This window comes from Cydia fagiglandana, chromosome 16, assembly GCF_963556715.1.
Source record: "Cydia fagiglandana chromosome 16, ilCydFagi1.1, whole genome shotgun sequence".
Classification (NCBI taxonomy): domain Eukaryota; kingdom Metazoa; phylum Arthropoda; class Insecta; order Lepidoptera; family Tortricidae; genus Cydia; species Cydia fagiglandana.
The window spans coordinates 15392082-15675572 of NC_085947.1; the positions used below are offsets into that span (position 1 = coordinate 15392082).

The window sequence follows — 283491 nt, forward strand, 5'->3', positions numbered from 1 at the left end:
GATAATGAAGAAATCATCATATATCTGATTCAACTCAGTTTTTAAAGAAAACTTTTGTGGCAGCACTTTCACTCTGTCACCGCAAAATCCGTGTAAAGATAGCTCGGTTCGACCATCAGTAATGATTAAGTTGCAAACATTTCAAAACCAAAATAGCTGCTCATTACTTAACGGGCCCATATAGGTATTTATACAAACAAACAATTTTGAGGCAGCTTGTTTAGTCGCAATATTACCATTTAATACATTCATTGAACAAACCTTGAATTTGCTTAAAAGATTTAGTACATTATATTGCACATCGGGTCTTAAAGGCAAGTGTTTCTCTCCAACTCAGCGAGATGTTTCGTAGCGCATTAGCTGAAACGTGTCACCGATAGGTTCTAATTCTAGTCATTATTTTGTGTATCGATGTATCGTGGCAGTTCACTAATGTATCGTGTACAGAGATCCTAATATATTCGCATTTAGTTTTCACCGTTATTATTGTATGTTCGTCCAGGGACCGGTATTCCGGTACCGGTTATATTTCGAATTATTGAAAAAACTTATATCGATAACCGGTTACAGTTGCTGGGATGTTTATTTTACTAATAAATAGCCTTTTTTTATGTTTTTCAAAATCATCTTTATTCAATGTGATAATTTTTTACAAATCTTTAATTGTCCTGGTTAGAGTTCGTTATTTAGAATTAGAAAGAACCTCGCAGATGTAAGCACGAGAAGTGTTCATTAGTTTCTTCAAACACCCGCAGATAGTGCTGGGTTTATAGAGTGAGATCAAGAAAATTCTGCAGAGATTTTGACAGCACATGCGGTGCAAGTGTTATTTATACGCCATAATTCATAGAAGTTTGACGTTTAAAATTACATCTGCACTGCGTGTGCTGTCAAAATCTCTGTAGACTTTTCTTGGTCTGACTCTACTTACTTTTGCGGAGTTCTTACACATTCTAATAAGAAAAGAACAAAGTTTAACGCTAAACAAACAATGGTATACACTGTTATCGTTTTAAATGATATTATTTATATTGGCTTCTAGAAAAAATGTATTAACCGGTTAATTTTTCGATACCGGTTACGGTCCCTGTTTATATCCAGTGATTAAGGTTGACAATAAGTTCCAGTGTACGGTCACAAGTCGCGTCAAAATTGTTTTGTTATGGTTGAAATTATTTGTTATAATCCGACATTCGAACTCAAAAAAAAATTTGACTTGTATAGCACCTCGCGCACACATGAATGAATGCGCGCGCACGAATGTCAGTTTTACTCATCGAAAATATAACATGTTTGAAGTGCCGTATGTGGGAAATATATCCCTTAGCCTGGTAAAGCGTTAATATAGGTACAGGTGAGATTCTCAGGCGAGTGATATCAATATGTATTAAGTACGAATTGGTCACTTAATGTAGGTATGCATTATTTGGATACCAAACATTTTTTACAAAGAAAATCGCCCAAATACCAATCTGTCATAAGATGTAGATCATTTCAAATAATTTCAACTATAAAATATGCGAATGCGAGGGAATGGGACTACGAATATAGGAATATGTAAATGCGGTGTTCAAAGAAGTCGAAGTTGGTATGAGCTGAGATGGAAATTCTTCGAGATTGGAACTGTATTTCTGTCTTGTTTATTTTATTTTATTTTTCCCTATTCTGTAATGTGGTTATCAGTAGCGTTCGAAATAGAAATCGAACCGAAAATTCGAGAAATCGGGTCGAAATTATTCGCTCGATATATTGTATGTATATATGTATGTAAACACTATTGTACATAAGACAGATTACAAACAAAATATAAACAATGTACAAAGGCGACCTTATCCATATAAGGAATCTGTTCCAGTCAACCTTGTCCAGCTCTTATTTTCGCAACATTACGGACTAAATTTCTTACTGGTCACTTAGCATTATAAACATTGCTTAATAGAAAATATTTTAATGTTAAAACTTCGTCGAGTTTTAGCGAAACAATGAACATTATGCTGACTGCAGACAAAACAATACCTGACTTTATGTTTTTAATAATACTTAGTCCAGCGTTTTGCAAGATTTTGCTTATCAGCAGTGAGCAGTATTCATTTAAATATTTATTAAAATCATGCAAATACCCAACAGAGTCGAATCCTATTGAATATGTAATGATAAGTTGATAACAATCCGATTGGCAGCTTTGCTTTTGTGTTTAGACTCTTTCAAATTATATTATGTGTGCACGGCAGATACCGTCAAGTTAAACTGTTATGTCCACTGTCAAATTAAATTATTCATGCTTATTCAAACATATTTATATCGGGTATATCGCGAATTTATTAAAATACTTGATACCGTACAGAAATCCTTAATAATCGAGGATATGGGTATACCCATATCCTCGATTATTTACACAGTACTAACATAACATTTTACATAGTACTAACATAACCTAACCGAGTTTTTCAGAAGAAGCTGTAAAGATGACATTTTCTACAGCAGTCGTATGATCGCTACTTTGCAAGATTTTGCTACAAAATAATTTTTGAAGAGTCTTATGGAGTGGCCGGCGTTGGCCCATAGTGTAGAGGAGCCATTAAAATATTGCCTACATTTTGAAAATATATACATTTTTACAACAGACTTAACACTTTTAAGTTTTATATTCTTTATAATTTAGTTTTATATCCAAAATATGATAACAATAATAAAATTCTTTATTAAAGAAAAGTTCATAATCAAAGCCCGGACGACGGGAGCAAAAATGTATTATGAACAAAGCCCGGACGACGTTAAATATCGACTATTCTATCGACATCCATACGAACAATTTTTGAATCAGAAATTCATTGATTCAAAAATTGTTCGTATGGATGTCGATAGAAGAGTTGATATTTAACGTCGTCCGGGCTTTTTTCATAATACAAAAAAAGACAAGACTTAAATGAGTAGATAATATAATTAACCTCGTAAGACTCACCATATAAAGTTTTCGAATTTTTAATGTGAACCTTATTCTATAACAAAATTAAAACGAATTTTGTTTGATTTAAAAAGCAATGAAACAAAAGAAAGGCAAATTTCTTTGGTTCATGAAAGGTTCAAATTAGATTGCACGAATGTTTACATTGTAATGTATATTTGTGACGTTCCACGGCAAAATGTACCTTATGGCGGCTGGCGCTTACGTCTCATAGCGCCGCAATAATATTGGAGCGGCGTTAATAATAGCGTAAGCGCCAACCGCCATAAGGTACCTTTACCTGTGGGACGTCACATTTAGTCTCAGGAGGATAAGATACCCATAAAAAATACCGACGATAAAAAGTAATAAAGATAGAATTTTTGGAATAGTGCATCATCGTAGTGTATTTTTTGGTAATATATAAAAATATATTATGTCGTAGTCCCATTCCCTATCGCAACTATGTTAGTTTCTTAGATATTGTTTGGAGTTTAACGCACATTAGTTGGCCGGCGGCCCGTAGTCAGATCATAGTATTTATTAACGCTTAAACATGTTTTATAACGTTTAAATGATATTCCATAGTGTAGTGTTCATTATATTAGGTCACTACGTAGGTGATTTGCCCTGTAGTGGTTTTGAATGTTTTCGAAGATGGTTATAGAAAGAAACGATTGATTGACATTGTTGTTAGATTTTACTATATCCTCTAGCCGCCCATACGTCAAACCTTGCCAAGCAAAATGAAATTTTATTTTCTCAACACAAAGTTCAAATTAGAATGGAACAGGAGACCTTTTTATAGGTCTCTGGGCGGCTAGAGGCTATGAGATAAAAGCTTACATTTCTTTAAACCCTTTAGCTCTTTAAAATATAATTATTCTTCATATAACTGTACATCAAAGTACTTTCTAAGAATAGTTTACAAAGTGTACTATTATTTATATTAAAAATATAGTTATTGAAAGTTCTTTGAGCAGTGTCAGTCAAAACGTCTCGCGTACTTACAAAATTTGATAGATATTATATTATATTTCTTGTTCTAATAATGTTGTGTTCGGCGAAATTTTTATCTATGTAAACTATTTATTGGATATTTTGTTACATATGTACCTAATAATTTATAACACCAATATTTATCTCTTCAAATTTGTAACGTTTAATATATTTTATGCAAAAATTGTAAACAGTGTGTAGATTTTGTTGAATAAATGTCATGTTTTGAACTTTGTCTTATTATTTAAAATTATCGAAGTCTAATAGTAACTATGTATTTTCAAGCACGTCTAGTTTGTAAATTGTAATATTTATTATGTTTACACAAGCAGTTTATTTTTCTAAACGATGTAGTTTATACACAACCTTGGCTGGTTTCATGTTTGCTTACGTTGATTAAGTTTTTGCAGCAAATATTTTTATTAGAAACGTATGCCGAAACTCTCACATTTAACTACAGTCAGCAGCATAAATATTTAGTATTACAGAATATTCAAAATACTTTTTCTATGGAACTGAGGAAATTCTCTATATATTCCAGGCCGTATGCTATACCTATTATTGGTTGTTAGTAAGATGCACAGCCCTATGTCTATTATCGGAGCTTAATCTGGCAAGCTCTTTCGGTCAGGTACCCGACCTTTAAAGATTATACGTTGATTGCGTTTCCACACAATAGGACGAAATTGCTGCTGAATCCCGTTTTCAGTACATAATTAAGTTTACGCCCTTTTGGTTCTTAAGCTGCATTCGGAAATGTACAATATAATAGCAATTTTATAAAAAATCAGTACGTCTCGATCGCGCATAGGTAATAAAGATTCAGAACAAGCAGGACGCATGTATAAATAAAGGTGCATCCACACCTTTTGTTTAGCAACACTGCAACGCTAATTATAAGGTAGCTTACGTGGTTACTTACCGTTGCACAGCGTTACCTAAAGTTTCTCCTTAAGTTGTCTGCGGTGTCACACCTTAATATGATATAAAGAAGCTGATCCATACTTATACATCTTTGACACGATTCGCAGCACAAATTAGTAGGAACGAGACGCCTTCTGGTTCTGACTTGAATAGCAGTTCTTTTCAAAATTTGAATATCTCTAATTCCATACGAATACCTATCAGTTTCTGAATATGCCGTATACTACTGTAGTGAACAATGTGTGCACCTATTTCATATGACCTTCCCGAGTAAATACTCGTTAAATGTATAGATAAGATCTAACAACAGCCTGATAGAATTCAACAAGCATTGTTGTATCTTTCACGGGTCTTTGTTGAATTATCTTACTTATCAATGGGTTTTTGCCCTTAAAGGTTGAAAGCACTTAAACAGAAAGGCCCTGATAACTATACAGATATAACTACGACTCAAAGTAATAGTATTTAATATTGTTTAAAATGTAAGTCTTTCAGTAAGTTTATATTATTTTCAGTGTTAGAGTTAGACCAAGAAAAGTCTGCAACTATTTTGATAGCACACAAGTGTTATTTTAAACGTCAAACTGCTTTGAAATTATGACGTTATAAATAACACTTGCACTGCGTGTGCTATCAAAATCGTAGCAGACTTCTTGGTCTAACTCTAGTAATTAAGTATGTCTAACAAAATAAATGCTGAGGTACTTAGTTATGACCCTTAGTCTTGGACTTTCCCGCATACAAACTTACTTCTCAAGACGAAGTTACAGCTTGCGACTAATCTGTCCTATCAAACCTTAATGGGGGATGGCGGGAAACAACTTGTTGCTCCCCCCACCCTGTAAGCCTTTGCCGGCCAGTACAGGCCTATCGGTCCCGGGAGTCGGACGCCCCGTGATGACTGCGCGTTGTGAAACTTTACGTATTTATAAATCGTAAATAAGTACACTATTTGACGCATCACGTAAAGGAACTTTCGGTAAATTGTACTACAAAAATCAGAGTGGTTTTCGACGCATCAGCAAAAGCCAGTGTTAATAAATGTGTAATGAAACTTAAATGTAAAACTACAACGTTTATTGTTTTTGACGCGTCTTCCGAATAATGTTGTTATTTGTGTTGCTGTTGTTCCCTGGCTCGTCTGCCACGACAAAGACAGTGTATAAAGTGGGGGTGCTGATGGCGTCCCGCCTGGATTCCCCTTTCGACCTGGAGCGCTGCGGGCCGGCTGTGGACCTGGCTTTGGATAAGGTCAATGAGAAGTTCCTGGCGCACCATGGGGTTGAGCTGCAGAAGGTGCAAGGCAGGTTGGTACATCACCATTAATATGATTACTAGTACTACTACATAGAATGTTATGAAAGTATTTCGCTGAACTTATGATATAAAATTAAAATTTCTGAAATAATACTCGTATACCTATAGGTACTAGTAAACGTAAACGAAAATATATTTGTAATTTTTTTTTTATACCGATTATATAACAAAAATCATTTATAAAGCATCTAATTACCTTCCCAAAAAATTATAAAACATCCGTTGCATATATATTACAGACTATTCAGAAAGATATCGAAAAAAGTTAATGTATTAATAGAAATGATCTTACTTCTAAAAGCGTTGTAGATGCCGAATTGCCGATTAACACGCAAATAAAATTCTCGATAGTGTAATTAGGTCAAACATTAACACATAAACTGCCAGCGACTCCCGAGGGGAGTTCACTGTTCGTAGGCGCTTTTCGCTACATACGGTTTTTCCCGTGTTATCGGCTACGCTCGTAGCGCGTAGCTCGGGCTGGCACTGAATGTGTTAACTGAAACTGCACTTGAACAATAAAAGGCTTTAACGACCCATTAATATTCTGTTTCTTTTCAACATATTAACAATCAGGACTACCAGAGAGAGATACATAATGTTTACCTTTTTGGGGTGCCTGCTAAAATGGCACATTTAAATAGGGCAAATGGGTCGGTTAAGATTTTTCTGTGCGTAGCAGTAGCGGTGTCGTAGCAGCGTAGCGGCGTAGCTATAAAACGTAGCGCGTAAAGCGTAGCTCGTAGCAACAAGTTTGTGCTTCTACGTGATGTTGACTGACTCGAATTTAAATTTTCGACTGTTTATTTTATAAATTGTAGCATCAAACTACATAACAACATTAAATATAAAAAAAACTGTATTTTATATTTAATATTTATAAGAATATTTTAAAATCTTTACGAACGAAATTACGTCCATGCCTCTGTTTAGTTGTATTTACTAGACTTCATAATAATATGGTCTGAGTAAAAGACTGATACATATAATTTGATGTTAGTAATTTTAATAAGTTTTTAAGTCTTATCATTTCTACGTGTTTAGAATTTAGTGCACGTTTTTGATAAAATACCTTGAGCCCAATTCAGATTTATCAATTTGTTATGTTATGATTTGATCTTATTACGAGTATGATACCCTGAAGATCGCTCACGCTAATTGGTGCATGCGAAATGAAGTGAAAGTCGTGATTGGGATGCGGGCCAATCACTAAGACGATCGTCGAGGTCGTATCAAAAGTAGTTCAAAACCATAACAAATTACTAAATTAGAATCGTCCTATGAATATTGCGAGATGGATGGCATCTTTATCTTAGAAATTGTGTGGTCTAGCACAGAGTGGGAGTATTGATTCTGATGGTTTGCTGCTGAGATATATACAACGGAAAGTGCAAGACAGTGATTTGGTGGTTTCAAAGGCAGACAAAGGTAACTGCATTGTGATTATGGAGAAGGGACAGTATAATCAGAAAGTACTAGACCTTATTCAAGGTGACGGATTTTCGAGATTGCATAGAGACCCAACTCTAGGGTTCCAGAAAGATCTTAGACAAGCAGTTAAGGATTCTTCGTTTGTTTTTGAAACCGAACATCAGAAGAGTATGGTTGTGCCTATGAATCCACGAGCTCCTATTCTTTATGGACTTCCCAAAATTCATAAGGATAATATCCCAGTTCGTCCAGTGGTCTCATACTTGATGGGTGCGCCAACTTATAATCTGGCAAAAAGGTTGAATTGCATTATAAGAAACAAGTCCCAGTTCCAGCCGAAATATTGCTTGAAAAATAGCTTGCAGTTAATAGAAAAGATTAAGGACATTAACATACCAAAGAATGCTGTTCTTCTTTCATTGGATGTAGACAGTTTGTTTACAAATGTGCCATATGGAGAGACTTTGGAGATTCTTAAGGGTCTTTTTGAAAGGCAACGTTTACATCCAGGGGAAATAGATGAATCGGTAGATTTGTATGAAACAAAATTATTTTAGATTTGGGGGACAGTATTATTTGCAAAGTGATGGTTTGGCTATGGGTTCACCACTAAGTCCTTTAATGGCAGATATTTTTATGGACCATTTTGAGAACCAGCATATTGTGGGCAACAATAACATATTATACTATTTTAGATACGTGGATGATCTGATTATTTGTTGGACAGGTAGTATGGGCCTGCTGGATGCATTTATTGCTGAAATTAATAGTAAGCATCCAAAAATTAAGTTTAAAAAGGAACTAGAGCAGGACAACTCACTGAATTTTCTGGATTTGACAATCACTAAAGTAAACAACAGGCATCAGTTCCGAATTTACCGTAAGCCAACACATACCGATACAGTTATCCCGGCTTCTTCCACGCATCCGTGGCAGCATAAGTTGGCTGCTTTTCATTGTTATGTGCATAGAATGTTGACTGTGCCTCTTTCTGATGAACACTATCAGATTGAATTAAATAATATTTATCACTTAGCAGTTTCGAATGGTTACGATAAGTCTGTTGTGGATGGTATCATCAGAAAGAAGCAGAATACTATAGTCAACACTATGTTGTATGCGGCACGATCCTCTGAACCGATTAAGAAATATAAAACGAGCATAACTTATGTTGGCAAGTTGTCTGATGCAATTTACAATATTTTAAAGTCTAACGACATTCCTGTGGCCTTTAAGACAAATAACACTTTGCGCTCAAAGCTTTGTAATGGCAAAGATAAGATCGAGAATGGGAAAAAGGAATTGAGGAATTGAATTGAAAGGAATTGGGAGGAGTTGGGGGAATTTTTCCATCTCACTCACACTTGCACAGTAGGGGGAGTGGTCAAGGTATAAATATGGCCGACCATTCTGGACACGTCATTCCGTTGCCGGACGTCAGACCGTCAACAGCTCCTGAGGATGCCTCGTAGAGAGGCGAAACACGTGTCGAGTATTATTCTTTTGGTGGTGGTTTGTTATATTTATTTGCGTATTTATTTTTGCGGTGGGGGGGGTGGGAAAATTAATTGCATGAAAAAAATACGCAAGTAAGTATAACGGGTTAGCACTGATTGACTATAGCACGTTATCGTTTTACGCGGATTAGCAAAGTAATATTTTGGTTTTAATTAGAAATCACCTCTTATTTTTGTCTGAGTTATAATCTTTCCTTTTCTTCCAGCTACCCGTCCTGCTCTGGCGCATTAGCCCCCGGGATAGCAGCGGACATGCACTTCAACGACCACGTCATCGCGTTCATCGGACCGGCGTGTGCGTTCGCTCTAGAGCCAGTGGCGAGACTCGCGGCGTATTGGAACACCCCTATCATTACAGGGATGGGGGACCAGGTAAAACATACAGATACCTGTCCTGCTCTGGCGCATGGGATAGCAGCGGACATGGTCAACGACCAGGTCATCGCATTCATCGGACCGGCGTGTGCGTTCGCCCTAGAGTCAGTGGCGAGACTCGCGGCGTATTGGAACACCCCTATCATTACAGGGATGGGGGACCAGGTAAAACATACAGATACCTGTCCTGCTCTGGCGCATGGGATAGCAGCGGACATGGTCAACGACCAGGTCATCGCATTCATCGGACCGGCGTGTGCGTTCGCCCTAGAGTCAGTGGCGAGACTCGCGGCGTATTGGAACACCCCTATCATTACAGGGATGGGGGACCAGGTAAGACATACAACTACCTGTCCTGCTCTAGCCCCTGGGACAGCAGCGGACATGCACTTCAACGACGACGTCATCGCGTTCATCGGACCGGCGTGTGCCTTCGCTCTAGAGCCAGTGGCGAGACTCGCGGCGTATTGGAACACCCCTATCATTACAGGGATGAGGGACCAGGTAAGACATACAACTACCTGTCCTGCTCTAGCCCCTGGGACAGCAGCGGACATGCACTTCAACGACGACGTCATCGCGTTCATCGGACCGGCGTGTGCCTTCGCTCTAGAGCCAGTGGCGAGACTCGCGGCGTATTGGAACACCCCTATCATTACAGGGATGGGGGACCAGGTAAGACATACAGCTACCTGTCCTGCTCTGGCGCAAGGGATAGCAGCGGACATGCTCAACGACCACGTCATCGCGTTCATCGGACGCCGTGTGCGTTCGCTCTAGAGCCAGTGGCGAGACTCGCGGCGTATTGGAACATCTCTATCATTACAGGGATGAGGGATCGGGTTAGACATACTTACAGCTACCTTTCCTGCTCTGGCGCATGGGATAGCAGCGGACATGGTCAACGACCACGTCATCGCATTCATCGGACCGGCGTGTGCGTTCGCCCTAGAATCAGTGGCGAGACTCGCGGCGTATTGGAACACCCCTATCATTACAGGGATGGGGGACCAGGTAAGACGTATAGCTACCTGTCCTGCTCCAGCCCCTGGGATAGTAGCGGACACTTCAACGACCACGTCACCGCATTCATCGGACCGGCGTGTGCGTTCGCCCTAGAGCCAGTGGCGAGACTCGCTGCATATTGGAACACCCCTATAGGAAAGACATACATACAGCTACCTAAACACGGAAATAAATGTCCTTACCAAGATTCGAACCCAGGACCTCCTGCTTCGTAACCAGGATCTTTACCTAGGAGGCCGTTGATAAATAGAATTCTACCTAGGACTAAAATTATTAACCCGCCCCGTTACTAAATAGCTAACTTCAAAGCTTCAAAACTTATTAGCCATTTACCCCTCTTACCACGATAAACTAAGTACCTAGCAACTTAGCAATTCCGGTTCCGGTGCAAACGTAGTCGGTCGTTGTGTATATCGCTCCCGCGTTTATAACGAAATAAAGTGCTAAACATTGACAATTTCTACCAAAGTGTTACTCCTCATAGTGATCACGTTATAGTTTCAACTAAAATAACTTAAAATAAACACGTAACGAACACAAAGTGAAGAAATCTGTGATAAAAGTCGGCTTAGTCTCAGAGGTTATCTGTCAAATCAAGTTTTAGACAACCCTGAGCAACGAAAACACTACCAACATAACAGCGTCAAAGATACGTTCAGAAACATTAAAAAGTCATCCTAACCTTATTGCGTTTCGATACTGCAATGGCCGAACTGTCACCAGAGATGTCACTTCTATTGGAAAAAATGACAGAAAAACTCAATATCCAAACGCAAACAATAACGGCAAACGTCACTGCAACAATATTACAAAAAGTTGACGAGAAAATCAAACCAATTGTGGAAGAAAACAACAAACTACGCATAGAAGTACAAGAACTGAACAAAAAAATAGAAACATTGGACTATAATGCACGAAGAAACAATATGATTTTACACGGTATTCCTGAGCCGCAGGAGGAAAAGTTCGATCAACTCATAACCACCGTTACGAATACCATCCACGACTTAGATGTGAGCCTAGAACGAATAGACATCAACCGTGTACAGCGCTTAGGAAGGAAACAAGAAGATAACAATAAAACGAGACCAATTCTTCTTTCGACATCAACCATCCAGAAAAAAATCGAAATACTAAGAAACAAGAAGAAAATGAAACAAAACACATACATAACCCATGATATCTCCAAAAAGTCACTACAAGAACGAAAAGAGAAGACTAAAACATCAACAAATGATACAGAAAAAAGAAAAAGGCCAGACTCTGAATCGCCAAGCCCAAACAAATCAGGCACAGCGACTAGAAAAGACCCTAAAATAACAAAAGTGGATGCATTTCAAGTCATGCGGGAGCGGGCTTATTCATTATCAGAAAAAAACACATGGAGAGACTAAACAACATACAAAACTCACCTCAAAAACAAGACAACAAAGCAACAACTACACTTATCAACAAAATATAAAGAAAAACCAGGACGAACCGGACACCGAATTAAGACAACAAGCAAATATAAAACTACAATCAAACCATCTCCCAACACGGTTGGTCACCGCGGGAGAAATTGACCAAAACCCTCCAGCAAATACCGGTATTTACCAAAACCCTCTAGTCTTAAAGGAAGTATTTAACAACAATCAAACAAAAACAAGGAAAATAAAGAATAAATCCCCAGGTATAAAAGAGATCTACATAGCAACACTAAACACTAGAACCCTAAGAACCGACGAAAGATTACTGGAATTAAACAATGCAATGACAAACATAAAATGGAATATACTCGGACTGAGTGAAGTTCGAAGAATGGGAGAAGAAATAAGAGAACATAACAACTATATTCTATACTACAAGGGTGAAAAACAGGGCATGTATGGTGTAGGATTCCTAGTAAAAAAGGAACACAAGAAAGACATCTTAAGATTCAAAGGCGTTTCTGACAGAATTGCAGTTTTAGACATAATACTGCCTGGGCACAAACACCCATGTTCTATCATTCAAGTCTATGCGCCCACTGAGCAAGGTTCTGATGCAGAGAAGGACAATTTCTACACAAAGCTACAGGAAACCATGAAAGAAACTCAAAAAACTAAGTTTATAATAGGTGACTTCAACAGCAAAGTGGGAAAACAATGTGAAGGAGAAGAGAACACTCTCGGTAAACACAGTTATGGAAAGAGGAACAATAATGGACAGAGACTACTTAACTATGCATTCGAAAACAACCTTAGAATCATGAACAGCTTCTACAAAAAGAAAATTGGCAGAAGATGGACCTGGATATCACCCGATGGCACTTATAAAAATGAAATAGACTTTATTCTAACAAACACACCATCATTATTCAACGATGTGTCCATTATCAACCAACTAGACTTCAACACTAACCACAGAATGGTTAGAGGAGCTATAAAAACGGGAAAATACATAATAAAATCTAGGAAGAATATATGCACCAAAACTAACCAAATCACAATACCTATACCAGACCATCACATATCAGAACTAAGACAGAATCTCAGTAACACCAACGAAAACGAAAATATACAGGAACAGTATAATAACATAGAAGACTCACTTAAGAAATTAGACAAGACTCTGAGATCAATAAAACATGAAACTGACAAATTGGGAGATGAAGCTAAATTCTTGATTAAAAAGAGACAGGAAATGTTTAAAGAAAGAAAAAAGAACCTAAAAGAAATAGAGGCAATAAGCAAAAAGATTTCCACCAGCATCAGAGACCACAGGAAGAGAATAAGAAATACACTGATAGAAAACGAAATAAAAAGGACGGGAGGTATTAAGAAAGCTTTAAAATTCTTCAATGATCACAAAACCTGGATACCAAACATTAAGGATAAAAAGGAGAAAAGTAAATCTGAAAGACCTATTATACAGAAAATCGCAACAGAATTCTACCAAAACCTTTACAAAGATAACTCAAGAGAAGCACTAGAATCCTACAGTTTTGATGGGAGAGAAGAAAGCATACCAGATATCCTTTTCAGCGAAGTAAGGGCAGCAATCCAAACACAAAAAAGTGATAAAGCTCCAGGTGATGATGGGATCTCCAATGAAATACTGAAATATACCATTAATGACATCTTAAAACCTCTCACCAGAATCTTCAATAAAATCCTCACAGAAGAAGAAATACCACAACAATGGTCCAAATCCAGCATAATATTAATACACAAAAAAGGTGATAAGAGCGAGATTAATAACTACAGGCCCATAAGCCTCATGAGCAACATATACAAAATATTCTCTAAAGTGATACTCACAAGAATAACCAAACAACTTGATGAGCAGCAACCCCGTGAACAGGCTGGATTCCGCAGTGACTTCTCGACTATCGATCACATGCATGTATTAAAACAAGTTATAGAAAAATACACAGAACATAGACTAATATATTACATTGCATTTGTTGACTATAACAAAGCGTTCGACAGCATATATCATAAGTCTATATATGAATCACTGATAAAACAGGGAATTGATCTAAAATATATACGTTTAATACGAAACGTCTACGAAAACAGCACCTCAAAAATCCGCCTTGAGACACAAGGAGAAGAATTTAAAATCCAAAGAGGGGTACGACAGGGAGACCCGCTCTCACCAAAACTCTTCTCGGCAGTACTAGAAAATGTATTTAGGAACCTAAACTGGGACTGCTACGGAATAAAGATAAATGGATCCAAATTAACACACCTCAGGTTTGCAGACGATTTAGTCCTATTTGCTACCGATTCCAAGTCTCTACAAGACATGCTCATCCAGCTTACCGATGAAAGTGAAAAAGTTGGCCTAACGATGAATGTCTCTAAAACGAAGGCTATGACTAATAGTAAAAATGAAGAAAAGATATTAATAAAAAATCAAGAAATAGAATATGTAAAAGACTACATATATTTAGGTCAACTAATATCTCCACACAAACAACAAACACAAGAAATCCAAAGAAGAATTACAAACAGCTGGGCTAGATACTGGTCTCTAAAAGAAATTATGAAATCAAATTCAATGCCAATCTCTGGGAAAAGAAAAATCTACAACTCATGTATACTTCCAGTATTAACATATGGTTGTGAAACCTGGGCCTTAACCAAGGAAAATGAGCACAAAGTCAAAGTCACTCAACAAAGTATGGAGAGGAGTATGCTGGGAATAAAACTAAGAGACCGATGCAGACTCTCAGATATTAGGAAAACGACCAAAATAGAAGACGTTTCCCAGAGAATCCGAACACTCAAATGGAAGTGGACAGGGCACATGATGCGCTCACAAAAGGACAAATGGACAAAAGATGTCACAGAGTGGTACCCAAGAGGAAAGAAAAGACCACAATGTAAACCGTACAAAAGATGGGAAGATGACTTTCCTGCAGACTGGAGAAGACTCTCAAAAGACCGCGAGGAGTGGCGTCGCCTGGAGGAGGCCTATGTCAAGGACAGCCTGACAAAGAAAAATAAAAGAAAAGAGTAGAAGCATAAATAAATAAAACATAAATAAATACTCGTATAGTGTAAAAGAAAATGTAAAAATGTATATGTCAGGAATAAAGGCTATTTCAATTCAATTCAATTCAACTTAGCAAGTATTGTAATTCGAAGTCTTGAAGATTAGGTAAACTTTAGTAGTAGCGGTTGATTGCATGGGTTAACTTTGGTTCAGGCGGCGAAGTTTTATATTAGTTTATTTATCGTAAAAACAAACTGAAAGCTGTGGAGTAGGTACAGTCGCCATCAGATATATCGGAGCGGCCAAGGTGCTCACAAATATCTGAGCACGCCTCTATTGTCAGGGCGTTAGAGTGCTTGTTCAGATATTGTGTACACCTTGGCCGCTCCGATATATATGATGGCGACTGTACATAGAGGGTAACCTCTTGTCTGTGTATAAATGAGCGTTTCTTTTATTTTTTGCCATATTTATATATAATGACTTTTTTGCCACTTTTGTGTTACTTCTGCTCAGGATCACAATACATCAAATGGCAAAAAACAAATGAAACGCTCTAATAAGGATCCTGACCGAAACGTCTTTGTCATCTTTTTGCATTTTTATCGAGAGCGATATTTTTTGTTCTATACTATACAGCACAACCGAGATTTAAATCCACGATTTTTGAGGCCACCACAGACAACAGTTTAATATATTACATGTCTTTAAAATATTTATATTTCTTCATAATTACTAGCAGATAAAAAGTTTCAAATAAATACATTCATATACATATTCTACAATTCTGATGAGATGAGTAAGGCAATTGGGAATATTTGAAACCATTAATATAAGTTATATTTCTGCCGCATTACTAGAGTCAGACCAAGAATAGTCTGCAGCGGATTTGATAGCCCACGCAGTAAAAGTGTAATTTTAAACGTCAAACTTCTATGAAATTATGACGTATAAATTACACTTGCACTGCGGCTATCAAATCCGCTGCTGACTTTTTTTGGTCCGACTCTAAAAGCAAAAGCGGAAATTCAAATGTCATTACAAATAAGGGTTAGTCTTAGAAAAGACCCGCATCAAAAGTGAAGATGGCGTAACGCTTTAAGCTTCTTTGAACCTTTTCAGGAATTTTTTCGTTAATAGTCATTTGCCGCTAGGCAAGAAAAAAAAAAGAATAATTAAACAGAACTTTGCATTTTTCTCATTTTTTCGCGTTTGTTGTAATCTTATTAAAAGTTCTTGATTTTTGCCGCTGCTGATAAAACCGGTGTTCGCCGTGAAAGTCTGTCTTTCCAAACAATACTTTGTTTGCGTTCGTTTAGCGTAAAATGATGTTTGGTCTTGCTTTAAATCAGAATGTAATGGTGCGATGTATTTACTGTAAAAAGCATGGGCATAATAAAACAATTATCGATTGTTTTGTGTACCAAATCAAAAATAAAGATGATTAAAGAATGTCGAATAGGCGTCATCAAACCCATATATTTGAAAAATATTAGGTAGCTACATAACGACCGTCTTATAAACTTAACATTTCTAAATATTAAAGTCTTTGTAAAGTTAAATAACTAAGCAATTTAATTATAGTTCTAAAACTAGCAAGAGAAACCACTCAGTCCCATATTAATTAAATTGCTAAATTCTGTCAACGACGCATAAATCCTTTCTAATAAAACTGAGCAAAATGGCGACAGGAGATGATCTTTATTGAAAACGTGCGAGGTCTCGCCTCGCCTCGCCCACGTTTTTATAAAACTTGTAGAAAGAAGTTATATGGCAACTTTAAAATAGTCTACAGACTATTTTAAAGTTGCCATATTTAGTTACGAGTTCGCTACAGCGAACGAGTAACAAAAACAATTAAGGGATTGAAACTAGAGGAAGATGTCACTGCTTTGATCTAAGTTCTTTTGTTTAGGTTATTAGTGTTATTACTGTATTTTATGTTAATGTGATGTAATGTTTCAGGTACTTTAATCGAGTACGACAAAAGTTATCTGCACAATTATTTAAAAGAAAAGCGGGTTTAACTATTTATGTAGGTAGGCGTCGAATAACGCTTGTATTTTTCACTTTAATGTATAATTTATTTGTTTTTGTTACTATATTCTAAAATATTAGTGTATATGTAATATAAATAAATAAATATTATAGGACATTTTTTACACAAACTGACTAAGCCCCACGGTAAGCCTAAGAAGGCTTGACAGGCTTGTGTTGTGGGTACTCAGACAACGATATATATAATTTTATTAATATTTAAATACTTAAATACATAGAAAACAACCACGACTCTGTACACTGAACAAGTATCTGTATCACAAATAAATGGAAATAGGCCCTTAAGACAAACGATTAATAGTTAGGTATTTGAGACTTGTAGCGCTTTTATGAAAAACGCCATAAAACACTAATTAGGTAGATAACTACTTTTGCTCCTCGGTCTAAGTGAGCAAAAGTTACTAAATAACAAGTCAATCGTTATAACTTTCTGAGTTTTCCATTAATTATTGTACCACGTGTATCGTACGGATTAAGTATCTATAAATAGAGGCTTAATTGGGCTTACTGATCATTTATTTACTTCTGTCTCTACTGATCTAGTTACGAGTTATTACTTTATTAGCGAAATGGCATCTATTACGTGTTGATTGCTTTGTTATTTATCAAGGATTGATTAATTAACCTTTTACCAGGCGCTGACAGTTCAAAAATGACAATCGAATGTCAGCCTTAAAAATAAGTTTTTGGCAAAAATTTCATTTTTGGTACAAGCTTTTATCGCTGACTGTACTTTTCTTACGACAGACAACTAATACTCATCGAGACAATTCTAAAAACCCCTAAAACAATTAGGTTGCGTTGTTTCATCACATAGTTCCTATGGCCACCTCCTGTCTCCATCGTCAGATCACCTCGATGGTACCATAATATTGCATTGTCATCCGATTTATACATGCATGCAAAATTTCAGCTTAATCGGAAACCGGAAAGTGGATCAAATTTAACTTGCAAGATTTGATTACAGACAGACAACGGTCTGGTGAAACTAAATAAAAGCTTGTAAAATAGAACACATGTTTGAAGTGCCGCATGTGGGAAATATATATCCCTTAGCCTGGTGAAGGGGTAACTTGTGGGAAGTGTATTAAAAATTGTACCTACAATGGGAAATAAAATTAGTATTAAATCATAATATTATGTTATGTCTCAAAATTCACAACAGTTGAAAAAATAACCTTTAGGAATTTAAACCTTAAAGATTTCTCGATTTTGTGACATTCTCTTAACCTACTTAACCTCAAGTTGGATTCATTAATTTCATTATACTATGATAAAATCTCAAGAACACTAGAAAGTAAAATTCAGGCTTAACTCTCATTAATCTAGAGTATTCTAGAGCTTAGCTTGCCCTGGAGTCCTATTCATAATTAACAACTTTTGATCTTATTTTGATACAACCTTGAAGACAGCTCACTCTGATTGGCGCATGTGAAATGAAGTAAGACTTTTACTTGTGTGTGTGTGTGTGTGTGTGTGAGATGCGCACCAATTACCAAGACAATCGTCAAAGTCGTATCAAAATCAGTTCAAAGCCTTAACAAGTTGTTGATTCAGAATTGGCCTCTTGATTTTTAATTAATTAAGAAAAAGTGCTAGACTATTTGCCTAATACGACTAAAGGCTGAGATTATACTGAGTGCTCTAGACCGGTGCAAACAAGGTCTCCGAGATCTTAATAATATAAGTTTCAGGCGTATTCTGAATTGAATAACTGGTTATGAATTCGATAACTAATCCTGATCTATACTCTGTGTCTTTAGGTATTTAAATAAAAGTAAACAAAATCTACCCTCAAATGGCTCTTTAAGCCAATTGAGGGTAGATGAAAACGTTACACGATCAAATAATGTAGGTTAAAATCGTTAAGTGTCAGATCCAGACGGTTTTGTATTTGGTTGATTAACCAATAAATGTTATAAGTTATATCTACCCGAAAATGTACAAATTGTTTATTTACTTTTATTTAAATACCTGAAGATACAGTTATAATTCCGATTGAAATCAGAATAGGCCAGTTTATTAGAATAGCTTGTCTGGCCAGACTCGGCAAAGTGAAGCTAAAACTAATTTGGTATATTCGCTAAATTGATAATATTGTCTAGAGCAGTTTGTATAGTAACTATTGTCATAGTAAATGGGCAAGTTTTAGTTGCTTTTCTAGATTTAATGGGCCGTTTGTTTGGGTTTGATATGAATTATGAGCACTTATATTAAAGTACTTAAGAGACGTTGTACATTGGTTGCCTTTTAAGTCAATTAACGCCTCCGTATAAATTATGTATATAAACACTAATGAACATTAACTTACAATTATTTAGTAAGTAACAGAAAGCACAGAATAAATAATAGTACTAGTAGTACAGAAGACTCACTCTCTAACAAAACGCGTCTGTTACGATCAGCAGAGATATGGCCGTTAGCGGCTTATGGCAAACCCCAAAATTGCGGTCGAACGGATGGACTTTTAACTACCTGTAGCAAAGCGACGAAATTGCGGAGTGAGCCACGCCTGCAGAAGGTAATATGAGGAGTGGACTTAACTGGCTACGTTTTCGTGTAGGTACTCTTAATTCCTGCAAAATCTTTTTATGTAAATTATACAAAAATTAACCAAATAAAGAGTCAAACTAAAGTGCACACGATTGGATGAGAAAAATTAATGAATTGCCCGTTAATTGGTGTAAGCAATTAAGCATATTATAATCCAAATTATTACCATTAGATTTTATCCAGGCGCCATACTTACTCTAACAGTTTGAATGAATTCCACGCAGACGAAGTCGCGGGTAAAAGCTAGTTGTATAATAATAGGATCTATATATTCAATAGAGCAATTCTGCCTTCGATGCGTGCAGAATACGAGTTCAATAATACTCCTACGTACAGTCAACAACAGAGCTATGAATACAGGCAAAGTGTCAAAAATATGTATACAGTACTTTATTGCCTGTACATTAAGGTCGTGTATACATATTTTTGGCACTTTGCCTGTATTCATAGCTCTGTTGTTGACTGTACCAAGCTTGTTACCCAAGCCTTTTATTTTTCAGATGGACTTGTTCTCTTGATTTGCCAACCTGCAACCGTTTGGCCAACTGGCGTTATGTTATCATCTATGTACTTTAATATTTTAAGCATTATAAAAAAGTCACAACAAATATTATGTCACGTGATTGGTACGGGAATATATTAAAATAATTGTTAATTGCACTGTCCTTTTGAGCACAAATAATTTATAACACCTGAAGTTTTTAGTTTGGATATATAATGATTCTAGTATTATATAGGTACGGACTAGATTCCAAAAAAATGTCGAGGGATGGTCAAGGAATTTAATTTCAGTGCCATTTCGTACAGTCGCCATCAGATATATCGGAGCGGCCAAGGTGTTCACAAAATCTGAACACGCACCCTAACGCTTTGACTATAGAGGCGTGTTCAGATATTTGTGAGCGCCTGACCGCTCTGATGTATCTGATGGCGACTGTACCTTGTCACAGTGACAATACTATGGGGCGACTTTCATATTGTTTGTCACTTTGACAAGGTACGAAATGGTACTAAAATTAATTTTTTTCACTGTACACTGTACACTGTCGTCGTCAAAAATATGTTTACACTTTTTGCCGTATTACCAAGGAATAAGGTGCAAAAGAGTACACATATTTTTGACGTCGACTGTACATTTTCATTGCAAATGAAAACATGTATCTCTCGCGCCTTACTTTTGTAGATTGGCACCGGCGTCTTGGTCTAATTTTATATCAAAACAAAGCTTTTTTGTTTTTATACATCATAGATTCTTCACGAACGCTTAAGGCCAGTTAATAACCTTCGGTTTTCAATAAATAAAGCCAATACAGTTTTCAAACTTGATTAATCTGGGTAAAAACTCAATTTGAAAGCGTTCTGGAGACTGAAAAAGAGGCAACGAATTGTTTTTCAAATATTTTCGTGTCATTTATCCAAGGATTGGAAGTTAGAAAGTTGTCTGTGAGTTGTCATTAAGGCGGATTTTTCACTAAATGAGTCATTATTGGAGCGATTACTCAATCATGGATGTTGTGGATTTATTTTACAAATTAGCTGTAGATATTAATCGTATTTCCGGCTATAATAACAATACCGGCGAATGATTTTTTTTTATAAATAAAGTTCGTAAAAATAGATATAGATCAACGAGTAATATATGCATCTCGTTGATTCACATGGTATCTACTGGTACTACTATATCTACATTAACCCCCTTATTCATAAAACTTTACGGGCCTGATTTAGTTAATAGTACATTATTGCAGAGGCCGGGAAAGGGCAATTCGTGGATGAGTTTCGATTTTGTCGGACGACGCGAAGCGGAGGCCGACAAAGAAGACGAATCCACGAATTGCTATTCCTGCCGAGGCATATATAGTGCTTTTCTCCAAACATGCGAGGAAATAAGCTAAAATAATTATTATTTAACCATCAAGCATCACTCAAATCAAACCTTCACATCCAAAATGTCAAAAACAATTTCCCTCTTTAATTAATTTTTAAAAGTTAAAGTTACAAACTTATTCTGCCATTCAGTATTCGTTCATTCAATATAATTGTGCAATATAGTTGGTCAAACCAACTTTTCAGTCAGTAAGAACCAGGAAAACTATACCCATCCTTTTCTTTTGGGTGCTAGTACTAGTGTAAGACAAAGATAGTATAATTCTCTTATTCTATGTTTGAAATGAGAAAGTCCTTTGACAAACTATATAAGCTTTATGAACACGGATGAGATTTAAAAAAAATATAAAAATAATCTTTGATTTTATTAAGCAGTATTTGCACGATCATACACGTGAAATGATAGCTGATCGGGTCGTGTAGAAGCGGCTCGCGGCAATAATAATTGGCCGTTTGCGTTTTTTATTATTAAAAAGTAAAAAACACTACAGTAATAAGTTATTACTGTAGTGTTTTTTTACTTCCCGTCCGCTAGAACAGGACAGCGATAGTTTGATGTTTTTTAATTTGAGTTTGACATTAACAAAGAACTTCTCGTAGTATTTTTGCTACAGTAAGGTGAACATTTCCGAGCATATTGGAGAAAATTATATTTTTATCCCTTTCTTTAAAATACATTAGTCAAAATGACAGATAAAGACAAACGATTCATTAGCCAATTCAGGCCAGTTTATGAATAACGCCATAAATATTTACCTACTAATTTTACCTTCATGTTTGTTTTCCGAGCAAGTAAAATAGTCTATTGCTGCTGGATGTTTCCTGTACGGCTACCATCAGTTTGGCATTGACATAAACGCTATCGTGAACGTAATTTACTTTCTATGCATCTCGCTCGTACTGACATATTAGTGTGAAAGAGATATATAGAAAGTAAATTACGTTCACGATAGCGTTTATTTATGTCAATGCCAAACTGATGGTAGCCGTACTGAATAGTGCCGATATTTTATGAATGGTAAAAAATGCTCTTATTAACCATACCTAATTTATAAACTCAAAACTGTTATTAAATGATTCAAACATAGGTATTTGTTCAGGCGTTTGTCAACTATCGAGTAGCTTTTTGTCAGTAGGTTTTTTGTTTTTATTGTTTTGTAGCTAAACTCTGATGCATTCATTGTACTGTCTCGCACATCTCTAGACAACCGGTCTAAAGGTTAACAAGGGTCGCCGTCGCTTAAAGAAAATTGCTCATTAGGGCAAAGAAGACGTCGTTTATTGTGCCTTGGGGCTCGTGGGGGCTGCCACGGTAACTTGGCAATACTTTAGTGAGAAAGCTGGGGAATTGTAATTGCTAAGGTAAAATATACACGTAGGTATAGTGTGTAGCTTTCAAATAGAGCTCGACGGCTAATCCTATTGTCTATTGTTAAGTAGAACCGCTCGTGCCACGTGCCACAACCACCTGCAATACCCGCATAAAAAATACGTACTTCGGTTACTGAGTGCCGACGAATCGAACGCTACAGAACCAGTCTAATGTGTCATCGAGATGCGTCACAGAGGCGTGTTATCGGAGAGCGCACCTACACTGGTTTTTTGAGCGTTGGACTAGCCCGCGCTCAGGTGCCAAATAGAATAACTAAGACCCTTTTTTGCAGGTAAGTAGCACGTGCGGTTTTACTTAACAATAGACAATAGGATTAGCCGTCGAGCTCTATTTGAAAGCTACACACTATAATAAGCTTCCAAGAACTACGCTTGTTAACAAGCGAATCCGAGAGATGTTATATAGATAGCTTTGGTAAATACCCCATTTTTAACCGAGCGTTAGCGAAGGTCCCCGCTTCAGCTTGGAGAAAAATACTTTCGTATGTCCGGATGTGCACGCCTGCAGGTCGCTTTTCTCAACAGCCGGCCTAGCCAAGGTTACAATCGCTATCGCTTCGACAACGAAAAGCATTATGTCTCTCTATCACTCTTCCTTATTAGTGTGACAGTGACAGTTGCGTTTCGATCGCTACAGAGCGTAAGCGATTGGCATCTTGGCTACGCGGCCAGATTCTCGTGAAATTTTGTGAGAAGGTTCAAAATTTAAATATATTTTTTATGTCGATTCTTCTTCTTCTCAGCGTATGTGGGGCATCCGAGCGAAAAATTTCCATCTAGGCGTCCCAGATGCCCAAAAATAAAAATATCTATCCGTCCTCGGAATACCCAACTGGCGTGAAGTGGCGCAGAATAGGGCAGAGTGGCGCTCTATTGTGTCACAGGCCAAGATCCTTTTTGGGTCACCAGCCAGTGATGATGATGTCGATTCAGTTTTGGGTTTTTTTTTTTTAAATGGCAGGACCATGATTTCAGGGTTGCTCTCATAGTAAAAGTTGCTCATTATACTTAATCCCAAAACCTCCTGGCAAAGGGAATGCACTTATTTTTTAGCCACCGTGTATTTACCAAGACAGGTACTGTGGGCCAGTCATCTTAAGCCTAAAAAGGGGGTCAACCTCGGAATGAGAGATAATAAGCTGGAAACTCGTATACACCTTCGTTATGACATTTTAAAGGTTCTCCTAAAAGTCGACGCATATATCATGTGCGCGTCACAAGTTAATCAAAGTCAAAGTTCATGAAAATCGGTTTTTTGCGAATATCAAGATTTCTATAACTCCACCGCTGTTTACATGTAGGGAAGAATTGTAGAGCATAAAATTTGTGACACGTTAAGCATCGAACATTTTTTCATGAGATTAGCCGTTTTCAAGATATAGGGCACAGAAAGCGCAGTGATCAGACATAAGTACTATAAGTTGGTTTGATAGTGAATGAGACCTTACATTTTGTGACTATGCGCTGAAACTTGGCACAGTTGATTTTTAGCTGGTCTGAGTAGATTCTGACCGGGAGACATCGAGAGCCACGGCACATTTAGTGGGGGGAGGGGGGTTAAGTTCGACGCTGCCGCGCTTCAATTGAAGCATCATTTCTCTAAAGCTATACATATTAGGACATGTGATATATCATTTTCGGATAAATTATGGATGGGGAATCTATTTTTGGAACTAAAACAATGTACTTTCTAACAAAGAAAACGAATAAGAATGAACTTAAAACTACTTCATCTCGCTATTTTAACTACAGATAGAGATTTCGGGAGTTAAATAAAAGCATGTGAAAACATTTTCATGTATTATTAGTACTTAAAATCTACCTCTTTCCTGTAGAAATACCTTAAGTTAAAGGCTATAAAGCTTAATTTCCTGATTAAACCTCAATAAAGGGGTACCCTTTTTGTAGTAAACTATGTCATAAAATCATTACATACATACACACAAGCTGTTAGCTATTGTCCACAGGAGGGGCCACTTTTGTTTTAAAATCTATATGTGATCCATAAGTGTCATTTTAACGATTAATAAACTTTATAGAACGTATTATTCACACAGATTACCAGCTCGCCCTGCGTTATAGTGCGTTTCCCGTGCCGCTGCGCCTTCTATGCCGTATATCTTGAAAATGGCTAATGGCATGAAAAAACGTTTTATACCTAACTCGTCGCAAATTGTATGCCCTACAATTCTTACCTACATGTCAATAAAATTGGAGCTATAGGAAACTTGATATCCGCGAATAACCAGTTTTTATGACCTTTGACCTGGAATAACTTCCGACGCGCACACGATATATGCGTCGACTTTTAAGAGAACCTTTAAAATGTCATAACTAAGGTGTATACGAGTTTCCAGCTTATTATCTCTCATTCCGAGGTGAAACCCTTAATTTAACTGGGCCACTGAGGTAAATCAAGTTAATTGCCTATATTGTCCTCTAGCTAAGCAACTCTCCTCGGGCCATTATGGAGACGCAATCACGCACTTTTAGCATGATTTGCGACTAGTCGTTTGCCGACAAATGACCCAATTCTCTGTTGTGTAATGACAATTACTCCTGTCCTTTGTGAGTATTGGCCTTGGATTATGTATCTTATTAATAATAGTGGAAGGTCTGATTTTTGTTGAACATCTAAAATTTTTGCGAATTGTAGAATTTTTGCGAGAACTATTATTTATATTTATTGAAGTGTGTTACGAAATTAAGTAGTTATTCGGGTAACTGTGAATAATTAATTGTAGTGCGCATCATAAAAGGGTAAAGTCCGCTACGGCACGCTAGCTAATTGCTGTCCTAAGAATAAACCTTATTTTATTATAGATATAATCAAGGACCGGAAAACCCCTCTTTACGCTTAATCCTATCAATTCGGTAACCCAATCGTTTCGGTTACATTATCATTCGGTAACCCTATCATACGGTTACCTGATTGTAATGGTAAGCTTATTGAAACGGTAACCCTAACATTGTTAAGGGTTTTTAACAGGTTTTCACTCAGTTATGGTAACCTTTATTATCCGTTGCTTATTGGTTTGCTACATTTTTAGTACATTATTGTCGAGGCTTAAGTAGCTACATGCGGGCTGAGGATTCGTTTCAAACGGCCGACCTATAAATTTACAGGACCGGGAGTATTTATTTTATTTATTTTGTATATTATTTATTTTATTTATTTTATTACTTTTTTTTTTTCACTATATTTATTTTTCTTATTTTTTTACTTTATTTATTTCTTTTACATTATTTATTTTACGTATTTTATTTATAATATACATAATAAGATTTATAATAAGAACACACCACACGGGTAGGTATAAAGATGAACAAAGGAACGGCAAAAAAACTTGTTTGTGCTGGAGGCTTCATAGATCGCCCATGCCAACCTCGGTTATTCAATAACAACTTGAATTTAAGTGTGCGTAAAGATTACAATCGTTTGAACTGCTCAAAAACCTTATAATGAGGTAACTGAATAGACTGGGTTTTTATTTCGGTTACCGGTAACAGGTTAACCGTATCTGATACGGTTACCGAATCAAAGTGTTACCTTATCAGACGGTTACCGTTATGGCAGGGGTTTTTACAACCGCTTCTAAAATAACCCTATGAAAAACCCCGGTTAAGGTAACCGGTTCCTGTCCCTGGATATAATAGGTACTTTTAATTACCCTTCTTTTCTTTCTTTTTCGCGCTGGGCCAAATTCAAAGTCAAATTTGTGTTATGTTTTATGGCGATAGGCTCATAATTTGGCATCTTTTAGTTACTGTTATATTTATTTTTTCCTCTATTTGTCGATTTTAATTTAATTTATCATCATTCCGTATTCCTTAGCTTTAACTTAATTATAAGTTCCCTACCTTACTACCTTATAAGGTCCCTACTTAAAATCAGCGCTGCGATTTACCGTAGCATTACGCTGAGTAGGGGTCCTTTATAACGCTTTGGTTTGACGTAAATAAATGTATTTTCTTTCTTTCTTTCTATAAAATAAATAAATTGAAACATTCCATCCGTCACAACGTCAGTCGCTGGGGAAAGGAAAGGAAATAATTTTAAAAATTGAAACAAGCATTCAAAATATCTTTTAGTCAACATTGGACACAATAAAATATTGGAAGCGTCTCCCAAAAGGCGCTTAAAATTGATTATTCATTTAAATATTTTGGCAACGCTGACAAATCAATCTACGAAAATGTTCCTGAGTAATTACTTCAGTAAGTTCTCGACGGGGCGCTCGAAATTTCAATTGAAAGAATAATTTAGTTACTTATTCAAATCAAAGCCGCCAGAGTCGAATTTAAAAGTTTTTGAAGTGAAAACTTCTTTAGCGGCGCTGTGCACTTTTTGTCACGTCATTTGTGACGGACATTAGGGTTCCGTAGCCAAATGGCAAAAAACGGAACCCTTATGGATTCGTCATGTCTGTCTGTCTGTCTGTCCGTATGTCACAGCAACTTTTTTCCGAAACTATAGGAACTATACTGTTGAAACTTGGTAAGTAAATGTATTCTGTAAACCGCATTAAAGTTTTCACACATAAAAGAAAAAAAAAACAATAACCTTTGGGGGTTCCCCATACTTAGAACTGAAACTAATTTTTTTTTCATCAAACCCATACGTGCGGGGTATCTATGGATAGGTCATCAAAAATGATATTGAGGTTTCTAATATATTTTTTTTCTAAACTGAATAGTTTGCGCGAGATACAGTTCCAAAGTGGTAAAATGTGTCCCCCCCTGTAACTTCTAAAATAAGATAATGATAAAACTAAAAAATATATGATGTACATTACCATGCAAACTTCCACCGAAAATTGCTTTGAACGAGATCTAGTAAGTAGTTTTTTTTAATCTATATATATAAATGCAAGTGTCCTGACTGACTGACTGACTGACTGATTCATCAACGCAGAGCCGAAACTACAAAAGCCAGAACGTTGAAATTTGCACACCAGATTGCATTTATAAAGTGTACAAGAGATAAGAAGCGATTTTGAGAAATTCAACCCCTAAGGGGGTTAAAAAGGGGATGAAAGTTAGTATGGGGTTAAAGTTTTCTTTTAAGCTAGGAATTTGAAACTTCGTAAAAAGATATATTATTAAAATACAAGAAAACTGATTTCAGCGTTTTTGAAAATTCATCCCCTGAGGTGGTGAAAAAGGGGTTGAAAGTTTGTATGGATATCAAAAAAAATTCCGAGTGGTGGACTTGAATCTTAGTATTTAGGGATATTATTAGAAAACAGGAAAAGTAAATTCAGCGTTTTGTAAAATTCATCCCCTAACAGGGTTAAAAAGGGGTTGAAAATTTTAATCCATTACAAATGCTTTGAAACTTCTTAGAAAGGCATAATAGCCGATAAGAAAAAAAGTGATTGCAACGTTTTTGGAAATTCAACCCCTAAGGGGGTTAAAAAGGGGATGAAAGTTCGTCTTCGGGTGCAAATTTTATTTTAAGCTAGGAACTTGAAACTTTGTAAAAACGTATCAAATTCAAAAACAAGAAAACTAATTTCAGCGTTTTAAAAAATTCATCCACCCAAGGTGGTGAAAAAGGGGTTGAAAGTTTGTATGGATACCAAAAAATTTTTCGAGCGCGGGACTTGAATCTTTGTATTTGGGGATATTATTAGAAGACAATAAAAGTAATTTCAGCGTTTTGTAAAATTCATCCCCTAACAGGGTTAAAAAGGGGATGAAAGTTTGTATGGGGTTAAAGTTTTCTTTTGAGCTAGGAATTTGAAACTTCGTTAAAAGATATATTATTAAAATACAAGAAAACTAATTTCAGGGTTTTTGAAAATTCATCCCTTAAGGTGGTGAAAAAGGGGTTGAAAGTTTGTATGGATATCAAACATTTTTTCGAGTGTTGGACTTGAATCTTTGTATTTAGGAATATTATTAGAAGACAGGAAAAGTAATTTCAGCGTTTTGTAAATTTCATCCCCTAACATGGTTAAAAAGGGGTTGAAAGTTTGAATCCATTACAAATGGTTTTGAAACTTCTTAGAAAGGCATAATAGCCGATTACAAAAAAAAGTAATTGCAACGTTTTTGGAATTTCAACCCCTAAGGGGGCTAAAAAGGGGATGAAAGTTCGTCTGCGGGTGCAAATTTTATTTTAAGCAAGGAACTTGAAACTTTGTAAAAACGTTTTAAACTAAAATGCAAGAAAACTAATATCAGCGTTTTTGAAAATTCATCCCCTATGGTGGTGAAAACGGGGTTGAAAGTTTGTATGGATATCATACATTTTTTCGAGCGCGGGATTTGAATCTTTGTATTTGGGGATATTATTAGATGACAATAAAAGTGATTTCAGCGATTTGTAAAATTCATCCCCTAGCAGGGTTAAAATGGGGTTCAAAGTTTGAATCCATTACAAATGCTTTGAAACTTCTTAGAAAGACATATTAGCCGATTACAAAAAAAGTAATTGCAACGTTTTTGGAAATTCAAGCCCTAAGGGGGTTAAAAAGGGGATGAAAGTTCGTCTTGGGGTGTAAATTTAATTTTAAGCTAGGAGCTTGAACTTTTTGCAAAAAAAAGGTATTAAATTAAAAAACATGAAAACTAATTCAAGCATTTTTGAAAATCATCCCCCAAGGTGGTGAGAAAGGGGTTGAAAGTTTGTATGGTGATCAGATATTTTGTGAGTGCCGAACTTGAATCTTTGTATAAGGGCTTAGGTACCTATTATGAGAATACAAAAAAGTAATTTCAGCAACCAAAATCAAAATACACTTGACTTAAAACTTCATACAACGTGCTAAAAAAGAAAAGTACTTAATTTCAACATTGCTTGGATATGAAAATTATAGGTACTAAAGATATGTAAAATGTTGAAGATAAGATTCCACGCGGACGAAGTCGCGGGCAACAGCTAGTACGTCATAAATCGTTACTTGCTGCTACGGAACCCTTCATGGGCGAGTCCGACTCCCACTTGGCCGTATTTAAATAATCACAGTTATTTACCAGTGGCGCTAGTGAGCCCGTTGATGGGCTCATAAGTTTTATTAAATAAGATGCGTTGCTGAGTATACCTATTTATGATATTTTCGCATAATAAATACCATAGAAACGAGCGGCAACCCAAAACCAATAGGTACTTCGGCCGTATTACGAGCGAGTTTGTGAATTATAATAAAAATAACAAATAACTCATTTGTCTCAGATGACAGAAATAAAAAAATCTTGGCTTTTCCTTCGTATTGTGTTACAATTCAGCCTCCTACATTTTGATTTTCGAAGCACGAGGCACGAATTCAGGGCTTTGTAGTACGGAAACTTATTTGTCGATAAATGCGGTGACACCCTAAAGGCCTAAACGATATTGTGTAATGTGAAGGGCTCTTACAACTAAATTGAATTTGGAGCGTACATAATTCCATTTTCGTAAACGGTCCTCGAACTGAACGCGTGACCTGGCCGAAGAATGATGCCATTAGGTTGGACATAGAATATGCTAACAGTAAAACTTGCCTGACCATTGGTGGTCGTTATGTGTTTGCAATACGGTTTACGAATTGTCAGATAGTTTGTTCAAGGGTAGAAACAAATCAACGTGAAAGCCGGGAATGTTGGTTAGACGAACTTGGCATTGAGGTAACCGATTGAATTGAAACGTAATGGCGCACGACATTCGCAGTCCCAGTCGCCGGGGACAGATTATGGCGGCCGAGATAAATGCGATTTGAAAGGCAATCCTTTTAAAATTGTTGTTCAGTTTCACTCTGCTTTGCGTTTGTTTTTTAAAATGGCGTAAATCATGGCTTAAGGTGGATGTCTAGGGATGGGATGCCGATTATCAGCCAAAAGATGGCGTCACTGTGCACGAATTGTGGATTTTCACTATTTCTCCCAAAATACAAAGTTTCATAAGATGTGTTGATATGTGCGAAAACTATAAAAAATACTACATCCAAATCGAGACATTTTCAACTCAACATTGTCTCATTTCGTTATTACCGGAATCCAACTGCAAAATATTGCAATTTCTTGCATTCACGCACACTTACATACCTAAAGTCAGTGTCAAATGTCAGTAGATTTGGAATGTTACAATAAAGTATCCTAGAGGGCGCAGTGCAGCGCATGAAATTTTATTTTTTGTAAAAACAATTTAGAATTTAAATTCTTATTTGTGACATTGACAAGTAACTTGGAACCAACTGGAATTTTGAAACGTAAATTGTCATGTGCTTGTGGCACCCACAACATCTGTTTTGAATAAATTTAAGCTAGTTACAATGATTCTGGGTTCAAATCACGACGGTGCTTATTTTTTTTGTTTTTTATTTTTATTTTATGAAAAGTTTTATAATTTATATATTGTTATTCTTATTATCAATTGAAAATGACGCAAATTATATTAGGTACCTAAAATTAAAAAAACGCTTTTAACGTTACCTTAGTAGTAACGTAACACTACTAAGCTGGCGTATGAGTCACATTGTTGGGGAAGAAATGAGAAACAGAAAAAATCAAAATATATCGTTCTTTAAACACAATAAAATATTGTGATTATGATGGGATGTGAACTCGTTCATTTAAGTATACCTTATATATTGTTGTACATAATTATAATTATGTTTCCTTACGTTTATACAGCAGTCAGCCTTACTTTCTGTACCTATCGTAAATATCGTAGTCATTGTTGGTCAGTCCTAAAAACTATACCTAAAAAAACGAACTATAAAGTAAGTAAGTATACCTTTACCTACATTTTATTGAAATTATACATAGTTACCATTTTACATAAACACCTAATGTTCTATCTAGATAGGTTTTTAGAAAATGCAATGCTAAAGGATATTGAGAGCATTTCCACGCTGGATGACTATATGGTCAGCCTTTCCACCTTTTCTAATATATATATACCAATTAAAACTAATTTAGAGTTAAAATAAATACTATACATTATATTATTATTTAGAAAAACAGTACTTAACCGTTTTAGTTAAGTTTTTAAAATGTACCTCCAACTTTTCCGTCCCCGTTGTCTAAGAGAACTAAGAGCCCGACCCGACAACCACGGAGACTACGCCATCGGAACGTTGGAACTCGGAGGTAAATTTTAAAAACTTAATTATACGCGATTAGGTAAGTCCCGTTTGATAATGATTAAAAATCGTAAAATAATCATGTGATAAAAAATAAGGTCATAAAAAGCCAAAAAAATGAAATAAAATAAATACAAAAAGAAATGAGTCTTTGTTCGTGGTTTGAACCCTGTCATGCTGTTCAACTTATTAGACTTATACTCATTAGCTAAAAGCCACTAGACCATTTGACCATAGTAGACCCGGGCGAAATATGCCTTCTTATTTAAGTAAGTAACCCATTACTGTCAAAAATATCAAGTTTGAATTGATTTGAAATATAATTTTTCATTGTCGAATTATTGACATCCAAACGTTGCGAGCATGTTGCCCTTTAAACCAATTGGCAACGTCGCGCGGGGAAACCTTCTATAAATGTATGTCGTTTTATATTTTGTTATTTATGAATTTATGACGATTCTTCTAATACTTATGTTGCAAATTGATTAAATTATCGAGAGAAAAATGCTAATGCAAAGAAAACAAGAAATATCCGTTTCTTGTTGTTGTAAAAGGTGTGCAGGAAATGATAGGGTAGACCGGGGGCAATAGTACCATTTTTTGGATAATGGTTCCTAGTTCAGAATGTATAGGAGTTGAACCAAAACTGTACGTACCTACATATGAAATAGTAGGTTATTGATTTACGTATTTTTGAGGGTAATTGTTGTTAACGGTAAGAATATGGTAGAAAATCCCGTTTTTGGTCAATGATTCCTTGTGTTACAATTAGGGCTTGCAATATCGGATGGTCTCCAATTCCGGAACTGATTTTCGATATTGGATTCGAATTCCGGAATTCCGGAACTGGTTCCGGAATTAGGGGTTATCGTATTTTACTTATTTTTTTTTGTAAAATCCAACAAAAAATGTGAAATTCTGATACTTTACGTTTATTAAAGTTAATATTGTGCGTGCGTTATGACAAGTCACACCGCTTGCTTGAGGTGTTTTTTTTTTTCCAATTCATAAATAAATGTACGTTTACGTGTCTGATGAGCGAATGCTCTTTAAGGAACCTTAAACTAACATATCTCATAGTAAGATAATCGCTACTCACAATTATGACAAGTGTAACTCAATTCCTGGCCCCTATTTCACCAAGCCGACAGTGACATATGTCGAGTGTCAATTGCCAAGTGACAGGTGACAAGTGACAATTTAGTAGACTGTTTTTGTATAGAAATGCTTATAAACTTGACACGCCTTTAGTTACAATTGTCAATCTTTCATGTAATGACAATGATTTGATGAATCAAGAGTAGTTTTTATAAGTCGACATGTTTGTCAATTTGTCGGTAATTCTTGACATGAAATCGGAGCTGTGTCAGGCTTAGGTGACAATTGTAGTGTTTTCGTTGTTAGCAAACCCCGTTATTGGCAAACGTTGGCAAAACAAACTTTGTACCCTAAATTCGCCTTTAGGGTACAAATAAAAATCGCTTTTAAATTCTTCTTAACAAGCATGAAATCATAATAACACTATAAATAGTAATTGTTGCCTACGAAGGCGTTTAGTACTTCAACATTTAGGATTTGGAATAAGTTTCAGTATAGTTTTGATTGAGTTGGGGACAGGTAGCGAAATTAGGTATGTTTAGGTAAATAGGTAGGTATTGTTTTTTTTATAATTTACTTGGGCGAAGTTGGGCACTAACGGTAAAGTTAGGGTTTTGGTTAGAAAATGAATCTACGCGAAAGTAACAGAGGTGACATTCTTATACAAGGGAATACATAAAGTAGGTAAGAATAGATTTCTACTTTGACGTCACTGCACTTGCATTTGCAGAAAAAATAACTTAAAAGTAACAAAAAAATAATGCTTTCACGCCTTGTCAACAAATAATGTAGGTACGCTGCATTAGGTGGGATTGGGATCTCAATCAATATCATGTTAGTGATGACAACACGGTACACAGAAAGCAATTAACGATATCTTGTCAAGAATTGACAAATATATCGACTAGTAAAAATTACCCTTGTTTCACAAAATAATTGTCATTAAATTTAAGATGGACAATTGTACCAAAATACCTGTCATGTTTATATGAAATTCTATACAAAACAATCTACAAAATTGTCACCTGTCACTTGTCAATTGTCACTCGACATATGTCACTGACAAATGTCGGTGTGGTAAAACAGAGGTCTGTCATTTTTTGACAATTGCCATACCTGTCGTAGTTGGTGAAATAGGGCCCTGGTCAGTACACTCTTCATGAGCCCACAATTGACAATTATCACATTGCACCCATGTTTCATTGGATCTGCTTATACTATAAGGCTCACCACAGACTAGGCAATAGTATTCTTCTACAGAATCCTCCTTGTCGTTGAATATTTTTTCCTTTTCCGGTCCCTTTCCCCTTGTCTATTACCTTGCCTTTTCCCTTCCCTTTTGCTTTTTCCGTCTCATATTTTTCCTTTATTTTTGGTTTCTCCTAATGCTTTTTTAATATTTTTGGTAACGTTGTTAAGGAGTCGTTTGTACCGTGGTGTCAATTGTAACGGTACAATTGTCCCCGGCTCACATAGTTACTAATGCCCCCGAGTACCCAAAATTACATAAAGTACTTATATTTCAATTCCTTTACCTAACTCATCCCCATACTGTCCCACAAAAGAAACTTTGATAACTAACTAATCATAATCTAATACCAATCTAACTCTAGGATTATTTGGTTTTGAATAATATGACAAAATATTTCTCGTAAATACTTACTTTGATCACTCGAAAACAAAAATGGTCTCCGCGCACCTCCGTTCCGCGTCGCAGCGAGCGGCCGACTAGTGTAGTGTAGTAGACCCATGCATTAATTTCTCAGTCGATGAAATTTTGCTTGGTTATTGTATAGTATGAGCCGAAACTAACATATAAATATCCAAAAAAAAAACACTCCTAAGTTAGGTATTTATACGTAAAAATACAAATCTGTTTATATATTGAACCGAGTAATTCCTCCGTCCAAAATTATTTTACCAAATAAGTTATTTGTATCAGTATCTGATACTAGAAAAAAATCTACAACTTTTGTCAAACATGAGAATATTTTTTTTACGATAATTCCTTTTTTGGCGCTCATTTTCATCGGAAAATTGCTCTGCCATTTTTTCCTTCTTATATGATCTTAGAATATAATTTGGCGTAGTGGGTAAGAAAATCCAAAAAAAATGCATACCCAAGTTTATGTATTTTAGAACTATAAAAAACTGAGAGTGGAAAATTTCTCAGCCTGATTTCTTTTTTAATATATACTAAGTAGTCACGTATATACTTAAATCCAAAATATCCAAAAGAACTGTCATCCCTTGTACACCCCGCTCCTATACACTGCTCCCGATATGTTTAGTTTTGAATACGCTCGTTATTTTTTTGGATGTTTTTATAGTTGAATGGAAAGAAAACTGTGAACTTAATTCAATAAATAAAATGGATAGAGAAATTTTCCACAGCGAGTAAAAAGGCAATTTCTGAAAAAAAGTATAGTTACATGGTAAATTTTTTAGATTTTCAATTTGTATGTATAAATCGGCAATAAAATGGCATTCCAGTGAAAAAATTAGACTGAGCAATTTTCCGGTCCAAGCCACGCCAAAAAAATATATTTTGTTAATATTGGTATTTCTGCGGGGATTTTTTTTTGATATTTCATATATTGTTGCAATACGTTACATGAACATGTCCGGAGAAGAAAGTTTAAACGGAGCAATTTTCCTTAAAAAGATATTAACGATTTAAGACTTTAGGTATTTACTTAAATACTATTATTATTGTTCTTTGGAAATTTATACAATACTTTTTATTTATTGATACTTTATCATACTGTAAAGCTTTTTCTGGCTGAGGAATTACTGCGGGGTCCACTACCTTTATTTACTACACTAAGTGAGCGGGTCCAGACAAGTATTGGGCTTTATCGTATATACCCACATATTCATATTTCGTTGTAATTGTGAAGATAATAACGATGGTACTATTGCCCCGTGGTACTATTGCACCCGGTTTACCCTACGTTTCTGCACTAGATCAGTTTAGGTTCCAATTCCAAGTACGATTTTATTATTCTTTTTACAATAAGGAATTGAAATTTGGGTATAAATGGATGTATAACAATTTCCATTCTGATATTTGACTCCCCATTCCATAAATAACGATATTACTTTTGGCCAAATTGTTAATTGAAAGTACCTACTCTCAAAAATACCTAGTATAAAAATGTATTTAAAAAACACATGCATTTTACTTTCCTTATATGCGAAATGAAAAGTAGAGTGTTTTAACTCGGGTGAAAGGCAACATTTTTGAAAAAAATTTCAACAAGAAATGATCACTTGGTTAATAATCTACTAATGTTATTGTTATGCACAAGTAGAACATATAGAATCTTGTTTATTTACAAGAAGATGACATTTTTTTCCACATACCTATATATTTTTGAGAAAAATATAGCTAGGTATTTTAGTTTAAAAATCATTGTTACAATAAATATAGGCTTTTCCAGCGAACATTTATATTTCTGCCGAACCGAAAGCAGAATTCACAAGGCTTTTCGGTGGACGACCGCTACGCGAATGATTGTTTGGACTGACCTTTCTATTAAATGTATAGTTATATAAATGTATTTTACCTAAAACGTCTAATCCTTCTTCATTTTCTGATTACCGTCCCATCTCAATTCTCCCTTTCCTGTCCAAAGTTCTTGAGCGTCTCGTTCACCAACAGCTTACCTCGTACCTTAATACTCATGATCTTTTAAATCCCTTACAGTCTGGCTTCCGTTCTGGTCATAGTACGGCTACTGCACTCGTGAAGATCACTGACGACATCCGGGCGGGGATGAACGATCAAAAATTAACGGTGTTAACGCTGCTAGATTTTAGCAATGCGTTCAATACCGTTGATTTTGATGTTCTCCTCGAAACACTACGCTGTCTTAATATATCTCCTGCGGTAGTCGGATGGTTTCGTAGTTACTTGAGTGGTCGTCGGCAGCGCATAAAGGTGGATGATTGTCTTTCTTCTTGGTCCAACACGTTGGCTGGCGTTCCGCAAGGTGGCGTGCTGTCTCCTTTGTTGTTCTCTATATTTATAAATTCAATTACTTCTAACCTAACTTCACATTATCACCTTTATGCCGACGATCTTCAGATTTACTCACAGGGCGTTATTGGCGAACTCACGTCTGTTATCCGTAAAGTGAATAGCGACTTAGACAAAATCTCGAATTGGAGTCGCAGTTTTGGCCTAAAAGTAAATCCGTCAAAGACACAGACTATTATAATAGGTAGCCCAAAACTGCTTCCCAGAATTGATTTTAACAACCTCTCACCTATTTACTTCAATGGCGTTTTGATTCCCTACTCGCAGAAGGTAAAAAACCTTGGCATCATTATGGATAGTACCTTATCGTGGGGACCTCAGGTGGGCGAAGTCAGCAGGAAGATGTTCGCGGCAGTTGCTTCCCTCAGGAGATTACGAAACTTCCTTCCCATTCCTACTAGAATTGCCCTTGCACAAACTCTTCTTCTCCCTATTCTGGATTACGCTGACGTTGCTTATCTCGATCTCACTGAGGAGCAACTTAATAAGCTTGAGCGTATCCAAAACATCTGCATACGGTTTATATTTGGGCTCCGCAAATATGACCATGTCTCCCACTTCCGGTCGCAGCTCAAATGGCTCCCTATTCGCCTACGTCGTAACTCCCACGTTTTGTCACTTATGTATTCCATTCTTTTTAACCCCGCAACTCCCCGCTATCTTAAAAACCGTTTCAGCTATCTCCGTTCGGTTAGGTCCTCCCAGAATTTGCTTCTTTCTGTCCCGTCATCCTCGTCTAAATTCTATACAAATTCTTTCACTTTTCAATCTGTACGACTATGGAATTCTCTGCCTGCAGACTTAAGGTGCGCCCAGTCTCCTTATTCTTTCAAGAGACTCGTTAAAGTTCACTTTTTATCTGCTCCGTAATACTTTTACCTGCTTCCTTTTCCCTATAGCTGGCATTTTTACGTATATATATGTATATATATGTGTATATGTATATAATTTTATGTATGTATGATATGTGTATTTATGTAAATCTTATTTTATTTTATTTTTATTTGTATGTCTTTTATACTGTTTTGTATTGTGTTTTTTTCTGTGCTAAAATTCTTATATTGAATTTGAAACACCTACTGACATGACATAAATTTATTAATTTCCGCTACCTAAAGGTTGTCTGGAAGAGATCGCTTTTTAGCGATAAGACCGCCTGTTGTTTAACCTCTTCTTCCTGTATTATTTGTATTGTTTTCTGTAATGAGGTGTGCAATAAAGAGTATTTGTATTGTATTGTATTTTATTGTGTAATAATCATAATAATTATTAAGTTATATTAAATCTGGGAATGAAATTATATCAGAAAGGAGACTCTTAAATGAGTATACTCGTAACATGCTTTGTGCATTAAATATATCTCCCTCTATTGAGTGAAAATAAAACAAAATACACAGGTAATCTGTGTTGCGGTTTTAAAGTGCCATCTGTTACACCTTTGATAAATTAAAAATGATTGCTTGTCAAATGAAGTCGCCATGTTAGAATTACACCTACACTATAAGCATCACTCACACAAACAAGCAATGGGGCAAATTTTTACCAATATTCAAAGGCTTTTTTCTTAATAATTTTAATCAAAATCTAGTATTTTTTTACGTTCTGCGAAGACAGAAATATATATACTACCCAAACATTACATATACAAGTGAAGAAACCCTATATAATAGGAGCTAGGGTGCCAAGAAAGTTGTATGAAAATCGAGCAAGGAGAACCACCTTAAGTAGAATTAGACAAAAAGAGTCTGCAGCGGTTTCGATAGCCCACGCAGTGCAAGCGTTATTTAAAACGTCAAACTTCTATGAAATTTAGACGTAGGTTATAAATAACACTTGCACTATGCTATCAAAATCGCTGCAGACTTTTCTTGGTCTAACTCTAGTACTTTTTGTCGCATATTTAACAATCTCGATATTCACGATTTATTATAGTTCTGTGCCTCTAACTGATGTACCTCTCTGAGAGGTAGAGGCTCTAAAGAGTACAGGTAGAGCGTGAAATAGGGAAACGCTTTATTAAGGTTTAGAAAGAACTCTAGTCCTAATGTAAAGACTTCGTCATCAATATTGAGGGCTCAATGAAAATTGGACTAAACTTTTGAAAGGGCTCGAATAGTTACAGAAATCTCAAAATTTTAAAAATATAAAAGAAAGTAAGCTGCATACAAATACTTGTTTCGAATGGATCCTAAAAAAATTCTCCATTCTGCCGCTTCCATTCTCGCTGCTCTGAATATATCTGTTTTACGTTGTATTGTACTCATTTCCAGCAAATGGATTATTCACTCGCAGCTGACGAGTGTCGACGGGGCCTCTGTTCTCGTGTGCGATAAATAGAATTTGAATTTAAGAGCCAACAGGAGTGGTCATTTCTCCATACAAACGTACTCGACTGTTACCTCCGTGGCTTTTGATGCTAGAGCAATAATTTTTTCATCACAGATTAATATTGTCAATTGTACCGACGTTGATACAAAATGCTAAGATAAATTGATTGCCTGAATTCAAGTTACTTATGATTCTAAGACCTTATTAAATGAAATATAAGTCTACTATCAACTTGACATGTATACTTGCATCTTAAAGAACTCATTTTTGCTTCGCTTATATTATTGGGAGAGAGGTCAGTTAATCTGTGGATAATGTGGTTCATACCTTATTATAATGCTGAGTATGGAGTATTTCTCCCCGTTCATGAGCTCCAAGCGTAGCTGCCAGCTCTAACTTGCTCATATGCCACCACCTGTGTAGAAAATATATTTATGACCATGGGTCACTAAATTATCCCTAGCCTATATCACATTATAACACATATATGATATCTCAAGGCAAATGCAGAACATTGTAACATGTGGGTATATGTAGGGATAGATAGCCAGAAATTCATATTCATAGTAAGATACCACATTGTCCCGCAGGACTCAAATATACATATATATAGGTATGCAAGTCTGCATAAGATAGTCACAATTCTATATGTCTCAGAAAGTCTCATAAGTTAAACCTTTGCACCAGATAAGGGGTGCTGTGACCTGGTCGCAACCAGTCACATCTATATACGGATCTGAAGGCACACAGTTCTATCTGTGTCGCAACCTAGCCGCGCCAGCCGCAACCAGTCGGATCCACAGCCCTAAAGGTATATATATGTATCCCAGTCGCAACCAGATACATCTATATCGATCCCTTGGCACACTTAAAGAGTGTTCGCATGCCTAGCCGCGCTAGTCGCTAACCATTCAGATCCACAACGTATATGTATCCTGGCCTCAACCAGATACATCTATATATTGGCATTAGTTGGGGGTGTACTTGTCCCTCGTGAAGGGATATTGGTGCTTAGTCGCAACTAAGCACCCCACGCCTATTGGTGCTTCTAGACCATTTTCTATATGAGGCTAGGCACAAGCCGGCAGACGCCGACTAAGCACCCCACGCCTATTGGTGCTTCTAGACCATTTTCTATATGAGGCTAGGCACAAGCCGGCAGACGCCGACTAAGCACCCCACGCCTATTGGTGCTTCTAGACCATTTTCTATATGAGGCTAGGCACAAGCCGGCAGACGCATCTCCGACCTGTCCTGAACATATGCAAGCACACCCTCTGCCAGTAACACAGCTATATAAATAAATATATGAAAATATGTGCATGGGACTAACCAGTCCTCTTTTAAATACATATACTTAGCTTTGAAAGACGATGGTCTCGCTGTACGAAGCTGGCGTCCAGCACACGTACCACTTTATACAAACCACTTTATATTAAGGACTTTTATTTAATGAATCAATCATAAGTTCACAAACTAACTCGCAAGTTTCATACGAGCGAAAAAGGAAGTGTGGTTTGCTTACCATAGACAATATAGAAGCTGTTGCCAGGTGTAATATATATAATACATCGCGGAAGTCCGCGACACACCCACCGAAGCGAAGCTATTGCATTGCGAAACCTCAAGTTAGGGTAGTCCTTAAGTCTCAAATCCATATCAAATTTTACTGTATCTACTTTTTCATTAGTAACATCAGTTTTCTCCTTCGTTCTATTTATGCTATGTGCCATGTCCGTGTCCATGTTATCAGTCTTATCCATGTTCCCATCCGTTTAAATATTGAAATAATCTTCCCTTTGTATCACTGGTAAGTCCGAATCTTCCTCAACCTCCATTCTCTCACTCGTCGAGTTTGGTTCAGATTCGACTTTAGATTGGTGACCTAAAGGGTACTAGTACAATATAAATCTTATAAATATACTGTCATCAACACATGGTTCATCGTGAGATCTGATTCTTAGTAGTTTATTTGAATGCTTGTAACATTTCCTTAGACTTCCACGAGTACTGATCCATGAATATTTCTCTGTATTCCTTCATGATAGTCTCACCTCGTCTTCATCTTTCTATGAGCTCTTGTTTAGTTGCAGTGACTGTAACTGGTGCCTTACTCACTGACATCTGGAGGTCGAGACATCTTCCTGGTGTTAAGAAATCGGCTGGTTCATGTTCCAAACCAGTACTCATACAAGTCAAGGGTCTTGTTTTCACAATACTTTCCACTTCTTTGATGATGGTCAGTAAATTGGTTATCGTCAAGCAGATGTTTCTGTAAGTTTCGTTCAAACGACCGCTACATCTAAGGATTCTGTCGACATCTTTGAACAATCTTAGATAGCGAGTAAGATGTGTCTCCTTACCCTCAACTTCATCCAGGTAAAACTGTCTCTATATACTTCTGAGCTTATTCTGTTATCCTCACTTGCCTATGTTTCTGAACAGACTTGTCCGGTTTCCTTCTGATACTTATGCGTCTTGTTCAAGCCAATATTCTTATTAAGCTGATTTTTTCTGTCTGAGTTTAATCCAACTTTCTGTATGATGTTGTTCGACAGACCCTCCCCCGCTCGAAGAGTAACATCTCTTGCGGGTCGGCATGGCCAGATGTGAGAATCTCCTGTCAGAAATTCTGGGCCGCTGAGGTATCATTGGAAATCTTCTGTCGAATTAGTCTGCCTGGTTGCTACATCAGCTGAGTTGTATTCAGACAAAACATATCTTACAGTCAAGTTCTTATTTTTCTTGTTTCCTTCTATATCTGTAGATGTTTCATGACATATTGGATTAGTCTGATACCTAAGTCCTAATGGTACCAATTTAGGAATCTTCAGATTATCTTGATCTTTTATGGGTATTAATCTTGACTTGCCAATAACGAAGTTCATCTTGTCTCCTTGAAGTAAATATACTACGGCTGCATACGCTGACATAGACGAATCTATGAAACAGTGAAGTTGGCCGTCTTGGCTATTCGCTATGTTCTTAGGTAGGCATATGCGATGAACTTGCTTAAAGTCTTCAGAACACCTCTCTTTGTATAAGCATACAAGTGTTTTTATCCTTAGGCAAATCATGTCCTTTTCTAAGTCCCATTTTAAATCAAGAGTATTACAGTTTTATCTGTACTAGCATCTGTAATGTTCATCTACATATTTAAGCTCTTTAGAGTTGGAATCCATATCATTTTACTGTCTTTGTACAGACTCATCGCTTCTTTGACTCCGTTTGATCCTGTCAGATATTATGTACATAGATGTCGCTGGCTAGACTCTTTAAACGTTCATCATTGGTACTGAATAAGTGATGTTTGATGGTAGCATTATAAGTAGGTAGATATGATTGCAAAGGGTACACGTATAAATCTGTAATGTATAAGATTCTCTTCTATAGCTGGTTTAGATATATCTTTCAGGCACAGGAATCTTGTGACGATGATGTCTCTGTTGCCTGGAGCAATTTCTTAGGGCACAATGCTCTATTATGCTGATTCCTTTCACCACAGTGATAACAGATGTGTGTTATTCTACATTCATTTTGTCTATGGCCAATTTTCAAACAGATGTAACAACGGTTAGGTATTTTATCTTTCCTTTCAGCCAAGGTCTTAAATTTCGTGCAAGCGTCATTGTAATGATTCTCTTGACAAAATATACATTCTAATTTCCTTCGTTTTTCAGATGCCTGCGCATTATTCGATTCACTATTAGCTTTATATGTTCTTTTCTTAGGCGTGAATGTATTTGAAAATGTTGATGTATTTTTTCTAAATTTATTTGGTTTTTCCCTCATATTTATAACTCTGTGTTTGATTCTCCTATCGTTGGATTTCTTCACAAATTTATCTCTAATGTGTAAAGTTTCAGTAGTAAAGGTTGTTTCCATATCTTTAGTCTCAACGCTTATCCTCTTGGCATCTTCTTTTGCTGATATGATAGCGTTTAGTTGTTTTCTTATTTCCTCAATGGATTCAATCTTCAATTTTAGTTTCATTTCATAAATGATGTCTTCAGGAAACTTTTCCATGAAAAGAAATCTTAAATGGTTTTGATTTGTGTCCTCTCCTAGAGACTGTAAGACTCTTAGATGTCTCTCGAGTTCATCTAATGTCTTTCTGCAATCTTCTGGCTTCGTGGCCTTCTTAATCTTATATAAGGAAGAATAGTGAGCGTCAACAATCTGCACTCTGTTGCCATATCTCTCTCTCAGAGTATCTATGGCAATCTTATAATTGTCATTTGTGGTTTCTAAACCATCGATTATGGTTTTGGCTTCACCCTTTAACGATGCTTTAAGGTAGAGTAGCTTATCAACATCTTGTATATTCCTTTGATCAATGTTGGAACTGAATTGGTCCCAGAATTGAGTCCATTCTAGAACGTCACCATGAAAAGATATTAAATCTAACTCTGGTAACTTGCTCCTATTTTTTGTAGGATCGGATTTGACTTGTCTTGTATCCTTATCGGCTTGAATTCTTGCATTAAGTTCAGCTAAGACTTCATCACCGTCTAGCTGTATCGCAGTTACATTTGAAATCTCATCGGCGTTAGGATCCTTGGACAGGTTGAAGTACTGATAGAGATCACTTTGGAATCTTCCCAGTATAGATTGTAGTTTGGAGGCGATAATAGCAGCTTGCTCTAGCTGATCTTTTCCCCATGGACGACACGCACATAGCTCTGATGCTTTTACTTGATGCTCTTTGATGTTTGTGGCAAATGTGGACAGGCGATTCAGCAGGATAACTTCCATAGTGTTCTCACTCTCACTCTGGAAATGTATTTTTAAACAAGTTATAACAACAGAACTCAATAATGTTGTCAAGTACTTTATACAAATTTTCATATTTCCACCGAGTGTGAATCACTGTACCAACAGGAATGTCATCATATGACAGATAAAATGTATATGCAAGTAGTTGATATATGAATATTATTCAAAATGAATTCAACTTTCTAATAAGTACAAATAGTACAACAGGACTAACATGATGATGATGATGAACATAGCATCATGTGTATTAATACATTCTCAAATTACTCATGGAATACACCAAAATCATTTATTATTAGTTTCATATACACCACACACTATGGCATTATTCAAGTATACAACTTGTTCTCATCATATGAACTAAGTGTAGCTCTCACTTACAGTACATGCCATACATGTATTGATATCTGTACATACATACTAACATTCAGTATTTACTTTACCAAATTTGCAATTTATCTAACATATTCCATATGTTTAAAACACAGACTTCATATCACCAAATATTTATCATAATAATATGTAATTATTATTTGAATATCACTCTATTGTTTCATCATCACTGTAGAACAATATTTAGTACTTATTGTCATATGTTGCATATGTTGCAAGCGCCATCTATTTCTTAGAGATGTAAACACTGTATAAGGTTAACTTTTTGAGTAAATTATTCAACTTCTGAAGAATGCAATTTGACAGTAATAATACACAATATTATGAGGCTGTATACCAAGTTAACGTTATATTAATCGAGTTTACGTACCTTGTGACTTTGGTCTAAGAATATTTATCCTCCTCCTCATGCAGAGAAGTAGCTTGGCGTAGAGACGCCTTGGTTTCACGCTCGACTCGAAAATTGACAGTTCGTACGCCGACTACGCTGTATTTCTTGAAATTCCTATTTCATAACAATATATTAGTTGGGTTTCGTACTCAAGTGCAACAAACAATTATTCTGAGTATATATAGCCTCTGACCCAACGATATAAGTACCTAATTCCTCTCAAGTATACGAATTAGTGCTTACGCATTTTTTAAATAGTAATAATAGTAACGTGTCAAGTCGCATAGAAATAAGTCATATTTCTTTCAAGTAAGATCACTTAAATATCTAATTATTACGTAAATTATCACTGTATCTATGATCCCGTGGGTAAGCACTCACGTTTTTATTTATTTACGCGTCGTAATGGCGTTACTTCTTGTAACGAAGTAATTGCGTGACTATTTCTTTGTTATAATAGTGTATTCGCTCACAATCACACAGGATGCCTAATAATCCTTGTACAGGCTTTGTTTAATTCACATAAAACGAAATTATATAGATCGATAATTAAAATCGATGATTCAAAGTGGATCCTATACCGATATTTACCTGTCACGTACTAGATTAATCCACTTCCTCAAAATTTCACACAATCACAATGTACTCACCTTTGTTATTTTCACTTTTATTAACAAAACACTGCACAACAAACAAATAACAAAACACTCGTTAAAACTTTCTTCAGTTCTTGAACTTGTTCCGCCATCTTGCGAAAACGAACGAACTACGGGAATCATAGAGGTATAATAACATAGAGAAGACACGGGGAAGTGGCCAAATGACCGAATTACGTAGATTGTTTTTGGTATATTGTCAGGAATGTTAAAACGTGTTTTTAATATTGTCGCATTGCGTATGTTTTGTCCCTCATGGAGGCACGCGCACACCATTTCTATAGGATGCTACTTCTATGACGGAAATACGCTGGCGCCAAGCTCGCAGCACACATATGAAAAATGGCGCGAGAAATTGAATTATCAAGTCGTATTTAATTTTTAGTCATAAAATTCATAAAAATGATACTTCAGATTAATATTTTGAATCATAAATTCGTAATTTGTTTATTACATAATTTGTTTAATACAAAGTCGTGATATCGTAAATATGACTTTCGCGAAATAATTCGGTATAACTTTCAAACGCAATATTCATCCTGTAAAGTTCAAAATCGTTTAGCAATATACAAACATCTAAATGTACGATATGTCAATTATAGGTGGCAGCGGCAGCACTGTATGAACAACACTATCCACAGGGTGACCTTTGACCTCTTAAGAATTTGTATTTTATTATTACAAATACTACAATTAATCATGATTATTCATGCAGTATTTTAGATAATGCACACTTGAACATGTCTTAGTATGTTTTGATCAGTTTATTTTACCATTTCTTTGTATATTTTAGTACAGATTTGGTAAATGATTAATAAGATAATTTCATGAAGTTATGTGGGTCTGAATCAAAATCCAAGACACTCTTCCACCAATTTTTGTACCGACGTTGATACAAAATGCTAAGATAAATTGATTGCCTGAATTCAAGTTACTTATGATTCTAAGACCTTATTAAATGAAATATAAGTCTACTATCAACTTGACATGTATACTTGCATCTTAAAGAACTCATTTTTGCTTCGCTTATATTATTGGGAGAGAGGTCAGTTAATCTGTGGATAATGTGGTTCATACCTTATTATAATGCTGAGTATGGAGTATTTCTCCCCGTTCATGAGCTCCAAGCGTAGCTGCCAGCTCTAACTTGCTCATATGCCACCACCTGTGTAGAAAATATATTTATGACCATGGGTCACTAAATTATCCCTAGCCTATATCACATTATAACACATATATGATATCTCAAGGCAAATGCAGAACATTGTAACATGTGGGTATATGTAGGGATAGATAGCCAGAAATTCATATTCATAGTAAGATACCACATTGTCCCGCAGGACTCAAATATACATATATATAGGTATGCAAGTCTGCATAAGATAGTCACAATTCTATATGTCTCAGAAAGTCTCATAAGTTAAACCTTTGCACCAGATAAGGGGTGCTGTGACCTGGTCGCAACCAGTCACATCTATATACGGATCTGAAGGCACACAGTTCTATCTGTGTCGCAACCTAGCCGCGCCAGCCGCAACCAGTCGGATCCACAGCCCTAAAGGTATATATATGTATCCCAGTCGCAACCAGATACATCTATATCGATCCCTTGGCACACTTAAAGAGTGTTCGCATGCCTAGCCGCGCTAGTCGCTAACCATTCAGATCCACAACGTATATGTATCCTGGCCTCAACCAGATACATCTATATATTGGCATTAGTTGGGGGTGTACTTGTCCCTCGTGAAGGGATATTGGTGCTTAGTCGCAACTAAGCACCCCACGCCTATTGGTGCTTCTAGACCATTTTCTATATGAGGCTAGGCACAAGCCGGCAGACGCCGACTAAGCACCCCACGCCTATTGGTGCTTCTAGACCATTTTCTATATGAGGCTAGGCACAAGCCGGCAGACGCCGACTAAGCACCCCACGCCTATTGGTGCTTCTAGACCATTTTCTATATGAGGCTAGGCACAAGCCGGCAGACGCATCTCCGACCTGTCCTGAACATATGCAAGCACACCCTCTGCCAGTAACACAGCTATATAAATAAATATATGAAAATATGTGCATGGGACTAACCAGTCCTCTTTTAAATACATATACTTAGCTTTGAAAGACGATGGTCTCGCTGTACGAAGCTGGCGTCCAGCACACGTACCACTTTATACAAACCACTTTATATTAAGGACTTTTATTTAATGAATCAATCATAAGTTCACAAACTAACTCGCAAGTTTCATACGAGCGAAAAAGGAAGTGTGGTTTGCTTACCATAGACAATATAGAAGCTGTTGCCAGGTGTAATATATATAATACATCGCGGAAGTCCGCGACATCAATATCTGCGTCGGACCGTTTTGCTTTTTTTGATATTTTTGTTTTTTAAGGCGCTAGAGCCCTTCAAAAATGGCCAAAATGGCCTCATTGACTATGCGGCAATGAGAGGCTATTATTCAAAACTGATATCAATTAGCCAAAATAGCAAAACGGTCCGACACAGATAATTTCATAATTATTTAGATTTCCAAATTTGGTTACGATTGGTTAAGTTTTGGAGGAGGAAACAGTCGAGTACGAAACCTCGAATTTTGAGAATTTTACGCAGGATTTTTCGCCTTGTCCTTATCGCACTAGTTTTAGGAGTCACTTCCGTTAGCGAGACGGGTATATTTACCTAAAATATTTAAACCTCAGCTCCTGATTCGTCTTAACCAGTGCCTGGTTTTGTAAGATAATCGCGCTCTTGCTCAAGACTAAATAATCTATATATATAAATGCAAGTGTCCTGACTGACTGACTGACTGACTGATTCATCAACGCAGAGCCGAAACTACAAAAGCCAGAAAGTTGAAATTTGCACACCAGGTTGCATTTATAAAGTGTACAAGAGATAAGAAGCGATTTTGACAAATTCAACCCCTAAGGGGGTTAAAAAGGGAATGAAAGTATGTATGAGGTTAAAGTTTTCTTTTAAGCTAGGAATTTGAAACTTCGTAAAAAGATATATTATTAAAATACAAGAAAACTAATTTCAGCGTTTTTGAAAATTCATCCCCTAAGGTGGTGAAAAAGGGGTTGAAAGTTTGTATGGATATCAAAAAAAATTTCAAGTGGTGGACTTGAATCTTTGTATTTAGGGATATTATTAGAAGACAGGAAAAGTAATTTCAGCGTTTTGTAAAATTCATCCCCTAACAGGGTTAAAAGGGGGTTGAAAATTTTAATCCATTACAAATGCTTTGAAACTTCTTAAAAAGGCATAATAGCTGATTACAAAAAAAAGTGATTGCAACGTTTTTGGAAATTCAACCCCTAAGGGGGTTAAAAAGGGGATGAAAGTTCGTCTTGGAGTGCAAATTTTATTTTAAGCTAGGAACTTGAAACTTTGTAAAAAAGTATCAAATTCAAATACAAGAAAACTAATTTCATCGTTTTAGAAAATTCATCCCTCAAGGTGGTGAAAAAGGGGTTGAAAGTTTGAATGGATATCAAATTTTTTTTCGAGCGCGGGACTTGAATCTTTGTATTTGGGGATATTATTAGAAGACAATAAAAGTAATTTCAGCGTTTTGTAAAATTCATCCCCTAACAGGGTTAAAAAGGGGATGAAAGTTTGTATGGGGTTAAAGTTTTCTTTTGAGCTAGGAATTTGAAACTTCGTAAAAAGATATATTATTAAAATACAAGAAAACTAATTTCAGCGTTTTAGAAAATTCATCCCTCAAGGTGGTGAAAAAGGGGTTGAAATTTTGTATGGATATCAAATTTTTTTTCGAGCGCGGGACTTGAATCTTTGTATTTGGGGATATTATTAGAAGACAATAAAAGTAATTTCAGCGTTTTGTAAAATTCATCCCCTAACAGGGTTAAAAAGGGGATGAAAGTTTGTATGGGGTTAAAGTTTTATTTTGAGTTAGGAATTTGAAACTTAGTTAAATAATATATTATTAAAATACAAGAATACGAATTTCAGCGTTTTTGAAAATTCATCCCCTAAGGTGGTGAAAAAGGGGTTGAAAGTTTGTATGGGTATCAAACATTTTTTCGAGTGTGGGACTTGAATCTTTGTATTTAGGGATATTATTAGAAGACAGGAAAAGTGATTACAGCGTTTTGTAAATTTCATCCCCTAACAGGGTTAAAAAGGGGTTGAAAGTTTGTACGGATATCAAAAATGTTTTCGAGTGGTGGACTTGAATCTTTGTATTTAGGGATATTATTAGAAGACAGGAAAAGTAATTTCAGCGTTTTGTAAAATTCATCCCTTAACAGGGTTAAAAAGGGGATGAAAGTTTGTATGGGGTTAAAGTTTTCTTTTGAGCTAGGAATTTGAAAATTCGTAAAAAGATATATTATTAAAATACAAGAAAACTAATTTCAGCGTTTTTGAAAATTCATCCCCTAAGGTAGTGAAAAAGGGGTTGAAAGTTTATATGGATATCAAAAAAAATTTCGAGTGGTGGACTTGAATCTTTGTATTTTGGGATATTATTTGAAGGCAGGAAAAGTAATTTCAGCGTTTTGTAAAATTCATCCCCTAACAGGGTTAAAAAGGAGTTGAAAGTTTGAATCCATTACAAATGGTTTTGAAACTTCTTAGAAAGGCATAATAGCCGATAACAAAAAAAAGTGATTGTAACGTTTTTGGAATTTCAACCCCTAAGGGGGTTAAAAAGGAGATGAAATTTCGTCTGCGGGTGCAAATTTTATTTTAAGCAGGGAACTTGAAACTAGGTAAAAACGTTTTAAATTAAAATACAAGAAAACTAATTTCAGCGTTTTTGAAAATTCATCCCCTAAGGTGGTGAAAAAGGGGTTGAAAGTTTGTATGGATATCAAACATTTTTTCGAGCGCGAGACTTGAATCTTTGTATTTGGGGATACTATTAAAAGGCAATAAAAGTAAATTCAGCGTTTTGTAAAATTCTTCCCCAAACAGGGTTAAATGGGTTTCAAAGTTTTAATCCAATACTTAATGCTTTGAAAATTCTTAGAAAGGCATAATAGCCGATTACAAAAAGAAGTAATTGCAACGTTTTTGGAAATTCAACCCCTAAGGGGGTTAAAAAGGGATGAAAGTTCGTCTTGGAGTGCAAACTTTTTACATTTTTGCATTTTTGAAAATCTTCCCCCAAGGTGGTGAGAAAGGGGTTGAAAGTTTGTATGGAGATCAGATATTTTGTAAGCGCGGAACTTGAATCTTTGTATAAGGGCATAGGTACCTATTATGAGAATACAAGAAAAGAAATTTCAGCAACAAACATCAAAATCCACTTGACTTAAAACTTCATACAACTTGCTAAAACAGAAAAGTACTTATAATTTCAACATTGCTTGGATATGAAAATTATAGGCACTAAAGATGTAAAATGTTGAAGATAAGATTCCACGCGGACGAAGTCGCGGGCAACAGCTAGTTATTTTATATAGAGATGTCTAACCCTTTGTTCATATTTCACTAGCCATTTGGGATGTTTTTGTTACACCCACTTGTTTTATTTTTGGACAAAGGCTAAAGGCTTAAGTTACACTCTTGTTTAAGTCAAACAAAGCTACGTTGCAGGTCACTAACCTCTGTTATTTGAAATTTATCTCATGTTACTCGAGAGCATTATGTTGTTATACGATTAGCTTCTTATTTATTAAAATTTTATTTCAATTCGGCAGCGTATTATGATCGGACTTAGGGTCGGTTGCACCAAACTGTTACGAACGTTAAAGAGTTCGCTAAATTTTTATGTATGGAAAGTTTCATAGTAAAGGCGCGGGGCGCGCCGGCTGACGATGATCAGTCTGTCAAATGTGGTTGGTGCAACTGGCACTTAGACCTTTAGCTTGGTCGACTAAACCCTCACATATCAGACCCGGACTGCTTTTTAAAAACCTCTTTTTATAAAGTCACAACTACATGTTTACTTTTTTTTAAATAGGTGCAAAACGGGAACATCTTTAGACCAGTATTGGCACTTTAGATCGCAACACAAATATGATTCGTGGTACAGTCGCCATCAGATATATCGGAGCGGCCAAGGTGTTCACAATATCTGAACACGCACTCTAACGCCTTGACAATAGAGGTGTTTTCAGATATTTGTGAGCGCCTTGGGTGCTCCGATATATCTGATGGCGACTGTACATAATAGGTAAGTACTATAAATTGGCTATTGGGCTCTTGAAAACTTTCTTTTAATTTCATAAGTAGTGTTAGACGTACTTCTTTCATTTCAATCTGTAGTGTTGTTAAATCACAGCCTTCTATAGGGCTCATTCTTCTTCCTCGTTCCCTTATTGTTGCGGATCGCAACCACATGTAATTTGCCTCCATTTCATGCGGTCGTAGGTAAGCCACATGGACTGCATGGTGCAGACTGCCGCCAGTTCGACCACCCCGCCCCATCACGTTTGCCATTAATTTCTCCTAGAATTATTGGGATGTTTCCCCACACCGTGCGTTTGTTGGGCCCAAGAACATGATTCGTTTAATTATCGAGGACTAATCAGCTGTATTGTTCCAGCCACCGTCGGAGGGCGAGCTGGCGGCGCCGGTCGGGGTGCTGAGCCGCATGCATCGTCTGAGGAACCTGAAGACGGGAACCAAGGTGAGACAACAGTTCAGAATCAGTAGCAGAAGCAGCTGGGGTATTTTTTCTGATAATAAAGTTCGCCTGATGGCCTCATCGGAATATCAAGCTGGAGATCGCCAGTATGACCAGCACCGTAATAAGATAAGCCCATTTCGTAGTACCCAAGTGGTACCTACTTAATGTTTTATCTGTGGGTTTCCTTAGGGGTTATCCTTTAATTACGTCACACAAATTTCAAGGTTTTTTGACCTTGTCACACTTGGTCACATTTGGCAAACCCCTCCCCCCGTGGTGTGACGTCACATTTTTTCAACGAAATCGGCGAATCGAGTTAAGTTGTATTATTATTTATTTATTTAAACTTTATTGCACACAATATAAACAACAATGTACAAATGGCGGACTTAATTTTTACACAAAATATTTTTTAAACATTAGTAATTTTCTACCCCGAAACTGAGTCACATTTTCTTGACCCCCTTAAACGTGCCCTTATGAATGTACACATATTCTTACGAATATGTAGTTCTATTTCTATATTTTATAATCATCATCATCATCATCTCAGCCATAAGACGTCCACTGCTGAACATAGGCCTCCCCCTTTTTTGGGGGGTGAATGCCATAATCGCCACGCTTGGCAGGCGGGTTTTATTTTATAATAAATATGTGTTTTTCCGTCTTAACCATAAACGTTTTTTAAGGCTTTGCAGTAAATTTAAACTTGCAGTAAATGTGATTGTATTGTCCGTCTGTCTTACTGAACTTATGGCAAGTAGGTTAGGTACATTAAATTGGAAACTACTTACCTTCGGTATAAGTAGGTATTTAAAAAAGTCTAGTTTATTATCTAAGAGGAATACCTAACTAATTATTTACTTTTATTTTGCGTCTTTACTTTAAATAGTTACTCAAACAAACCCTTCTTTTATTATGCAAAATACGACGTTGTCATGAAGATAGAAGCCTAGGCACGAGTAAACGAAATTCTCGCTCCGAATTTCGGTTTTCCTACCCTACCTTATATACCAATTTACGATTGTATTGGATAATGAGCTTTAAGTAGTCGGCCTAAAGTACTTTTTTCAAAAATATGGTTATGTTAGATATGAAAATAATGGCAGTTATCTCAGCTGAGCGATATTGCTCCAAAGATTTATGACTGACATCTGTAGGTACCTATCAAGGTTTTTATTAAAAAGTTATGCATTTGCTAATACGGGTTGAGAATTTAAAACTTACGAGAATGAGAATTTAGAATTTAACGCTTATGAACGTCGAAGCTACACCGGCTCCAACCGTACACCTCTGTCTCGAGAAGATTTAATCGCGTGCCCTTTATTGCATTGTCTGTAACCTTATGCTAATGTTTTTGAATTAATATATTTGTTGCAGCCTCAAACCCTATTCAACGACAAGGGCAAATATCCAACCCTTACCCGGATGTCATACTGCCAGTGCCGCCTGCCTCGTGTCTTCACCAGCGTGTTCGACCGATTCGGCTGGACGCACGTTGCATTGCTGCTCGACAAGTCTGATCTGTTCTCACTTACCGTGGGTAAGCGGTAATGTATAATGTGCTAGTTCATGTACCCGACCTTCACACGGGTCTCGTACTGCCAGTGCCCCCTGCCGCGCGTATTCGACCGCTTCGGCTGCACGCACGTTGCATTGCTGCTCGACAAGTCTGATGTGTTTTCACTTACCGTGGGTAAGCGGTAATGTATAATGTGCTAGTTCATGTACCCGACCTTCACACGGGTCTCGTACTGCCAGTGCCCGCTGCCTCGCGTATTCGACCGCTTCGGCTGAACGCACGTTGCGTTGCTGCTCGACAAGTCTGATGTGTTTTCACTTACCGTGGGTAAGCGGTAATGTATAATGTGCTAGTTCATGTACCCGACCTTCACACGGGTCTCGTACTGCCAGTGCCCGCTGCCTCGCGTATTCGACCGCTTCGGCTGGACGCACGTTGCGTTGCTGCTCGACAAGTCTGATGTGTTTTCACTTACCGTGGGTAAGCGGTAATGTATAGTGCTAGTTGACAACTCGACGTTCAACTGGATGTAGTAGTACTAATGCGTGTTTTCACCAGTATGTTCCTCTGAAGCGGAAAGCATTATTAGTCTATTGCTCGAAAATGCAAGAGCGACAAAAAGGCAAAAGGACGTAATCTCAATTTTCGGTAGCATTATAATATACTTACTCGTACATACAGTATAAACGTCACGAATACAGGGATATTACCGCGAAAATCGAAGTTTATAAATTGCAGGCATCTTTCTCTGTCACTCTAATTACGCCTTCAATGGAGTAAAATAGAAAGATCCCCGTAGGTTTCCGCGGTAGGCCCTCGGGTTTGTCGGGATTAGCCTTAACGGCAAGGTTAAAGCGCGTATGTGATTCATAAAGCCTTCAGTTTCTCTTTCCTTACTGTCTTAAAAGCATAAAGGGCGTAAGTGTAAGAAAATTGCATTAAACCAAAGGCGTTCTGTTTTGTTATACATAACGTTATATACTCGTAAGTATACGAAGTAATACAAACGCAGTGGAGGATAAAATTGAAACAAAGGATGTAGAGAGAACGCGTGTGCAGAATGTGAAGCAATTGATTATAAACAGTGTATAAAGTGCTGGGAATTTATAATGATGCTTTATTTATGCTCGCTACCAAAGAGTTTTTCGGAACTTATGTACGAAATTATCATTCTGATATTTATTAGACGCTTTTCGGTGAAGGAAAACATTGTGAGGAAACCGGCCTAATCCCAAGGCCTGGTTTCTACTCTGGGTTGGAAGATCAGATGGCAGTCGCTTTCGTAAAAACTACTGCCAACGCCAATTCATATTCATATTCATATTTACGAGGAAGATCTAACGGTCGACTACATACGGGGCATTATCTATGAAAAGGGACCTTATTGTCGATGGCGCTTACGCCGGACAGCGTCGCGCGGCATTGTATTTATATCTTGTATGTGCATCTTTAATAATGGCGTAAGTGCCATCGACAATAACACAGAATAAGTAATAGTACCTATGCGTGCGGCCGTGCACACATATAAACGCAAATAATTTTTGATGCATGGTGTGACAATAAGGTCACTTTTCATTGATAATGTCACATACATTGTTTATTATTTATACAGGAAAGAGCCTGGAATGGGGTCTTCGGAAAGAGGGCGTGCTGAAGGCGGTACGGGAGCTGGACGGCAACGAGCAGGAGCGCCAGCGCGAGCTCTGCGAAGCCCTGCTGCGAGATGTCAGCATGTATGCAAGAGGTAACACCCTGTATAGTGTGACCAGGTGACCACCACAAACCTTCAGGAAATTGTCATCTTCTTCTTCTTCTTCAGCGTGTGTTCGCCCACCGTTGGGCATACGCCTCTCCATTTTGAGCGGTTGTTAGTCTCCCTTATCCAGACTGGTCCTGCAGTTTCCTTTATGTCATCGGACCAGCGGGCGGGTGGTCTGCCTACACTTCTTCTGCCTAGCCGGGGTCTCCACTCCAAAACGCACTTGCTCCACCGTTCGTCGTGAACTCGGCACATATTCCCTGCCCAGGCCCATTTTGGACGACCCAGTGACCTGGGAAATTTTCATATACTTTGAAATTTCGACCCATGCCACCGCGACTGGATGGCCGAGAGGTCACGTACAGTCGTAATTGTCGTAAACAGAGGATGCTGGTTCGATTCCAGATCTGGACACTAGAGGCCTTGGTCATAATTTACCTTCGTAGGTATTTGACATTTATTTCGGTTTATCGTTTAACCCTTTTCCGGACCGCACCAATATACAAGGTTTTCTCGAAAAATCCAAATATATTCCAATTAATCCAGTTTTGATGATACATTTGAAGACAAGTCATCCGAAAGTGCAATCTAATTTGAATATTAAATCGGAATGCTAAAGTTGAAATTATTTTGGCGCATATGTGGTCGATGTATCGTACTGTGCCTGGAAAAGGGTTAAATAGTAGTGTGTCTAAATATATGAAATAACACAAATTTCAATATTGTCATCGAAAGTAATTTTTTTTTTTTAAAGCTTTTTCGTCGCTTCTAACTCTTGCGTTTGTACCTACACATACTCCTCTTATAGAAGGTCGGAAGAGCAAAAGGAGCAAAGCTCGTCCTTTCTGACTGTATCTGAAGAAGTACTTACGTATATAAATGACCAGACCAGACTACCCTACCACCCACTAGGCCAGACGACCGGTCTGTCCTAGTGGGTAGTGACCCTGCCTGTGAAGCCGATGGTCCTGGGGTCGAATCCCAGTAAGGGCATTTATTTGTGTGATGACACAGATATTTGTTCCTGAGTCATGGTTGTTTTCTGTATATATTTAAGTATTTATATATTATATATATATCGGTGCCTGATTACCCACAACACAAGCCTTCTTGAGCTTACTGTGGGGTTTGGTCAATCTGTGTAAGAATGTCCTATAATATTTATTTATTTATTTATAAATACGAGAGTTCTTGCCCTATGACCGTCTTCCCAACTAAACATTTCATATGCCGGTCTTGACAACAGTGTGGGCGATAATTAATATTTGCATGAATTTACTAATTGCTCTTCATCGCTAATGAGACAGTATGCTTCTTCATTACATAGAACAAACACAATGCAATTAGCTTAACCTTTACTAATATACGTCAAACGTGTATCTAATCTACCCTTACTATGAGCAAAGACATATGTAACTTCGTATAAGATGAATAAAGTCTAAGGAAAAAACGTGCCTCGGAAATCAAGAAAAAGTCATTCTCGGATAGATGCCGCACACACCTTTAGCCTATACTCGGCTAGATGGCATGACGACACCGTTTCATATTTAACAATTTTAACACATAATTTTTATAAAATCACTTATCCATACAATAATAATAATATTTATTTACATTTTTTGATAACTTTATACGTTTTCATTTTGAGTTTTAGTCGTGTGTCGATAGATGGCAGTAAATTTACTGTGACTACAAAATTTACTATGGCAGGACTCCTCTATAATATCTATTCTTTTTGCTATGAGTTTTCACCGGCTATATTAAAGATATTTATTCACCAAGTAGGCCTATCCTATCCTTACTTTCATAAATAATCCCGAGCCACCAACAAACTGGCCCACTTTGTAGTGTTTATGAGACCCGGCTTTACGGGCCCTGTCTTTATTTTTTGGGAGTGAGAATCCATAATGGGTCCATATTGGGTCGGATAATAATTGATTGTCCTAATGTAATGTTACGCATAAAACTCATTTCGCATGATTGTTATTGTGCTGGAAATATTAACATTTCTGAAAATTTATAACACAAACATAACCTAACCTACCCTGTTCTACACAACCTATGCAAAATATTTTCGAAAATACTTTCTGTTTCAGTTGGAGAAAAAATATGCGAAAAGAGATTTATGCGTAACATTACATTATGACAATCAAATGCGATGAGATAGGATCCCATCCATAATCGCTAGCGTCAACTGCCGCGTTTAACTCATGGTAAGGGTACTGTGATGACAAATATTATTACTAAAATTCTCAGTCGCTGGAATTGAATTTATAAATTATGTTTATGAAAACATAGAGGCTGGTTAAATTGAATTCGTGGATAAAATATCGTTTCCGCAAGAGGAAATATACTCTTTGGCTTCAATATTACTTTTCAAATGTTTTTTTACTAGTATTTAGGTATGTTGGTTACATCGGAAACAAAGCAAAACTAAGAAATTCAGTTCTAAAACCGTGTTGATACGTACGTACATTTTCGTACTTTATCCTTATAGGGATCTAAAAAACTTGGTTTTTAATTTTTGTATGATGAATGTCTTAGAGAAATGTGATTACATTTCTCTAAGACAATAATGTCCACAGGAAAGACCTCAGATTCCCCGAACGTTTTTGACCCATAATATTTCTACAAATCACAAACAATGCGCTCTCAATGCCTTTTACTATAATAACCCACAGACAAAACATCTTCCAGACTGAGCATAGTCGCGCTACCCCCTCTGCCACGCATACAGTAATTTTACTCCATGTTCGAGTCGAAAGTGTTCTTTGTGTGACGTCCGTGTATTTGAACGGACCAATCACGACTTCGCTCACCTCGTCCCGCGCACCCCCGCATTTTTGGCATCATCGGTTGCGTAAAATAATTGCTTTAAACTCGGTCTAGAGGATTCCTAGTCTATGCTATAACCTCCTGAGATTAAATGTACATTACAATGTATATATTCGTACAATCTAATTTGAACCTTTCATGAACCAAATAAAGTAGCATTTCTTTTGTTTCATTGCTTTTTAAAACAAACGAAATTCGTTCTAATTTACTTATAAAATAAGGTTCAAATAAAAAATTGGAAAACTTTATATGGTGGGTCTTACGAGGATAATTGTATAATAGGCGGGGTCCCTTTGTTTCCCATAAAGTTTTAAGTCATAATGTATTGTTTGCCATATTATCGTTAGTCATAAAACTGAAACCGTTAACTTTTCAGGATTTTCGTAAGGTTATGCTGTAGATGGGTTAGGTTAGGTTAGGTTTGTTTTATGGCAATCCTGAAAAGTTACGCGTTTCTGAGAAAAACCAATTATGACTAACGAAAATTCGGACAAACAATACATTATGACTTAAAACTATTTGGGAAACAATAGAGACCCTGTATAGGCACTTGGCCTTTCAAAGCTGGTAGAAAACTACTCGCAACTCAGCCAGTTCCAATGCCAAGTGCACTTGTTAGAAGTTGATTTATTACGAGTGCTATCTATGAGGCCAATTCTGGTATAGCAGTTTGATAAGGTTTTCTTATGATCTTATTTTGATACGATCCTAAGTAAGCGTGCCTCGCTGCACCAATTAGGGCCATTTGCACCATTCACTAACCCGGAGTTAACCGGTTAAACCAGGAGTTACCATGGTTACCCATACAATTTGACACTGGGTTAACGGTTTAACCGGTTAACCCCGGGTTAGTAGGATAGTGCAAGTAGCCCTAAGCGAGAGCCGCTAACGCTGATGAGATGCAATTAGCGGCGGTAGCACGGTCGCATACCATGTCGGTCGGTTACCATGCCTGTCTGTAACGTTCTAACAAGTATATCAGTGCGAAAGTGACAGGCATAGTGACAGGCGATAAAAATGCAAGCAAGGAGGCGTAGTCTGATTGAAGAAATGACACTTTTGGCACTGTATTATGATATTTTGTCAGTGTCAAAAGTCGTATTTCTTCAACCAATAACGTCACTTTTGATATTGATAGATCATATCCATAACAATCCTGATCAAATTCATAAATTGTTATTACTATCACAATACACCTCTAGGAGTCGTATCAAAATAAGATGAAAACCTTGTCAAATTGTTAAAACAGAATCGGCCCGGTCTCCTGGGTTCTTTGCGAACGGTGTAGGTATCGCTTTATTTCTTCACTAGACAAGTAAAGTGCAACTTTAGTGTTAGGATCAAAGTGGAAAGTGAATTCAGTTGAAGATTGTTGGATTTTTCAAGTAGGTACAGTAAAACCCTCTTAAAGCTAGGAGATTTGAAGGAAATAAAAAATACGGCGCGCCGAAGACTTGCAACGGAAGATAGAAGATATATGGCCGTCGCGTGGGTTTTTACCTTTTATCTCAATTAATCTGAAGAATATTCGGGAAACCGAGCTTTGCTCGGAAAACATATAAAAACTCAATAAGGCGTTTTCCCAGATACGTAGGCAACTCTGAAAGTTCTTAGAAAAGGCTACTTAGAGATCATATAACAAAAAGAGGCATATTATTTATGAAAATATAACTCTTTATACTTTTTTTGAGGTATATGCAATTTGGTCGTTATCTGTGTTTCAGGATTGATGGCAATTTGGAAATTGTACGTCGAGCGTTATTCCAATTTCGACCTAAGAATTTTTTCGTATTACTATTTATAACGATTTTCATTGTGGGCTCAGCCAACAACAGAGTTACAGTAGGCTTCAGTTATAGTTTCATAATGAAGCCTAGTTCTTGTACGTCTGTTTATTTTTTAAATTACACATTTAATCGCTTTTGTAGTTATTCAACGGATGATCATAGAGAAGCATGTCATTCAAGAGTGATGTCAAAAGTTTACATCGCACAATTGTGCGGTTAATAAAAAATACTGGCAAAAAATTGTATATCAGTAGTTTTTGATATCCCTCAGTATTCATATGACACTGTTAAAAAAATCTTGCTTAAATTATTTTGTGTCAAAAAAGCTTGAATCCCGATGGGTACCTCATGAATTTCATACAAAACCTCCGAGGACCTAAAATCGCCATACAAAAAAGGCATTGGAAGAATGAGCTGTGTGCGCTTCAGGGTAATCCTATCGTAATGAAAATTTGTACGCGTGGTCAGAAAGAGATAAAGCACGCATTAAAATAAAGAGTAACGTCCTAATTACTTCAGCTTTTTCTATTCTAAACACTTTCAGTTTGCCCCTCGTATAAGACCTAGCTAGATCGATTATCCCCGAAATATACATATAAACAAGAATTGCACGTTTAAAGGTATTAAGTAGATTAGATTAGATAGATATAGATAAAATAAAGGTGCGTAAACAACTCCCCAAGTAATCTAGGTCTAAAGCAAAGTTAATTCAAGCGATACGCAGCGTTCAAAGTTCAAAGCGGAACAGTAAATGGATGTTGTATTCAGTGGTCTGTGTTTAATAGACGGACTGACAGACGCAGGGTTGGAAATGAGGATAACTATGTAGTTATTACACGCTTTTACTTAGACTAGTTTATTTTTAAGTGACCTTTAAACGAGGTTCTCAATTCGTAGGGACCTAGTACTTTTTACTTACTCCGTTGGATTTGTGACACAAAATTAGATTTAGCCTCCGACACAAGCCAACGCAACTTCTTTCGGTTCTGCGCTACTTCTTGCCAGTAGCCTTTCTCGTAGTTTGGTTTTGCGAGCCACATTAGGGCATTTCATAATCCGGATAAGAATTGTTGATGGAGTCGCCATTGCCGGATACGGCAAGGCAGGGGAGGAGGGGGTACTTCTCGCGTATTGTTGACTTTGAAATCACGTAGATCCGCCTCCACCATGTCGCATGAGCGTCCGACAGGACGTCATTCTGCTAGGCGCCCCGGTACGCTTTCTTACATTCCAATCTTCTTCCATTCTTTCAAGAGTTTCAAGATGGCCTAGCCAACGGAGTACGAGTATGTGAGCTTTAGTTTCCCATATAATGTAAGTTATTTTAGATAAAAGATTTTGTTAGTCATAGTCATAGTCATTAAGTTATAATATTTTAAATATTACATGTCATTTAGGCAATAGTAGGCAATAGGTATTCAGTTTTTATATAACATTCAAATTAATTAAATAATCAGCTTAATTAAAATATCAGGATAGGTACAATGTCAATTAAATTATTAAAGTAGATGCTTACATTACATTCTTATCAATAAATTACATTTATAAATTATTCGGTAGACCAAAAAAAACTTTGATATCGTAAAATGAGTAGTCCGACAGCCATTTTCTTAATTTTTAAAAAAATAATTGGGTACTACCCGCATTCTTTAATTATCTCCGTTGGGGGAGGTTGAAATTATAATTACATATTACAATTCTTTCTTTATTCATAGTGGTGATCCTGAGCGTGCGCGGGCCGCTGGTGCGCGAGTTCTTGCTCGCTGCGCATGCGCTGGGCATGACACGAGGCGACTGGGCCTTCCTTGACGTGGAGATATTCCAGGTAGGATGCTTTTGTGCTAGTGTGTATGTTTAAACTATTTTAAACATACACACTAACACTTTTGTACCCATAACCTTACATTGCCCGTAGAACCGATGGCCATTGGGGCGAAGGCGCAGCGTGGGTAGACCCCCCACAAGGTGGACTGACGACCGTAAAGGTCGCGGGAGTCCGCTGGTTGCAGGTGGCGCAAGGCCGGTCATTGTGGAACTCTTTGGGGGAAGCCTATGTCCAGCAGTGGACGTCCTCTGGCTGATATGATGATGATGATGACCCTACATTGTCACATATAAAGTCAGCTGCATAGAAATTAGATTCAGCAGGGTCATCTATCTCTGCTGTAGCTGACCGTACATACGCTACGTTTGTTGCTGGCCACACATTCGATTCGAGAGTAGGTTGGAGTTAAGCTGGTCACCATTATCCGCTAGGAATGTCTTGCCTCAATCTTGTTTGTTTTTAGATTAATTGTCTTGCAATCCGTACCGACAGCATTCACTAGTAAACCAAGCAACTTTAGCATTTGTTGGTATAGGAATAAGACTTGGTTTAGATAGGGAATCAGGGCTGCATAAAGCCTAGGTCACACAGATTAACGTAAGACCTTCCAAGTCGGTGAATTAATGCGACTGCATCTCGGAAACTGTTGTGTTTGTTGTTCGAATTCGGAATCGGAAGGTGATTGGATTAGATAGAGATTAGATAAAGACAGTAGGAGGAATCTTCAGGTGGGCTTAGAGCCAGGGCCGTCTTAGACTATGCTGGGGCCCATGGGCACATAACAATTTGGGGCCTTTTAATAAGTAAAGAAAGCGAACATTTTTCTACTATGATCTTCTATTTATTATTAAGTAATAATCAAATATACTGTTACTGTTTGTCCTTCGGGGCCCCTTGAGGATGGGGGCCTGGGCACTGGCCCCGTGTGCCCTTATGGCAAAGACGGTATTGCTCAGAGCTCGAATATGCAAGAGCGATAGAGAAAAATATAATGAAATTTTAATATTCGTTTTCCTCTGTGAGCTGTATTTCCGGAGAGCCTCCGGGAGTTTATCTTCCTGGTACAAGCGATTGTTGTATACAGATTCTAAAGACTTATTATAACAAAATCGAAAACTTTGAGTGAGTTTTAAGAACTTTGAAGGTACTCAAATATCAGGCGGTTGTTTAAAATTCGAATGCCGGGAGAAATAATCCTTTGTGTGTGTCTAGAATCAAAGGAACATCAATGTATTTGCTTTTCTCAAATATTCTTCATTCGAGATAACAAAGACCGAAATTTTTTGCAAGTATTTGGTGAGATGGGTTTTAGGGTTTTAAATTCATTCACTTATTTCAATCCTCTTGCCGATGAATACATTTTTCAGGCACACATTTTAGTATTCAATTTATTACGGTGATCTTTACTTAACCCCTTTTTGGTGAAATGAAATCTACATTTACAATAAAATAGTGGAGAGACGAAATTTGTTATTGTGGCAATTAAATATTTTATTTGTTAATTTGTGATCGAACTTTTTCCACATTTTTGAGGACCAAATACCACGCACATATAATCTGCCTATTAAATCCGTTTATCTCTTGAAACATGTGTAAGTTACTCTATTCTTCGGCACCAAAATATCAAAGACATCATATTTAATCCTTTGAAAGCCACGCCGCCTATCATGCGTGGCGCGCTGGCGCGTCATCGTGAACGTCAGTTGACGTTGAGTCAAACAAACGTTTTAATTCTCATACTGTTTCAGGGTGGCTACTGGGACGAAACGGGCTGGGCAGCCGGAGACGACCGTGACGCGGCCGCGCGCGCCGCCTACGAAGCATTGCTACGAGTGTCGCTGAAGTTACCGACGGGCGACCGCTTCGACGAGTTCGCGGATGCCGTCAGGGCCAGGGCTAAAATGCACTATAACTACACCTTCTCGGACGGGGAGGAGGTATGTATTACAAGCTATCTTCCTGGTATCCTTAGGGCTGAGGATTTCAGTTACATGAACTCATTTAAACTGTTGTGAGACATACTCACAACACATTGAATAATTTTACGGATAAGACTCACGTGTTTTTAGCATCTCCGAAACATGTCGCGCGAGTGACTAAAAACAAGTCATGAGTCTAAACCGTAAAATCATTCAATGAACTCGTTGCTTTATTCACCAAGGATCTCAAATCCGATACGATCTTCTGGATATATATTTCTCTGGCATCTTTCATCATAAACAACGGTCAAATGGGTCAGTGATTTCCCACGTCCTCTTGTTCCATACACGTGGCCAACAATGATCAGCTTTTCTAATCTATTTGGGTCTCGTCTGGTCACGTACTCGAAGTTCTGAAACATCCGAGAAGCAATACGATAAGCGGCACTGGACTTGTAATATGTCGGCATATGTTGACACAGTCGTGACTACGGCAAGTCGGCCAGAGGATTACTATAGTCGTAGTCGCACCAATAAAAGTCTGCAGCGGATTTGATAGCCCACGCAGTGTAAACTAATGTTATGTATACGTCATAATTTCATAGAAGTTTGACGTTTAAAATGACACTTGCCCTGCGTGGGCTATCAAAATCGCTGCAGAATTTTTACGGTCTGACTCTAATACCTTGTGCCAATATGTGTACAAACATTTACATTATAATAGATGAAGCTGAATACAGAGAGTTCGGTGGAAATGACAAAAATTAGGTATTGGCGGCTTATTAATTTTTATCAAACAGTAAGTTTTGCGAGCGTTAAGAGATTGCAAATCCGTATCCCAGTTCAGATTAGTTAAGATCAGTCGAGATCCTTAGCTCAGTTGGTAGCAGCGATCGGACTGATGTTCTGAAAGGTCGCAAGTACGAGTTTTGCCGGAGGCGATGATTTTTTTTTTCATTTTTTGTTTAATATAAAAATTTGGTGTCTAATTAACACTACGCAAATCAAAGCACGTGAAATTGAGACCAAAACTGCTAAAGTTATCAACAAACCATCGCTTCTATGAGTTCACAGGCTGGTGCTGCATGTACGAGCAAGGAATCGAATTTAAGTACTAGGTATATTTGTATCGATTGTTCGACTCAATAAAAGTCGATAAAAAGGACGTTTATTTTTAAAACTGCGTTCATATGTAAAATGTACCTACAGGTAATTTCTCTATGTCAATGTTAAAATTGCTAGAAATTTGGGCATGTTATAAAAACAGCTGCTTTGTTAAGTTTAACTTGCATCCTTCAATTTATTTTCTTTCTTACTACGGATCCTTGCCCGATATCCCATAATATATTTATAGAATTCGATATTGCCACCCTTATCCATAAAATATAGACTCAAAATGTAATTCATTGGGTATATATATATATCTCAGTTATCCATAATAATACCTATGGCTTGGCTTTGGTGAAACCACAATAGTTAACATTCCGTATCTGTATAATAGGCCTGTTAATATCATTTATAATTCATACCCTCGCTAATTCAATTGCGACTTAATTCCAATTGCATAAAGTTTATATTACAAATAAACGTTCCCCGCTGATACGATGTTATAAAATTTAAGTCAAAGCCCGTGTCTGGGCCGAAAATTGTTTACCAAGAAACTATTGTATGCTAATATTAACCCTCTAGTCAATAAACGTTTATAGATGGAGGGGATAACTTAAAGTAAATTTTATCATAGTTTAAGGTATTTTCTTTGGATAAGCGGATTGTCAATGTTTTTGGCCTTAATTTGTACCTTGTTACTTAGGTTTTGTAAATGAACGATCTTTATACTTTCATGTTTTCGAAAGTGCTAAATCTCACGTTTTTAATTATGTCTGTGTAGAATATATAAGTAATATGGAATAGAATACATATACGTGGACCGTAAACTTGAGAATTACTGATTCTCCATCAAAGAACTGTTTATCTACATCTTCTAAATCCTGATAAAAGGAGAAAGGCGACAACAGACTGACACAGAATGAATAATCTATTTTTTCGTGCATTCAGCAATGTTGTGTACTCTTTTCAGTTCGGTACAAGTGTCTAAAAAATTACAATTAAATATCCAACGCAGTTAATTGTGTCTTTCTACAATTTAGTTTGTAATTTGTTTTAACCCTACTTCATCCCAAAATAATCTTAGATGCTCTCAATTAGATTTAAGGGGCATAAATCTTGGCTACAATTTTTGGTATTAGGACAAAAGGGATTAAGTCTGTCCATGCCTGGGGTGGTTGTTACCCATCTTTAGCCTCGAATTTATCTAAGGCTAGATTATAATGCCTAGTTTTATTCCCTGGCCACAAGTTAGGGCTAAACCCTTATTCATTAGGATTTAGGGATAGTCCGATAAGTCTATTATAAAGACGTGCACCTAATGAAATAGACTTAGCTTTCATTGAGATAAGTTATTTAGGCTTTCTGTACATTGTTGTTATAAAAAAAAACAAAATTTAAATGGCTCTGAAAATATCTATACTAAAAACGGTATATAAATGTAAAGTATATTGTACTTATCTCGTATATTACCCAGGTTCTCGAAGTGTATAATGTTATAATTATAAATGACATAATTGAGCGATGTAAGATATTGAAGATACAACATTTGTCACTCGAAGGTGACAGAAAGCACTTAGACACATGTCCGAAAGTAATGGATGTCATAATGGCGATAAAAGTGACCTCTATATTCTTTACTACAAACTATATATAAAGTAAATCTATATTTGTGGACTCATATACAGTAATGGATCTAATACTCAAGCTAAGCAACCAAGAGCAAGTAGGTTAACCAAATGTATGAATTGCTTGCCAACGATTCATGTTATTATATGTATGTACATATTAACACATATACTTAAACAGAGACATCTGAGATCAACTAAAAATATAAGATGAGAATCTATGCGACCCAAAGAAACAAATCTGTGTCCCTAGTGAAAAAAGGTATAAGTCTCGGGCAGCGCGGTTGTTAATGGGTATAAGTTCCAAGTAACACCTGTGCCCTTTTACTCCTAAGCTGCGTGAGACTTGTACCCTTTTTCACTAGGGCCACAGAAATCTGGATCGAAGAAACAAAAAAAGGGTTAGAATTCAGCCTGTCTGTTAACGCTTTACAGTTGAACTAAATTGCTTCGGTCTTATATATTGGTGATATATTTGTGAGCCTTGACCGCTTCGATATATCTAAGAGCTGTTTCCCACTGACGTCCAGTTTTTTGCGGGTACGGTTTTTTGCAGAATCCCGTTTTCTGTAGTGTGCATGCAGGATCCCGCAAACAGAATCCTCGTGTGAAAGTTACTATATTAGCTACTAAAACGGGATCCTGCAGAAAACCGTACCCACAAAAAACTGGACGTCAGTGGGAAAGGGGGGTACTTAGGACGTCCTATTTTTTGCGGGTAGGTACGGTTTCCTGCAGGAGCAGGAATATAGTAACGTTCACACGAGCGTTCTGTTTGCGGGATACTGCACGCATATACTACAGAAAACGGGATCCTGCAGAAAATCGTACCCGCAAATAACTCTACGCGACTGTACCGTTTTACCCTCGTTTTACCCTTGTATTATCTTTTTTGGTTTCGGAACTTCGGGGTTGCGTTTTCGTGAGCCGGGATTATCGTGTCATATTTCAGGCGTCTAATAAATAACGAAAGCGCTTTAAATGGTTCTATTTGGGTTAAAACGATGTTATAATCTGCAGCAGAGTTAACATTACGCACACAACAACAAATTATCAGGTAGCGGAGTTTTCAAATTAGTGTTTTTTTAGGGTCTCTATTGTTTCCCAAAAACTTTTAAGTCATTAATGTATTGCTTGCCCCGATTTTCGTTAGTCATAATTTATTTGGTTCAAAAACGCGCCACTTTTCAGGATTGCCCTAAAACAAACATAACCTAACCTATCTATAGGATAACCTTACGAAAATCCTGAAAAGTTAACGGTTTCAGTTTTATGACTAATTATACTATGACAAACAATACATTATGACTTAAAACTTTATGGGAACCAAAGGGACCCCGTTTTTTAGTATAGAGAGCAAATTCAATAGCCAAATTAAAGATACGCCAAAAAGTTTCTTCGTGGTAACTATTTGGCTTAAACATCTTGCGCTTCAGTACCATTTAGTCACTCGCTGGTTCACTGTTTTTACAATTAGTACTCTATAAGTATAGCTGGTTATGTACCTAATCATAATCATTCACATGAACTCTCCAGTCAGTCTTCCCGTTACCTTATAAAATCAAACCAGAATTTCGTATACCTAAATCATATTGTATATATTAGTGATCGCTTTTACAAAAACAACTCTAACGAACTGTTCAAGAATCACAATATTATACAGAGTGGCTACCGCAAAAACCGAAATTCGCAAATTGCGGGGATCTTTCTCTTTTACTCCAATGAAGGCGTAACTAGAGTGACAGAGAAAAATGCCCGCAATTTGCGAACTTCGATTTTCGCGGTTATAGCCCAGACTCGGAGCTTTGTAGATTCATAGCTCCTTGTGCCTTGTGTGCCTTGGTTTTATACTGTAATGCTGTGTTACTTATTTGATCAATAAAATAAATAAAATAAATTAAATAGCTACAGAGATTTAGAAGGGTAAACAAGGTTGTATAGATATCCACAATCACATACAGATATGTACTTTCCGAGGAAAAAAAATGTTTGTACATTTTGTAGCCTCCCTGATATGCTTCGTGCATGAACTATGGGGTAGCATAGGAGCTATCAAGGTGTAAATGTGTCGTTTATTCTTCCGAAGTAGCCCACAAGATGGCAGAACCTACTTTGCACAAGGAAACGTACCGACGAGAACGGTAGGTGGTAGCACTTGCTTTAGCAATGTACTAGCACATATGTTTCGGATTCAGACCATAAGATGACAGACTCTCCAATGCGCACGGTCCCTATGTAATTTCCGTAACGTGCTTCCACGTGTCTAGATGAAAGTACTAATTATTAATATGTACAGTAACCACACGGGATTGTTATGCCATTTAGGGTTCTTGCTAAATTGGAAATTCTATAGCGTAAGTATTGAACAACCAATGCAGCTAGGACCCTAAATGGCGTAACAATGTCGGAGCGTGATGGTACTAACTGCAACACTCTTTAACTAATCGTTGGTGGACTATAATAATATCTCTTGAATATTATGGCTATACTAGCTCTCAGAACTCTCAGTCAATAGTTTTGACGATGGGAATATGACAACAAATAAATCCTTAGAAAGTAAATGCGTAACACACTCCAAATAACTCATTTTTCGTTTACGTATTAATGTGAATAGTCATTCACTCGCAGAATCAGCTAAGCATTTTTCTCTGCGTTTTATTACGACAGACTGACGGCTCTCTTGGAGAGCATTTATTATGAGCGTAGCCGAAAATCATTTCTACATGACTAGATTTTTTTTGTAAATTGAGGGAATAAGAAATTACCTTTAGGTTTCTTAGGGGATGGATACCTACTTGGATAGGTATTGTATTTTGTAATCACCAAACTAATGGACGTGTAATAAAATATGGATCACTAAAATACCTAATATAGGTATCTGTCATCTAAATCTCATCACCGAACAACATTTTGATGTGCAACATTGCGTTTTATTTACTCAATCATAATTTTAAATGTCTTGTACCTGACTGTAGGTGTGACAAAATGTTGTAAAAAAATTAAACTTGAAAATATGCTCAGGGGGTTCTTTTTTGCATAACCAAATGAACAAAAATCACGTTTAATCGAATTTCGGCAGCCTTTGGAGATTTTACAGCCCCTTTTAGATTTAACACCCTATATCTTGCAGCGACTATAATAGCGAAATACGATTAGTTTGTATAGACAAAAGTACAGTCACCTGCAATAATGAAGTCCGCAAAATATCTGACACAATCTTATTTGTATTCATAAGAGCGCGTCACATATTTTTTGGGGCCTTCGAAGAGCAACGTATTATTTCAGACTGTACTTAACTGAGATAATTTCAGGTAAACTTCTTCATTGGAGCGTTCTACGACGGAGTGTACCTTCTCGGCATGGCGCTGAACGAGACCTTGACTGAGGGCGGAGATATCCGGGACGGCCAGAACATCACCAACCGGATGTGGGGTCGGGACTTTTTAGGTAAGCGACCATACTACACATACACAATACGAGAGCGAGGTAGGTGCAACAACACATAGGTGCAATTTTATATGTAAAATGCTACGCCACGAGCAGCAGTACTGGGTTGCACCGCGGGCTCGTGATTTACGGCGCGATTCGGGAAATGAATTAGAGATCCACTAGATATGAAATAGTAAAGACATGTGACGTTCCACAGTAAAAGGTACCATTTCCCCGGCTGAATATTGGAGCGGCGTTAATAATAGCGTAAGCGCCAGCTGCCATAAGGTACCTTTTGCCGTGGAACGTCACTAGGGATTGCAATCCGGTCCGGCGGATCCGGTAATCCGGCCGGATCCGGCACATTTTTCATGATACCGGATCCGGCAGAATTCACCGGATCCGGTCCCGGATCCGGTAAAGTGAAATAAAGCGCTAAAATATAAAATAACAGCTTAAAACACTGCTAAAATTTAAAAGTTCTCGCCAGTATTCGAATTTTCTCGCTCACAAACAGCAACACAACAACTTGTTTGTTAGTTGACGCCAGTCTTCTAGCCGACGAAATATGTGTCGTGAGATTTCCGTGCACCGTAAGTACTGGATTGGTTTATATTCAATTTATTGTGTTGTTACATTGTAATTTAATGTACATGTTCTTTCGTTTTATTTTGTACAAACCATTTTAGCCCACTTATAATAAGTGTTACCTGCATTTAAAATATAAAATATTTATAAAATTAAATAGAGAAATATATGTTAACTTTTGACGACCGGTCTGACCTAGCCAGTGGGTAGTGATCCTGCCTGTGGAGCCGCGATCCTGGGTTTTCGAATCCCGGTAAGGACAATTATTTGTGTGATGAGCACAGATATTTGTTCCTGAGTCATGGTTGCTTTCTATGTATTTAATTTTAAGTATTTGTATATTATATATCGTTGTCTGAGTACCAACAACACAAGCTTTCTTGAGCTTACCATGGGGCTTAGTCAATTTATGTAAAAATGTCCTATAATATTTATTTATTTTATTCATAATTTTTCTCAGGCTAGGGTTTTTATAATATGAATATAAAAGTAAAATATAAAAACACAAAACAATAAAAAATACATATAAACACATTATAAAAAACCTAACCTAGGGTGCCGCCAGCAGCGGGGCACGGCCCAAGCTACCGGTGGTCAGGGCCGCAGAGAGAGGAACCGACGTACTATCCGCGCCGTGTCCAAGATCACCGCCTTCTGCATCTGTCCCTTGATCCGATTTATTTATTATTATTATTTATATGTTATTTTGCTATTATTATGCTACTAAATGTACTTGTATAGGTATACACGTTTATTGATTTTGTTTGCCAAAACTAAAATGGTTGAATTGAGAGCACCTTTTTGTTGGAAATGTGGGTTGGGCTATAGATATTTTAAGAGAAAAAGAAGATTTTATTTGTGGTTAAGTAATGAAAACGTTGATTTTTGAAACTTAAAACAGCCGTCATCGAATTAAACTGTTGTGAGACATACTAACATTGAATAATTTACGGTTTAGACACTTGTTTTTAGTCACTCGCGCGACATGTTTCGGAGAGCCTAGGTCTCCTGTTAAGACACCCGTTTTATTAATCCATTAAAAAATATCCTTAACTTCGCATATAACGCTAAAAACATGATAAAATACGTGACTTGATGAATTTTTTATCCGCAATACCAATCCGGCCGGATCCGGCCGGATCCGCCGGATTGAGGCCAAAATCCGGCCGGATCCGGCCGGATTCAAAACCAGTCCGGATTGCAATCCCTAAACGTCACATATGTTTACTATCTCATATCTAGGGCATCTCTTATTCATTTCCCGAATTGCGCCGTGATTCTTGTTTTATAAGGACATGATAGATGAAACGTTACTTGGTACTGTTCAATATAGAGACAGACGCTTTATCCTGTCATTAGTGTCATTACTAAGTTGATATTTGGGTTCATTTATTGTTCATTGATTTAATAAACTGAACAGGCAAGCACTACCTTTAAAATAACAGGATAAGGGATTTATAAATGGTCAATTAAGCCAATTAAGGAAGAATTATTGTTGTGTGTAATTATATCTATAAATTGAAAATTGTATAATTAATGTTTGTATTTAATTATTTTTGTTTGTAGGTATAACGGGCCACGTGCGAATCGACGCGGTGGGAGACCGCGATGCTGACTACGCCATCTTGGATTTGGATCCTGTCACTGGGAAATTTGAGGTTAGTGCGACGTTGAGTATTTTGACCAATACAATAAATTGATACATAAACATATCCCTGGTTTTATGGGATAAAAACGTAGCTAGTGGTTAATTAAATATCAACTGAAGTATTGTAGATCAATAGCTGAAAAAAATTCTGCTAGTACATTGTTGACATGTTTTAAATACACCATATTTTTTTATATTTCAATGAATATTGAATACCTCTAAAATAACACAACTTATAAACTATTATTAAAATTAAGTATAAACTAAATAAATTAAAACTAATAAAATAAATAAAACTTACCCACCTATCTTAGGTCCCCCAGATCTGTCCCCTGCGGAAGGGTGCCCATCATAAGGCTGGCTACATTCCCACGCTGATTAGCTATGCCTATTCTTTGGCCTAGATATGAGGCAGCCCTAGTTTCAAATAGTATTTTTTTTAGGCCCTTAAAAAGATTGTGAGCGTCACGACACCACGGCCCCAGGGTCTCTACCGCGAACGCCGCAAATATGTGGTTGTTTGTAAGACCAGCATATTTGCGGCGTTTTAGGGTTTCACCCGCTGCCGCCGCAATAGCAAGCGTTTCTAAATTATAATAATTGTCTCATCTATGAAGTAACAATATTTATAAAAATGACAGATAATTTAAAAAAAAAGATTAATATGTAATTGATAATTGAGGCTTGTATAGTTGTAGCGCGCTTATGAATAATGCCATTTAGACTTAACTTCTTCATCTTATACCTACCTTTAAACGAGCAATTCTTGTACATTTATATATTTCGGGGACCTCGGAAACGTCTCTAAAGATTTCGATGACATTTGCTATATGGGGGTTTTCTGGGACGAAAAAATCGATCTAGCTAGGTCTTACCACTGGGAAAACGCGCATTTTAGAGTTGTTATACGTTTTCCGAGCAAAGCTAGGTCTCACAGATATTTTACCTTTAAACGAGCAGTTCTTGTACATTTATATGTATTTCGGGGATCTCGGAAATGGCTCTTAACGATTTCGATGAAATTTGATATATGGGGGTTTTCGGGGGCGACAAATCGATCTAGCTCAAGGTCTCCTAGATATTTCCAACATAACTCTTTGATCATACGGAACATATGGTTTCTCTACAACTTATGTATTTAACGCAGTGAATGATAGCATATTTATGACTAGACAAGTGACCTACTTTAACCGACGCAGAGTTTCGTTTCGAAACAATAGACGTCCGACGCAGCGCTCAGAACTTAAACAATTGATTGTTTAATGGTTAATATAAATACGGGATGCTTGGGGCTAACAGGCCAATGCGAACGTACCAAACTGACATCAGAATGACATTTGAATCATTTCGCTCGTACTTGACCGTACATGTATTGGTGTGGGCGAGACGCACGATAACTAAATAACATGATTCAAATATCATTTTGATGTTAGTGCACGTTGGAATTGGCCTGATAGTTGTAGTGTATTATTTGTGAAATATTTCGGAATAGAAGATCCGACTTCACTACACAATTTAAAATGACATCATTTAAAAGATAACATACATTTATTCGTGAAAATGTACAGACAACAAAAGCAGAGAAACAGCCGGTCACGCCATGGACCCAGCTCAGTAGTAATACCAGGCGTGTCTCACTCCGCGATTTCGTCGCTTTGCTACAGGTAGCTAAAAGTACATCCGTTCGGCCCCAATTTTGGGGTTTGCCATAAGCCGCGCGTGGCGCTGTCGCCACCTAGCAGCCATATCTGTGCTGATCGTAACAGACGCGTTTTGTTAGAGAGTGAGTCTTCTGTACTTAGTACTATTATTTATTCTGTGGTAATACTAGCTATGAAACCAGCACTGGTCTACCGAAGGGCTCATTCGGTGATGCTTTAATGATCTTAATCAGCAGGTGTACTTTGCAAAATTACCATTTTGAGAGCAAATGCATGGCTTAGAAAAACAGTGGAATGAGCGAATCAACCTTTAAAAAATTTGCTTATTTTAAAAGTATAAATAATATATTACTTGAACGTAATGTTGTTATGGCTATGTTAAAACAAGCAATTTGGTCTCTGATAGACCCAAATATATATTGGAAACGTGATTTCTTGGTAACTCCAGAAACGCTTTAGATTCCTGCCATAGATTCTGAATACCTATAGTGGCTATTAATATTTAGATAAAGGCTATTCATCCACCTTTTCATTGAAGCAGAAATCTTTACAGAAAACGGAAAATGTTGAAAAGTAAGAATCGCTGGAGCGAAATAATTACAAAGGTTTTTTAGCCTATAGAAATGTCATTTGAGAAGTATCCTGGAGAAGTATACTTTTTGAGCATTTTATCCTGAAAAATATGCTTAAAAGGTTTTCTTTGTACTCGTCATTAATAAAATTTAAAAGTCGACTACAGTGGCGTTTCCGGGATTTCCTGGTGAATGACTTTTAGGATTCCGTACTGTAAGACCACAACTATAGTCCAAAAGCTTTCAATTAAATATCAGGCCCCTGTTTCACCAACGTGACAGGTGCGACGAATTGTAAAATCACTGTTGCTGACGTCACAGGCATCCATGGGCGACGGTTACCGCTTACCATCGGGCGGGCCGTATTCTTGTTTGCCACCATCATTGTATTATTTAAAAATAACTTTATGATATCGGAAAAAAATAGATATTTCTCTTGCTAAGTTTATGACAATTGTTACAAGAAACACTACAATTGTCACGAAATTCCGACATATAACTCATTACCTGTCAAAAATTACCTAAAATTCTTCTAAATCTTTGACAATTGTCAGAAACTTCGCAGGAGAAATATCTGTTTTTTTTTATATAATAAAGTTTTTTTTAATAATACAATGATGGTGGCAAACAGGAATACGGCCCGCCCGATGGTAAGTGGTAATCGTAGCCCATGGATGCCTGTGACGTCAGCAACAGTGATTTTACAATTCGTCGCACCCGTCACCGATGTGAAATTGGGGCATTGAAATATTTATCAGAATACAGCTCTTGAGGTTAAGCTTGCTAGATTCGGACCAAGAAAAGTCTGCAGTGGATTTGATAGCCCACGCAGTGCAAGTATTATTTATACGTCATAATTTCATAGAAGTTTGACGTCTAAAATAACACTTGCCCTGCGTGGGCTCTCAAATCCGCTGCAGACTTTTCTTGGTCTGAATACACGAAGCCGTAGCGAGCTACGTCGTAGGATCTGTAACATGCTACGTATATGTAAAGTGGTTCATTTCGAAATTATCTATCTATACCTACTTAAGACAAGTGCGAGTCGGACTCGCCCACCGAGGGTTCCGTACTTTTTAGTATTTGTTGTTATAGCGGCAGTGCCGGATTTAGACATTTGCCGCCCGTAGGCTATGCCGATTTTGCCACCCCTATCCGCCTCGCTTATAGGTTTTTTAAAGTACTTTCCTATCAGAGGCGTTTAATTTTATAGTACAACACACCATAGCCATATTAAAATGCATATAAGGTGACGTCACTTTCACATTCTAGATACAGATTTATATGGGCCGTTTTTGTCACTCAATAATAAATAAATAATAATAAATATTATGGGACATTCTTACACAGATTGACTAAGTCCCACAGTAAGCTCAAGAAGGCTTGTGTTGTGGGTACTCAGACAATGATATATATAATATACAAATACTTAAATACATAGAAAACACCCATGACTCAGGAACATATATCTGTATCATCATACAAATAAATGCCCTTACTGGGATTCGAACCCAGGACCATCGGCTTCGCAGGCAGGGTCACTACCCACTAGGCCAGACCGGTCGTCAAATGACGATTTAACCTCTTTATATTTGCCTGATCTGATCGGTGACCGGTAGGTACCGCTGGGTTTTGGCCATTGAGAATCAAGGTGAGACATTGGCAGTCAGGCTGGATATAGCTAAGGAGTTCGGTCGGGTCTGGCATTGAGTCTGCTCGAAAGACTATGCTATACAAATGGATCGCTAGCTTTTCATCCGGTAGACGCATATGAGGCGTATAGTAGACGGAAGCTGCTCCGATAGCGTGGACATTACCGCTGGCGTTCTACTAGGTTCTGTGTTATCATTGAATGCTATGGTCAGACGGGTAACAATAAAATGTAGTTAGCTAAACGAAAACGCGAGCGTAGCGAGCGCGAAATTTTTTCAAGAATATATTAGTAGGTAGGTAAATTTTTAGGGCTCCGTACTTCAAAAGGAAAGAATCGGAACCTATAATACCACGAAGATACAAGAATCGTCGACCATCCCAAATTTACAATGTAGACAGATGGGTCACTAATGTAGGTACTTAAATCAAAACGCGAGCGTAGCGAGCGCGAAATTTTTTCGAGAAAATGGTAGGTACATGTTTAGGGTTTCGTACTTCAAAAAGGTCTTGACATGACAGACAAATTATGCTTGTTATTTAAATTTTACAAATAAATTCTGGTCTACCCTATCTGAACAGCACATAAAATATTTTATTTGACACAAATTTGCCGCCCCCTAAAATCTGCCGCCCTAGGCTTCAGCCTACTCAGCCTAGTGGTAAATCCGGCACTGTATAGCGGCAATAGAAATACATCACTTGTGAAAATGTCAAATATCACGGTTCATGAGATATAATCTGGTGACAGACAGACGGACAGACGGAGAGTCAGTGCCGGATTTAGACATATGCCGCCCGTAGGCTATGCCGATTTTGCCGCCCCTATCCACTTCGCTTTTATAAATAATGTACCTAAATATAAACTAAATTTTTTCTATAGAAATACCGCAATTTGATAGAAAATGGTACATTTTTAGGGTTCCGTACTTCAAAACGGAACCCATATAGGATTACTTTGTTGTCCGCCCGGACGTCTGTATCAAGGGTATTGACATCAATATAAAGGGTCTTGACATGACAGAGGGCGGCAAAATCGATACAATTCTGGTCAACCCTATCTAAACAGCAAATAAAATATTTTTTGACCCAAATTAGCCGCCCTAGGCTTCAGCCTACTCAGCCCAGTGGTAAATCCGGCACTGCGGGGAGTGGAGTCTTAATAACAGGGTCCCGTTTTACCCTTTCGATACGGAACCCTAAAAAATGGAAATGAGTCTCTTAGAATGGAAAATCACAGTGATAAGTCACTTTTCATTAATCTTGAGAGCTACATTGTTAGATTTTTTTAAGGACTTTTCATTGATCGCAACACAATAGCCGTTATATAGGTACCTATTGTGTTAAAACAATAACGTTGTTGGGCCCTTACTTTTCGTTTTTACAATTTAGAAGGTACTTTATTAATCGTTCTGATTTACGACTGCCGCATGGTCCCCTACTTTATCCCTTTAAAAAAATTATACACGTCCATTTTTGACCTATGTAAGGATACAAAATAATAGAAAAAAACTTCTTTAAAAAACTGTCGTTTTTAAAATGTTTGAGTATTACTAAGATTTCGTAATAGAATTAGAAGTATACCCCCTTATTCATTAAACGCGCGACAAACCTCACTTAGCTAATAATCGTTTGTCCTTATCTGTCATTTTGAATCAGGCCCGTAAAGTTTTATGAATAAGGGGGATAGAGTTTTAAAATGTTTATTTATATGTCCCGATTAAGTCGGTTGAGGATTGGAGGTCTAGGGGGGAGGCCTTTGCCCAGCAGTGAGACACCTTATAGGCTTTATAAAAAAAAAAATATGTCGTAGGTGGTGGCGTTCTACTACGGCCTGAATAGCAGCTACAAGCCAGTGGCGGGCAAAGCCATCCATTGGCCAGGTGGGCGGCGGGCTGCGCCGGCGGACACGCCTCGCTGCGGCTTCCTAGGGACTGACCCTATGTGTCAAGGAGGTACTGTAGACAACAAGTGTTTGGACAATGGCTGCTAGCCTGCGGCGGGCAAAGCCATCCACTGGCCAGGTGGACACGCCTCGCTGCGGCTTCCTAGGGACTGACCCTATGTGTCAAGGAGGTACTGTAGACAACAAGTGTTTGAGCAATGGCTGCTAGCCTGTGGCGGGCAAAGCCATCCACTGGCCACGTGGACACGCCTCGCTGCGGCTTCCTAGGGACTGACCCTATGTGTCAAGGAGGTACTGTAGACAACAAGTGTTTGAGCAATGGCTGCTAGCCTGTGGCGGGCAAAGCCATCCACTGGCCAGGTGGACACGCCTCGCTGCGGCTTCCTAGGGACTGACCCTATGTGTCAAGGAGGTACTGTAGACAACAAGTGTTTGAGCAATGGCTGCTAGCCAGTGGCGAGCAAAGCCATCCACTGGCCAGGTGGATACGCCTCGCTGCGGCTTCCTAGGGACTGACCCTATGTGTCAAGGAGGTACTGTAGACAACAAGTGTTTGAGCAATGGCTGCTAGCCAGTGGCGGGCAAAGCCATCCTCTAGCCAGGGGACCGCCGGCGGACTAGACTCGCTGTGGGTTCCTATAGGGACTGACCCGATGTCCTAAGTCCTAACGAATGTCATGTCACCAAAGCACTTAGCGAAAATTTAGTTATCAGTTACAATTACTTTTCAAAGTAATTTTTAGTTTTTAAGATTTTTTTTAAAGATTTAATAGATATTTATTAAATACATTACAATTTAAAATTATAATTTATTATATATATATGTTAGTCTGTAAGGTAGGTATGTATCTAAAGTCAGACTGAGAAAAGTCTGCAGCGTATTTGATAGCCCACGCAGTGCACGTGTTATTTTAAACGTCAAACTTCCATGAAATTATGACGTATAAATAACACTTTCACTGCGCGGGCTATCAAATCCCCTGCAGACTATTTTTGGTCCGACTCTATGGGCCTTCGTTGCTCGAAAATAAAAGATTTATTTTTTCTAGTAAAACCCGTTTTTACTAAGGAGCCGTAAAACTGTATTTACTAGGAAAAACGCGTTTTCACTAAAAACGGGGTTTTACGTATCACATATACTTCTTTTAACACGTGAGCGAGCCAGTTTACGTGTCATTTGAGTCTTGATACGAACCATTTATATTTATTACTAAAGTCTTGAATGTTAGCGGACCCCACTCTGAAAAATCCCCGGTATAATGAAAGTATGTCTCCATTGTGTGTCGTTTGTTGCACGCCGCTCAGAGACGCAAACAGTGATCATTTACTGTTTCGTCGGACTCGCCGTGTTCTTGATACTTGCAGTCACTGCTGCCTGTGTTGCCTACAAGTAAGTATCAAAACGCAACCTTCAGGAATTTATTTTGCGTACACTTTATTTGTTATTATATGTTGCGTTTTCTCCTTTTTTTAGTATTTATGAAAGAGAGTATGATTGACGCGATTATCGGCATTATTTTTATTACTCGTCTCGTTTTTATCACGACAACAAATAAATTAGTAACAACATAAAAGACATGTTCTCAAGTCAACGAGTAAGTAGTTAATTAGTTAGTAAATATAATTTATTTGATTGCAAGTTAAGTGTGAAAGTAATAACAAATAATTTATCATAAGGCCCACTTGCACCATCCCACTAACCCGGGCTTAAGCGGTTTAACCGTCAACCCAGTGTCAAATTGTACTGGTAACCATAGTAACTCCAGGTTTAACCGGTTAGCCCCGGGTTAGTGGAATGGTGCAAGTGGGCCTTATAGGTAGTTGTGCTAGTCGTGCATTTTGTACAGTTTGGCAAAAAAGAGTAGAAATTAAAAAGAGGCGTCAGTTTCAAACCAATTTATATAATAAAACAGGAGGACACTACAGTGTTGCCACTTTTTAGTTACTAAGTACTTTTTTTGCCAAGCTATACTCACGTTTTGTCGAAATTATATGACAGTATTTACTAGAGTTATAGCAAGAAAAGTCTGCAGAGATTTTGATAGCCCACGCACGGCAAGTGTTATTTTAAACGTCAAACTACTATGAAATTATGACGTTTTAATATCAAAATCGCTGCAGACTTTTCTTGGTCTAACTCTATTATTATACTAAAGAGCACTTATTTCATCCTTTAAAAATGCTTTTGACAATAAAGCACAATAGCATCACGTTGTCCATTAGTGCGAAGCATTACAGTATAATAGCTACATCCATAGACTAGGAATCCTCTAGACGGAGTTTAGAGCAATTATTTCACGCAACCGATGCTGCCAAAAATGCGGGGGTGCGCGGGACGAGGTGAGCGAAGTCCCGTGCCGTGATTGGTCCGTTCAAACGTGGAACGAGTTCACGGACGTCACACAAAGACACTTTTCTACTCGAACATGGAGTAAAATTACCGTATGCGTGGCAGCGGGGGTAGCGCGACTATGCTCAGTCTAGAGGATGTTTTGTCTGTGGCTACATCAAAACACCTTTCTCGGCATTTCCATACTGAACTTGAACTCCGTGAGTGCTTTATGTTTTAATAGTGAGCTTAGAGCTACGGGCGTTCCGAAGGTAACGGGTAACTGTATAATAATTGTGAACAGTACAGCGACTGAATGTATTTTTTTATTTATTTATTTATTCATTAAATATGTACAGCAAACTTTTCACTATATCTAATAGACTTAGCTGACGCAGCTGTATATTTTGACTTCAAAAAAACGGTCCACACGACCAAAACGTGACTGAAACTTGTCTGACAGCTATTATTTATCCGCACGCAACTTTGAATATTATACTCAATAAACAATTTCCTATTTAAAAAAGTTGTGATAGGTCACTAAAAGTTTTGATTGGAATAAAAAAAATCAGACTTAAATCGTTAGTCAGAATCAAAATCAGAATCAGAAATTCAGTGGCGTAGCTAGAGGATATGGCGCCCGGGGTAGGCACCAAATTTGCGCCCCCCCCCCCACAAACGAAATGAACTACAAAAGGGTTACTTTTTCTTATAAAAGTTTACTTTTAATTTAGACAAATACAGTGTATATGTGTTTTTTTAGTACATCGGTGGGTAACATGTTTACGACCCACCTGATGGTAAGCGGTCACCGCATCATATGGACGTCTACACTCCAAAAGTGTTACATGCGCGTTGCCGACCATTTTGAAACTTATGCACTTCTTTTTTGGTGATCTCTATACTGTAGCCTCTCGAGAAACGGGAACTTATTCAACTTATTGTGGAATGAGCTCCCTTTTTTCGACAAATTTCCTCCCGCCCGCTGTGAAAGGAATTCCTCTTAAACCGCACAGTGCGCGACCATTTAGGTTCTAGGGTGTGAGGATAAACACTCTGCCTATCCTAATACAGCGAGCGGTGCAGTGATGGCAAGCTGTCACCGTTGGCAACTAGGCAGCATGTCAAACAATTCTTCAGACAACAGCTCATTGTACTTACCTACGAGCGGTAGAGGACATCCTGTATCCTGTATACAGGGTGGCTAAAAAATAACTGCATTCCCGTTGCCAGGGAGGTTTTGGGTTTATAATGAGCAACTTTTACTATGGGACCAACCCCTCAGTCGCGAAAAAAAATTTGGCTGGTTCATACATTTTGGTTGGTCCATTTTCTATAGGAGTGTAAACTTTTTTTTGCGATTTCGGGATTGGTCCCGTTGTAAAAGTTACTCAGTATAATCCCAAAACCTCCCTGGCAATGGGAATGTAGTTATTTTTAACCAGCCTTTATAGGAATCCCCAGTACCTATTGTCGTCCGATAGACATACCATAGTACCATAGTGATAGACATGTCAGTGTCACAAATATGCAGCAGCAGCTATTGGAGTAGGTTCCGTCTACTACGGCTCATATGCGCCTGCCGGACAAAGGGCTAGCGATCCATTTGCATAGGTAGTCTCTTGGACAGTCCATAAGATGGTAACTTCCCGACAGGAGACCCCTGAGGGAAAAGACGCGCTAACACGGAATACAACTCTTGAAGCACTCGGCCCGCTCGTCTTATAAAATGAAAGCATAGCAACTCCCACCGAATATCCCTCTGCTTGATAGAAGTTTCTGGCATAGAGTATTCGCACTGCGGGATAGTGGGCGGTAGGGCGCTACCGTCGTCTTTCAAGATCGAGTTCGAGGGAAAAAAGAGTACCTAAAAGATCGGCTTTCTCTTTTGAGCTGTGGGCCAGATTACCATCCGCATTTCACACTTCACAGTGGTGGTAAATACGACTGACAAAAGTTTTCCTGCTGTGCCTTTGGTAAGGCGGAGAGGTAGTCTTTTGCCCATTTTGGCGCCCCCCCTTGGACGGCGCCCGGGGCACGTGCCCCCTCCAACCCCCCCCTAGTTACGCCACTGCAGAAATTAAATGGTAAAGGCAATATCACCCTACCTTATTACCACTTATATTTGGTATCGTTGGTAGTATCTTTGATGGCTCCTCTACACAATGGGCCAACGCCGGCCACTCCAAGGGACGCATTTATGCGTTAGAGGGAGCAAGTGATATTGCTATCTCATTCTACCGCATGGCTGCATCCCTTGGAGTGGCCGGCGTTGGCCCATCGTGTAGAAGAGCCATGAAACTAAAAGCTGCGCATATGGGAGCTTAAGCGGCAGCTGTTTTCCTGCTCTGTCAGTCGTTTTTGTGCGACTAAAATACACCTGTCGTATATAATAAAATTTGTTACTGAAGGTACTGTTTATTTTACTTGTGCTATTTCCTTGCTTCGCACTAATGAATGCAGATTCATTAACTTACAGCTTTATGTAAACTTCTTCTTCGTATTTATGCTTCGCCGCTTTAATATTACTGTTTGTTTTTATTTTTATGTAACATTGTTATGTCGTAGTTCTGAACTTAGTATAAGTAATATCCTAAGTCATAGACATTTCTGATGCAAAAAGAAGTGTATTATAGGTATTTTGGCAAGTCAACTATGTCAGCAAAAAAGCTTATGCTTAGTATTTGGACATGGATCCTTCGAGCTTACATTTTTTTTTAATTACGGTTTATTCTAGACAAATCTGACTTGCCAGAGTTTATAAGTTCAACGACTATCTGTGTGTCTATCTGTGGCATTGCAGCTCCCAAACGGTTTTTGATCGGAAGTATTGCGTCTAGGAGTATCTGTTTTGTGGGAATGTGTTATTTTTTATTTGTTATCAGAAATCTCCTTATATCAGAAGTTTTAGTCGGCAAAACGCGTCACGGTCGCCATGAGGTGAGGGGTAGTCAAGTGGAACACAGGTGCTCTATAGAATGGTCCGTTTACTACTGCAGATTGCTAATACAATAAACTGTACGGGATAAGTTCGCCTTTGTACACATTTATTGTATTCTCTCTGTGTTATGTACTTGTTTTGTGCAATAAAGTGTTTACTACTACTACTGTCTCCCCTCAATACAGCTACATACTACCTCGCTTATTCATAAAACTTTACGGCCCCGATTTTGTTAAATCCCTGTCTTACAAATACATAAGTGAAAATGACAGACAAGGACAAACGATTATTAGCTAATTGAAGTTTGTAGCGCGTTTATGAATAAAGGGGTACCTACCTCTATATCTATGCTATATTAAGCACCTATACTACGCCACAGTGTGCAGTTTGCGTCCAATTACAACATTGTATTAAATTATACATTTTATTCGGATTTATGGCGATGTAGATACACGCCTAATTGGATGATATAGCGTCCACGATTTTTGCGCTGTCACGATCCGGATATAAACGGGACCCGGATATTACACACACACGAACATATTACTCGTAAATGCACACAAAAGCTACGAAAAAATGAATCCTTTTATCAAGTGGTTATAGAAGGGGTAAATAATTAACTTGCTTTCTGTGATACTCCATATACTACTAATATTAGCCTTTAGCTGCCTGATCCATCAAAAATTGCGAAGATAAATGCAATTTTCGCTTGTAAAAATAAAGATTTAAATAAGGTGGGAAGGGACACCTTATTAAAGACCTCTTGGTGGCTCTACAAGCAGCGAAACCTAATACTTAACGCCAGTTGCTGGCTAAAAGACGCCAATAATCCATAACCTCATTTGAACTTCAAACATTTGAGCTTGATTTTATACTTGACATTACTCGCATCACGCACCAATCTAAAAGTTAGAGCGAGGTGCAGTGCTCGTAATGTCAGATCAAGTTGAAGTTTTTATGTATGTATGTATGTATGTATAAACTCTTTATTGTACATAACACAAAACACAAATTTATGGCACAGGATAGGCAGTACAAAGGCGAACTTATCCCTTTAAGGGATCTTTTCCAGTTAACCTTTGAGTAGATTGAGAATTGGAGAAGAACGGTAGACAAATATAGCACTGAGTACAATAGACTAGAGGAAAGTCAATCAAATTATAAAAGACGGCGAAAATAAATAATATAAGATAAAAATTAGAATTAACAATATAACAAATAGGTATATGGAATAGTTGAAGTTTTTAGTACGGACTAGCGACCCGCCCCGGCTTCGTACGCGTTAACAAATTATACACTTAAAACTTCCTTAAGAATAGACAACACTCTATTGATAGGCAAAAACCGCATGAAAATCCGTTCAGTAGTTTTTGAGTTTATCGCGAACATACAAACACACAAACAGACAGACGCAGCAGGGGACTTTGTCTTAGGTGTAGTAATATGGCTTCTGATAGTAAACATTTTTTTTATATTCAGACAGGCCCGTATCGACGCTGAACTGAACAATATGGCGTGGCGTGTCCGACCCGAGGAGGTGCTGGTCGAAGTGGGCACCGGATTGGGGACCAGCCCAGCGCTGCACAGCGTCAATGAGGTGCTCAAGGTAAGATACCTCTAGAAGTGGGATCCTCCGCCCAGACCCGTATGGACGCTGAACCGAACAACATGGCGTGGCGTGTTCGACCCGAAGAGGTGTTGGTCGAACTGGGCACCGGTTTGGGGACCAGCCCAGCGCTGCACAGCGTCAATGAGGTACTCAAGGTATGTAAGAGACACTCCTAGAAAAAGGAAGTACCCATTGTCCAGGTATGCGTGGATGATGAACTGATCAAGATTGTCTGGCGCGTGCGACCCGAGGAGGTGTTGGTCGAAGTGGGCACCGGATTGGGGACCAGCCCAGCGCGACACATCGTCAATGAGGTGCTCAAGGTAAGACATAGAAGTGGGACCTTTCGTTTAGGCCCGTATCGACGTTGAACTGAACAACATGGCGTGGCGTGTCCGATCCGTCCTTGTTCTGGCGGGAGCATATCCACGCCACATATAATAGGAACAGAAACAATAAACGAACAGAGATAACATCTTACTATCCGTATTATGAGTTTTGGAGGACGAGGATAACAATTTCAAACATATAGTAGAGCTCATCACTGAAGCGGCAAATTGGTCTAAACTTGATGTAATTATGTTGTCATGTCACTCAGTACTTTGCCCTTCAACCATGATTTGACGACCGGTCTGGCCTAGTGGGTAGTAACCCTGCCTGCGAAGCCGATGGTCCTGGGTTCGAATCCCAGTAAGGGCCTTTATTTGTATGATGATACAGATATTTGTTCCTGAGTCATGGGTGTTTTCTATGTATTTAAGTATTTGTATATTATATATATCGTTGTTTGAATACCCACAACACAAGCCTTCTTGAGCTTACTGTGGGACTGTCAATCTGTGTAAGAATGTCCTATAATATTTATTTATTTATTCTAGATTTGTATGCTAATTCTAAAGTACGCTAAATTTAACACGTGTCAGACACACAGATAACACCAATTTTAATGTGGTCCGTTTATTTCGGATTCATGCAAATTAAATTGGGCACGAATCCAATTATGACGAGCAATAGGCAATCAGGATATGTGATTTTCATGGCCACACGAGGCAGCGGGTACCCCGGTCAATGAGGAGTAGGTATTTGTTGTCATATTGTTGTACCGATGACTAAGGACCAGCCATCAGGGATTCAAGTGAGGTAGCGGAACGGTGAGTGAGGAAAAAAATCTACAAGAGCAATGGTAATAAAATATTCAGGGTTTATAATATTTGATATTTAGCTTTTGCACACAAATAGCGTTGTCAATAAAGATTTGACCTTGTACCTACCGGCTATCTATAATTTAGGATAGGACAAAAGAAGAGGTCAAGACTCTGTCAAGAGTGAACGACTGAGGAGGAAAAGAAGAGGTACATAAATAACATAGGTAATCTTCTTTTGACTTTACTGTAAACAATATGAAAAATAAATCTGCTTATGACTCGTACAGCAGAAATTAAATCGCGTAAAATGTATGCTAGTTAGCATAAGTAGGTACTAAATTACTTACAGCTCTACAATACAAATAACGTTGTGTTAGATAGTAAAAGTAAAGTCTCATTCATACCTTTAAAGGACGTAAATAGTACAAATAGTATTTAGTACGGTCATTATATCCAAAAAACCGACCCTACCCGTGAATAATTAGTTCTTGGATTTTTTTTTCGTAGGTCCCTCGGGGGGGTCACTGGGAGTGTAAATTCAAAAAGTAGGCTGAATCAGGCTCCTGCGTATATTCGAAAAATGTTCTTTTCCAAAAAAAACGGTTTTTCTTCAATATCTCGGCCATTTTTGATTTTACAGTAAAACTGTAAGGACAAAAATTGTAGGAAATATGATTCTCTACAAGTTAGTCCAGTCATTATATCCAAAAAACCGACCCCTCCCGTGATGAATCAGTTCTTGGATTTTTTTTTGTACGTCCCTCGGGGGAATCACTGGGAGTGAAAATTCAAAAAGTAGACTGAATCAGGGTCCTGTGTATATTCGAAAAACGGTTTTTCTTGAATAACTCGGTCATTTTTGATTTTACAGTAAAACCGTGAGGACAAAAATTTTAGAAAATTTGATTCTCTACAAGTTTGGTCCTCACAATTTTTCTTCTAGGATCGATAGTTTGGAAATAAAATTTGAAAAAAGCGACAAATTCAAAATATTTTCAACATGTCGTTTATTTTGAACTTTACGACATAAATGAAGAGGACTAAACTTGTAGAGAATCAAATTCTGAACAGTTTTGGTTCCCACATTTTTTCCCCCAAAATCGATATTTTAGAAATTAAACCTGAAAAACGCGACAAATTCAAAATATTATCATTATCTCCTATGTTCCACGCTTTACGGCATAAATGAAGGGAAACAAAGTTGTAGAGAATCAAATTCTGAATAATTTTTGTCCTCACGGTTTTACTGTAAAATCAAAAATGACCGGGTTATTCAAGAAAAACCGTTTTTCGAATATACACAGGACCCTGATTCAGTCTACTTTTTGAATTTACACTCCCAGTGATTCCCCCGAGGGACGTACAAAAAAAATCCAAGAACTGATTATTCACGGGAAGGGTCGGTTTTTTGGATATAATGACTGGACTAACTTGTAGAGAATCAAATTTCCTACAGTTTTTGTCCTTACGGTTTTACTGTAAAATCAAAAATGGCCGAGTTATTGAAGAAAAACCGTTTTTTTTGGAAAAAAACCATTTTTCGAATATACGCAGGAGCCTGATTCAGCCTACTTTTTGAATTTACACTCCCAGTGACCCCCCCGAGGGACCTACGAAAAAAAAATCCAAGAACTAATTATTCACGGGTCAAAATCTATAATGACTGTACTAATTATTATATCCTCTAGCCGCCCAGAGACCTATAAAAAGGTCTCCTGTTCCATTCTAATTTGAACTTTGTGTTGACAAAATAAAATTTCATTTTGCTTGGCAAGGTTTGACGTATGGGCGGCTAGAGGATATACCCAGACGTGTTAAAAAAATTGAGCTGTACCTATAATGTAATACATATCTTTAAGTTGTACATATTTTGTCTAAAATAATAAGCAACGACGGATGCTATAATACCCGTACACGGCGGGAAGAAATTGATATCTGGCGGGAAAAAAATTGAAGAAATTTGAACCTTTTGTAATTTTATTTTAAGTTCAAATTCCTTTAGTAAAATATCTCTAGTTATCAACTTCTTCCCGCCGTGTACGGTTATTTATTTACGTACGTATTGGTATCCGTTGATTGGCTTAAAACAATCTGCCGCGGGGCGCATAAACAGAGGGGAAGTTTGGATTCATCTCCTTTCATTGAGATATGAAAAACAGTTGGAGATGAAATCAAGATTGGCTACGGCTGTTTACGTTACAAATGGTTGTTTATGTTACGAATGAAATTTCTCGGTAACGTTTCTGAAGCGTGAAGTAACCCTTCCTGCCCTTCTGCGAATAAGTTATAAGACATAGAGTTTTACGCAATCGTTTCCTGGTCTTTGCTTTTGTCATATTATAAGCTTGTCAGAATTTTAGTTCAGGCCTTAAAAAACCGTACTTTAAAAGGTAAATTTCCGTAAAAGGAAATCCCACGGTCTATTCGTTTAAATATTAAGAAAGACTCAAAATATACACGGTGTAACATGAGTAAACCGAATAATTTTAACAGCGTATTCCTGATCATATATTTAGAGACAAAAATGTCCTATAAACTTTTTTGAAATTCGCCTAGTTTCAGAGATATATAGAATTAACTAAAAAAAAAAGTTTTTATTGTTACATAGTGTAAAAGGCCTTTTTGATGGTGATGTTGCTGCTATGGGACGTAGTCTAAATATCCTTATTGATAGATGTCAAAAAGTGACAAGTAACACTTTGCAAAAAGTAGGTTCTACGAAAAAAAAATGTAAAAATAAATTTTAAGTGACAAGTTTACCAATAACATTTATTTTTTATGTACAAATACATTCAACAAATATTTTTTTTTGGCGAAATTGACCTAAACTCATATTACATTTTTTACTTTTGACCTCAGAAATGCGTGGTTAAAATTATTCGGTTTCCTCATGTTACACCGTGTATACATTGAAAAAAAAAAACTACTCACGGCTTCTTGAATAGTGTTGCCATAACTTATCTTGCAAATGACCTATGATAAAAGCCTTTCAGACGAAAAATGTACACCCCAGGTTATTTTTCAATGGAATAATAATACTGCTCCTAGGGATTCTCTGATACAATAAGTATCCGTTTTTTTTTCCAAAATCCCGCCCCTGGATGGCTCTCAACGGAGTTCGTACTTTATTGTTATTTCATGGAAGCGTACTCGTAAGTATCATGGAAACAAAGGAAATCTATCCTGGCGCCATCTATTAAAATCTTTGCCTTCCTCACTGTTTTAGGGTGGTATTCCACCTGTCCAATGTCATTGCATCTCACTCTCTCATTAAGCAAAATGTGAGACGCAATACGCACTGGACAAATGGAATACCACCCTTATTCAATCACCTTTCTGTTTTATTCAATCACGGCAAGGTAGGCTTTTGCGCCTTTTATTATGAATCGAAGAGACTCTCAAGATTAATTGTCCAGTTTCCTGGTTCCATTTATCTCGGAGCAAAGCGTATCGAGTCTTTGTTCAATATAATTATGTAGAGACGAATAAATGGTAGAGATTGCTAATCACTTTAGAAATGTACGTCTTTTCGGAGTAGTTTGTAGTTGATGAGGTCTCTTTTAGCAGGGCGCTTTGATATCAGCCTTATAATTTAGCATTAGAAAGAACTTGAAAGAAGATAAGCGATCTTGTCATGACATGTCATTTAATTGAAAAACGCTTTTTAGAAATCAGTTAATATTACTTATGAAAGCAGAAGAATATAAATGGTCGTATTAGATTCATAATTGTTACATATTTGCCGTAACTTATTTTAAAAATGTGTTTTTCAATTAAAAGACACATCTAGATTGTTTACCTTATTTCTAAGGCTAAAAAAATGAACTATAGATAAATCTTTATTTTACATCATCAATAGTAACTAATTATTACATGCAGAGGTTTATCTTATCTCATAGTGTAGACAACAGATTACTTAGTTTAGTGAAAAAATAAAGTTTTGAACGGCGATTAACTGTCTGTATAATTTAATTGTTTCGGCTTGTAAGGGAATAATACCGATTTGGCCTCATTTCAAATCTATAAGAGTCACTTTTAAGGTAATTGTCCAATGAAATATAACATTTCCATAGTTTCCTATAAGTAGTACTAATTATAATTAACACAACTAACAAATTATACACCTACACCTTCCTCAAGAACCACTCTATTGATAGGTGAAAACCGCATGAAAATTCGTTCAACAGTTTTTATACAGACGAAAACAGACAGACGCGGAGGGGGGACTTTATTTTATAAGGTCTAGTGATAATAGTTCAGGTAATGTACGAAATTGGCTGGTACGAGTACATTATCAGTGTCAGTGCATTAAACGGTCTTCCTTGGTCGTTCAAGACGAAACAGGAGCTGAGTTTTAAATATTTTAGGTAAATATACCCGTCTCGCTAATGGAAGCGGCTCCTAAAACTAGTGCGATAAGGACAAGGACAAAAGTTTTGAGTAAAAATCTCAAAAATCGAGGTTTCGTACTCGACTGTTTTATCCTCCAAAACTTAACCAATCGTGACCAAATTTGGAAATCTAAATGATTATGAAATTATCTGTGTCGGACCGTTTTGCTTTTTTGGCTAATTGATATCAGTTTTGAATACTACGGCTCTCATTGCGACATAGTCAATGAGGTCATTTTGGCCATTTTTGATGTGCTCTAGCGCCTTAAAAAAATATCAAAAAAAGCTAAACGGTCCGACACAGATATTGACAATATTAATCTGTGTTGAAAAAATCATTGCTCTAGCATCAAAATCCACGGAGGAAACCGTCGAGTACTTACGTTTGTATGGAGAAATGACCACTCCTGTTGGCTCTTAACCATTTAGTCGCCAATTTACAACGTTTTCCCGAAAAATCCAAATATACTCCAATATTATAATTAATCCAGCTTTGATGATTCATTTGAAGACAAGTCAAATTTCCCGAAGAGCAAACTATTTGAATCTTAAATCGGAATGCTAAAGTTGAAGTTCTCGTGGTGCGTATGTGGTCGATAAATCGTAGGTACAGTCGCCATCAGATATATCGGAGCGGCCAAGGTGTTCACAATATCTGAACACGCACTCTAATGCCTTGACAATAGAGGCGTGTTCAGATATTTGTGAACACCTTGGCCGCTCCGATATATCTGATGGCGACTGTACTATGCCTGGAAAAGGGTAAAATTTTGTATTGGGCTAATTAATGGGTTACCCATTCCTTGTTTATGACAGCATAAAACATTCCCAGTTTACCGTATTTGTGAAATCAAAACCGTCTGTTTGTTTTACTGGGCATTTATTGGCCATTTACGATTGTTAATGTTTTTTGGGAAGTAAATTGCTGTGGATTTTGTTGTAGCAGCAATACTAATTTCGATTTTATCATGATTTTTATATCTACCTAGGTGTATATCTACAATTCTACCTACATAATTATATCAAGTATTAAAATTATTTCAAATAATGTAAGAATCTTTAATTTTTATTCAAACGCGGCATTTTTCCAATTAATATTATTCTTATTCATTTTCTTAAATACTTATAAAATAAATAAAGGGAACTTGGAAAGCGCCTCAGAGAAAAGGGGAATGACCCCCGTTCTGAGTCATGGCTTGTCCAACAGGTCTCCATCGCCATACAGCGGGGTAACGCTGCTAGTGTGATGGGGACCTTTGGACCCGGCATGGCTCAGAACGGGTTTTAGTTTGTTAAGTTTTATACATACATAATTATGTAAAACTGACTTAAATATATTCAATAAAGAATAAATAAATAAAAACTTCAATCGTTACTTTTTTTGACATTCTTCTTTCATTGACGGGAATCCGAAGAGTTGTTATCAGGTGTATTTGTTCTTTACCTCATCCCTCATACAAAATAATTATGTACATTGCCCCCAGCTTTCCCTAGGCTGGAGTACCCGCGGTGCAGTAGGGACGCCTGCCTTCACTCTATCTGCGTTCACCGTGGGTCTGTACAAGGGGAACCGAGTAGCAGTCAAGAAGATCCACAGGAAGAAACTAGACCTCAATAAGAAGCTTATGTGGGAGATCAGACAGGTTAGTATTTGATCATTTTGCTTTTTTCTAAAAAATAAGAAGATGAGTTGAGAATTCGTTCTAAGATATCATAAACTGCCTCAGAATGTACAATGAAGAAGAACATTGCAAATCTACGGCCTCGTGTATAGGTACATTGAACAGGCGCGTAATTAATCGGTGTTTTGTAAAGTGAGCAGCAAAATGAACAAGGCGTGCGAGGTGGTCAAAATAATTATACACACGATCTTATTTTTGACTAGCTACCCGCCCTGGCTTCGCACGGGTTGCACAAAACCTTAACAAATTACACACCTAAACCTTCCTCAAGAATCATTCTATTGATAGGTAAAAACCGCATGAAAATCGGTTCAGTAGTTTTTGAGTTTATCGCTAACATACATACGGTAAACGTACTGGTGCTCGACGCTGTCCCAGTATACGTTATCTTGAAACTTAAGTCATTGTCAATAGAGGTGATATCAAAGTGTCATCTATTGGGCATTAGCTAGTGCATTTACCTTACATACAAACAGACAGACGCGGTGGTGGACTTTGTTTTATAAGGTGTAGGTAGTGATGATCAAGTTCCATTCGTTCACATTGTCCTCAGGCGAGGAACGTGTCTCACGAGAACACGGCTCGCTTCATCGGCGCGTGCGTCGACTGTCCGCTCGTGTTCGTACTGACAGAGTACTGCCCCAAGGGATCCCTGAAAGACGTCCTCTCCAATGAAGAAATCCAGCTAGACTGGAACTTTAGGACCTCACTGGTGCATGATATTGTTCAGGTAAACTTGCGTGTTGTTGTTAAGGAATTTCATCTGATCCAGTGATAATGACACAGTTTCATAAAAAGTGCTTGAATTATCAAACGTTGCCTAAATATATCCCCGCGTTTTTCTATCGAATTTCCCAGATGACTGCGACCCTTTTCTCCGCAAGAGAGCCGGCGAGTAATTTTTTGCATATCCTTCACAATTTCGTGGAGAATTTCTTAGAGTTTGCGTAACCCAGTCGGAGGGATTCCAGCCTGGGGTAGGGGTCGGCACACAGTCACCGAAAAAATTAACACCGAGACTGGGAAACAGCAGTTGCGGCTCTTTGAAATTCCTACATAATTTGATGATTTTTACTGCGAATGACTAACCTCTTCTTAAAAAATTGCCTACCTTTGGCCTAGGCCTAGGGTAGTATTGAGACACTGATAGAGCGATCCCTACCAAGAGAAAAGATAGAATCTATTGTACTATTTATTTCTTGAAACCAGACATTTTACCACACATATTTAAACCAATCCGTAGTTCTGTAGAAAGCGACCATTTTTGTCAATGTGATTTACACCCTAACTCAGTAGCTTTGGTCGTTTTCTGCATTGATAAAAACTTGAGTTGGTCGTTTTCTGCACAACTACGGTCTTTTTCATAAGGGCATGTGTTATCTCCACGGCGGTCTGGGAGCGCACGGCAAGCTCCGCTCCTCCAATTGCCTCATCGATGGCCGCTTCGTGTTGAAGATATCAGATTACGGCCCCAACACCCTCTGCACACCTACTGACCTCATCAAGGACGACACTTATTATTATAGTAAGTGGAAGGATTCTTGTAGCACAGGACCTGAACCATGAGGTTGTGATCCAATCGAAGTTTATTTGAAAAGAAAATACTTGGTCTTTCGCCAATGATCATGATATCATGTTAGGTCTCACCAGTTAGAAGCAATTCTCTTTTATGAGTATTCTGAACGTCAACCTGCACTAGCTGCGTTTCATGCAGCAGTACCTAATATTTTAATTTATTCTCTAATGTAATATTTTAGAAAACGTGGAAATCGTATTCTAAATTCAGATTTTTAGGAATTTATTAAGCTATCTTGAGCACGAGATTGAAACCAGTTGGAAGTATTGAATACCGTGAAAGCTACAATAGTTTTTTATGGTCTAGAACTGCTCTGGACGGCTCCGGAGCTGGTCGCTGCAAGCGTTTACCCCGGAGCAGCAGCATCTCTGAAGGGTGATGTCTACAGTTTTGGGATCATCCTGGAGGAGATCGTGCTACGCGCTGGCCCGTTCCACCATTACACCACCGCTATGACTAACAGAGGTAATATTGTGAGACTCTCGGAGCGTTTTTGTTCCATCTTACAGCTTTTGATTTCTTGATCGAAAGCAAGTTGAAATCGAAAGTCAGGATTAGGTAAAAAATGAGGATAATCCTCCGGAACCTCTAGAATTAGAAACTAGGATTGCCAGCATTACAGACAGGGTAACTACCGATAAGAGTAAATTGTCTGTATTCATTTGTGTTCTTCAACTGGAATGTAAAAGATACCCACCAATTTTAAGACCTGACCTTACATATGAATTTGACTCCCTAAGGGACTGCCCTGCCCTGCACCAACCACAGTTAACAGACTGATGAACATCACGCAGCAGAGATCTATGAAATTTCACATACAATAAAATTTAGTGAACGATTTAACGGTGACAGATGTTTTGGTACAATCGATCCTTAATTTTGTCTTTCATTCCTTAGAGATAGTCTCTCGCGTATGCGGGCGCGAGTCACCCCCATTCCGGCCTATGGTGATAGCCAACGAGGCGGGTGCGGGCCCGGGCGCAAACACCGCGTCAGATTTGATGGACTTGGCTGCGAGTTGCTGGGCCGAGGCGCCCGACGATAGGCCCACGTTTGATTTCATCAATGCTAATCATATCAAGTAAGTTTCAAAATAAATGAGGAGAGGAAAAACAGGGTTTTCTGCGGTGGGTACTTTTTTCAATAAGACCTTATTACGAGGTTAAACTGACCTCTTCAATGTAATTGTCAAGTGCTTTTGACTACTTACTTCATTTATATTTGTAGTGATAAAAAACTGGTTCTAGCAACCCGCTTTTCATATCAAGACAGTCTGAGACACTGAATGATAATGTTAAACAATCAAATACTTACTAGATCTATATCCACCAGCAAGTTCATCTTTAGTTTGATATTCTTTGATACAAGCACTCGTGGTTTGGGTTAAGAATTTTGAGTTTAGGTTTTTGATTGAAGGTTACTTGTAACCTCTGTTACTTGTAAAGTATAAGTATGTCTCTGCGTAAAGGCACGTACATACTTATACTGTACTTACTACCGGACGGTCGGTATCAGCCTGTCAGTCAAAGGCAAAAGGTGACAGTTCCGAACAAATGACAGGCTGATATCGTCCGGCGAACTAGTAAAGTGTGGCCCTTTAATTCGTCGCTGTTACGACTAAACCCGATTTTATTAGGGGCTACTGCGACAACCTGATGGATGATCTCCTGAGCCGAATGGAGCAGTACGCTAACAACTTGGAGTCGCTCGTGGAAGAGAAGACGGAGCAGTTGTCGCTAGAGAAACGGAGATCTGAGGAATTGCTGTACCAAGTATTACCAAGGTAAGAATAGAGAAGGAAATCTTTCAAAAATCATTACATATGTGAAGTGGTGCAGAATAGGGTAAAGGGCGCTCTCTTGTGTCAGGAGCCAAAATCCTCTTTGGGAGACTGAGCCAGTGATGTATGTATGTATGTGACATTTTCTTTTTACATTTGCTAGCTTTTCATTTAAGAAGGCTTAAATGAAAAGCTAGTAGATTAGTGTAGGTAGGTCAGAACTGATTTCGATTATGAAAGACTGGAGGCGGAGAGACTGAAAATATAGTGTTGCAGGAAATCTACTTGATGACCTCTACGTGTTGAGCCTCTGTCTCAAAATTAGCTCTGACTCACTTAAACCTATTCGCGAGAACATAAAATGTTTTTGTGGACTACTTTCAAAGGAAGAACCATTATTTATTACGAGAATGTTATTTTCAAAGAATGTCACATACATAACCACACACCACAAACACACTACCACCACCACCACACACACCCACACAAACTACACACAACCACATAACCACACACACACACACCACACACACCCACACCACACCACATAACCATAGGGTGCAAAAAAACACATATCGTATTGGTATCATGGGTGTGATTCCGATTCCTACAAGACCATTGACTTATTACAAATGAAATTACACAAACGGATCTAAAATTAAATATGTGTACAAAACGCGAGAGTTTTTAAAGTGTTAAAAAAACTAAACACTAATTAGGCGACAAAACGGCCACCAACCAACTACCATCAACGAACTAGCTTTACCATTTATCTATTCGTCCAGGCCAGTAGCCCAACAACTGATGGCTGGCGAGGTGGTCCAGCCGGAGAGCTTCGAGTGCGTCACGGTCTACTTCAGCGATATAGTCGGCTTCACCGAGCTGTGCGCCGCCTCCACACCCATGCAGGTGGTGGATCTGCTCAACGACCTGTACAGCACTTTCGACAGGATTATAGGCTTTTATGATGTTTATAAGGTACGTTTTTGCATGTCATTTGTCTTGTTGTGTAGTCTCGTGAGAGCCTGAGTGCAAGTTATTGCATTCCACATTCAGTTTTGAACTTTATGTAATCTCACATACCTATTAGGTACTTACCAAGATCAAGGGCATAAGCGCGCCAAGATAAAGCCAACTTAATATAAGACCCTTATACTTTTAGAATCTGCCCAACGGTATTTAGGACGACCAACAGGACGGCGTCCATTTGGTCGACCCAAGTAAGCCTTTTTGGCTGCCCGATCTTCACCCATCCTTTCGAGATGGCCAAGCCAGCGGAGACGATGCACTTTGGTCTCACCTATTATGTTCGGCTCGGCTATCAGATGTTCTATAGTGGAGGCAGATCTCCATGAGCTCGGAGTCGGCGAAAGCTGGCGGGATACCGCTCCTGACCGATTAAAGTGGCGTGCTCTTGTGTTGGAGGCCAAGACTCATTTTGGGTCATCGCGCCAACCAAGTAAGTAAGTAGTAGTACTTTTAGAATGTTAGAACCCCTCTTCTTTTAGAATGTTCAAACTCAAATAAATAAATGTAAGGGAACGAAAAGGACATATTCTCGTTACTGAAATGTTATTTGGACATTGTCTGCCCAAATGTACCGAACATCGTTAGGACGCTACTGTGTGTACCTTAATTGTACAGCCGTGTTCATTTCTAATTAGTACAAGATCGCCAATTATGCCTTGTTTTACATCGTGTTTTACATATATACTATCCTTTGATAATGCTTATACGTACCTACGTGTGCCTTGGTCGTCCAGGGTTATGTAATATGATATTAAGTAATAACTTCTATAGGCTGATTCATAATATAACAGTTGGCGCGGGATATGTACTGAACTGTAAGAAATCTAAAATAAATTCTGTTCCAGCTTTCGTGAATCACATGTACAGATTGTACCTACATTATCTACATATTGTACATACTAACAATTAACGAAAATGTTTGTTGAACAATAAATATATATAATGCAGATACCTATACACAAATCTGTCGTTTTTAAGGTAAAGTTAACATAATTATTGTCAGTTTTCAAATAAATATGTCCATATGGATGGTGCCTACTTAACTGGGGTCCTCTTTGACTCAGGAAAACGAAAAAACTATTCATTAGCGCTTGTTGCTAGAATATATGAATAAAGTATGTTTCATCTTTGAACTTTGAATGAAATAAATGGCTACCCGGAAGCTAGCATAGTTATCGTTATATAATTACGCTGTGCTTAGAATATCGCAAAATTTGCCATCTCGACCGGGACGTCGCCAGTTTTGTGACAATCTGTCACTTTCTCGAGTTAAATTCTGGGCAAGGATATCCTATTCCTAACTCAAAACTTTCAAACGTGCTTAATGACATTATACTTGATTAGACCCAAAGAGAAAACCGGCCAAGTGCGAGTCGGACTCGCGCACGAAGGGTTCCGTACCATAAAGCAAAAAAAAATAAAACGGAAAAAATGCAAAAAGAAAACGGTCACCCATCCAAGTACTGACCACGCCCGACGTTGCTTAACTTTGGTCAAAAATCGCGTTTGCTGTATGGGAGCCCCACTTAAATCTTTATTTTATTCTGTTTTTAGTATTTGTTGTTATAGCGGCAACAGAAATACATCATCTGTGGAAATTTCAACTGACAGACAGACGGACGGACGGACGGACAGCGAAGTCTTAGTAATAGGGTCCCGTTTTACCCTTTGGGTACGGAATCTTAAAAAGGGTCATTTAGCACTTTGATTACGGATGGAAAATTAGTCATATGACCATGACAATCCATTCGTAAAGATTTAGGTATTTACTTACTTACCTACTGCTGTGGCGCAACGACGCGAAGTGTATCTTAGCTTGGATTAGGTATTTGATTAGGTGAAATTATAATCCAGGGTGTAGGGTACTGCTAAAAGGTACTTCTCGAGCTGAATTGGTAATTCATATCTAAGGCCTAAGTCGTTTTCACTAAGGCGACGGGTGAAAACGACTTAGGCCTAACGACTTTAACGACTACTTAAAGCAACCAGAAAACAATAAAAAAAAAACATTTCCTACCGTACCTATTCACACGTGTATCGTTTCATACGGCCCTTTAAATATTATTTACAGTACCTACATACTTTCCGCGGGCGGCGGGCCGCTGTCGGCTGCGGGCGACGGGTGAAAACGACTTAGGCCTAACGACTTTAACGACTACTTAAAGCAACCAGAAAACAATAAAAAAAAAACATTTCCTACCGTACCTATTCACACGTGTATCGTTTCATACGGCCCTTTAAATATTATTTACAGTACCTACATACTTTCCCGCACTAGTGGGTAAAACAGCACTTTCCGGGCGTATGTCAAACGTTTAAAGGGCCTGTAAAACGTACTGTAAAACGTTGTACGATACACATGCGAATAGGTAATTCGCAACTCGTGTCGATTAAAAGACTCCGTGTGGTTGCGTTCTAATTTATCGCCACTCGTTTCGAATTTCCTCTTTTTCGCGCTTGAATCGTAAATACACATTGCGCGCAGAGAAGATGGCCGATGGGGTCGAAAAGTGCTCGAGTGGGGACCACGGACTAGCAAGCGCAGCGTAGGACGTCCACCCACAAGATGGACGGACGACCTCGTTAAGGCCGCTGGAAGACGCTGGATGCGGGTCGCTTCCAACCGGTACGAATGGAGGTCCAAGGGGGAGGCCTATGTTCAGCAGTGGACGTCTTACGGCTGAGATGATGATGATCGTAAATAACTATTTGAATACTCGTTCATCTCAGATAATTTCATCAGTGACGTTATTGCCCCAGATCACGATTAACCAATATAAAATTAGGTCATTGGGTCGTTCCGGTTACATAGTCACAAAGTGTAATTGAGCATGTAGTATAAATACGTAAATGAAATTTCCAAGTTTTAACTGAAAATATTTCTGATTAATATGAATTAGTATAGTATAGCCACCAAGTGGATGCCGCAAAATAAGACGGGAGTCGTGGAAATCAAGGGGAGAGGTCTTTGCCCAGCAGTGGGACACTATTATACACGGTGTAACATGAGTAAACCGAATAATTTTAACAGCGTATTCCTGATCATATTTAGAGACAAAAATGTCCTATAAACTTTTTTGATATTCGCCTAGTTTCAGAGATATTATTAATTTAAAAAAAATAAGTTTTTATTGTTACATGGTGTAAAAGGCATTTTTGATGGTGATGTTGCTGCTTAAGGGACGTAGCCTAAATATCCTTATTGATAGATGTCAAAAAGTGACAAGTAACACTTTGCAAAAAGAACCTACTTTACGGAAAAAAAATGTAAAAATCCATTTTAAGTGACAAGTTTACCAATAACATTCATTATTTATGTACAAATACATTCAAAAAATTTAAAAAAAAACGAAACAAAAAAAATTTTTTTTTTGGCGAAATTTACCTAAACTCATATTACATTTTTTACTTCTTTTGACCTCAGAAATGCGTGGTTAAAATTATTCGGTTTCCTCATGTTACACCGTGTAGAATATTATAGCTTATAACAGGCTGTTAAAAAAATATGAAAAAGTAGTTATTGTTAGCAGAATTTACTTTTATTATCTTGACTTTGATCCATAAATTTGCCAGCTTGTGTCCTAAAAGCAAAAGTTAAATTACTTTAACTTTTAAAAGACGAAGTTTTCTTTATAAATATTTTCTTGGAGTGCTATAATAATAAACGTAAATATTGAATGTTTATGACTTTTCAATATTTCTAAGAGAGAAGACGAGGGGCCTTTATGGCTAAAGATATAAAAGTCTATTAGCAGTTACTTCAAAACGGCCGCCGCCATTGATTTTTAATAACCCTTCAAGTGGCAGAAACCGCCTCGCGGACAATTTACGTCATTTAAATTTGAAATATGAAAAATAGCCTATATACATATTTCTTGAATAAGTTACCTATAATAATTATTTTTAGTGTTGTAGAAATAGAGATTTTGCAAAATTGATCTGTATATTTCACAGTATAACCTTTCAAGTGGCATACGTCATTTTAGAGTTATTAGAATTTCGATTTTATTTTAATTATTCATATTTCAAATTTAAATGACGTAAATTGTCCACGAGGCGGTTTCTGCCACTTGAAGATGGAGAGCAATTTTGTAAAATCTCTATTTTTACAACACTAAAAATAATTATTGTAATTTATTCAAGAAATATGTATATAGGCTATTTTTATACTAAATGTAAGGTAAACGTACTAGTGCTCGACATGCTAATGCCCAATAGATGACATCTTGCTGTCACTTCTATTGATAATGACTTAAGTTTCAAGATGACATGTACTGGGACCGCGTCGAGCACCAGTACATTTGCCTTACTACTTCGATATCGAATTCGCGACTTTCGAATTTTAAATAAAATCATTAGTTATAAGCGCAAGATGTAGGTACTGATTTTGAAATGACAATTAAAGTGGCACCTTTACACTTTGTACTGCAAAACTGATGCAGAGTTAAGGCGTATCCAGACTAGTAAATTTTTCGCCAATCTGATTAAATTTCCCGATCGAATCAGGACGTGCGGACGCAAACGCCAATTTGGCTCGCCGAATTCAACCACCGATAATGACTGATATTACCGATATAATGAGGTGCGGACGCAAGAATACCAATTTGTGACGCCAGTATTTTCGAATGGGGCATTTTTTCAATTTAGAGGGCTCTAATATTATCAATATCATCATAAACCTAAAATTGGTGATTAAATTGGAGATTGACGCCAATTTCATTTCTGATCAAATCAGTCGATGTGATCATACCGACTAGATACAGCTTTAGCTTAAGCCCGCTCCACACTCGTGCGCGAATCGCGGCGCGAAGCCGCGAACGCGAGTCTGGAGTCGATTTCGCATATCAGCGAACTAGACTCCACACTCGCGTTCGCGGCTTCGCCCGCGATTCACGCGCATAGTCTGGAGGGGGCTTTAGACGGACAGTTTCAACTGTTTATCTCATAGAGGTACAATAATATAGAGATGACACGGGGGAGGGGCCAAACGTCCGACCGAGATGCATTTATGGAAATTTCAGTAGGAGTAGCAGAGAAAGCAGTATTATTGCTTGTCCTTGTCTCAGTCTCACTTTTTGTTTGTTCCCCACCAAAAATGTTATATGGTTTATGGTGGGCAACAAATAACCCGACCGAATTACGTAGATTTCTTAGGTATGTAGTCAGGAATGTTAAAATGTGTTTTTAATATTGTCGCTTTGCGTATGTTTTGTCCCTCACGGAGGCACGCGTATAGCTCATCTATGTATACTAGGTCTATGGTTTTTCTTCACAGGTGGAGACAATAGGCGACGCCTACATGGTGGTGTCAGGTCTGCCAGAGCGCAATGGCGACCAACACGCCCGAGAAATCTGTTTGATGGCGCTTGCAATAGTCGAGGCTGTCCGTGGTTTCGTTGTTCGACATCGACCTGCCCATCGACTAGAGGTGATAATAATTTATATTGTAAAATATATCATCATCATCATCATCATCCAACTGACGTATAGGTACCTATATATATTATTTATTATTTGGTCTGTCGGAGTGATCATTATTTTTACAGACATATCTCTTCTTTTTCTTTCCCCTGCCCTTATCCCACGATACCTATGTGGCGTCGGCACAACATGTTTTTCTCTTCCATTCTCCTCTGTCTTTCGACTGTCTTTGTGTGTGTCTGTCTTTGTCTTTTGTCTGTGTTTTTTTGTTTTCTCTGTGTTTTGACATATATAGGTAAATAAGTCTGAATTTAAAAATGTCGACGTTTTCATGCCGTCTTTGTGTGCGTCTTCTAACGGTGTGATACTGAAACCTAATTGTGGTGGTTAATAATTAAAACAAAAATATAATTAAGTACTTTGCTAATCCACAAAACATACCTATAAGTGTATTTCGGATTTCCGCAAAGTAACTGTTCTTAACGCTAGATAATTGTGTAAATATTGCATTTACAAACCTGTCTCTAAGTTTGCAGGTGTTTTATGCTGTTTAAATTCCATATGTAGGTTCGAGTAGGCGTTCACTCTGGGCCTGTGTGCGCCGGAGTGGTGGGGGTGAAGATGCCCCACTACTGTCTGTTCGGCGACACCGTCAACACGGCCAGCCGGATGGAGTCCACTGGGCAACGTAAGTCGTACGCGAGTCTGCGGCCCCGAAACCTGGGGGCCTACCGCGAACCACGTTCGACGTGTTGCCTCTCTGTCGCACTTGTAAATTCGTACGTAAGTGTGACAGGGAGGCATCACGTCGAAAGTGGTTCTCGGTAAGCCCTCTGGCCCCGCTCTAACGGTATCACCAGGCTAGGGGACGCGGGGTTGGATAATGGCCGGTAGTGACAAAGCTGGCTCACACCTGACACACAGCCGTCCACAAAAAGACGCGCGAATGACCGCCCCAGAATTGGGGCGCGACTTGATACAGCCTCCGCAACCGGATGGCGGAAAAGGCCGCTCACACCCCCCACAAGGGGATATCGACGGACATCCACACACTCCGTACGTGAGTCAAGTGACTTCAAACTCGGGTAAGTCAGACTGCGATTTTGGTATTAAGAAAAAGTAATACGGTAGATATTTGCTGAGAGGGTCCAACGGATTTAACCGAGTTTAAAATTAAGCGTCACACCAAAGTAGGTACTCGTTTATCTAACTCATTCAGTTCTCAGCTACGGGTAACGGAACGTCGCGGCGTAGCCGATAACGTGGGTTTTCCGTTATGTAACGATAATGCATCGTAGAGGCGAAACGATAACGTGTGATTAGCGCCCACAGTAAGTGAAAAAGTCTCGGTTTCGTTCGAACAAAATTTTTTCCACAACTCCTAGAATGGAGAAAATCGGATTACGATACGGATTTAGAACAAAATGAAGGTATTAATAAGACGATTTCCTGGGAATTAATTCCTGGAAAAAAGAAATTTGATTGGCCTATTTGAAATCCGAGTAATTATAGCTTTCCTAATGAATTAAAGTATACAGTCGACGTCAGAAATATGTTTACACTTTTGCACTTTACTCCTTTGTAATAAGGCGAAAAATGTAAACATATCTTTGACGTCGACTGTACCTTCAATAAACTTAGAGAATATTTAATAAACTTAGAGAAAGTTGGCTCGACCCCTTCCAAAATTTAAAAATAATTTCAATCTCAAGTTTGTCTAAAATATAGAGCAGAAATTTAATGGAAAAATCTTGAGATATTAAATTTTCAGCGAACACCTAATTAAGTAGAGAGATCAAAGTATGGCGATATTTAATTACAAATGTTTCGTGTTATTATGATGTTTCATGGCAACAGATAAATTGACTAAATTGAAATATAGCGGGTGTTTCCTGTAACACGAGCAATAAATTAAACAGTAGGCTGTAAATACTCTTCAAACTAATCAACATTTGTTCAGCAACTTTTAAAAATAACTTATGCTTACGACTTAACGATTTTTATTATATTTTAAAGTTTATTCTAAGACGCCATGTATTGCAAATTTTGTTATGTTTAAAGCGTAACAAGCATCGTCTAACACACTGATGTCAGCGTACATAATAATTACATTAAATTGCAATATTAATTTTGTATGAAGAAGAGGAAGTCTAGAGGATTCATAATTTTTATGTTTTAATTATTTGCTCGTGTTACAGACAACACCCGGTAAAAAGTATAAAAATACTCTTTTTAATTTTCTATAATACTTAGGTAATAAAAATATTTTAACGTAAACCAACACCTACCCGTATTTGGAGGAAGTCTGACATGCCAATCGCTAACGCTCCGTAGCGAACGAAACGCAACTGTCACTGTCTCACTAATATGGAAGAGTGATGGAGAGACACAAAGCGATTCGATGGTGAAGCGCAAGCGATTGTAAACTTGGCTAGGCCGCCTGATCGTGAAGGATCATAAAAAAAATGAATATGATTATTGATTACTGATTCCTGTCTTTGCGTCTTTAGCCCTCCGCATTCACCTAAGCGAAAGCACACGCGCGCTGCTCGACCAATGGGGCACGTTTGTCGTCGAGCGTCGAGGCGAAGTGGAACTGAAAGGGCGAGGCCGAATGCTAACCCATTGGCTGCTGCATTGCTCAGAGCCTGAGGCCAGGCCGCTGGCCGCGGGGCCGCAGCCGCCGCCGCAGTACCCGATACTGTTCCCGGCGCTGCCGCAGCCGACTATAGCGCAGCATATCCCGTATTTGGTGGTCGATCCGCCGACGCTAGCCGCTTGAACCTTGTACCGGTAACGTTCCTAATGTTGTTTATTGTAAGAATTCTAATTTCCATGCCATAATATAGTTATAGTTACGTGTTCCATTTATTGTTGCATTTATTTATAGTTTTGTTGTTGTGTGTTTTATTTATTTAGTTCGGGATCCGACGATGATAAATGTGTAGTTACTCGAGCATTGTACTGATCTATTGGAATCGAAATATTAGATGATAAGAAGAAAAAAAAGTGATATAAAGTTTTTTTTCCAGCGAGCCGGAGGTTGGTGGAGGGTTAAAAAATCGTTAAGCAGTTTATGGGTTTGGTCGTTTCTGTCCACGTTAATGCTATATTTTTTCTATAACTTAATATAACACTTATTTGTAGGCATTTTCTTAATCTCACGAACACAAAATTGACGGCTAGTTAATTTGGACTAATATTACCAAATCCACAATCTGCTTAACAATTTATTGAACCCCCCACCAACCCCCCAACAACCAAGGGCTCAACATAGATGGCTAAAAGGGGTAAAGGTAGAACTACACGGGGTAGCAAGATATCATATCCACAGACGAACTCATATCTTAATCCGACGCGCTCGAGTAAACACAAAAATCCCCTCTTGGGCTCCCCTACTATTTGTAAGACTCCTTTTGTATACCTATTTACTTATTTGAATAATAATGTTAAGTTCTGTACTTAAAAGGAATACTGTATTTATAGATACTCGTTTTAGTACATTTTTCATTATAATTTTCTTTCATATGCTGCTAAATAAAAATTATTTAAATGTAAGTATTATGTGTATAATTAGATGCTACACTCAGTATTTTATTAATTCATGATTATTTGTTAGAAATGTATATGTTACGAAGAGAGGCCTAATCGAAAGTTTGTAAAATTAAAACTTATAAATGCCAATTATTAGATTGCTAAGTATAAACATGAAAACCTCTTTATACTATATCTTCGGTCGCAAAGATTACGAGCGAGACCTTAATATTGTGGAGGAAAATCCAATTTTCTCTCTAGAGCATAAAATGTGAAATATAAATCGGTTCTAATGCCGAGCTCGGACTTAATTTGAATGAAAACGTAATATTTATTTTGTGGGTTAGGCCCGACATGTACCTAATCTAAAATCGGGGCAAAGTCCTTGATTTGAAAAAATCGGGGCAAGTTCTTTAACATGCTGTTGAAATTTAACTTAGTTTAGTAATTACGAATTAATAACCTTAAAACATGATTATTTTTTTGTATGTAAAGAGTCATCATAATACATACCGTAACGTATTCATCTTTTATTTTTGAAATGTTTGTGGATTGCGTTAATATCTTATCTTGAAAATTAATTGCCATTCGAGAACATAAAAAACATCTAACAAATGTTATTTTACTGAATATAATCTGAAATTTCCTTTTACCATTTGTAATCTATATATATAAATGCAAGTGTCCTGGCTGATTGACTGACTGACTGATTCATCAGCGCAGAGCCGAAACTACAAAAGACAGAAAGTTGAAATTTGCACACCAGAATACATTTATAAAGTGTACAAGAGATAAGAAGCGATTTTGAGAAATTCAACCCCTAAGGGGGTTAAAAAGGGGATGAAAGTTTGTATGGGGTTAAAGTTTTCTTTTAAGCCAGGAATTTGAAACTTCGTAAAAATATATATTATTAAAATATAAGAAAACTAATTTCAGCGTTTTTGAAAATTCATCCCCTAAGATGGTGAAAAAGGGGTTGAAAATTTGTATGGATATCAAAAATGTTTTCGAGTGGTGGACTTGAATCTTTGTATTTAGGAATATTATTAGAAGACAGGAATAGTACATTGTGTATTAAGGGCGGGAAATAAGAAATTACGAACGAGTGTCAATTTTAAGCCCGACGCGAAGCGAGGGCTTAAAATGTTCACGAGTTCGGAATTTCTTTACCGCCCGTGGCACACACAATGTTTTTCATCACACTTGTAAGGAAAAAAAGGAGAATTAATAAAAACAAACTTCTGTATAAAACACTTTTCCGCCCTAGGGCGAAAATTTCAATTTCCCGCCCGCAAGCCCTACGTGTAAATAAGTGTTTTTCATCACACTTGCTCGGAAAAGATTTTTTCCGCCCTAGGGCGAAAATTTCAATTTCCCGCCCGCAAGCCCTACGTGTAAATACATCTTTTCCGAGCAAGTGTGATGAAAAAGTAATTTCAGCGTTTTGTAAAATTCATCCCCTAACAGGGTTAAAAAGGGGTTGAAAATTTTAATCCATTACAAATGCTTTGAAACTTCTTAGAAAGGCATAATAGCCGATAACAAAAAAAAAGTGATTGCAACGTTTTTGGAAATTCAACCCCTTAGGGGGTTAAAAAGGGGATGAAAGTTCGTCTTCAGGTTCAAATTTTATTTTAAGCTAGGAACTTGAAACTTTGTAAAAACGTATCAAATTCAAATACAAGAAAACTAATTTCAGCGTTTTAGAAAATTCATCCCCCAAGGTGGTGAAAAAGGGGTTGAAAGTTTGTATGGATATCAAAAATTTTTTCGAGCGCGGGACTCGAATCTTTGTATTTGGGGATATTATTAGAAGACAATAAAAGTAATTTCAGCGTTTTGTAAAATTCATGGGGTAACAGGGTTAAAAAGGGGTTGAAAATTTTAATCCATTACAAATGCTTTCAAACTTCTTAGAAAGACATAATAGCCTATAACAAAAAAAGTGATTGCAACGTTTTTGGAAATTCAACCCCTTAGGGGGTTAAAAAGGGGATGAAAGTTCGTTTCGGGTGCAAATTTTATTTTAAGCTAGGAACTTGAAACTTTGTAAAAACGTATTAAATTCAAATGCAAGAAAACTAATTTCAGCGTTTTAGAAAATTCATCTCCCAAGGTGGTGAAAAAGGGGTTGAAAGTTTGTATGGATATCAAAAATTTTTTCGAGTGCGGGACTTGAATCTATGTATTTGAGGATATTATTAGAAGACAATAAAAGTAATTTCAGCGTTTTGTAAAATTCATCCCCTAACAGGGTTAAAAAGGGGATGAAAGTTTGTATGGGGTTAAAGTTTTCTTTTGAGCTAGGAATTTGAAACTTCGTTAAAAGATATATTATTAAAATACAAGAAAACGAATTTTAGCGTTTTTTAAAATTCATCCCCCAAGGTGGCGAAAAAGGGGTTGAAACTTTGTATGGATATCAAACATTTTTTCGAGCGCGGGACTTGAATCTTTGTAGTTGGGGATACTATTAAAAGACAATAAAAGTCATTTCAGCGTTTTGTAAAATTCATCCCCTAACAGGGTTAAAATGAGTTTCAAAGTTTGACTCCATTACTAATGCTTTGAAAATTCTTAGAAAGGCATAATAGCCGATTACAAAAAAAGTAATTGCAACGTTCTTGAAAATTCTACCCCTAAGGGGGTTAAAAAGGGGATGAAAGTTCGTCTTGGGGTATAAATTTAATTTTAAGCTAGGAACTTGAACTTTTTGCAAAAAAAAGGTATTAAATTAAAAAAACATGAAAACTAATTCAAGTATTTTTGAAAATCATCCCCCAAGGTGATGAGAAAGGGGTTGAAAGTTTGTATGGAGATCAGATATTTTGTGAGTGCCGAACTTGAATCTTTGTATAAGGGCATAGGTACCTATTATGAGAATACAAAAAAAGTAATTTCAGCAACCAACATCAAAATCCACTTGACTTAAAACTTCATACAACTTGCTAAAAAAGAAAAGTACTTAATTTCAACATTGCTTGGATATGAAAATTATAGGTACTAAAGATGTAAAATATTGAAGATAAGATTCCACGCGGACGAAGTCGCGGGCAACAGCTAGTACTGACTATTACATTAGCTTGGATGCGGTGACAGGAGGTGTCATCTCAATACAATTTTATGTAAAAATATTGTAATGTCTGTTTATCCTACAGAATAGGGTATTTGACTACTAGTCAAATCAGTTTCTTTTTAGGGTTTCGTAGCCAAATGGCAAAAAACGGAACCCTTATGGACTCGTCATGTCTGTCCGTCTGTCTGTCCGTGTATGTCACAGCCACTTTTTTCCGAAACTATAAGAACTATACTGTTGAATCTTGGTAAGTAGATGTATTATATGAACCGCATTAAGATTTTTAGAAAAAAAAAGATAAATTTTGGGGGTTCCCCATACAACTGAAACTCAAAAATTGTTTTTTAAATCTATGGATTGGTCTTCAAAAATGATATTGAGGTTTCTAATATCATTTTTTTCTATACTGAATAGTTTGCGCGAGAGACACTTCCAAAGTGGTAACATATGTCCCCCCCCTCCCTGTAACTTCTAAAATAAGAGAATGATAAAACTAAAAAAAATATATGATGTACATTACCATGCAAACTTCCACCGAAAATTAGTTTGAACGAGATCTAGTAAGTAGTTTTTTTTAATACGTCATAAATCGTAAACCGCTATTTTATTATGTTACTGGCTGTTACGGAACCCTTCATCGGCAAGTCCGACTCGCACTTGGCCGCTTTTTTCGAACTGTAAAACGATTTTGCTACTATGGAATTTATATAAAGCACTAGCATGTCTTGTGACGTTGCAATCAAATTACCTACTATTTATATAGTGTTATACGGGTTTTAAAATATAAATTGTGTCTAAAACTAACTGCGGTCTACGTTTCTCTATTAATATTCTGGTGCTTTATTTCATGCATGGTGTAAAATAATTTATTTTAAATACAGTCAAATACCCTATTGTGCCTAGATTACATAATACCAAAGAGAATATATTGTAATAGAGAGGTAAAGTCTAAGAAAAAAACGTGCCCCTCAGTTTGACAACCAAAACAGATGGCACTGTACTCCGCCATATATTTTGCGGTCACTTAGTTGTCAAACGTCAACTTTTGACAATCAGAGTTACCGCAAAATGTATGGAGCTGTACAGCGCCATCTCGTTAACCTGTCAAATTCGAAGCACGAAATTGTCTTAGATTTTACCCATCTTACTCAATCAATATATCTTTGATAATACCTACGCAATATCTAAGTTTACAGAACTGCCTAGCTGCCGCATTCGAACTTTAAGATATTCACAAGAAACGACACGTACTAGATCCATTCTAGATACGTTATAGTTTATATGTCAACTAGTTCTCTTTTGCAGCGCAATTCGGGCAACCAATGTCACTTTTACGTTAGATAGAGTAAGATATCTATTAGATGTGAATTGGATCTCTAAATCATATCCTGTGGAAATCGTTCAAGAGTATCCCCAGAATCGCGCAAATGTCAAATTTGAACGGTTTGATCTTAAACATATCGTTATCGTATCTTGGTGATGTCTAAAAGATAAGATATCTAGATGTCTGTTTCAAAATCCGAATCGGGCCCTAGGTCACAGAATACGCAATCGCTCGTGGAAGCTATTACATTTACATTGTATAACGTGGCGCGACAGGACTGGGCATAATTAAAACGGAAACATTGTGGAAGTGTCTTTGGGGCTGTGCACAAATCACGCAAGGTATTTTCGGCTACTTTTTGAGCCCCCTCCCCCTTGGTGATATTTGGAACTATACACGTGAGGTTATGCTGTTTTGAATAGCATAACCTCACGTCAACGTACACGTGAGGTTATGCTGTTTTGAATAGCATAACCTCACGTGTATATTTTTAATTTTTATTAATTCGATCTAATTTTAAGATTAATAATATTGTATTTAGTAAATACAATACTATTTATCATAAAATTGTATATAGTACTCATGTGGTAGGTGTATTTTTCTGAGTTACTTTCACTGTAGCAAAATAATCGTGAGGTCTCCTTATGTAATATTATTAACATAAAGCTTTTTCCAAGCCGATTCAATATCGACAAATAGGTACAACCTCACAAAGGAAATATCAACACTATAGTTCGTTTTTTAGCATTAGAGAGAACTTGAAAGAAGGTAAGCGATCCTGACATGTCTTTTAATCGAAAAACGCTTTTTAAAAATCAATAACTATTACTTAAGTATGAAAGCAGAAGAATATAAATGATCGTATTAGATTCATAATTGTTACATATTTGCATTAACTTATTTTTAAACTGGGTTTTTCAATTGCAAGACACATCAAGATTGTTTACCTTATTTCTAATGCAAAAAAAAACGGACGAGCAAATTGTGTATTCACTTAATAATCGCACAATGATTCCTGCTGAACACACATACCTACTCGTAACATTAATTTTCCGACATTTACATGGAAACAACGGGTAAACATTGAGCCGGCTCCGTAAAGCCGGGTTTACATTACACGCGTCGTAAATGCAGCTACAGCGACTATTAAATTAAATTATGCAAATCATCGCTACTATGTATTTCAGTCGGGGTTGAAGCACAATGCTTTTGTCCTAAGCTCTTATTTGTGGCTTTCCATCAGAGAAGGGTCCTTCTTCATCTCCAATAAGGACCATTCCATCAGATGCTACAGGGTTCTATATCACATTTTCAAGATAGTTGAAATTCGACTTAATGTCACTATGACAATGTTCAAATTTCAGTTCGATAAAAATGAAACATAGAACCCTGTAATATTGCGCCAGCGAAGTAGAATACTTGTGAACGTCAACCAAACCTAATTACTACCCGTAATCTTATAAACTGACATGCGAGCGCTATGTGAATTCGATTCATGTACGTAATTATCTACGTCAGAATTAAATATCAGGGATATAATTATATTCTGTTTATAACGAAAAGATACCTTTTATATACATACATGTGCTGATTTTACACAATTTTTAATGAGATTAGAGGACAAAATGTCTTCGACTTGTATTGGAAAACACGTCAGGAGAATTAGAACTAAGTGACAGCGAGAAAGGACATGCGAGAAAGACAACTTATCTCGCTCCAGGGCTTATTTAGACGATGCGAGAACTAACATGCGAGATTCATTACATTGCGGGTTTGTTCGTTCGGTTGAATTTAACGTAACCAACAGTCCTCAATGTAACTAAAATCACATGCGAGTTCGCGCGCCGTCTAAATCAGCCCTTATTGTAATACTCGCACGCGACAAAAATCGTACTACATATACTTGGTCAAGCAGATCTTGTCAGTAGAAAAAGGCGGCAAATTTGAAAAATGTAGGCGCGAAGGGACAGCGTTTCATAGAAAATTTGAATTTCGCGCCTTTTTCTACTGACAAGATTTGCTTGACCATATATTATAAATTACATTATATTTAATCTAAACAACGTCACACGACACAAAAATGACAAATTGTTATTGATTCCACAGTTTATGTAGACTCATATTTAAGTATTTGTTAATTAGGTAAAATTGAATTAACTACATTATTTATATCAAATTGTGCCAACTATGTACTAAAGTAGAAAAATATATAATGTAGTGTAGATTAGACATAACTTGACAATTTTATATTTTTACATCGTTGGCTTTATATCAATGTCTATTTTTGTATAAATGTTCCTTAATGTTAGTAGATACATGCTTAAAATATTACAGGGGTAGAGTTCGAAATATACAGACGGTCAAACAAGTTTGTCAGTAGAAAAACGCGCGAAATTCAATTTTTCTTTGAGACGATAACTCCTCACGTCTACATTTTTTAAATTTGCCGCTCTTTTCTACTGACGGAAATGGCTTGACCGAGTATAGCTTGGCAAAAAAGAGGAGAAATTAAAAATTGGCAACACTGTAGTGTCGTCCCTTTCAAACCAATTTATATAAGAAAATGGGACGACACTACAGTGTTGCCACTTTTTAATTTCTACTCTTTTTGCCAAGCTGTAGATTGTTGTTTTATAAACATTTATCTATGATTATTATGTTACGGAAAATGTACAATTCAGTTGTGTCCTTGTATCTCTTAGTAGGTAGATCGTTTCATAGCGGCTTCCATTTATGTAAGTCAATTAATTGTGTTTTAATGTAGTTGTAACTTAAAATATTTTGATGTCAGAATTAGATAAAACACATTTTTATCTACATGTATGTTTTATTTCACTATCCTAAGTATATTATAGTTAAAGTGGTGACAAATACCTAAAAATATTACCTATTACGTGCTAAAATAAACAAATAGGTATATTAGATATCACAGCACATTTAGTGATTTCCTCCTATAAATATTGCTAAACATAAAAAATACAAAATTGATGATTGCCACGGGCTATCTTCATAACGTAACGTCTAAAATTGCAAAAACCATAGCAACAATGTAATGCGTTTTAGAAGCGAACAAAAGTACGATCGAGTAGGTATATCACCAGAGTCGTAGCTACTAAAAACCTTAGTGAACAAACCTATGATGTCGATTGCCAACAATTTTCTCCGTTATGAATGTGCGCTTAACTACAATATGTCGCTTAATGACTGCGGTTTTAGGCCTCAAAATCTCCATGACAAACACTGCCACGGATACAGCATAACCAATCAGGAGGCAGAGTATGCAACTCAGAATCTGGTGGTCCGTCAAGGGTGTCGGGTCAGGAGACAGTTTAGTCAACGAACTGTAGGGCTTTTGCGATGCTTCGCGATCAAGCAAACCAATCTCAATGAATCTTGGAAGCCAGATGGAGAGTGGAAGAACGAATGGAGAACTCGTCTTCATCCAAATGACGAGCGGTACCGTTAGTATCGAGTCTGGAAGAACGTGACCACATTCGTGCTCTTTCTTACCCATTGCTAAGCAAGTTGCCCATGCGTATTCTACAGAAGTAGCCAGTGAACACTTGCTCGAAACTAGCTTCTGGTATGACCTCAAAATGCTCACTTATGAAGGGATCGTATTCAAAATGAGACAGTATTCCACCTCGCCCTCCGAACTTGTATCCGTAATCAACAGTCTCCTTTAAATTGGCGAATTTACCTACGACAGGATCAGTTTTCAAGGCGCCAATCAAAACGCTCTGGTAAGCACTTCTGACTACGAAAGTAAACCATATCCATAAGCTGATGATATAGAAATCTCTGAAACGTCTAGGAGCCACACGGATAGGTTGTCCCAACATCACTCCCCAGGTTCTAAAAGCAGCGCCTTGTATTTTGTGAACGTTCTTAAAATGTTTGTAGCAGAACTTTTTTACTCTTCGAAACTTCAGCGTAAACGGCAGAGAAGTTACAAAAAACAGGATGCAGAGTAATACCAGCCATAGATAGCTGTTCAAAGGTGTGAATAAACGCCACCACACCGGCCCTGGGCCTATAGGTGGGGCTAACCAAGCGAGGCGTACACGAAAATACGGCAGCGAATAGTCTAGAAGCCCTAACCGATCCACTCCCAGAGGAATACTGCAGGTTGAAATATTTGCGAGCCCGGAGATGACGTCATTTAAGGAATCCGACCAGTTCTTGGCGCGATCAGAGTCTATGCTGACATAGTCGCTCATTAAAATCATTGGTGTGAAATTCATTTGGTCCCTCAGCAGTTTCACGATGGTCTTTTTAATCATTTGCAAAGGAACCAGTTTTTCTGTAGTGGGATGATACAGTTTATTCGTGGATACGTAAAGGGGACATTTGTGCATGTTCTTCATCTTGTTAGGGAAAGCGTTGAATTTCAGAGATGAGTTTTTATTCCAATGCCGAATGAGAACAGGTTGTGTTTCGTGGCAGTGCGTGTGATTGCGATACGGATAGTACGTGTAAAGACCGATTTTATCATCATCTCTTGTAATAATGAGGACATTAACAGCGTTAAAACTCCACATTATGTCGGTGATCCTTTCAAGTTTCACTGGATCGAGTAAGATGATTAAAAACTTAGCTCCACTTGTCAGAACGGTCTTGCCTTTTAGATCTGGCTTCATGACATTGAGAATCCTTATGAAAGAGATGTAAGACTCTATTACGACGACTACATGTCTCGGCGGTGCATCGTCTCTCTTCGTCTCTATAATAACTGTACCTTTAAATGATTTCAAGAATTTGTTGGACACTTCATCTTCAACTTCATTTGACAATAAAACTGTGTGTTTTCTGACATTAAAATTAGCGTTAGCCACTTCTACCGCACATTTTATCATTTCTTCTTTTGTTTTTTCCTCCAATGGGATTGTTAAATTAGCTACTATAAGCAAGTAATAAGAAAACAGTAGTAAGATTACTATGGGTAGTTTATTCATTTTAGAAAAGTACCTACATGAGGTTTGATACTCGTAGTTTAACTCAGAGCTAGGAAATGGCCTTTTAAGCCGTAAAACCATAGGCAGGAGATAATGGTTCCATCAGTATGGACCATCAATCACCCTTTGTTCTACGTGGCGATGCATTTTCGTGTCACGTAGACAAATTAGCGAGCTAATGGACGCAAGCCTTTATGCAGTTTTGATAGCGGTGATTTTTTAAGCAATGGACAGCGAACATTAAAGCGTAGCGAAGGCATTTTTACGTTGGATACAGTCAGTGCCGAATTTATTTAATTAAGTATTATGTGATTTCTGTTGCTTATAATTTCATTTCAAAGAGTATGTGATAAGTAATGGCAAATAAAAGTCGTACTTATTATACTTTTATTAAGTCGTAGACGTAATAATATTTTATGGCCCTTTAAATTTTTGACATAGGTACGTAAAGTGCTCTACTTACCGCACTAGTGCGGTAAAGTAGCACCATAATTACTTATAATATATAAGTACCTACTGTAATTGTACATTCCGTTACAAGTGCGAAAAGTAGGAAATGTGGGATTTAAATTCAATTTATCGCCACTCGTTGCGATTTACCTTTTAGAACGTGTATTGTACAACGTTTTAAAGTACCTAATGGTCCCTTAAATTTTCGCACGTATTGTGCTATTATTACCGCACTAGGGCGGTAAATAGCCCATTTATGTACTGTAAAAATAGATTCCTTTACGATTGTCGCTTGTCGATGTCATGTCACGGTAGAGTAAGCATATCGCGCCCACGACGCGCTCTTTCCACTCCCACACTGCAACGCCGTTGCTACGCAACGCACCAAACAAAACAAAACAATAATCCGGTCACAATTTGTTTTTAATTCCTATTCAACTGCCAGTACCGTTAACGCAAATTTTAACTTAACAACGTCATTTTAGCAGAGTTATGTCAATATTAAAATTTCTACACCGTTAACCCTTCCATAAAACTGAATGTTAATTCCGTCGTCAAGTGTTAATTAATTCGTTTAAATTATGACGAGAGCTCCTTGGCTGGTATATATTGTGTTTATAATTCGTTTAGGGCGTGTAATGTTGTTAGAATTGCCAGGGTCTTGTAAGGTGGGTGAATATTATGAGACGGGAACGATGACATGTCAGTCGTGCCCTGTTAACGCTTCGATGGTGACTTCTAGTGATGGTAAGTACTGAATTTAAAATTGTGCTTCCATCATAAACATTATAATTATAACAGTAATCTTATCTTATGCTTCAGATATTTTACAATGAAACTAAGTAATAGTACCTACATTACGATACAAGTCCGAAAATAGGAAAATTACAAGTTTCGCAACACGTGGCGATAAATTAAAATCCGACCGAAGGGAGTGTTTTAAATGGACACGGATTGCGAATTACCTTTTCTTACGTGTATTGTACAACGCTTTACAGTACAGATAGTCCTATAAATTTTTGACATAGGCACTGAAAATAAATTACCTACCTGACGAAAATGACTACGAAATGCAGATTATTAATTAGTTCCAACACTTGCGAAAAGAAGCTTTATGAAAGAGGTCTATCAATGGATAACAAAATTTAGAAGTTTAGTTTACTAAGCATTAATCATAAGTTACAGTCGCATCACAATTTCTTGTCACCAACAATCTAGTTAAATGACCTTTAATTTCCAGAGGGCTGGCAGCTACTTCGGCCAGAGACTAAGTCTGGCCATCCAACGAGGTAACGCTGCCAGTCTGCTGCGCCCATAACACATGACAGCGACCTAGGGAGCATTTCTTATTTATAAGTCTATTTATATGATTATTTGAAGTTTTATATTCCATGTAGTTTAGTTTTATTATTGTTTAGTTTGTATATTTTGTCCCAATAAACTCTCAATTCAAATTTCCAGGTTTTTCATGTTCATGTGAAGAGTCCAGCATTCCGCTGAACCCTGGGCGTTGCAAACCATGTGGCGCCACAGCTCTGGTGTCTACAGACGGTGCAACCTGCGTGCCAAGAAGGTGCCAAACAAGTGCCGGGCGGACGGTGTGTCGACGATGTCCAGTGGATTATGTGTCGGGTTAGATACTGCTACCTTATTACTGGACTTTTTTATGTGTAGATAGGTAGTGGGCGTAGTGGCCGACTTAAGTGACCAAGTATATGAATGGCAACGAAGCGATGTTGCGATATATTTCACCAATTCGTTACCTATAGGCATACCTCGCAATCGAGCAAAACCGTAGCAGTTACACATTAAGGTTGACGCATATATACGTATTTACTAAGTCAAATACAAAAACTATGTTTTAAATTAATTATTTAAGATCTGTTTGCGTGTGATTACGCTAAATAAGGTATTTACATCCTTGTGCTATACACACATCATTACGTTATAAGTAGGTAGGATTTATTTTGTATTTCAAATTAAGAGTAAACAAATTGAGATCAAATAAACAAAAATTTAAAGAAGTAATTTAATAATTTACTTTCCTGAAACACAAATTTAACTTTAAAATTTGAAAAATAGTGACTATGTTATCATGAGTCATGATGATGATTCATGACATATGAACGCTAACCTTTACATTCAACTGTCATTTATTGCTACGGTTTTGCTAGCTCGATTGCGAGGTATGCCTATAGGTATATGAAATCTATGGCTTTGTACTCTGAGTTACCCTACTTACAGTCTATAACATGTCGTGCATTTGTCCAGAAGAGAAGGATTCTCTCCTTGTCTCAGCAGGCTTCTCGAAATAACCTCGGTGCGTCGAGGATTAATGCCCATTTTGTTACCTAACCTTTCGCGCTCCAGGATGGTGTTGGGAGCTGTTTCATAGACCAACATGTTGTTGTTGATCTGACGTACTTACCATACCTGTATTCGTATTGTTGAGATTCTTGAGGGTTATTACCCTTACCTTGTTTGCAGCAGTTCTGCTGCCCATCATGGCGAATACCTCCCTACCTAAAACTTAGGGCAGGTTCACCCGTACCATTGTGGGAACCTGTCCAAAACCACTAAACAGACACCGCAATCCACTACCAATACAGCTCTTACTGAATCTGAAACAAAGAGCAAACGGCCGCCCGTATCTCTAGCGAGGACCGTTTGACTCAAATCAATTACTCAATTACAATTACAAAAAAAAAACGTACCACTTACTATTTTCATGTAGTGACCCAGAACTTCGACGGCTCTCCGATGAAGGAGGTGGTTTGCGTGAAGTGCGCGCGGGGCTTCAAGGCCGTCAACAACGCGTGCGTGCGGTGCGCAGCATGCGTGTGCGCAAAGAATGAGGTCAGTGAGTGTTTCAACAGATCATTTGTCGGTCACTAACGGCGCGATTCGGGAAATGAATTATACATTCACTAGATATGAAATAGTAACGATATGTGACATTCCACGGCAAAAGGTACCCTATGGGGGTTGGCGTTTACGCTATTATTAACGCCGCTTCAATATTCAGCCAGGGCAAAGGTACCTTTTGTCGTGGAACGTCACATATCTTTACTATTTCATATCTAGTGAATGTCTAATTCATTTCCCGAATCGCGCCGTGAGTTTGTAAACTAATTTTAACCCGTACCATAACTCACTGACAGTGTCAAAGTTTGACACTGTATTGATCGTCAAAACTTTACTGACGCTAACGTCTACTTTATTTTCTATACATCTCGCTCGCATATTAGTGTTAGTGCACATAAAGTAAGTTACGTTCTCGACAGCCTGTCAGTGCCAAAGTGATGATAGCCACACTAGCGTCCTAAATAACAATAAGGTAAAAGTACGCTTCACCGAACGCTCTGAATCCGTCCGTATCACCGAATTTCTTCTATTTTAGGCTATAAGTCGATTACTTACAGCTGATATTTACTTGCGTATTTTTTTTTCACGAGTTAAATACCTGTCTTTTCCATTAGGCCTCAGAGTCGGCCAATTTGTGCCGCAGTTGGGACGTGGCAATTGATCGAAACAGGTCGTCGCTGCCGATTGCCACTTTGTATGGGCAACCTTAAAGAAATCGTTAAGAAGTTGCGTATATTTCTTAAGGCCATAAAACCTTTTAAATTTATTTCTGTGTTTCAAAGTATGGTTTTACAGTGTGATTACCTAATTAGTTTGTGTATTTTAGTAAATTTAATTAATTTAGTGCAGTCATATTATCAGAAATTAAGCTTAATGTGAGTTCGGTGATGAGTACACCGACAATTTGATTGGAAGGTATTATCGAACAGCGTCCGGAATCAGGAAAAACGTATGTTTTTGAAATTATTTTTCTAGTGGTTGATTACGAACTATTTAGATTAACTACCTAATTTCACAAATAAATTAATGTATTTGTAATTTTATGAGCAATTGCCGAACAACAATAACCTATATAGATTATTATAAAACTGCGTTTGAAATGTTCATGTTTTACGACTTTTTGGCATCAAAATAAGGTTTTTGGCAAGACTATTATCAAACAATAATTTTAGATATTTTACGCCAGTATTAGCGAGAACTTTATACATGTACGGTTTAGTAATGGATTCAAGTATTAAATTAATTGATAGATTTGTAGTTATACCATATTGATTACGATTTAAATACTATTTTCAAAATCTGTTCGCGAAATAGGTTCCACATATTTTCCATGTTTCGTTCACCGAACGGCTGTTCGGTGAATGGTACCCATGGTCTCTGCTACCGAACTCACGTTTGCGTTGACCATGTTTCTATTCGACGTTCATTAGAATATCATCCTTATTATTATAACGACTAGGTCTATATTTATATGTTTATTTTTTGTGACCATTATTTCAATGCCAGCCCTTCTCAAACTTTAGACATACTTATTGGACGCCTGATAATAGTCTCGGAATGTGGACAAAAAAACTCAAGCTGATAATAAAAATAATAAAGCAATAATATTTTATACAGGATGGTCCAAACCTAGACGTCCAATATTTTTTTTAGATTCGTCTCGTCGTCGTCGTCATCTCGTCGTCGTGGGGCGATTTAAACTTGACTTTTTAAACTTCAAACTTTTGTTATTTAACCTTCCCTAGAAAATGGACGAGACAAAATGCATAAAACAGCCAAATTTTTTTATACATATACGTACATGTTTGATAATTGTTGCATACCTAGCTATACCTACCTATTTGGGATGACTTATTTTTCAAAAGTATTTTTCAATAAAAAAGACACGTCAAGATCGCTTACCACCTTTCTAATGCTAAAAAACAAAGTATAGTAGGGATTTAATATTGAACTACTAAAGTTTGGGCACCACTCAACACCTTATTTTCATACAATTATTTCCTAGTTCGGTAATGCGGCCTCCCTATTCGGTATAATGTGCAAATCACGTTTCTTAGTTCGGTAATTGGTACATTCAAGGAAACTGGAAGAAATTATTTTAAAAATATTTTTAATATACATCCAATCATTTCAGTAATTTATAGTTATGTTTAAATGAGGACAAATTTATCTAAGTTTCAATTTTAGTATTGAACATATTCGTATGCAAATACCAGAACTAATTAAAAAAAGAAACTTAAGTCTAGGTCTTAAGCATTCGGTGAAGCGTACTTTTACCTTATCGATTTAACTCCTACCACTCCCCGATTGAGCGAAAATTAATGGTACCTAAAAGATACAACGCCATTGAGGTCAGAAGCAAAACTCATTTATTTCCAAACTACCTTCAGCTGTCATTACAATTCAATCCTGCAAGTACCCATCTAAATACATAACATACCTTTCCACCATAATCAACTAGTCTAAATCAACACATTATTCATTACAAAATAGTTACAGTTACAATCAATAATCATTGGGAATTCCTATGATGTCGGGCCATAACTCTGGTGGTGAAATCTCAATAGGAGGATCTTCTTCAGCTGAAGACTGAGACCCAAATTCAAGCTGTTGTTGGTCACAAGTAGGAGCTTCCATCGGCTGTCTCAGTGCACGAGCTATAATTTGATCAGCGTGGCGACGATGCAGCTCTCCATCTTCCGTTCTTACCACATAAGTACTGGGTCCCTCTATGGTCTCAACCTCGCCCTTTGCCCACTTAGTTCCTGGCGTGTACATTCGCACGAGCACCGGTTGATGCAGACGGAAGGCGCGTGCGCACGGCCGCTGCGCTGCCTGTTCCAGCTGTTGTTCGGCACGGCTCGGCGTGCTCTCTGGGTGTAAACTGGATATGGCTGTTCTGTACTTGCGTCCGTTAAGCATTTCCGCCGGTGTTTTATTAGTAGAGCTGTTAGGAACGGTGCGCAAAGCGTATAAAGCTTTTGCCAGTTTTTCACTCCAAGCCATGTTTGTAGCTGCCATTTTCTTCAATTTGTTTTTAAATGTCTGCACAGCCCTTTCTATCTGCCCATTTGAAGCTGGGTGGTAGGGCGGAGTGAATATGTGTCTGATATGGTTCCTCCTCAAAAAGAAATTGAAGTCTTCAGACGTAAATGTCCTGCCGTTATCCGACACCAAGAGGTCCGGCAAGCCTTGTGAGGCGAAAATGCGTCTCAAAATAGTAATTATGGAATCTGCGCTCATAGATGGAACAATTTCTGCCTCTATCCACTTGCTGTAAGAATCGATTAATAGCAAGAAAGTTTTCCCCTGGAATGGACCAGCAAAGTCGATGTGGACTCGACTCCAAGGTTTGTCAGGCATGACCCATATTTGCGGATCTTTAGGTGGGTTGTTCCTCACAGACTGGCAATCCTCGCACTCAGCCACGACCTTTTCGATTTCCTTGTCCATGCCGGCCCACCAAAGGTACCCTCTAGCGTATGCTTTTGTCTGTACAATCCCAGCATGTGGAGCATGTAGCAATTTAAGTACCTTTTGGTGAAGCGAAGAAAGGTATGATGACTCTGTAACACCACAATAAACAATCTTTATTGTGTGAAAGAGCATCTCTGCGGATCCAATATGGTTGCATTTCAGGATCTGTATTGGAGCGCGGCCACCCATGGAGTACGTTAAACAACACCTTCTGTAGCATCTGATCTTTCTTAGTTTCTTCAGCAATAGCTTTTACATCCAGGTTCCATCCCAGTGGTTGCTCTTCTAGCAAAAGTACCTCGCCCAGACAGTCTATATTTGGGTTCACCGAACACGTTTCTGGTTCTGTCCACCTGCTTAAAGCGTCCGCATTTCCAATCAATTTGCCTGGTCGATATTTGATAGAATAACTGTATCCGTTAAGTTTTAGCGACCACCGTAACATTCTAGGTGATATTTGGACGTAGTTACGCGAAAACGTTCCAACCCACAGCGACCCCATTTTGAGATAAACGCAATTTTGTGTTTTAGCGGTACACTTTTTCCCTGTAATTATTTCAGGCAAATACTATTGGTTTTACTGTGGAATGCCAAACTGGTTATTGAATGATATGCATATTTTTTGTAAATACATAATACAAGGGGCATATAAATAGGTAAAACGAGTTTGAAACGTTTTTGCTAAATTTAATTTTGTATGAAACTTGTTAAATAGCAATTATGCATAAACGTTCCAAAACGAATTTAAGTGTATGTAATGAATTTAAATTGACCTAAAGCATATTACATTGTTTTCTTCTTTTTGGTTATTTAAGTTTGATTGGTTAAGTTTTGGAGGAGGAAACAGTCGAGTACGAAACCTCGATTTTTGAGATTTTTACGCAGGATGTTTCGCCTGTCCTCTAGGCTCTGAGCAGCCCTACGGACATCCGCCTCGTTTTCCCCCAGGAGGGCTAGGTCGTCTGCATACCCAATAATTCGGTGGCTACCGTTCAACTCTACTCCGCCACCAGAGGCTATAACTTTCTTGGTGACATATTCGAGCACCAAGTTGAAAAGTATGGGAGAGAGCGCATCCCCTTGCTTGAGACCCGTACCGACATCAAACTGGTCTGTTAGGCCGACTCCCGTTTTCACCGTCATTTTGCTCGTTGAGGAAGGAAGGCAGTGAAGGTTGGCCTACGAATTAGTCGGGAGAAAACTGAGTACCTTCATATGAAGCGATACAGAAATAACTCTATTCGTAGGAAAGATCTCACTATAGGACAAACCTCTTACAAAGGTGTAGAGAAATTTAAATATCTTGGGTGTATCGTCACAGACAGCAATCGGAGGGAAGAGGAGATCCAAACCCGAATTCAGAACGCGCTCCGGTGCACAGCTGCTCTTCACAAAGTGTTGGTGTCCAGGCTAATGACCAGAAAGACGAAACTCCGTATATACAAGACTATAATCAGACCGATCTTGATGTACGGATGCGAAGCCTGGACCCTAACACAAAGAGAGGAATACGCACTGCTGGTGGCTGAACGGAGGATCTACCAGAAGATACTTGGACCCACTCGCAGAGAAGATGGCTCATGGAGGATACCTACGCAGGAACCAGGAAATCGAAGATCTAGTGGCCGAGCCCAATATAGTCGGAGAAACGAAAGTCTCAAGACTCCGATGGCTCGGGTACGTGGTCCATATGGGTGAAGATCGAGCGGTTTGGAGAGCGTACTCGGGCCGTCCGGAGGGTCGACGACCGGTTGGGCGTCCTAGGTATCGCTGGAGCGATGAGGTCGTGAAAGATCTGAACGAGCTCGGTGCCGTCGATTGGACAGAAACGGCGCTTGACAGAGAAGCATGGCGTTCCTTAGTGTCAGAGGCCAAGATCCACTTCGGGTCACTGCGCCACGGCAGTAAGTAAGAAAGTAAGTAAGTAAGTATGTTTCGCCTGTGCTGCAGTTGTACTTATCGCACTAATTTTAAGGGCGGAGTCAAGTTTCTAAATAAGTACACAGACAGAAAAGTGATGGGCAATCGTCGACATTTAATGTCGATAGTGATGTAAGAAGCGCTGGTGGCCTAGCGGTGAGAGCATGCGACTTGCAATCTGGAGGTCGCGGGTTCAAACCCCGGCTCGTACCAATGAGTTTTTCGGAACTTATGTACGAAATATCATTTGATATTTACCAGTCTCTTTTCGGTGAAGGAAAACATCGTGAGGAAACCGGACTAATCCCAATAAGGCCTAGTTTACTTATCCTCTGGGTTAGAAGGTCAGATGGCAGTCGCTTCCGTAAAAACTAGTTCCTACGTCAAATCATGGGATTAGTTGTCAAGTGGACCCCAGGTTCTCATGAGCCGTGGCGAAATGCCGGGATAACGCGAGGAAGAAGAATCTAGTGATGTAAGAAGTTATCGATAAACCGCCTTGTGTGAAAATATCTAGATCATCCTGAGAGACAAGGGGTTTTGGGTTGAGAGGGAACACATTTTTGAAGTTATGTACCTATAAAATCTATTTTGAACTTTTTGATTCTAATATTTCAAAATTGAAATTGATATGAAATTTATTTTATTGCATGGTCATGGGTTTACAAAATTCTTTAGGTACAAGATTGGCGATTCGAAATCTCGCACGAAATATCCGAATAGAGATTGGGTATAATATTTTAATTTTTTGTTTTTTTTTGAGGTTGGGTGTTTCGAGATCTCGAGAGTCACACTTTCGAGATCGAGATTAATATCTCGACGAGATCGAATTTGACAAAGTAACTAAAAATGAGTTATTTTAATCAAAAATCTCTAAGAATTCCATATTCATAAATATGTCGGCGGCACATCGGCATATTTTTTTTTTCAGATTCCTGCTACTCTTTAAAAAAAAAAATTGTAATTATAAAAAAATGTAAAATACGTTATTTAGTCTTTTCTACTTTAGTCACTTTTTTTGTTCGAAAGGGCATTTTTTGTTCTAAAAATAGATTCCTTGTCCTTAATTTATCCGAAAATAATATATTACATGCCCTAATAGGTATAGTTTTAGAGAAATGCAGCTCCAAGTGAAGCGCGGCAGTGTTGAACTCCCCCCCCCACTAATTGAGAGGTGGCTCTCGATGTCTCCCCGGTCTGTATCTGCTCAAGACCAGCTAAGAATCAACTGTGCCAAGTTTCAGCGCATAGTCACAAAGTGCAAGGTCCCCTTACAACGGTGTGCGCTAACAAACCAGCTACATGACATTTAATGACAGGTAGGTCCGCGGCGGCGTTTCGTTTCACATGTGCGTTTCGGTGGTGCTGTCATTTTACGGGAGCAAAGAGTAATAATGTTGCCACCTTTATTGTAAATAGTCCATTGATTGTTTTGACTAAATACATAAACTTAAATATACCATAGTTATTTATTTTGGTAAAAAAATTTTTTTTCGCTCGAACATATTTAATAGCAAAAATGGATCAAGTAGATGTGGATCGTTTATAGCAAAAAATTAGAAAATAATATATTATAATAAAATGTTCCAATTTATTTAGAACAGTCTTCGCAGCTTAAAAAAACAGTATGGATTAATCTGAAAGGTTTCAAATTACATGGAACATTTTTGCAGAAATAAAAAATGTATAAAGATTTTGCAAAAACGTTCCAACCTACATGGATCATTTAAGAAACAACTAAATGTGCGTTTTATGAATTTAGTATAATGTTCCAAGACAAGTGGAACATTATAACGATATGTTATTCTATTAAGAGTTTTTAACAATATGTTTCAGTATGCATGTAATGTTTTTACTTTATTTTGAGTACACGTCCTTGGTATAATGGTGGGTTGGAACATTTGGGTCAAACTTTATTGATGAAACTAACCTAAAAATACTAGCATCTTTGTGTGCACATGATGTAATATGTCAAAAATAGTACCCTGGTTATGGTAACTCATTTTCGAGTGACTTGTGGGTTGGAACGTTTTCGCGTAACTACGTCCATTTGGTCAGGAATTGGTTTCTCCGGGTTGAACAGACCAACTAAGGGTTTATGGTCGGTGATGATGCAAAATTTCCGTCCGGCCAGAAATTGATGATACTTAGTTAGCCCGAACATTATCGCGAGCGCTTCTTTGTCGATCTGCCCGTAGCGTCTCTCGTGTGGTTGGAGTGTCCGCGACGCCATCATCACCGGCCGTTCGGATCCATCTTCCATAATGTGAACTAACACGGCTCCCAAACCATAATCTGACGAGTCACAGACCAGTAACAAATCTTTATTTAGGTCATATCCGACTAACGTACAATCCGACAACAAAAGATTCTTAGCTTTATTAAACGCAGCTTGTTCCTTATCACCCCAAGTCCACGGTGATTTCGCTTCCAGCAACCGGTACAATGGTTCAAGTAATGTAGCTTTGTCGGGTAAGAATTTCTCGTAGTACGTGTATAGTCCCAAAAATGCTCTTAATGTCTCTTTGTTTGTGGGCGCTGGTTTACCCTGAATCTCTTCTACTTTCTCCGGAGTTGGATGGAGCCCTTCGGCGTCCAGCATATGGCCCAAAAAGGTAATACCCCGTGAAGCAAAGACGCATTTATTAACGTTTAGTCGAAAACCCAGATCTTGAAGTTTTTTCAGTACTGCATTCAACCTCTGGTTATGCTCTTCCATATTTCTCCCTGTGATGGCTACATCGTCCAAAAGACAAGCGGCTCCTTCCATGTCTGCCAGGGTGGTAGACATGAGCCTTTGGAAGATACCAGGCGCAGCGCTCACCCCGTAAGCCAAACGATTCACCTTCATTAGTCCGATGGGTGTATTTAGTGTTAGCAGGGTTGCGGTATCATCGTCAACCTTGAGCTGAGTGTACGCCTGCTTCAAGTCCAGTTTGCTAAATATACTTCCCCCGCTAAGCTTCACGAATGCCTCTGTCAATGTAGGGAGCGGGTATGTGTCAACATCTATTGATGCGTTAACCGTAGAACGATAGTCTCCACAGATACGCAAAGATCCGTTATCTTTCTTAACAATTCTTAAGGGAGTAGCCCACTTTGAATATTTGACTGGTGTTAATACGCCATCCTTAATCATTTGACGCAGCTCATCCTCCACTTGTTGTTTTAGAGGGAATGGTACAGGGCGCGCTTTCATGAATCGTGGCGCGGTCCCGGGTCGCACATGCAGTGACACTGGTGGTCCCGTGTACTCTCCTAAACCCTCCATAAACAAATCTGGATACTTATTCTTCCATTCAGCTACTTCCTCTTCTGACCAGCCCACGCCATCCACTTGCAGTCCCAACTTCTTAAACCAGTTCCTACCGACCAAGCTCGGTCCGCGGCCGGCGACCACCAACAGTTCACACTGAGCTTCTTTATCGCCTAAAACCACTCGTACGTGTAGCAACCCTAAGACTCTTAAAGGGGCACGGCTCCACGTAACTAGTTTCACATCTGTGGTATTTAATGGGGGTGGGTTGAACCACAACTTTTTAAATGTCTCCTCAGATATTATAGATCTTGAAGCTCCGGAATCTATTTCCATTAATAATTTGGCACCATTAATCTGCACATTTGCTGTAATCGGTTCACAGTAATCTTCGGCGCAGACATAGATCCCATTCATCATGTCTTCCTGGTCCGAGTTGGAGTCACATGAACACTTGTCTTCGGTCACATGGACCTTACCTTGTTTCTTATTACAGGCCGAAGCAATATGTCCATGTCGCTTGCAATAATAACACTGAGCCTTACTGAAGGGGCACCGCTCATTCGGTTTATGAACCCGGGCACAATGTTTGCAATTCACTGATTGTATTTTATCAATTTCCATCTGGTCACTTTCGTTATGTGGAGTTTGCTTAGATGTACTAGCACGCGCTTCAGGATACAAGTCTGGGAACGTCACCTGGTAGTTAAGACAATACTGAACGGCCCCCGTATACGTGAGGTCCTTGGTCTTCAACAATTCGCGGCGCAGGCGCTCGTCACGCACCCCAAATACTAGTCTATCTCTCAACTGTCGCTTAAGATCGGCAAAGTTACATTTAGCACCGAGCAAACTTATCGCGCCGATAAACTCTTGCACGCTCTCTTGTTGTAGTTGTACGCGTTTATGAAACTTTCCCGCTTGTAAAATTTCATTTACTTCCGGCTCAAAAAACTGGTCCAAAACACGGATAATGTCCTCAAATGCAACATTAGTTGGCCTCAGCGGGACCAGAAGTGATGCAATGAGTGAATAAGTGTCTTTGCCACACTGGGACAGAAACAACGAGCGCGCCCGAGTCGGGTCCAGCGCCACGCCCGCCACGTCCAATGCACATAGTAATTGGTCCTTATAATCACACCACTTGTCCGTTTTTGGGTTAAATTGTCCAAGAAGCACCACATTAGAAAGATTACTGTTCATTTTGCGCACAAATTACATTAATTTACCGTAGTCGCCAATAAAAGATACAACGCCATTGAGGTCAGAAGCAAAACTCATTTATTTCCAAACTACCTTCAGCTGTCATTACAATTCAATCCTGCAAGTACCCATCTAAATACATAACAGTACCTATTCGGAGAAATCATATTTGACTACTCCCACTCCCCGATATATTCAGCAAAAATAATGATTTTCGGAGAAATCATCGGTTTTGTGTTCCTATACCAAAGAGAGAGATTGTTAATTTCTTCTTCCCTATTGATCATTTATTTGACTATTGCTAACGTTGTCGCTTTTTGCTAGATGGCTGTAAGAGATGTCTGCGTTCCGAAGAGCTTCGTCAGCGCGCGCCCGAAGTACGAAGGTGTGCTGCACCCCTTAGCTGTACTGGACATTATCAAACACGAGTATCTGTGCATTGTGAGTATCCACTCATTTGCTTAAATTCATGGCATTCTATAAGCTACCTACCGGCCTATATTTATATCAGTTTCATCATATGGGGCATTATCTATGAAAAGGGACTTGTCGATGGCGCTTACGACGCACAGTGTGGCGCGGCATTGTATTTATATCGGAGCATCGTTGATAATGACGTAAGCGCCATCGACAATAAGGTCCCTTTTCATAGATAACGTCACATATTATTGACTGTGTCTAATATCGAGTAGGTACACATTACCTACATAATATGAATTGGCCAACGAGACCAATCTAAAGTACGCAACTACTTACCCATTTATGTAGTAAAATGAGATAGTAGTAAAGCTTGCTCCCTCTAACGCATAACGGTGTCCCTTAGATTGGCCTATGTTTTTCTAGAATGTGTATTCGGCATAATATGTGGCAATACCTCCAAATATAACTTTTCTAGCTACTTTTTTTATTTACCGTATTGAGGGGCGCTGTACTTTTTACATTGTTTTCCGAGTGTTTTCGGAGGTTATTGTGGGAATTGAATCCTTAAGGCCCCCCCACATCTGGCGTCTTTCGCGCGTCGGCGTCTACAATTCTATGGCCGCTGCTCGACGCAACGTCGACGCAGCGTCGACGCAACTGCGCAGCGACGTCATTTTCCATAGCGCTGACCAGACGCCGACAGACGCCGACGCTCGAAAGACGCTAGATGTGGGGGGGGGGGGGGCCTTAAAGGGCGAAGGATAAAATGAAAGAATAGATTTTAATGTAATACGAGTAAGAGGTCATAGAAAGAAAAGAGTTCTAAATTTGGAATAAATACCGTTGATATTATTAAAATAGATGCAAAGGAGCCCATCACGCTCGCCGTTTACTAGCTATATAAGTACATACTATAAATTCCATACTAGCATCGTTTTGACAGTTCGAAAAAAGAAACTGATTTAGCTAGTAGGTATAGTCAAATCCCCTATTGGGTGATTTCAGATGTGTTACCAGGCATGTCGGTGACAGCAAAATTATTCCCACTCGTACAGAAGTTATGTTGTATTTTTGGAATAAAACTTTATTTAGATCCACGCGTCCCTGATTCTATTGTTACCCTCTCATAAAACCTAGAATACGGGGATTTAGGAGAGGGAAAATGATTGGTCATCTTATACGACATGACGCTTTTATAAATAACATACTCGTAGAAGAATGCTTCGGATTCCCTGGACGGCACAGCCGCACCAACGTTTCGATATTGAAGGAAATTAAGCTAGACACACAACAGCGCCTCTCTACAATATGTCTTCACCGGATACTTCAGTACTTCGGCCACATAGCACGTCGGAGTACTGATAATCTGGAAAAACTCATAATAACCGGCAAGGTTGATGGTAGGCGACCAAGAGGACCCAGTCCCACGCGATGGTCAGAGCAGGTCTCCAAAGAACTGCAGATGCCGATGTCACAGGCTCTCCATCAAGCTGAAGACTGCAATAAATGGAGAAGCCTATTGCAACGTTTCCGTCGAAGCCACGATCCTCAGCAGTGAGGGAACGACTTAAGGAGGAGGAGGACTCGTAATAGAAGGAAAGATTGAAGGCAAGAGAGGAAGAGGAAGGCCGAGAATAAGCTACATAACACAAATAAAAGAAAAGGTAGCTGTAAGGTCGTATAAGGAAGTCAAGGAGGCGGCCCTGGATAGAGTCAAATCTCTCCATTTAGCCAGCTACACCGACAAGAGTCTAACTCTTAAATTTACGACGATATGTATGTAGATTGAAGGCTCTCAGGTACACGTAACTGTCGTAAGTTGGTTTGCGGGTAGAGTTAGACCAACATAAGTCTGCAACGATTTTGATAGCACACGCAGTGTAAGTTATGTTTTAAAAATAAACGTTTATGAAATCCTGACGTATAAAATAACACTTGCACTACGTATGCTATCAAAATCGTTGCAGACTTATGTTGGTCTAACTATAGTATAGTCAGGCGTGGCTCACTCTGCGATTTCGTCGCTTTGCTACAGGTAGCTAAAAGTAAATCCGTTCCATCCCAATTTTGGGGAAAGCCATAAGCCGCGCGTGGCGCTGTCGCCACCTAGCGGCCATATCTGTGCTGATCGTAACAGACGCGTTTTGTTAGAGAGTCTTCTGTACGTAGTACTATTATTTATTCTGTGGTATAGTTGTTATTGTTACAGGTCAAGTTACACTAGGAACAGTCACAGTTGAGTCGACACAACATGTTTTGTGAACTGAGTAGGTAGTTATTTTCGTATGTCAGGTGATTCATCACCAAAGGCGCAGGTGGCGGGTATGGGACGGTAACTTTGGATGTAACTAGATTTGGAGGGAGTTATGTTATTGCAATCTGCCGTATTCGAACTTCAAGATATTCACAAGAGACGACACGTACTAGATGCATTCTAGATACTTTATTAGTTTAGATATCAACTAGGTCTCTTTTGCAGCGCAATTCGGGCAACTAATGTCACTTTTACTTACGTTAGATGGAGTAAGATATCTATTAGATGTGAATTGGATCTCTAAGTCATATCCTGTGGAAATCGTCAAGAGTATCTTCAGACTCGCGCAAATGTCAAATTAAAATTTGACAGGTTAGATCTTAAAAAGTATCTTGGACACAACACCGTACAAACGTCTCCATACTTGAAGAACTTAAGGTGAAAGAGAGGCTCTCAGCTACGGTCAGAGCGCGTATCCTCAGATACTTCGGACATGTGACGCGACGTGGAGAGCAGGCCATGGAGAGACTTGTTGTCCAGGGACGGGTCAATGACTCAGGTCAAGAGGACGTTCCCCAATGCGTTGGACGGATCAGATAAAAGCCCTTACCAACACCCCACTTAACACATGTGCCAGAGAAGCATCTGCCAGGGAGAACTGGCGTAGAATCGTTCGTCGTTCAACGTGACCACGACTGCTCTGTCAAGAGTAATTCGACGGAGAAGAAGAGAGATCTTAAACATAACGTTATCGTATCTTGGTGATGTCTAAAAGATATCTAATAGATGTCTATTTCAAAATCCGAATCGGGCCCAATGTCTTAGAGACCCTCCACACTAGCGTATATAGAGCGTTACGGTTAGGGCATGCTCCCGGGAACTCCCAGACTTTTCCTGGTTCGGTCTCGGGAAATTTAAAACCTTTCCCGATTACCGATTTTGCATGCCGTAATTAGCCCCCATTCCCACGGGCGCTTTTACAACGCGGCCGCGTTAAAAAAGCGTTTGAATGACACAAATGGATACATGTGTATTTATTCACACGACATCGGTGGCGCTTTTTATCAGGCGTTTTTGGATTTTCGACTTTAATTAAGCCTTGGTTGTTAAATCGAATTTAGAGTGCGGACAGATTCAAGCGCTTTTTTAACGCGTGTTGAAAAAGCTCTTCAGCGAATGGGGGCTTAAGGGGCCCACTGATTAACAGTCCGCCGGACGGTATCGGCCTGTCAGTTGTTCGGAACTGTCAAAATTTTGTTCTAACTGATAGGCCGAAACCGTCCGGCGGACTGTTAATCAGTGGGCCCCTTTAGGGTCTAGTAAAAAGCGCCGCTGGTGGCCTCTAGCGGTAAGATCGTGCGAGTTCTTATCCGTTCGCACAACTGGCGCGACATCGTGTTATTGTATTGGTGCCAGTGTATATCTGATATACATATGTACAATCCACACGGATTATTTTTTGTATTGGTTGCATCATTTTCTACGTTATTGAGTATACACTAATTCGACTAGCAACGAAGTAATCCTTATATATAATTATGAGTATAGGGAATTATAGTTTGACAAAGGACTGTCTCATTTCAATCGTAGACAGAGAGAGTTATACTATCTTTGTCTAACACTAGTACTAGTACCCAAAATGAGTATAATTTTCCTGGTTCTTACTGACTGACAAATTGGTTTGACCAACCAAACTTCGTTGCTATTGCGGCATCGTTGCCCGCTTGAAAGTGTGCGGGCACAACGCTAGTGCGTGGAGTTTCTTAGTGAGAGTAATTATTTTATGAAGGGTGTGTGTACAGTCGCCATCAGATATATCGGAGCAGCCAAGGTGCTCACAAATATCTGAACGCCTCTATTGTCAAAGCGTTAGAAGCGTGCGTGTTCAGATTTTGTGAACACCTTGGCCGCTCCGATATATCTGATGGCGACTGTACTACCTATGTGGCTAGAAATTCATTTAGCTTATCAATCAGCTGCGACAGAGTTACGGTTAATTTATTGAGTATTAATTATTTTAAAGACAGTAACACCTTTATGACATCTGTCACAAAATGAAATGAAACTACGTACTTATTGAAATGTACTTGCATTTTACGAATAGGTGAGAGGAATGAAACGTATTATCTTAAGTAGCTAACACACTATCGCACCGCACCAAGGTCATTGAGGGACGCACCCATAAGTAAGAGGAAGAAAGCGATATCTCTTTCTCACTTATGGGTGCGTCCCTCAATGACCTTGGTGCGGTGCGATAGTGTTAGCTACTTTATATGTGTTTGGGGGCCCTTATGGATACACTTCAACCCCTTTTGGGATCATTTATGCAAAGTGTCCCTGTGAAGCGAGAGTGTGTAAATAAATAAGGAGCTGAAAATGTAATCTTACCTAACTATAGACATTATTTATGTGTGTTATGTATACAGGGTGGAAAGATAAGCCGGGCCCTGGGGGTAACCTATCTTAAATCCTTAAGCTGGCTCATTTTACTTAAAGGAGATATTCCTTTATTTTTAAATAGAAACAAAACTGCATTCAAAGTATTTCTCTTTTTCTCTTCAATTTGGCTTGTCTACAAAAATCTTAAGTACTAAATATTAGATGTTATGGATATTTTGTACGACAGACGAGTGTAAGACCTAATGTTTCTTGGAGAAATGTTATCATTAACATTAACTGTATCGACTAGTATAATAAAATTGCGAGTTTTTATTTTTTTGAATTTTTAGTCGGTTCGAGTCCCGGGCGAGGCAAGCGAGTTTTAGAAAATGTTTGAATGCAGTTTTGTTTCTTTTTAAAAATAAAGGAATGTCTCCTTTAAGTAAAATGAGCCAGCTTAAGGATTTAAGGTAGTTTCCCTCCAGGGCCCGACTTATCTTTCCACCCTGTATACTTAATGTTGTGTTGTGTGTGTCTCAGCTCCGTCAAGCTAGATTAGGTGGTAGATGTAGGGCTGAAAGATCATTGGTACCAATTATATGTTTCGTTTTACACAGATACACGACTACATAGCATGCCGCAAGCTAGCCAGCGAGTGTGTGAACAACTTCTATTCGAGTGAGGCCGCTGGCCCGTGTCGGCTGTGGCTACAGCGAGGCTTAGTGGCACATAAAGGTACGTTCAAAACATTTGAATTGACCCATTGACCTAGCCCTCGATCTTGATTAATTAGAACTGGAAAGAATGAGGAGCGTTCTAATCCTTAAGAGCCAACAAAGCCGAGGGACGTACGAAAATAAAATCCAAGAACTGATTATTCACGGGTAGGGTCGGTTTTTTGGATATAATGACTGTACTAACAGGAGTGGTCAGTTCTCCATACAAACGTACTCGACTGTTTCCGCCGTGGGTTTTGATGCTAGAGCATTGATTTTTTCAACACAGATTAATATTGTCAATATCTGTGTCGGACCGTTTTGCTTTTTTTGATATGTTTGTTTTTTAAGGCGCCAGAGCCCTTCAAAAATGGCCAAAATGGCCTAATTGACTATGCCGCAATGAGAGGCGTAGTATTCAAAACTGATATCAATTAGCCAAAAAAGCAAAACGGTCCGACACAGATAATTTCATAATCATGTAGAAATCTAACTTTGGTTAGGATTGGTTAAGTTTTGGAGGAGGAAACAGTCGAGTACGAAACCTCGATTTTTGAGATTTTTACGCGGGATTTTTCGCCTTGTCCTTATCGCACTAGTTTTAGGAGCCGCTTCCGTTAGCGAGACGGTTATATTTACCTAAAATATTTAAAACTCAGCTCCTGTTTCGTCTTAACGCTGTTTGTTGCAGGTCTTCCTCCTCTACTAATTGAGTCAGCTAATGACAAGGAGCCCGGGATAGAACTGCCGCGGGGCAAAGTACGTACAGTCACAGATTATATACAGTCACAGACTAGTGTACAGTCAGCTTAAGGGCTCACTACGGCCCGGTTCGAGCTTTAATATACGTCACTTAGTTTAGGGTAAAAGATCCAATCCACAAAAATCTGTTAGTAAAATTTGAACTTTCTGTCAAACGGAAAAGTCATTCATTTAAATGTAAAATTTTAGAGGATGGATCTTTTACGCTAAACTACGTCCACTTAATAGATATAGAAACGATATGGATTATTTGATGTGTCCGTGGTAAAAGTGACGTTTTTGTTTGAAGAAATTTACCACGTTCCATATCGTTTCTAGATCTATTAAATGACGTATCTTAAAGTTCGAATCGGGCAGTAGACAGCGCACGAACTCGAATGCGAGTTTAGTTACATTACGGACGATTGAGGTTACATCTAATTTAGCAGATATAAAGGGGCGGAACTGCCAAAATTTTGTTCTAACTGACGGGCCGATACCATCAGACGGACTCTTAATCAATGGGCCCCTTTATGAAACTCGCATGCGACTTCTCGCACCGTCTAACGCTACGTCTTACGTAGGCGAACAACGCGCGAACGCGGCGCGGCGCGGCGCGGCGAAATCAATCCTTTGATGCCCATAGAAGTGTCCTACGTAAGCGATCTCGTTGCGAACGCGGTGCGGCGCGATTTGCACGCGAATGTCAGGCGCCGCGCCGCGTTCGCGCGTTGTTCGCCTACGTAAGACGTAGCGTAAGTCTAAATGAGCCCATAGAACGTAGGCATAATATCTCAACATCTTATGAAACATCTTTCGCAGGGATATGGTTTTCTGACAAACAAAATTCATGATAAAATGTTATCTGTTTTAGGAGTCATTGAAACTAGCTCTCACTATACACACATCTACCGGAGGGCTGAAAATACTGCAGTATGCTAAGGATGTCATTTCACCTTGTTTTTCGGCAATAGAAATAAACATAGGCAAGGATTTTTCGTAAGTTTAATTTGTAACCATTTTTTTAGTCTGAAACTTCGCATATTAAATAATGTAAATAAGTAAAAGTTTATTTTTAGTTTAAGTCCCTACCTATAAGTTGTCATACGAATAAATGTACTTTTTAGTTTTATTATGTTAGATAAAAAAATATTGGAACTTTGAGAGAACTAGTTTATATTTTTAATGTTTTCTTATTTTTCTTTATTTCAAAACTATTCGCCTAGTACAGGGGTCTCCAAACTTTTTTGGGGGGAGTATCTGGGTGCTGCTGTTAGGGCTGTAGCCCTGAAGCCTGGCTCCCGCGGGCTTTTGAACGCGTCGCGGGCCGTACTTGGCCCGCGGGCCGGGGTTTGGAGAGCCCTGGCGTAGTGGGTACCCATAGTATAAGCTTTGCTCATTTTGATCTGTGTAAGATTGTCGCCAAATATTTATTAATTACAACTTTTTTACAGACGAGACTGTGTTTACAATATGACGGATCTACCTCTGACGGACGGGGACACTCTAGCGCTACACTTACAAAGGGGCGATGATTTCATCCCATTACCAGTAGCGCTGCGGAAACCAAGCGGCACTCTTGTTCAGGTATCAAATACCTGGTATTTTATGTACGTGGGTGTGCACCTGTATTCTTCTTCTTCTTCCTCGCGTTATCCCGGCATTTCGCCACGGCTCATGAGAGCCTGGGGTGCGCTCGCTTGTCAACTAATCCCATGATTTGACGTAGGCAACTAGTTTTTAAGAAAGCGACTGCCATCTGACCTTCCAACCCAGAGGGTAAACTAGGCCTTATTGGGACTAGTCCGGTTTCCTCACGATGTTTTCCTTCACCGAAAAGCGACTGGTAAATATCAAATGATATTTCGTACATAAGTTCCGAAAAACTCATTGGTACGATCCGGGGTTTGAACCCGCGACCTCCAGATTGCAAGTCACACGCTCTCACCGCTAGGCCACCAGCGCTTCGGTGTGCACCTGTATTATGTGTAATTAAAACGGTTCACTTGACTGTAGGTACAAAGTTTTCATTATATCGTGTGTATTTATTATCCAGCATATACTATAGACTACCATCCATAGACTCCTCATTAGGAATCACACGAAGCCGCGGCCATTTTTCGTTCGTTTTTAAAATAAGAGCGTTATTAAATATATTAAGAACGGGTCACTCACGTAATATTTTAAGTCGAAAATCGCTCGACATGTTTCACTCCGTACCGAGTGTCATCAGGAGCTCGCGTCATACGTGAGTGACCCGTTCTTAATATATTTAATATGTCTGTGTTTCACGGAAGTTTTGTTATGAGAGCGTTACTTCGATTCTATGGCAGCGGCTTGGTTCGTGTGTCTTAAATGCGTAAGCGAAGTGAGCGCACACGTTCCCATACAACATTTAAGAGTAAATAGTACCTACGTGAGCACCAATAGAGTATTCTCTTACAAGTCAAATCAATTTCTTTTTAGAACTGTCAAAACGATTTGCTAATATGGAAATTATATGAAATATAACACAATGACGTCACCGTCAAGTCACCTAGGTAATTTTTATATTTCTGTCCTATTTATTAAATATAACTTGTGTTTAAATAACTGCTATCTATGTTCTTCTAATAATTATCTGGTGCTTTATTTCATGCATGGTTTGAAATAATTTATTTTACAGTCATATAGCCTATTTTTCCACTACTTTCCAATGTAAGAATAAGAATAAGAATGGTTTATTGCCACATACATGAAAATAACATAGAGTTAGAATTATGTGTACGTACATGCGTGTATGTGTCTCATAATATAAGTAGGTAAGTAATCAATGTCCCGTACACATTATCAAAATTAAGCCTAACATCGTAAAATGTTCTGTACAGAAAGTACTTTGTCAAAGTTTATAAGCGATATATAATAATTTTACGTACGTGATTAAATTTCGTTTTCAGCGAGCGACATGGCCCTCGAGCAAGTTTCGCCGGTATTTTGTCGTACACAACTCTCTCTCTCCGACTAATTCTACCTACATGATCTACCTGAGGACACTTCTTATACATTTACGGTAAACTATTCAGACCATATATACATCTCTTAGTAATTGTAATACGTTAGATTGAATTGTTAGTTTTATTTTATAAAATTGTTGATGTTATTATTTTTGCTTTTATGTAAATTCAATGTTGACGTGTAAAAGTGCCCTTGTGGCCTATTTGCTGAATAAATGTTGATGTTTTGATGTTTTGATGTTTTGATACATATTTCTTAATATAAGGGGTTATTTATTACGTATATCCTCTAAGAACAAATTAAATTACTTACTATGAAAATATTTTAAAATTTATGAAAAAGGAAAAAAGACCAAGGCCTCCCAAGTGCTCAGGAGTTTTACGTATAATCTTTTTTATCTACCTACATTTTTCTGTCCGTCTCAGCTAAAAAAGTTCCAAAAAGTAAAGTCCCAAAAAGGTTAAATGCCTTCTTTTTAAATTACCCCACAGAAATATGAATACATATAAGAATAACCCATGTGGAACTGTTGAGTTATTTTTACCTACATTAGATGACCATATTTTACGAGTAGTAGGTACTTATTATGAAATGTTACTTTAAATGTCAGTTACGTGAGTAAAATGTAAGCAATATTTTTTTTAAACATAATTACCTACTCTTTTTAACAATCTTAGATGGCAGCAATTTCGAAAAACGTTATGTTTATAGATTTATCGTAGCACTCAGTTATGTTTATCCTACGGCGGAATTTTATTAGATCGATATGACATTGCTTATTTTAACGATAGAACACTAATATTTAGGTAGGTATACAAACAAAAGGCTGGAGTTTTTGCAACATCATGCATAAATGTAATTTCACCCCTCATCTATCTTCACCCACATACGTCTAAAGCGTAATAATAATATATTCTCGTTCAAGATTGATATACGACCGAACGTAATTAAATCACGCTTAATGAACTTCAGAAGTATTGGCTGTAGGTATCAGTGCAGCATTACTTATTATTATTAGGTACTTTTGATAGTTCTAATTGTTCGCTATTAAAACCTTATTTTATTGATTTTCTACATTTTAAAAATGATATACATCAAGAAGATGTCTTTTCGTATTCGATTTGTACCATGAACACATATTTTATATAAAATAAAGAACCAGCTAGAAATAATATATGCGTTTAATTCAACATATATAATACATAATCCAATTCACTAATGATAACAAAGTATATAGGTACTGGTAGGTATACTGGCTCAATGAATTTAGAAACACATGTAAGGCATGTCAACTACTACATTTATTTCATACCTATCTCAAAGATATTTCCTTTGTTCTAAAAACGACCTTTGTATTAAACTACAACATGTCAGTTTCTCGGTCTCCGAAATGATTTAGAGTATTGTCCGTGTCTTTGTCGATATAATAATACCGGGTGTGGCCTGTAATATGAGCAAAAAATTAAACCGTAAGCTGTACTCCTCATACTGACCAACATTTGTTCAGCGGCTTCTAAAAATAACTTGTGGTTTGAATTTTAATACACTTTAAAGTTTATTCTAAGACGCAATGTATTGCAAATTTTGTTATGTTTAAGGCGTGACAAGCAACGTCAGTCACAATGATAATGGCGTGGCGATGGCGTCCATTGAAGATAATATTTATTTTGTATGAAAAATAGGGAGTCTAAATACCTACTTCATATTTTTTTAAATTTGTTGAACAAAAGTGTCACCGTTCCAGGAGTACCATCTATGTTTTAAATATTTGCTCGTGTTTCAGGCCACACCCGGTATACGAGTATGTTATGTCACAAGAATGTGGGATGACAATTTGTCCAATTTGGTTGGATCACAGTCATTCTGGCAGCTTTTGTACGAGTACTAGTTACAATCGGCAACATAAGTTATGCTAACGGAGTATAAAAAACCGCCCAAGTGCGAGTCGGACTCGTGCACGAAGGGTTCCGTACCATTACACAAAAAACGGCAAAAAATCACGTTTGTTATATGGGAGCCCCACATAAATATTTATTTTATTAAGTGGGGCAATACCTATTCAATATATATAATATTTATTGTTATAGCGGCAACACAAATACATCATCTGTGAAAATGTCAAATGTCTATCACGGTCCATGAGATACAGGCTGGTGACAGACAGACAGACGGGCAGTGGAGTCTTAGTAATAGGGTCCGGTTTTTACCCTTTGGGTACGGAACCCTAAAAATTGGGTAAACACTAAAAAGTACGGAACCCTAGGAACGCGAGTCCGACTCGCACTTGACCGGTTTTTTAATAGATTATTTTTTACTTAGACCGACCTAACTATTACTATAATAATTATCTAACGACACAATTGTATTTTCAGCATGCAGAGAAGCAAGTCACTCAGCACGCATCTGACGATCGAAGCACAGTACGCCACGAAGCAGGCGTATAGTCGCTCTGTCACAACTACCCTGAGGGTCGAGCATGAGATGCCCAGCGCTGGCGTACTTAAAGGACTTGAGGTACGTGAATAGCGTGTGTCACATGTAACACATGAAGATCGAAACACAGTACGCCACGAAGCAGACGTATAGCCGCTCTGTCACAACTACCCTGAGGGTCGAGCATGAGATGCCCAGCGCCGGTGTGCTTAAAGGACTTGAGGTACGTGAATAGCGTGTGTCACATGCAACACATGACGATCGAAGCACAGTACGCCACGAAGCAGACGTATAGCCGCTCTGTCACAACTACCCTGAGGGTCGAGCATGAGATGCCTAGCGCTGGCGTACTTAAAGGACTTGTGGTAGGTATATGAATAGAAAGTATCTTAACACAAATTATGCCTGAATGAATATCAAATATCAATACGACATGAAGATCGAAGCACAATACACATAGCAGACAATAGGTATATACAATAATTGTACATGTTCACCACACAGTATGAGGGCGGAAAATGCTCTATGTACCGGTAGAGTGAGTGTCGTAGCACAGCTGGGAGCCTAGCCAAGATGACAATCGTTTATAGAAAACGCCAATCGACAAATATTGAACTAACAACAAATAATAAAAACAAAATAAAATAAATATTTAAGTGGGGCTCGTGAATACAACAAACGTGATTTTTTGATGTTTTTTGCGTAATGGTACGGAACCCTTCGTGCGCGAGTCCAACTCGCATTTGGCCGGTTGTTTTCTTTTCGTTTGGCGTTTGTCAATGTACGATTGTGATCTTGCATAGGCTCCCAGTTATTGATTGACGAAGCTAGCGACTTATAAAATAAATTTCATAATTTCTGCTAGATATGGGGGGGAGTGCTCGGCGCTCTACTATCCTGCTATGCCTTAGTGCAGTGGCGGGGCGTTCTGCGCAGAGGCGGTCTCCAATTTTCCCTGCTGCCATTGCTGGCGGGAGCTATAGCCGACGCAATGTATTTTGTAAGTCTCCTTCTTTTGTAAGTATATTTACTAACTATAGTAGACATAGATATGTATGCTATGTTGCTATACTTGATGAGCTGGACCTTAACCGTTCAGGCGGCCTAGTCAAGGTGACAATCGCTTGCGCTTCGCCATCGAATCGCTTTGTATTTCTCTCACTCTTCCATATTAGTGTGACAGTGACGGTTGCTTTTCGTTCGCTACCTACGTAAATAGCGTTGGCGATTGGCATCGATTAATGTACGTACTGTAGTACATATACCTAATTCCATTTCAACCGGCGAATGCGCGCACGCAGGGAGCAGAAACAGTTGTGTATAATTATTTTTGTGATGTTGCTAACCGATCTAGATATTAAAATTATTGAACATGTCACACAGACAGTCTTATATTATTATTCTTATCAATTAAGATGTGTTCTGATAATTTTAGACATGACATCCGCTTAACTACGAGTTACTGACTATGGCAAAATTATTGACCAGGCGGCGTGGGTGGCGACGCTGCACGCTTTAGCGGCGGAGGCAGGCTCCCATGGACTGACGCTGCCGCCAGCGATCGCCGAAGAACATATCATCAGGGCGTTCGTCGTTTCATCTATATCCTTAAAGGTATCATCGCTTAACTGTCCATCGGTGAACCTTATGCCTTTTGTAATCCATCGAGTGTTGCCGTTTGTACATCGCATATTTCAAAATGTCGTTTTTTGGCGTATAGCGGTGGCTTGGGGTCCGTTTACCTAACTCTTAAATATATAATAATAATAATTTTAGCCTATATACGTCCCACTGCTGGGCACAGGCCTCCTCTCAAGCACGAGAGGGTTTGGGCTATAGTCCCCACGCTAAGCCCAATGCGGATTGGGGACTTCACATACACCTTTGAATTTCTTCGCAGATGTATGCAGGTTTCCTCACGATGTTTTCCTTCACCGAAAAGCTAGTGGTAAATATCAAATGATATTTCGTACATAAGTTCCGAAAAATTCATTGGTACGAGCCAGGGTTTGAACTCGCAACCTCCGGATTGAAAGTCGGGCGTCATCGTTATATTATATCCACTCGGCCACCACCGCTTCATCATCATCATCATCATCATCTCAGCCATAAGACGTCCACTGCTGAACATAGGCCTCCTCCTTGATGGGGGGTGAATGCCATAATCGCCACGCTTGGCAGGCGGGTTGGCGATCGCAGTCGAGTACACCGAATTTGAGGGACGCTGCTGCCCGTCCACCGGTGGTCTCGGCCACCACCGCTTATAACTCTAAAGTAAATATGTATGTTTTAGGCAATAAAAGCGGCTTGGGTAAACTGGCGGCAATGCCGCTGTGACATTTTCTTTTTGGATTGGTCTGAATATAATCCACCTATCAAAGGTGAGTAAAATTTAAATCAATTTTAATTTAGGACTCCTTAATTCAAAATATTTTAAACATAATAGTTGGACTTTAGTTTTTTTAAACTGACGACGGGTGATTTGAACTTTAAACATAATTATAATCTTGTGCTGAAACCGTTATATGATCTGTCAGCTGTCAACAAAGGCAATGCAATGGCAACGGGCCATATTAATTTATTATAATAATACTTATAGCCAGGGCCATATTATCCCTTTCAGTGTCTATATGTGCGAATGAGAAGTTTTACGACCCTGGACGTCCCATCGCCCACACTTTTAACATTTTACATCGGTGGACCTTATGCCTTTTGTAATAATATCCTGCTGCTTGTACAGGACGTATACTTCTTCCTCGCGTTATCCCGGCATTTCGCCACGGCTCATGAGAGCCTGGGGTCCGCTTGACAACTAATCCCATGATTTGACGTAGGCACTAGTTCTTACGAACTCCTCCTCTCCTCCTCTGGGTTCCTCTGGGTTGTACAGGACGTATACATAAGCAATTAATCTAATTTTTTGTTTCGGTCAATAGATACACTCTTGGCTGACCACAATTTGTGGAAGACCATGATGGTAGCTCGAGAATGGTCCTCAATGCAGACGAAGAGACGAGCCAACCCCGGGCTTACTGTAGCGCTGGCTCTCGTTATTTTACATGTAAGTTTCACTATCTGTTAACAGATACTCAAAAATTGCCACGCTGATTTGGCATTTATCTCGTAGACTCATAAATCAAATTTGGATAACATTTTGCGCGGATTTAAGCAATTTTGGTAGGTATGCATCGACACATATGGAGATGTAACCAACAAATGGCACATATAAATTATTCCGGTCACCGAATACGATTGTTTACATGTGTGAGGTCGACGGATGCGACACTTATTTTTCGAATAAAACTGGCATACACATATTTATTTAATGCTGCGGATTCGACGAATATTCGTGATGGCGTCTCTCGCTACCCAAGGAAAATTAAAGAGCCAAAGCTGGGAACAGCGCCTTTGACTTAACTGTCCCCTTCCTTCACAGCTGCTTTTCCCCTGGCAACTCTCCTCGCCCAACAGCCCAAGTGTGAGTTCATTTAGACGATGCGAGAACTCGCATGCGAGTTTCATTACATTGCGGGTTTTGATCGGTCGGTTGCATTGGACGTAACCAACAGTCCGCAATGTAGCTAAAATCGCATGCGAGTTCGCATGCCGTCTAAATCAGCCCTAACTTGCTTGTATGGGCTATGGTACACTCGCGTGGTGGGCGGCCTACTCCCACTACTGCTGGCCGTACTGCTTGCCCATTGGGTGTAGGATCTCCATAGCTGAACATGGCGCCTTTGTCTTAACTGCTCCTTTTCTTACAGCTCCTTGCTCCCTGGCAACTTTCCCTGCCCAACAGCCCAAGTTACACCTGGGCCGTGGGTACACTCGCGTGGTGGGCGGCCTACGCCCCCGTCCTGCTTGCCCAGTGGGCGTGGGACCGGATAGTGGGGTCCCCAACGCTGGGCATAGCGCGCGTGTGCGACGGTGTGGGGCTGTCGCTGCTGGTGTTTCAAGAGGAGTTATATGCGCATTATGTGCACGGCAGGTAAGTTTATACTTATAGATGTGCAAGATGTAGAAAATGTTTTAAAAGGTTTAGAAAACTTCTGGAAAATTTTACACGAATCCAACGAAGCTTCAATTTTGAACAGTTTCTTGTGGGAAAAATTGAGTAATTTCATAGATAGTTTCAAGGAGAAAGTAACCATGTAGAAACTCATAGTTATGTGGTAAAGAGCTAGTTAGTATATTGGATTTGTAAATTTATGTAACAGTGCAGAAATAACGACATACTTACTTCTAAACAGTTATAATTACTTACCTACTTACAAAATCAAAATAAAATAATTATTAGATTTGTAGTACATAGGATGTTGTATCAATAGAAAGTTAATTACATAGGTACCTCCCGACCTCTAAATCGACGAGATGTCGCCAAATAACTAACTATACTTGAGAAGCCATTTATTACTAGGGTCAAGTGGACGAACCATGAACATGGCAAGTAGTAGGACGACTGTGCGAGACATAACTGCCCACTCGTCATAAATACGAGTAGAAGAGTGTCTGTAGACGACGGCCAAACTCGGAAACATATTTTTAGGGTTCCGTACCCAAAGGGTAAAACGGGACCCTATTACTAAGACTTCGCTGTCCGTCCGTCCGTCCGTCCGTCCGTCCGTCTGTCTATCACCAGGCTGTATCTCACGAACCGTGATAGCTAGACGGTTGAAATTTTCACAGATGATGTATTTCTGTTGCCGCTATAACAACAAATACTAAAAACAGAATAAAATAAAGATTTAAATGGGGCTCCCATACAACAAACGTGATTTTTGACCAAAGTTAAGCAACGTCGAGAGGGGTCAGTACTTGGATGGGTGACCGTTTTTTTTTTTGCTTTTTTGTTTTTTTTTTGCATTGTGGTACGGAACCCTTCGTGCGCGAGTCCGACTCGCACTTGCCCGGTTTTTTTTCATCCATTCCACCGAAATGTCGTCACTTTGCTTCTGCTAAGTACCTATAGCCATTTCCGTCACTAGAAAGGTGCGAAATTCAAGGCGAGGTAGCAATAGGTATGCAATACCCGGCATTATTTGATGTTTATAGTGTCACTGTCACTGCTGTCGATGCAGAGTTAGCTTGGTCCAACTCTGACTGAAGTCACGCTAAGTAAGTACTCTAGGTACATTTAACTAACAACTGGATTTCTATCAGAAATAAATTTTTTTTTATTTATTTTTTTTATTTAGACCGGTCTGGCCTCCGAAGCCTGCCTATGAAGCCGATGGTCCCGGGTTCGAATCCTGGTAAGGGCATTTATTTGTATGATGATACATATACAAATGTGTATATGTATTTGTTCCTGAGTCATGGTTGTTTTCTAGGTACGTATTTAAGTATTTATATATTATATATATCGTTGTCTGAGCACCCACAACACAAGCTTTCTTGAGCTTACCGTGGGGCTTGAGTCAATTTGTGTAAAAATGTCCTATAATATTTATTTATTTATTTTACTTTAATTATTTATTCTATGCGGAGGGGGTTAGTTATCTATGCAGCTTACTGTACACAGGTTCTACCAAGAGCTCGATTCGCTCTCACTGTGAGAATATAAGGCCTGATTCGAATTCAATCTGCCAAATTGAAAACTCTATTAATGGTACTGAAGCTAGCTGAATCAAGATTTGTTTTTCCATAATTTATTGAAAATTTGTTTAAAAATTGTTATTTATAAGTAAATTCATCATTTTCCATTTCTTCCCGCTCCTGTCGTTAGTTTTGTTGTATGCCCTCCATCATACATCCGACAGTGTTTTTTGACAGTTTCTTAGTTTGAGTCCTATCAAGAACAATGTTTATTTTGAAATATTATATTGCATATAGTTTTTGTTGTTTTAACGAACTAATTCCTTGGACACTCCACTCCATACCGTTCAATAGGTCAATACTGTGGGACTTTGTTGAATCAAGTTTTTTGGTCCGATTTCGAGGGTACTGGCTTAAGCATGCTGATTGCCTCATAAACATCGTGGATCATCTCCAAATATTATCAAAGTAATATTGGAAATCCGCATTATTAAACTAAAGCTGCGAACCGTTTCTTTTAGTGATGTTGGTGTCGATTTCTCTGTCGAAAAGTAACCAATGCCCGGTAACTGACACCACATCGACGAAATTCCTGATACGCCAGATATTTGAAGATATGTCTAGATCCTCATTGTTTCATGGATATTGCAATGAAATTACCTTTCAGTATTGGTATAATATTAGGTAACAGGTTATGTTGGAAATTAGTTATGTGCAAGTTTCTTCCATACTTATCAAGTTTTTGACAGCAATTTGGCGCCTAATTAAAAAGACGGCGGCGTTTATTTGATTTTTTTGATCATCTTAGAATTGATAAAAAAAAAATTTTTTTGGTATAATAATTTTGTGATTCTGATAATTATAATGTCGTAGTGTATATATAAAGTAAGCTAGAAAATATCCAAGAAAAATCACTCTGAATTTGTCAAATTTGTTTCGAATCAGGCCTTAATATCTAAGTACACGACATATAATAGGAATCCTCTAGACGGAGTTTAGAGCAATTAATTCATGATACCGATGCTGCCATAAATACTGGGGTGCGGGGGCGAGTCCCGTGCCGTGATTGGTCCATTCAAAGACACGGGCGTCACACAAAGACATTTTGACTCGAAAATGGAGTAAAACTACTGTATATTTGTGGAAGAGGGGGTAGCGCTACTCTGCCGTGTCACGCGCATCTCATGTAACTTTAAAAGTTGAGTTTCGAGGTAATTACGTTTAAAGTTTTAAAGATTCAAATGCTGTTATCGTTGGCGGTTCATCGTATTTTTTTTATTTTTTCTAATCTACATGTAGGAAATAAGGTCACAGAATAGGCCCTTTAATTTTTTTTCGCATATTTGAATAGTTTTCATTTTATTCGAATTAATGGGTTCCGCGTGATCAACTCTTCCATACTATAGTGGTCACACGAAGTCATGTAAGTCAAGTTGCATGACATATGCGTGATCAAACGTGACACGCATTACTTGACCAATATTGTAGTCGTATAAACCAAGCGCTCGGCCAGTCATGCCTAACTCCGGCAACTTAAGAAACAATGGTGATATTTTGGTTGTGTCAGTCATACAATTCAAGTTAACTGAGTTGTGCCTGACGCCATCGGCAAAAAAATGAAGTTACATGAGTTAGTCATATGCTTTTCTCAGTAAATAATTTATTTATGATGTATGATTTAAATAATGAAGATTTTCAAATTTTTCTTTTAGAAGATATATCTTTAATGGTTTTTAAGACGATTTAGACTGGTTATCCGTAACTCATGTAACTCGAGTTAACGGAGTTAGGCGTGACACGGCAGTACTATGCTCAGTCTGGAGGATGTCTTGTCTGTGGTACACGATCGAAGTATCTCGGGTCACCGTGTCAATGGTACTCAGTAACAACGGTCACAGCTCATAAACCACCCTTCAACTGTCGTCGGTAAAGCTGCCCGTCCATTGAGTACACAAGGATTCATAGCGTGGGTACATAAAGATAGCTATTAAGAGGGAAGTAGATATAGCAAGTGATCGTCGATACAAAGAGAGAACGTTATTCCACTTATAAATATTTTCCATTCTCCATTATATTTTTGTATGTTATTGACACGATGAAAATCTAGGTTTATAGGTTTTCCTATTTACAAAATTTGTAATATTTTTTTTTTGTTTTATTGTTTTCATTAAAAGCCTCTAGAAACCTTTAAACCTAGAATATAATGCTGAAGCGATTGACATCAAAATCAAAGTGAGATGTTGAGATTTAATTAGTGGAAAACGTTTTCTCCCGAAATGGGAATTGTACGAAAAACGTTACTTTTGTCAGTAGCTATACTTCCCTCTTAATACTCGTAGCGGTTAGTATTTTATTTCATACAAGCAAAGAGAATAGATAGTAAAGAGGGCTATTGCCATAGTAAATTTTGTAGCCACGGTACATTTACTGCCATCTATCGACACACGATTAAAACTTAAAATAAAATTGAAAATGTATAGATTAATCAAAATATGTATACGGATAAATGATTTTTAATTTTTATTGTTCCATACTGACCCATGTTCTTTCACTGATATGTGTTAAAATTATTAAATATCAAACGGCGTTGTCAACGCCATCTAGCCGAGAATAGGCCAAAGGTAATGGCGCCATCTATTCGAGAATGACTTTTTCTTGATTTCCGAGGCACGTTTTTTTCTTAAACTTTATTTATCTTATACGGAGTTACATATATCTCTGATATAAGATACTTTTTAGCTTGAAAGCGACAACACTCTGGTGGCATACGAAATGAGGTTGAATTTCATACAGGATGTCGGACTTTACGACATGAATGTATATAGTCACTGAAGAGCGACTGGTAAATATCAAATGATATTTCGTGCATATGTAAGTTCCGAAAAACTCATTGGTACGAGCGAGCCGGGGTTTGGCCACCCCGTTTGGATAGGCCACCAGCGTTTTATTAATAGTGAGTAAAGAATTATGATATAAATATCGTTCTTTTTGAATCTGCATAGACTGCGCTGCGCCGGCTGTCTTGTCTTGGATACCAAACATAACTGTATTACGTGTGTTAAATAAAAAGCTAATTAATTAATGTAGGCTCTTTATTTCAATATATAATAATATATATCTGTCGAATTCCTTTTAAGACAAAAAATGGCGAATAGATCCATTAATAGAAATAGTAAAGCCCTATTTGATCAATGGATCACAGTCTCACACTTCATTGCAACAGTTGTAAGCCACCCCACTCCCACTTTGTAGTCAATTATATTTTTATCTCTTTTTGTCCACTGATGGCGAAGTGTTATGTTACGGCCGTCGTAAACTCAAGATTTGCTCCGCTTTTATGTGCTTGTATGTTGTTACCAAAGATCTACAATAACCTACGTGAGTATCAAAAGTGCTTCCTAAATGGAGGATCAGCCATCTTGTGGCTTAAATCGGAATCTTAAACTTGACATTGACACTTCACGTTAAAGCAGGTGCTGCCGCCTACAGATCACGCACTCTAACTTGCGCGTTGTAGGTTCAGCCATCTTGTGGCATAAATTAGAAACATAAGCCTTCAGATCAGTTCAAGTACGCTCCCTATAGGAATGATGTTAAGTAAGTTCATAACAGTATACGTAAGGCCTGAGTTACACTTGTAAGTTTTACTTACGTAAGTAGGGACACGGCTACACTACAGAATGAGAGATGAATATCGTTATCTCATTCTAACAAATAGCTTTGTCCCTACTTACGTAAGTAAAACTTACAAGTGTAACTCAGGCCAAAGTATACTGTTATAAACTTACGTAAAGTATTCCAAGACTATGCCCGATTCTAACTTTAAGATACGTCAATTAATAGATCTAGAAACGATATGGATTAGATGTGTCAGTGTCAAAAGTGACGTTTATGTTTGAAAAGTGCATGGTCATGTTTTTTCATTTGTAGTCTGCTTCTTTTACACTCATGACGCATAATTATAATATGTGCTGAAAAAAAAAGAAAAAAACATCATCATCATCATCATCTCAGCCATAAGACGTCCACTGCTGAACATAGGCCTCCCCCTTTTTTGGGGGGTGAATGCCATAATCGCCACGCTTGGCAGGCGGGTTGGCGATCGCAGTCGAGTACACCGAATTTGAGGGACGCTGCTGCCCGTCCACCGGTGGTCTTGGACGTGGTTTCAGGACATACCCGGGTCCTGGACGTAGTTTAAGGACATACCCGGGTCCGGGTCCGGGAAAAAAACATGATTATTTTAAATTTTTGTTAAACAATACAGATTTATAAAGGTTAGAATCTCCTAGTACCTGTACATTACCTGTGGTTAGAAATCCTGCTCTTCCTTCATGTTAGTTAATTAAGAAAAATAAATGAACATAATTGTTAATAAACTGTACTAGCTTAACTAACTAAACTAACTAACTAACTATTTTGGCTCAGCGATCCAAAGAGAATCTTGGCCTCCGAAACGAGAGCGTGCCACCTGTCCCGATCCTGCGCAACTTCCTGCCAGTTACTGACGCGAAGCTGAAGCAGATCCGCCGCCACACTGTCTTCCCAGCGATACCTGCTATAACTACTATATACTATATACTATATACTAGCTTAAAATACTTTAATTCTCTTCAAGCGTCATTTTAGATCTGTGTATGTTACGGACTAATGTGCGTCATTTGTATTTGTTTTTACGCTGACAGCTGCGTAATCGTTCGCCCTACTTAATAAGTTTTTGCCAGAGACCTTCGGTTAATTAACTTCAGTTAATTTAGGTTGGACGAAAATGCTTTCGTACTCGTATGTCCGGCTCACATTTCTCAACATGATTCCTGTAAAATTGTAATGGGCAGGTTTAATAATTAGAATTAGTAATATGGATTTTTTGTTTACACTTTGTTTTTATATGTTTTACGGTGTGATATATACATATATGTTCTAAAATTACAATATTGTTTGCAGAAACAATGGGTCCCCGGATGCCAAAACCATGTCGGGCCCGCTGGAGGCGTGTCGAGTGGTGTGCGCGCCACAACTCAGGTTGGTAACATAAGTTCATTTGATTCACATAATTTCAGAATTTCGTACGGTATCTATACTATAGGTAGGTACCTAACTATATAAATGTAAAATATACGTTGTGATTTATTGTTCAGGAACGTTTACAAGCAGCTGGCGACCGCTGGACTAGGTAAGTTTTGTTTGTTTATTTGAAAATGATTTTGACCCTCTCGTTAGGTAGGTATATGAGAGGAGGCTTGTGCCCAACAATGCAGCGAATACTAAGGCAAATGACACTAACGTTTTCATGTTTTTTACATATTTATAATTAAAATACCATACCCTCCTCCAATTGAGGGGGGGATTTAAATCTTCTCGATGCAGAGGTGTACTCGTATAGGGTTGGAGCCGGTATAGCTTTATTTGACGTTCATAAGCGCATTGTAAATTGTAATATGCCTATTTGAATAAACTATTTTATCTTTTATCATATTTACCTTTCACTGAAATTTAACAGACAAATGCGCACGGTGACTGAAGAGGCTAGGAAATATAATTATACCCATTACTTATTTATTGTTAAATGTTGTATTTTTTCTGCTCCCAGGAGCTATGGACGAGCATGAGACGAGACAAGCGCTTCTCTCGAGGTTTTTAGCTGCGTTTTTTGAGCGGGTAAAATATAAAAAAAAAATAGTATTTTTGTTAGTAAATATAGAACTTTAAGAGTCACACGACCCGGCCACAAAATGCAGTTTTTACACAATCAAAATTACGTTTTCATTTTAAAACGTCAACATGCTCTAATGGCATGAAACTTGTCATGAACATAAAGGTAACATTATACATATATATCATCATCGGTCTTCGACTCTATTACAGACTATACAAACAGTGTCAGGTAGGGAGACAACGTTTTTCGTGGCTGTGTAAGCCAATACGGGAGCGGCAAACACGCACACAGGCCTGGCAGGTGTAATGTGCCCGTGGTGAACATGTGTTGGGCTGATGTCGCTTGGCTCGCTTACTTGCGAGTGTCTTAAACCAAGCGTCATCGTGAATTTTACGCCCGTCAAAAACTAGTTTGCGCCACTTGACTCTGTCCTCGGCAAGTTCCTCCCATTTGTGTACCGGGATGTTGAAGACATATATATATATATATATATATATTTAATATTACTTCAGAATGTCGAGAGCGTAACTTGAATTGTATTTCGCGTGACTCCTTGATAAGACTAATGTAGCCAGCCTTATGGGCACCCTTCCGCAGGGGACAGATCTGGGGGACCTAAGGTAAGTTTTATTTATTTATTTTATTAGTTTTAATTTATTTAGTTTTTATACTAAATGTGATCCGGGAGAGGTGGTGCTTCCTGCCGTCATACAGTTTTTACTAGTACGGAGGAATCGTTTCCTACTCTCACGAACAACATGTTGTAAGGTTAAAATTGTACTCAAAGGAAGTATATAAATGAATAAATGAAATACTTAATTTTAATAATAGTTTATAAGTTTAGACTAATATAATTTGCCTGTCAGGCAATACCTGTTTGAGTATTTTTCTGTATACCTCATAGAAGGTTGGAGGCCAAGACTCATTTTGGGTGACCGCGCCAACCAAGTTAGTAAGTATATTATAACTGTAAACGTATACTTAGATGCATAAAGAATAAAGATCTAATCTTAGGTTTAAATTTTTAGTACCTATAAAAAGGCCAGAAATCAAAATAATTTGTCCTCATATAGGTAACATTTTTGGAAATTCATTATTTTTACGTCGTATCTCTAAGAACTCAACGAACGCCTGTAATGTTTACAAAATGCTCGTAGCATACCATTACAAGAATCTGCTGAACTTTCCTTGAAACTGCTCGTTTTAATTAAAGCAATATACCTAGGTATAGGTACAATCCCTTTTCTTAGAGTTTTATCTAAGAAATTTGCTTTGAGGACTATTTTATTAAAACGAATCTAGTTTTTTTGTTCAGAGGATTTAAGGTGACTCCGTTTAATAAGGTTTTACTTAGCTTTATTTTTGATTAGGGTCTATTGGAGTCAAGGGCATGAAGGATAAAATGCAATTTTAAGTAATATTTCAATTATACCAAGAATGGAGTGATAAAATACGCTATCTTGCTCTATTTCGAATTAATTTTGGCAATTATAGCGACTTTAAGCGTCTGCAATGTTTTTGTAAGTAGGTAGATTATGTAATAGCCACTTTCTTGGCTGTTTTTTATATTCACTGCCTTCTATAAAATGGCTAAGTTATAATTATAAATATATAACAAATGTCGAATTGATGTAAAACGCGGCACTTGCCAAAGGGGCATTTTGTAATGTAGGTAGTATTTTATACCTACGAACCATTCATTTCTATTGACGTATTATATCAAAGGACTGGCCTTACGGCAGGCGTGGCTCACTCCGCGATGTCGTCGCTTTGCTACAGGTAGTTAAAACTCCATCCGTTCGACCCCAATTTTGGGGTTTGCCATAAGCCGCGCGTGGCGCTGTCGCCACCTAGCGGCCATATCTGTGCTGATCGTGACAGACGCGTTTTGTTAGAGAGTGAGTCTTCTGTACCTAGTACTATTATTTATTCTGTGCTTACGGGCACTAAAATGGTACTAGTTCAGCGGTGTCACTCACGAATTCGAGCCAATCGGGGAGCCTAACGCAATTAGTTACGACTAATCGCGCGCGTGATGCGAATTGCGAACTCATCAACCAATCGCGTCCGTGATGCTAACTCGTCAACCAATCGCGTTGTAGCGATGTCACACCGCAGTACTGGCCCCATTAATGCCCCATTCTTATTGCCCATAAGGCCAGTCCTGAGATATATACGTCAATGTTGATTTCTTTTTTCTATCATCAGGCTCTAGATGGTCTCAGCTGGGTTGCCAGCGAGCGAACAGTAATGGAGCGACTACTGGACGTGGAGCTGGTAGCTCGAGAGGCTGGCAACACCAGCGCACTGCTGTATGACCCTGACAGCATGCCTTCGTGTTTCGCCCTCAGTTGGTAGGTGTTATTGATGTGATCAGGCTCTAGATGGTCTCAGCTGGGTTGCCAGCGAGCGAACAGTAATGGAGCGACTACTGGACGTGGAGCTGGTAGCTCGAGAGGCTGGCAACACCAGCGCACTGCTGTATGACCCTGACAGCATGCCTTCGTGTTTCGCCCTCAGTTGGTAACATTATTGACGTGATCAAGCTCTAGATGGTCTCAGCTGGGTTGCCAGCGAGCGAACAGTAATGGAGCGACTACTGGACGTGGAGCTGGTAGCTCGAGAGGCTGGCAACACCAGCGCGCTGCTGTATGACCCTGACAGCATGCCTTCGTGTTTCGCCCTCAGTTGGTAGGTGTTATTGATGTGATCAGCCTCTGGATGGTCTCAGCTGGGTTGCCAGCGGGCGAACAGTAATGGAGCGACTACTGGACGTGGAAATGGTAGCTCGAGAGGCTGGCAACACCAGCGCGCTGCTGTATGACCCTGACAGCATGCCTTCGTGTTTCGCCCTCAGTTGGTAGGTGTTATTGATGTGATCAGCCTCTGGATGGTCTCAGCTGGGTTGCCAGCGGGCGAACAGTAATGGAGCGACTACTGGACGTGGAAATGGTAGCTCGAGAGGCTGGCAACACCAGCGCACTGCTGTATGACCCTGACAGCATGCCTTCGTGTTTCGCCCTCAGTTGGTAGGTGTTATAGATGTGATCAGCCTCTGGATGGTCTCAGCTGGGTTGCCAGCGGGCGAACAGTAATGGAGCGACTACTGGACGTGGAACTGGTAGCTCGAGAGGCTGGCAACACCAGCGCACTGCTGTATGACCCTGACAGCATGCCTTCGTGTTTCGCCCTCAGTTGGTAGGTAACATATGTTTGCAGCTTCTATTGTTCCCATCGATGGTAGGATCCTATAGATGTGCTATACGCGTGCCACCCTGAGGGACAAAACATATGATTGGTCGAATTTATTTAATTGTTGCCCACCATAATCCATACTATATTTACGGTGGGGAAAAAAAAATGTGAGACTGTAACAAGGACAAACAATAAAAGCGCTTTCGCTGCTACTCCTATTGAAAGGTACATAAGACTATTCCGTTCGGTCATTTCCCCCCACCCCTCATGCCTGATCCAGTTATTTACCTGCTAGATTAATGATTTTTCCCGTCAAAAATAGTTTTATTTCCAAAGCAGTAAATAAATATTTGCTGATGTTAACGGGGAAGTCTCGGTAGCTTAGTTGGTAGAGTGACGGGCTGGTGTCCCGGAGTCACGAGTTCAAGTCTTTCGCTTTCAATTTGTGCTTTTTTCTAAGATTAGGAACGAAAATTAAAGTGGATAGGCAAAGGGGTAGATAGTAGGTACATAGGTAGGGAAGAAAAGGGGGCTTTTATAGATATAATTATATAAATAAAATAAAATTGGTTAAGGTTCGAGGATGTTGAAAAAAAGGATGCTAATAAGCTATTATTATAGTCAGATAATGAGATAATGACGAAGTTTGGTTCTCTCGTTGCTCAATCTTCGAAATTAGAAACGGCACTCATAACAAAATACATCAATGTTATTTTGTTAAACAAATAATGGCATTGAGAATAACATAGTATCGATATGCATCGCACGCTGGACCCTGGGTATGTCCTTAAACTACGGCCAAGATCACCGGTGAACGGGCAGCAGCGTCCCTCAAATTCGGTGTACTACTCGACTGCGATCGCCAACCCGCCTGCCAAGCGTGGCGATTATGGCATTCACCCCCTATCAAGGGGGAGGCCTATGTTCAGCAGTGGACGTCTTATGGCTGAGATGATGATGATGATGATGATATGCATTCAAATGTTCAACTTCTATGAAAATCTGTTTATAATGACACCCTCACTTTGTTATATTCAAGTCGCTGCAAAGTTAGTTTAGACGTATTCTCGGCGCGATTCTTGAAATGACTTAGAGATTTACTAGATATGAAATAGTAAAGATATGTGACGTTCCGCGGCAAAAGGTACCATTGCCCCGGCTGAATATTGGAGCGACGTTAATAATAGTGTAAGCGCCAGCCGCTATGACGGTACCTTTTGCCGTGGAACGTCACATATGTTTACTATTTTATATCTAGTGAGTCTCTAACTCATTTCCCGAATCGAGCCGTCTAGCTTTTATCGTGACCTTCGACCACCTGCAATATATCGGTAAAGTCAATATCAGGTTGGCCATTGTAGGTTTTATAACGGCCTGAACGAGCCCCGGGGCTATTATATCCCCTCTTCCTCTTTACCGCCAATATAGAAGGGTATTTAATCTGTGTTCTTTATCGTTAAATGGTGTTCTATCGTAGGTATGTTGACCGAGGTAGATATATTAGGGGTCATCCATTAATTACGTCACACGAATTTCTAGGTTTTTTGACCCCTCCCCCCTCCTTGTCACACTTGGTCACATTTGGCATACCCCTCCCCCCTAGTGTGACGTCACATTTTATCTGCGAAATCGCCAAATCGAATTAAGTAAGTACCTAAGTATTATTAACATTTTTATCAAAATATTTTTGACGATATAAATATTAGTAATTTTATAACCCAAAACTGCTTAGGAAAGAAAATTAAACGAATAAAAACGATTATCGTTTTAAAACCTTGTTATTTAAATGTACAGCGAATAAAATAATTCAAATAAATTTTCGGTTACTGATGAAGTTAAAGTAACGTCACAAAGTTTGTGTCTCCCCCCTCTCCCATGTCACAATATGTCACATTTTCTTGACCCCCTCCCTCCCCCTAAACGTGTGATGTAATTAATGGATGACGCCTTAACGAGCACTTATTAGGATAGTGGTGTAACAATGGGTGTAACATAATTAAGACTAATCGTAAAAGAATTACCTTACCTTAGCTATCTATAATTTTGAGCTGAAACTTCACAACAAACGTATGTACGTATTGGGTTGGGTCAGTTGTGTGACAATGACAATGCAATATTATGGTACCATCGATGCTGACACAGAAAGTTGCCGTAGGAACTCTGTAATAAAACAACGCAGTTAGAATCGAGGTGGAGCCCCTGCCCTGCTCTGGAGGTAAGGTGCGGGGAGTAGTAAATATGAGTACGTGATTTGTTACTACATCATTTCATAATACAATGAGTGATATACGTACAGCTATGCCCCAAGCAAGGGTTGTCACATATAACTTATGCTAGGGTTTCCACCTCAGAATTGTTTCGTTGAGAATTAGTTGCCTGTTGAAAGGGAAGTACCTACAGTCAGCGATAAAAGCTTGTATCAAAAATGATATTTTTAACAAAAACTTATTATGAATAAATCCGAAGTCGGCTTTCAAATCCTTTAAACTCATTTTAATCTTCCTGTTTTATTTTTTATTTTTTGATTAGCCTGTAGCTCTATTTTTTTTTATATTTATTGTCCTTTGACAGGTGGGGTGAAGAATGGACGTTGGCAACCCTGGACGCCATGTTGTTTGGATGTATTCTGTTGGTCACTAAAGACTGGCTGCTGGCCGCCTTGGTCACTCTGGCAGTGTGGCAGGTGAATTTAATCATAATCTACACCAGCCGGGCTACCCTCGCTATTATAGCCACAGTACCTCGCCGCGAGATAGACTACCCGTCCCTCTTTAATAAATACAGTTAGGAAAAGGCACTAGTCTATCTCGCGGCGAGATACTGTCGCGCCAATCATGTGCTAGGCCTACAGTTGTATTGTCTTGTCTTGCTGGACCTTTTTCTCCCTATCTAGAAAGCTAGGCTAGTTTGTAATTGTACTATTGTCATCTAGGCTAGGCCTGCCTACTTGCCTAGCCTAGATGACAATCGTACAATGACGAACGCCAAACGGAAAGTTAAAGTATCGGGATGACAGATGCTACAAAAAGTCACGTGACTATTTTTATACATTATATGTTTCGATTGTTTTTTTCTATCATCGATTGTCATCTTGGCTTGTCAGAGGTGGCCCTATGGTGGTGCGAGCCCTGCAATTTAACCGGGTGCCATAACACAATGGACGCCATGAATTCAACTGACTGCGGGCGCAAATTTTAACCTCCTAAGTCCCTGCGTACAATTTTTTGTACATATTCCAAAATCTATTTTGAACTTTTATTGTGTAACTAAGGGTTCTAATTTCAAAAACAAAACAATTGCTTCTGGGTCTCAGGAGGTTAGAACCAAGAAGCACGATTCAGATTTATCCACTTGTTATGGTTTTGATCTTATTTTGATACTAGCGTACCGCCCCGGATTCGCACGGGTTAGCAAATTATAAACAAACCTTCCTCAAGAATCACTATCGATAGTTAAAAACCGCATGAAAATCCGTTCAGTAGTTTTCGAGTTTATCATGATTCATGAACATAAAAACACACAGACAGATGCGGTGGGGGATTTTGTTTTATAAGGTGTAGTGATGACCTTGAAGATTGCTCACGAATCTGCGTCACCAATCTTGGTGCATGCGAAATGTAGTAGTGCGTGAGATGCGCGCTAATCACCAAGATGATTGTTAAAGTTTTATCAAAACCAGTTCAAAACCATAACGAATTGTTGAATTAGAATCAGCCTCATACTTACCTCACGATGTCACGATTATTTCTTTCACTCAAGAGTAACTGGTGAATATCAAATGATATTTCTTACTTAAGTTAATGAGGTCCTCGCTAGTATCAATCAGGGTTCTAAATTATTTAATGTTGGTTCATAATTAATAACGTCATATCATAATAATTTGCAGTGTGCAGTGAATACTGCCGAAGACTGACACTTAAAACATGTAGGTATTGTAACTGTCTATAACGCTTAATTTCATTCAAGTAAATTACCTTTCAGATAGCGAAGCAGCTGCGAGCGTGGTTCGGTGACAAGAATCTTAAACAACACATCGGTATTGGAGACATACTGTAGCGAAGCAATCGCCCTACGTACCTCGTCCAAGAAAGTACATTAAACGGTGAGTTCCATCTAAAATGATTATCGTATTTTCTGCTGTTCTGCTCAATTGCATTGAAATAATCGCATTCGACGAGTTGACATCGAGTTACGAAAATAAAACATGCACCGATAAATCTAAATGTATCTTACGAGGAAAAAATACTACGGAAGAATATATTCAAGTTACCAGAGACTTTGACAGCAGGGAATGGTTCCACTTTACTACAGAAAAAGAGATATTTGAGATACTTCGCACGCCAAAGAAACCAAGAGTACCCCATCCAGCTGAAGGTGCCTTTTTCAATTTTACCCTAGATATGTTTGAGACAATATTAAATAAATTGCCATTTCGTAAGATAGGTGGGTTGTTCAGTATGCTAGGACGCAACTTAAAGGGATCATCAACAAGCCGTCGACGTTCTTGTGAATCCTTCCTGAGATACTTTGTGAAACGATTGTCAAGGAAGTCTAAAATACTGTCTCGAAAAAAAGCGTCAAAGATTAAAGAAAAAGTAACCGGTTTAATTAATGATACTCTTGAAGAAAAACCAAGAAGAATGGATTTTTTTCTAGCTATGAACTCGTTATTTACCTGGAAGTATGAGATTAAACTGCACGAGTATATTTACTATCTCCACGGTTACGCGAAGGGCCGGGAAGGGAAGCGTCTCATGAACCGCCAGACCAAGTTGATGATCAGACATATATTTTATGTGCTGGATAAACAAAGAAGTACTGTCAGAAATGATGTGATAATGAAACTGATGTTAGCTTACGAGGAGTATTATAGGAAATAAAATTAAAGATATGTGTAGTAAATTTAATTTTGCGTAATCATTTTTGTTCAGTAATTATTTCGGCTTAAATAAAACTTATTTCCAGAAAATACAAATCTAATTTAAAACTAATTACTAATTACTACTAATTATAAACCTAAACAAGCTACAACTACAGAAAACTTAAATGGGTACTAAACATAAAAACTAAAAATAAATAACCTCCCTAGCCTCCTGAAAACTCTCCAAAATGACCCCCCAAACAGAGCCTAGCTTCTGTACAAAGAACGAGCCGCCCATATGGTCACAGTATAAGGAAAGTGTCTTGAGATATTGATATATAACTAAAGCTACCCATAAAAACTATAAAAACACAGATTTGAGTTTTAATTTAGTAACTTTATAATTGTAGTAATAAAAAACGATATTTTAAAACCGTGAAATGACTTTTACATTGTTATGAAAAATGTGAAATGAACTTGAAGCAGTAAGCATGCGGTCAGTGGTTATTTACGTTACATTTACTGTTTATACTTGTTTCCACACTAATAGAATATCAAGTATAAATATTACTAGTGTAAATGCAACTGATAAAGATGGAGAATCAGAAACATCCATGAGTACTGGCGTCACATTCAAGGCATTTTCAATTGCGACAAATAAAAATGGAGAATCAGAAACACACATAAGAAATGGCGTCACATTCAAGGCATTTTCAAATGCGACAAATGAAGATGGAGAATCAGAAACAGTCGTGAGAACTGATGACACATTCAAGGCATTTTTAAATACGACAAATAAAGATGGAGAATCAGAAACAGCCATGAGATCTAACGACAACTTGAAGGCATTTTTAGATACGACAAATAAAGATGACACACTCAAGGCATTTTCAAGTGCGACAAATGAAGGTGGAGAATCAGTAAGAGTCATGAGAACTGGCGACACATTCAATCCGTTTTTAAATGCAACAAATAAGGATAGAAAATCGGAATCAGCCATTAGAACTGACGACATATACAAGGCATTTTTAAATACGATAAATAATAATGAGTCTGCAAAAGTTATGAGAACAAGCGGTGTATTCGATGTATTCCTAGCGAATTATCTTTTTACTTTGATCAATTTTAGAGACCCAGAACTAAGCGACGAAGATCACAAAAGACGAAAAAAATATTTACAGCAGTTATATAAAAGTGTAAAGAAGATGAAATACTCTTACACAAAGAAACTTGCCAAAAACATAAGAAAACTTTCTCGTAAGCATGAAGAAGAAATAAAAGAGATAATGGAAGAGTACAAATCAGAATTAGAGTACGAACGGCCTCATCGAACTAAATTTTTAAATGCCATGAACACGATTTTTAGGACTGTAGATAATGTTAGGTTCGGCGATTATATTTATGCTTTAAGAGAATTTGGAACATTACGCAAGGTAGTCATCAAATATGAAACAGATGAATTATTAAGAATGATAGACAGTAGAATTCATTACTTAAGCAAGCGCGATCGTAAAACTCTTAAAGCGTTAATGAAAAAAGCAATTAAAGAATATTCATCACAATCATTATCCTCAGACTCAGTAGAACTCAGCTCAACCGAATCAAAAGAATCATGTACTGACTCGTCATGCTCTCATTCTTCTTCAAGCTCTAGGGGTGAACGAAAAATAAAAGACAAAAGCACCTCTGACTATAGCTTTGAAACTTGGTCCCAGAAAGGAAAACAAAAATAGCGGGCTGTGTCTAACAGACCCATAGACTTTATAGCATCTAAAGCTGTAATAAAAATATTTGCAATTATTACTTTCAAACCGTGAAATTACTATTAATATTAAAAACCATGCGTTTGCTAGCTACGCGTGTATGTGTTACGCTGTTGTTTTATTTTCATTATGTTCAAACTGACAGTTCATCGTACGAAACTACTAACGAAGAGACAGATGTTCCAACGTTAAGGTGGTTCGATTTTCATACAAAATTCAATCAAAGCTCATTAAGTAACTACACACTATTAGTACATAAATATTTCCGCATTTATCTTCCTTCGAATATTCGTTTGCGCGAAATTAACAGGAAAACAATGTTTCATACAGAAATCATGCAAAAATCATAGTTAAATTTTCATCAATTTTACGTATGTGTGTGTCACAAATGTCGTGTACAGATACATTTGCGACGTTGCCATACCATTTCCGACGTTGCCGGGCTGACCACGGCGCGAATTTGGAGTGCCGTCATGTTTAGTGCAATTTTGTTGACACTGACGTTTGACAGGTACTTAATTGACCTAAGCGAGAATAAGTACCCGAAGTTCGTCAGCTTAGCTAAGAACTATCATGGCGTGTTATGCAAACAGTCGCTTTTTTGCTTACAAACGGAAGATTCCCGGTTCGATCCCCAGTCAATTGTATGCTGGAACATAACTTTTTGTATTTTTGTTACATCTAAATTTCGTATTGTTTTTTTATTTTTATTTAATTTTTCTTATTATCATAAATCGATTGATTAAGTATGGTATGGGCTACACGTATTCGTTTATTTTTGACAAAGAAAATTAGAAATTATACTCTACCTAATCTCTCCTATTTTTACAATCAGGACATCCTCACTGCAATAAAAAAGAGATATATAAAATTTCCTGTGGATAAAATAATGGATTTTGTCTATGAATGAAAAACACAATTATTACTATAGTTTGTTTTTTTTAGCATTAGAAATAAGGTAAACAATCTTGACGTGTCTTTTAATTGAAAAACACATTTTAAAAATAAGTTACGGCAAATATGTAACAATTATAAATCAAATACGATCATTTATATTCTTCTGCTTTCATAAGTAATAGTTTTTTGATTTTTAAAAAGCGTTTAAATCTGTGTGCCTAGCCAAGATGCCAGTCGTTCGCTCCGTAGCGAACGTTAGGGTAATACCTCTCTCTATCACTCTGCCATATTAATGCGACAGACACGGCTGCGCTTCGGTCGCTACGGAGCGTAAACCATTGGCACCTTGGCTAGGCACCCTGGTCATCTGGAAAGCGAAACACATACGGAACGCGTTTCTATTACTCAATACAGTGGCCAGTTGCAGATTCGGCGGTAAACTTAACTATACCTAAATCTGGGTGCCTAGCCAAGATGCCAGTCGTTCGCTCCGTAGCGAACGTTAGGGTAATACCTCTCTCTATCACTCTGTCATATTAATGCGACAGACACGGTTGCGCTTCGTTCGCTACGGAGCGTACACCATTGGCATCTTGGCTAGGCACCCTGGTCATCTGGAAAGCGAAACACATACGGAACGCTTTTCTATTACTCAATACAGTGGCCAGCTGCAGATTCGGCGGTAATCTTAACTATACCTAAATCTGGGTGCCTAGCCATGATGCCAGTCGTTCGCTCCGTAGCGAACGTTAGGGTAATACCTCTCTCTATCACTCTGCCATATTAATGCGACAGACACGGCTGCGCTTCAGTCGCTACGGAGCGTAAACCATTGGCACCTTGGCTAGGCACCCTGGTCATCTGGAAAGCGAAACACATACGGAACGCGTTTCTATTACTCAATAAAGTGGCCAGCTGCAGATTCGGTTTTAAAGTTAACTATACCTAAACCTGGGTGCCTAGCCACGATGCAGGCTAGTAGAGTTCTCTTTCACCTTCAGCAGAACCGGGAGATCCAAACCTACCTACTTTTCATCTAATAATCTCAAGAATCAGTGCATGATTCAAACTTTACCGGTTGCCGTGGTAAGACCTAGGATTTACCATATCGGTGTTGGTAAAAGCCCGAAGTAAACTAGTAAGATTTAACATTTCGGGCTTTTACCGATCGGCATCGGTAAAACCTAGGTTTTACCGGTAAATCCTAGGTTTTGCCGTACTTCGGGCTTTTACAGTAACATATATATAATAATTGCTCGTTTAAAGGTAAGATAACACAAAGGAGAAACAAAAAGAAATTACCTACTCGCACCAGTCTTGAACCCCAATCCTTTTGCACGTAGTTATTTCCACGAACATACCGTTACGCTATTGCAATGCAACATACTTACGTTGTGTGAAATTGTCTACTACAAGGATCACGGAAACACTGTTTGCATGTGTGAGTAATACTAGGAAAAAGCGTGACAGCAACACTCCGTCGAATTAAAAAGGTGGTTTTTGCACAATGAAGTATTCAATGTTTACTTTAATTGTTCAATATTTATTTAAAGAGTGCGCGAAACATACTTTTAAGTATACAAATACCATGACCATTTCACAAAAAAATAAAACCTGAAATTTTGCAAAAGTGGTGCCATCTAGCGAGAGTTAAGTTTTGAGTAACCTAGGCGAACCACCTTAAGATCTGACAAGATATTTCAAACATTTCTGAGTCAGTTTTTCGAAACATTGAAAGACTATCCTAAGTTAAAATTATCGAAGTATATTATTCTTTTATCAAAATGTTTAGACGAACTGAAATATGATTATCCAAAAAAACTCTCCACAAAACTAAGGAAACTGTCACGAATGCGTGATTTTGATATTAAAGATATAATAAAGGAGTACAAAGAAGACTTGCAAGATAAAATGCCACTTCGTATGAAGTTCCTAAATGCCATGGATGCGCTATTTGAGCCGGGTCAAAATATCATCTTTCAAAATTACATTAAAAAGCTCAAAGATTATGGAAAAAAAGAAAATGTATATATCTCAGAAGATACTAAGAAGCTATTGAATGACATAATAATGAAGAAGGTTCGTCAGTTGCGTTCCCGGGACCGACAAGCGCTTGAAAGGAAATTAAGGAGAGCTATTAAGGAGTATAAAACTTGGAAAGGTCCAAAAGTAGTATTGTTCTTATAAAATGAGATTCAATATTTGAATTGGGGACCTTCTTTTTTACATTAAATTTCAAAATTCGATTTGTATTATTCCGCTTAAAAGACACCAGGGCTTAGGAGGTTAAAATCAAAAGAGAGTTTTAAATTGAATAAAATATTTTATTAAATAAATTAACAACGTTTTATAAATTCTTGCGTCCAAAACAATTCTAACTTCTTTATCTTTTTGTATATGAATCGTCGTATTACGCATATAATAGAACATCTTAAATTAGATAATGGATTTACTTTTTTAAATATACATGCTGATACAAACTGCATAAGAAGAAAAAACTTATATTATAAAAGACAGAAATTATACTTTGAAAACTTAATATTATTGTTATTTGAATTGAATAGAAAAAAAAGGAAGTGGGTATGTATTTAATTTGTAGGATTCTTGCGTAATTATACTATATAAAAATATCGATATTCAAATCGAATGAAATTAATAAATAGGCTACCTATTATAATTAATATTTTGTAAAACCGTATCTTTACTGGGCTAAATGAAATATACCTGAATCTTAATTATAAGGAGGATACTTTCATACAAAACCAGTCACAGGATATCATCATTCGACTATATTTAATTCACTCACTGAGGATTCGACTCGTGCTGTCCATATCCACGTAGTTTAAATACCGTAACTTCATACCTAGTCATTCTTATTAATTATTTTCAAGCCGTGAAATTGGCTCTCCATTTAAGTAAATGACTTTGCCTAAACATCATAGTAACTATGCGGTTCTTAGCTGTACACGTCTGTGTTTCGTTTCTCGTTTGTTTTTACGTCAGTGTATCAGCTAGTTTAGATATATCAAGTTCTCGCAAAATTGTAATTCACAATATAACGGATTATACAATATTTCGGACTACTGGCATATTTGGGTCCTTTCTAAGGTTATTTTTCGATGCTTTACTGGATTTTCCTACCACTGAAGAAAGAAGGCTAGCGAATTATGTTAAATTATTGTCCCGATGTCTAAACGATATGGGACATACCTACACTACGAAATTAGCTAAAGGACTTAGGAAATTGTCAAAAAAGCATGAAGATGATATAAAATATGAAATCGAACAATATAAAAAAGATTTACACGTTAAATTAAGTCATCGAGTCAAGTTTATACACGCCATGGATTCGATTTTCACTCCTGAATCGAGTTTAGTACTCTACGACTATACTATCGAGTTAAAAAAGTACGGCAGAATGAATGATTCTTCAATAGTCGACAAGACTAAGACAGTATTAAATGTTATACTCAATAAGGTGCTTGACTTGAATTATGGAGATCGGCGGAGACTAAAAAAGAAAATGGAAAAAGCAATACGGGAGTATTTCGGATGGTCGGTCTCTTCCCTTTTCTACTCGAGAGAGTCGATACAATATAGCTCTGATGAGTCTGATTATAATGATTATAGTGATGATACCGATTACCTAAGCACTTCTGATTACAGTTTTGAAAGATATAAGTATAAAAAAGGAAAGGGAAAAAGAAAGGGAAAAGGGATATTACAGGTCATTCGTCCAGTCATACTAGTAAGAGGTAACTCTAAAAATTACAAAAGTCCCAACAACTATAAATTATTACGATTACTGTAAACTACTTTCTTTTTATTATAAGTTTATGACGCCGATTACAAAGCCATATTATCAAAAATAATAACGTCTTTTTATTGCATGATTTCTAAGTGACAGTGATTAGGTATCCATCTATTAAAAATTAGCATTGAAAATTAAAAAAAAAAATCAATTTAGACAGCACACAACAGCACTTTAGAAAATACTTAATCTAATTAACACCAACACATACATAGGTATATAGAAGTGAATTGAGCAATTATCTATACAATCTCGGGTAAAAAATAAATATCGATACGATACCATAAAAATATCGATAAGTCGTGTAAACGTATAGGTACCCTTAACTGAACATGTACCATTTGATCAAGCTATGTTGTTGGAAAAATAAAAATAAGCAGGTGCTTGTGCATTTACGTACAATTTATTTTTAGTCTATTGTAAGTTACGACTACAAAACTATGTTACATATGTACAATGTTTTTCTCTTCATGTTAGTAAAGGTTTCAAAACACAAATTAGGTATATTTGGTAATCATTAATCATAATCACTATAAGGACACACAATTAATATAATTATATGTAATTTTATATTTGTATGATAAATGAAATATAAATATTGGCCAATATCTTTTATAGCAATGATTTTGGCCTGTAAAACTAATAAAGAAGAGAACTTATACACTCACGAACAAATTTAGAGGAAAGCAAAAAATAGTTTAATTACTAATTTTGAAATTATTTTAGTTGCTGTAATCCACTAAGTAATTAAAACTTATTTTGCGTTCGTTTCAATTTCTCCATGAGTTTATACACGGTGTAACATGAGGAAACCGAATAATTTTAACGACGCATTTCTGAGGTCAAAAGAAGTAAAAAATGTAATATGAGTTTAGGTCAATTTCGCCAAAAAAAATTATTTTTTTTGTGTTGTGTTTTTCAATTTTTTGAATGTATTTGTACATAAATAATAAATGTTATTGGTAAACTTGTCACTTAAAATTGAATTTTACATTTTTTTTTCGTAAAACCTACTTTTTGCAAAGTGTTACTTGTCACTTTTTGACATCTACCAATAAGGACATTTAGACTACGTCCCATAGCAGCAACATCACAATCAAAAAGGCCTTATACACTATGTAACAATAAAAACTTGTTTTATTTTTAATTAATAATATCTCTGAAACTAGGCGAATTTCAAAAAAGTTTATAGGACATTTTTGTCTCTAAATATGGTCAGGAATACGCTGTTAAAATTATTCGGTTTACTCATGTTACACCGTGTATATACTACTGATGTAAATCTATTCCATTTCCATCATATTTGAAATCGGCTGTCTACTGCACGATAAGTTATTGCCATACGCGTTGCCCGTACTTCGTAACCTAAAGATTAAAAGCACAAATAATAGGATTACCATGCACAGAAGCACAGCAAGGCAAGTGGCGATAAAATATAATGGATATTTCAACTGTTTCGAATTTGAGTCTGCGTTGGACTGAGCTTTGTGTTCATCTTCTTCAAACATAATTTGTTTCTTGAAATGAACTTTTTTATCGGTATTGTTATTGATATCTAAATCATCAGTTAGTGGAGGATGAGAATCAACCGATACACTATTTTGAAGTTTTAAATATTCTTGTATATTTTCTAAAATCCGGTATATACCGCCAGTGACCTGGTGGTTGCTATTCATTAGCTTTTCGAGAAATGCAGTATTTTTGGTTTCCGTTTTATTTAACACTTCTAGAAACTTTTCTATTGAGTATGATTCACTTTGGTTTATAATTTTTTCTACTGCTGATTGAAAATCATTCAGAGAAACAGACGAAATGGGTGTTAGTGCCGTATCATTAACATGACTTTTATTTGCGTTATTAATACCGTTACACGTTATACCATCTACATTTTCTGTGTCATATATTCCATTCCTAGCTTTAGCAGCAAAAGTGTGGGAAATCTTTTTTAATTTAGTTAAGCTATCACAAGGTATTCGGTTACCTCCTAAGTAAATTTCTTTGATATTTTCAGTGCCAAACTGATTAAAATCCAAATATTCTATCAGATTATTGTCTAGATACAAAAATCGAATGCGAGGTGTATTGTGAAATATGCTCGCACTAAAACTATGCAATAAGTTGCTTGACAAGTCTAGAGTGTTTAAATTGACCAATCCATCAAAAACGCCAAACATCAGCGACGACAGTAAGTTATTACTCAAGTCTAAAACGCTAAGGTCCTCATTATCACTGAAAGACCCTGGTTGTATAATGGAGATTTGATTATAGCTAAGATCGATCCATGAAAGTTGCCGCAGCTTTTGGAATGATGATTTGTTAATTGATACAATTTTATTTGAAGTCAATTTCAACCTTTCAAGGGTAATAATCGGGTTTACTAAGACATAATTAATGTCGCTTATATTGCAAGATGACAAATCAAAACCGGCGATCGAAGTATTTACAATATCCCCTAAGTTAAATCTAGATGTAATATTACTAAGTAAAACCACCGATAGTGATTGCAAGCCAGAGAATATTGACGAATTAAACACCACTTCTTGGTTGGCAGATAAATCTAACTTTAGAAGATTTCGCAGATTTCTAAAAGCATTATTTTCAATGCCGATTAAGTTATTACCTTTAAGGCTCAGCAATCGCAAATCACTTAAATCCAGAAAAATTTTGTCCGTTATATATTTTAGTTTATTATACTGTAAATATATTTCTTCCACTAGTTTTATATTGGTGTTGTTTAAGGAATAAGTTTCTAATTGGTTGTATGATAAATCAAGAACTTGTATTGATCCAGTCCCACTAAATGCATTTGTTTCCAAATCCGTGAGATTACTGTATGATAAGTTAAACGTTTTAAGTAACTTCATACCATTAAGTGCGCCATCCTTCATCATGTTAACATGAGTGTAAGACAAATCGAGAACAGTAGATGAAACCAGTCCCTTAAAAAATTGTGAAGGCATTACTGTCAAAAGAGGGTTATTGTTTAACTTTAATATTTTTAATTTATTTAAGTGTTCAAATGACTGCATTTCAACTTCCTCGATTATATTATAAGATAAATCTACCACTTGTAAACTTGTTAGGTGTGCAAACATATATTTTGGTATTTTTTTAATCTTATTATTGTTGATATAGAAGTAGGAAAGGTTTCTCAAATTCGAAGTGTCAAATTCTATATTTTGCAATTGGTTGTACGATAAGTCAAGATCTGTTAACAGTTCGAGTTTGATAAATGTAATTTTATGTATTTTGGATATGGAATTTTTACTGAAATTTAAACATTTAAATTGCCCCTCAAACAGCTCAGGACCTAGCTCAGTAACGTTAGCTCCACTCAAGTCAAGTTTTTTCATGAAAATTCCTTGAAATGTGTTTTTGGGCAAATACCCTGAAATCGGATTATCATTGATATTAAATTCTTGTATATGTTTTCCCTCAAATGCTCCTGGTTCTATTTTAGAAATAACATTCAATGATATATCTAGTGATTGTAGGTTACAGTTATGCAGAAATATTTTTTTTGTGATAGTATTAATTTTATTACTGCTTAAATCCAATTTTCTTAATGCAACCAAGGGATCAAACGTTTCGTCTTCAAAACCAAATAAACTATTCCAACTTAAATTAAGTTTTTCCAATGTGGACATCGTGTTAAAATCGCTTTTCTCTATTTTTGTTAAATAGTTGTGATCTAAAAACAATTCTTTTATATTTGTTAGACTTGCAAAAACGACACCTATTTTAGTTAGTTCGTTATCTGAGATATGCAGTGTTTGGAGCTGTATTAAGCCTTCAAATGCAAGTACTCCGAAGCTTTTGATATAATTGTGGGAAAGATTTAAGTGAAGTAGATTTGGAAATCGACTGAAATAGTTATCAGGTATATCTTTAATAGCATTATGACTCAAATCTATTGTATGTACTTGACTGAAGCCAGTGGCAGTCATTCTCTCATAATCTTCTAAATCCGCTATTTGGTTGCAGGATACATTAAGCACGTTTAAACTAATCAGTTTCGAGAATACATCTAAATTTATCAATTCTATCGTGTTTTGTGAAAGATCTATCATTGTCGCCTTATTTAAATAAAAAAGTCCTCCTGGAATCGAATTCATTTTTCCGTTTGTAATCGATAGGGTATGTATATGATCGCTTAGCTGGTAAATCAAGTTGAATGGATTGAGTGAATGTGTTTCGTCGATGTTGTCTGCTTTTAAGTAAATAATGTAATCTTCGTCAAAACCGTAGTTATAATCATTGTAGTCATGCTGTATGCAGGACCAGTCTGTGACTAGACTTAATCCTGGCTCGAAGTCGTAAGAGCAGGATAATTCAGCTTCACAAATTCGTCGCTCTAAATCATTCAGCTCGCAGCCTGCTTTTACTAGTTCACTTGCTGCTACAAGTGTTATCAGAAATACTACGATCCTTTTCGCTATTGCGTAATCTGAAATGAAACAATAATTGTTTTAGGAAGTTATAATGTTAGCTATTTTCTGTTTTTTTTTTCAAACTTGGTATGAGCCAATCGTATTATTAACTACAATGTTAAAAACACTCTTATCAAAATTATTTGCGTGGGCCGTCAGTATCATAACCTTCTAAATGATTTGTAATTTATACCAGCAACTCACAAGTCACATAACAAAACGTGAAATCGTATCTAGTTATGATAAAATCAAATGTGACAACAAAATTAAGAGTAATGGGTCAAAAACATTCCGAATAATGGGCATTTTTCCTGAGTTCCACTTAGTTAACGATTTGGGTATATTTTAGGTACCTACTGCCTAATGCATTTATACAGCGAGCTGTAGATGGCGCCCTCCACAATAAATGTCTACAATTTCTGGTCGGACTATAAGTATACCTAACGCTTACTCATAATAAATAAATTGTTGCAGTAGTAGTAGTAGTAATCACTTTATTGTACACAACATAGGTTTACATAATATTAACATAAATAAAGGTACAAAGGCGAACTTAATTGTTGACCCTAATTTGATGTTTAACGGTTAGGTAAACAATATTTACAAACTGAAAGGTGAAAACCGAGGAAAAGGTGGATGGACTGTGTGAAAGATGATATGAAACGAACGCAAGTGAATGATGAGATGACGGGCGACAGAGAGCCTTCCATAAGAAAGATGTATATCCCATACATACATAAAGCTTCGAGTTCCGGACCGTATACATTTCTTAAAAATATTACGAAACTGGATTGGAATCCACATTTTGCCCTACTTTGGATAATATATAAACACATCGAACTTACCCATTTTTGAAAAATCCCTTCATACGTTTTCTAGTGAAGAACATAAAGAACACTATTGGTATTATTTGAAACCGTTACCCGTGTTTATGTACCTATATATATTTTTTAAATTGACATTGTAACAATATATGCGGAACAGTAGGCGGTTGGTTTGGCACTGGTGGCTTCCTTTTTTTACATACACATTAATCTCGGCGTTATCATTCAGTCATAGGAAATTGACGCGGAACCGCAATATAAATATATGAGAATGGATAAAGGCATATACTCAATTACACATAATGCCCTGCATATACATGGTATGTCTGACCATGGGGCTTTAAATCCAGGGCTTGATTTTACTCGCTAAACAGAGCTACTTTTACTATGGGACCAACCCTAAAATCGGGGAAATTTTTTTGGCTTTTCCACAGAAAACGTCGACATCTGATCAGCCAAAATGTATGAAAAAGTAAAAATTTTTTTCGGGATTTCGGGGTTGATGCAATAATAAAAGTAGCTCAGTTTAGCGAGTAGAATCGAGCCCTGGATTCAAAGCCCCATGGTCAGACACACCCTGTATAACTGTAAAAAAGTTAACACTATGAAGTTCAGTCAACAACGCATTCATAAGGAAACAGCCGATTATGTACCAAAGTGACAATCGTCAATCGAAACGCATTAAAGCTAAAAAAATAACCACATGACTTCGTTTGCATCACCTGCCATTCCCATAAATGTTTCCTTTACGATCAATGTTTTCTACCTTGGCAAAAACCCTAGGGGGCTTAACCAAATAACAATCCTTTGTTTAAACGTCAATTAAAACTGAAATACGCCAGTCGAAACTTAAATAATGTATGGAAATTGCCACGTAACTTTTCATAGCGTAGCGTAGGTGTCCTGACACATTTATGCTTTTCGATTGGCGATTGTCGATAAACGAAACCTTTTTGGCTGCGGCCCCTGGTGTAGTGTCTAAATTGTCGACCACAAGTTCTTTTACTCTCACCAACAAAGTTGTTTTCTAGTGAATTTGTAAGTAACTCCTGTTTCTTATTTTCGACCTTTACTTCTGCTGCTGACTGCAGATATGCAGAAAAATAATAATGTTCATAATTAAGATTGATTGAGCTTCGTATTTACTTCAGTTTGAGGTAAGTTTTCGGTGGTTACTCTAGAAAAGCTTAAAATACTGAGATAAAAAATGCTGTCCTGTAAGTAGGTAGGTATTAAGGAATAAAAAAATTACACATTTAGATTTTAGGCATTTATTTTATGAAATATAAACCGTAACAGTTTTAAGTTAAAGCTTAACAATTTCTGAATAGGAAAGTAAAAATAATCGCAATAAAGAAGTTTCAGTTAAACTACATTTTCATACAAATGCACAATACCTACAAATAAATGCAAAATAATGTAAGAATTCTAAATGTAGGTAGGTTAATTTTTGTAGGAATACCGAGTCTTATTTTTTTTAACGAGGATTCGAATTGTTAGTTAACAGTGGATTAGTAGCCAGCTGGCCGGTGAAATACAGGGTTAAATTACTTATTGTTATTACTACTTATTGGGGTTATTTGATTTGTTACAAATGCGCACTTTCCATAGATTCAGCAATGTTCCGTGTACTACTCGTCAGTGACCGGGCACTGGGTACATACACCCTAGATTTATAAACTTTAAATAAAACAAAACCGACTAGAATTGCCAAAATCAATCCTACACAAACCTCTGTAAACATTGAAGTTTTTTGCCTGTCTTCATTTGTTCCGAGTAACTTTTCGTGAGTAGGTTTTGCAGCTGAAATTGAATCTATTCGAGAATTTAGCTTCTCTATTTTACTATTAAGGTCAAGAATTGTATTCTGTTTCTCTACAGCTATAGTCTCTTCTAAGTTTTGTTTAATTTTGTTGATGTAAGGAATTAAATGATCTGACGTGGTATTTTCTTTATCCACACGTATTGGTTCGATGGTCGTTTTGGATATAGAGTCTTTTGATGTTAACACACGCAATAGTCTCCCTAAAAGTAAGTTTGTATTGCTGTTTGCATTAACTAAGGTCGAAGTCAAATTTATGCTGTCTTGATTAAGTTTTTGTAAAAGTAAATTAGTATTATTATTCAGATTAACTAAATCCAGAGTCAAATTACTAACTGAAGACAAATTTTGAATCAAAGTTATTTGTTGTTTAGTTAAATTGGTGAGGGAAGACTCGTGGTTTATAATTCCGTCTTGTTCTTTGAATGTCTGCTTTTGAGACACATTGTATAGTATATTTCTTATGTCGAGGAGCAATTTGTCGTGTTCAATTGGCGCCGACGTAGGTTTAACATTGTCATTATGGCTATTTTTGTTACAAGTAACTCCGTTCACATTTTCTTTGGTTAAATCATTACTAATAGACGTTATACTCATCTCGTAGCTCTTTTTCTCTATATTGACCAATATCTCACAAGGTAGCGGATTACCCCCTATGCTGAGTTTAGACAAACCAGTTCCTACGAACTCATCGTCGGAAATGAAGTCAATTTCATTATTATCTACTATGAGAGTATTTAAATGCTCAATATCGTAAAATCTTGATCGGTGTAAACTTTTTATCTTATTATATGACAAATCTATAATTTCCACGTAAAGAAGACCTCGGAAAATTCCGTAATTAATTTCCATTATCATATTGTGAGAAATGTTTAATAATTTCAAATAGGTGTTGTCTTTGAAAACTCCTGGTTGGATGTAATATAAGTTATTGTAACTAAGGTCTAGCTGTCTAAGTGCTGTCAAATTAGATAAGGCACCCACTTCAAGTTTTGAAACGCCATTATTACTTAACACTAATGTTTCTAAACGTTGCAGTTTATGTAATTTTAACTGGCTTATGTTCTGTATATTTGAATGAGCCATTTCTAATTTAGCTAGAGGTATATCATTGACTTTGTCAAAAGTTACATCGGCTTTTGTTCCCGAAAGAAATAAGTTTGCTAGATTTTGAGCTTTTTCTACTAACGATACATCAAATTCTAATTCCAGGTTATATGATAAATCCAAATTACGAATATCCTGTAAAGCGTAAAACGCTTCTTTGTGTATCGTTCGAATGTGATTGTGCGACAAAATAACCGTACTTAGAATGCTAAGTCCATTAAATAATGTTTGTGAAATGGTTTGTAACATATTATTATTTAACACTAAAGTTTTCAGATATCTCAAGTCAGTTGTATTAACGTCGAATTCACTCAGTCGATTATATGACAGATCAATTGTTCGAATATTGCTCGCGTAAGACAAAGAATTATATTGTAGTTCGCTTATGTTACTATGTGAAACATTTAGTTCCCTCAAAAGAGACATACCCATAAATGAGCCATTATTAACAGTAGTTATCAAAGTCCCAGAAATATCAAGACTTGGCAAAGAGCTTAAACCGTCAAAAGTTTTCTCTTCTATCGAACCGTGGAGGGGGTTGTCAGAAATTTTGAAATTTAACAAACTTTGCAAATAACGGAAAGAGTTAGACCCTAAATGTGATATGTTATTATGAGATAAATCAAGCAACTGCAACGATCCCAATGCTATGAAATTATTACTCGAAATATATGTTATTTTGTTGTGATGCAGTGTTAATATTTGCAGTCCTGTGAGGTCTTCGGTCACAATATCCAGTTTTTGTATTTTATTATATGACAAATCCAAGCAATTCAAATAGTGTAAACCTTTAAAGGAATAGTTACTTAATGATTCCATGTCATTGTTGTTCAACAGCAACGTCTTTAAATTTTGAAGACCAGCAAATGCGTAGTTTTCTACCGAGGTTAAATGTTGGCCACTTAAATCTAGTTCCGTTACCATAGCCAATCCTTCAAAAGAACCTCTTTCAAGTGACCCTTCTAATTCATTGCCCTCTATAGTAAAATTAAATATAACTTTACCTTGGAACATATTTTTAGGAAAGAGTTTTAATTTGTTTCTAGAAAGGTAGACGGTCGTTAATTTTGTGACATTTATAAACGTGTCTCTATCAATACTTTCTAAGTAATTGTTTCGTAGGTCGATTGTTGTCAATGATGCCATATTGTCAAACACATTCTTTTCAATGGTATTTATTTCATTAAAATCAAGTTTAATAGTCTTTAAATTGACTAACTTTCCAAAATCACTGGATTTTATTACTTGTATATTATTATGGCCTAGATCTAATGTTATCAAGTTATAAAATCTCAAAAGAGACGAATCGATTTTGGCTAGTCGGTTGTATGAAAGATTTAAATACAAAAGTTTTCTCAAACCTTCAAAAGACATTATGTCTAGTGTATAGATATAATTATGAGACAAATCTAGTGATTCTATATTCGGAAATGAATCGAAAATGGCTTCTGGTATGCTAACTAAATAATTATGTGATAGATTTAATTTCTCCAGCGTCTTGTATTCATGTTCACCGGGAACTACCTGGATATTGTTTATGTTGTTTTCTGAAAAGTCTACATATTTGAGCGCAGGAAGATCATTTCTATTCGAAAGCTTCGCGTTGACCAGTGAACATCTTGAAATTTTTAATATAGCCAAATTGGGCATATGCTCGAAAGTAGGAATAAATGCGAAATCCTCATTACTGTCACTTAAATCTAATGAATATATTTTTTCCCTATCATAATCATGACTAAATCTAGGAAAATAATCTTCATTGTATTCGTATTTTAATACAACACTGATAGGGTGATATTGATTACCATTTTCGTCATAAACAAAATTTTGACATTGTTCCGGGTACGAATGGATTATTTGGGATACGAAACTGCGGCAATACACCGTATGAGTGCACTCGTCGGGATTGGTTGTATCATCATACGGTTGGGTGCATCCATCATGCATTGGGAACAGTGATTCCGAGTAGCACTCGACTATCACACATACTGTCACCAGTTTATCTGAAACACATCAAATGGCTTAGTTAGTTAAGGGACTTGATTTTTCTTAGGATAAGATTATTTTTGATTATCATGGACCACTGGAAGTGCAATATGTGAAATTATGCGTCCAAAGTTAAAACGGCCGTTTTTGTTTTGAGTTCCTAGATTGACGAAACCAGCAACATAAAAGGGTCAAACAGATCACTGTGTTACGTTCTTTCCTGGAGAGAGGAGAGAAAAAGGTTCGCGCGAACACGCTAGTTTTCTCTCCTGTGGGCAATAGTTAACAGCTTGTGGGCATGTAAGTAATGATTTTATCATAGTTCTGTAAATAAAAGGAGGACCTTTTTACGTGGATAAGGGTTAAATAAGAAAATTAATCTTTATAGCCCTTAACTTTGTGTATGTCCACAGGAAAGAACGTAACACAGTGATCTGTTTGACCCAAAAACTAGTTTGATGTATTCAAAAGTTACTTAAATACACAATACAGTCCGTAGCGGCCTTACTACCTTTTTTCAATATTTTTCGTTAAATTTAAATAATTACGATTATTTAGCTGTGGCGCTAGTGTGCACGTTGAAGGGCTCTTAACACGAGTAAAAAAAATCCTAATAATGTTTAGCGAGTAATAATCAATAGTCACAGAATTTGAAGGATTGTCACTTTTCGATTCTATGTAATGCCATTAAGGTTTAAAAGTGACAAACCTTCAAATTCCGTGATTGTACAGTAAAGTGTAAAAATACATACAACTTACATACACACACCATACACAACACATACACATACACCATTTGAACCATTTGATTTGTACATATAACTTACTCAAGAATATGTCCCATAGTTCTAAATTCGCTGACATAAGAGCTATGGCACATATTTTCGAGTATGTGTGCAGTGTGCACCCATATTTTTACACTTGACTGTACCTAAAGAAATTAGGTGTATATTGGGATATCTTAAAATTACCTTTTATCATTGAATTGTTTAAACTAATCGTAGAATTCTTTGACTTGGTCAAAATATTGTTTATAAATTTTAAAATCTCTACCAAATGAGACTAACTGCCGTAATCGAACTTCAAGATATTCACAAGAGACGACACGTACAAGATCCATTCTAGATACGTTATAGTTTAGATGTCAACTAGTTCTCTTTTGCAACGCAATTCGGGCAACCAATGTCACTTTTACGTTAGATAGAGTAAGATATCTATTTGATGTGAATTGGATCTCTAAGTCATATCCTGTGGAAATCGTTCAAGTACTCTCCAGAATCGCGCAAATGTCAAATTGGACAGGTTAGAACATATCGTTATCGTATCTTGTATGTGATGTCTAAAAGATATCTAATAGATGTCTATTTCAAAATCCGAATCGGGCCCTAAGAGACCAATTCGAACGTACACTTGACATCAAAACGATATCTGAATGTCAGCTAATAGCTGTCACTGGCCCGTGCGTCTTACTCGGGCTAATACATGAACCAAAGCGAATAGAGTGCACAGAGACGGATTGTCAAAGTAAATTATGTAGCGACTGTAAATTTACTGCCATCTTTCGACAGATGATAAAACTGTTAGAACACCATTTGACTTTGATCCTTATTCTTTCACTGATATGTGTTAACTTATTAAATATTAATATTAACGCCATCTACTCGACTATAGGCTAAAGCTATGGTGCAATCTTTTACAGCGATGGTGCCATAACCTTCAGCCTACTCTCGAGTAGATGGCGTTAATATTAATATTTAACAAGTTAACACATATCAGTGAAAGAGTAAATGACAAAGTCAAATGGCGTTCTAACAGTTTTAATCGTCTGTCGAAAGATGGCAGAAAATGTACTGTAGCTACATAATTTACCATGACAGTAACTCTTGTACGGATAAGTCCGAGCGAAATGAACGCGCGGATGACAATTATTGATTGTTAGAGTTCAGATATGAAAAGTACGTTGGAATTGACCTGTAATTATTAATAATAATGATGCAAAATAATAACGATACTTACACAGGATCAAGTTCATCTTTGTTCATAATATTGGGTTGGTTATCTGTCACTGCAGCTGAAAATAATAATAGGTATGTTTAATATAGGTTTGTTTATTTATATATTTAGTTTAAAACCAAGTGTAGGTAAGTATTTTATTTTCTAATAATCCGAAATTTAAGCCTCAATTCGATACAGTGATGAACGACATCTAAGTCTTTCTTTCAAATTTGATGTTCGAAATAAATAAATAAACTCATTCCAAAGAATGAATTCCATTCATAAAGTGGGAATGCACTTTTGCAGCATGGTGTACACAAGGTTCCTTATAAATATTTATTTATTCCAGTTGATATAATTGCGCCGTGATTGATATAATATATATGTATACATGACAATTTGCAGCTTTCTGGCAGACAGACATGGCAAAACTATAAGTGTAGTTGACTACACGCTGAAAATAATTAAATACGTCACGTGACATAATAAATACATTTATTGAGCTACGCCATAATGTAGCGAACATTATGGCGTAGCTCAAAAAATTTATGAAATATAAAATAAATATTATAGAACATTATTACACAAATTGACTAAGTCCCACAGTAAGCTCAATAAGACTTGTGTTGTGGGTACTTACACAACGATATATTATATATCATATACATACATATTTACAAATATTTAAATACATATATACGTAGGAAGGCATTATTTTAATCAATTAGATCACAGTAGAGCAGGGGTCACCAATTAGTTTCTTCAGGGCTCCGGTTTTTTAAATAATATGTCCATCGTGGTCAGTTTCTACTAGAGTTTGTTAATATTAGGCCGGCGGTCCGGACCCGGGCCCGCATTTGGTGACCCCTGCACTAGAGAGATTTAAACTATAAAATTAAAGTTTCAACGGTAGTTATTGTTAAGAATTTAAAGACTAATAAAATTAATACATCAAACGTAATTATTTTTACTTACCCGTATTATTGTTCGATATACTGACACGAGTGGTATGTTGCAATGTAAGCACAGAACTATCGCAATTATTGTATTCGAATTAGGGGCCCATAAGCAGATAAGAAAAACCATTTAACAAAAACAGTTAATGACATAATATCATTAGAAAACAAAAACAACAAAACCTAAAGATTAGAGCATGTTAGAAAATGTTTTAATTTTACTTCTAGCTGCTTAATTTGCTCCGAATTGGTTTGATTAAAGACTATAATTTATTTATTTAAACTTTATTGAACAACATACAAATAAAATGTACAAATGGCGGACTTCGTATATTATTCTATATTTTTTTGTCAAATATATAGGATCAAGCTAAACTTTTATCAGTTTTGCTGACAGCATGCTTTGACAGCATATCGCATGTACTCGTAGACGGGCTTGACATTGGATGCGGCTTCGCACATCGCTCACATGTTTGAGTGTAACAGCGCTATGCGCGTATATAGATATGTCTTGCTTGCACACTATGAGTGTCATGAGTTTCGAATGAAAAAACCGGGCAAGTGCGAGTCGGACTCGCGCACGAAGGGTTCCGTACCATAATGCAAAAAAAAAAACAAAAAAAAGCAAAAACAAAAACGGTCACCCATCCAAATACTGACCACTCCCGACGTTGCTTAACTTTGGTCAAAAATCACGTTTGTTGTATGGGAGCCCCATTTAAATCTTTATTTTATTCTGTTTTTAGTATTTGTTGTTATAGCGGCAACAGAAATACATCATCTGTGAAAATTTCAACTGTCTAGCTATCACGGTTCGTGAGATACAGCCTGGTGACAGACGGACGGACGGACGGACGGACGGACGGATGGACGGACGGACAGCGAAGTCTTAGTAATAGGGTCCCGTTTTACCCTTTGGGTACGGAACCCTAAAAATGAGCTCATATTGAGTGACGCGGGTTGTTCTCCAAATGGTGAAAAGTAATGAAACGACATTGAAAAAACTTATTTAATATGTATGTAGGTACACTTACTACAAATAATGACAACAAATAAATGAGTTGTAATTTATTAAGTCAAGAACTTGATAAAATGTCCATTACAAATTGAATTTTTATTGTTATTTACATCTAAACAAGTCAGACAATTAGTTTAGGCTACTTTAAGTGACAGTGTTTTAACAAATATTGTGACTAAGCTATGTATTTTGTGTAATGAAGATCCTAATATAAATAAATTATCATAAAGAAAAGAAACATAAAATGTAACATGGGTATATAAGTAATACAGGAATATTTGATGAGTTAGCGTATGTGTTATAACAATTTAAATTGCTGTTTACTGTATTTAAATTCAATTCAAAATTAGATTTATCGCTCCTATTAACACACATGTTTTCATTCGGACAATCTCTGAATAAATCTAATATCATACATTTTTGATGATATAATATGTAGCATGAAAATGAGGCACTACGATTTCCTCTTCATATGCTCTTTAACAACACCCAAAGGCCACATAACAGCTATTAATCATTATACACATAGCATTTTGTTTTAATGATATCATTTAACGATCATACAAGATTCATATATGATTGATATATGTATATATATAAATATTAGACAAGCTCCAAGTAAGTTTTCTTTTAAGCGGTTGTTGCGTAAGCATTTGCTAAAACAAGAGTTCGAATAATATCCATCATTATTATATTTATAGTATGTATTGTATAAATATGTAGTAGTTTATATATATTTTATTTATTTATGTAGTTTATATGTATAGTTTGCTTTTTTTATTCACTGAATAAGTATATTTCTCTCTCTGCACCAATTGTAGATGTCTGTTTGGCCCTATGGTTGACTGGTAGAGAATGCCATTTGGCATTAAGTCCGCCATTTGTACATTTTTGTATATACTTTGTGCAATAAAGCTTAAATAAATAAATAAATATATATTGCATAACATATCATAAATAGCACAAAAGCTTTAAAGTTTATAATTGCGCACTTTCCATAGACTCCGCTATATTTCGTCTGCTACTCGCACTAGTGCGCGACCGGCCTCTGGGTAGATAGAGTTCAGATTTGTATATCTTATACAAAATAAAACAAATCAAAATTACCAAAATCAAACCCACACAAACCTCGGTAAAAACAGAGTTTTGCTTTTCTTCGTCTTTGGTTTTAAGCAATTTCTCATGCATGGGAATCTTCGTTGTCATTGAAAAATCTATTTTTGAATTAAGTTTATTAATTTTATCATCCAACTGTAAAACATTTTGTCTTTCAACAGCTAAAGTGTCTTCCAAGTCTTGCTTGATTTTGTTAATGTAGGAAAGTAGACTACCCGAAGTAGCATTTTCTTTGATTACAATTATAGGTTTACTTGTTGTCATGGTTTCTTTTGCAGTCAGCACTTGCAATATTTTGTCTAACAGTATGTTCGTATTACTATTAATAATTGAAGTCAGATTACTAATAGAAGATAAGTTTTTAATAGAACTTATGATTTCTAAACTGTGTTGATTCAATTTTTGTTCTTGATTTGTTATACCTTCTAAATACGAGTATGATGAATTGTTATATATATACTTAGGTTCTCCAATAGGTTCTTTGAAAATGTGCCCTCTCGAAAGATTCAATAATATATTCTTTATATCGAAAAGCAATTTGTTATGCTCAAGAGATTCTGGAGCCACATTTGAATCAAATTGATAACCGTCTTTATTACATGTTACCCCTTTTAAGTTGTCTTTAGTTTCGTCAATATTTATAGCAGTAATGCTGATATGAAAACTTTTTCTTTTGATTTTATACAAAATCTTGCATGGTAGTGGATTGCCTCCTATGCTGAGTTTGGTTAAACTACTCCCCAAAAATTCGTCATCGGAAATAAACTCAATTTCATTGTTATCTACTATAAGAGTGTCTAAATGCTCAACATCATAGAATCTAGAGCGGTGTAAATCTTTAATCTTATTAAACGATAAATCTATAACTTCCACGTACAAAAGACCCTGAAATATCCCATGGCTAATTTCCAACAACTTATTGTGGGACATGTTTAATACTTTCAAATAGGTGTTGTCTTTGAAAACTCCGGGTTGAATGTAATTTAAGTTGTTATAACTTAGGTCCAACTGTTTTATGGACGTCAAATTAGATAAAGCACCAATATTGAGCTTAGAAACAGCATTATTGCTTAATATTAACGTTTCTAAACGTTCTAGCTTAAATAACTTTAAGCTACTTATGTTCTGGATGTTCAAATAAGTCATTTCCAATGTAGTTATAAGAATACTCTTTATATTTTCAAATGTAAGCGACATTGATACGGTTTTTGTTCCCGAAATAAAGAGTTTTGCTAAATTTACAGAATTTTTTACTAAAGATACATCAAATTCCAAGTCTGGATTATAAGACAAATCTAAATTCAGTATATCCTTTTGAAAACTTTCTCCGTGAATGGTACGAATGCTATTATAGGATAAATCAACCGTCCTTAGCAAGCTTAGTCCTGTAAAAACTGTTTCAGAAATTACGTGTAACATATTATTATTCAACAATAATGTGTCAAGATTTCTTAAGTCAGTTGTATTAATATCGAAAACAGACAGTTGATTATGTGAAAGATCAATTGTTTGAATCGTGCCAACATAGGACAGTGAATTGTATTGCAGTTCAGTTATGTTACTATGCGACATATTTAAGTCTCTTAATATAGTCATACCCATAAAAGAACCATTATTTATTGTAGTTATTGAAGTCCCAGAAATATCAAGACTTGGTAAAGAGCTTAACCCGTCGAACGTTTTCTCGACTATCGCATCGGAGAGAGGATTATCTGAGATTTTAAAATTCAATAAACTTTGTAACGACCGAAAATAATTGGATCCCAAGTACGATATGTTGTTATGAGATAAATCAAGTAACTGCAAAGACCCTAATGAAATAAAATTGTTACTTGAGATATGTGATATTTTATTATGATGTAATGTTAATACTTGCAAACTAATGAGGTCCTCAGTAACAATATCCAGTTCGTTAATTTTATTATAAGATAAATCTAAACAATTCAAGTTTTGTAAACCTTTAAATGAATAATTTCTTAATAACTCTACGTCATTGTTATTCAGTAACAAGGTCTCCAAAGTTTGAAGCCCGGCAAAGGCGTAATTTTCTATAGAAGTTAGGCGTTGGCCACTTAAATCTAAATCTTTAACCATGCCAAGTCCTTCAAATAAACCTCTTTCTAGAGGTCCTTCTAGTCGGTTGCCTTCTATCGTAAAATCGAATATAGTTTTATTCTTGAACAAATTTTTAGGGAGTATTTTAATTCTATTTCGAGAAAGGTAAACATTCCTTAATTTTGTTGCATTGATAAATATTTCTTGATCAATAATATCTATAGCATTATCTTGTATACTAATTGTAGTCAATGATGGCATATTTTTAAAAAAGCTTTTCTCTATGGTATGAAGACCATTAGAATCAAGTTTGATTTCTTCTAAGTTCACTAATTTAGCGAAATCCTTCGCGTTTAACTTCTCTATGATATTAAAGCTGAGGTCCAATGTTACTAAATATCGAAGTTTTTGAAACGAAGAATCTATACTAGCTATTTTGTTATTTGCAAGATTTAAATACAAAAGTTTTTTTATACCTTCAAAGAACATGATATCTAGTATGCCAAATAAATTATAAGACAAATCCAATGATTCTATGTTCGGAAATAAATCAAAGGTGCCGTCTGGGATATAATCTAAACTATTATGTGATAAATTTAGTTTCTTTAGCAGTTTGAATTCAATTTCACCAGGAACCACTTCGAAACTGCTTATTACGTTTTCTGAATAGTCTATAGCTGTAAGCTTTGGCAGATCATTTCTGTTTGATAGTTTTGCCTTGGACAGTAAAGATCTCGTTATTTTCAATATTGCCAAATTGGGCAACGATTTTATTGTAGGAACCCATGCATACATATTAGTACTTAAATCTAACGAATATATAACTACTACATACTCATAGTCATAGATTATGGGAACAGTTTCAGCGTTATCACTGCATCGAAAATATACGCTGATGGGGTCGAAATATCTACCATGTGGATTGCTGCTATGTATAACATTGCTGCATTTGTCGTGCTGGCCTAACGTAATCCGAACTTGGTTGGTACAATATACTGTGTGTGTGCACTCGTAAGGATTAGTCGTGTCATCATAAACTTTGGTGCAGCCATCACTCTCAGGGTACAACGATTGCGAGCAGCACCCTGCTAGCAAAGACGCTATCACCAACACCAACTTATCTGAAAAATAATATAAATAAGTATGTAAATTATTACTTTATATCAAAAATCTAAACTTTTTATTGACATAGGTTATAAAAATTGGTTTTTATGAACCACAGATTAATATTAAGGGGTATTTCGGAATAATGTCAGTTTGCTTTATGATTTATAAAACATTAAATCGTAAAAGCGTGACTTTTTTATTTGTCATTTTTACTGTACATAGGGCTAGGTGGATTTGTGTAAGGTTGTTCAATAATATTTATATGATTATAACGACATATTTACACATAATATATGATATAGTACGCACAAAAAATAAAAATATTTCACACACAAAAAAAAATGTTTTTACAGCATAATGAGACCATTTTTAAAGTTGTAAAAAGCGAAATCTGTAAAAATATATACGAAAAACTAAAGCTTAGTACTTATACTAAATCGACAAACATATGGCGCACGCGCAGTAGGTGCTATGATCTGAATAGGACTTTGTTTAGGTGCTCATTAAGTGACCTAGAAAATATAGGGTAGCTAGTAAAATAATAAAGATAGGTATTATTCATAAATATCCTACAGAAAAACATTTGTAATAAGAGTATAGCATATATTATATTACTAGCCATTTATAATTTATTTACTTATTTGTAATTTTGACAAATTTAATTAATGAATTAATACCTTCGAGCAACACGGAAGGGAGGCGGCATTCGCACTATTTCCCCTCTGCCGAGGTACAAGATTAGCGCGTCAATCTAATGTACCGCGGGTAATAAAACTAGTTGCACTTGGATTTTTTCACTAGACCGAGTCCAGACGCGCGCGTGAACACTGCAGCACAAAAATGCCTGTTTGCTCGGTTTTTTGTTATAAAAAGAGGTCGGGGACATCAAATTTACAAAAAGAAAGTGTTACATTTCACATGTAATATTTTTTTTTACATATCATACGTTAAATTACATTTAAATACAATTATTATATTTTATTCTCAAGTAATTGTTGGATTTATCGATTTTGCTCGCTCAGTACAAATTGCGGATCGGTCGAGCGACAAATCCGACTTCTCATCTCTCAGAGTACAATGACATACTTCAACGAAAATGTGTTAGTGTGCGTACACAAAAAGAGATCGAGGTTTGCAAGATTTGTCTTTGACGTGTGTCATTTTCTATGTATTTGTGTCGTCATTACAGATTGGATTTTGTATGTAAGTGTGTGAGAAATGCGACTGTGTGCACCTTTCCCCCCGCGAAAAATGGCAGAAAGATTTGTACGGCGAGATATCGCTTGGGCCCCTCCCTTCCGACGTGTCGGAAGCCGGTGTTGCTCGAAGATTAATACATAACGGAAATGGATTTATAATTATATATATATCGCTAAGCATTTAATTTTTTTTTGGTTTTTGTAGGTATACGAGGGGCAAACTGAAAGTGTTTAGAATAGAAAAAGCTGAAGTAATTAGGACGTTACTTATTATTTTAATGCGTGCTTTATCTCTTTCTGACCACGCGTACAAATTTTCATTAGGATAGTATTACCCTGAAGCGCACACAGCTCATTCTTCCAATGCCTTTTTTGTATGGCGATTTTAGGTCCTCGGAGGTTTTGTATGAAATTCATGAGGTACCCATCGGGATTTAAGCTTTTTTGACACAAAATTATTTAAGCAAGATTTTTTTAACAGTGTCATATGAATACTGAGGGATATCAAAAACTACTGATATACAATTTTTTGCCAGTATTTTTTATTAACCGCACAACTGTGCGATGTAAACTTTTGACGTCACTCTTGAATGACATGCTTCTCTATGATCATCCGTTGAATAACTACAAAAGCAATTAAATGTGTAATTTAAAAAATAAACAGACGTACAAGAACTAGGCTTCATTATGAAACTATAACTGAAGCCTACTGTAACTCTGTTGTTGGCTGAGCCCACAATGAAAATCGTTATAAATAGTAATACGAAAAAATTCTTAGGTCGAAATTGGAATATCGCTCGACGTACAATTTCCAAATTACCATCAATCCTGAAACACAGATAACGACCAAATTGCATATACCTCAAAAAAAGTATAAAGAGTTATATTTTCATAAATAATATGCCTCTTTTTGTTATATGATCTCTAAGTAGCCTTTTCTAAGAACTTTCAGAGTTGCCTACGTATAATACACTGTTAGGTACACTTAAAAATCGCCTACTGTAATTCGCTATACGGCTCGTAAAATGCCCAGTTATTTGGTTATGAAATACCACCATCATATTCGCAATTTAGCTCTTGCGAACAGCTAGATTTTTTATGATCTTGTACTTACATAGGATCAAGTACATCGTTTCTCATGCTATCAGCGATGGCTAGATCTGGAAGAGAGAGATCAAATTGATTCATTAAATATTTTTATTCGAGTTTTCAAGTTGTCTCATACTAAATATAAATTATAAACTGAAATCGATGTCATATTTATACGGGGTAGTGCGTCAGCCCGGCTTCCGACACTGAAGAGCTTGGCCACTTTTTATATAATGTTTCTATGTCAGTTTATAAACAACAAACATTTATAATTCGATAAAGTATAGTTCTTATTTTATAAGAGTTTGATGAATTTGCCCTTTAGAAATGTGCAAAATTTTTAAACAAGTTTTTTAAGAGTAATTGAGTTAAAATTTAAAATATCGCGCAAGTTTCACGCGGTGCGCCATATCTTCTGTATACTTCTAATTTCACAGCTTTAAAAATTAAATTAAATTTATTTAAAACCAACAAAGGATTAATTTCTTTAGTGACACATTTTAATCTTACAACTAATGTTAGTAGGTACACACACAAAGTTATTAACTGACTAACTACATATTTACATATTTATTTATTATTTTAAGGCCGCTCTTAGTATTTATTTATTAATTTGATTTTTTTAACTCACCCGTGTCAATATTACTTCTGTCCGTATTCTGACACGAGCGCTCTGTTTCTATTAAGGTTGCAATATAAGGGCAAAATAATCGCAACTATGATGTTTGAATTAGGGGCACACAAAAAGATATGTTAAACCATTTTACAAAGTTAAATAATTAAATTACTATATACAACGATTTATGAGAAACAAGTCATACTTAAGTTTTTAATAACATATTGACATTTCTTAAGATGTTAATTTACAACTTCGGGCGAATGATAGCTTTTTTCAATGATGAGATGATAATAATGATTTTTCGTAACAAGCAGCCTTGTAAATATTATTAGTGTACAGAACCCTAAGTGAAATAAGTTCAAGCTTAACATTTATCAGTTTTGCTGACAGGATGCCTGTTATGTAGGCAGCCTATCTGGTTAGGTTACGGTTTCATTAATGCGTTTATGATAAACAACATAATCTAGTTTGCACTAAGCGCCACTTGAACCATTCCACTAACCCAAGGTTAACCCGTTAAATCTGGAGTTACGAGTTAATAGTTATACTATTGTATTACCAATACATTATGACACTGAGTTAACGGTTTAACCACCTAACCCTAGGTTAGTGGGATGGTGCAAGTGGCCCTAAGTGTACCTACTAAATCTACACACTATTAATAATTCATTATTAATACTCTTTTTGTTCATAAATTATAAATAAAGTTTCCTTAACTTCGTTTTCATTTTTACAAGCTTTTATTTAAGTTGCAATGTTTGTACTCGTATGTATGTATGTTCATGTCAAATCTTGCAAGCTAAATTAACCCTGGTCTTGGCAATGTATCTTACAAGATACATAATACACCATCATCTTGTATTTTTTGAGTATCGTATGCACAGGTGTCTTGAAGTCACGATTTTTATTAAATTTGTTATGAAAAAGGTTAAGCACACTGTCCAATGTCCATTATTCGATTAAGCTGAAACTTTACATACCTACATATGTGTGTGTTAATTCGAACGTAGGTACACTGACCGATTTGAATGTCATTTGAATCATATTGTAATAAGTAACCTAGTTATCATGCGTCTCACCCGCGCCAATACATGTACGGACTAGTACGAGCGAAAGGGACAATATTTGAGTGACATCATCTGATATCAGTGTACGTTCGTTTTGGCCTGTACGGTGCTAAATAAAAGCGGCAGCGGGACTCATGCTTAAGTTCAACTTATACCTACTAAGTTTCTCAGTACCCAACGGTGTTATGTTATTATTGATAATAAGTACACAAGGTATTATATTTCAATTTATTTATTTATTTAATCGTGTGGCAAACAAGATTCGACTCGCTTAAAATATAAAAAAAAAATGTACTTACTGTTTATTGCATCGTTTAAGTAATCACCAGCAAAGATCAACCCGATAATAATAACTACCTATTGGCCAGGCAACGAATGCATAAATAAGTTGTAGAGGGAAATGCTATACCTCGTTTTTTTTAGCATTAGAAAAAAGTAAACAGTCTTGATGTGTCTTTTAATTGAAAAACACATTTTAAAAATAATTTACGGCAAATATGTAACAATTATGAATCTAATACGATCATTTATATTCTTCGGCTTTCATAAGTAATAGTTTTTGGTTTTTAAAAAGCGGTTTTCAATTAAAAGACATGTCAAGATCGCTTACCTTCTTGCAAGTTCTTTCTAATGCTAAAAAAAACGAACTATAGGAAGACAATTTTTGACTCCGTAACTTTGTTTGGACTAGTTAGGAGGTGCATTTATCAAGTGAATAACCCGAAAAATGGGACCTTCTACCCGTAAAATCTTTTTTAATCTACTGATTATGAACCTATATTAGGTACAGTATGGTTCTTAGGCATTTAGGATTATACTTTGAGCACAAAAACGCTTGAATTACTGTGAGATTGTAACAAATCATAACATTAACTATTTATAAAATTTAAAACTATGTATAGTCTGTGCGGAAAAAGAAGAGTCTTGGTCCAATACATTCTACGACTCTTATCTTTCCGCACTGACTCTACCTACTTAAGAAAAGGTGCAGATAAAAAAAAGGAACATAAGAAATACAGTCAAACGAAAAAAAAACTAATTATATTTATATGTATTTATTAAAAATACACTGTTACAAACTGAAGTATACGAAATTAACTTAAAACTAAACTTATCTTATTTTACTTCGTTATCAGACGAACCTATTTGCTGTAAACCGGGATGATAAACCAGTTGTGCCTCTAATATTCTATTCTGTTTCTCAATGGCCTTCAGTATCTTAGAAGTCAGGACCAGCAGAGTCCTGTCTGCGTCTAACCCCTCCATATAGTTACCCGGTGCGTCCTGAACACAGGATATACCTTTCAAGTTATTCCCGTATTCAACCGGTTCCGTCGCCGCTGGTTCTATCATAGATATCCCATTATTGTAATCGCTGATGGCCGCAGCCAACCATTGGCAATCGAAACTGTTCCCATCTATATTCACTCTCACAGCATACTTGTGTCCAACCCAGCTTTTATAATCGAGGTAATACATCCCATTGTAACGCACCGACAGCACTTGAAGCGACTTCAAGTCAGTAAACACCTTAGAATCCAGAATCTGTATATAATTGAAGGATAAATCCAAATCTTTCAGATTGCCAAGGCTCTGGAATACTCCATACTCAATACGATTTAAAAGATTGTGGGATAAACGGAGGGTCCTCAAGTGGCCGAGGTCTTTAAAAACCGAAGGAGTCATATTCATTATCTCATTATACGTCAAATCTAAATACTCGAGACTAGAAGGCAAGTGGAGGGACCCCTCGTCTAAATCCTTAATAGAGTTTTTGCTCATAACCAGAACTTTTAGTTCATCCTGTTGCCTTAGCTCCACCAAAGAAGGATCTTCTATATTGTTGGACCGTAGGACTAACATCAACAAGCGAAGTGTCTGTCCGTGTGGAATATTTACAACTGAAAGAGAGTTGTTCGAGAGATCCAACACCCCTCCCTTGGTATGAAATTTAATTCTCAAATTATTGACATTAACTAAATTATTGACTGACATGTTGACGTATCTCGGCATGCTTTTAATGCTTATAAAGTTTGGATCGGGGACGTTTTCCAGTTGATTGAAAGACAGGTCTAAATTTTCTAAATGGTCCATCAATAAAAAGGATTCATAGTTAAGATTTCTTATATAGTTATTGCTGATATTAAGCAATTTAACATGTTTTAAGTCATCCGCATTAACGACAAAATCGGTTAGCTTATTGCGTGAGAGATCTAAAGATGTAAGATGCAAAATGTATCGAAAAGCAAAAAATTCGATGTTTGTTATTGAGTTATTAGAAAGATCCAGTTCGGTTTGAATATCATTAAAATTTTGTTCTTCAACTTTTCTAGCACGCCCAATGAAAGTCTCGGAAGTTGCATTCGGCAGAGACACTAAATAGTTATCAGAAAGCATAATTTTGCACCTTGAATGTATGTCGAAATGGGGCCAGTGGCGGGCGAGCACGTCGGAGGCCATGTTCTCGAGATTATTACCAGAAACATCGAACGTTTCTAAATGGTAGATCACTTGAAGTGACTGCATATCTATGTTTTGAATCTGATTTCCTCTGAGATACAAATGTTTTAAAAGATTTAAACTATTGATCGCGCCATCTAAATCAATTATTTTATTATTGGTCAGCTTTAAGACTGTAAGTCTAGGCATACTGCTGAAGGTGTTATTGTTTAATTTACTGATATAATTATTTGCGAGGTCTAATTCTTCCAGGGATGTGACGTTGTCGAAAGTGCCGTCAGGAATACTATCGATTTGATTGAAAGCAAGTTTTAGTTGTTTTAGTCGGAAAAGACTACCGAAACTATTACTATCTAAATCTCGAATAGAATTATAAGAAAGATCCAATTCTTCTAAGGAAGTCACTTTATCGAAAGCATCTCCAGGTATACCTTCAATATTATTATGAGCCAGTGATAGTGTTAGAAGTTTGCTCGGTTGCAATTCAATTTGAAACAAAGTGTTGATATGTGACAATTGGTTGTGTGACAAATCTACTTTCTCCAAATTTTTTAGGTAGTAAAAAGGGTAGCGCGTGATACGTTCAATATTGTTGCCCACGAGATGTAACTCCTTTAAAGCGTACATTTGTTCTACGAAGGTGAGATTGTCGTAAGGCCAGCGTCCGAATGCTTTGAAGGAGGTGATGGAGCGTATGAAAGCCATGTCGATATTGGTGTGGTTTTCGTTGAAGGTTGGGTTGTGCAGGACGACTTTGACGTCGACGGGGTAGTTGTTGGAGTATTGGCACTCGCTGGGCACGTGGGCCCTGGTGACGTCGTGGTAGCAGATGTATTGGAAGGAGCAGTTGCCGAGGTCTCGCGTGATGGTGGCAGGACAGTGGCAGCTTCCCAGGGTCACCGCAGCCAGGAAGACAGCCGCAGTGTAAACTGTAAGAAAACAAAAGAAAAATCATCATGGGGCGGCGCTTTTAATTATTAATAACTAGCGTCCCGCCCCGGCTTCGCACGCGTTACCCTTAACAAATTATACACCCAAAACCTTCCTCAAGAATCACTCTATTGAATCATCAAGTTGAAAACCGCGTGAAGTTCCATTCAGTAGTTTTTGAGTTTATCGCGAACATACATACATACCTACAGACAGCGGGGAACTTTGTTTTATAAGATGTTATAGATCAAATACAATCACCCACTAACTCAGAATAATCTCGTATCTCGAACCCTTACTTTCTTTTGGATATGTTTTGCGGATCGAATGCGACTCTATCGAACGCCTGGTATAAGGCAAAGGCGAGGGCACCATATCGAAGGTTCTATACATGAATGTACCAGTAAGGCAGCAGTTCAGAAAGATTGTGAATCTGGCAAAAAGTCAACGTGTTGGCCACGACCACGATCTCTCTAGCAAGAGGAAACATATCAGTTTTCGTAAAGTTATTTAGATACTTTTGACACATAGTCGGATCCGCTGTTTTTAATGCTGACTGTACCAAATAATAAAAAGCTTTGCTTACCTAGTTTATTAGGATCCATTTTGACAAAAATGTTGAAGTTATCCTGAAAAATAAGATACTTAGATTAACAATCTAACGAAATAAAATGCAGGGAACAAACGTACTACTTATTTATTTATTTAAACGTATTATTATACGTTAGGGCGCAGTTAACAATAGGATATTTGACAACTATAATCCAGTAAATTTGTCGAATTTTGTAACCTGGCTCTTTTGCGTCAAATCCGGTAGTTCTGTTTTTTTTGCAGGCTTGTATATGATGTTGGCCCAATGAATAATGCAAGTTTGTGACCTCGAGCGCCGAACGCAACTTTGTCAAAAATCGAATAAACCGCAATTTTTTTTAGATTTGGGTGATTATAACCTTAAAGTACTAGTTTTTGGTAATAACTTCCAAGGGCGTTTTTAAAGTAGACTAAATTTGCTACAATAAGACACTAGAATTGTCTCTGTACATCTAATATTTTCCGAGATAAAGCCTTTTAAAATATTTTTCAAAATAGGCACTCATACTTTTTTTTATGGAAAATAAATATTTTATGGAACGTGGCGGTGATGAATTCCATATAAATTACCTACATAACCCTTATATTATAGCTAAGAACTGATATAAATTATAAAATTTTGAAAGGCTTTATCTCGAAAAATATTAGACGTACAGAGACAATTCTAGTGTCTTATTGTAGCAAATTTAGTCTACTTTAAAAACGCCATAGAAAGTTACTATCAAAAACTAGTACTTTAGGGTTATAATCGCACAAATCTAAAAAAAAATGCGGTTTATTCGATTTTTGACAAAGTTGCGTTCGGCGCTCGAGGTCACAAACTTGGATTATTTATTGGGCCAACATCATAAACATGCTTGCAAAAAATCAGAACTACCAGATTTGACGCAAACGCAAAATGTATAATTTTACTGTATTACTAGTCCAATCAGTTTCTTTTTTAGAACTGTCAAAACGATTTTGCTACTGTGGAATTTACATGAAGCACTAGCATGTGACGTCACTATCAAATTACCTACCCTTTACTTTATAGTTTTATGCGGGTTTTAAAATGTAAATTGTATCTAAAAATAACTGCTGTCTACGTTTACGTGCTTTATTTCATGCATGGTGTAAAATTCTTTATATTAAATACAGTCAAATATCCTATATTACCTATTCAATACTCTTTCTTTACCTAAATCCATATTGTTTATTAGGTATTAATCATTATAAACTGAACCAAATATTACGAACGATACCGATATCTAAATTCAAACAGACACTCTAATTTTTAGGTATTAATTATTATAAACTAAACCAAATATATATGAACGATACCGATATCTAAATTCAAACTGACACTCTAATTTTCATCTTTCTAGCGTTGTTCCGGCTTGCCGGCGGGTTCTTTTTTTTAAGTAATTCTACTTATCATTATCATTATATTCGAGCCGAGGCCGGGGTTATGGCAATGTAGGTAAGTCACAACCTTACGTGCTAACCTTCAGGTGACAGGTGGGACATTTTTAGGGACCTAATTATAATAATAAACAGTAAATACCAAGTTTATAAATAATAGATTCTCAAGATTGCCAAACATTACCTAGTTTGCAAAATAGGTCATTTGCTACCTACCAAAAAACCAAATGTTAAGGTTTATGGTACCCACGTACTACGTAGGTAACTAAGGTTTGGTACAAAAATATCTCCTACTGTAAAATGTGTCTACTTTGCTCAAAAATTTGCTCCTAAATTAGTGTTTTGAAATTATTTATTAAGATTATTGTTTTGAGATATTTTGTTACCGATATTTGTATACAATATGTATGTGTCTTTAATAGGTAAGTATGCCAATTCAAAGTACACCAAACATCAATCATCATATATTATATATATATAATATCATATATACTCGTACAGGATGATTTCGGGGTCGTGGAGCAAGAGAGCCAGACATCATACAGAATCCAAAGATGAGCCTAATGATGTTGTTAATTATTGTTTATCACCAATAATGATGATTATTTTCCAGATGACAAGTAGGAAAAAACATTTTTGCATACAATTTGGAGACCCTACTCAATGTGACGTCTTGTCGCTTTCCATACAGCGTATGTCAAAAGTCATAGGGTGACCATAATTACTTAGAATAACATTAATTTTATTTGAAAAATAAGAATAATTAAAGTAATTATCTTTTAATCAAATACTACCATATGATAATGTGGATCATTTACAGAGTCAGAAAAAGTGGTTCTGCATCACGACCCAGAAATCACCCTGTATTGTATCATGTAAGTACAAAACACACTTAAATGAAGGTTGTTATATAAGTAGTTGTAATGTATAAAAACTATTAGAGCACAATTATCCAGTAAGGAGCAGAGCAAAGTAGGCACTTTACGGCACTTAAATAAAGATGTAATAGTCCTTACCTCGGCAACACATTTCACGGGCGGTCAAAGTCGAAACTGTCACTTAAATGAATGTGTATTAGCACTTTAATTTGACACTAGGCATTTTGCTGACGATGCGAAATGCGAACGGTGGTGGTGTCAAAGAGTAAAATAGGTAGATACGTCCAACTTAGATTAGTGCTTTTGAGAAAAATATAATATCAGCCCCGGTAGCCGAGGGGTAAAGCGAGCTTATTTGTAACATCGAGTAGGATAACAGTCACCGCGAAAATCGGAATTTAAAAAAATCTACATGTAGTCTGAGAAAAAAGGGTACTAGAAATTAAAAAGTTGCAATACTGTAGTGTCGTCCCTTTCAATCCAATTTAAATAAGAAAACGGGACGACCATCGCACGACGCTACAGTATTGCCACTTTTTAATTTCTATTCTTTTTGTCAGACTGTAGGTATCCAATTGTCCATCTTTATCGCTCTTGTTGTATTTGAGTGACAGCGACGCAGAATAGAGAGAATGTACCGTTTCCTTAGCTACGGAGCGAAAGACTAAGCATCTTGGGTAGGCACCCTGCTACTTTTTATGTCGACTTTAGTAACTATAAGGTCAATATGGCTAATTCCGTCATAGGGGCTATTCCTGCTGAAAGTAAAAGCAATCTTTGCTTTGTCGATGAAATTAGCAATTTTGTTCGTTGTTCAAGAAAAACGCTAGTGGGCGGAATTACTCTCATTGACGTTACCTACTACATACCTATCTGTATCTGCGCTTGTTTAATCTATATTCTGTGCAGTTAATAGGTACGAAATACGATGTGCCTCACCGCCTTATCTAAAAGAAATGCTATACCACCGGCTATGTTCAATCCTCTGTAGACACCAAATATATCTTAACAATTCTGCACCTCATTGTGTTGTACGAAGGCGGAATGCGTGTAGATATTTTTGACATTGTCTGTAAGTACTTGTAATAAACAAGCCTTATATATAGCAGCTATTTTGATGCCACAGATTTTATTCTAACTGCTTACCGACCATGGGGGAGACTAGTGCATTCGAACATTTCGAACTCGCATACACTTAAGTAAATACCTAGTAGTTTTATATATATATATATTAGTTATCCATGCCGTAATCGGCAACGGCGACCCTAGCTAATTACAAGCGTGAGCTCTGACATGGCTGGCAAAGCCGAACTTACTTTTAAAAACTCTATCGCAGGTGGGGCAGTAAAGTTGACCAGAATTATCGCAAGTATAATGTATAGGAGGGTTTCGGCCGGGATTTACGTATCTGACGTTTCGCATCAAGGTCAATGAGACGAGCGTCTTCAAAGTTCTTTACGCTCACCTTAATGCGAGAACGCCGCCGCCTTCTGGCCGCTGAGAAGCAAGCTCCTCCCAGTTTTATAACCAAGGGATGGAAAGCACTCATTTCAGTCGAGGTAGTTTGGCGCTCGAACGCAGTCAGAGCACCGATATTCAAATACTGAAATGGTGCCTTTTACTCAATTCAAACACTCTACCTACTTTTCATTTCGATTACGCGGAAAGTAAACTACTTAATACATATGTGTGATATGTATTTAATAAACACGACTACTAAGTATACACATTTATAGTATTTCAAGAGGGGTAAAAGTTAGGTAAAATTATCGTTATTTATGAAATAGTACAATAAATCCATTTTAAACTAAATTTTAATTCCTCATTCGAATAATAAAAAAAAATCTTGGAAAGTAAAATGTCCTAGAGAAGAAACGTACGACTTTCTGCATACTTCATAGAACAACAATGACCCACTTTTAGAGCATGATAAATGAAAAAGTAATAAGAACCTTATCTCAAGTACTACTCGTACCTACGACACGGTCGCGATGTCACTTGTGCTAGTCATGCAGTTCACTCCGAATATACCTACGGGATAGATATCAACATCCGTTGTACTTAACTCTATTTCAGTAGGTATAAATTGTAACAAACATGATTCAAACTAAGATACAAAATTGTTAATTAAATTACCTAATTTAGGATTTCTTTCTCCATAAATACTTAATGGTTATCTAAATTGGAAATAAAACTGCTTATTACAAAAACCGGCCGGGATGTACTGTAAAACGTTGTACAATACACGTGCGAAAAGGTAATTCGCAACTCAGTTCGATTTAAAACACTCCCTTCGGTCGTGTTTCAATTTATCGCCACTCATTGCGAATTTCCTACTTTTCGCACTTGTATCGTAATATAGGTACTATTCTTATAATGCTTCGGTAGGTACAAAAATATATTTTTCTCAAAAATGGACGGCAAAGTCGACTTTGCCGTCTAAAAAATAGGTCGCGAAGCGCGTAGTTTATGGTCAGTCAAAAATTAAAAAGTTAAAAACATTGCAGTCTCGATTTTGGGACTGCAATGTTGCATACAAATTCCATTATTTGTCGAGTTCCAAACTTTTTAAAAGTTGAAATGACCATATCAAATGAAGGCACAGGCCCATTAAACAGCCAAACAGATGATTAGTACCGCGACTATTTAGATGACTCAAATAGGTTGGCGTATTTTCGGCAGAAAAATACACTTCTATTTTTTTATTAAAAAAAATAAAAAGGCGGCAAGGACTTTTTTCTGTCAAAATATATATGTAAGAACGTTGCCTTTGTAAAATATTTCTATGATATTTATATTTCTTGCACCATTTTTGAGAAAAGCACTATATATGACTCGGCTGGAAGGCTACTTGCTGGCTTCGGATTCAATTAAACGGACTCCCAAGGTCGTCCGTTTAAAACGAATCCTCAGCCTGCAAGTAGCTACTTCCGAGCCTCGACAATAATGTACTATTATTATCATTCTTCAGTACAACAATATATGTTTTATGTACTGACGCATGGAAAACCCCAAGGCCAAACATTCAATGTATGTAAATATGTGTTAAAACCCCACCTAATGAAAAAGGAACACACAGAGTGACCATTGATGAATCTTCACTCATTGAAATACAGTTTATGATCGCTTAAATGCCGTACATAATTATATTGCATATATCAAAGATTGTGCTCAATATGTATAGCATGAGTCATATAATGTAATCTGTTTATACATATTACTCCCACTCAGTTCCAAAAATCAGGAATTCTTCCACAGTAGGAGGATACTTTGATTTATACGCATTTAATCGCGTGTTGATTAGTTCAACTGTTGCCTTTGTTGAGGATTGTTATAATTATAATAATCAATTATGTGTTTTATTTAAATTAAATCTGTATTCAGTGTGTTTCGGACTTGCCATGGATTATAAAGTGCTTTTATGTAAGTAGGTAACAATAGCAATTATGTGTTAGGTGAAAAAACTATTTTTTTTATATCTATTATTAATAATATCATAAAGTCTCCTATATACAGTGTGTTTGGTACATCGTTTGCCAAATTAAAACGGCAGATAGGTAGAGTCATTTGCTATCTTCCCAACCCTAGAAATTTAAAGTGAAATGACTCAACCTATCTGCCGTTTTAATTTGGCAAACGATGTACCAAACAGCCTGTATAATATATTTATAACCCTTGAGACTAGCACTAGGACTAGGGCCGGTACAGATGGCAACGTGCATGGGAATTGCACGCTGACGTTGCAGTTGGCGTGCAGTCAGCGTGCAGTCTCCATACAAATTGCAGTCGGGTTGCTGTCCGTCTGTATCGGCCCTTACGAGAAATATGCTCTTTTGAAAAGACACTGCTCATATAGGATTTTAGTGGAAATATTTAATCACAGATAATTAATTAATATTTCCGTTGCTATTGTTAATTTAGCAATGTGATAAAATATTTAAACTAGCGTTCTAAATTCCATAGTTTTTTGCATATTTAATGAACGTCTATTTAATTTAAGAATCGTCGTAGTAGCTCTTTGGTAGTAGTAACTAAATTAACTGCGAGTAATAAAAACTCCATCCACCTATTACTAGTGAGTTGTATGCTAACGGTTGGTACTGGTATATAGGTAGGTACCTACTTCCCGTTATTTACCTATCCATTCGTATACATATATTGCCAAATCTTGCTAAATAGGTATGAAAACTATTCGGATTCAAAAATAAATATAAATAAGTAGTTACAGATGGGCATAATGCCCTCCCGCAAAGGTATCCGTGGGGGAGGTCGTTCTCAAATTATACAGGGTGGCCAAAAAATAAGTGCATTCCCGTTGTCAGTAAGCGATTTTCCATTAATAAAAGTAACTTTATCTTTGCAGATATTGCTGCAGTCGTCTTTGTATCTTGCATATGGGGTGCATCAAGCTCATGCGTAATCAAAGATCGCATAGACTGCACTTATTCGGTGGTCTGCGAGGGCCGACCAGGTTCCGCCACCAGCCCCTGCAACTCCAATGCCCACGTCAACTTCATCATCAAGGGCTCTTCCGTCGATACTCTCACCACCGCCTTCTTCGGGGCCACCAACTTCGACGCCAAAGTCAGGAGCATTCACGCCATCAACAACGATTGGGCCAACATCGAAGCCTTCGCCTTCAAATACTACACCAAATGCGTTGACCTAAACCTGGCCAATAACAATATCAAAAATATAAAGAACAATGCGTTTAAAACCTTGCCTGTTCTGAATTCACTAAACTTATCTAGAAATGGAATTGACAATTTAAATCCAGATTCACTTAAGATTGCAGATTCAAATGTAAATAAAATAACGATCCTTGATCTGTCAAATAACTTACTAACGAAAATTTCAAGTGAACTGCTGAGTGGGATGACGAACTTAAAGAGTTTGTATTTACAAAACAACAAGATCAATTCTTTGGCAGATGATTGTTTTCTCGCTTTAAAAAGCCTAACCATTCTTAATTTACGAAATAATCAACTGACCGCTATTAATGCCACCCTTATAAATTTAAAATCGCTATTGGCATTAGATTTGGCTCATAATAATTTGATTAAATTATCAGGGTTTGAACTAAATCGATTAGGATCTCTGTTATTCTTAAACTTGAGTAACAACGCTATAGAAGAAATTGAATCTAATAGTTTTAGTCAGACAACTAGCCTTCAGTCCATAGATTTAAGAAATAATAAAATCAAATCTACTATAGATGGCAAAATGTTCAGCAACAATAATCGACTACAATACTTAAATATGTATAATAACAGTATTGAACATATACAAGATGATGCATTTAGAAATAACGATTTAATTACACTTAATTTAGAGAAAAATAATTTAAAAGGAGATATAACTAGACAAACGTTTGAAGGGATATCGAAAGTCACGAGACTGGATTTGTATAATCAGAGTATAACAGCTATAAGAGACAACGCATTTTCTACAACAGATAGTCTGATCTCATTGAACTTGAGTAGAAACGCTATAAATACAATCGAAGTTAAAACTTTTGCAAGCGGGTTGAACTTAAGCGTTTTAGACGTCTCCTACAATAATCTATCGAATCTAGATTTTTTACATGAAGCTTTAGAAGCCCTCACTGATCTTTATATAAATAACAACAAACTCAGCGCCATAAAACAGGGTACATTTGTTAACCAGACGAATTTGAAGAAACTGGACTTGTCAATGAATTTCATTCTGACCATTGAAAACTTTTCGTTGCCTCTTCTTGATTTGCAGTATCTGAATGTGACTGGTAACCTTTTGCAAGGATCTCTCAAGGCTAACGTTATAAGTCCTTCATCATTTCTGAAATTTTTGGACTTTAGTAGTTTCAACTATACCAGTGTTGAAGACAGGGCTTTTGTCGACTCACCTCTACTTGCTAGAGTAAACCTTTCCCATAATTCAATCGAGTTTATGGGATCAGAAAACTTTATGAACATGGACAATTTGTACAGCTTAGACTTATCATGGAACAACCTAAGAATATTGCAACTGAATAATAGCAAACTACCAAATCTTAAATCTTTATATTTAAACAACAATAATCTACAAGGAATTTCAAATTCTTTTTCTAACATATCAAACATAATTTACCTCGACATTTCTGTTAATAACATAACTGATATTTCTGAGCCAATATTTCAGACGTTACTGAATTTACGTGTTTTCCACGCCTCAACTAATAAATTAACACAGTTTAATAACGCACATACGAACTCTCTTAATAAATTAATGACTTTAAGCCTTTCTTCAAATTCTTTATCTAATATAAACTTAAGTTACTACCCAGATTTGATTAACGTCGATTTGAGTTACAATAGCATCAGTTCTATCAACAGTTCCTTCTTTCAAAACCTGGACTATTTGCAGTCCATCGACTTGAGCTTCAATAATATCACCATGTTGACCCCTGGTACATTCCAAAGCCTTAAAATTTTAAAGCTTCTGAACTTATCTTCGAACTCCATTAGCAACTTGCGGTACGGCAGTTTCAAGGGCCTCGGAAGAGTAGAAGTTATTGATGTATCTCGAAACGCTATCAATATTCTAGACGTGCACATATTCCACGAATGCACAGAGTTGAAACAATTGATCATTGACTATAACTATATCACTCAGCTGGACTTTGAGAGTTTGGTCACAACTGCTTCGAAGCTTAACGTCCTCAGTTTAGGAGGTAACCCAATTTTGTGTAAAGAAATTGTCAAGAATTACAATTCAGGCTTTGGGGGTAGGCGCGTGGAAGTTACTTCCGTGCATAAAATCTATGAGGAGGATAATGTCCACGGGATTTGGTGCGGTAGCGGGACTGTAACTACAAGTACAGCGGCTACTAGTGCTAGTACTGCTACATTAATAGAACCTGGTGGTACCAATGCTATATCACACGTTTTACTGGCCTGGTGTACGGTGTTGACGATGTTGATTCTCATTGTAGGCGTAGCCAGTTATTTTTATAAAAGAAACCAAGAAGCTATTGAAATAAGACAACCTGGTACTGGCAGCAGGCGAAGTTGTTCCACAGAATTTGAATACCAAAGTGATTTATTATTAGAATAAGATCTTGTAATTTGGATAAAAATTAAATTATTTTATTTTAAGTTATTTGTATTGATTTAAGATTACCAGAAAAACATATCCAACCCATGTTTAAAAAATACTCGAAAAACTTTATAAAGAACCTGTGATTAATTAAAACAGTACATGTCATGATTTGTGAATTTTTGTATGTATTATCTTATTTAATATTAAATATAAATATTTGTAACATATTTTTCCTTTATCTTTCTCGCTCACCAACAAATGGGGGAATGCTGCTAAAAATACTGTATATTTACAGTATTGCCGTTCATAGTTTTTTTTTTATGTTCAGCTGTCTCTTATGGTAGAACAGTTGTAAAAGTGTCCAGCAGTTAGCTGTAAATAATAGTTCGAAATCTCTCCAGAGTAGCGCTAGAGTAGCTAAGAACGTAGGCGTTATTGACGGAGTGAAGTGTGCTGTCAATGATTTGAATTTTCTTATCAAATATTTTATGGCTGCTCTACACGATGAGCCAACGCCGGCCACTCCAAGGGACGCAGCCATGCGATAGAATGAGATAGCAATATAACTTGCTCCCTCTAACTCATAAATGCGTCCCTTGGAGTGGCCGGCGCTGGGCCATTGTGTAGAGGAGCCATTAGGTATTGTAGCGCCACCTATTTAAGGTTTTTTGACGAACTCTTTTTAATACATGGAGATTGTATTTCTTACCCTTACCTTCCATATATTAAGTGAAAGTCTTGCGTGAGATGCGCGCCAATTATCAATCGTATCAAAACCAGCTCAAAACCAAGTGTGGGCGGTAATCTAGTAAATTCATGTGTGACAAGCAGGGGTGGGGTGTTTTTTCAGGCTACCTTTCCACTGTTTTTTTCCTATCGATTGTAAGCCTAACAGGACTCACAGGTACAGTCAAGAAAAGTATTTTTGCTTTGCCTTATTGTCAACCTTACTAGCGTATTTTAAATAAACTTTAACGGTTTGCGGGACAGGCCCCGTAGACAACATGCCAATCGCTAACGCTCCGTAGCGAACGAACCGCAAACTGTCACTATTACACTAATATGGAAGAGTGATAGAGAGACACAAAGCGATTCGATGGAGAAACTCAAGCGATCGTCACCTTGTCTAGGCCGCTAGTTTCTTTGCAACTAGTTTCGCAGTTTAGCTTAGTTTGGCTGGTAGAAATTAGGTTAGAATTAACTGTAATAGCGTTATTAATGTCATTTAAGATTCATTTTTAACAACAGTAATAAGTTAATAACAACAAACCTAGCTCCGCCGAAGCAGTGCAAAATATTGTGTATTTACAGAAATTCTATCGCTTTTGTGTTTTTTCTATTTACTTCTACAATCCTAATCTATAATATTGTTTATAGACCAACTGATAACATATGTTATTATCCAAAGAGTCGCACCATCTGGGTATTCATTGTGTCCAACAATAACAAATGAATGTCTCGTTGTTCGTTGACATCACGAAACTTGTGAATTGTTATCGTGGGCACAGTCAGTGTCAGAGTTACCGACGGGGTGATCATTGTGAGTAAACAAATAAATGAAGATGTGGTTTCAGTAATATTTCAGTGTGCGTTCGGATTTGGCAGGATGGATTCGGCTCGGTATTTGTGTAAGTACCTAGATTTTTTTTAAAGAATAAATAATTAAGTTATTTTCTCAGTTTGTTATTAATTATGTTTATCGTTTTAAAAAATAAATACCAATAAATAAAATAAATAAATACTATAGGACAATTTTACACAGATCGACCTAGTCCCACAGTAAGCTCAATAAGGCTTGTGTTGTGGGTAATAGACAATATTTGTGATAAACACACAAATAAATGCCCTTACCAGTATTCGAACCCGGGACCTCCTGTTTCTTAAGCAGAATAAACCTGAAAACTGTTTTTTTACAAGTTTTTTTTTTAAATTTAGTTTCACCTGACCGTTGTCTGTCTGTCTGTCTGAGTATAATCAAATCTTGCAAGTTAAATTTGATCCACTTCCCGGTTTCCGATTGAGCTGAAATTTTGCATGCATGTATAAATCGGATGACAATGCAATATTATGGTACCATCGAGCTGATCTGATGATGGAGACAGGAGGTGGCCATAGGAACTCTGTGATGAAACAACGTAACCTAATTGTGTTAGTGGTTTTTAGAACTGTCTCGATGAGTATTAGTTGTCTGTCGTAAAAAAAGTACAGTCATATATAAAAGCTTGTATTAAAAATGAAATTTTTGCCAAAAACTTATTTATTTTTTGAGCTTCTAAACATCGTTGGCATTTTTAACCTCCAGCGACCCACCATACAAAGAAAATTGATAATAACATTTGAGTCAATGGTATTAGTATAGTTGAATTTGTTTAGTTTTTAAATCGAACGAAATAAAACAAAACAAAAACAACTCTGATCCATTTAATTATGGTTCAAATTTCATTGGAGGTAATTTGTACTGGTAGGACATAGAACCCCAAGAAGTTAAATCTGATATGATACCGAATTATTATTTTCTTCGTCGACACCGGTTATGTGAGAATAAGTCCATTGCTTATTTTAATATCAATGTTCGGTGAATTTTAAAATTAAGATAAATTTACTACTGTAAACTAAGAACATAATAATATTGAACGCACAAAATATTTAATTATTGTGGGACAATCTTAAACAAAGTAACCTACTCCCACTGTAACCTTTAAGAAACTTGTGTGTTTGGAAACTTAACATTGCGCATAGGTACGTATACGATTAACATTGATATGTTAATCAGGTATACCTAAAGGAAGAAACATATCTCTCTTATTCTTTTCAGATATAGTCGTCTTCTTATCCTCAGTATGGAGCGCTTCGAGCACAGTATGTACAATAAAAGACCGCAATGAATGCACCTACACAGTGGTTTGCGAGGGCCACGCTGGCAGTGCCAACAACCCTTCCTGCGACTTTGACCCCTACGTCAACTTTATCATCAAGGACTCCGTCACCGACACCCTCACCGCCGGCTTCTTCGGGTCCACGAACTTTGACTCCAGGGTCAGGCGCATCCAGGCCATCGATAACAACTGGCCCAACATCGAAGCCTTCGCTTTCAAGTATTATACCAAGTGTATCGACATGGACCTCTCCAACAACAACATTAAGAACATCAAAAATGACGCATTCAAAAACTTGTTCGTACTTGATTCTTTGAACTTATCTCAAAATGCTATAGAACATTTAAGTCCATCTTCGTTATCGACTTCGGAAATAAGTGCAAATAAATTAAGGACGCTGGATCTTTCGAATAACTTACTAACGGAGATTAGCGGTGAAGCTCTAAGTAAGTTAACTAACCTCAATAGTTTGTATTTGCAAAACAATAGACTAACAACATTAGCCGATAATTGTTTTACCTCCTTAAAAGACTTGACTACATTGAACTTGCGGAATAATCAGTTAACAACCATTAATGTAACATTAATTCACTTGAAGAATCTCAAGATGCTAGATTTGGCATTTAATCATTTGTTCAAATTGATAGGATTCGAAATAAACCGATTAGATTCTCTTACGTTTTTAAACATGAGTCATAACGATATTGAAGAGGTTGAATCGAATTGTTTCAATCAAGCGTTCAGCCTCACATCGATAGACCTGAGCAACAACAAAATTAAATCGCCTATAGAAAATGTGATGTTTATTAATAACAATCGTCTACAATGTTTATATTTGTCTAATAACAGTATTGAAGAAATACATGACGATGCATTTAAACATAACGTTTTAACTACACTAAATTTGGACAAAAATAAGTTGAAAGGGGAGATATCTGGTCAAACCTTCAATGGTATATCACACGTACCAAGACTCGATCTGTCCAATCAGAATGTAACAGCCATAAGAGAAAACGCATTTTCCACAGCAAATAATCTCGTTCATTTGAACTTGAGTAGAAATGTTATACATACAATCGAGAAATCCAGTTTCTCACCTTCATTGCCCCTAATAGTTTTAGATATTTCATACAATAAGTTGTCATCTCTAGAATTTTTAAACGATACTTTATTAAGCCTTACTGAGCTCTACTTGAATAATAACATTCTCACCTCCATTCGTAAGGGTACGTTTCTTAAACAAACAAATTTGAAGAACTTGGACTTGTCAATGAATTTCATTGTCACCATAGACCAATTGTCTTTGCCTCTTCTGAATTTGCAGTATCTAAATGTGACGGGCAATCTTTTGACGCGATCTCTCAAGAGCATGGTGATAAGTCCTTCAAAGTATCTCCGATTTTTGGACTTTAGCTGTTTAAATATAAGCAGAGTTGAGAATGGAGCATTTATTGACTCTCCTTTACTTGCCAGGGTGAACCTGTCATATAATGCAATCGAGTTTATTGGATCAAACAATTTCATTAATATGGATAATTTGTATAGTTTAGATTTATCATATAACAAACTGATATGGTTACAAATGAATAATAGCGTTTTATTAAATCTTAAAGCTTTGTATTTAAACCACAACCGTCTGAAATCCATTTCTAAATCATTTTTGAATATATCAAAAATACTATTTCTCGACATCTCTGATAATGATATATCTGACCTTTCCGTTCCACTTTTCCAAACATTAAAAGACTTGCGTGTTTTGCGTATTTCAAATAACAAAGTAAAACAATTTAACAATCCACAGACGAACTCTCTTACTAAATTGATGACTTTAAGCCTTTCCTCAAACTTGCTGGTCAATTTGAATTTAAGCTACTTTCCAGATTTAATAAACGCCGATTTGAGTAACAACACCATTAGCTTCATCAACAGCTCTTTTTTCCGAAACTTAGGTCATTTGCAATCCATTGATTTAAGCTTTAATAATATAACATCTTTGACTCCAGGCACATTCCAAAGTCTTAAAATTTTAAAGCTCCTAAATATGTCTTCAAATTGGATCGAAAACTTGCGTTACGGTAGCTTCAAGGGGCTTGGGCGAGCCGAAGTGATAGACCTATCTCGAAACTCGATACATGTCTTAGATGTGGATATCTTCCATGAGTGCACGGAGTTAAAACGATTGATCATTGACTACAACTTCATCACTCAACTGGAATTCGAAAGATTGGTCATGACTGTTACAAAGTTGAATGCTCTAAGTTTAGGTGGTAACCCGATTATGTGTAAAGAGATAGTTAGAAATTATAATTCAGGCATTGGAGGTAGACGCGTGGAGGTAACATCTATAGACAAAGTGTTTGAAGAGGATAATGTTCACGGTATTTTGTGTGGTAATGGGACAGCGGTCACAACGGCGAGTAGTATTGTGCCCCCGTTATACACAAGTGGTTCAAATGCTTCCAACGTGTTATTTATGTGGTGTTCAATGTTAACGGTTTTGGTTCTGGTAATTGGTGCTGCCAGTTACATGTATAGACGGAACGGACTGACGATTTTGACAGAGTCCAGCACAAGGAGCACAGTACAGTTCGGGAGCACTGAAAACCAAAGTACCTTATTATTTTAGGAGATTGCGTCGCATAGTGTCTTTAATGGCACTTTAGATTCTAAATCTTAGGCTATTTCGTTCCGCTGTTTATAATTAAGGCTCATAATATCGCTGAAAGCGAAATTAACACCAAAGATTGCTTTTAGGTTGTTAATTAATTTTAAGTATTATAATTGTATATAATACCAATTAAACATTATTCAATATATTTCTTTTTTGTTTTTAGTTGTACATACTGCCCGATATGTAAGCAAATGTAGATAATATTTCAGATCTAGGTATTCATAATTATTCCCGAAAACATAAATACAAAATGCGGACATAATACACATACCTGCAGATAGTACAAATTTTTAGGTTTTGGTTAAAATATAATATCAAACAAGTTCCATTACAAAAATGATTATGTTAAGGCCCAGTAGGTTTGTGTTCTTCTCTCGCTACTGAGGGTAAGCGTGAGCGAGATGGATGTGCGTGCTCGGGACCACGTATATCAAGTTTTAGATTTTTTTTTATGTAAGTGTCCCAAAAGCATATATGCTAGTATACTATTGCTCATTTTTAGAAATTATTTTTATATCAAGAATAATATCAAAATTAATAATTGATAATAATTATTAATTTTGATATCAAGAATATGAAAATAATTTCAAATTTTTGTGCAATAATTTACTGTAATTTTTTAAAGTGCATTTTACAGCTATGTGAGTGTTTTTTTTTCTATCCGTTTTCTGAGCCTTCTGCACCTTAAAATAGTTAGTTGATAGTTTTAAAGTTGAAAAGATATATTAAATAAAGAGATAAAGTAAGTGCATTCCCGTTGCTAGGGAGGTTTTGGAACTTTTACAATGGGGCCAACCCCGAAATCGCGATAAAAATTTACCCTCCCATAAAAATGGACCGCCCAAAATGTATGAAATTTTTTTTCGCGGTTTCGGGTTTGGTCTCATAGTAAAAGTTGATCAGTATAATCCCAAAACCTCCCTGGCAATGGGAATGCACTTATTTTTTGGCCACCCTGTATATCTGAATAAGTCTTCGATATCATATAAAACGATATTAAATAGGTACATTCATTAGTGCACCACCACACTGTTAACTGACAGTTCGTAAACCTTATTACAAATGGCATAATAAAAGGTCCACCGATGGACAATTAAGTGTTGCTGTTTGTTCTGTTGTGTTCAAACTTTTATAGTAAACAATAGAGCATGTCTACATGTCATAACCAAAACATGAATTGATTGACATTTGTTTATAGATAAAAAACAATGATGTTTTAGTCTTCTTTGGGACATAACTAAAATGACAATAGCCTGACCAGTAATGGTCATTGTCAAGAGGGCGCTGCTATTCTCATTGTATTAGGGTGACAGTTCAGTCTTAGAGCATTTAATAACTGGAGTCGCCTTTATGAGCTTACCCCTCTGCCGAAAACCTTGCACAATTGTGCAAACTTTTGTATGGACTGACATGGCTATTTGTACGTTACGTAGAAATAGCAATACATTTAGAATAGAATAGAATAGTTTTTATTCGTAAACACTCAGACAATAGACATACATAGAAAAAACAGTGAAAAATAAAATGTCACGAAATGGACCCATCTCAGCATGTTGCTGGCGACTTCCAGCGCTGATCTTCCGATGAGACCATCAAGTGAGAAATAATCACGGAAGGTAACAGACAAAAAATAAAATAAAGAAACATAAAATAAACCGAAAAATAGATTACACACATTTTACACAGCTAATACAAAAAAGAGATACAACATTTGACGTCCCCTCCTCAAAAGTCAAAAATCAAAAAACAACATCGCAAAAATCGGCAGACTGTTTTGTACCGACAGAAAATGACAGCCATGACGTCTCAGCAGTTCAGTATAGTATGAAAAAATTAGTTCCAGTGAAATTCCGCAACATGGCGCGTGATCATATATTGCTGGTCAGGTGAAATAAAACAGTGAAATAAACTAAACAATAAATCGAAACCAAATGTATTATAGTTAAATACACATCGGTAACTCGTGGCATTCAGGTAGCACTTAAAAGATTTGTTTAATTAATTCCCTTTTTTAGTGGTTTCTTTTTCTCGACTCGTATAGGAATTAGTGTTGTTTATTAATTTTTAACTTTGTTTAATATTATTAACTAATTAACCCAAATAATAATTAAGAATAAATCTTTTAAGTGCTACCTAAATGCCACGAGTTACCGATGTGTAATTATAAAACTTAAAATCTTAAAAGCTCATGATCAGCTTATAAATAAAAAATGCTCCCCAAGTCGTTATGTTATGGCGCCCGAAGAATGGCAGCGTTACCTCGCTGGTTGGCCAGATTTTAGTCTCTGGCCGAAGTAGCTGCCAGCCCTCTGGTCACCAGATACGAGTATAATGACCTTTAATAACAAAACTTCCGTGAGACACAGACATATTCAAGACATAGTCGCCGTCAACGCAAGCTCCTGATGACCTCCTCGGTACGGATTGAAACATGTCGAGCGTTTTTAGACTTAAAATACGTACCTACGTACAAATGACCCTATATTAATATATTTCATATACCTAGTAATGATGCTTTGTTATTATCGCGTTGTACCGGTAATTAAACCAATACAAACCGTCTTCTTTATTATCGTAGGTCTGTGTTTAAAACTTGCTTGTGGTTCATAGCTCTGCCTAACCACGCGTAACCACCATTGGAAAAATCATTGAATTATGTACCGTATTCTCAAGTAATAAAAGCCATAGTCAAATTGTTTTTCAAGCCTGTCTCACAGCATGGTCTAGTAAGTCTGGTCTTCAAAAGTACGATATATGAAGAGTCAGGCCGCGTAGCCAAGATGCTAATCGCTAACGCTCCGTAGCGATCGAAACGCAACTGTCACTGTCACACTCATGGGGAAGAGTGATAGAGATACATAATGCTTTTCGTTGTCGAAGCGATAGCGATTGTAACCTTGGCTAGGCGGCCAGGCCGCGTAGCCAACATGCCAATCGCTTACGCTTCGTAGCGATCGAAACACAACTGTCACTGGCGCACTAATATGAAAGAGTGATAGAGAGACACAAAGCGTTTCGTTATCGAAGCGATAGCGCTTGTTACCTTGGCTAGGCCGGCTGGGCCTTCGGTAATCGATGTCTTCAAAAAGAGCGTCCTTAACAGCTTGTGTATATAAAGAACTTATGGTCTAATTTAAACTGCCGGGAGTCATACTAACACGTTAAGTAACGTCAATGCTTAAAAATAGAGACCTCTAAAAAGCCCTCCGAAACATGCCGCGCTAGTGACTAAAATATACGCTAGTTGACAGTGGCGGATTTGCAGTCTTTGCCGCTCTAGGCCCCAGGCCCTGTAGCCGCCCCTTTCACAGCACCCATCATACTAACTACATTTTGAGTTATTTCTTGTTATCAACAGCGAATTTTTGCCGCCCTAGGCCCGGGCCTACTGTGCCTTAGGACAAATCCGCCACTGCTAGTTGAACCGTAAAATCAAATGGAACTTATGTTTTTTAATAACAAAATCATAAGGGATCTTTTGTTTAACATCTATTTATATTTAAAGGAAGTAAAAGGTACATCTATATTAATTTCCTGTCCGCTCAAAGTCCTCGAACTCTCTGGGATCGCAGTAGTATACCGGGAATAATCGGGTCGCCTCTACCTAAAGAAAAAGATAAGGTAACATAATTTTACCTGTGCTAAGCACAACTTAAAAAATATTTCAAAATTTCGAAAATGAAGGTTCTCAAATTGTATCGGTATTTTTGGGGGTATCGTCTTGGGTCGTCCCATTCGTTTTGCGTCAAGTTCTTAAATTAGTCCTATTCTGCTTTCGTCACTCATTCTACATTGAAAGCCACCGACGATTGTGACGAATGTAGAATTAAATAAATTAAATAAAAAGAACTTGACGAAAAACGAATGGGACGACCCAAGACGATAGCTTTTTGGGTAGGTACTCACATTGTCAACTGACAATTCGTACCGTATTATTAGTCAAGTTATTAAATATCGATACGGAAAAAGTGACAAATATATGTGAACACGACCTTATCGCCCATACAGTAAGGTATATATGTAGTGTATATATTTTTTGGCATTTTGTCCGTAATTGTGTGTGTGTAAGCATAGCTAGGGCTTTCTGTTCTGAATATGTATATCATTTCCAAGTGTCACATGCCAAATGGCAGAATATAGTATATAAGTGCATGCGCTGTATATGTATTCAAGTTAATAAAATCATTCATTCATTCATTCAATTTACTTAAAGTTTACCTCGCCGGCGTGCTCGTCTCGGCTCACATGGGCCGGGGTCAGGTCCATCAGCTCCAGCAGCGCCAGGTCCGACTTTATCGACAGCATGAAGGCTATCATTACTGAGTCTCTGGAAAAAAGGTTATTAGTGAAGTTCTACGGGAGAAGGTGCCTTATGGCGGCTGGTGCTTACGCTGTTGTTCACAACGCTCCAATACGAAAACGCTGCTACGCGTCGTAAGCGCCAACAGCCATATGGTACCTACACCCGTGGGATGTCACGTTAAAAAAAACCGGATAAGTGCAAGTCAGACTCACCCACCGAGGGTTCCGTACTTTTTAGTATTTGTTGTTATACCGGCAACAGAAATACATCATCTGTGAAAATTTCAACTGTATATTAGCTATTACGTGAGATACAGCCTGGTGACAGACAGACAGACAGACAGACAGACAGACAAACAGACAGACAGACAGACAGACAGACGGACAGACGGACAGACGGACAGCGGAGTCTTAGTAATACGGTCCCGTTTTTACCCTATACGAAACGCTAAAAATTGTGGACGTTGGAGACAAGGGTCATCTATTGTCAACTAGCAGTAGATACTGATAAATTCCGCTACATGACGCTAGATGTCGAATACGAATTAACGCGCGTTTTGATAAGAAAACTGAATTATGGAGTTACCACTCTTTCTTTGCTTAATATTACTCTATGGTTCATGTACAGTCACCCGCAATAATATGTTACACAACAAAGGCCGCAAAAATATCTGATACGATTTGTAGAGCCATAAGAGCGTGTCACATATTTTGCGGCCTTCAAAGAGTAACATATTATTGCGGGTGACTGTACAGTCAACAATACTATTCGCTTAGCACCTTTGCATACAAACTTCTATGCAGCTAACTGTACAACTTACTCATCAAATTGTTCTTTAATTTCGTCATATTGCGCCACGCTGTAGGCTATGTGCACGGCATCCGAAGGTCCCGTAGCTTTGAATATGCCCATCTGGATCACAAATGTTAAGATATTGAATTTCATATACATCTGGGTGCGTAGCCAACGGGCAATCTTTAACGCTCCGTAACGAACGTAACGCAACTTTAGGTACCTACAGAGCGGCTACCGCGAAAACCGAAATTCGCAAATTGCGGGGATCTTTCTCTTTTACTCCAATGAAGGCGTAATTAGAGTGACAGAGAAAAATCCCCCCAATTTGTGAACTTCGATTTTTGCGGTTATAGCCCTGTCACTATGTGTGTAAGTGTAATAAAGAGAGATTGACTACTATACGCTTAGAGGATATAACCAACGGAGACGCCATGTCTAAAATTTTCGGTACAAAATAGTCTGCCGTTTTTTGCGGGGGAGGGCCACATCAAATGTATAGGTACGTCATGTCAGATAAACGTCAGTCCATACATATGGTTGACATGTGGTTGACCATTGGCCGCCTATTTTCGACAGAGGGGAACGCCTGTTAATGGCGGCTCCATTGTTAATTACTCCGAGACTATACGCTACGGAGCGTTAAATATTGGCACGTTGGCTACGCGCCCTGACGACTCCTACTTCACGGCATCATACTACTTATTAGTCATACTACCTAAACAAAGCCAAGTTTCAGCCAAATTAAGCTTCGGCGACTTTGTTTTCATAATTAAAATTGCGCAGCAGATATAAAAACTGTTGATGAGTAAAAAACGTAAAAAAACCGGTCAAGTGCGAGTAGGACTCGCGTTTCTAGGGTTCCGTACATAAGTCCGACTCACGCTTGACTCCACATTTCTAATAGGTTTTCCTGTCATCTATAGATAAAGAACTATTTTGAGTATTTTTTTCAAAATTTTAGACCCTTTAGTTTCGGAGATAAAGGGGAATCGTAATTTTTTGGCTATTTTCTTAAATAACTTCGAACCTATGTATTTTAAAATTATAAAAAAATATGACCATCTTTGGGTCACTAATTTACATATGGGTACCAAATTTCAACTTAATTGGTCCAGTAGTTTCCGAGAAAATAGGCTGTGACAGACGGCCAGACAGACAGACGCACGAGTGATCCTATAAGGGTTCCGTTTTTTCCTTTTGAGGTACGGAACCCTAAAATCAATCGTCTCTGCATTGCATCTGTTCCATTACCGTTAAAAAATATTCTAAGGTCACCTGAACGTCACATATGACTTATATTATGGGGATTAACATCGTTACAAACTTATCGCCTATTAACCTCCCTAGTGAAATATGAGCTTAATAAGCTTATAAATTGTATGAAAACGGAGATCGCACATTGACTGGTTACGAAGGTAATAAAGAAAAGTACAGGGATCATAACAAAACACAGATGCTGTGCTGATCACAGCGTCTAGACATTTATAATCTAGACTAAGATAACATAACCTACCATATGTTAGTAGTCGTCAAGTTTTGTTGACAGTATTTTTATTTTAACGGAGCCTCTAATTTCGTTTCAAAATCATGTGGCTTGCTTTAACTTTTAACTAAAATGTAAATTGATAGGTAACGATAACTTATAAAACGATACTTGATTGTTGTTCAATAGAGTCTGGCTAGCCAAAAATTGTTGACAGATATTTCGTTGTTGTATCACCAATTGTCTATGATTTTAAAAAAAAGCTAAAAGTCAGTTGTCGATTTGTCATTCATTCAAATTGTTTGCGTTTTATATGGGAAATATTTTAAATAATACTAATAATGTCTATACTGAGTGAGGTTCGCAAACTATTATTTAAGCTCGTAAATAATTACGACAATGTGCGAAGTCGATGTGTAGTGTTGTATACCGAAAAACTGCAATGTTTACAACTCCTAAGCAAATGTAAACAAATTAGAAGGTTGGTGCTCTATAAATATTTTGATATTTAGCATTTAGCGTATTTGGCAAAGTACTTATGTATTTTTTTGGTGATGGATTAATATTACGGTATTATCGAGCTAGGTCTTATTTATACTACATTTCATTTTTCACCTTGTTACAATGGTATATAGTGAGAAAGTGTTAACATGTGTGTTTATCGTTGACTGTACTTTACATAGTGGTAGAAATTATGTGAGCTGACTTTGAGTGCACGTCAACGTATATTTAACTTATATCTTTAGGTACCTTACGTGTGCATAGAAAATCAAAAATATTTTCTAGTATCAAAACTATTATTCCTACTACACAAAGTGTGACCAGCCTAAGATTTTTTGAATTTCCCTCCAAACATTTGTGTAAAATTTCAGTAGCCAGACTCTAATATTAAACATAAGTTCATTTTTAACACACAGTTTGTATAGAAAAGTTAGGTCTCAAACTGGCCACATTATTCATTTAATTTGAATGTGACAAAACTTGGAAAACGGCTGTCATCCCATAGCAATTTGACCATCATGTAATTTTAATTTTAGTTGAAACGAACAATATAAGTTTCTTATCTTTTAAAAGCTGTTTTATTATACAATTGTCAAGTAGGTTTTATCGTCGGCCTTCGAGTCTATTACAGAGTTTACAGACTATAAGTACAAGCAGTGTCAGGTAGGGAGACGTTTTTCGTGGCTGTATAAGCCAATACGGGAGCGGCAAGTAAGTAGGTTTGGGGCGTATAAGTATCCCGAGTCCCCTGAAAACATCATCTCTTTGAGATTCCAAAAACTGGTGAATTATATCCTGAACTCGTCCAGATATACATAGGATTGCCGACCCCTAGCCTAGGATAGTGTAAAAGTCTGGATGTTACGTGTATGACAGCTTGTCTCCTCGGAGTCAGCGCGGCGATGGCTTTGTACCGCTTCCTAATTTCCAACATGGCTACCACGTGGGGTGGTAGGAACTCCGGCTCTGGCTCCACTCGCTCCAACACCAGCTGAAAATATACTACTAAGGGTCTACCGTGAACCACCTTCGACGTGTTGCCTCTCTGTAGCACTTGTAAATTCGAACGTAAGTGAGGCAGGGAGGCAACACGCCAAACGTGGTTCGCGGTAGGATCTCTGATGTACCGTCGGAAATTCTGAAATTGCGAAATTTTCGCATGGAAAATGTTCCATTTCCAAAATGAACATTTCCGAGAACTTTTCCAACATTTTAGAAACTTTTCGGATTTTGGAAATTGTATACAGGGTGATTCATGAGACGTGAGCAGGAATAATCCTGCATACTCAGTAAGTGATAATTGATCGATCACCGTCGTATTTAGGTAAAACGACCACACTTTTTCCTATTTCTTAACTTTTTGGTGAGGGCAAATTTAATTCTCTAGAACAATGGTCACCCTACAAGACCTAATTAATAAACATAAAACCTCTTTAACCGTAATGACAGCATTTTGCTTACGAAGAAAATAAACTGTCAACTTGAGTGAGATACGAGTTTTCAAAAGTAACCAGACCGTGATGACAATGTTGACATTCAATTTAACACAGATTATCGGTAGTTTAGTATTCTAATTTTAGGGTGACCATGCATGTGGTAAATAAATTAATTACCTTTTTTTTTCAACACGACTAGAAAATTAACGTTAACCTCACTAATACTGATACGAAACAGTTGCTTATAATTTACGAAATGCGCAGTGTTAGTCCTGCTCACGTCTCCTGAATCACCCTGTATATGTATAACTGTGACGTTGCAATAACGCAGTTATTTTTAGAGTCAGACCAAGAATAGTCTGCAGCGGATTTGAAAGCCCACGCATTGAAAGTGTTATTTTAAACGTCAAACTTCTATGAAATTATGATGTATAAATGACACTTGCACTGCGTGGGCTATCAAATCCGCTGCTGACTTTTTTTTTGGTCCGACTCTATAGAGTTCTAAGATAACTCTGCACCAACTTTAATACAATGAAGTGTGGTGTCATATTTCATTGTAATTTGACATTTATGATGACAATCCCACACTTTGTCATTACTTTCCCGCCCAATTACATAAATAAAAACATAGCGGTCATCTCAGTTTTTAGGGTTCCGTACCAAAAGGGTAGGTACTCTATTACTTAGACTGCAGTCTGTCTATCTGTCACCAGGCTGTAAGTATCTCATGAACCGTGATAGCTAGACAGTTGAAATTTTCACAGATGATGTATTTCTGTTGCCGCTATACATAACAACAAATACTAAAAAGTACGGAACCCTCGGTGGGTGAGTCAAACTCGCACTTATCCGATTCATTCCACGCAATAGCAAAAAAGTGTCGGTAAATACATAAAGTAGATGGTAAGCAGCAAACATATTAATTTTGCTGTTCATTGAAGATCAGAGTTGGCAAAATACCTGCCTTTAAGTTTTAGTACACTCACGACCCTTAGGCCCACTTGCACCATCCAACTAACCCGGGGTAAAGCGGTTTAACCGTCAACCCAGTGTCAAATTGTACTGGTAACCATGGTAACTCCAGGTTTAACCGGTTAACCCCGGGTTAGTGGAATGGTGCAAGTGGGTCTTAGTGCCACTTACTAACCCGGGGTTAACCGGTTAAATCTAGAGTTACCAAGGTTACCAGTACAATTTGACACTGGGCTTACGGTTTAACCGCTTCACCCCGGGTTAGTGAGATGGTGAAAGTGACGCCTGACGCTTAGTGCCACTTGCTAACCAGGGGTTCACCGGTTAAACCTGGAGTTACCATGGTTACCAGCACAATTTGATACTGGGTTAACGGTTTAATCGGTTAACCCCTGGTTATATGATATGATATGATATTTATTTATTTCATAATATTACATTGCATTATAAATTATTATGTTAATATACCGGGTGTGGCCTGTAACATGAGCAAATAATTAAAACATAGATTGTACTCCTCAAACGGTGACACTTTAGTTCAACAACTTTTAAAAATTATGAAGTAATTAGACTCCCTATTTTTCATACAAAATAAATATTATCTTCAATGGACGCCATCGCCACGCCATATCATTGTGATTGACGTTGCTTGTCACGCTTTAAACATAACAGAATTTGCAATACATTGCGTCTTAGAATAAACTTTAAAGTGTATTAACAATCAAACCACAAGTTATTTTTAAAAGTCGCTGAACAAATGTTGGTCAGTATGAGGAGTTCAGCCTACAGTTTAATTTTTTGCTCATATTACAGGCCACACCCGGTATAAGAATAAATATTATGATCGTCAAGAGTAGGTACATTATTAAATACGGGATATTCTAACAAACAATACATAGTTTAAGGTCTCATGAATTCGTCCATACAATATTTTGTATTTCCTAGCAATATATTGTATTTCCTACCAGTCCCAACTAAAGCTTTAGTTGGGACTGAAATTCCGACACACTGGCTATGTCTTTCACGCGATTAGGCAACTTTTCATAAAGGGATGGATTTTTAATTGTAAATATAGGGATGATGCAAGCGGGCCTTAAACATTCCCTTTGTCCCTACAGATCTCATTCACAACTGATAAAGTTGACATCAGCCGGAAACGCCCCATTCAATGTTCCAATATAAAATGGCGCATCCTGGCGATAAGTGACAATTATAACGTTATCTCTGTTCGACTTTCGAGTCTTCAGCGAAATGAGTTGCAAGGTCAGGGTTTTTTTTTATTATATGACAATGGTAAAACTAAATTACTCACTTCCGCTTTCAGATTTGTTTCTGCGTCAATATAAAAAAAATACAGAAATTTCCATTATAATAAACACATGCTAAGGTGGTCATATTGGTAACCAAATTAAGAAATGTTTTTTATCAAGATAGGTACCTATGTGATATGTGATACTATTTATAATGTGATGATATTTTTTTTTGTAATATTTTATGATAACTGTAATTGTGACGTCCCACGGGTAAAGGTACCTTATGGCGGTTGGCACTTACGCTATTATTAACGTCGCTCCAATATTATTGCGGCGCTATGCGACGTAAGCACCAGCCGCCATAAGGTACCTTTTGCCATGGAACGTCACAATTATTTACCATGACGCTCCGTTTGTTGCGCCATTTAGGGTCCTAGTTAAATTGGTTGTTTAATACCTACGCTATAGAATTTCCAATTTAGCAAGATCCCTAAATGGCATAATAATATTAATAATCCCGTGTGGTGACGTATAGCCAGCAAAGCTTGACATTGGCACCCCTGCATTCATATTCGTAAGCAGGGGTGGTTTCTTTCATAAATCCATTTTATATTTCATTGTAAACAAAACGAAAAAAAATGCTTTAATGTTCTTTATTTGAACGTTAGAACAGCAGCCTGGACCCAATGATCATGACGCTCCAGCGCTTAAAATACTCTATAGGCACTAGACGGAAGACCGTCATAGGGGGCAAGCTCGGGGCAAGAGATTTCATATTTTGTATATGCACTTACGTCGCTCAGACACATTTGAAAGGGAGATCTTCACTCTTGCTCTACCGACCTTTTATTAGTGACTATGTGCGTAGAACAAACGCAAGCGACAAAATAGCTAATAGATTATCTTCCCATAGTTATAGACAATCTTCACCACATTGACATACTTACTTTAGGAAATAGTATATGCAAGCCGTTAGCCTTCGCTATGTCATTGGGTGGCGCGTAAAACCCGGGTATCAATAAACCCGGTGGAGGAAAATATTCATTCTCATCCTCTACTATATCCGTGTCCAAATCTTCCTCGTCGTCAGGTAACTCCTAAAATATAAGCAGTGTGTCAACGTTTTGTTATTTTCGTACAAAAACCTCCTCATCTTTCAAAGTCGGTTAAAAATTAGTTCAGTATCAACTGCGTCATTAAAAAGATCATTCGTCAAAATTGGCTCCATAGTTCTTAAGGTACGGTGGACCACAAGGCACATAATAGGCTGCTAAAGATATTTTTAGCACTCGTATTTGGGTAAAAAAAACATGATATGTATATGTAAGTAAGATGACTGTACCTGCGGTATTTCTATGTCCACTTCCTCATCGTCAGGCTCCGCTTTCAGTTTTTCAAGGCCATCTATGTCCTAGAATCATAACGGGTTCATATTAATTTTAATTATAACGCAGAGAAGATTTTTCAACGGCGTTCTCTGTCTGTGTTTTCTTTTTCCCAGGTTATAGACAGGTTTGACGACCGGTCTGGCCTAGTGTGTAGTGACCCTGCCTGCGAAGCCGATGGTCCTGGGTTCGAATCCCAGTAAGGGTATTTATTTGTATGTTGATACAGATATTTGTTCCTGAGTCATGGGTGTTTTCTATGTATTTAAGTATTTATATGTTATATATATCATTGTCTGAGTACCCACAACAAAAGCCTTCTTGAGCTTACTGTGGGACTTAGTCAATCTGTGTAAGAATGTCCTATAATATTTATTTATTTATAGAGGTTTTTATTGCTGTGTTTTAAGCTACTAAGGTACCTACTTTTTTGATACTTAATAAAATAGCTGATATTTGCTAGTTGCCTATTAGTGAATGATGGAACAAATAATACAAACAAAAGGCTTTCTGTTTTCAAATATTGTCAGCAGGTATAGTATGGCCGTGCAGCGACTCATTTCATTTCAAACAGACAAACAGAATCATACTGTATTTAGTTCAGTCACCATACTGTACAGTCTGTACTTAGTACTATAGTACCCAAAAGAAAGGGATAGTAATATAGTGGTTTCTTTTTGTTGTTCTTATTTACTGGCAGTTTGGTTTAGCCAGACTATAGACATTTAGATTGGAATATATTTTTTTAAACTAATACTATGATCTTCTCTGGTCACAGACAAAACATCCTCCAGACTGAGCATAATCGCGCTAGCCCCTCTGCCACGCATACGGTAATTTTACTCCATGTTCGAGTCGAAAGTATCTTTGTGTGACGTCCGTGTCTTTGAACGGACCAATCACGGCACGGGACTCCGCTCACCTCGTCCCGCGCACCCCCGCATTTTTGGCATCATCGGTTGCATGAAATAATGGCTCTAAACTCGGTCTAGAGGATTCCTAGTCTATGTCTCTGGTTGATCTTCTTACCCCGATCTTCAACAAGCGCAACTTCTCCTGTTCTTTAGCGAGTCTCCTGGACTCCAGGACTTGTTCTATCGCCTGCCGCGCCAGCCGCTGAATTTCGGACAAACGTCGAGGGCGCCTTTCATTACTATTATGGTTGATCTTACCCCGATCTTCAACAAGCGCAACTTCTCCTGCTCTTTAGCGAGTCTCCTGGACTCCAGGACTTGTTCTATCGCGTCCCGCGCCAGCCGCTGCATTTCGGACAAACGTCGAGCGCGCCTTTCATAACTATTATGGTTGATCTTACCCCGATCTTCAACAAGCGCAACTTCTCCTGTTCTTTAGCGAGTCTCCTGGACTCCAGGACTTGTTCTATCGCCTGCCGCGCCAGCCGCTGCATTTCGGACAAACGTCGAGCGCGCCTTTCTAACGCTTCTTCCTAAAATAAGTTTTCTGTACATTTATGCTGCATCTTTAATATCGGTAGAATATATTTTTATTGCCACCACAGCAACAGCTGCGCCATGGCAGTAAGTAAGTAAGTATATTTTTTATTAATTATTTATACTCAATATAAATGAGATGATGATTGATTGATTGAAGAATAGAACTATTTGACATACGGCTCTGAAGATGAGCTTATAGGTACATACTTATATATTTTTTATGTAAAATTTAACTGCTGTAGATATTAGTGGCGGCGCGTCAAACATATCCATTGGCTAGCCAGGGCTAATTTGGCTTACATATTTCCTTTACAACTCTGCTCAAACGTCCAAAAATAGGCAAGCCGGTGGGAACCGGCTTTTATGGACGCGCCGCCACTGGTAGATACCTAGTAAAAATCGGAGCAGCTGAAACATCTGCATCTCATTTTTAATGTTCCGTACAAAACTTTGTTTACGGAACACTTATGGGATCACTTCGGTCTTGTTTATTTTAGTCGTCTCTTTAACAAGTACCTTCTGTTTATGTCTCTCGTCACGTCGCTTCTGCCATATCTGTTCCCTCGTCAGACTGTAGGATTTGTAGTGGTTAAAAGCAGTCTTTTGGATAGGTTGGTCGCTCATGGGTTTGGCTGGGTCCAGTGGTTCTATGTACTCATAGAGGATTTTGCGGACTAAAGCTGGTATAAGATAAAGATTGGATTAAAATACGCGTTTAAAGAAGACTAAGTTCTTAGGTATCTTAATTTAATGTTGTTCCCAAAGTGGATTCTAAACTGCATTTAGACACCATCAAAACCATTTGCAAATGTCTGTCATAAAAGTTATGGTTCTTGGAAAATGGGTCCGGAATTGGGTCATACTACTCTCATTCAGGGGAATGAGAATGGGAATGAGAATGGGAATAAGAATGGGAATTTGCGAATAGGTACAGATAGGGAAATTCCCAAGAGATTCCACTTAGTTTTGGTTGTAGATGGAACTTGGCACAGGCCGCGTAGCCAAAATGCCGATCGCTTACGCTCCGTAGCGATCGAAACGCAACTGTCACTGTCGCACTAATATGGAAGAGTGATAGAGAGACATAATGCTTTTCGTTGTCGAAGCGATAGCGATTGTAACCTTGGCTAGGCCGGCTAGTCACCAAAGAAAACGGCATACATAAAACTCATAAAAGCTTCATTAATGTATGTCTTAGCGTTCCCCTGCGGAATAGTGCCGTAGACGCTGGCAGCATTTCCTTGCATTACTTATTCTTAGTGCGAGGAAGCTCTACGATCACCAGTGGCGTCTGCTATTCTTTTAGATAATTACTTAATTAGCGCAGAGACGTTCAGTTCAGACCCTACGAGCCAAGGGTCTTGACGCCAAAAGGTACGTAATTGTATTCGGGGCCAAGACCCCTATACTTATTTGGTATTTTTTAATTTTTCTGCTGCCGCGCCGGCTTTTGAAGTAGTGCCGTGGAGATAAAACGGGGCTAGGGTGTCTACGTAATTCTGTTAGATTATATACTGACAAGTAAAATTAACATCATCGTCCAGACATCTGAAGCAGATGGCCAAAGCAGGGGCCGAGACAAGGGCGTACAAGGAGGCTTCGTTGATGGGCGCGTCACCGTTATACAGGATGTCTCTGGCTTTGTACTCATCAAGTTCTAGCTCTTCGCGGCCCACCATTATGATATCTGTAATGAAGTAGAGGTATTAGAGAGACTATTGTAGTGATATTTCGTTGATGTACGAGCCGAGGTTAGAGCCTGCTACCTTCAGGCAACTCTATAGGATGACTCACGCTAGACCAGGCGGGTGCTGGGTCGGAGCTTCCCGCGCTGTGTTTTCTATGGAAAGCACCACATGATCACCGATCAGCCGTCGTTCCAAATATGTATGTCAGTCAGTCGGTCTACGTCAGGTCGCTACGGGGGTTGGAGGCCACGACAATAACTATCTCACTGTTCAAGTCCCACCGCTCGTACAGTTCGAAGTGCGCATGCCTGGCCTGAGGCCAGAAAAGAACGAAGTTCAGGTTCTTAAGATGCGGCACCATCAGCTCCGCACGGCGACGTTTTCGTAAATCATGTTGCACAGACCTGCGGATAAACGGATATTTAATCGGAAGTATAATTTTGCCTTTGCCCAGCAGTGGGACACTCCTATAGGCTAAAAAAAATTAGTAGTTTTTATGGCTTCTTTACTCTTCAGACTCTTTCGTCAGAGACTTGTGGTGATGGCAAAGGTGGACGGCACACGGTCTAGAAGACCAAGTCTGGACGAGATGGTGTGACCAAATGGACATCATACTAAGTAATGCTTTCCACAAAGCAACCGACAGGGAGAAGTGGAGAGCTGCCATAGGCAAGCAAGAAAATAAGCAAGCGGAGTCACGATCCTCAGCAGTGAGGGACCGACTTAGATGATGGTTCCTTTACACGATGACTCGGCGCTGGTCCAGCGAGATGGCCATGCGATGATTATGGTTCATCTACACGATGGCCCAGCGCTAGACCAAACCAAACGTGTACTCATGTTTTCCATTAGATTCTTACGTAATATATGATAATATAGGGGGAATAGGGTTAGCCTATTCTTATTTTTTCTTACATAGGGGAGGGAGGGGGTCAAAACTGGCAAATCGTATAACGTAATAAATGAATGTCGCCCTATCCATCGAATTTGAAAATTTTTCTGCTGTTACTAAGCCCACTCGGTAATTGAATACCTATTAGATAGGTAGCATGAAAAGTTAAAGTAGTTAAGTACCTTATTGCTTCATACGCTTTCATCTCGTTCTCGCGCTCTTTTATAAACTCTTGTTCCCATTCCTAAACAAAAAAATACGATAAACATATATCCGAATAATTTGTACCTACCTATACACCGTGGGCTGGAGAGTCACCAGACAGATTTTAACATCCGCAAAGCTCGGTCTCTCAGATATTTTACTTTTAGAAATGTAACATTTTGTTATTATTAGACAGGTAGAGTCTCAGTTAAAGAATGTTGCACATCAACAATATTTAATACCTGCCGCTGATATGGCAGAATAATGAGGTTGATCACGAATAGGGAATCCCCGACAACATGGTAGCAGTGTTGCCATAAACACACTCTTTAAAATACTTCAAACATGTGTTTTTTTTTTATTGTTTAGATATAGTCTGTCAAAGGACTGTCTCATTTCAAACATAGACAGAGAGAATTATATGTACTATCTTTGTCTTACACTATAGTAGTAGCACCCAAAAGAAAAGGATGAGTATAGTTTTTAGGGTTCCGTACCCAAAGGGTAAAACGGGACCCTATTACTAAGACTCCGCTGTCCGTCCGTCCGTCCGTCCGTCTGTCACCAGGCTGTATTTCACGAACCGTGATAGCTAGACAGTTGAAATTTTCACGCATGATGTATTTCTGCTATAACAACAAATACTAAAAAGTCCGGAACCCTCGGTGGGCGAGTCCGATTGTTTTTGTTCATATTTACTGATAATTGGGTTTGACCAACTTTAGATCAAAATTTACCAATTCTTCAGGCGTAGCTTCGTCCAAGTCAAACGTCTGTCTGTCTACCTCTTCCCCCGCTTGGACTCGCTTATGGTATTCCAGTTCTTTCTTGGCTATTTCTGCAAGCTTAATGGCGTTTACACCTCGCAGAAGCTTCGTTATTTTATTAAGCTGGGAAATAGTAAAATTATGTTAAGATTTCAGATACCCTTAAGCGCCACTTGCACCAGTCCACTAACCCGGGGTTTGTTTGTTTATTGGAGAAGTGGCAGCCTCATGGACCTTTGCCAAAATACAGTAATAGATTACAAGTAAAATATTTCATAATACAAAGTATTAACGCATGATGTACGGTGATAGGCCTTCACGATGCACTGGAGGATAGCTGCAGCAGTACAAAGCGTAATGGCGGCCGAGACCACGAACCGCCGAATGATGTCCAAGAATTGGTTACTTATTCGTATTTCCAGAAGAATTCTTCATTAACTGCACCCGTCACACTTGCTTTTCACTGCATAATATGCTATCTAAATTATACATTAAACAAAAAATAAAAAATAATGTCTGGAGCAAGATCCGCCATGTTCCAAGAATCATTCGAAAGTCCTAACCCGGGGTTAACCGGTTAAACCACCCAGCCGGTTAACAGCCGGTGCCAAATTGTACTAGTAACCATGGTTACAGGCGCTAAAAGGAATTACCCCCGGAGGATGCTCTAGCTCTGGAATAAGACGTCTGCCGAGGTTTTCTCGAGGGACTACAGAGGGCCTACCGCGAAACACGTAGTTCGACGTGTTGTCTCCCTTTCACACTTACGTACTAATTTACAAGTGCGACAGGGAGGCAACACGTCGAACGTGGTTCGTGGTAAGCCCTCTCTGTATGGGGTTCCTCAAATAGAATGTACAGGTTTTTAAAGTGTCGACAACACTCATGTCAACAGCCTTGGAGGTGCTTCCATAGGCTACGGTGACCGCTTACCAACAAGCGTGTCCTGTGCTTGTTTGCACACAACTTAGTAAGTATTTAAAAAAATCTACTTACATAAATAAAATGGGAAAAAGTTAAATAGCGCTGGTATTACTTTAGTTAAGTAAGTATATGATTCACGTCACGGAATCACATTACATTCATGTCAAATATTTGTTTAATCTTTCTTGATTTTATTATATAGTTGGTATTTTATTTCTATATCAAATTTGGATTAGGTCTCAGTATATCGCGCAAAAATACGATAAATAGTACAAATAATAGAGTCGACAGACTTTTTTTAGTCGGTATTTTAAGGGGTTTTTAGATCTAACCATCTTTCAACCTTTTGCCAGATACTTTCAGCTATCTTGCTACTAAGAGGGACAGGGAATTAATTTATACCTTTCTCAGTCTCGTTCAGCAGAAAGTATCCTGAAAAGGATAGATAACGCCTTTCAATAAGGCTAACTTACATGTATGAAAATATATATTGGCTCACTTTTTTCTCTAAATCGTTTGAAAGTCTCGATTTCATCAGCTAGAACCTGAAATACACCGAACAAAATACAAATTGATGTTTCACCGGGTCTGTTTACTCTGCCAATTTAGAACATTTTGACAACCTATCAATTTATCAAAACAAAATAGCTAGTGAAATGTTAACAACTGTTCATAGCGTAACACAGATTACGAATCTCACTTGTTTTAACTTTTAAACCTTAGACATGTTTGAACCTAAATCTCGCCGGGTGACAAGCAAAAGTCACTAACTAACACCATTGAAATTATTGGACAATAAACCGTGTTACAAGTGCAATAAAGTGCATTGTTACTTTAATTTTTTGATAGTACTTAGTGAGTTTTGCTTGTCACCCGACGATCTACCTCTACAACCTCCTTAACATAATACCTTTCAAAGAATAGGTAGGTAATACTAGGTACTCTTCCTTTTTTTCCGTTCTTTGAAATAAACATTTGAAAAAAACGCATTTAACTGATTTGCAAGACCGAAGTGATCCCATAAGTCATATTAAGTGTTCTGTGAAAAAAGTTTTATACGGAATACTAAAAAATCGGTGTAAATGGTGCCTCGGTAGCTCAGCTGTGTTCTTAAGGCAGTGTTTCGATACTAACTTTGAGAAGTATTATTTTTATATCATTTTGACCCATGTTCATTCCCTGATATCTATGTGTTAAAATTGTTAAATATGAAACGGTGTGGTCACGCCATCTAGTCGGGCATAGGCCAAAGGCGTGTGCGCCATCTATCCGAGAATGACGTTTTTCTTGATTTCTGAGGCACGTTTTTTTCTTACACTTTATTCATCTTATACGAAGTTATATATGTCTTTGGTCATATTAAGTGTTCTGTGAACAAAGTATTACACGGAATACTAAAAAATCGGTGTAAATGGTGCTTCGGTAACTCAGCTGTGTCCTTGTTAAGGTGGCAGTGTATTTCGATACTTACTTTGAGAAGTATTTTTTTTTTCTTACACTTTATTCATCTTATACGAAGTTATATATGTCTTTGGTCATATTAAGTGTTCTATGAACAAAGTTTTGCACGGAACACTATAAAATCGGCTTAAATGGTGCCTCGGTAGCTCAGCTGTGTCCTCAAGGTGGCAGAGTAATACGATACTTACTTTGAGAAGTATTATTTTGCCATCACTCCAGTCCAGTTTGATTCTAGTAAATAAATGGTCCAGCGCCGTACATGATCCGCTGAATTCATTGTAGATTTCTGCACCTATTTAAGTCACTGTGTTTAACTGTTTGATAAAAGTAAAAATGTATGTCTATATTATACCTACTGGCTTCTGCCCGCACCTTCTTATGTTTGGACAATGATGATGATTAATAAAAACTAGCCTTGTCCTTTCCCGAGCCACAAACTATCTCCATACGAAATTTTTTTTTTAGAATAGAATAGAAATACATTTATTTATGACAAACAAACACAGATGACAAAAACATGTTGACAAATATACAATGTATAACATTTAGTGAAAAATGCCATAAAAGGGTCACAACTCAGCATGTTGCTGGCAAAGCCAGCGCTGTTCTTCCGTTGTAACCCAGGCGTACGCCGTTCGACGACGAGGCGGTTATGCTATGATTTACTAAACTAATTAAAAACTAGAACTATACCTAAAACATAAAATTGAAACTAAAACTATTATATACAACTTCAACATTGTGGCAATTGCCGTATCTGGAACAGGCCTGACAGCCAAGTGACAGCTGGCCGCCACGCCATGGCCACGTCACACGGCACGACACCAGCACGGCCATATTTGTGCTATGACACAGCTATCCACGTGTACATTTTGTGCAGAAAACTTAAAAACTTCTAGTCGTAAAAGCTTTAAACAAACCAAACTATATCACTAAATTAATTATTTGGAAAAGACGAACAAATTAAAAAAATAGTGCAGAAATGGTTGGCTCATGGGACATAACTACAGGTATGTGAAAAAAAAAAAAAAAAAAAAAAAAAAAAAAAAAAAAAAAAAAAAAAAAAAAAAAAAAAAAAAAAAAAAGGCTTCTTCTTAGATAAAACTAGTATCACATCTTAAACTTTCCTGTCTTTGCTGATGTTCATATATCTCTTTTTTTAGCGTAACTTTGAAACTATGCACACTTTTCAGGTTCCTTAAAGGCGGAGACAGATTGTTCCAGCATTTTGTTGCCAAATATCTGAAACTTCCGCGGAATGCAGCCGAACAGTGACGGTGCGTTAACAACTGCAACCCACATTGTCGAGCTACTCGCGTCTTACGGAAGGAAAGTTTCTCAAAGAGATACGCAGGAGACCGCTGGTGTACTACCTCAAAAAGAAGACTTGCCAGATGAATTTCGTCTATACCTACCTACCACAGAATAAATAATAGTACTAGGTACAGAAGACTCACTCTCTAACAAAACGCGTGTGTCACGATCAGCACAGATATGGTGGCGACAGCGCCACGCGAGGCGCTGTCGCCACCTAGCTATGTGTGTGGGGCATTTTGGGGTTTGCCATAGCAAACCCCAAAATTGGGGTCGAACGGACGTAATTTTAGCTACCTGTAGCAAAGCGATGAAATCGCGGAGTGAGCCACCTATTTTTAATTTTATGTCATATTAAGTAGCCTCCATTTTTGCAGTTATGAATTTGGAACCTTCTTTTTATTCCATTATAGTTCGAAATTCGATTTTAATTTGTTCTTTTTAAAGGAACTCGGTACTTAGGAGGGTAGGGATCTAAGTCTAATCAAAGTAGGTACTTACTTTATATTAATCGAGGCAAATGTTTTGAAATGTACAATTTGAGATCTTTCTAACTATACTTAAGGTAAAAGTACGCTCCACCGAACGCTCAATATCCGTCCGTATTACCGAATTTCTTCTATTTTAGGCTGTAAGTCGATTATTTACAGCTGATATTTACTTGCGTATTTTTTTTCCACGAGTTAAATACCTATCTCTTCCACTATGCCTCAGAGTCGGCCAATTTGTCCCGCAGTTGGGACGTGGCAACTGATCGAAACGGATCGTTGCTGCCGATTGCCACTTTGTATGGGCAACCTTAAAGAAATCGGTAAGAAGTTGCGTATATTTCTTAAGGTCATAAAACCTTTTAAATTTATTTCTGTGTTTCAAAGTATGGTTTTTCAGTGTGACTACTTAATTAGTTTGTGTATTTTAGTCAATTTAATTAATTTAGTGCAGTCATATTATCAGAAATTAAGCTTAATGTGAGTTTGGTGATGAGTACACCGACAATTTGATTGGAAGGTATTATCGAACAGCGTCCGGAATCAGGGAAAGCGTATGTTTATGAAATTATTTTTTTAATTGGTTGATTACGAACTATTTAGATTAACTACCTAATTTCACAAATAACTTAATGTATTTGTAATTTTATGAGCAATTGCCGAACAACAATAACCTATATATATTATTATAAAACTGCGTTTGAAATGTTCATGTTTTACGACTTTTTGGCATCAAAATAAGGTTTTTGGCAAGACTATTATCAAACAATAATTTTAGATATTTTACGTCAGTATTAGCAAGAACTTTACACATGTACGGTTTTGTAATGGATTCAAGTATTAAATTTAATGATAGATTTGTAGTTATACCACATTGATTACGATTTAAATACTATTTTCAAAATCCGTTCGCGAAATAGGTTCCACATATTTTCCATGTTTCGTTCACCGAACGGCCGTTCGGTAAATGGTACCCATGGTCTCTGCTACCGAACTCATGTTTGCGTTGGCCATGTTTCTATTCGACGTTCATGAGAATATAATCTTTATTACGATAACGGCTAGGTCGATATTTATATGTTTATTTTTTGTGACCATTATTTCAATGCCAGCGCTTTTCAAACTTTAGACATACTTATTGGACGCCTGATAATAGTCTTGGAATGTGGACAAAAAAACTGAATAGGATAATAAAAATAATGAAGCAATAATATTTTATACAGGGTGGTCCGAACCTAGATGTCCAAAAATTTTTTTTAGATTCCTCTCGTCGTGGTGGGCGATTGTGATTTTTTAAACTTTTATCTTTTGGTATGAAATTCCGGGGTTCCCATACAGGGTGGCTAAAAATTAACTACATTCCCATTCCCAGGGAGGTTTTGGGATTATACTGAGCAACTTTTACTATGGGACCAACTCCGAAATCGTGAAAAAAAATTTACCCTTCCATAGAAAATGGACGAGCCAAAATTTATGAAACAGCCAAATTTTTTTAAATACATGCGTACATGTTTTATAATTGTTGCGTACCTTACTTACTGACTTATTTTTCAAGAGTATTTTTCAATAAAAAAGACACGTCAAGATCGCTTACCATCTTTATAATGCTAAAAAACGAAGCATAGTAGGGATTTAATAGTGAACTACTGAAGTTTGAGCACCACTCAACATCATATTTTCATACAATTATTTCCTAGTTCGGTAATGCGTGCTCCCTATTCGGTATAATGTGCAAATCACGTTTCTTAGTTCGGTAAACGGTACAAACAAGGAAATTGGAAGAAATGACTTTAAAAATGTTTTTAATACACGTCCAATCATTTCAGTAATTTATAGGTATGTTTAAGTGAGGACAAATTTATCTATGTTTCTATTTTAGTATTGAACATATTCGTAAGAAAATATCAGAACTAATAAAAAAATTAAACGTAAGTTTAGGGCTTAAGCATTCGGTGAAGCGTACATTTACCTTACTACTTGACTTTGTAATTTTGCCCCCTATGGGGCATTTTTCATACTTATTAAAAATAAAATAAAAAATAACACTTTCAATGTGTCCGGGTTAGCGTTGCTCATGGCTATTTCAAATTTCAAATCGATAGCTTAAGTAGTTCACGAGATATTTAGCGATGTGACAGACAGACGCACGGACGGACAGAGTCGCACCATGGGTTCCTTTTGTACCTTTTTAGTACGGAACCCTAAAAAGCTTGTAAAAAGGCGATCATGCATCAGGCGATCTCGCAGCTTACAGCGACAAGTAAGTACTTACAAATAAGGCTATCCCTATGTTTTTTCAGGATGTAATGAAACTCCCTTTCACAGTTAACATTAATGAACAATTCTATTTTCTTTTTATGGGCCATGGTTAAGTTTTACTTTGGCAGTAATGAAAAGTAATGATAAATCAGATTGGCCACGACTTGAGATTTAGTAACGCGCGGCCCTGAAATCACCTTTATTTCCATGCAAACTCAAACTCAAGATATGCTTTTTAGGGTTCCGTACCCAAAGGGTAAAAGTTGACCCTATTACTAAAACTCCGCTGTCCGTCTTTCTATCTAACACCAGACTGTATCTCATGAACCGTCAACCGTGATAGACAGTTGAAATTTTCACAGATTAATATGTATTTATGTTGCCGCTATAACAACAAATACTAAAAACAAAATAAAATATTTAAGTGGAACTCCCATACAACATACAAAAAACGCGATTTTTTTGCCGTTTTTTGCGTAATGGTACGGAACCCGTCGTGCGCGAGTCCGACTCGCACTTGGCCGTTTTTTATTCTATTAGGCCTAGCTCTTTCGAATACCTACTCGTTTACATACATATTATCTTAAGCTCAAGAATTAGCTAATTATCAGAGCAATTTATTGATACTGCATATGATATTGCATACTGCAGAGCGAAATTACTATTCTTATTGATATCAACTGATAACTTTATCAATGCAGTGCATCAGGATAAGACCACTGCATTAGTTATCACTTGCAATCATGGCACCGATTGCCACATACGTATTTCTGGACCTTGGGACTACCGGTAGAAATCCTAAGGAAGACGAAATAACGGAATTGTGCATGGTAGCGGTTAAACGGCAGCACCTTCTTGATACTCCACGCTCACGGACAACACCCAGGGTTCAACACAAGCTTTTATTGTGCTTCAAGGTAGATAAGGAGATAACTTACGTGGCGCGCTCCGATGGAAAGGGTGGCTTAACCAACGAAGACCTGGAACACGAAAGCCACTTCGACAGGACTGGTTTTGATATAATCGATAATTTTCTCAAAAATTTGAAGAAACCTGTATGCCTAGTTGCGCATTATGCAAGGGTATTCGACGTCAGTGGACGAGGGCAGCTTATCTGCTAAAAATACATTGGACATGAGATTATTGAACGAAACCACTCCACGTAAACGGCGACGCATTGAACAACCAAATACAAACCGACTCCGTGCTATAGACCGGCTTTATCCGTGGGGTGGTAGTGAAAACTTGCCTACCGAACGATATGGACTGGGGGCAGTGTACCGGCGGGTGTTCAACAGGGAGCCCGCAGACGAGCATAAAGCAGAGGTGGACTGCATCCTGATGCTGGAGATTGCTGTGGATCTTGGTCAAAGATTCGTGGACTGGATAGACGATGAAATCAATCTTCTTCGCTTTCCTGATGACATAAATCTGGCCTAGCTTAGAACTGCAATTAAAAATATTGCCTCTGTAGGTATAAATAAATAAAAGAATGAAAAGTTTTTATTTATGAACCCTTGTTCCTGTTTTAGCCCAGGTTTTTTAATACGTAGTATTACTGCAATGTTTTGCCGTCAGTGTGGCCGCCAGAGTGCAGCACTAATTTCAGCCCATCGACACCCCATACTTTGATAAATTAAGAAAGCACTTGTTACCAACATTGAAGCATAGAAATAATCTTATCGAATTAAAATGACTGCTGTTGCATTTTGGTGGCACATACCATACTTGCTTTTAACATAGACGTATTATACTTACTTTTCTTTAGGTTGGTATGATTGGTAGTAAAACGTCAAACGTCATTTGAATACGTGGAAATAGAGTCTGTGCGGAAAGAGAAGAGTCGTGGGATTTGAGGGCGCGCCAGTGCTATTTTATGGTTTTTGCTATGCTGACAACACTGGTCACGTGATTATAGTACGACACTAAAGGTCATGATACTTGAATCCCTTTTGTTCCGGTTTTTTACCACGGCTTACTAAACGGAGCCTGGTGGTGGTGTCGGCTCGCAGCGCATTTAGCGCAGGCACTAGTTTTCTTTTTAAAACACACTTGTTTTTATATTTCAGATACTAAAAAGTGACTGCGATTGAAAAAACTGCTAAAACTAGTAAAGAATCTGCCCAATACAACTGTAATTTTAGTACCAAACAAGATAGAGTCTCATTTATGTACTGCCTAATCTGTGCAGTCCAACAGTTATTAAGAGCGCTCTTACAAGAAAAGTCGAAATAATGCAAAATTGATGATACTAGTCGACGAAATTCAGGACTTTGTGCTCATTATTAGAAACAATGAGTACTTGTTCCAGTAAAAGCGTCTTCTTATCTTTTTAAATATCGTTGTAAATATTAGAAAAAGGACTTATTAAATTAGTAATGAATTTTTTTCTGATGGTCGTTTCCGAAAAACCGCGTGAAGCACTGAACGGCAAGCTCTTATTTGGAAATGTTGAGAAGTTTACTCTGCTAAACCTGGCTATTTTGTATTACTAATACCCTGTACTTTAGGCATATCAAACGATATTTTTCCTACATACCTTTGAGAAAGAGAAAATCAAAGTAAAACGAACTCAATTTTCTCTCCGAAACAAGTGTCAATTTCTACGAAAATCTACTTAATATCGAAGTCATTTTCATACTCAAGCAATCTGCAACGTTTGCTTATACTGTTGGTATACATTAGTGTTTATGAAATTCTACTATAATTGTTTGACAATTTTTTGAAAACTACTCTATATTACCGATGACGCGCGCTCGCCAGCTCAGTGCCGCGGCAGAGCTTGTACAGGCAGGACGTGTGTCGGTCGGCTCCGCACATTTTCAACGTCGACGACGAGGTTTTTTATCATTGTGTGCGGCGGGCGCCGTGTAAAACGCTATACTGTGTGCGTGTAAACCGCAACGAGAGACTTTGATCCTAGCACTGTTTTTATAGTATTATAATTTTTAATACCAGTTTAATAAACTACCGGACAGGATTAAAAATATTTGAAACGACCTGACATTCTATATGTATTTATTTGACTCAAGATAGTACTCAGGGTCTGATGATGGAGCCGGAAGGTGGTCACCGGTACCAATCAACCATGCAACTAAACCACTTTGTGTTTAGGCTCGTTTTATTCATCTCAACAAGATCTTTGACACAAGATAGTACTCAGGGTCTGATGATGGAGCCGGAAGGTGGTCACCGGTACCAATCAACCATGCAACTAAACCACTTCGTGTTTGGGCACGTTTGATTCGGCTCAACAAGATCTTTGACTTAAGATAGTACTCAGGGTCTGATGATGGAGCCGGAAGGTGGTCACCAGTACCAGTCAACCATGCAACTAAACCACTTCGTGCTTGGGCTCGTTTGATTCGTCTCAACAAGATCTTTGACACAAGATAGTACTCAGGGTCTGATGATGGAGCTGGAAGGTGGTCACCGGTACCAATCAACCATGCAACTAAACCACTTCGTGTTTAGGCTCGTTTTATTCGTCTCAACAAGATCTTTGACACAAGATAGTACTCAGGGTCTGATGATGGAGCCGGAAGGTGGTCACCGGTACCAATCAACCATGCAACTAAACCACTTCGTGTTTAGGCTCGTTTTATTCGTCTTAACAAGATCTTTGACACAAAATAGTACTCAGGGTCTGATGATGGAGCCGAAAGGTGGTCACCGGTACCAATCAACCATGCAACTAAACCACTTCGTGTTTGGGCTCGTTTGATTCATCTCAACAAGATCTTTGACACAAGATAGTACTCAGGGTCTGATGATGGAGCCGGAATGTGGTCACCGGTACTAAGCAACCATGCAACTAAACCATTTCGTGTTTGGGCTCGTTTGATTCATCTCAACAAGATCTTTGACACAAGATAGTACTCAGGGTCTGATGATGGAGCCGGAATGTGGTCACCGGTACTAATCAACCATGCAACTAAACCATTTCGTGTTTGGGCTCGTTTGATTCGTCTCAACAAGATCTTTGACACAAGATAGTACTCAGGGTCTGATGATGGAGCCGGAAGGTGGTCACCGGTACCAATCTACCATGCAACTAAACCACTTCGTGTTTGGGCTCGTTTGATTCGTCTCAACAAGATCTTTGACACAAGATAGTACTCAGGGTCTGATGATGGAGCCGAAAGGTGGTCACCGGTACCAATCAACCATGCAACTAAACCACTTCGTGTTTGGGCTCGTTTGATTCGTCTCAACAAGATCTTTGACACAAGATAGTACTCAGGGTCTGATGATGGAGCCGGAATGTGGTCACCGGTACTAATCAACCATGCAACTAAACCATTTCGTGTTTGGGCTCGTTTGATTCGTCTCAACAAGATCTTTGACACAAGATAGTACTCAGGGTCTGATGATGGAGCCGGAAGGTGGTCACCAGTACCAGTCAACCATGCAACTAAACCACTTCGTGCTTGGGCTCGTTTGATTCGTCTCAACAAGATCTTTGACACAAGATAGTACTCAGGGTCTGATGATGGAGCCGGAAGGTGGTCACCGGTACTAATCAACCATGCAACTAAACCATTTCGTGTTTGGGCTCGTTTGATTCGTCTCAACAAGATCTTTGACACAAGATAGTACTCAGGGTCTGATGATGGAGCTGGAAGGTGGTCACCGGTACCAATCAACCATGCAACTAAACCACTTCGTGTTTAGGATCGTCTTATTCGTCTCAACAAGATCTTTGACACTGAAGATACACAGGGTCAGGGTCAGATACAAAGAATGTCACTAAAATGTCCCAAAACAGGACACCTTTCAATATTGCAGTTGAAAAAATGTTTAGAAACCTCTGTTTACCTCAGATATCGATTTTAAACGCAATCGGGTAATTTCTAGAAATGTCCCAAAAAAGGACATCTCTCAATATTTCCCTCGGAAACAAGTTTCGAAACCTTTGAGCACCTCAGATATCGATTTTGAACGCTATCGGTTAATTTCAAGGAAAGTCCCGAAAATGTTCCAAAAAGGACATCCTTCATATAGCCATCGGAAACATGTTTCGGAACCTTTGGTAAACTCAGACACCGCTTTTGAACGCATTTGGTCAGTTTCACAAAAATGGCCTAAATAAAAAGGACATTAGGTAGGTACATACAAAGTAATCGTCAATCCGAATTGACGATTGAGGATTGACCGATCAATTCGAATTAACGATTAGTAATCGTCAATCTTCAATCAGTAGATTTAGAATTAGTTTCGTCAATCGTCAATTCGAATTGATCGGTCAGTTCTCAATCGTCAATTCGAATTGATTTTTTGCCAACACTGCTATCATGTAACTGAACCACTTCATGTTTGGGCTCGTTTGATTCCTCTCAACAAGACCTTGGACACAAGTTAGTACTCAGGGTCTGATGATGGAGCTGGACTGTGGCCACGGGTACCAGTCTACCATGTAACTGAACCACTTCGTGTTTGGGCTCGTTTGATTCGTCGCAACAAGATCTTTGACACAAGATACTACTCAGGGTCTGATGATGGAGCTCGAAGGTCGCGACGGGTACCAGTCTATCACATAACTGAACCACTTCTTGTTTTGGCTTCGTGTTTGGTTTATCACCTAGTGTCAAAGATCTTGTTGAGACGAATCAAACGAGCCTAAACACGAAGTGGTTTAGTTGCATGGTTGATTGGTACCGGTGACCACCTTCCAGCTCCATCATCAGACTCTGAGTATCACCTAGTGTCAAAGATCTTGTTGAGACTAATCAAACGAGCCTAAACATGAAGTGGTTTAGTTGCATGGTTGATTGGTACCGGTGACCACCTTCCGGCTCCTTCATCAGACTCTGAGTATCACCTAGTGTCAAAGATCTTGTTGAGACTAGTCAAACGAGCCTAAACATGAAGTGGTTTAGTTGCATGGTTGATTGGTACCGGTAACCAACTTCCAGCTCCATCATCAGACTCTGAGTATCACCTATATAGTGTCAAAGATCTTGTTGAGATGAATAAAACGAGCCTAAACACGATGTGGTTTAGTTGTATGGTTGATTGGTAATGGTGACCACCTTCCAGCTCCATCATCAGACCCTGAGTACTGTCTTGTGTCAAAGATCTTGTTGAGACGAATCAAACGAGCCCAAACACGAAGTGGTTTAGTTACATGATAGACTGGTACCCGTGGCCACCTTCCAGCTCCATCGTCAGACCCTGTGTATCTTCAGTTTCTTGTAACTTGTTTCTTGTAAATAAGCGAGTACCTATAATTTCTTTCGAGTAATACACGTTCATAAGTACGAGTATGGGGCTATTCATAAATTACGTCGTTTCAAATGGGAGGAGGGGGGGAGGGGGTCTGGACATCGGATGATGGTAGCATGACGTAGGAGGAAACAGAGTCATCCGAAGCATGATTTTTGGATGATTTGAGGGATGGGGGGGGGTCAAAAATAGATGACGTAATTTATGAACAGCCCCTATGTACATTTGCACTGCATTTAGTATTTTCGTACTTACCAAATAACAGTTTTAGGACTTTATAAGTTAAGTACAGTTAGTGTTGTTATGGTTGATTTCAATATGCTTCGCGAAGGATCAAGAATGTTTAATCCATCATGGTAGTGCGAGTGTGGTAGAAGGGATCGGAATACTGAGCTCGCACGGCCTGCCGCAGCGCGTAAAATACCTAAACTCGCTCAACCCCGAAATGTAATAGCACTCTTAAAACCGGGTAGATCGGGTAGAAATTGGGCAATAGAACTGTAATTTTATCTGGGATATATTTCACCCATTGTAAACTTGACTTGTAATGTTTGTGTACATTATTAATAATAAATATGAATATTAATAAAAATAGTGCATAAGTAGGTAAGCCTTATTGGGATATGTCCGGTTTTCTCATCTCACGATATTTTACTTCGCCGAAAAGTCACTGCTAAATATGAAATAATAATTTCGTAACTAACAGAACCTACAAATAAAGAAATATTTTATTAGAAAAAGTGTTATTCAGAACCTAGTAAACGAACTTACAAATAAAGAAATATTTTATTAGAAAAAGTTTCATTCTTTGTAATCGAAGTCTGAATTAAAATATTCAACGTCACTTATGTTTGAGCTAGCTTCAAAACAACCAGGGACACTCATAGAACTATCTTCATCTGAACTGGATGTGCTTGAATCCGGCACGTAGATTACGAATTCTTGCATATCACCTACTTAGCGGTCTTTTATTCGAGATACCGTAGGTACTTTAAGATGTAGATGTATGTTACATGTATGTAAGATGTATGGTTATTGGTGCAATAAAGAATATTTACTTACTTACTTACTTACTTTTGCACAATCCTGAAAAAGAAATTACATATAAATATGCATAAAATGGCAAGTATCAAGACTATTTCTAAGTTATTTTAAAGATCATGAATGACCTGCATATTTATGAAAATTAATATATTTTGAATGAATATACTTACCGATTATGTACCGGAGACAAGTTACTTAGGGTAGGTAATTATTTAATATTAAATACAACATCAATACCCGCGAATAGCGGAAACACGTTCCGCGACTTTTTGTAAGTCGATAGTCGGCTTTTAGCCGTTTTCTTCTCGCTGACAAAACCGAACAATGTTAAATATAATTTTCCTTGTGGTTTTATGTACGGTTTTATCGTGTTTTGAAAATATTTTATACATAAAACTTGCGGTTTTTGTTAATAAAAATATACATTGACAGAAGTTTGTTTACTTTTTACAAGACTGGTCAAAGGTTTGATTGCCTTAAAAAGTTTAAAATGTTAGTTCCATTGACATATATATTACTTCGTAAGGACGCGGTTAACGAGCACTGAAAAGGGGCCGCTACATGGGTGTGATAATCGCATTTATCACACCACGGCGCTCAGTCGTGTGGCGAGTTGCGCAGTAGAAAGTTGTCACGCAGCATAACATAAAAATGCCTCATTGCGTTGTAAAAGGGTGCAAAAACCATTACCGGAAGTGTAAGAAAAAAGATGGGATCTCATATCATCGGTAAGTAATTTCCAATTACGTTTATTTATTGCTTAAACCCAATTTTAAACGATAATTTTATTTCATTCTCACGCGGTACTGATGTTCGCTCGTACGTCATAGCCCTAATACATTAACCTTGTAAGGACGTCATTCCTCTTTGGAAGTTATTATGAAGTAGAAATGCATAATGCGTAATTTGTATAGGTAAATTTACTTAAATATGATTAGTTGATTACCTACCGGATATAATTACTGAAATTAAAGTACCTATTGTCTGTTTTACAGAGTTTGTTCCCGTTTTGTTTTACATAATTATTAAAAACATTCAAAATAACAAGATCAAGTATTTGTTATTGTTTTATTCGTTGACTTAGGGACCTATACGCACTTTAATTTCGGTATTTATATTAATTCTTGTCAGGTATAAGTTTTTAATTAAATGTAGGTAAAACTCAAAAATGTTTAATAGGTAAGCGCTAGAAACAAAGCGCGCATTTTCAAACACCGATTAATTCACATCGCTGTATTTATTACTTTTAATTGCCTACTTATATTTTTGCATCATGTTTGTATCGCTGTATAGATTCCTTCTTTTTTACTCTACCTGTTTTGCAAGCAAGAAACTGATAGAAAAAGTTGTTCGCCGCATTTTACGCGCGAAAGCGCGGGATGTACTTATCGGACTGTAGCTAGTAGCTCGGCCAACTTGTTGACCTTGACAGAGCCGGCTTACACAGGGCGGCACACCGCACGGCGCGAATGTTTAAAATATTGCATTGCCGCCTGAGACGATAATGACATCACAAAATAACGTAGAATAACGGAAACTTAGAGGGAGAAGTTCGCCTTTGTACTGCCTATCCTGCGCCATAAATTTGTGTTTTGTACAATAAAGAGTTTATACATACATACAATCTAAGATACATTTTTATGATTTTTAATATTATTCTGATTGACATTTGTATTTGAACTGATTACATACTTTACATTTAGTTAAATTTCATCCAATATTATGTAACAAATCTTGACATGTAATTAATCCTTTTGATCCAACACGAAATCAAATTTGGAGCCGTATTATTCGACGTCAACGTAATGACCCTTATTTTAAACCCGGACCACGGACTCATGCTATTCCATATTTTTCTACATTATTAGCAAATTATACACCAAAACCTTCCATTATCAAGAATTATTGATAGGTGAAACAGTATGAAAATCCGTTCAGTAGCTTTTAAGTTTATCGCGAGGAGTTCGACGCTCCTGTGATATAAACCGCGAATGAACTTAACAAGCCTTGTACGCCCATACAAAGTTATCGCGTCGAGCGTCGAGCGTCGAGCTTACGTAGTTGTACGCAGTGTGTAACAGATGGCGCTTTTTTGCTGACATGAAGATCGCAACAGGCAATTCGTATGCATGCGCTCATCCATAGTTTATATCTATGATTTTTAAGTAAAAAAGTCTAAGTAACCTATGACACGAATAGTGTACGACCAATTTTATCGATAATCTCTTTATTTCAGATGTCGATTATGGGCAAAGCTGAGGAAAAGGAAATGAGAATTTGGCGTATTTATTTACCTATTCAAAAGCTGAATGGAAACAAGTTCATTTGTGGAAATCATTCTCCATCCAGTGCCTTAAATAAAAAGGGACCAGATTAAAAAAGAATGCGCGCGAATTCAGCATATTGTAATATGCCTACTTGAATAATAAACTATGTTATTTTTATCATGTAAAATAAATTTGTTTATTAATTTTTTACGTGATACAAAATATGTTTTTCTAACTCCATAAACAACTAGCAATTGAATGCTCCTACTCTCGTTGAAATCAGACAATTTTATTTTTAATTTTTTTATTTTTTTTCGTGATATTTTTTGTACTTTTAAAGGATATTATGATATTAAAACAGCTTTAAAATGTAAAGTGAACTAAATTACTTTTCAAAGTAGCGTAAATCACAAGTCATTAAACATTTTTTGTGATTTATGCTACTTTGAAAAGTAATTTAGTTCACTTTACATTTTAAATATCTTATAAAGCTGTTTTAATATCATAATATCCTTTAAAAGTACAAAAAATATCACGAAAAAAAATAAAAAAATTAAAAATAAAATTGTCTGATTTCAACGAGAGTAGGAGCATTCAATTGCTAGTTGTTTATGGAGTTAGAAAAACATATTTTGTATCACGTAAAAAATTACACCCTGTATATAATTCTTTTATTTTATTAATCCACGTGATTCTCAAAATGTACTGTTACAGTAGTACAGTAGGTAAATACAGCAGCACGTATCGCACATTTATCGATATCGATAAACAGTAGGTACTGGAAGTGTCGAGCCCTAGCGTTGTTTTTTTTGTGTTGGTAGTATTGTGTGTGGTTTTTTTTTTAACAATTATGGCCTGGATGCGAGATCTTTAAGCCTGTATTTGGTGTGTTGGGATATGTACGTTCATAATTCGGTTCGAGGATTGTTCGAGAATGCCGACTCTTTTGACTAATTTGTTTAGTAAACCATAGAGTAACTTATACATACTACGCCATAAACAGTTTTTGACAAGTTTTTACTATGACAATTATGCACCAAGGCGGTTTGTTTACAAGTGGCCTACCGCGAATCGCGAAAATCAAAATTTCGTTATCTGCCTCTCTATCGATCGAATTTGTAAGAGTGATAGAGAGGCAGAAACCGAACTTTCGATTGTCGTGTGTGAGTTGAGTTTTGTGTAATATTCCCTATTTAAGGGCATGAATACAACGTTAAGAAGGTTGCATATACCTCGTATGTCAGTATCGATACCTGAATAATCGATTGTTTAATGAATTTCTTTTATAACACTGGCAACATTGTGACGGACGGCCATATTGGATTTTTTTAGTGCTTCGGAAATTACTGTCTGCAATGGAGTCATATTTTTGCTTATCAAATTCTGATTCTGTTTTCTTTGGGAATTCGCCAAAATTATGTCATTTCTTCATCGTTTCTCAATCCGGTCGTTGTCATAGTAGAAAAGCGTCGAACGTTTGACAAAATTCGCTAGTGAATATCGTTATAAAATTCAGTGTCGACCCTGGAGACATCTTGTGATAAAAAGTATTGCAGCGAGTCATTTCGCTGTCTCTGATTTAGTCTTCACGTGAAACGAGTAACAAAATTAAATTGGTGCTATTTAGTGTCCGCAATCATGGAGGAGTCGTGGGGTAAGGATCCGAGAATGCGTTGATTTATTGATTTTCGCTGTAGCGGTGTGTCATTGTGTGGTTATTTGCAGATGCGGAAAATTTCGAGCCCAAATTGCCGACCACGTTGACATCTTCGAATAAATGGGAGGGCGAGGACGAGGAAGAGACCGTCAAGGTAACAGTTGACACTGCCAAATTGTTTATAGTGACACAAAACTTGTGTTTCTGATGAGTTTTCGAGAGAATTTTGTGTATAACCTCAATATGGTTGCTTACGTGTTGGGTCTGGGGGTTTGCAGGAGAGCTGGGAGGACGAGGAGGAGGAAAAAAAGGACGAAGAGAAACTGCCGCCGCCGCCACCTAAGCCCAAGAAGAAAATTGCGGACAAAATAGCTGAGAAAGAGGTGAGTGGCCTTATATCTGTCATAATGTACATTCATTGCCCATATGGTCATAAAATGTGTTGTAAATATGTAGGCAATGTTCCTTCACTTTAAAACAATAACAATTTCTTTCTTGCTGTGCGGAAGTTTTGCAAACATAGGGTTACAATCATTATGTCTTACCTACTTAGGCCTATTTGCACCATTCCACGAACCCGGGGTGAACCGGTTAAACCTGGAGTTACCATGGTTACCAGTACAATTTGACACTGGTTTTACGGTTTAACTGCTTAACCCCGGGTTAGTGGGATGGTGCAAGTCGGCCTTACTAAAGTTGATTAACCTGATAATGGTGGCATATCTAACACAAAGCTCCCACATGTTAAATACACATACATTTTCATGTAAAAATATACATCAAGCCTAATCTAGTTGCCTTGTTTCTAGACAACCAATAGGTCCACAGATTGACTTTCTATTAATTAGTAACCAGTTTTATTATCCTGGCCTAGTATTACAGTCTACTTTCTCTAGCAGTTGAATAATTACTATGTCTTGCTATTATTCCATATTACGACATTAATATTCATATTTTGATTAAATACTGTGAAACTTAGCAACAAAATCCAAGATTATTCCAAGGTATACACAATGGCAAAAAAATTACTGCATTCCCGTTGCCAGGGAGGTTTTGGGATTATACTGAGCAACTTTTACTATGGGACCGACCCCGAAATCGCGAAAATAAATTACCCTCTCATAGAACATGGACCAGCCAAAGTGTATGAAACAGCCAAATTTTTTCAGCCTAGTATATGAGAGGGAGAAATTTTAACCAAATATAAAAACATACAAACTCTCACATTTATAAAGGAGTGTCTCCATATTGCGCGGCAAACTATCGAACATTGGCTCGCGAGGCAGCCGCGCGCAATGGATACTCGATCAGATCGCGTTGGCTCGCGAGCCAACCCGGTATCCATTGCGCGCGGCTGCCTCGCGAGCCAATGTTCGATAGTTTGCCGCGCAATATGGAGACTCCTTAATACTAGTAGGATTATGCACTTATCATAACTGGACAAAAAGTGCACTTCAACCCAATTAAAGTATTTAATTTAATGATAAAGTTGTTGATGACAATACACATACAGTGTTCAATTCAATGTTATCAGGTTATGCACATTAAGTAATATCATTTTGTAATGACAACTTAAGGATCTATTATTATCTACTAATTTGTCCATTATTACTTCAATTGGTTTCATAATCTTTGATTAGTTAGGTAATCATTGTTATTATGACCATATGAATGTAAATGAAGATACATTTTCTATTGAAAGTAGACATGTCAAAGAAAAACAATAATTTACCTAGTATTTCTATAATCAAGAATAATCTAGATTAAGTCTGTTCTTTTTGATTTGGTCTTTTCTTTTTCTCCTCAAATAGAAATTACATTTGCCATAAACATAGAAGAAAAATGTAGGCGTTGCTTACATGTAGGCATATTAAGTCCTGCTTGCGTAAATGCCTTTAGTTAACTTGCTTTGATAGGTACCTCATCTGCTACTTACATTATATTCAGTTAACCTGGTTGTCAGCTTTGAATGCTCCTGACGTTTTAATATAATATTTTCCAGCGTCTGGAACGCGAGAAGGCCGAGCGCCTGGCCGCCGAGAAAGTGGAGGCGGAGATGACGCCCGAACAGAAGTTAGTGGAGAAGCTCAAGAGACAGAAGCTGCAAGAGGAATCTGATCTCCGTCTGGCTATGGAGACATTTGGTAAACTTTTTAATGTAAATCACAGCTTTTAGGGCTCCAAGCACACATGCACTGGTCCAGGCGGCGTATAATGGTCGCATTTATATCACCTGTCATGCCATGTGTCACTTTACCACTTACATATTGGTTAGAACGTGACAGGCATGGTGACAAATGATAAAGAGCCGACCATCTTAGCCCTACAGGTTCGCGTTAAGACTGCCTTTTCATAACTACCTCACTTTGTACACAAAGTTCAAAACCTACCCTCATTGTCTACAAATAAATCTCATTTTACACAAGACTAAAATGGTTCAAAAACAGGATGATTTACAACTGCTGTTTATTACACCATGTTCATAATCCTGACAATGTTCTTGTAACCCTAAACTAAATAATATTACTTACTAGCGACCTGCCCCAGCTTCGCACGAGTCACACAAAACTTTAGCAAAATTACACCCCTAAACCTTCTCGAAGAATCACTCTTTCGATTGGTGAAAACTAAAATTAAAATCCGTTCTATAGTTTTAAAGTTTATCGCGAACATATAAACACAGAGACGCAGCGGGGGACTTTGTTTTATAAGGTGTAGTGATGTATTTTTATTTCCCACAGGAATCACAGAAGCCAATGTCGGAAAGCTAGACAGCTTCAACCCGACCACCAAGGAGGAGTTCACAGAGTTTGCGGAGCTGCTCGTCAAGAAGATCACCCTGTATAAGGCCAGGGAGGAGTTCCCCGAGTTTGCCGATGAGCTTGTTAAGAATATTGTTGTTCAAAGTGAGTCCAACTTCTAACACAACACTTCCTGCCTCGCACATCTAATCGCCACATTGCAGGCTAGCATGCACTGAGCCCAAGCGGCTTGGTGAGCACTGGTGAAGAGTGTCCGTCCACATTCGTCACGTCCCTCAGCCATGAGGATACGACAAGGAAGAAGACAGCTAAACTGTGAAATGAACTTTTGCCTTCGGTTTTCCGGACCGAAATTACCTTCAAACATTTAAGATAACAGGCGTACTCCCTCAAAGGCCGACAACGCACGTTCAACGCCTCTGATTGGTGATTTTATTAGCTCTTGTTAACCGATAGCTGGACTTTACAAGTAGCACGTGGACTACCGGCCATTGACTCTAAAATGGTGGCTAAAGGCATTTCAAGATTAATTCTCCATTCACTGCACACTACCAAATTAGTGTACACTTTTACAGTATAATAAGCTATCGATATTACACTTTAGACTTTAGAGCAACAAACAAAGGAATTAATCACGAAGCTATCAAGATGACGCTCGAAGCGGTCCTAGTATGACTCATGACAGTTTAAATTCGATGTTTTCAAAACCTTTTTTCATTTCCAGTGTCATCTCTGGACATAAAGAGGATAAAGCTGACCGTGGACAACCTGTACATCGAGAAGCAGAAAGCTGAGAAGAATGATAAGGGCAAGAAACCCAACAAGGGCAAGGGCAAAGCGAAATTAAAAGTGGAAGGGGACAATGTAAGTTAACATAGTCATTCCGTTAGTGAAGTTAGTTATAAGGCAGGTCTACACAGACCGACCTGCTTCGCGCGGCAATTTCCTCGAGAGGTGGCTGGGTTGCACCAAATCGTCTGTCACTGTGTTCACTAATTTTTATTGTATGGGAAGATTCATGCTGTGGCATTTGTTGATGCAACTAGCCACTAGCTAACTAGTATATAAAGAATATCAGTACTTACGAGTATAGTCTTTCGATTTGTAGCTGGCCCCGAACGGCTAGTCCTTTGTCTATTGTTAAGTAAAATCGCTCGTGCTACCACCTGCATAAAAATCGCTCAGTCACTTTAACCGGTTATTGAATTACAACTCCTATGGAAATTTCAATAAGATTAAAAATTAACTAATGGAAATATATTTTGCGAAGTTGTGTTTGGTCTTTTTACGGTTATTGAGTGCCGGCGAGTCGAACGCTACAGAACCAGTCTTAAATGTGTCATCGAGATGCGTAACAAAGGCGCGTTATCTGGAGAGCGCACCCTAAACTGATTTTATGAGCGTTGGACTAGCCCGCGCTCGGGTGCCAATTAGAATAATTAAGACCCTTTTTTGCAAGTAAGTAGCCGTTCAGGGCCAGCTACAAGTCGAAAGACTATAACATGGTGCCGAACTATCATACAATCCGCCCAATTTTCAACTAGTTGTGTACTCCTAGGGTTCATACCCTAGTAGTATTGTGTAGTTATACCATAAGGCAGACCTTGTAACAAATCACATACGATGTTTGATACCTATTACATTGCGGCTTTTGATCGATCAATTGAATTCGTTAATTGTGTGAAATGATGATAACCCACGACGGTCTTCTGACGAATACGTGATGAAGATCGTGCTTTTAACCCAATTTCTGATCACACAGAAAATGATCCTAAACTTACTACAGGACGATATATTAGTCCTACTAAAGATGACGCTTAGCACAAAGAGTTCCTATCATACCGTCATAGGGCCAGGTGATAACCGCCCTACGACACTCCGTCAGATTTCTTATGTATTCACATCTGTCATATTAGCTTTAACATCACATCCTTCTGCGTATATGATTAAGTTGAAATAGGTACGTACATTTAAAACTAAATGGTCACTTTCCTTATTCCAGGCTCACCTGAATCAATACGACGCCTACGGCAACTACGACGATGATTACGACGATTTCATGTAAACGTATACTTATACTTAGCCTGATACCTGGCCCGTCCCCATTGCTTGCTCGAGCACACGCGCGTATGCCATGTCCTTTAGTGCTCAAAGTGGTAACACACTATCGCACCGCGCCGCGACCTTAGTGCGTCGCACCCATAAGTGAGAGCGAGAAACAGATATTTCTTTCCCGCTCTCACTTGGGTGCGACGCTCCAAGGTTGCGGTGCCGTGCGATAGTGTGTTACGGCCTTTAGACGGCGCGAGAACTCGCATGCGAGTCATTACTACACCTGGAGCTTTTTATAGCAAAAGCCTGTTATTGATAAGCAAAGCAAGTCAAAGATAAATATATAAAAATGTTCTAGCTCTAAAAAGCTCTAGGTATATTCAATATTCATTACGTTGCGGTATTTGAACGGTCGGCTGAATGGGGTTGGCAACTGTCAATGGTTTGCATAGATGGCACCAGCATAGATTTCCCGTCTAGTATTGTTCTAAGTAATTTAGCCTGGCATCCAGGCCATAACATTAAAACAAAAAACCAGAATTTGACACAATTTTAGCTATTGACCGGAAAACATGCTGACGCCATCTCTAAATATACTTCGACCGGGCCAACCCATTGGATGAAACCTCAATAGTCCGCAATGTAACTAAACTCGTATGCGAGCTCGCGCGCCTATATGAGCCTATACGCTTGTCCACAGTCCGCAGCAGAAGCTAAGCGGCCCGCAAATTGATCTGAACACAACTTTATTGCCTAGGGAATAACGTGTGGGCAGAATATTCTGGCCATCTGACACGCTTAGACACTTTTGCTGCTGACTATACGATTCTTACTAACCAGGTGGTGCTGGGACGAACCATAGCGTCAAAGGAATTTGAAGCTTCTATACAGTACTTAAATTCTATATTTGAATGGCAGCCACTCGTAGAACGCGTGTCATTCTTTTTAAAATATGGAATATGAACTACTATATAGTGTTCTCAATTTTTTTTGCCTCTAGACTCGGAACAAGGTCAAATTACCATGGAAATATGACGTTTAGGGTGACTGCTATAATTATTAGCCCCTCCATAGTAAAGGCAGAAAGAAACAAGGCAATATAAGTCTTATTGTTAAGAGTAGTCAATAACTACTAGCAGTCGCCTTACAATGTTACAACGCACAGTTAGCTTTGATGGACTGATAAAGCGCCACAACTGCTTGCTATTGGTAGGAATCGTAGATTGTATGCGCCTAAAACTCGCCTGTGCTCGCCAAGTAATCTGTATGACACAACTCCCCAACCTTACGGCTTAGACAGGGGTAACTTTCGTTTGTATTGTATTTTTGTAACTTCGAAGTGATATTTTCACGTCATTATTTATTGTACTGTCATGAAAATGTGCTCTTGTAAATAAGTCGTTATTTTAACTCACAATAAAATTATAGTATTAATTATTTTTATGGCCGTCAGGTATCGAAATTGGCAAGCCATATAGCCTAACCATTATTTTACATATTGTAATATAATATACAGTCGTTTCATTCAACGGTTATGGTCCGATGTTATGTTATATAGATATTAAATTTTTTATTGTGATATAATTTGGTTTCATTTCTTGAATAATTTTCCTCAAGTTTGAATTCACCAAAATTGACCATTTTCAGGCTGAATATGAATTATCTAAAAGGCCTTGTGTTTGTATGGTCTGGAAAACACAATTTTTTAGTAAGTAACTAAGAACAAAGAAAACTTAATACTCATCCCTATATCTTTGGTGCTAGTCTAGTACAGTAAAGGGCCAAAAAGAATGCACATCGGCAATCATCGCATTTCCGAATACAAACGAATGCTCATTTCCATGTACATCAATTATTAGGTTATTCGTTTATCAGAATTTGAATTTAGAACTAAGTACTTTATTGTTGTTTTGTTTTGATTTCACGTGAAATATATAGAGCTGTAAAACACGATGTAACTATTTTTAATTATTGCTATGTTCTTGTCAGGGAAAAATAATCTTCATAAATATATATTTTATATAAGATCGACAAAAAGTGTAATATTGTAATGACAAATCTCTGTTGAACCTAAATAATTACTTACATTAACATCCTCATGTTTTTTAAATTGGTTGGCTTCAGATAAAAAATATTTATAAACATTGTGGATAATTTCGCGTGACTGGTAGAGTAACGGCTTACCTTTTTTCCCTATAGATGCCATAGTACAAATTTAATTTTATAGGGGTTTTAGCAGCTCTATATATATATTGACTTAGATAGGCGACTGCACTCTCTCGCATTTGAACCATGACTGACAAAACAAACGTCATGGTGTGTGCGACACAGATATCGCTATACGAAGTCGAAATTAGCCGATTGCCTCTTTCTAAAGCTCGATGTGCATTCTTTTTGGCCCTTTACTGTACTAGCATATTTAAGACAAAGACAGTAAGTATTATGATTCTCTCTATCTGTTTGAAATATGAACAGATGTCTGATTTTTATGAGATATCAACAATATCATGTTAGAATTATACTTTTCTGGAATAAAGCTTGCTCGTGAATTAATCGCCCCGCTTCTATTTATAGTACAAAACTAAATTATGTCAATTATACACTGGCAGTGCATGCAGTCCTCAATAGTAAATACCTGGCAACTGCAATACTTTGCAGTTTTGTAACTGGGTTAAACAATAAATTACAAATACTTTCTCGAGATAAGTTTAATTGTTAATAAAATTGTCTTACAAAATAGCCATATAAAAATTACTTTGTTTGCTTACATTCAATTATCCTGTAATGCCTATATGTAATCTGTAATTTGTAGTCACAGCAAACAGTGTAGGTGACCTCATAATAGATAGTTTAATTTAAAAAATATGCATATGCCTAGAAACAAACATAAGAACATAACATTTTAAGGTACTTATTATTCTATAATAGGTAGTTCAATCACATTTTAATTTTGAAGATTACATTAACTATTCTTGATTATCAACAGTATTTTCAACTTCTTTTTTCAAAACTGCCTTTTTTATATTAGCCGCTCCACTGACAACAGCGTCTGGAGTTATCTGCAGAAGTGCAAAAGGTAGCTCGGGAATCTGGTTATCACAAGCAAATTCAATGAGCAAAAATAACTCTTCTGGAGTAACTTTCTCAGCCAGTTTTCTAATGCAGTGTTTTTCAAGATCTTCCATCATGTACGTCCTGGCAACCAGCAAGAGTGGGCGGAGTCCAACTTCGGGTACACTGCCCATGTACATGTAATCTTTTAGCTGTTGAAGTGTTTCAATAGTCACCCCCTGTATCTTTATTTCATCGTGATCTGTCTCTTTCCACTTTCCTCGCAGCATTGCTTTAAACACATCACTGTGAGCAATTAAAAATGCTTTGTGCACCGCCACTCTCTCTTCACCTTCACCAGTGGAAAGATAGAAGTCAGTAAATTCTGTCCTTTGGTCCGTTTTCATAACTATGGTTTTCGTAACTGGCTGCCAAAGAAGATTTATTTTTCCTATTTCATAATTAATTATCAAACAAGAATTTACTTTCCGGTTTCGTAATCGAGTTTCGTAACTGGTTATGAAATAAGATTTTTTTTTTCTGTTTTCGCCTGGATAGGCTACGAAATATGAATTTTTCGCTGCTTCGTAATTAGTTATCAAACAAGATTTTATTACTCTTTTAGTACTCGAGTTTCGTTATTAACTTCGATATATTTTTTGTGGAAGTTAAGTTCCCCTTTTGTTGCCAATTTACCCTGTGAGTGACTGACTGGGCAAATTGACTACAAAAGAGAAGAGAGCAACATCCAGGCTCTTTCTGTACCAATTTTGATTAAAACAAAACTTAGATACAATAAAAGTATGTACCTACATAGATATCCCTACAGTAAATTAGAGAAAATAAAAATACGAATATTGTAAATCATCTACTTTAATTTTCTAGATTTGTATAGATACAAAAGCTTGTTAAAACAGAGTACCCTTAGGAACAGTAAAATAAAAGAAAAATATGACCTAACTTCCGTTAACAAAAAATATAATTTTCACTTCGTAATAATTCTTCTTAGTCTAATCTAATACATAAATGGAGCAATAATCTCAACGCAGTGCCCGGTAGTTATTTTGTTTTCAACTAACTCTGCTACTGCCCTTTCAATCTCTTGATCGATTTCTTAATAGTTTACACGAAAATGTCCAATTATGAAAAAAGAAAAAGTAATAAGTTTTGATAATTAATTACGAACGAAGAAAAAATACTCGATTACGAAAGCAGAAAGTGAATTCTTGTTTGATAATTAATTATGAAACAGGAAAAATAAATCTTCTTTGGCAGCCAGTTACGAAAACCATAGTTATGAAAACGGACCAAAGGAATTAGTTAGGGTTTAATGCGATAAAGTTCCCATGGCCACCTCCTGTCTCCATCATCAGATCAGGTCCATGTTATCATAATATTGCATAATCATCCGATTTGCATACTTAATTACGTACTTACACAAAATTTCAACTGAATCGGAAATCGAAAAGTGGCTCAAATTCAGCTGCCAAGATTGGACCCACACTAACTAACAGGGCAAGTTAAATAAAAGTTTGGAAAAACGATATTTATTCATCCGAAGTCCGAGAATACCTCCTTATTGACATATTTCTTAACTACATTTTATTTCTGTATTGTTTAAACATGAAATTATGGCATAGCAAGCATCATTCTGTCATTTGTCCCATCATAGGAGGTACGCAGTTTTACAGCTCCTATAATGGGATTGGGCCTAAAACCACTATTTTTTTACATCTGTGGAGTCACAACATAGTGTGTTGTATACCTTATCTCATGGTAAATGCAATTAACAAAACACATTCTAGTTTTCATCAAGTATTAATTAATTAAAATTTAATAAATTAACTCACCTCTCTTAGCGAAGTTGTTAAGAATTCATAGTGGTATTTTTTTTCACTGACACGACAACTTTTAGGTTGACGCCAATTTCTTAAAAAACAACCAAATTTAATAAAACTTCAAACTGAAACAGCTCTAGGACTCTTATTTATGATAAAATACAGCCAGTGTTTATAAACTACTTTTAGATACTTATTTTAGAGGAATTATGTTTTTTTGTCCCATTACTGGTTCCACGTCCATTATAGGGTCCACATACTTGGTCAAGCAAATCTTGTCAGTAGAAAAAGGCGACAAATTTAAAAAATGAAGACGCGAAGGGTACTTAATCGTCCAGAGATGTGACTTATTTGAAATACTTGTATTTAAAAATGCAAATACAAAATACCTATTTTGTATTTTGTATTTAAATACTTTTTGAAGAAAACTATTTTGTATTTTATTTGAAATAGTTTTTGGGACCTATTTTCTATTTTCAAAATAGAAAATACTTTATAGTAACTAGGTAGGTACTAGAATGTAGGTAGGAGGTTACAATCTCTTTTGATGTTACAATCCTGGCAACTCTCTCATTCTTTTAACATGGAACTGTTGAATCTGTTTAGTAACGTCGCACATGGCCACAAGCGTAGCGAGTGTTTAAAAAAGTGAAATCTTGAGTGTTGCGAGGGTTTCAAGGCAGGCAAGAGGAGAACAAACTTTTCTGCCCTGGTGAAACACAAACGAGACGTTTTCATCACACTAACGAGAGGCATTATACTAGCTGTAAAACATTACAAATTAATGCTTTAAAAGTTGGCCGTTAAAAACCATCATCCATACTTACATCCTATCGGTTAATATGAGCAAACAACTAGAATTTTGCACTTTAGATAGAGGATTGATATCAAAGAATAAAGAGAGTCTTTTCAACTCGGAAATTGCGAGTAATACTTTTTAATTCAGACTAGGTATTCACTACTCAGAGTACATTTTATCGTCAAGTATTTGTATTTTTAAAAAGTATTTTGAAAATACCTATTTCGTATTTTGTATTTAAATACAAATTCAAAAACTATTTTGTATTTTGCATTTGAAATAGTATTATCAAGGAAGTATTTGTATTTTGTATTTAAATACTTTTTATAAAGTATTTTTCACATCTCTGTAATCGTCCCATAGAAAATTTGAATTTCGCGCCTTTTTCTACGGACAAGATTTGCTTGACCAAGTATACCTACAAATTAAAAAAAAAATAACGCATTGTTTCAAAATTTTCAACGTCTAATCTCTAAAAAAGATGAATTGTTAAGTATGTTAAGGCCCCAGTACACAATGGGCCATCGCCGGTCATTCCAAGGGACGCATTTATGCGTTAGAGAGAGCAAGTGATACTGCTATCTCATTCTACCGCATGGCTGCGTCCCTTGTACTGGCTGGCAATGGCCCATTACTGTACTGGGGCCTTTAGATTAGTATTTATTTTTGACTTACCCAGTATAGGACATCTTGTTCGCAAACTATTAGGGCTTTTGCAAACAAATCACAAAATTACGAATAATGGGAAAATAACAGTCCAAAATATTTTCAAATGCGAATGATTAAACGAAAATATAATAATTCACAATGTCTACTCATCTGCTGTCATTCGTTGTCCGCCAACGCCAAATGTAATAACATACGGCCATGATAATGTTTGACTATATAGAAAGCGTCGCTTATCGGCCAGTTCCCTGGAAGCACACGTACGGAATGACAGGTGAGAACGGGACAGCGCTATTCATTTGTAGCACTGAAATATACAGGTCTATTTGTAGAGCGACGTCTCGTTCCCACCTGTCATTCCATTCCGTACGGAAACCGAATGAAAATTCCGTGCATGTGCGGGCGGGTTAACTGGGGTTAACCTTGGCAAACCCAAACAAACAAGTTTGGCTGGTTTACAAATGCATAGCGCTGTCTCGCTTGCACATGTCATTTCATACGGAAAGTTCCGTACGTGTGCGGCTAGGGCTATTTAAGGCGTATCCAGACGGGGACATTTTTTCGACAATATGATTAAATTGTCCGATCTAATCAGGCAGGTATTAAATATTCTAAGGCGGACGCAAATGCCAATTTGGCTCGCCGAATTCAACAGCCGATTATGACCGATATTACCAATAAAATGGGGTGCGGGTGCGGACGCAAGAATACCAATTTGTGACGCTAGTATTCGCGTTTGGGGGCATTTCTTTAGAGCGCTCAAATATCATCATAAATTTTAAATTGGCGAAAATGGCCAAATTGGTGTTTGCGTCCGCACCACCTGATTTGGTCGGACAATTTAATCAGATTGGCGAAAAATTGTTCTCGTCTGGACAGGTCTTTATCCTTTCCCATTTTTTTTCTAGTGGCAAAGGAGCGTGGCAACAACTGGGAATATCCTTACATAGACTTATAATATTTAGAGACGGTGTCTCAGCAAGCTGTCACTGTTGCCACTTTTGTTTAGTGTAACATCATTTAACACCACCTTGCTGTAGCCATGTCGATAAAGTCATATCGATAAACTATCGACATTTCTTACAATTTTAATTTTACTTCAAAGGTTTGACGATATCTAAAATGAACAAAAACGCTTTTATTCTTTATTGTGGTTATCAGATCACAATTTTATCGTCACGCCCCAGCAGGGAACCAAGGGAAAGTTCAGATATTTAATTAAAATACATAAATACCTACTAAGATATGTGTTCCGCAATAATTGAAATATTTTATTATATTCTAATATATTTATTATTCATTAGCATTTCAATTATGTATATGTTTAACGAAGATATTGAAGCTTCAATTAATAGCTATTTCGTTACGCTGTGTAGCGTTTATCGATATATAACATAATTAAAATCGACTTTTCACATCCCTAAAAGAGCACACATACACGTTTTTACGCACACATACACAGCCTGGATGCATCAAAAAAGGAAACACTTGATTTGAAGTTCACCTTGTCAACAGTATGGTTGTCCTTTTTTGACAAATGGCATTTTTAAAATAGCGAAGAGAGAGAAATTATACTAGTTGCTGCGCCGTCAAAGAGAACAGAAAGCGTAGGGCCTATCCCTTGCGCCTTCGTCCCTTCCATGTCCCTTCGATTCGATATGGATTCGATAGACGTGCCTTGTATTGCTGGTTGTTTCCTTCTATCTTAGTTCGAATAAAGCGTTTATTTTTGTTGTGATTGTTTAAATAAAATACTAAAGTACTGCCGTGACACGATGCCTTATACCGGGTATGTAAAATAAAACAATTATATTGTAACCATGTCTTAACGTTGCACTTCTTGTAAAAAAAACACTTGCTCATTCTAATAAACCAACTAGGTATATTGTGATTATTAGCCAGTACATTTTTAAGTATTGCTATTTTTCTAGAATACTCTTGTGCGGGTAGATAGCTTAGCACCCCGTTCATTATCTTTCTGACTGCCACTTTCTATGTTTTCAAAATCATGGCAAATAACTCAAAAAATAATTTCCTATTTTATTATTATTAGTTTGGATCTGTAAGTAGTAAGGCCAAAAATTCTAGCATACCCTTTTTAGGGTTCCGTACCCAAAGGGTAAAACGGGACCCTATTACTAAGACTTCGCTGTCCGTCCGTCTGTCTGTCTGTCACCAGGCTGTATCTCACGAACCGTGATAGCTAGACAGTTGAAATTTTCACAGATGATGTATTTCTGTTGCCGCTATAACAACAAATACTAAAAACAGAATAAAATAAAGATTTAAATGGGGCTCCCATACAACAAACGTGATTTTTGACCAAAGTTAAGCAACGACGGGCGGGGTCAGTACTTGGATGGGTGACCGTTTTTTTTTGCTTTTTTTTGTTTTTTTTTTTGCATTGTGGTGCGGAACCCTTCGTGCGCGAGTCCGACTCGCACTAGCCCGGTTTTTTTTCTTTTTTTTTTGCATTATGGTACGGAATACGGAACCCTTCGTGCGCGAGTCCGACTCGCACTTGCCCGGTTTTTTTAGAGAACATTTGCTATTAAGTAGGGTTATTAGGTTACCTGATATAATACTAAATGTATACTTACCGTAAATGTGCCTACTTTACTTGAAAATTCTAAATATCTCTATCATATTGTAACACTTAAATGAGGTTGTGACATCAATCTAATCACCCAGTGTAGTGTTCATCAGGTTTGAGTAGGTAATTTCATATTTAATTTACCATACTTTCATAGAAATATCATAGTGCATGAATAATAATATGCCAGTCAATAAAAACTTTTTAATTTACCGACAGTTATTGGACAACCTTAAGAAATGGAAGTTCATTCTTGAACCTGGTACATGCGCTAACATTTCTAAAGGATTGTGAATATATCTCTAAAGAACAAGAAATTAATGATATGGTCAAGATACGGTTTAAATGGATTGCAAAAAAAGTGGAGGATTCAGATAATGGAGAAGTAAGTTATCTATTTTCAATATCAAAGCATGAACTGGCTCATCACCTCAACCACAAAGTAAATATAGTCAGTGAAATTTTAAACTATTCAAAGTTTGACATTGATACTTCCAAAGATTGGTCAGAGTGGGAACTCATGGGTTCTCGTGAAACATCAGTCAAATCAAGTACGCCTAAGATTGGTTATAGCACAACAACATTCTTAATTTCTGCATATGAGATAAAAATTGATACAATGTCTTCAAAATTATATACAGATACATTGTGTTAGGGTATATTAGAATTGTCTCGATGGATCTAATACAATAATAATTGGCTGTGGAAAGAAAAATACATTCAGCGTAAAAGCTTATACCAAAAATTGTTTTATTTTGCCGTAATTTATTCCCCATTTCAATATTTTATACTGATAGAGCAATGTCCATTATAGGGGGCCCATTACTGGATCCACGTCCATTACCGGGGGCCCATTACTGGAACTTTGGTGTCCATGACTGGAGAAAAAAAGCATAGTTTTAATTTGTTAAATATGTGGAAACTAATTGCAGTATCTTTGATACAACACGCCTAAAACATGAAAGACGGATAGGACTTTCATCTTTTAACACGCTAAGCGGTAGACCATTTACATGTATAAGGGAAATATCATAAATACTCCAAATTTCCTCTTAAATGTCCCATGACTGGTGCTGTTACTATATAGTAATTTATAGAGATGCACCGGATATTCGGTTACTATCCGGTATCCGGCCTATCCGGCCATTATTTTACTATCCGTTCGGATACCGGATAGTGACCTACTATCCGGCCGGATACCGGATAGTGACCTACTATCCGGCCGGATACCGGATAGTGACCTGCTATCCGGCCGGATACCGGATAGTAACAATGCTTGATTTTGGAGTAAACAAATTGGATTTAAGAAACAGACACGGTCATAATCGTACTTGTTTATTATTTGAAAACAATTTAAACATTCCACTGACCTGCACGCGCACTTATTTTGAACCTAGAAATGAGTCCACGCGAGGTCCGCGCGAACGTACACTAGAAAACAGGTCAAACCTGCATGCATTGCACCTGAAAAACCGAAACGTAGGTATTACTGATAAAGATATTTTTTTTTATTTTATTGTGTCACATATTGCGGCATATCTCTTGTTACTTAATAAATTCAAAGAGGTGTAACAAACTCTTAACTTTCATTAACCAATCAGGCTTTGTAAATTTTCAAATGCATAATATTTTAGTATAAATTAATTTATTATGTCTTATGTCATACTTTACAGGATATGGACAATCATTAAGGATGGAGATAAAACTTTAAAGCTGGTATATTCAATAACATGTACAGGAGAATGTCGAGACATCATGACTGAAGAATTTTTGGTTGATGTTACAGTTAAAGTGCGTTTTAAATGGAGTGCCAAAATATGTAAGGAGACAGGCATACTGGAAGTCACTTTTGCGTACGCATTAGCCAAAGAGTTTGACAATGAAGAAAACCTCAAAATTAATATAGCATGTGAGGAACTGAACTTTTCTGAGTATGAAGTGTCTGTTACTACAGACTGGACATATTGGAAACCCATGGGGAGCATAAAACCAGAAACTAGTGTCTCAACATATTGTACTCAAGTACACTTTTTAATTAACCTATATGCGGTTGAAACAAAGGCTATGTCCTCTAAACTGTATGAAGATAAAGACTTTACTGATTTCTATCTATGTGCTGGAGATGGTAAAATTGCCGTGCACAAAAATTTCCTAGTCGCTCATAGTGACGTGTTCAAAGCAATGCTGAGTGGTCCGTGGAAAGAAGCAGAGGAAGGCAAAGTAAATATGGAGGGTGTAACCATCAATGTTCTTGAGCGGTTAAAAAGCTACATGTACAAGGGCGACGTATTCTTCGATGATGATGAAGAGATCCAAACACTGCTGCTGCTCGCACGATATTATCTCATCGAAGATCTTCAAAAACAGTGCATTAGAATCCTGGCCGAAACAGTCAAGCCGGAAAAGTTATTTTCACTCATCGAATTTGCATGTCAGCACCAGATTCCGGAGTTACCTTTTGCTATGCTGCAGATGACTCAGGATTCTGTTGTCAATGAAGCCTTCTCGATTAAAAGTTCAGCTGAATTTTAGATTTGATGAGCTTTAATAATTAGTTTAAATGTTGCCAATTGCACTGTACAGAGGGCGCTTTAGGGAATTTTAGGGAACTGATAGTTCCACTACTTGACGTTAGATGTCGAATACAAAACATCGCGCGTTTTGGGAAGAAAACTGATGTATGGAGTTACAACTCTTTCTTTACTTAGGTATATCTATGGTATTATCCTCCTAAGGCCCAGTCATACAAATGGAAAATCCAAAATTTGCCATTGAAATCTGAACCCTTAATGTAGGAAATAGAGTTGATTTTGTGTTGTTGGAAAATTTACGAAACAAAGTAAAAGCGACTCTGTTCCAATTGAATAGGATTTAAATTTCATCGAACTAAAGAGGTACTATATGTAGGACCTTGGCTTGGGCCTTAGGAGGTTATAAGTATTTATCGTCGGGTGACAAGCAAAAGTCACTAAGTACTATTAAAAAATTAAAGTAACAATGCACTTTATTATGTCTATTGTCCAATAATTTCAATGTTGTTAGTTAGTGACTTTTGCTTGTAACCCGACGTTATATTTTAATAACTACGAGTATTAAGTATTTAAATAACAAACCAGCAAATTTTGAGGATTGCGAGAGAGAGATTGTAACATCATTAAAACAAAACATGGGTCTTATAAAAACTTAATGTGGAATTCGGAGGCACTTGTGATATAGAACCGTTTCACCGCCGCGCCATCTGTGTTGAGCTTGATTTGATTGATGAACAATTGATCATTAATAAACTGAACGAGTTGATTACACATTTTAAAAATTAGATTTTGCTAATACCCAATACCTAATAATTTATAATAGCGAATAATTTGGACATATAAAATCAAACACCTACATATACCTATCTTCTAGTTTTCGTATATTTGTAATGACAAAGTGTGGGAAAGCCATAAATGTCTTATTTCTATGAAAATATAGCGGTATATAGACGGGATAATCAAATCGACCGATATGATCAGAAATGAAATTGGCGTCAATCTCCAATTTAATCACCAATTTTATATTTATGGTATTTTATATTAGAGCCCTCTAAATATGGTATCTGAAGCTATTAATTACAGCACTAGATATACCTTATCCTATTGTAAGTAAGTACAAAGTTTCAGAGTACCTAATCTAGCTAGTCGTTTTAAAATGAGAGCGCAACTACGTTTGTATGGAGAACAAAGTTTGCTGCGGACTTTTAATATGGTAAAAGATCTCTTAAAATACTTGTTTTTTTTTTGCCTTTTAAACGCCAAACGGCGCATCCATTTGCCGTGCCACTGACGCCATGGGGGTAAAATTTAGTTTTGTGAATAAATAATGCCAACCTAAAAGTGGGGTGTTTTCAGTAGATTTTCATCAAATCAAAGAACGATCGACGTCAAATGCCGTCTATGGCGTCGTTGTCACGATTTTGCGTTGACGTCAATTGCCGTCTGTGGCGTTCAAAAGGTTAATACAAATTTTATCTTAGTAAATAGGTAACCATAAGTACTTAAAGACTGATGATTTATACATAATATAACGCATTTACTGTAAGCGAAGCGCTGGTGGCCTAGTGGTGAGAGCGTGCGACTTGCATTCTGGAGGTCGCGGGTTCAAACCCCGGCTCGTACCAATGAGTTTTTCGGAACTTATGTACGAAATATCATTTGATATTTACCAGTTGCTTTTCGGTGAAGGAAAACATCGTGAGGAAACCGGACTAATCCCAATAAGGCCTAGTTTACCCTCTGGGTTGGAAGGTTAGATGGCAGTCGCTTTCGTAAAAACTAGTGCCTACGTCAAATTATGGGATTAGTTGTCAAGCTGACCCCAGGCTCTCATGAGCCGTGGCGAAATGCCGGGATAACGCGAGGAAGAAGAAAAAGATAACGCATTTACTGTAAACGCTTTGGTAGCGCTACGCTCGTAGACGATCCCAGCGTTATCCCGCTTTGTAGATCACTCGAATGAGTTAAGTAGGTAAGCACCGAGAAAATAGAGATAAAATTTTAATTTTTTTAGATGGCATTGCGCCTAGTAAATAAATCGCCTTATTTAAAGTTTCGTATGTTAAATACTGACTAAATATTGTTGTTGGTTGTTGAAAAATGAGGACTGTGATATTGACATGTTTAATTTGAATAGAATAATATATATATGCACCGATTTGTGATAAGTGATAAAGCATAACAATAGTTAATGATAGCGGAGGCCAATGATTGTTTAATTAATTGTTATTGTTACATAATATAGAAAATATAAATACAAAACGTTATGATTTGTTTTTATTTAGATTTACCCTTATTATGTATAAGAATTATGAGGAAACTGGGCGACGCATCTCCATACAAACGTGGACCTCATTTTCCTCTTTGGATATCCAAAGCGACTTAATTGATAATTAGATATAGATAATATTTTACACCATTCGATGTAAGTATATTAACCAAAGCTGTGCCCCTTAGCTTACACTGTTTTTTTAATTATTATAATCTTTTAAACAATTGTATGGAATTATAGCAATTCTGTAAACACCACTCCGCTGCACTGCACCAAAAATGCTATGAAATTTACGATGTAAATTCAAAAACGACCCCTTCCATTAGCAAAATAAAAAAAATATAGCTGGTTAGCATAATAATTGTGTCATCATCATCATCATCATCATTTCGGCCTATATACGTCCCACTGCTGAGCACAGGCCTCCTCTCATGCGCGAGAGGGCTTGGGCTATAGTCCCCACGCTAGCCCAAAGCGGATTGGGGACTTCACATACATCTTTGAATTTCTTCGCAAATATATGCAGGTTTCCTCACGATGTTTTCCTTCACCGAAAAGCTAGTGGTACTCGTAAATATCAAATGATATTTCGTACATAAGTTCCGAAAAACTCATTAGTACGAGCCGGGATTTGAACCCGCGACCTCCGGATTGAAAGTCGGGCGTCATATCCACTCGGCCACCACTGCTTCAATAATTGTGTACCTAAAGCAATTTCTACAAAGCTAATGAGAGGAAAATGAGGACTACGTTTGTATGGAAAAGCGGTCGTTTACTTTTTGGTGGGACACTTGTACTACAGTGCCTTGACAATATAGGCATGTTTAAATATTTGTGAGCATTTTGGCCGCTCCGATATATCTGATGGCGACTGTACGTTAACGCTACGGTAACACGTACAGTCACCTGCAATAGTATGTTACTCTTCGAAGGCCGCAAAAATATGTGACACGCTCTTACGGCTCTATAAATAAGATCGTGTCAGATATTTTTGCGGCCTTCGTTGTGTAACATATTATTGCAGGTGACTGTACGTAGGTATCTGACGTACAGGAGGACAAAAATACATACAGACAAATATTTGGATACATAATTAATTCATTACATAACTACCTACATAGACTGCTAAATATGTTCTATGCGTATCGTTTGGCACATTGATTGACGTGTAATTTGTGATATTCAATTTTGGACTTAATGTTGTAATATTACAGGTAGTACCTATGCATATGCAATGGCACCTAAGTATAGTGTAACTTATTGACCTGCAATTAATACTAATATTGTATGAGAATCCGCTATTTACTCTTCGATCTTACAATATGCACCTATACTTAAAAGGCAATGCACACACCGACACCACACGAAAAAAGCCTGGTATATTGCACTACTCAATCTACTGTGATACTGAGCCGCTACGAGCCAAATTGAGTTACTTATCACATGTGTAAGTTACAGTCACCATCAGATATATCGGAGCGGGCAAGGTGCTCACAAATATCTGAACACGCCTCTATTGTCAGGGAGTTAGAGCGCGTGCTCAGATATTGTTAACACCTCGGCCGCTCAGATATATCTGATGGCGACTGTTCTAGGTCGTGCGAAGGGAAATTTGAGCGACAGGGGCCCGATTTTAGAATTTCGAGCGCTCGATTTCGTGTAATAACTAATATCTCCACTACTAGGCATTTAATTTCTACTAATAGAATTGAAAACGAGTGGTCAATACCACTAGATTCCCAATTTCTATCGTTCGTTTTAAAAAAATTAGCATTTCGCCGTTTTCCACCGATTTTCTAGTGACAAAATCGAACGATCGAAACTCAAAAATCGGTCCCCAGAGAGTAGAGGGTTTGAATGATTCACGGTTAGTTTCACTAGACTTCCGGATATGAACCGTGATTACCTTTTGTATTGTTTTCGAGCTCTCGAATTCCCGACATTTCTTAATACAAAAGGTAATCACGGTTCATATCCCGGTCGATATAAGTCTAGCGACAGGGGCATAACCTTTTTCGCAATTTGGTTGAATTTATAGACGGCTATAACCGCAAAAATCGAAGTTCGCAAATTGCGGGGATTTTTCTCTGTCACTCTAATTACGCCTTCATTGGAGTAAAAGAGAAAGATCCCCGCAATTTGCGAATTTCGGTTTTCGCGGTAGCCCCTCTGTTGTGTCGCGCCTCTCGCTGTCCCTGTGTGTAAGTAGCCTTAATAAACACTTATTAAGTGAATTGTGAACTTATGACACGACACTGAGCCTCCTACGCAGCAATTTGATAGGCTATTCAAATGAAACATTTCACACGACACTTGTTAAGTTAGTCTCGCAATACTGTAAGTGTTTGCTTAGAACTCCATCATTGTAAGGCATGGATTTGTACAACAGAAGCGACTAGCAATGTACAAGTTGCAGAACGTTCTCAAAAATTGAGTAACATTCTCGGGAATTTCCGGAAACTTACACGAGAATTTAAATTAAATTTCCAATGAGAATTAACAAAAAATGTACTATTAGTATTATTTTAATAAACTCGTATATAAGATAGTCAGTTAAAGTAATTGATAACGGCGATGTCCAGCGACTACCTGAAAAATTTTTATAGTTCGGAAAATTTAAGTTCTGAGAACATTCCGTATGGAAAATTTCGCAACTTTGGAAACTTCTCTTGGTGCATTGCTAGAAGCGACTGTAGTAAGACGCCCTCGTACCAGTCCTACGGCAGTAAAATAAGATATCACATCTCAAATACAATTGTTCTTCTTTAGATAGGTACATCTATTTTACTTTCCTCGTACTTGTTCGAAATGAATGAGTAAGTTTACAGTGCTTAACTCGGGTGAAAAAAACCCATCCTGACTCGAACTATTGGTGCCCTTACCCCGCTCGAGCGCCAAAATATCTCAGCAGAAATGGGTGTCTACTTAGGGTCTCCCCTGATATATCGACGCGCATTCGGCAAAAGCCGATAGGAAAAAGCTTTATGTCCACGCAATAAGAGCGAAAAAGTCGTCGTTCGGCTCGGCTCGCATCGGCCGGCGCCTGCCGACGCGTCGACGGCTTTTTCGCTCTTATTGCGTGGACATAAAGCTTTTTCCTATCGGCTTTTGCCGAATGAGCGTCGATATATCAGGGGAGACCCTTACTATCCTTATGAGACGCAGCGTACAATTTTTTGTAGGTATGTATGTACGTGAAATATGCGACTTAATGTAAGCAGCCGGCCTAGCCAAGGTTACAATCGCTATCGCTTCGACAACGAAAAGCATTATGTCTCTCTATCACTCTTCTATATAAGTGTGACAGTGACAGTTGCGTTTCGATCGCTACGAAGCGTAAGCGATTGGCGTCTTGGCTACGCGGCCTGGTACGTACAAATACGAACACACCTCCAACGGTTATTGATTGCTATAGATGATCTTTCTAGCATTTATGTTTTTATGCCAATAATCTTTGCCATTTGCTACAAACTCGTGTGGGCTTTGCAGCACTCCAAATTGACAACTAAATCGGATAACAAGACTATTTTGTGCACAATTCCAAAAAGTCAAATGTACCAAAAACAACCAGTTTCTTTCGTCTTTCAGCCATTTTTGTTTGTAAGCTAACAAATTACGTCATACAACAACAGCGTAATACTTTTCCCGGATTATTTGCGCTTCTTATGGAAAATTAATAGTTTCTAGCTGTTTGTTCATCGTATTTGGAAAGCTCATGTCGTACCCGCCGGAATTAGCTGGAACTTGGTTCATAAAACATTTTGTATCGATGTTTTGCCAGGCGTGGCTCACTCCGCGATTTCGTCGCTTTGCTACAGGTAGCTAAAAGTACATCCGTTCCACCCCAATTTTGGGGTTCGCCATAAGCCGCGCGTGGCGCTGTCGCCACCTAGCGGCCATATCTGTGCTGATCGTAACAGACGCGTGTTGTTAGAGAGTGAGTCTTCTGTACCTACCTAGTACATACTATTATTTATTTTGTGGTTTTGCTCGTAGGTAGATACGTTACGAGTAGCTCGGCCTTCTCCACAAGTCCACATTGACCTTAGGTATTCCTTAGTGTCAGTTATTTACACGCTTTAAGTGGAGTTCAGACGAAAAGATTAAATCGACGTCAACCACCAATTTTAGATTTATGGTGATATTTGAGCCCTCTAAATTAAAAAAAAGCGGCCAAGTGCGAGTCGGACTCGCCCATGAAGGGTTCCGTACCAGCAAGTAACATAATAAAATTGCAGTTTACGATTTATGACGTAGGTATTAAAAAAAAAACTACTTACCAGATCTCGTTCAAACCAATTTTCGGTGGAAGCTTGCATGGTAATGTACATCATATTTTTTTTTAGATTTATCATTCTCTTATATTAGAAATTACAGGGGGGGACACACATTTTACCACTTTGGAAGTGTCTCTCGCGCAAACTATTCAGTTTAGAAAAAAATGATATTAGAAACCTCAATATCATTTTTAAAGACCTATCCATAGACACCCCACACGTATGGGTTTGATGAAAATAAAAATTTTGAGTTTCAGTTCTAAGTATGGGGAACCCCCAAAATTCATTGTTTTTTTTCTATTTTTGTGTGACAATCTTAATACGGTTCACAGAATACATCTACTTACCAAGTTTCAAGAGTATAGTTCTTATAGTTTCAGAAAAAAGTGACTGTGACATACACGGAGAGACAGACGGACAGACATGACGAATCTATAAGGGTTCCGTTTTTTGCCATTTGGCTTCGGAACCCTAAAAACGAAAATACTAGCGTCACAAATTGGTATTCTTGCGTCCGCACCTACATTTTATCGGTAATATCGTTCAAAATCGGTGAGCCAAATTGGCCTTTGCGTCCACACGGCCTGATTTGATCAGCCAATTTAATCAGATTGGCGAAAAATTGTCCCGTCTTTCGATAAAAGTACGGTGAATAAGTTATCTACCTACACTTCATCCAACTGAATCCGACTGTCGGACAGCTTAATTAAAAAAGAAATGTGTCGTACGGAAGACCACAATAGCGGACGCTTACACAAGCGTTTTGTACCCATTATTTACACTTCCTAGATATGTATCTGTCCGTCTGTATTACGCAACGTGCTATGTGGTCTCATTGAGGCTGAGCTTAATGACAGTTTTTAATACTGAGGAACCTACGCAGATTCGCTGTGTGGCCATAGGAAGTCTTTAAAAATGAGTTTTCCTGGTATTTGATAAAAAAATTACAAAACATATTGGTAGAATAATTCTTACACCGAAGTAGGTATAAGACATCGTCTTTGAGTTCGATCAATTTCCCATATCTGTTTCAAATAAATATGTATAAGTCTATTAATTTTTACAAAATTGCTTGTAGCAATTAAAGCGATCTAGTTCTCCAAGGATGAAACCGCGCGAGATACCGATCGCATCACACGCGCTCAATAATTTGAAACTGATTATTACAAAATAAAAAAATAGAGCGGTACCTACAGTAAAACAATGGATTTCAAAATCCAAAGACGTCACACGACGTTAAGGCCTGTTCACACGTTGGTAATAAATCAGAAGTCTGTTGTTAATTATTATTACCTAAAACGGTGGCAAACAAGATTGGTCCGCCTGATAAGCATCACGGTAGCCTATAGACGCTTGCAAATCTAAATGTGTCATACTCATAAGAGTCATAAGGGGTCATCCATTAATTACGTCACACGAATTTCTAGGTTTTTTGACCCCTAGTGTGACGTCACATTTTTTCTACGAAATTGCCAAATCGAATTAAGTAAGTACCTAAGTATTATTAATATTTTATCAAAATATGTTTTACGATATAAATATTAGTTATTTTATAACCCAAAACTGCTTAGGAAAGAAAATTAAACGAATAAAAACGATTATCGTTTTAAAAACTTGTTATTTAACCCTTATCTTGGCATCGTAACACCCGTGATACATGGAACATTAAAAAATCTAGCAGGTTCACTTTATTACTTAACAAAATAATTCTGCTATAGATATGTCGATCTACCCTCCTTTATTATAGCAAAAAATAATACATATAAATGTCATTGTAAATTAATTCATAATTATCAACATGGCGCCACGGAAACAACAGATCTTGTTTCGTGCTGTAAGTTTTGCACTTATTTCTTAGATTAGTATATATTTTTGCATAATCTACATTTTAATACACTTACTATCTGTTAGTGTATTAGGATTCACATAGTGGTCCCATTTAAAAACATTTAACACATAAAATATTTACATAAAACCATTACGTATCATATTTGATACATTGCCAAGAACTCATAAAAGTACATGTGTATTATATTTAATACATTGCCAAGTTGTCGTCAAAATAGCTGTAGATGGTTTATTTTATTTTTATTTTTTTTATATTTGTGAGGGGTTGAAATATATGTTTTCAATACGTCATATTAGTCATCATAGTAATTAATTAGTGAACTTTGTTTTTTTTTTTAAGTAATGGATGTTATTTAACAGTATATTAGGACGCCGTAGCCTTTTTGCTACGCCGTAGCACGTAGCACGGAAAAATATATGAATTGCAAAAAATGGCCCCAAAGTAAAAAAAACAATTTTTTTTTACTTTCACTTTATTTGTTTACTTTTCATATTTTACTCAACTTTTTGCTGACGACTTTTTTGCAACTTTACGGGATCAAATTTTCCGCCCATGTGATCAGGTATTCGTAGATATAATTCATTTTTACAGGTGCGATAGTCATCTGATGCTTTAGATTGCGTTTAATTAGCAATAAATATTAATTTCTGTTGCATTACATGTTTTATTTCTACTATAATCCACATTTTCTTTTAAAAATTAGGTAACTATTTTGTTGAGGGATTGGCATTGTATCAAATATGATACGTATGATTTTCCGAAACTGGAAAATCCTGGATTTTTTTCCTTATTTTTTAAAGTTCTAGTATACTCAAAAGGTGACGAAAAACTAAAAAAAAATTTATATTTAAGATATTTTGAGTCTTGCCAAGATAAGGGTTAAATGTACAGTGATTAAAATAATTTAAATAAATTTTCGGTTACTGATGAACTTAAAGTGACGTCACAAAGTTTGTGTCTCCCCCCTCCTCCATGTCACAATATGTCACATTTTCTTGACCCCCTCCCTCCCCCTAAACGTGTGATGTAATTAATGGATGACCCCTAAGAGCATTGCAGACTCTTTATTTGCCGTTTTTGCTAAAATTCTCAGTGTTGATAGTTTAAGGTTAAGGGATCAATGCGGATTCCTAATTGCTAATATTGGACTTTCAAAAAAAATTGGATATTATAGTTTGGCCAACCATTTCCTTAGAAAAAGTCAGTCTTTAAAAATGTAGGCGCGAAGGGTTTTGGTCCCATAGAAAATTTTAATGCCTTTTCTAGGTACTGACAATGTTGGTTCGCCGGAGTATTTTTTTATGGTTGTGATGGAATAGTGATTTTCAATAAATAAATACAAAATTGGACAATTTAACCCATTTATTTCAGGTAGGTATGTTTTGAATAATATCACTTCAAAGGATACATATTCATACATTTTTAACGCAACGCGCAGTGGTGATTCCTATAATACCAACCCATACAATCTAATCCCAATCAAATGAAACTAACAGTAGGTATATAGTCGCACCAATAAAAGTCTGCAGCGGATTTGATAGCCCACGCAGTCTATCAAAATCGCTGCAGACTTTTTACGGTCTGACTATAGCAATACATATAATGGGGTGACGTGGATAGACTTCTCACGACATTGACACTACAACAACACATTTGTAAACACATCAAAGCAATATCAAAATTCCTGAACTGGTAGTTTTTGCAAAACTACTGGAATTCTCTCATTAGTGTCAGCAAAGAGAATAGATAGTTACATATGTCTTGATGTCAGTAAGTAATCCAGATAAAGTAACCGTTACACTCGCACAATAAGATGTTATCGGCTAAATACCCAAGATTGTCTTCGTTACCCAGTTTTGCTGCTAGAGTTAATTAGGGCGGAATCTATGATCTATTTGACTTCTTTGGTTTTTAGGCGTTCAATAGGATGATTTACAAAAAAATGGTTTCACGATAGCCGGTAGTTATTTACCGCTATATGCGGTTTGATAAATAGGAGCAATCGAACTGTTTTGTTAGTACCTAAAAAAAAAAATACCTTGTAAAACAACATGTTGATGCAATAAATATACTGAATACTGAATACCTATTAAGTAGGATATAAAAAACCGGCCAAGTGCGAGTCGGACTTGCGCACGAAGGGTTCCGTACCATTACGCAAAAAACGGCAAAAATCATGTTTGTTGTATGGGGGCCCCACTTAAATATTTATTATATTCTGTTTCCAGTATTTATTGTTATAGCGACAACAGAAATACGTCATCTGTGAAAATTTCAACTGCCTAGTTATCACGGTTCATGGGATACAGCCTGGTGACAGACAGACGGACGGACTGCGGAGTCTTAGTAATAGGGTCTCGTTTTTACCCCTTGGGTACAAAACCCTAAAAACTATGTTGATATACACATATAGTCCAATTTTGCCAACTTTTCTGCGGTTAAGTTACACAAATGCGCAATTCTCGCAATAAATGACAAAAGACAAAATCTCAGTTGTCTGAGCAGCTTCTGGGCAACTTACATAACACTTTCAACTTTCACAACCTCATATCTTCCTTTCCCATCACATTCAAAATCAAACCTAATGTTCTAGGGATAAGGTTTATTCCAAAATGGTACGTTTGGAAAAGTACGAGGCTATTTATTTAAGGTGATATCTTAATTGCCTAGATGCCTGCGCCAACCTATTTGTTAGCAGTTTCCACATTTTGTCAAAGGTTCTTCTGATCTTTGAAAATATTGCGAAGTTGGGAAGACATATTGCAGTTTTGTGCGTCATGAATGATTGAGTAAGAAAGAGTAAGGTTTAGATTTTGTTAGAGGATTCATTAATTCGTAAAATATTACGTAGGCACTCCTTACTGTAATTCTGGCCGTCATGCACTTAAAATGTGATACGTTATTATTCACTTGTGATTCTTGTTTTTTCTTGTGCCGAATAAACTCTGCTTTACATATTTTGTGATAGATATGTGTTTAAATTAACCCATAACTACAATAGGTTATGGGCCCAGCACGTTTTTTATGTGTAATAAAATGGAAACGCAGATCTTCTAACTATTGTGATAATTGGCCGAGTGAAACGAAGGTCTCCGCTTCTGCTTTGGCAAAAATGCTTTCGTACGTCCGGATGTTAATTTTTCCGTACAGGTCGCATTTATTATCGTAAAATTTTGTGAACATGTTGGATAATAATATGATTTCTTCACGCAAAGCGATTCACTTCACTCTTTTTGCGGAGACAATGCGGAGTACTACTGCTGAAAAATGGAATTCAATCCCGTGTCCTGACAAAAAAGTGATTATGTACCTACTTGGATAATTTTATTACATTTTATTGCCACTGCTTTCCACCAACAATACTAAGGTCCATCACTGTGCACTGGTCAGTGTGTAAGTAACAAAAAAATAAATAATTTGGCCAAGTCCGAGATAGCTCGAGGCATTTAGTGTTCCGTACGGCTACCATCAGTTTGGCATTGACATAAACGATATCGTGAACGTAATTTACTTCCTATAGGTATATCTCTTTTGCACTAATATGTCAGTACGAGCGAGATGCATAGAAAGTAAATTACGTTCACGCCCACGGTAGCGTTTATGTCAATGCCAAACTGATGGTAGCAGTACCGCTCGCATCGTTACATTTTACAGAGGTTGTTTGCCTGTTTTTAGGATACCGTATTCAACTACACACACAGAACTATAGTACAAAGTGTCTAAGTGCGAAGGCCGAAGGCCGTGCTTTAGCAAAATGTCATCGCTTTAGCACAGAGCAATAGTACAAGTGTCTAAATGTGAAGGCCAAAGGCCGACCTCCGCGTAGCCCGAAGGCCCGAAGCGTCCAGGATGTCAGTGCTTTAACACAGAACAATAGTACAAGTGTCTAAATGCGAAAGCCGAAGGCCGAGCTCCGCGTAGGGCCGAAGGCCCGAAGCGTCCAGGATGTTAGTACTTAAACACAGAACAATAGTACAAGTGTCTTAATGCGAAAGCCGAAGGCCGAGCTCCGCGTAGGGCCGAAGGCCCGAAGCGTCCAGGATGTTAGTACTTAAACACAGAACAATAGTATAAGTATCTAAATGCGAAGGCCGAAGGCCGAGCTCCGCGTAGGGCCGAAGGCCCGAAGCGTCCAGGCTGTCAGTTCTGTGTTTAACCACTGACATCTTGCAGGCTTCGGGCCTTCGGCCCTACGCGGAGCTCGGCCTCCGGCCTTCGCATTTAGACACTTGTATTAATTACCTGTGTTTAGAACTGACCTCCTGGATGCTTCGGGCTTTCGGCCCATTGCGACTTCCGTTTGGATCTTGCGACTTAGACACTTGTACTTAAAAATACTTGGAAAAGTTACGGGAGGCGCGCGTCTGTCGGACGCTTCGGATCTTCGAATCGCTCCTTCGGCCTTTGCATTTAGTTAGATTCTTGTACTATTGCTTTGTGTTTGAATACCGAAGTCGAGCATCTCGCGAATGCTTGATGTATTATAATAATTTAAAGTAAGGCCAAGCGCGCACCACGATTTTTTGTCCTGCGATAATTTTGTCGCAGAAATGCAACGTATGTGTTTATATGTTAGTGCGCGCATATGCGACAAAAAAATCGCAGCGATTATAAAATTGTGATTTGTCACATTTTTCCGCGATTGTTCGCGACGCGATTGTCGCAAAGTGAATTGCAGCATGCGGAGTTGTATGGCCCCGCGCGCACTATGATAATAAAATCGCAAACCGGCCGGACCTCAGGCGGCATTTCGCTCTCCAAACCCCAACATCTCGGCACCTGCATCTCCAATGGAGTCTCAAAATGAGACGCTAGATGTTGACCATTTAATTATGGAAATAGACGGGGATCACCTTTGTGTTATAAATGCTCAAAGTCATACAGCAATCGCATATTAAAGACACGTTTCATGACAAGCGACTGGTACGAAATCCATGTTGAGAATGAACAAATCGTCGACTTTTTCATCGCAGTGCGCACAGTGAAGTTTCTGCGATATATTACAGAGCGATTCTAAAATCGTGTCGCAAAAATTAATATTGTGGTGCGCGCTTTGCCTATTATACCTTAACTGTATACTCCTTCAATTTGAATTTAGAACTCATTATAATTTTTTATTTGATTTTGTTTCTAGTTCTATGCCATATATATAGACTTTAATATTATTTAGAACTGCTAAAAAACAAGATCGGCTTACTTTAAATATTTCGTCAATTTTACCTTTGTTTCTAAAAACTGTGATATTTAACTGTCATATACTATTGTAATAATAAATAATAATGTCTTCCAAAATTATTTTCTCGTAACAGGACTGAGGGGCTACCGCGAAAACCGAAATTCGCAATTTGCGGGGATCTTTCTCTTTTACTCCAATGAAGGCGTAATTAGAGTGACAGAGAAAAATGCTCGCAATTTGCGAACTTCTATTTTCGCGGTTATAGCCCTGAATCTTGTTGCTCACCGATCCGTTCAAAAATATACATAAGTACTGAATATAATTAATAGATATTATAATTACCAGGCTTATCCAATTTGCTTTTGGTCAAAACCTTAGTCTGTGTAACTCTCTCTTTTACAAAAAACGACACCGTAGATGGACCTGGATTTCACCTAACGGTGAAACCAAAAACGAGATAGATCATGTTCTTACTTCTTCCTCGAGCAAACAAATAGTGAATAATGTAGAAGTAATAAATCGAATACAGTACAGTTCAGACCATAGACCAGTTCGAATCCAAGTGAGATTAAATTCCAAAATTCAGCGTCATCGAAACATAAATAATAAAATCAAAAAACTAGATAAGACTACTCTATTAGTAAATAAAGAAATGTTTTTTTTTTTTTTTTTTATAATAAACTGATCGGCGATTGGCTCTAGTCACACCTGATGGAAAGTGAAGACAGAGCCTAAGATGTAGATGATAGATGTATGATGTTTAACTTAGAACTAAAGAATGCTTTCAGCGTTTTGGAACAAGACACCGATAGCAACGACATAGAAGGCGAATATTTAAAACTGCAGAATGGTATCAGAATAGCAAGCAGAAAAATTCAAAAGCAGAGACATAAAGAAAAGAAGCTAACCAACCATAGTTTAAATCTGATAAAAGAAAGAGAAACACACAGAGCCAATATTACCAGCGCACAATATAGATCAATAGATAAACAAGTAAAGCGGAGCATTAGAAAAGACATAAGAAATTACAACAATAAATTGATACAAATAGCTTTAGAAAAGAACCGTTCTCTCAGAATAGCCAAACAAGGAACTTCAAACAGTAGAACCTGGATAACATGTTTACGTGACGATAGTGGGGTAAAACAAGGAAGTCGGGATCAGATAACAAATATTTGCACAAAACTTTACAGACAGTTGTACTCCGACCTCAACCCCGTGCCTGCATGCCCACCCGCAGACAGCTACTCCTGTCCGGAATCTATCCCGCCCATTACCGGGCACGAAGTTCATCTCGCTCTAGCGAAGATGAAGTACAGTAAAAGCCCCGGTGAGGATGGTATTACGGCGGAAGCACTAAAAATAGGGGAACCAACTCTTTTACCTCATATTACCAACTTCTTCAACTCTATTTTAAAATTCGGTAAATTTCCAACAACTTTTTGTCACTCTAATATAATTCTATTACACAAAAAAGGTGATAAATCCGACATTAATAACTACAGACCCATTAGCCTCATCTCACACCTTTATAAAACTTTTATTAAGATAATAGAACGTCGCATTGCTGGAAAACTGGACAGTCACCAACCTCCCGAGCAGGCCGGATTTCGGCCTGGTCTTTCTACCACGGACCACTTGCACGCAATAAACCAGATCATCGAAAAATACATAGAATATAAAATTCCTCTTTATTTAACCTTCGTAGATTTTTCCAAAGCTTTCGATAGTTTATCTCATTCATCTATATTTACCGCACTACAAGAACAAAACATAGAACCCACGTACATTAACCTCATCCACAACATCTATGCCTCAAGTACTGCCTGCATAAAATTACAGTCTCCCGGACCATCATTCAATATAAAGAAGGGCGTCAAGCAAGGTGACCCGCTGTCGCCTAAGCTGTTCACTAGTACCCTCGAACAAATATTCAGGAAGCTGGCGGCTGGATGGGAGAACAAAGGTATCGACGTCGGTGGGCGGCGATTAACAAATCTCCGCTTCGCCGACGACATAGTCTTGTTTTCGTCTTCAGCCACGGAGCTCGGCGCCATGCTACAAGACCTAAGCAGGGCAAGCCTTGAGGTAGGATTAATGATGAACATGTCAAAGACCAAGCTCATGACTAACAGCCCAAAAAGAAAAGTGGTAGTTGATGGAGAAGAAATGTCATATGTCCAAGAATACATATACCTAGGTCAAATAGTCTCTTTCCAGGCACGACAGGACAAGGAGGTCGCAAGACGAACTGGAAGTGCCTGGAAAAGCTATTGGTCTATGAAAGAGCAAATGAAGGGATATTTCCCTATTTCTCTAAAACGAAAGCTCATGGACATGTGCATTCTTCCCATCCTGACCTACGGAGCACAGACTTGGTCCTTGACAAAAGTTCAGAAATCCACCCTCAAGGTTTGTCAACGCGCCGTGGAGCGTAGTATTCTCGGCGTGAAGTTGACCGATCGCATCAAAAACACTATACTACGCTCCAAAACCCAAATAGCTGATGTGGCTGAAACAGCCGCCAAGCTGAAGTGGGACTGGGCGGGACACGTTTGCCGTATGCCGGATGACTTGTGGGCAAAAATAACAACCAATTGGGTCCCACATCAAACCCGGGGTCGCGGCAAACCTCGACGGCGTTGGCGAGATGACCTTGACGCCTTTGATAGGTACTGGTGGGAGACGGGTCAAGACAGGGATACGTGGAAAGGGAGGAGGGAGGCCTTTGCCCAGCAGTGGGACACTCTAGGCTCATATAAATAAATATAAATAAAATAATTATACAATATATGATGATTTATTGTTTCAAGTATACCCAGTTTGCAGTTAAAATTATGAAAGTTTGAGAAAATATCTTTATACATAGTGAAATACTTTTATTATGTTATCAAATACAAATCAAAGTCAATCTTAAAATCTACTTAAATAATTTACATGCAATTTCCTAACTTAAAATCTAAACATATTACTAATATACTATCCTACTTACACTATCAGCCCCATTCCGACTCCCACCCAGCCCAAAAGTGCCAAAGATGCTAGCGGCATTACCGCGCTGGATGGCAAGCGATATCTGTTGGACTAGATAGGAGCCTGAACGGGGATCGCCTCCTCTGTCACGTAGACGCCGCCCCAAGTCTCTAATCAATCAATTATACAATTAATACAGAAATGTAATGGTACTTAATGAAAAGGAATATTGTGTATATTGTTTCGACGAATCAGATACTCTCAATAAAATCTATACATGAGGCCAAAGCTGTTCATAAATATTAAATGACTTTATTATCTCTATACGCCTTACTAACTCTATGTGTCCTATTGTGGAAAAAAAAACACAACGACAGTCAAGAACGGAATTCTTAATTTGAATTTTTCAGATTTTTGAGATGCCTAGTCCATTGGTTGGAAAGCCCGTTCGAAATTGAAACTTATTTGCAATATAATAAGGTCGTATTTTGTAGATCTCTCTCATACTTATAGTAGGCTATTGAGATAAAATTAAATATTCCACAAAAATAAGCAAGCAGAATTAAACTTTATGTCAAAGACATAAGTCATAAATTTCAATGCCAAAGTTTTAACTAAGGATGTTTCTCGCCTAATATGAATTGACCAGTGTAAGCATCAGTTAGCTAGCCCTAAGCAACCAAAGGTCAAGCTGCAGTTGAAAAACTAATAAAGATAAAGTTAAGCTGATAATTTTCCCGCCGTCTCCATGCTTCTTTAAGTTGGGTATTGACTGGTCAGCTGCCTGTTAGCTATAGTTTTCGCGAAAATCGCCAGGACAGAGGTAAAATTTTTTGTATGAAAACTTTCAACTTTAAATGCATTTTTTGACGAAACTATTGCAGTCTAAAATGAAGTCAAAATCAGTCCATCGACTCAATTTTTTGCAAGCTTTCTAATGGTACCCCACACGATTCTTACAAATGAAAAAAGTTTCAGCCTACGCCTCTCAACCCCCTAAATTTCCCCCTTTAATAAGAAATAAGCAGTTTTGACTTATTTACAATATGAGTGGTAGTAATTGCTATAACTGTTCCAAATTTTAGGTATCTATGTCAAACGGTCTCTGAGAAAAACGTATTTAACTGATTTGCAAGACCGAAGTGATCCCATAAGTGTTCCGTAAACAAAGTTTTGTACGGAACACTAATTACCTTTTCAAAACCGGCCAAGTGCGAGTCGGACTCGCGCACGAAGGGTTCCGTACCAATACGCAAAAAAACTGGTCAAGTGCGAGTTCGGACTCGCGTTTCAAGGGTTCCGTACATCACACAATTTTCAACAATTTTTTTTTGTACATCAAACGTGACGTGAGTGAAACGTCTTGAAAAACCCGAATGAGTCAATCAAAAACCAGGTGTAACATGAAGTTTTCTGGCGTGGTGGCTTATATTATCTCTGCAACTATGCAAAGTAGCTTAGATAGGAAGATTAAATGCCGAACAGTAGTACAAGGTGTCCAAATGCGAAGCGCAAGTGTTTTAAAAGGGCGAAGAGAGATAATACCTACAGGGTGGCCAAAAAATAAATGCATTCCCGTAGCCGGGGAGGTTTTCGGATTATACTGAGCTTTACAACTTTTACTATGGGACCCCAACCCCGAAATCGCGAAAAAAAATGTATCCTCCCGTAGAAAACGGACCAGCCAAAATGTATGAAACAGCCAAATTTTTCCTCGCAATTTCGGGGTTGCACGTTGGCAACGGGAATACACTTAGTTAATTTTTGGCCACCCTGTTTAGTGCTTTTTAAAACACGTAACAATAGTAACCTAATCAATCAGTACTACACTTGTACCAATGCGGCTGTGTGCCAGATACAGCCTATAGTCACACCAATAAAAGTCTGCAGCGGATATGATAGCCCACGCAGTGTAAGTGTTATTAATACGTCATAATTTTATAGAAGTTTGACGTTTAATATGACACTTGCACTGCGTGGGCTATCAAAATCGCTGCAGACTTTTTACGGTCTAGTCGTATTTTTTGTCGTCATTCCGACTCATGCTTGAAGTTAGCTTCAAGCGTGAGTCGTAATGGCACGCCTCTTCGGGACGCTTCGGGCCTTCGGCCTTATGCGGATATCGGTCTAGGGCCTTCGCAAATAGCTGTCTACATCACGTTTCACTTAAACTATTGCGGCTGTGTCCCTAAAAAACCTAAACCGCATTTTTGTTCTTAAATCCGACTCACGCTTGACGGTAGATTTCTAACAGGTTTTTCTGTCATCGTTAGGTAAAGGACTATTATGAGTAATTTTTTCAGAATTTTAGACCCTGTAGTTTAGGAGATAGAGGGGGGGGAATGGTCATTTTTTGTCTTATTTCTTGAATAACTTCTAAATTTTTTATTGTAAATTTATAAAAAAAATATATTTGAGATTCTCACAATGAGCTCTTTCGTTTGATATGTAACACGACATAGTTTGCAAAACTTTGTTTTTAAATTTTATCTTTTACCCCCCAAAAGTAGCCCTTATGTTTAAAATTCATTTGTTGACGTTACATATTCGTCTTTGGGTCACAGACTTACATAAGTGTACCAAATTTCAACTTAATTGGTCCAGTAGTTTCGGAGCAAATTGGCTGTGACAGACGGACGGACAGACAGACGCACGAGTGATCCTATAAGGGTTCCGTTTTTTCCTTTTGAGGTACGGAACCCTAAAAACGACAAAAAATCACGTTTGTTGTATGGGAGCCCCACTCAAATATTTATTTTATTTTGTTTTTAGTATTTGTTGTTATAGCGGCAACAGAATACATCATCTGTGAAAATTTCAACTGTCTAGCTATCACGGTTCTCGAGTTACAGCCTGGTGACAGAGAGACGGACTGACGGACAGCCCCTGTTTACCCTTTGGGTACAGAACACTAAAAAACATGTGCTGTAAAGAACTCGCGAGTGGAAAGCTTTACTAATCTCCTTATCGTAACAAATGGACTAAGCTAACTGAAGTCGTGACCTAAGGATCTCCGTCCGGTATGACGTAACCTTTAACACGGGAACACACAGGCTTAGAATTTTGAAATGTTTGGTATGTGTCAGCCCTTTTTTATCCAGTGAAAGCTGTTGGCTCACGCATAATAAGTTTGGATGGCTGTGTTTCATTTTGGGACCTCGATTAAGATGAACAGATAATGTCAAAAGTCAAAACTCAAATGGTAGATTTGTTGCTAGAGATTTGTTCGCCATAAGCTCCATTATAAACTTGTATTCACCTAAAACATTGTATTGTATGCTTAACTCTTTCTTGTCTTTTCTGTAGATATTGCAAAGTAAGGAGAATCTAACTTACTTTTATCACAGAATAAATAATAGTACTAGGTACAGAAGATTCACTCCCTAACAAAACGCGTCTGTTACGATCAGCACAGATATGGCCGATAGGTGGCGACAGCGCCACGCGCATCTTATGGTAAACCCCAAAATTGGGACCGAACGGATGTACTTTTAGCTACCTGCAGCAAGCAGCAAAGCGACGAAATCGCGGAGTGAGCCACGCCTGCTTTTATCTAATCCTGCGTCTATTAACTTTCATTGCACACATTTTGTATCCGCCTGTACCAGTGATAGCTGATAGCCATCAAATGGTTGAGCAAATTGAGTTACAACAACAGGACTAAGGCTATTATTAAATTAAGTACTGGGACATTGCGTAATTCATTACATTATAGTTATTAATTAGATCATTGTGTCGACATCTTTGTCTCGGCACGTTATACGCTAATGCTGTTATTGTTAACGTGTCTCGAGTGTTGATAAGTATATAATAATACTTCAGGCCAGCGGTCGGCAACCTTTTAGCAGCCAAAGGCCACATAGTAGACGAAGTTGACGCGGGCCGCACTTTGTCAATATTTATAACTTTATCAGACATTGTATGTTCAATATTACATGCAAAATAGCCTGTTGCCGACCGCTGCTTTAGTCTGCCTTTCCACTAAGGCGGAGATGAGAATCATACAACAATAGCGTTGGTTTTAACTAATCCAGCGAAGGGAGGAGGAGATGTGGATTACAATACCACCAATGCCATTGGTTGATTCCCACGCTTGTCCTCTCGTCTCCACTCATCTCCCCCTCAGTGAATAGGTAGCCTTTAGTCTACCAATAAGGGCCCCCCCACATCTGGCGTCTTTCGAGCGTCGGCGTCTGTCGGCGTCGGTCCAGCGCTATGGAAAATGACATCGCTGCGCAGTTGCGTCGACGCTGCGTCGACGTTGCGTCGACGTCGGCCATACAATTGTAGACGCCGACGCTCGAAAGAAGCCAGATGTGGGCGGGCCCTAAAATCACTACTAAACAATAAAATCACGTGACTCAGTACGGCTTATTATGAACTATATCCATTTATTTGATAAGATAGGTAGGTACCTACAAAAAGCTCTATCTCGTTGGCTTACCTACCGAATTATATTTTTTTCGTAGTTGCTAGTTAAGTAGTGACAAGGCAAAGTATTATCTCCTAATGTAATCGCTTTTCCGGTTGCATTATTAAGGGCCTGGAAACCTACGGTTGGGCGTTATATAGGCAGTGTTTATAGGTACAAATACAATTGTGATTTTTCGAAATGGAATTGGAAACATTTTTAACGGTCAAGGGCATGTCTAATAGGGCTACAGGATAAAGATAAATACATATTAGGGATATAGATAACATCCATAACTCAGGAACATATACATAATAATATTAATAATATACTTATTCGTGAGGAATACATAAATACCCTTACCGGGATTCAACCCGTGACCTCCGTGGCAATAAAGGAGTACCTAAGCCATTCAGAGCCACGGGCACGGAGTAGGAAGCGATGCCATCATGGCAAGGACGCGCTTTCACCGCCTTTCTATTGGTGGCGCGTGGACGGGATCCGCTTTTCTGCTTTTCTCCTTCCACTTAGGTCTATCCTGGACATCGTCGGCAGATAACCCACAGGCGTTCAGGTATTTGTATACCGACATATTGTTCCATAAGCCAAATAGAATAGTCAAAAGCCTAGAATAGAACAAGCAAGTAGAAAAGTCAAATAGTGAAATTGAGATACGTAAATATGGGGCATGTTCAACTACTACAGAAATGCAAGTAATTTCTAGCTAGAGCATCTTGCCTTTCTATAGTAAGTTTGACTACTAGCACAGAGTAATGGATGCGAAACTCCGGTCCGGACATGGCCTGGTCTAACGTGAGTCATCCTTAGTAATGGGCTCTACAAATCACACCAAACGCATGCGATTTTTCATACAACTTACATTGCGGCATTTGATCGATCGGTTCAATTCGTTGCACCTATTTCGATGGCAATGTATTGAAAATTGTACGCGTTTAGGAAGAATGCGAGGCAGGTCACCAGGCATAGATATAGATGTACCTCATGTACCTGTACTAAATTAGTATGGTAGTGTGATCTGGAGAGGAATTTTTAATTTATTTTGATACGACCCTGAAGATCACTCGCGCAGATTGGTGCATACAATATGAAGAAATTGTCGTGCTTAAGATGCACACCAATTACCAAGACGACCGTCAGGGTCGTATCAAAACCACACCGTAACAAGTTGACCAAAGCTGAATTGGGCTCCGGTTATCCTAAGTCTCGTCACTTTAGGATAACAGCTAGTCGCCTACCGCGAACCACGTTCCGCGTGTTACCTCTGTATCGCACTTGTAAATTCGTAGTAATTTCGTACATAAATGTGACAGGGAGGCAACACGTCGAACGTGCTAGGCCCTCTTTCTCCTACACTCTCTAAAATGACACTCGGCTGTGGCCATCCTCTCGGTATCACATTCCGATGTTCCCTGCCATTAAGCAACGCTAACACAAAGCAATAGTTATCCAAATATCCATTACTCCTCATTACGAATAATGTGGTGATAGAACATCGGCTGTCCGTAATTTCGCGCTATCGGACCATCAGATAGAGTGGCGATAAGTGATGGCCCTTGTAATGAATTCGGTTGCAGTTAAGGGGGAGTTCTATTGCACCTTTTATAGTTTCCCTGTTTGTGGGTTCCATTGTTGGCAGAATAAAATGAAAACTACGAGTAGAAAACCTCATTTACCTTAATAAGGTATACATATATATGTAATAGTACAGTAGAACTTCGATAGCACGAATCTCTAGGGAAACCCCAAAAAGTTCGGGCCTCTTCTTATAGAGATCCTTATAGGTTTAAGTATGTTACTTATTTAGGCTCATTAATACGAAACTACTTAAGTAAGTAAGTATAGTAATTACTAGTGATGTACCGACTATGGATTTGGCCGACTAGCCGACTAATCGGCGCTCGGATGGCCGATTAGTCGGCCAGATCATTATTTTTCCCTAAGTTCGGTTCGGATGCACTTAAAAAACAATGGTTGTACCCCTTTCGTCGCGCTATTCATCATATTATGAATTGTAACGCTGAAAACAAATATCCTAAGGCTATATTTCATACGACAACCGGACAAGAAAGCGACCACACGGTCAATAATTCGAACAAGAGTTTTCGTCAGCACCCTAAATAGGAATTTGGGTAAAATAGGTGAAAAGCTTATGGAAAATATTTGCTGTTTATTTCTTTTTGCCCTGTTTTCTGTCACTTTATAAAGAGCCGACTAATCGGCTATTTTTGCCGACTAGTCGCCGACTAATCGCCGAATACAAACGAGGCCGAATAGTCGGCGACTAGTCGGTACATCCCTACCCAACAAACAATTAGGCGACACTTAGCACTTATTTTATCACCTAAAGACATATAACGGCTGTAGAATAGCTATATATATACTCTAAGCTTACAGGCTCTGGTGACATCAAGGTCTTTAAGAGGTCCATGTATAGCTTTAAGATCCACAGTAGCCGTTTTGGCCGCTATAATGGATCTTAAGCAGCTAGTGTTATAGCTCAAAGTGAATTCTACCACCTTAACATCTATATGAGTAATAAGCAGCTGCAATTTTCACTTAAGGTTCTAAACAGGCGATAAAAACTCTTTTATAGCTCCGTTACTCGCAATCGCTTCTTAACTCTCTTGTCTCACTTACAGTCGAAAAGAAAAGTTATGAGTCACTTTTATAGATCATGTAGTCGCAGACGGGCGTTATTCAATACCTTAGTACATCTTATAGTGTTATTAGAGTCTTACTTACAACCTAAGCCTATAGCGCCATGTTAATATGACCGATGAATCAATAAGCAAAACAAAAACTGTTAATTAGAACGTAAATACTTAATAAAAATCGATACTTTTACTCAATATAGACATAATGTTAGTATTGTTGTATTTAAAACCGGACTTCACGTATATTGTGTAATTTTGCGAAAATTAAATACGGTGGACCACAATTTTAAAAATATTATATTCAGATAAATATGCAAAGGATCAGAGGCCCTTTAAAATTTTGTTAGTAATACATATAGTTATTGACAGTGTAATTAATTTCGCCATCATAAATCCGCTGATAACACCGGCATCAGTGAACTAAAATAATTATTTGCTTTTATTTATCCGCCATTACATTTCACTTCAAGCTGTCACAGTGCAAGCTTACAAATAATAATACAAAATGGAAACATCTGCAACCAAAGCAGGCAGGGCTAAGGAAAAAATGTGCAATTACCTTCTTGAGTGTTACAAATATTGACTTTAAATGCTAACATACCATCTAAAGCTGAAAGTATCATCTATATAGCTCTACACTACTACTCAAACAGTTAGTAGTCGCTTATTTGGCACCCTTTTAAATCCTAAGTTGTTAATCAACGCTATTACAGCACTACTTTAGCGCTCTTCTACTACAACAGTTTGTAGTCACCTATATGCAACCCATATAGCTCCTAAAGAATTAATTAACACTATTGTAGCTCCACTATACCGCTCTTATGTCTCTTTTTTTATCCGCTAACCCTACTGTAGCACTGTTATAAATCTTATGGTGATAAAATTTGTGCCCAATCCGGGGTTAAAACGGGGTTATAGCCGGCTATAACTCCTATTTTTAGAGCACTAACTACACCTAAAGAGTAAATAGGCGCTTATATAAATCTCTTCTAACCCTTAAATTTAGCGCCTAATGTTAGTTGGGTAGTAATTACCTATTTAAATTCATAACTTTTCTCAAACTTAACATCTACAGCAATGTATTTTTAATGCTATAATACTCCCTAGTTTAGTTATGTTTTGTGTAGGTTCTTACACCATATTTATGTACTTCTGACATTGTAGGGTTTAAGTATACTTAACCTGTTTCTAAAAGAGGTAATAAGTATTATAAAACTGGCCGACAACCAATATTTTTTTAAATATTTTAATGTTAATATTTCCAAGGAAAGTAGGTACTGCCCCTTAACACGGGCGGTCGTCTTGATCCGCGCACCTTTCATATTGCGCAAGCGCGGAATGCGCCTGCGTCACTTATGACCGATATTACTTACACTCCACTTGACCGTCTGCTTTCTACGCGCAAAAATGTCGAGATTCTACGGCCCTGCCCAATTTAAGCCCGCTCCACACTCTTGCGCGAATCGCGGCGCGAAGCCGCGTACGCGAGCCTGAAGTTAAGCCCCCTCCAGACTATGCGCGTGAATCGCGGGCGAAGCCGCGAACGCGAGTGTGGAGTCGATTTCGCTGTGTGCGAAAATCGACTCCACACTTGCGTTCGCGGCTTCGCCCGCGATTCACGCGCATAGTCTGGAGGGGGCTTTACAGTCGCAGATCTGCGAAATCAACTCAACACTCGCGTTCGCGGCTCTGCACGAAGCCAGGCGTGGCTCACTCCGAGATTTCGTCGCTTTGCTACAGGTAGCTAAAAGTACATCCGATCGGCCCCAATATTGGGGTTTGCCATAAGCCGCCATATCTGTGCTGATCTTAACAGACGCGTTTTGTTAGAGAGTGAGTCTT

At 37.6% G+C, this 283491-nt stretch overlaps 13 protein-coding genes, 3 long non-coding RNA genes and 2 pseudogenes across 16 annotated transcripts; 10 read left to right on the forward strand and 8 right to left on the reverse strand.

Annotated features, from left to right (window-relative positions):
* The first annotated feature begins 2407 nt into the window (after positions 1-2407).
* On the forward strand, positions 2408-4173 carry LOC134672030 (uncharacterized). Its single transcript, XR_010099297.1, has 2 exons — positions 2408-2534; positions 2576-4173. It is a non-coding gene; the product is annotated as an uncharacterized LOC134672030 (long non-coding RNA).
* A 1798-nt stretch (positions 4174-5971) lies between these two features.
* LOC134672244 (atrial natriuretic peptide receptor 1) lies at positions 5972-104760 on the forward strand. The gene is made up of 23 exons (XM_063530145.1): positions 5972-6174; positions 9339-9504; positions 52159-52242; positions 53623-53785; positions 55377-55508; positions 61861-61970; positions 63719-63907; positions 69933-70068; positions 72205-72296; positions 77983-78129; positions 79383-79465; positions 84825-84951; positions 89375-89421; positions 92013-92133; positions 92726-92902; positions 93541-93697; positions 94055-94213; positions 94646-94829; positions 95385-95531; positions 96314-96506; positions 101833-101985; positions 102546-102666; positions 104489-104760. Exons 1-23 carry the CDS (start codon positions 5972-5974, stop codon positions 104758-104760), a joined length of 3363 nt encoding a protein of 1120 aa, XP_063386215.1.
* Positions 39612-44412, reverse strand: LOC134672031 (uncharacterized). The gene is made up of 2 exons (XM_063529930.1): positions 40949-44412; positions 39612-39838 (listed from the first exon to the last, which is right to left on the reverse strand). Exon 1 carries the CDS (start codon positions 44269-44271, stop codon positions 42835-42837), a length of 1437 nt encoding a protein of 478 aa, XP_063386000.1. The 5' UTR covers positions 44272-44412; the 3' UTR covers positions 39612-39838; positions 40949-42834.
* Positions 104761-113033: 8273 nt separating the features above from the next.
* Positions 113034-114867, reverse strand: LOC134672246 (uncharacterized; annotated as a pseudogene).
* An 855-nt stretch (positions 114868-115722) lies between these two features.
* On the forward strand, positions 115723-140068 carry LOC134672248 (uncharacterized). Its single transcript, XM_063530146.1, has 10 exons — positions 115723-116064; positions 116779-116949; positions 118052-118173; positions 128363-128479; positions 133709-133826; positions 134499-134566; positions 135423-135547; positions 136003-136135; positions 137485-137597; positions 139915-140068. The coding sequence occupies exons 1-10, from the start codon at positions 115899-115901 to the stop codon at positions 140066-140068; spliced, it is 1287 nt and encodes a 428-aa protein (XP_063386216.1). The 5' UTR covers positions 115723-115898.
* Positions 140069-140138: 70 nt separating this feature from the next.
* On the forward strand, positions 140139-159558 carry LOC134672123 (meckelin-like). The gene is made up of 12 exons (XM_063530036.1): positions 140139-140198; positions 140841-140975; positions 141464-141589; positions 142269-142363; positions 142925-143036; positions 143740-143963; positions 150455-150532; positions 150649-150683; positions 151101-151168; positions 153375-153520; positions 156933-157044; positions 158343-159558. The coding sequence occupies exons 1-12, from the start codon at positions 140166-140168 to the stop codon at positions 158415-158417; spliced, it is 1239 nt and encodes a 412-aa protein (XP_063386106.1). The 5' UTR covers positions 140139-140165; the 3' UTR covers positions 158418-159558.
* A 7404-nt stretch (positions 159559-166962) lies between these two features.
* On the reverse strand, positions 166963-170972 carry LOC134672249 (toll-like receptor 3). The gene is made up of 2 exons (XM_063530147.1): positions 170969-170972; positions 166963-170140 (listed from the first exon to the last, which is right to left on the reverse strand). Exons 1-2 carry the CDS (start codon positions 170970-170972, stop codon positions 166977-166979), a joined length of 3168 nt encoding a protein of 1055 aa, XP_063386217.1. The 3' UTR covers positions 166963-166976.
* Positions 170973-172535: 1563 nt separating this feature from the next.
* LOC134672032 (chaoptin-like) lies at positions 172536-177910 on the reverse strand. The gene is made up of 2 exons (XM_063529931.1): positions 177879-177910; positions 172536-175879 (listed from the first exon to the last, which is right to left on the reverse strand). The coding sequence occupies exons 1-2, from the start codon at positions 177892-177894 to the stop codon at positions 172536-172538; spliced, it is 3360 nt and encodes a 1119-aa protein (XP_063386001.1). The 5' UTR covers positions 177895-177910.
* An 11212-nt stretch (positions 177911-189122) lies between these two features.
* On the reverse strand, positions 189123-194532 carry LOC134672033 (chaoptin-like). Its single transcript, XM_063529932.1, has 3 exons — positions 194482-194532; positions 192060-192102; positions 189123-191472 (listed from the first exon to the last, which is right to left on the reverse strand). The coding sequence occupies exons 2-3, from the start codon at positions 192076-192078 to the stop codon at positions 189200-189202; spliced, it is 2292 nt and encodes a 763-aa protein (XP_063386002.1). The 5' UTR covers positions 192079-192102; positions 194482-194532; the 3' UTR covers positions 189123-189199.
* A 4048-nt stretch (positions 194533-198580) lies between these two features.
* On the forward strand, positions 198581-201542 carry LOC134672250 (protein artichoke-like). The gene is made up of 2 exons (XM_063530148.1): positions 198581-198596; positions 198707-201542. The coding sequence occupies exons 1-2, from the start codon at positions 198581-198583 to the stop codon at positions 201415-201417; spliced, it is 2727 nt and encodes a 908-aa protein (XP_063386218.1). The 3' UTR covers positions 201418-201542.
* Positions 201543-202783: 1241 nt separating this feature from the next.
* Positions 202784-207092, forward strand: LOC134672065 (toll-like receptor 3). Its single transcript, XM_063529964.1, has 2 exons — positions 202784-203030; positions 204218-207092. Exons 1-2 carry the CDS (start codon positions 203009-203011, stop codon positions 206902-206904), a joined length of 2709 nt encoding a protein of 902 aa, XP_063386034.1. The 5' UTR covers positions 202784-203008; the 3' UTR covers positions 206905-207092.
* A 3333-nt stretch (positions 207093-210425) lies between these two features.
* LOC134672251 (uncharacterized) lies at positions 210426-230672 on the reverse strand. Its single transcript, XM_063530150.1, has 16 exons — positions 230545-230672; positions 226659-226762; positions 225483-225554; positions 224056-224208; positions 223297-223358; positions 222490-222626; positions 222054-222221; positions 221051-221214; positions 220323-220527; positions 220110-220279; positions 219038-219106; positions 218643-218792; positions 214897-215022; positions 212073-212164; positions 211168-211276; positions 210426-210553 (listed from the first exon to the last, which is right to left on the reverse strand). Exons 1-16 carry the CDS (start codon positions 230636-230638, stop codon positions 210476-210478), a joined length of 1953 nt encoding a protein of 650 aa, XP_063386220.1. The 5' UTR covers positions 230639-230672; the 3' UTR covers positions 210426-210475.
* A 552-nt stretch (positions 230673-231224) lies between these two features.
* Positions 231225-231971, forward strand: LOC134672340 (three-prime repair exonuclease 1-like; annotated as a pseudogene).
* A 9420-nt stretch (positions 231972-241391) lies between these two features.
* LOC134672097 (eukaryotic translation initiation factor 3 subunit J) lies at positions 241392-248122 on the forward strand. The gene is made up of 7 exons (XM_063530006.1): positions 241392-241721; positions 241793-241878; positions 242003-242107; positions 243727-243868; positions 244466-244630; positions 245211-245350; positions 246489-248122. The coding sequence occupies exons 1-7, from the start codon at positions 241706-241708 to the stop codon at positions 246549-246551; spliced, it is 717 nt and encodes a 238-aa protein (XP_063386076.1). The 5' UTR covers positions 241392-241705; the 3' UTR covers positions 246552-248122.
* Positions 248123-249504: 1382 nt separating this feature from the next.
* LOC134672252 (uncharacterized) lies at positions 249505-249996 on the reverse strand. Its single transcript, XM_063530151.1, has one exon. The coding sequence runs from the start codon at positions 249994-249996 to the stop codon at positions 249505-249507; it is 492 nt and encodes a 163-aa protein (XP_063386221.1).
* Positions 249997-250444: 448 nt separating this feature from the next.
* LOC134672342 (uncharacterized) lies at positions 250445-250905 on the reverse strand. Its single transcript, XR_010099323.1, has 2 exons — positions 250716-250905; positions 250445-250667 (listed from the first exon to the last, which is right to left on the reverse strand). It is a non-coding gene; the product is annotated as an uncharacterized LOC134672342 (long non-coding RNA).
* A 3622-nt stretch (positions 250906-254527) lies between these two features.
* LOC134671657 (uncharacterized) lies at positions 254528-256014 on the forward strand. The gene is made up of 2 exons (XR_010099244.1): positions 254528-254681; positions 255705-256014. It is a non-coding gene; the product is annotated as an uncharacterized LOC134671657 (long non-coding RNA).
* A 1535-nt stretch (positions 256015-257549) lies between these two features.
* On the forward strand, positions 257550-258017 carry LOC134672253 (kelch-like protein 38). The gene has a single exon (XM_063530152.1). It carries the CDS (start codon positions 257550-257552, stop codon positions 258015-258017), a length of 468 nt encoding a protein of 155 aa, XP_063386222.1.
* Positions 258018-283491: the final 25474 nt, after the last annotated feature.

Excerpts from the sequence above, each read along its gene's own strand:
- LOC134672244 (XM_063530145.1), top strand. The coding sequence starts at position 5,972 with ATGTTGTTATTTGTGTTGCTGTTGTTCCCTGGCTCGTCTGCCACGACA. Across the intron at positions 55,509-61,860 it reads TGTCAGCATGTATGCAAGAG|TGGTGATCCTGAGCGTGCGC; the intron begins GTAACACCCTGT and ends CTTTATTCATAG. Across the intron at positions 93,698-94,054 it reads GGACGACACTTATTATTATA|AACTGCTCTGGACGGCTCCG; the intron begins GTAAGTGGAAGG and ends TTTATGGTCTAG.
- LOC134672031 (XM_063529930.1), bottom strand. The coding sequence starts at position 44,271 with ATGAAAATTTGTATAAAGTACTTGACAACATTATTGAGTTCTGTTGTT.
- LOC134672248 (XM_063530146.1), top strand. The coding sequence starts at position 115,899 with ATGACGAGAGCTCCTTGGCTGGTATATATTGTGTTTATAATTCGTTTA. Across the intron at positions 133,827-134,498 it reads AGGCTTAGTGGCACATAAAG|GTCTTCCTCCTCTACTAATT; the intron begins GTACGTTCAAAA and ends TGTTTGTTGCAG. Across the intron at positions 135,548-136,002 it reads AACATAGGCAAGGATTTTTC|ACGAGACTGTGTTTACAATA; the intron begins GTAAGTTTAATT and ends ACTTTTTTACAG.
- LOC134672123 (XM_063530036.1), top strand. The coding sequence starts at position 140,166 with ATGCCCAGCGCCGGTGTGCTTAAAGGACTTGAG. Across the intron at positions 140,976-141,463 it reads TAGCCGACGCAATGTATTTT|GCGGCGTGGGTGGCGACGCT; the intron begins GTAAGTCTCCTT and ends ATTATTGACCAG. Across the intron at positions 150,533-150,648 it reads GTGTGCGCGCCACAACTCAG|GAACGTTTACAAGCAGCTGG; the intron begins GTTGGTAACATA and ends TTTATTGTTCAG.
- LOC134672065 (XM_063529964.1), top strand. The coding sequence starts at position 203,009 with ATGGATTCGGCTCGGTATTTGT. Across the intron at positions 203,031-204,217 it reads GGATTCGGCTCGGTATTTGT|ATATAGTCGTCTTCTTATCC; the intron begins GTAAGTACCTAG and ends TATTCTTTTCAG.
- LOC134672251 (XM_063530150.1), bottom strand. The coding sequence starts at position 230,638 with ATGGCCCATAAAAAGAAAATAGAATTGTTCATTAATGTTAACTGTGAA. Across the intron at positions 226,763-230,544 it reads ACATAGGGATAGCCTTATTT|GTGCAGAAATCTACAATGAA; the intron begins GTAAGTACTTAC and ends TGACTTAAATAG. Across the intron at positions 210,554-211,167 it reads GAGACGAGCACGCCGGCGAG|GTAGAGGCGACCCGATTATT; the intron begins GTAAACTTTAAG and ends CTTTTTCTTTAG.
- LOC134672097 (XM_063530006.1), top strand. Across the intron at positions 241,879-242,002 it reads ACGAGGAAGAGACCGTCAAG|GAGAGCTGGGAGGACGAGGA; the intron begins GTAACAGTTGAC and ends GGGGGTTTGCAG. Across the intron at positions 245,351-246,488 it reads TAAAAGTGGAAGGGGACAAT|GCTCACCTGAATCAATACGA; the intron begins GTAAGTTAACAT and ends TCCTTATTCCAG.
- LOC134672252 (XM_063530151.1), bottom strand. The coding sequence starts at position 249,996 with ATGAAAACGGACCAAAGGACAGAATTTACTGACTTCTATCTTTCCACT.
- LOC134672253 (XM_063530152.1), top strand. The coding sequence starts at position 257,550 with ATGTCCTCTAAACTGTATGAAGATAAAGACTTTACTGATTTCTATCTA.